General features: G+C 39.2%; 3 protein-coding genes across 6 annotated transcripts in view; 1 reads left to right on the plus strand and 2 right to left on the minus strand.

Annotated features, from left to right (window-relative positions):
* Positions 1-13,965, minus strand: part of LOC145997485 (fatty-acid amide hydrolase 2) — a 96,844-nt gene extending 82,879 nt beyond the window's left edge. Inside the window, exon 1 of one of the 3 annotated variants that reach the window (XM_083134586.1) lies at positions 13,818-13,965. The gene's annotated coding sequence lies outside the window, so the exon portion shown is untranslated. The remainder of the gene's footprint in view (positions 1-13,817) is intronic. The other 2 variants (XM_083134583.1, XM_083134582.1) reach the window with 2 other exon arrangements.
* Positions 13,966-20,072: 6,107 nt separating this feature from the next.
* Positions 20,073-182,951, plus strand: LOC145997486 (cytochrome b5 reductase 4-like). Of its 2 annotated transcripts, XM_083134588.1 has the most exons (11): positions 20,073-20,144; positions 25,763-25,986; positions 41,044-41,229; positions 112,388-112,558; positions 146,803-146,903; positions 152,249-152,405; positions 155,119-155,625; positions 160,686-160,998; positions 165,818-165,904; positions 170,526-170,699; positions 173,340-182,951. In XM_083134588.1, the coding sequence occupies exons 2-11, from the start codon at positions 25,857-25,859 to the stop codon at positions 173,392-173,394; spliced, it is 1,881 nt and encodes a 626-aa protein (XP_082990714.1). In that variant the 5' UTR covers positions 20,073-20,144; positions 25,763-25,856; the 3' UTR covers positions 173,395-182,951. The 2 variants fall into 2 exon arrangements, with proteins under 2 accessions (XP_082990714.1, XP_082990715.1); XM_083134589.1 differs by lacking the exons at positions 20,073-20,144; positions 25,763-25,986; positions 41,044-41,229 and adding an exon at positions 88,068-88,192.
* Positions 182,952-189,919: 6,968 nt separating this feature from the next.
* LOC145997097 (solute carrier family 26 member 6-like) lies at positions 189,920-192,216 on the minus strand. The gene has a single exon (XM_083133724.1). It carries the CDS (start codon positions 192,211-192,213, stop codon positions 190,120-190,122), a length of 2,094 nt encoding a protein of 697 aa, XP_082989850.1. The 5' UTR covers positions 192,214-192,216; the 3' UTR covers positions 189,920-190,119.
* Positions 192,217-288,358: the final 96,142 nt, after the last annotated feature.

Here is a 288,358-nt window from a genome sequence, read left to right on the forward strand (position 1 = left end):
ACAACCAATATACTAATTAATATTTGTTTACTTAAGCGAGGAAATTTAACATTTTCAAATCTAAAAGGCCTAGAACTCAGTGTTTTTAAGTTGTTGTTTTTAATTTCCGGGGGAAGGTCTCCGGACCCCTTATAAGCTAGGGGATATTCAACAACCCTCACGTACATCATATGCTTCTCCCAGAGTCTGCCCCCCAAAGCAAAAGCTCAAACTCCGCCCATATTCCTTCCACTTTTGTATCGCTCTCTTTTGCTACCCTACTTCCCCTTCTTTCTATCATTTTCCTACCCTTCCTGCACTTGTCGAAGGATTGCTTCGTTTCCAGAACATCATTCCAAGCCACTCTTTATGATATATTTCCCGTTGTCAAACAGACCTTACATTGCCGAATAAAATCTTATGTAATGCATGAATATAGTAGAAAATTGCTTACGAGAACAATTCTGATGTTTTATCGAGGGGAGGCTTTCTCATTGTTAGGACCACATTACAAGAACACAGTTCCCATGAACGGATGGACGTGGATACTACGATGCCACGTAACAGAATTATCGAACTGGAACGAGTATTTCAGCGTCCTCGAATCAGTGGCGTGCTGGAAATTTTTCGTATGGTTAAAGAGGGGTCATCCTATGTCCTCTCTTTACATATACACACACATATACGGTGCCGCGGTGGTCTCGTGGGTGGGGTGTCTGACTGCCAGGCGGGAGACCCGGGTTCGATTCCTGGGCAGGGTGATGTAAGGTCGGAATTTCATAAGTATGAATGAATAAAGAAATCATAAAGCGGCTCTGGGCTCACCCAGCCTCAAATCAATGTATCTTGGGGCAACCCTGGGGGTTAAGGCGGCCACAGCGTGGTGCTGATCACATCACCTGCAAAGTTGCCGAGATCGAGGATTGTGTGGGGCCCTATAACCCCACATCCCCTAAATGTGCCTTAATGGTAGGGTGCAATATGCACGGGGAACTTCACTTTCCCTTTTTATCTTACATACACACATACTTTGGTTATAACGCCACAACCCCCTTCTCTTCCACGGAAACTCGGGGCTTAATTTTCAGAATCCTTCGTAGTAGGAAAGCTGACCTAGCACAACGCGTTTCGACGCCAGAGGTTCCGTGTTAGAATCCCCGGTCTTAGCATGGGCGTTCTTTGTGACCGTCCCTACATCAATTTTATTATATCAGTCATCCTAATCGTCGCGATTAGCGAAAAGTGGCAGAAAGACGACGCTAAATATAAAAAAACAATGCATATTCGTATTATGAAAACATCAAACTATGAGAAAAATAAGGAATATGAAAGTGGTAGAAAGAGAGAGAAACTGAAAAGACGCACACAAAGAGAGAGAGAGCAATAGAAAAACGGAAACACACAAAGAATGGAAGAGAAAGAGAGAAAGCAGAGAGAATGGGAAAGAAAAAGAGAAGGAGGAACATAGGAAGAACGAAAAACAAAAACGGAACGAAAATATAGAACAATTTACCCACTGTTGTCTTTGCGGTCGATCGATTTCTAATCTTGCACCCCCACCCTTTGTACTCCATTGCAATATTTACTGAATATCGATTCCATACTGTCATGATCTATGCGGTACTCTTGTTTCGGACTCGTCCAGCAGCGAGCTCAGTCGTCGACGTTTTGAAGGCACAAGGTCCTTGAAAGTCATGTTTCCAAGGTCAGCGTGATAAATCGAAAGGATGTCTGCATCATGCAAGGCAATGCTAATCTATAACGGACTTTGCACCAGCGTTAATTTGAACGTTCGCAGAACCATTATGATACGAACGGAATTTTGTATAATAATGTACAAGGGCAATCTTGTTGATGGAAAATATATCTATAAAATTATGTAACAAGGACTTGTGTTTGAGCCAGCAGATATCGACAATGACAAATGCACAATTGGCTCCACACAAAGTCTGTTTGTAGATAAGCTATTGTAATTAAGAACCGTAAAGTGACTTTAGATAGAGTACTTTGGAATTTTTATGTACATGCTGATTCTTACATGTAAAAGTCGCAAGGTTGTTTCAGACATAATTACCGATTTATTTATAGACCTTTGACAGATATAAATCTCCAACTCTAGGAAATACTATTGCAGATGGAATCGTATTGTACATTGGGTTTGAGGTTTTAGTCTATATTATGCACGGAAAGGCTAATCGGGAATGGACCTACAGTTTGAGGTGGGTCCCGAACTACTACGTGCCTTGATTGGGTGTCAAAACTAGGTGGGCAAGAACAGTTTACTTTTTCTTAGTAGACAAGGCTTAGCATTAAGATGCCATAGAGCATGGCGAAAAGTAGCAAAAATGGGGGGTGCACCTCACACCCCTAATCGCTGCCAATGTATACATGTGCATACATTCCCAACAAATACCTTCCATCTATCTATATACCTCTCTCACACACTTAGAATACATACGTAGTACACTTGTCTGACTTGGTATTGTCGCAAATTCGCTTCTTTACACAGCGTTTTTGTACAATGTACAATTCGACCGACATTATCACATTATTTTAAGTAGAATTTTCAATTACTTTGTGTAATTAGTCTTCAATTCTTCGATCTGATGCATTTTTGGCTCTTTGCCCCAGATTAGAATACTGTTAATTCACAAAACGTACTGGAATTTTTGTACACCCTGTATTCCGTACCCAAATACATATTCCAGGTATTGCAGTTGACTGCGAGATAGGATAACCAGCAGTTCTACAAGTCTTTCTGCTTTCATAACTTGTTTCAGAGAAAAACCGCGAGATAGCGCTGGCATCGAATACCAAAGAATAACAAACAGCAAAGATAAGCTGCAAGTGACACGCCTGGTTTCAAACTTAATTTGTTGTAATCAAAGATAACAGCTTTTTCCGGTTCTCCCATGATGAACCGTTAAAGCCTTTGTATAATGCCTCTTCTTCCTGTACAGAGCTATCACAGTCTGTCTCACTGCTTCCATACTCGACTGGATATATATTTTATATTAAAGCAAAGCTTTGTTCACACAAATTGCAGTCCTATCTGTAATCCAAGTACATACCTAGAAATATATTCTCCGGGGGGAGGGAGTCCGAACCCAGTATCTCAGAAATAATAATAATATAGATGTTTAAATTAATATGTTAATTTACAGGTCTATTCATAATAATATTAAATTAATTAATATTGTATTATTATTATTACATGAGTAGGTAAAAAGATCGTAAAAGAATAGAGATATAACAGCACGTATTCATTATCTACACTTGCGTGTAGTAAGATCGCTAAAATTTGTTAAAAACTGTTCTGGCAACAACATTAAATATTAAAATGATAAAGAATAGAATATTTAGTGAATTAGGAAAGGATGTTAGATCCAGTTGACAAAAAATAAAGTTCCTGATTAATATTTTATGCATATTATTATAATTAGTGTTTTGTATAAATCTTCTTTAGTACTGTCATACAAAGACCCGTGCCCTCAATAAATATGTCATTGCACAGATTATAAATGGTTGCAATTAGTACCACAACACGTTTTCTTCTTCTATCTAACCTAACCTCAGTCTGTACTCACACTAATGACGTCACGTCAGCCAATCTGATTGCTTAAAACTATTGAGGCAGCAATCGCTACCATCATAAATATCCTCTACAATTTTGCAAAGTTAGCTCCGAAGTTCAATTGTTCCAGGATGCAGTGGATTCAGGGCCGACAGAGCTCTCTTGTTATCTGGAGTTTATTTACAAGAGCTCTGCTTTGAGCAGGTCAGCTTTAAAACTGCCCGGTTCCAATTACTTCGTTCGCCGGGCGTGGAATAACAACCAAGCAGCGTTTTAGTGCGTCTGGTCTAGACGCGGCGCGGGACGCATATTGATGCTTTTTGCGCGTCTTCCTTCCCTTAAGAAATCACTCGCCAGTAGGAACGCGTTTGCAAGCTGACATCACGATTATGCTGTCTCCAGGAATAGAAGCAACTGAATATCCAATCCAACTGGAACACACGAATGGCATTCTGCCCAACAGATGATATGACCTGCACACTGTGTTAACAAGCATACAAACATAAAGCTTATTTCGAACAGAAAATATTGCAGAATTCTTACGTCCAAGGCGGCTACATAAAGGCGACTCAATCAGGCCCACGATGATTGCATAAAGGTGGGTACATCTTGCCCTCCTTTCTATACGTGCCAAAAAGGTGAATGAATCGGGCACTATTAGGCCAAGGAGGCCACATCAAGACGAAGCAATAAGACAATGTTTGCAAAACGTTGGCGCTATTTTTGCCATTTTGACGCCCAAGGCTGCAAGGACGAAAATCGTGAATGGGAACGCATTCAGGAAAAAATAATGTAAGTTATGACGTCACTTACATTCAATTGTTATTTCGTTCCCTTGTTGGACCATCTTGGGATCGTGGAAGCGTATATTTTGCAGGTTTGAAGTTAATTGAAATTTTTGTTTGACGAATGTGCCTTTGCACGTCTCTTTAAGAAAGAGGGAGAGACAGGGGTAATATTTGGATTGACCTTGAACTGAAGTGAACTTACGCGATAGTAATGACCAACATATCTTTCTATCGTCGCATTTCGTTTGAGACTCGTCACATTCCTGGTTCATTGAGTTCGTGTGTGGAAGCACGGCGCAAAACATGTTTACTACGATGTTACAAGGAGTAATGTACATCACACCAGGATCTGTGAAAATAGATTGTCTTGACCTTAAGTTTCAGATATGAATTGGAATAGAGCTAAGAAGATTGTATTTAAACAAAACTCAAAGTTGTACTTTTGGAGTTCCGTTCCTCTGGTCTTCATAGGACGATAATATCATGATGATTTAAGAATACTTGCTGGGACCACTTCAAGGGGGGACTTGACCCCCAAAACTATCATGTCTACGAAAATGTACAAGTTAAGGATATTTTTAACCTAAGGTTAAGATATAGGGTGTACACAAAGTGCCTGGCACATTTCAATTATTAATAAATCGGAGACTAATGAAGATATAAATGAACTGGTGGGATTGATAGATAGATAAACTCATGAAGTTTTATGTCCTGTACCAGTACACTTCTATGTGATTCTTTTGTCGCACGGAGAATGTCAATACGATAATCGATTTTTTTACACTTTCGGGTCAGCATGTCGACATGCACGGTGGCTATCGCGTTGTTTATTTTGGCTTTCAATTCAAATGTTCATCACTTTTCCCTTATAAACAATGTCTGCCACATAACCCCAGAGAAAAATAATCCAATGAGGTTGTGTCGGGTAACCTCGGAGGCCAAGGCATCGGATCACCAAATCCAATTCATCTTCCCGGAAAGCGTTCCTTCAAAATAGGACGAACCTTTACAAAGGTGATTAACATTAATAAACTGAAGGCAGAATTATCGATGAGATAGCCACCGTGGATGTCGAAATACTGATTCGAACGTGTAAAAAAATCGATTATCGTATTGATAGGGTATCCAACGTCCCGTTCCAGAGTCGTGTCTCGGTCGTCCCGTCGGTATTACAAAAAACCACTATTTGTCTCGTTTTAGTACAAAAATCTAAGAGTTAGCTTGAAAACCAAGTGTAAATTTGAGACATTTCCTACTAAAAAAAAGTTGTATTGTTTTGTGTATTTTCAGTTATTTGTAGAGCAGTGAATAAGCATGGCCAAGAGCACATGTAGATTCATTACGGACTTACAACAAGAATGTAAATTCCTGCGCGTTCACACAAATTCCAAAGACAAATCTCGTGTTGTGTCAGATATGTGGTGCAAATTTTTCGGGGAGTTTTATGAACGGCTGGTGCAGCATAATGCTGTTCTCATTCACTGCTCTACAAATAATAAATACTTCTGACATTCAACTTCAACATAGTACTAACATGTAGACTGATCAGAAGGGACCAGAAACACTATGAAAGTTATACCGAGATTATAATAATTACTACCTTTTGACAATGGGAGATCATATTTTATTTATTGGTATCATTTATGAGATCCATACGTTAATAAATAATAATAATTCGTTAATGATAACAATAATTTTATAATTAGGCTTAACCATTTTCAGAAGAGGGTAAAGTGACCTCCTTGGGGTGTCCCGTTTTGGGTCAAAATTTTATGGTCACCCTATGTATTGACATTCTCCGTGCGACAAAAGAAGCACACATAGAAGTGTACTGAAACAGGACATAAACTTCTTGAGTTTATCTATTAATCCCACCAGTTCATTTGTATCTTCATTTGTCTCCGATTTATTAATAACTGAAATGTGCCAGACACTTTGTGTACACCCAGTATAATTAACCTCTGGGGCCTGAAGAGCAAAAAGCAAATACATTTTTTTGTGAAAAAATTATATGCTGACCAAGGCAGAAATTTATTTTATTATAAAACATAAACTAAACGTAACGTTTCAACCTTCTAGCAAGGTCTTCTTCAGACTCTGCACATTTGTACTTGGTGCAGAGTCTGAAGAAGACCTTGCTATTGTCGTTTTCACATCGTGAAGGCACAATGGCTCTTATGGAGAAACCGCGCGGTGTTGCCATTTAAGGTGCGCTAGCTCTTATCGCCGGCCGGGATTACCGCTCTTGCTTTCTTTCACAATAAACATGTTGTATGTATTGTATATTGTTACAGTTGTTGTTACATTTGTTATAGTTGTTAATTTTCCATGATTATTATTATTGTTATTATGAACCGAAGTTGACAAAGTATGGGGAGAGACTTATGAAATGCAAGCATAATTAATCTATTTCATAAAGTAACATTCATTTATCTAATGTGTTAATACAGTAATACAGGTTTTAACGCAAATGTTATATAATAAGTGTTACCTTAATGGGACAGTTGTTCAACGCCCTCCATCGGCGAGTCTTCGGACTCTTCACTGCTGCCGTCATCAGAACTTGTCTCGTCACTGCTGGAAGAACTGTTCTTTAACCTAACGATTAGAGGTTGAATGTCATCCTGCAGTTGATCCGCTTTCCACATATTATTTTCAACCCCTTCGACGTGCCGACAGTAATTACACCATTGCTCCTGGGTGACTGATTCAAATGCGCTGTCTATCAAACGTTCCATTTCCTTCACCTTAAAACTAATGTTATGTCGTCCAACATGTCCTTTTATCTGGCTCCATACCATTTCAATTGGATTAATTTCACAATGGTATGGAGGCAACCTACAAACAACTGCCCCATGCTCTTCTGCAATCGAGTCCACAATATTAATATTGAATCTCTCTCGCACAGAATTTACAATACTCAGTAATTCTCTTTTAAGAGAATCGTCAGAATAGGGTACATTTTTTGACGTTAGCCATGACTTAATATCTTCCTTACGGTTTTTTGAGGTGGGAATACTTTCTTTTTTCCTACAGTGATAGGATGCATTGTCCATAACAATTACTGTTCCTGGTTCAATGTTAGGTAACAGTTGATCTTTGAACCACTGTTCAAACCTAACACTGTCCATTTCGTCATGGTAGTCGGCAGATTTTTTTTTTTTTTTTTTTTTTTGCTAAAAATACTTGTTTCGCTCCCTGTACAAACCCCATCTTACCACCGGCATGTAACGAAACAAACTGTGGTCCCCGAGCGGTAGGGCCCTTCAGACCTGTAGACAACCCGGCCAGAAAAGCATCCTTGGGTGTTGCTATTGTTTTGTCCTTCCAAACTTTAGACAAAGTATGCCCTACATTTACCCAACTTTCATCTAAGTAAACAATGTTCCGTCCCTCATTCCTAAATTCTCATTTTTCGTAAATATGAATGTCGCCAAAGTATAATATCGTTTCTTTCAATCAATAAAGCCCTATTTCCTCGCTTTTCGAATTCAAATCCCATTTCTTGCAGCAAACGGTAGAAAGTCGAATATGTAAAATTTGGCAAATCTTTATCGTCGTTAACTTCCTTCATCACAGACTGAATTGTTGCGGGAACATTTCTAAACAGAAATGCATGAAATTTGCGTCTTATGGCACTACGAATGAAATCATTATATTTCACTTCCCTGCTCGATTTGTATTTTAGTCCAGTTACTCTTTCTTTCCGGGGTGTAACGATTGAGCCTTTCTTACTTTCATTTCTTAATCTAAAGAATGTACGCCTACTGACACCAGCCACCTTACGAAGTTCACTAACAATGAACGATTGACTACGTCCAGGGTTCTTTTCCTTGAAATATTCGAACATTCTTAAAATAGTTTTTCTCTCCCCACTTCTAATTCTCTCACCCTTTTTCCTGCGATCCATTGTGATGACTGAAGACTTACAGATTAGGACGCTATTAATCACTTCATGAACCACTTGTAAAAATCACCGAAATGTCGACATACAGCACTTCACCAGACCAGCAAGAGTGGTAAAACGTCACTGAACTGTTGAGCACGTACGAACTCATAACACCTGAGTATGACTAAGACTCACGCCAGCGCGTCGCCTTACTTCGCGCCGACTTGAAAACAAACTGCATTTACAGGAAGTAATGCCTCTGGGGACCTTTGAGTGAAGACAAAAAATAATTTCATTATTATCTTTACAACTTTGTCGCTGAGTTTTTACGTAGACTTATAAAACGAAATTTGGTCAGAGACGACATTTTCCACTGCGCCAATAAAAAATCCGCACATTTTATTCGACAATTTATTTTTTTAAGGACATATTTTTAAAAATATTGCCAAATTTTCAGCACCACAATCACCAGTGACAACTGCATAGTAGTGTCGATTTTTTTTGTAACAAATCTTTCGATTTTACGGCATGATTTAACGTTTTGAATAGAAAAGATGTTCAAAATTTGGTTTCAATGAAAACTTGCATTTTAATTATTTTAAAATAATATGAAATAAAGTTAATAATTTTCATCTTCGCCATTATGTTCTACATAAAATTTTCTACTTTACTGTAATTTTTTTTTGTACTTCACGTAAATTTCAAAATCGACATATTTGGCAATAGCGCGCTTTATTTTCCCATAAGAAAAGCATTGTCCATAAGAGCCCATTGTGCCTTCACGATGTGAAAACCACTATAGAAGGTTGAAACGTTACGTTTAGTTTATGTTTTATAATAAAATAAATTTCTGCCTTGGTCAGCATATTGAGTTTTTCATATCATGGAAACAAGGCTTAATGGTGTTATATTTTTTTTGTGATTTGTAAAATGCAACAGTTCTTGAGCAAAACAGTCCTGGTCTGGAAGCTATTTTTATGGGATAAATACTTTTCGATCTGCTCCCCCAAAGCTAGCCTCCAAGTTACGCCCATGCTCCCCACCACACACACGGGAAACTTTCCAACCACCACATGCTTGCTGTTAATATTGAATTGCAACGTGTTTGTTTTCCGCATCGGAAAGGGAAGCGAATTGTTGTTGTGGATACTTCCAGCAACTTTCACCTGTTTCTTCGACACTTTCACCCGAGATATTTTCAGCAGAGACAAGTGACATGGCATTTACAAGAGCCACTCGCACTGGCGTAAGCAGGAGAGAGCTAACGAGGCTAGAGCCCCTCCCGATATTTGAAGAAAAATCAATATTTTCAAGTGAAAGCAGTAAAGAACTCGATTTGATTTGGTTTATTACTTCGCTTTTTGTTCCACGTTTGGCTAATTTGCGAAGATGGGAATGTATGATGATATGATGAAATTGATGAATGGACACTCACAAATATCCATGCTCAGGTCAGGATTCGAACCCGGTAAAGAACTCGGGAAAAGGGCAAAGTGGTAGATGAAAACCATCTTATATTGATCCCCCCCCCCGAAAGACTTACGAAATACTAAAATAAAGTAATGGAAATGTACTTTACTCGATTCTACTATAATGGATGCCTCTTTATTTCCTATGAACTTGGAAGGCAAGGGTTGCTATCATTATTATTATTTAGATCACACTGTTTTGAAGGACAATAACAAAAAAGATTTATGCACACAACTACTCGTGATAATATGGATAAAATATTAATGAGGAACTTTACTTTTCTTCAACTGTATCAAACATACTTTTTTATATTATTCGATAAATATCCAGTTCTTTATCTATTTGACATTAATTTACGTTGTTTTATACAAAATTTGGCGATCTTAAGTACACGCAAGCTAGATAATAAATATATGATGTTATATTTATATTCTTATACCATCTTTTTACGTATTTCATGTAATAAAAATGTAGTATTAATAAATTTACATATTTTATTTAATATTTAATATAATTATAACCTAATTATTTTAATTTAAACACTTATATTATTATTATTATTATTATTGAGATACTTAGTTCGGCCCCCCCCGAAATATATTTCTAGATACGTGCCTGCTCGCCACCCACTAGAAAGCAGCCAGGCTGGGATCCACGGGAGGGTGATGGGGGCGTTCCCCCTCCCAAATGCCTGAACTAGGTTTTTGAATATATTATGTAATATATGTGTCCTCCTCCGTAGTCGAGCGGGTTAAGGCGTTCACTCGTCTTGAGATCGTTCGCTGCGGGACGGCTTAGGTTCAAATCCGGATCTGGTCGGAATTTATTCGGCCTACGTATAGGGCCGGTGGCAACCCACCATCGTGAGGAAATTGGGAAGCTCCGAGTGAGTGAGCGTAACCCGGTCGAGAAGACCTACAACAACGGCTGGGGGTTCGTCGGGCTGATCACCCGTCACCCCAATACTGGTCTGAGACCTCCACGCTATAACAGGTGACGGAGGAACATTGTGGGAGGGAGACCAGCAGTCGGTAGGTAAGCCAAGGCCCGCCAAGGTGCTGTAGAGCTGTGGGGTTATGTTATGTTATGGTTATGTAATATATATTTTATTTGTATCTCAGTATTGTATATCCAAGCTTTCCTTTATTTAATTAGTGTAAAATATTATGGAGGGTTACTATGGATGTTTTGTAACTATTGTACATAATACCGAATGTCAATTATCATAATTATTATTATTATTGCTTCCTCTTGCAGGTCTGGGTAACCAAAGCCCGTTCTGCGACTACAAAAATTGATCATTCCATCGGCGATATGGTATTCCAATATTTCTTTCCTCTTGGCCTGTAATTTAATACTTTTCAAGGCAAGTGGCTATCTCGCATCCTCAGAACAAATTAATTTCATAATTTAACTTCTTCCCATCGTTCCTCCGACCTTCCATTTATTTTCGATCTCTTCACTTCTAATTTTATCGCAAAATACTAATAATTAATAACAGAAAAGAATAATTATTATTTCTTTCTAATTCTGTGTTTATTTATTTATTTCGTCTTCTTTTACATGGCTAAGTCTCTTCCACTTGACCATGTTTACAAAGAAAATTGAATGTGGAATATTGAAAAAAGAAAGAAAGAAAATTATAAAAATTACAGGGGAATAAAAAATACAAAGAAAAAATACATATAAGAATGGAAATGTAACCTATAGATACGGGTACACACACACACACACACACACACATTCTTGCCCTTACACATACATACATGTAGGTACAAGCAGATACATAACATTACACTTACTTAAACACAGTCCAAAACTGAATACTTTGACGATAATTCATCTTAACTATTACGTTAAATCATTTTTGTGTCATACGTTCTTCTATCATTCTCTGCACCCGCTATTTTATTTGGGAAGTCAAACATTTAATTTTCATTATGTGTTGATGTCTTCTGGTAATAATCTACATTTCAAATCAAAATTAGATAAACAAATAACGACCCTAATGCTTGATGCATATTTTTAGATTTTTCTGGCTCAACAGGGGTGACATGATTCAAGATAAAGGGCCTCCCCGATGGCGCAGTGGTAGCGTCGTCGCCTTGTAATCAAGGGTTCCCGGGTTCGATACCCGGTGGAGGTTATAGTGGTTCGAATCCCACTTTAAACTGTAGGTCCAGTCCCGATTAGCCTTATTGTGCATAAAGTGGACTTAAAACGCCAAATCAATCAGTCAATCAAGATAAAATGTCCTTATTATTAGTTTCCCAACTATTCATCGTATCCTTATAACATTAGGTTTATCACGACAATGGAAAGATGAAATAATAATGGAAGAAAATAATGAACGTCCTTTACTTGTCCGGGATTCGAACCCAGTATCCCTATTTTCATTTCTTGCACGTTTATCCCTACAGACAACGGAGTAGTGCTACATATTGTTTACGTAAAAGCTATGTAAATATTGGTCGGAATGGACGTTTGCCGGATAAACGACCTTCCCAAGTGGCATTTCTGGATCCGTCACTGGTCTCAGCTTGGACTTCAATCCAGAACCTTACGTGACGAGATCCTTAGGTGATTTATTTGGCGCTGTGAAGAAGTACACCTTCCCCACAATTTTGCAAGGGACATAACTTGGAAATTTCTGGCATTTTGTGAATGTGTGCTTGAATTATGACAAATGCCAGGGCCCCGGCCTTTATGTCCTATAAAACTGTAAAATATGTATGTAATTATGTCATAAAAATGGGAAAATATGTCCTGAAAAATGCAGAAATATTCCCAGTAAAGCCAAAAATATGCACAACAGTAATCTCTAATTTCTCATTACACAGGATGTCAGTATCTCCCATGGAAGATCAACTAGAGTGGGGGTAGGACATAAAACGAAGTCAGAATCCCTTTAACTGAAGAATGCAGTGAGAAAATACTGAAAATATTGTGAGGTTCACTGTAATTATCCATCTACAGTACTATTATGTCAGATTTACACCTTTGTGGAAAATAAATCATAATTGGCAGCTCGCTACAAAAAAGGGGATATAATTTTTCTGTGCTAGTTGGTAAGAAAAGACTGCTTTTAATTCCTTCGTTCGTAATTTCCTTATCCTGCCATCGGTAATATGAACTATCCGTTGCGCTAAATTATAAAATAACCGATTATATACAAGACAATTACGAAATTATGCAGAAATATGTCTTATTACGAGTAAATTGAAGATATATGTTGTAAAAACGCGAAATTGTTAAATATGACTTTATCAAGTTCGTCAATTTCGGCTGATTTTCATCAGATATGTAAAGATCTCACCACAGTATTCGATCCGATGCCAATTAAAAAATATGTTATGAAGTCCAGGGCCCTAGTCATAATTTTTCTTTTGACATATGAACTGTAATTGAATCTTCCAAAAATAACCCAGACTTCTTTTTAAACCCGCAGTTACAAAATTTGTTCAAATAATGAACTCACAGTTACGACTGGAAATAGTGCCAGTACCAAATGTATTGCGTTGCTTTCCGAAATGCGTCTGGGACACCGTGCGAAATCACGGGGGTGGACAGGGAGCCAGGTGGATTTTCACTCACCAACGATCTTGTCCTAAAAAAAAATCCCTCACCAAAAATTTTGGGCGGGGAGAGATTTTGTTATAACCACAAAGATATGCAAATACTTTTGACAACCGATCTACACCAATACACAGAATGCAAGACAAAAGCATGATCTGTAGCAAGTGGTTAGCACAGCGAGCTACGACGCCAAGTGTCCCAGGTTCGAATTCCGGTCTTGGCATGGATGTTCTTTGTAAATGTCCCTTCACCAATTTCATCATATAATCAGTAATCGTCCTGTTCGCAGTTAGCCAAAAGTGACAGAAAAAATAAACCAAATCAATCAACAAATACATTTCTTTATATATTTAGTCATTTATTTATTATATATGTGGGTGTAAGGGTTCGTAAATTGCGAACTTGCTTGCTCCGCCAAAGATTTCGTACCCTGATCTGGGACAAGATAACACCTTAAGCGTTCCGGGCACACACCTCTCATTATTTCAGCTTTGACCTTGTGAACAACAAAACAGACGCAAAAGATCGCAACGCTACATACCTGTCTGTGAGCGACAGAATCTCGCGTCTAGTAAAGCACTTCCAAGGGGCACGCCTCCTTCACCTCACGCATGTAACGCACGTCCTTGCTTTTACGTAGAAATCCCTTGTACTGTCGCGGACTTGCGTTTGACAGTTCCTGAACGCGGAAGGGGAACAGTGCTTTCCTGTCTTCACACGGATCCAGCAACAGCTGCGCGCGCAGCTTGCAGACGATTGCGAGCGACTAATCCATTCCACCATGTGACTAACCAGAACAGCGCCTAGAATAACGTAGTGTGGAAAACGGCATGCTTCTGCGCTCTCTGGCTGGTTCCACTCGAAAATGATCCGCTAGACGCGCTGGTGTTGGACCCGGTGCTTGGTATTCGTCTGCTTATAATGGAAGTAAATGGAGTTTTCGCTGCAACGTCTGATTCTTTTACATGAAGCATTTCTATGAATGTGATAATTGCTATGATATTTGGTACAGTGGTCGCGAAGATATTAACGAACATTCTAGACAGTCGACCACGTCCTGTTATGGTCATACTTTCGTTAATAATACGGGAGAAAAAATACGCGTGGAATGTTCTTGGCAACTAAATTTTTGTGTATGAATTAGGTTCATTATTATTATCATCATCATCATCATTTCTTTTAAAGATATACACACTGAAGCATTTGTATTTTCGATATTTACTGTCTCTTTTCTTCCGCTTTAAACTAATCGCGGCGATGATAATAATGATGATTGCATGAAACGACAAGGGGAACACCACAAAACTTTCTTAGTGCCATCGACATGAGTGTAAGGCAACTTTCAAACCAATGGAACAAGCGACACGGGATGTTCACACTGTCACACTAGTGACACACACTTCCAGATTGTAAAATAGCATTCATTGCACATGAGGATCCAAACAGGAAACGACACGTTCATATGGCGTATTCGCGTGCTACTTGTTACTTCGGTCGGAAAGCTCCTTAAAGGAAGGGTGCTCAGACCGAAGCGACGCGCTACAGGGGGAGTTCCCAACTAATTGACAAGCGACATGGTGCCTTCAGTCTATTAGCAAGCGTTGCTTGCGAACAACAGATAGGCGACACGATAAACCGCACATTACAACAACAGATCTAGGCGACACGATAAGCCACACGTGTCGCTTTGTCGCTTCTGGGTCGCTCAAACTGGGCCATTTCCTCAATAGCTTGCAACATGTTGCTGTGGTTTGTTGTTCACGCATACGCGATGCAATGAGTGTCTTGCTTTAGTGAGATTGCGCACCAAAGCGACAAGCGGCACGCGACACTTATCGCTTGAGGATTTCACCAACCGAACGCTGGCCTGCGCTTCCCATCATGCCGCTACAATGTGAAATGTTGCTCTTGATTGGCTCCTTTCCAAGCAACATGTGTCCCTTCGGTATGAAAATTGCCTTGGACCGAATGACCCGTGTCGCTTTGGTGTGAAATCCTCGTATCGTTTGTCGCGTGTCGCTTTGGTGTAAAATCTCCTTGAGGAAACGGTGCAGTCAGAGCTTTTGTCCCTACGGTTCGAAAGGCATCATTGATTTCCTACGGTTCGAAAGGCTGCATTGATTTCCGACTGCTCGCTTTCAAGCGACATTTGTGGTTTGTCGCCTCGGTATGAAATATCTCTCAGGATACTATTTATATTCTAATAACATATAAAAATAAACTCTAATACACAGTCCAAGACCTGACGTCCGGAATCACATTTCGATGTTTCTTCTTGTGTTACGCATGCTATTTATTTATTAATTTTATTTTACTTTTCTTTCCAAATTAATGCCATTTCGTGACTGCAAATCACTCCACAAATATAACTGTTTCCATCAATTCACTTACCGCCTTTCTAGAGAAACAAATCTACACAATATATTCCAAAAACTAACTAAGCCGCATTACTTTCATAACAAAATTAGCACCTGGGTCGATCGCACTGCCATCTACTTTTCATCGTCTCGGGGAACCAGTTTCTTGGGTCGTTTTCCACACTACGTTATTCAAGGCGCTGTACTAACCAGCAACCAGTTTCAATGAATGTTGACCTATTTATAGTCTGGCAGTTAATTAGATCTGGAGATTTATATGTATTCAAATGTTGAAGAGTGGAAATTATCACGAATTAGATGACTTTTTGGCAAGGACGTATTCAGGGGGGTCCAGGGGGACAAATATTCTTTAATCGAGTTTTTTTTCCGCCAAACTTATTGGAAGGCAAGGATTATATTGTAATCATACTACTGTCACAAAGTAGATTTATGCAAGATTTATTACTACTTTTAACGTAACATTCATAAAATTTAACCAGGAACTTTACTTTTCATCAACTAGATCTAACAACCTTTTTATATATATTTAATAAATATTCAATTCTTTATCTACGTATTTGACATTAATTTCCTTGCCAGGACAGCTTTTTTTGTAGAAATTTTGCCCACCTTAACTACACATAAGCTAGATAATGAATACGTGCTGTTGTATCACTATTCTTGTACTGTCCTTTTACCTATTCATGTAATAAAAATATAAGAATTAATTTGAATATTTTAGTTGATTTAATATATTAATTATTTTTGTTTAAACATTATTATTATTATTATTATTTTCAGACACTTGGTTCGGACGCCTACGAAACATACTTCTAGATATGTGCCTACCTAGCATAGGGGTATTCCCTTAAAAAAAAAAAGTTGTTACCACAGAGCACTACAATGTCAGGTATCCCGGGTTCGAATCCTGAATGCGGGACGGCATGGGTTTGAGTCCGCATGGGTTCTTGGTCTATGCATAGGACCGTTGGCAACCGACCATCGTGAGGAAATTGGGGAGCTACGAGTTAGTAGCGTAATCGGGTCTCGGAAATCTCCTATAACGGCTAGGGGTTCGATGTGCTGACCTTACGTCACCCCATTACCGGCTGAAGATCTCCACACCTCTAGGTAGGATTGTGGGAGGGAGACTGGCAGTTGGGAGATCGACCTAGGCCCGTCCAGGGCTGCCGAGCCACAGGGTATTTATTATTTTGAATTTTCGTATTTCGAACTTGGTGAAATCAGGGACGACCTGATGAAACTGCGTCACCTCCACGGATAATACAATCACAGACAATTCTTCCTCTGTGGTAAAATGTGTTTATGCATTCACCGAAGGTTTTTGTATCCGTAAATAATGCGAATTTTCAAAAAGAGGGGCTAGAATGTGCTTATTTTGAAGATGAAGACTCCCATTGCGGTGCTTCTGGTTAGGTTTTGTTCATTTAGCATTTGATGTGTTGGAAACATATCAACGAGTTTACGTAACGCGCATCTTTCAAACTTGTCTATATAAAAAAAATTGTCTGCGGAAAAATACTTCTCAGCAAAGATTAACAAATTATATTTTGAACACTAAGCGGAGGCAGACGACACGGCTAAACAATGAGCACATTCAAAAGTTGAAAACAATCCCATGAATAGGGTAACCAGACACATACATTCAAAAAAGAGGACAGAGCATAGTGAAAAAGGGAGGACAAAGTCATAGAAAACATGACACCGCAAAAAATGGCAACTCATTTTACCATTACTTACAATTTAATCAATATTAAAAAAAAAAGTACCAACACTTTGCTCACAGATAATTCTGATCATTTTCTCAATAATTTTCTCTTACCTTTAAGCAACGAAAGCAAACTCCTAATCTACTATTTAACACATGACAATCATAAATAAGAATATCTATAATTTGTAGCACAGAATCTTACTCTTTTTCCAATTCTTGGATATTAGAATGCAATACCATCATAAGTGAAGGCAAATGTAACAAGTAAGCTTCCCTTTAACTTCTTTCCAAAAACCGAATTTAAAGTTTAGGTAGTTTAGATTGGGTCAAGAAATATGATGCCAGGAACATTTCTAGCACTCTTTCAACAGCAAGGGGAAGTGACAGCCAGCTTACACTTTACCTCATATTCGTTTCTTCCATACTTGAAAAGCTGGATATATTCTTGCGAGAGCATTGTTGAATTTACGCTTTCGCTTCGTTATTTCATAAAAGTTAATATTACTACATAATCAAAATTCTCACTACGCGTTTCTGTATCGCCTGTGTATGACTCGAAAATGAACTGGCCACCCTCTGTCCCGGAGTGGTTAGCATACCGTGCCACAATGCCAGAGGTCCCGCGTTCGAATCCCAGCCTGGACATGAGTGTTCTTTGTGAGTGTCCCTTCATAAAAATCATCATATCATCGCTCATCCTCATCTTCGCGATTAGTCAAAAGTGGCAAAAAAGTGAATTAAAATAAGCCATATCAATCAATCGAAAAGGAACTGCTCAGATTATGTGTGTTTTAAAAGTCTCAGATTGCGAAGCAACAAGTTAGAGTGTGCGGGACAGAACTTTTTTCGTCCAGACGGGAATTTTTTTTAAATCCAGACGTCCAGGACGGGAAAAATTCGCAATTTCCAGACAAAGCCGAGAAATTTTCAGCTGTGGAAATCACGAATTTTACACGTCATTTTTCCTTAAGTTTTTCCCCTCTGAAATTTTTGAAATAAAAGCTAACAATTTCCGAAGAGTGTCAAGACACTTTCAATGCAGAAAACATCAAGAATTAACCACTTTTGAAAATGACCATTTGGAGGTTCCCGAATGCTCGAGATTCCGAAAAGTCTGGAAATCATTTCGGGACGGGATTTTTTTTTTTTACCGATCGCGGTACTGACTTTTCTGGATCCCGCACACCCCTACTAATGACTCAGTTGGGAAAGTAATAGTGTTCTGCTCCTAGATGCTAGGTGAGCATTGCTCGAATTCTTAATGCGCCCCAAGTGGTATGATGATCGTTTTATGTGGAAGCATTCTCTATGCAGAACATTTGCTATGGTCGATGCTATGCTCTTTACAGAAAAGGAGGACATTTACAGAATTCTAGAAAATCCTCCCGGACGCCGGACAGACACCTAAAAAGGATGACATGTCCGGATAAAAGAGGATGTCTGGTCACCCTACCCATGAAGGTGGTATATATTATTTTCACAGTGTCGCGGATTTCGAAGATTGGAACGACTTAAGATGACCGGACCCCTGTCCGATTTTCTTCATATTTGGCATACTCACTAATTGATGCCTCCTAATCATGAATCTGACGTTAAAAGTTGTCGGAAACGTTTAGAAATTGCAAAATAAGCAAAAATAAGGCGTTAGTTTTCGGAATGGAAACCGTCGATTTTCGCGAATTTTTTTTTGTTTCACAAGGAATTATATATGTTCCTGATACAACCACGACGCCAAATTTTAAGTATGTTTGCCTAACCTAACCACACGCCAATGGTTCGTGGGGCTAGCGTCAATGGTTCGCAATTATTTTGCAATTTCTAGACTTTTCCGACAAATTTTTAACTTCAGATTCGTCATTAGCAGGCGTCTAGAGGCACATATTTTTGGTAAATAAAAAAGCAAAATTTCGGTACAAAAGCAGAGCCGATTTCGGGTTCAAAAGCGGCAAATAAAATATAATTTCGGTGTTATAGCAGTGAATAATCACATCAAAAGTGCTATACAAAATTACATTTTGGTTTTAAAATTGTGAAAATAATCCTAAATTTGATATAAAACTGCACTTATTACACAAAATAAACTTATCCCTTCTAATAGCACATTTATGTAGTTACCAGAGTATTAAGTTTATTCCTGTGTAAAGGGGTCCATTTTTGCTTCTCAAATATTTACAGCAGAATTAATCAATTTTCCGTGAATTGCATAACTCACAGGATACTTCAGACTTCAGAAAGTGTCGCGTCGGTATATAAACGGTGAATTTCGTGTTTAAGAGTATATTTCGCATTTTGCAATTAATTTCGTATTATTTTGTGACAAAACAGGATAGAAAAATGCACCTCACACCTTTCAAAAACATTAAAAATGAACATTACAGCATGTTATTTCGTGTTTTCGTCAAAAACGAAATTTGCATGCCTCTAAGTATGTCAAATATGAAGAAAATCGGCGAGGGGTCCGGTAATCTTAAGTCATACTTGAAGATTTTCAGAAATTGTGAATTTTCCCGTCCAGAACGTCTGGCTTAAAAAAAATCGTCTTGATTCCGTCCTGACCGAAAACTACCGACCCGCACGTTGTTGTTGTTGCTTATTCTTGGCTCACACAGCCTCCCGCACTAACATATCATGATATCATTGCGCAGTGAGCACACATCCTATCGAAGTAGTTACATTTATGTGAGTATAGGTATTGGACCCTACATTAGAAAGATGACAAATGAAAGTTGAATTTCGCACTGCACAAGAAATTGCGTGTTGTGTCTTGAAAGTGCGTAGTGTAAGTTAAATTTTAGTAAGATGTGATAAGTTAAATAAGATTTCATGTCTAATAATAACGTTATAAGGTTTTGTGATAAGTAATAGACTCGAAGCAACTCGCATCTTTATGAAATTTGCACCGTAATGCGACCTAATGCCGGACTATGGCTGTGATTATTATTTAATGTATTTGTTTATTACATTGAATATTTCGCTAATTTAACTGTAGGAAGTATAATTTAACCAATTAGTCACTTTTACCAGAACGCACAGTGATCGGTAAATGACAAAACAGGCAAATGTGTCTTATATTCGCAACACCAAATACTTTAGCTAATTAATGTGCTAGGAACAGGAGGAAAAAGTAGTAAGAAACTAATAATTTCCCGAATGTTTTCATGGTAAATATGCGATGTAGCCCGAACAGATTTCTTCAAATTTATAGGAGAAATTACTTACTGAAATCAGTTTCTGTAGCATTGTTGAAGTTCTTCGAGGTATATTCTTTCGCGGAAACTGAAAACTTCACCACAGAATGCTGGAGAATAAGAAATGATCACTTTTTATGTAAGGAACTTGCATTTTCTGTAAAGCGACAACATTTTGCCGTTGTTTCCATTATGTACCTGCAGATGGCGCGAGCGTCGAAAGTCTCACGGTCTCGCCAGTTTTTCCAAATGTGCCTTTTTTTTACGAGATATTTTCTTTTTTTTTGTAACTATGCTTACCTAACCTAACCCAACCTAACCTAACATTGCCGGAAATGATCCGTGGGGCTATCGTGAATGGTATTTGGGGCTATCGTGAATGGTTTTTAGGGTTTTCCGTCAATGGTTTGTGGGGCTATCGTGAATGGTTTTTTGGGGCTATCGTGAATGGTTTTTTGGGGCTATCCGTCAATGGTTTGTGATGACATAATAAACATGAAAGTAGGTATTTTTTGGTTACGAAGGTTGAAACACTGCATACCCTCTCCAAATCGACAAAAAACAAGCACGACGCGCGATGATCCATGTTGTCTGTTACCCAAGTGGAACATGGAAGACAAATAATGACTCGTAATATGAAAAGTTGACACTATTTTATGGAATAAGGCATAACTTCACCTCAAAGAATATTCCGCAATGCAGAATAGGTAAGTATCAATACTAAAATGAACAAAATAAATGAGTCCGAGGTGTTCGGGCTATATCGCATAAAATTACCATTTTAATTTTTTATTATTTTTTTCGAATACTTTGAGGAAGGTTCAAATTTCGTGTGACAATGATTGTCAAAATTCTACATTAGTCTTCCTGCTAGGAGAATTTGAAAAAATATCATAAGACAATTGGAACCATTACCCCAAGGTTTGCAGAATACAGTAATATAATTGTATTTGATGCAAATTTATTTGTCTTTGCACATAATGGTAACAGTTTCATACATCAGAGAGACATTTCTTCAATTTTACACAAGAAACTACTTACCGAAATGAGTTTCTGCAAGGTTTACAACGTTCGTCGAGGTATTTTCTTTCATTGTGTAATATATTTGACCGGGAAATCATGTATTTTTCAAGAGAAATATCTCACCGACACACAATTGCCATTGCTTTCATTTGCTTGCCCTACAACAACCGGATGCTGCGAACATTTGATGACGTAAGCCCCTGTCAGTGTTTCAACCCCCCCCTTTTTTATACTATGCTTGCCTAACGTAACCAAACCAAACCTAACCTTATCAGAAATGGTTTGTGGGGCTAACAGTCAGCTACCCGTGCATAATGTATAATTTCCACAGGCGACGAACACGATAGTATGTATTTTTCGGTGAAGAAGGTTGAAACACTGCATAGTCACAACGTGAGTCAAGATGTGCCTGCTATATTGTGTGTTCCGGAAGCTAAGAAAGGAATAAAAAAAAGCACTCAGAATGTGAAAAATTGCATTTGTTTTCGTGTAAAAATCATAATGGCACCTTGAACTATGTTTCCGCAATACACAATTGGTAAGTACGAACCATGCGAAACACAAAATATCCGATTTTAATGTGTCTCCGATCTATGAAACTGTTACCGTGCATAATTAATGCCTACCAGTCAGTTGCAACAAATTTGGAGTGTGAAAATATATACAAGGAAGGTCATGATTGCAAGGGTAGTTAACAGGAAGTTATAGTTTTTCTTGTATGTACGCATTGCTTGCATGATAGAATTATTTTCCTGTAGTTTACGGTTATTACAAGCATAAGAAAACAGTTTTTTCTTTGTGAAAAAGAAAAAACTGTTTTCTTATGCTTGTAATAACCGTAAACTACAGGAAAATAACAGGAAGTTAGTTTACATTTTGAGTTGCAATGCATCAACTATTTTCTCGTACACTAAACTTGTCCAAATGGCTCCAGTTAAACCAGAGCATGGCCCAACTTGTATATGTTTATGATTAACTTTTTCCATACAGGCCCAGATGCCTCATGACTACATTATGTACAGATCGATTTTCCACTGACATTATGCTTTTTACACGAAAATAACATCGATTTTTCACATTATGAGTAATTCTTTTGGTTCCTTTCTTCCGTTGTGGAACATACAATATGGCACGCACAGCTGTGGATCATCACTTTTCGTGCTTGTGTTTTGTCGATTTGGAGTGTGTATGCAGTGTTTCCAACCTTCTTAACCGAAAAATACCTACTTTCATGTTCATTATGTCATCACAAATCATTGATGGATAGCCCCAAAAACCGTTCACGATAGCCTCACAAACCGTTGACGGATAGCCCCAAAAGCATTCATGATAGCCCCACGAACCATTGACGGATAGCCCCCAAAACCATTCACGATAGCCCCACGGACCATTTCCGGCAAGGTTAGGTTAGGTAAACATAGTTTAAAAAAAATTCTCGTAAAAAAAAATGCACGTTTGGAAACACTGGTGAGACCGCGAGTCTTTCGATGCTCTCGCCATCTGCAGGTACATAATGGAAACAACGGCATAATGTTGCTTTGCCCAAAATGCAAGTTTATTATATCAAAAGTGCTTATTTCTTGTTGTGCAGCATTCTACGGTGAGAAAATACCTCCACAAATTTTCAAAATGCTACAGAAACTCATTTCCGTAAGTAGCTTCTTATGTAAAAATGAAGAAATGTGTCTCCGATGTAACAGACATTTACCACTTTTTTTTTTTAGTACAACTTGGGATGTGCTCTAAATTGTCTATTCTTGCATACTGATGAGGCACCTGGCCCATAGGCAGTATAATCTTCTGTAGAATTTGTGTTCTGTGTCTTGTCCAACCGTATTTGTGTTTGCACTTTATCAGTTTCTTTCATCCTCATCATTGCAATTAGCCAAACATAGCAGAATAGTAATGCAAAATTAAACAAAATATGCAATACTGCTGCTTGTAATCATATTTATTATACTTGCATAGTATATAAGTGGCTCAGGAGTAAACCGTGAAAACCCACACTCATTCAAAATTGAATTAACATTGTATGTGGTGGTGGTACAGTCTTTTGTTGCTGTACAATGGTGAACGAGGCCCAAGTTCCAATTGTTTAATTGTGAATTTATTATGGTGCACGGACATTTTTTACACGGTTCAATTCTAATTAAGTCTGTTAACACATACTCCAGAGTCTTTGTGATTAGTTACTACAAGTTTCCTTGAGAACGATTTTTCCCCTCCATATACTCCTACATGATTCTTTGTTTGTGAGCAGCCATTTGTTCACTGTCATGTTCGTATGGACTACTGCTGCAAATTGTAGAGTTCACCATGGTCCTTACCTCATCCTTCTCCTTGTCGAAACCACAAAGGTTGACACATCTTTTCCCCCTTCTCGTATATATCAGCAGCCAGCCCTTTTCTGGGTATGGTTACTACATCACCCAGCAGCATGTATGTGAGGGAGGAATGAGGACAAGAACGTTAAAAAACAAAAGGACTGAACCAAATCTTTCGCCACTCTTGAGAAACGCTCAAGGGAGCAAGGGAAGAACGTCCACCTGCACCACCCTCTCCCTTTCATGTTTTAGGGTGAGCAGGTGGACGAGACCTATATCCCTAGATTTATGGCTGTGATTTTGTCTCGGATTTGGACACGAAGGACGTTATAGCTGGGCGAAGCCTGTACTTCACGTGCGTTGTGTGTGAAGGGTTATTTCATCGCTAAAGGCTTTAGTTTTAGGTTAGGTGGGTCAGGTTTAGGACTCTTAGCATCAATCAAATTACGTTTTGTATTCATTTGCTGTTAATCATGGTGTCTACCAGTCTGGCAGGGAATTTAATTTTTCTGGAAATTTGTTGTGTTTCTTGAAAAATCAATATTTTTGTGGAAATCCACTAAAAGTAGGTTTGTTAACAATGAAGAGAGGGATAAGCAAGAAATTTTAAATTTGTTGTGGACAAACGATACTACAGTTGCATATACTGAATATTACCAGCAGTTACAGTAGAAATTGCATATGAAACACTTTAGGAAACTAGAAACTTTGTTAACTATTTTCAACTAGAAATCTACTACAGTAAGTGGCTATTGGCATTTGCCACTTTCTTGTTGCAATTTTTGGATGCTATGATTTTTTTAATAAAAAAGAACCCTTTCTTTATCACTAGCGAATTTGTGTTCAATTTTTCCTTCTCGTTATTTCTTTTAACTTAGTTTAGTGGCTTTCTAAGTATGCATATGTAATGTCATTCTTAAATAAGTGTGTAAATGGCATGAATTGCCCTAAAGACTTGGTCTGGAAAAGTCAGGGATTTTTTTTTGTATGAAATTGTAGACACCGTGTTAAAGTGATGCTCATGGACTCGCAGAACAGCCACCAAACACTCCTCAATTGTGTAATCACTTTTGTCAGCCATCTCTCGGACTACCATCTTCTGGATTCTCAGATAAACAATGAACTGAATAATGCAGTGTGTCAATGGAGGACAGCACCTTGAGATTTGGAGACAGCAGGAGGACACTTGCCAAGGTTGTGTGAAGGTCACCATCATGATTACCCACATAAATATATGGGCATATGGACTTTGTGCACACCCTGTAAATAAGTAATTGTAGTTGTATTCTCGAATTGGGTACCCTTGACCTCCTGTACCTCCTTGAGAAAGTGAAATATTTTACATGATTTATCAAGATTATGTTGTTTATGCATGTTTGAAGTTGTTTTTAGCTCGCTGAGTTTTTATTGTGTAATCAAGTACGTCTCTTACCTTAGCGTGTTACCTTATCATGAAGCAGAACAGCCCGAAGGCTTCGTCCAATTGAATATAGCACCAAACATGACATTCCACAACAGCAGCTATAATTTTACATCGTTAGCTTAGGTTTGGAGCTGATAGTTTTTTTGACATGGTTTTTCGCTATTTGAGGGTTTATACAAACTGTTTTTACTAATAAAAAGTGGCGAAAGTACTAAAAAAAATGGTAGGTTTTTACTTAACGCAGTCCATGCTTTGGAATCAAATATCTCCATTATTTTTGTTTTCCGCGCACTGGAACCAATTTTATATTACGTAAAACATCGAAATCTGTTGATTAAAAAAACAACTTCAACATAATTCTCTGGGCAGACACTACAGTAGGTCAACAGCCCTCTCAAATTGTACATGTTCTTCTAACATTCTACCTTTTTCCTTCCAGATTGTTCGAGACAGCGTGTTGTTGCGCCCAATGTTAGGAACCTCATGTGTCATCGAAACTGATGAATTGTGTGTGCTGAATACTGAGTTATGTAATGTCGTCGAATTCTACAAAGGATGAAATTTCTCATTCATATGGCTCATATAATTGTGATGCTAACAAAGAGATAAGAGATTTGAATGTGGAATTGTCTCCATTATTAGCAGAGATTGATAATGGTGCAGGTTAGTAATATGTTGATCTTGTTTATTGAGTGAAATCTTATGTAATGTTTCACATTTCTTGATAACTTATATATATACGAGGGTCACTATTTATATTTTGAGCCTAACAATGAAAAAAAGAAATTTGGCATTGAAAACTGCTTTATTGTTTTTCGAAGTATTCTCCTTTATGGTCAATACACTTTTGCATTCGTTCGAACCATTTGTCAAAGCAGTTTTTCCAATCTTCTTGAGACACCTCCATAATATGGTTTTTGAACACATCAACGGCGTCTTCCGCCGACGAAAATCGTTGTCCACGCAATTTATTCTTGACATTCGGGAACAAGAAGAAGTCATTGGGTGCCAAATCAGGACTGTATGGCGGATGACCCATCAATTCGATTTTTTGACTGTTCATAAAGTCGGTTGTTAGACGAGATGTGTGACAGCTGGCATTGTCTTGATGAAGAATGATCCGACGGCGTTTGTTTGTTTTCCGTATTTGACCGAAGACCTCTGGCAAACAAATTGTTGTGTACCATTCAGAGTTGACCATTCTACGTTCCTCTAAAGGCACAGTTGCCACATGACCAGTTTTCCCGAAAAAACCGGCGACCATTTGTTTCGATGTGCTTCGAGCGCGAACAACTTTTGTTAAATTGGGTTCATCTTGAAACACCCATACAGTTGACTGCTGTTTACGTTCCGGCTCATATGCATATATCCATGATTCATCACCTGTTACAATCTTTTGAAGCACCACGATTGTATTTATTGAGCATTTGTTTGCACCAATTGACGCGAGCGTCTTTTTGAGTTTGTCAAATTGTGTGGGATCCAACGAGAACATACCTTTCTCACAGCTAAATGATCATGTAATATTTTATATATGCTGGTGGAACTAATGCCTATGGTTGCCTCAATCTCACAGTATGTCACATGACGATCTTGCAGTATTAGGTTTTGCACAGCATCAATGTTTTCTTGAACAACAACTGATTTTGGACGACCTTCACGAATCTCGTTGGTGAGCGAATGGCGGCCACGATTAAATTCGTTATACCAGCGTTTCACAGTGGCAAAGGATGGGGCTTCATCGCCAAATGTGGAAGTAAGTTGATCGATGCACTCTTGTCTTGATAATCCACGTCGAAAACTGTAAAAAATCATCGCACAAAAATGTTCACAAGTTAATTCCATTTTATTGTTGTCGCGCAATCTCCAAGGCAACATAAACAACACAAATGAAGCTATTGACAAAACATTTGAAGTACATTATGGTCAATAATGCCAGACGATTCCGTGCAAACGTCAAATCGCGCCTAACTTCAATCAGTGTTGCCAAGGCTCAAAAATAGTGGCCCTCGTATATATATATATAAATAAATGAATGTAAGTGTGTATATGTGTGTGTTTGTTTGTTCAGCAATAACTCTCGAACGCCTGGAGCGATTTCAGCCAAACTTGGTACATGTATCGCTTGCAATCTGGAAAGAAATACTGTTGGGGTAAGACACCCCTGGCACCCCTAGGGGTGGGGATGACATGTAAAAATAATAAAAACGACCGATATTAGTGTGGATCCATAGTTTTCGGCAGTGGCGCAGGAACGGGGGGGTACAGGGGTACATTGTACCCCCGCAAATTTTTGAAGGGGGGTACTGTACCCCCCTAAATCCGTAAATCGAGTTTTACCCCCTGTACCCCCCTTTGGTAATTTGACAGCAGATGTAAGGTGCTTCTGTTAAAATTACCTATTATCAATTCGCCCAATAAAAAATGTATTATTGTTTATAAATTTTAAGCATTATAGTCCTTACCACAGAAATTCAAAACATTTAATTGTAAACTTATTATACTACATTGTGCTTGCTACTAGTTAGTTCATTGACCTAAGTTCTTGGAAACCTCTTGAAGGAGATGAAAATTGTTTAAAACGTGTGTGCAACGATGGAATCAGATTGACTCACAGACAATTACGCTGCAGACGATTGCTGCTTTGCGTAAGGGGGGGTACACATTTCTAAAGCAGTGGTCGCCTCGATTCGAAGATAAGGTACAAATCTTCATCAGAAGAGTATATGACTAACCCCATTTTCTTTTGAATATTTATAATGGAATTTTCCGAAACGGAACACTTACACGAACGAGACGAGACACGACAGACCAACTGGGGGGAGGGGGGGGGTGTTGTGTTACAATGCACTCCTGCACCTCACCCATATTTTTCATAAATTTGTAAGAGAGTGTTGGGAAAACTATACTTAAACCTATATATTAAGATATATATTTTTTTAAAAAATAGAGTGCCGATTGGCCTATCTGAGAATGAGGTGAATTTGGAATAAGTTTTAATGATTTCCGAGTGGAAACCGAAAGAAAAATAAGCACAAACAAGAACGAGAAGGACCTCACCACACAGGAGACGAGATGAGGCTGTGACAATTCTCGACTCATCGCATCGCGATATCATTCCTAGGTGAAATGAAATCTTTCCTAGACATTTAAACAGGGTGCAATTTGCGATTTTATCAGAGGGGGGACTATTTTTTACCTATGTATTAGGTATACTTATAATTGGACATTAATTGCTTAAAATCTAATTGTGATATCGAATGCAACACAAACACAACTCCATTTTATGTTAAACTCTAAAATCAAATTGTAAGAAAATTACATTAGTCAGATGAATGCACGAGATAAATGAGACTCACTGCAGGTTCTATTGGTAGATTTTGGATTGGATTTACAAGGTCTTTGAATGAGATGGGAATATTTGATTGATTGATTTGGTTTATTTTACTTCGAATTTCTGCCACTTTTGGCTAATCGCGAAGATGAGGATGAGTGATGATGATATGTTGAAATTGATGGACACTCAAAAATAACACCCATGGGCAGGCCAGGATTCGAACCTGGGACCTCAGGCGTCATAGCGCGCTATGCTAACCCCTCCGCCACGGACTACGGCGAGGTGGGAATGTGTTTTGGATTTTCTTTGTAGATCCGAAAATCTTTAACTGTGACGCGCACATGCTTCTGCTTACATTAAAGTTTACCTTTTCACATAAACGAGAAATTGACATGTCATCCTAAACACACGCATGTATCTACATTTAATACCACTACATACGAAAATAACCTTGGCCGGCTCTTCACATTGTCCACCAAAAATTGAAAAGAAAGAATAAACTTTTGAGCGTATGGCTTTCCTTGCTACTTCTGAGAGCTGAAGGATTTCGGTTTTGTAAATGTACCGAATGATATTACTTTCAGTACTTGAAGAGCGTCATTAGGTACAGCTAATTATATTACAAATAAATGATTTGTCAATTTTTTCACAAATATTTCAGACTTCTTACGAGTTGATTGGGAACCATCTGAACTAATTTTTTTCTTTTTTAATACAACACCCTATAGATGTCTGGGAAAATACCAAATACATGGCTTCTAAAAGGCATTGGATGTGGTACACATCTGCCATAAATTGTTTAGATATTTTTATGCGTAGCTATGGGACTTTTAAAATTAGAATGAACGGAACTGAAGTGGAACTCTATATAATGTAGTTTCTATATCCAGTGGGTGGGAGATTATTATTCCTGGTTGGGGTGGCTCAAGATCCCCCTCACTCCTGATTTTCCGTTCAGACCCACCGGAGCAGCCAGTGTTGTCACATCGGATTGGCAGAAAAGAGCTAAATCCTGCCTAAATAGGAATACAATTTCTGCGAAGCAAATAGAGGCAGAGCCAAGGCTGGATTGAACTACAACTGAGACCAGTTAGGTAATAGATGAAAGTATAGTTCCTTTGTGCGATTCGTGATGTGGACAAACCTTGCTCCAAAATACTAAGTTGGCAACAGTAGTACGTACAGCTGAGTTTCCCTTCCACGAAGGAGCGGAGTTCTGTCGTCTGCTGACTGACCCGAGAAAAGTGTGGATCTTCTTCTTCCCCTTCGCACCTCATTGCAAAAAAAACAGAGACAGATGAAGAATTGACAAGGGTCTACCACTATTCATTGGATTTTCGTGGTAACTGTCTCATGAGTGGTAGTTCTTTCTAGGAGTGTTTGTTGCTAAATCAATGTGCTGATAGCAAAACAAGAACGAAATGAACAAATATCTAGCTCGAAGAAATGTTTTCTTTACCGAAGGGGGGGTTGTAATAACGTCTAGCAGGCATAAATGTCATACTGATAACCAGTAACACTTTTTAAAAAGTCACGCCACGCCACTGGCCTTATATGTTTCAGAATTGTTATCTGATTTTAAAATCTGTTTGTTTTTTTTGTTGTTTTTTTTAAAACTTAAATTCTAACAAAAACAATTAAAAATATTTATGCATATTTTGCATTAAATAACAGGACATTCGTGTTTGCTGTTCTAAAAGAGAATATTTCTCATGGCTTCACATTATACCTAGGTATCAAGGACGTTTTTGTGGGGGTCCAGGGGGTCCGGACCCCTTCCCCCAAAAGACTTAACAAGTAGTAAAAGTAATTTATCAAAATATAATTGTTTAGCATTTGTTATACTCAATTTCCATCAATGTCAATATTATGCTTGAACAGCGTAACAATTAAATAGATGTTATGCAAAACCTTATTGCACAGTTGGAAAGAACAAGGTTTACCATTTTATTGCACATTTGCAAAGAACAAAATGTTCCAATTATTTGTTACAAAATTGCCACAAGTCACCATTTTGGGTGACATAGTTGACTTTGTTTTAAAATGATATCGTCCAAATGCCGATCTGCACAGTGTACGCATTTCTGAAGTCTCGCCCTGAAGTTCTGCATTACCCTCCTAATCATGTCTGGTCGGTATTGCCGCTCTTTCCTGTCTGATACCATCTTTCAGATCATTGGCTGTCCTCGGCCTTCCTTGGTAAACTTTAGCCTGCAGGTACTCCCACAGAAAGAAGTCGCAGGGTGCGAGCTCGGGGGAAAGAGTTGGCAATGGAAGGTGACTTCGAAGTGAGATCAGACGCCCTGGAAACATTTCACGTAGCACGTTCATCGATACGCGTGCTGTGGCACCATCCTGTTGGAACCACACAGCCAATTTGCCACGCTCGTTCGATTGCGGCTGCAGGAAGTTGCGTAACATCCATACATAACGGTCAGACGTTACATTAACTGCATGCCGTCTTCCTCAAAAAACTAGGGGCGTTCATGGAGTTGCCTCGGTACATATGGGAAACAAAATGGTAATCCTTGTTCTTTACAACTGTGAAATAAAATTTTGCATAACATCTATCGTTGCTTTGTTATTCACGAATGAAATCCGGGAGTTATTTCTGCTGCACCCTGTATACTCGATGTTTTTTTCCGCTGAACTTATTGGAAGGCAAGGAATTTGGCTCATACGGCTTTGAAGGATTCCAAAGATTTATGCACACTACTAATGATAATATCCATAAAATATTAATCAGAAACTTTACTTTTCGTTAATTGGATCTAACTCCTTTTTTTTGTTATTCAATAAATATTCAATTCTTTTTCTATCTGACATTAAATTCCTTGCCAGGGCAGTTGTTTTTGTGCAAATCTTGGCGATCTTAACTACACGTACGCTAGATAATGAATACTTGCTGTTATATTTGTATTCTTTTACTATCTGTTTCCTATTCATGTAATAATAACAATACAATATTAATTAATGTACATATTTAATTAATTAATATATTAATTTAATTAAATATAATTATCCTAATTATTATTATTGCGACACTTGATTGGACATATATATATATATATATATATATATATATATATATATATATATATATATATATATATATATATATATATATATATATATATATATATATATATATGGGAGGCTGAATTTTGTACCCCCCCCAAATGAAAACCGTTCCTGCGCCACTGGTTTTCGGGGTCGCTAAGATGAATAGTGACACTCCCAATGCCTTTCAATTTATTTATTCTTGCTCCTGAAGGTGAAACTAAAAATGTTGTTTATAATCAAGTTTCAAGTCAATATAATATTATAGTGAATTTGTAAAAGATTTTACTTTATAATTTGTATACTGTACTTATCCTTTTAAATACCTGTAAATACACTATAGTTAGAATTGATTATATTCCTGTCTAATAGAAGATTGGGATCAGTGGTGTGCCCAGGATTTTCGAAAGTGAGGGATTATGTATACTTTCTCTTGGTAGTCAGTCCTCATTTTGTCATATTTTCCTACCTTTGACGTTCTTTTTTAGGATACTTGGCGAAAGGGACTGGGGGGGTTTATAACCCCCATCAAACCCACCTTGGGCACACCACTGATTGGGATAAATAAATACCAGGCAACCCCAGGCAATCAGCCAGTCTATTATTTTTTTCTTCCAACAGGTGCACATAGCTCACTTGTTTATCACTATGATACAAAAAATGAATGTTATTTTGTATTGGAGAATTGTGATATGTATTGCTCTTTTTCTTTTACATGTATTAGCTTTTAGTACATACTTCACATATTTTAGTTATTTTTACATGTAATTTCCACATTTTCAGACATATAATCCATATGCTACATATTGCAATTTCTATTACCACGTTTTCGCTTGTGTTAATTACTAAAAGTTTTTCGTTCATCTGTGTTGTGTTCATTTTGAGCTTTCTCAGGGTGTCTACCTGTATCAAAAAGTCAAGGAATTTTTTTTTCTGGAAAGATCCATATTTGTGTAGTAGTGCACCAAAAGCATGTTTTTGAACAATCATAAAAGAGACAAGCAAGAAATTTAAAATTTGTTGTGGACAAACTATCTTTCAGTTTGGTATACTTAACCTTACCTGTAGTTACAGTAGAAATACAGTATGTAACACTCTTATTCGTACACACGGATTGTCAAAGAAAATGCTTTAAAATCTGAAAGGAAATACACTCTTTTGAAATTGTTTCTTTAGAGTTCAATAACTAATATCATTAGAAACATAAAATCTTACCCAAATTCTGTAGAACCAATGACAATAATAAATTAAATGAAACTGAAAGAGAAACGTGCCATTCTTTGTACAACTTTCTATTCGTACCCTTAATAATATAAAAGCTAGAAGTATATTCAGAGCAAATTGACTGACAGTTCTAATACTTTGGTGTGTATCCTTTGGCTTTAATTACTGCTTCACACCTGTTCTTCATAGAATTAATCAGTTTCAGAGCTTATTTTATTCCACTCGGCTTGCACAACGGTTTTCAACTCTTGTTTGGACTTGACGCCTGCTTTATGGACTCGCCTCTTCAAAATTGCCCATAAATGCTCAATGGGATTTAAGTCTGGACTTTGAGCTGGTGTTTGTAGTAGTTTGGGCACATTCCATATTAGCCAATTCATGTTAACTCGTGCCTTATGATTACTGTCATTGTCTTGTTGGAATCTGTAGATAGGCAGCATCTCCATTTTTTGGGCACTCTGCTTTACATTGTTCTTCAATATGTCCAAATAGACATGTGCATCCATGATACCATCAATAAACTGGATGGTACCAACACCTTTGGACGACATACAGTCCCAAATCATTAATGACCCACCACCATGTTTATCTGTTGGAACTGTGTTAATGTGATCATTGATTTTCTTCAGACCCTATTTATCCCATCTGACCCGTATATATTAATCTTGGACTCGTCTGACCATATGCCACTATCCCAAAATTCCTAGTCCTTGTGGGTGTGCTCTTTCGCGAATGAAAGTCTATTCCTGCGATTCACCTTATTTACATACGGCCTCTTTCGTGGTATTCTGCCATGATATCCATGTTTCCACAAGGCATGTCGAACAGTTTGATCGGACATCATCTTGCCAGCAACATTTTCTACTAACGGTCATAACTGAGGAACACTTAGTCGAGGGTTTTCTCACACTCTTTGTAAAATAAAGCGTTCATCACGTTTATTCAACAGTCTCTCTCTTCGTTTTCTCTGCGCATTCTGTGTTGAACCTTCCTCTCAAAATTTATTTACTATATATTGAACTGTGGAGTGTGATTTATTGACTGTTTGTCCAATTTTTCTTAACGAATAACCTCTAAGGGCCAAATTTATAACAACAACCTTCAGATCGGAACTAAGTTCCTTCACCTTGCCCTGATAGATAGACGATAGGCCTACAACAATACCTACGCCAGCATTCCACTTGATGGAAAGCGAGCCTGTATGTTCAAACTTGTTACAAAGTTGCAAACTGCACGAAATTGTTCGAATAGCGGTGGCGCTGTATGCGAAGAAGATTGAAACTCTTGCCTGTACGAATAACAATGTTGCATGAAACAGCGTGTTTTTCTCTTTTCACACAAATTATATGCTCTGTTTATACACTTTGAACATACATTTTTATTGGCATTTGTTGGCGAAACCTTCATTAACATTAATTTAATTTCCAGGTACATATGAAAATGATTGTTTACTAGTAGATATGACTTTTTTCCTCGAAAATTCTATGTGTACGAATAACAATGTTACATACTGTATCATAAGAAATGGAGTCATGTTTGAAGTATTTTCAAGTAGAAATCTACTACATAAGTGGCTATTGGCATTTACCACTTTCTTGTTGCAATTTTTGGGTTGTGTGCAAATTATATTAGGATTATGACATTCAACACAGCTTGCTGTTATATTTAAAACTTTTGCAGGTATTAAAATATGAATATTTCAATAGCAACTAGTTTTATTTTCAGCCAAAAATTCCCAAATTACAATCTTTTAATATCTTAGTACATGAATTATCTTATTTATGAGCTGAAATGTGTAATTATATTATACAATTGCAAATATGGCTGCCATGTCATTTGTTCGTACATTTCAAGATTTTGAAATTTTGCATGCCATTTCGTTTTTGCACAAGTATCACATTTCAATCTGTTTGTTTATATTGTTTGGGTGAAAAACTTTTATGCTATAATTGATTTTTTTTATGAAAGAAAATAATTTGTGTTTTGAATACATACAGAAGATTTTATTGGGAATTGCATATTTCATGTAAATGGAGTACGATACATATATTCAGGTGAGCTCAGAGCAATTCCACAGAATATAGAATGTCAGATATATTTGCTGATTGTGTTACAAAATAGGAAAAGTAACTTCAATATTTACATTTAAATTAGTTTCATGTTGCTTCCTATAAATGTTTTATATCTTCATCTTCGAACGTTTAAAAACATATTTCAAGATCGGGGATCTATTATGAGTTGGTTAGGGAAGATCTGCGAGGAGCTGGTAACACTGTGGACTGGCTGCATGGTGGGAAGATACAACAGGACAGGGATATTTTATAAGCTCCTTTTTTTAGCTTCAAATGGAAGTAGTATTGTAGAAAGAAGTCGATCTACACTACTAAAAGACATTTTTATGGCAAGAAGAAGAATATATGACATCGGATGGAGCATGATGATCTGCTATAGGTGTCAATTTCTTCATTTTTATGAACTCAACTTGTGGTAATGCAAATGAATCCAAAAATCGCCATTTGGATTATCCATAAACATCCACGTGCACAGATGGTGTTTAACATTTAAATATACAATACACTCTGTAAAAAAAAAATAGCATCACTGTATTCTTATTACGGATGTTGACAAATTTGAGTTTCGCATGCATGCATCTTTCCTGCACAACTTGAAATCACTTGATTGAAGTATTGGTCTGCATTCACTGCGTAGTGTGGTGTTATTCTTATGTTGATTTAGTGTTTGGAGTGTCCGCTAGAGGGTGTTGCAGTCAGTTACTGCTGCAAGGCTTTGTAATCAATTGTCAGGAATCTGTAAAACGATTGTTAGTAGTGCAACTTGTGACATGTTTTATGTTGCAACTACATGTTCATTATTGACAGTTTGTATACGTTATCATATTTGTGAAGTGTTCTGGTGCTGTGTAGTGTATTTGAGCGTGTTTTCTCGAAAACAATGGGCAGAAAGTGTGACATTTCACCACGCAAGCAAGGAATGGTTCTTGCTTTGCATATGGATGGTCATTCTCAGAGAGAAATTGGTCGGCAACTTCAAATGCATCAATCCACAGTTAGCCGCTGCCTGCAAAATTAACAAGAACATGGAAAATCATCACTGAGAAGTCACTGTGGCAGAAAGAAAAAGACATCACCTTGACTGGATCGTATGATAAAGGACATGGCACTGAAGAACAGATGAATGAGTTCACGCCAAATTGCACATAAACTTCAAAATAAGGTGGGAGTTAATCTTACTCATGCTACTGTAGTATCCCGACTAAAGAAACAGGGTGTTTCTAAACACGTCCCACGTAAAAAACCCAGACTTACTGACGCACATGCAAAAGCTAGACGTGAGTTTGACACATGGAATGATGCAGATTGAGAACATGTGATATTTTCTGAAGAAAAACGATTTAAATTGCTGGGAAATGACAGCTCAGTTAAACTGTGGATGCGGAAGGGAGAAGAACTTGCAAAATCTTGTACTTTAGAAACTCAAAAGTTTTGTTGCAGTATAATGATTTGGGCATGTTTCTCTGCAAAAGGGATTGGCATGATGCATATTTGCACATGGACCGTTAAGGCTGATCAATATCTGGAAATCCTGAATCGGAAAGTTCTACAAACTGCAGGAGATCATTTTTCTGGACAGAATTTGGAGTACTTTATTTTTCAAGACGATAATGAAACCTGTCACCGTGTTCAGGTGGTGAATAACTGGTTTCATGATATGAATATTGAAAGACTTTGGTGATCACCCAACTCTCCAGACATGAATCCTATAGAAAACCTGTGGGCTATGATGTGCAGAAAACTTGGTAATCAGACGTACAGGTCAAAAGAGGAACTTATGGTAGCAATTGTACATTTTTGGAATGAAATTGAGGTCGAATATTGTTCAAATCTCATTCATAGCATGCCTCGAAGGTTGGAAGCACTTAGGAAGGCCAGGGGTGGCCACACTAAGTACTAGTCAATGTATTTACTTACTATCATTTCAAATTAACATATCATGATGCATTTAAAACCTTTGTTCAATCTTTTTACTTGTAAAAATTGTCTTTGTGCGAAAACGTTCCACAAGCTATATTTGCAATAATTTTGATATTAGTTCTGTCAAGTGCATTATGTACGTAACTATGACCTAAATAATAAAAATATATTGTACAGATATAGTGTTTTATATAATTGTTAGGAAAACAAATCGACAAGTCGAATTAAATCAATAAAACAACTGATAATTCACGAGCGAAATGCTGACGACCAAAAATAATGAAGTGATGCTATTTTTTTTTTACAGAGTGTATTATTGTTTATTAGTAACCCATCTGTAGTGTGATCAATATATTTATCCCAATTAAGTAATAGTTGATAAACAACTTTGAATGTTTGCATGTCTACCTCATATTTATACAAAGAGGAACTGTGACTTTTCTGTAAGGAATATTTATCTTATTGAAGATTTGAGACTGAAAACTTGAAAAATAAAACAAGTTCATTCTAGTTTTTTTGGACTTTTAACCACTGTTATTTTTTAAAAAGAGATTTACCTACGTTTCGGAGGCTGGATCTGCCTCCGTCTTCAGGATAGCGTGTAGTCGTTAGGTCACATAAATTGTTGCCTAGGAGGATTATTCTTGGTGGCCTAGGCTCCACCGCGTCTGTCGGTCACAAGGACCTCTATATACAAAAAATTGCCAGGTAAGATTATGAGTGAAGACGGAGGCAGATTCAGCCTCCGAAACGTAGGTAAATCTCTTTTTAGAAAATAACAGTGGTTAAAAGTCCAAAAAACTAGAATTAATAAATCACCACTGATTAGCTACAAAGAAGAATAAAACAAGTTGTTCTTAGTGAAGAGATTTAAAGTGAGAAAATCATTATTAGTTGAGATTTGTTAGGCAACAAATATAAATAACAGTTTTAAAAATAATTTGTCAAGTGTACTTTCAACTTGGCTGAGAGTATACAAATACATTCTTTTATACAAAATAGTTACTACACTGTTTCAATGTACATTCACAAATATCACAGTAGATTTAGAAATGTGCATTCTTCTGTCAAAGCTCTTGTGCTAAGACACTCATTCAGCATTTGGGTTGGTTATGCATAGTTTACCCACTGGACCAATCAGATGTGTCTTCTCTATTAAGTGTCATACTAACAAGGCAAGCATGTTATAAAGCAAACACCGAAGTTTCTTCCATGCTTTGGCATGGTTCTGTTAATCGGAAACTAAAGTGTAAATTCACCAACCCTGAGATTCGATGTATCACTGAACACTGAGACCTTCACGCACGAATATAACTCGCCATGTTGAAAGTTGCACTACTTCCTTGCTGTTCACATGATTATTTTTAGAAAATAACCAATGTTATAAAATATCATTATGTACACAAATCTCTAAGCTCATTGAAAGTTACAATGCATATTCCTACAAAATGTTCACACTTATCTTGCCTTGCCATGTCACCAAGTTATTTTATGAAGTGCACTATATTTGGCGGAACAAAAATTGTTATTAGGATGCTTGTCAAAGTATCCAACCGCAATAAATTTACGAACTTTCTTTGTTTTGTTTTGATCATCATCATCAATATATTTATTGGAATTACAGCATTGCATATGGCTGTTTATGTCAATTATATATTTTATTTACATAAAATCTACAAACAAATTTCAAATACACTCCTATCCATATCAAACCTTAGAAATATACATTACCATGTTATATCATTTTGTCTAAAAAAATGCAAGTAAAATAAATTCAATTCGCATGCAAGAAAGAAGCCAAATTTATGGGAAATGATTACTGGTGCAAAGAGTTAAAATTATATTAATATTAATGTATTAATTAATGCATTAGTGTCACACACATATTTTACCATTCACTAAAACACACAAAACATAACTTTTTCATGAATGCTTTTTTGTTTATGTAGGTGCAGTTATATATTAATTATAATAATTACAAAAATTAACCATCATTACCAACCAATTGTACAGTGTCTCAAGTAACATGCATCCAAAGTGAGTGGCTTTTAAGACCATCAAGTGAATTCTGCCTCCTATGTATGGCACATTTATGTTTTTATGAACAACTAATACAAAATATATTTGGAACACCATAGGGAACAGTGTAATTTATTTTAAATATTTTGTAAAAATTTTCAGTTGAAAATCAAAAAACATCGGGTGGTGGCCCTAACAGCCCCTTCAGGTAAGCTAGGTTAATACAACAAAATATGTATTTGTGTGTGTAGCATTTTTTCGGTCCTTTATAACATTGAACAGTTGAAGTATGGGCCACTTTATGTGAACAGGAGTGTCCATATAAATCTTTTCCATGTTTATAACATCAGGTTTAAATGTCATTATTGCTATAGCTCTTTTCAGTTGTTACGGCGTGCGCTCTAGAAGCTGGCAGGGGAAGTGGAGAGCGGGCAAACGACCTATCCAGCGCAACGAGACAGGCCGGTTAGAGAGATAGAATGCAGCGTTGCTAGAGTAGCGGGAAAGGGGAGTTGAAATCGAAAGAATCGTGAAATATAGACGTCCCATTGTTTGCGTATGGCCTGAGAATGCTTATTACCCTCATCTTGTGGTCAGTAGAATACTGATAAGTGTATGAGATCAAGTGAATACGTTGTAGAAAATCTTTCCAACTGTACCGAATGTTAGCTAGCATTGTCCATTACAATCACTGCGTCTTTGATGTTCCTTTCGTCAAGCATATCTAAAAACTGCAAAAACCACTGAAAACTAATTTACATTCCTGTAGAAAACCAGTGTGACTGGTACCTACGTGACAAACAATAATGCGCCCACCTTTACCCACGGGCACTTTTAAACCCCCTGTACCCTCTTTATTTTGCCAGATTTTCGTTGGAGCGTATTTCTGATGTATGTACGTTTCATCTAAATAAAATACCTATATAGGACAAAGGTTCCTTATTTTTTTAGAAGATGCATTTTTCGCAAAAACGTTACTCTGGCTGTAACTATATTGGCTCTCTCCATCAGAAATTGTCTACCGTCATCGATCTTTTTGTACTTGAACCCCATAGACTTCAGTATCCTCCACAATGACGAAACTCCCCACTGAAAGCTTATTAATGTATGCAAATCAACGAAAACATGTTCAGTGTTGGATATTCACCCTTTACATAATACCCGAGGATAATTCTTCTTAGTATATCTTTATCGCAACCGTCAATTGCCTTTGTGATACTATTCCTTTTGATTCGTTTGCACGGTGATTCAAATGACGTGGAACCCGAAGCCTCAAGACTGTCTTTGCCTTCCCTAACAACACGCTGCACAGTTCGCGTACTCACTCCACAAGCTTCCGAAACTCTCTGTTGCACTTTGTGCACACTTACCAAGGGACCACTGTTTTCTGCTTCCTTTTGAAAATATTCATGAACCCTACTGATTATTTTCCTGCCTTGGCTACGAACTAACTCCTTCCTGTTCACCATCGTACGATACTGCATTGCTAAACACAAAGCTCCCAATGGAACAACAAGAGTACCAATTAACGTCACATCACATGCCACGTACATGTTTAATGAAGAAACAATGCAGTTAGGCAGTACACGACGCGACAACAATTACTCCTATGTATGTTATTCCTACATTCCGCTCGTAACAAACAGGAATCAACACTGGGGCAAAACACCATCAGCAACGCGGTGAATTGGCAACACAGCAACGTGCAGAATGAAGTTAGCGCTGCAGCTTCCTTTCATGACTGGGTAACTCTCGGCTCCACCGCTAGGTGGTCTGTTCTCTGGTTGGTCAGCAGCATGTTCCCCGCTCCCCACTTCCCCTGCCAGCTTCTAGAGCACACGTCGTAAGAACTGAAAAGAGCTATAGTGCAGGAGTGTTTGTTTACAGTTTAACCCTCCTGCTAGTTGCCAGGCACTGTAAGGCCATATATGCCATAGTTACCATGACTGTGACACTAAATGATGCCATTGCCCCCCAAAGCCAACTGTTCCCTGTAAAAGTTTATTACTTTTTGTTCTGCTTACTTTAAACCTACCTTCATCCACATCATGATTGTTAATTTCATATTTGTTTGTCCTTAATTTGCAGGAGATGGAAAAGTGGCGACTGGAAATCAAGTGAAACTATTTCCTCCGCAACCTAATCTCTTGTCAGCTCCATTAACCTCGGGTGGTGAAAGCAAAGACTCTGGAAGTATGGATCGAGTAGCACAGTTGAGATCCCAAGCATCTACCGGGAGTGCCTCAAGAACGTACCAAGGGGGATCAGCTACTGGTAAGTACCACTGCCTAATGTTTAGTAAAATGACTAGGGCCCGGGACTTTTATGTCCTATAAAACTGTAAAATATGTATGTAATTATGTCATAAAAATTGGAAAATATGTGATAAAAAATTTGAAATGGCAGAAAAATGCAGACATATTTCCAGTAAAGCCAAAAATATGCACAACAGAGAAGGGGGGGAAATCAAGTGGGCAGAGCAAAGCAGTACAAGCTGGTAAGGTGCCAAAATTGGGCAGGGGGGGCAAGAACAGTTTACTTTCCATTGATACATAAGGTTGAGCATAGTGCGGAACATATGTGGCAGAAAACGGGGACAACTGCCCCCCCTACCCTGCCTCACCCCTTCTAATCACCGCCACTGCCTCTCATGTGTTCATTGGTGGAGTCGTCTCGCATCACTACTTGCAAAGTGACTTCTTTTCATTTGCCTGCTTCAGAGATAAGGAGGACAGAGTATACGTGTGTGTCTCAAACAAGAAGTGATCTTGAAACTATGGTACTCGATTGCCGATAGAATAGGGGCTGTAATGTACTGAATATTATTTTTACTTTTGACTGATTGTTGTGAGAAGGGAAAAAAGGTAAAGAAATGAGAACAAATGAAACTCGTTTACGGTGATTCTAGTCCCCACACAACGTTGAAGAACAGTTTTTTTCAATAATGTTAACAAGGCTATCAATTGTTGGCGGGATATATGATGGGGGGTATTATTTTTCTGCACTAGTTGGTACAAAAAGATGGCGTCTGCTTCTAATTTCTTTGCCTGTAATTTCCGTAATTGCCATCGATAATATTTACTATCCATTGCGCTAAAGGCAGCCAGGGGTGCCCATTCCCCAATAGATGTCATAAGTCCCATAAAGTTTAAAATTAAGACACTTATAAGAGTGATATATTAATAATACTATCCTATTAAATATTATTAATAATAATAATAATTACCAGACGCACACACTGACAATGTTTTTTACTGCCTGGTACATAATGCAATATATTGTTTCTAGTATTTCACCACTGCATGTATTATTCTGACAAAAAAACAACTTTACTTACTGTACCAAAACAGTTTCTCATGGTGGAGTTAGGTATGTCTGAAGAAAGGGCTACATTTACCAAATGACTGGCAGGGTGCGCACACGTTTCTTTTGGGTATTGTTGATCTATTCATGATTGCACACCATTAAATCTGCCACTCACATCATAACCTTGACTCATGAATTTTTTCATGTCAAGACCGAGTATGTGACATTGTTCAAGAACTGTCAGATTTTCAGCTGACATGTCACTACCCAGTGTGATACACAGGAGTGCCGATCCCCCTCCCCCAAAAATCATGTCATGCATCCCCCCAAATCATATAATACACACCCTCAAACCATATCATGATCCCTACAAAGTATTTAATTACAACAGAGTGTCTACCAAAAGTAACTTTTTCTGAGCTTCTTGTTCCAAATGATGCACCTGCTTTAAATTAAGAAGTATACCAACACTAAGCATTATATCTTAAGAAGTGATGTCATTAATGAATATAGAGTTCACATTCACCTCAGTAAAGTGGCAAGCATGCATTCTCGCAACACTCAATTGCGAGCAAGAACGTTTTTTCATCCATTTCTTTGCAGGCTTTCAAGAATATTAATTTAATGGCATGTCAATACTCTCTTAGGGTCCCGAGATATTTATTCTTTTCCAGCTTCTCTTTTGGCACGTTCGGGGTTGAAAACGTGTGGATGCCATAGTGTTAAATACATTCTTCAAAATTTAATGTTCAAACTCTCTCTCCACTACAGAAATCCCTTGACAATTTAAGATTTAACACTTTATCAAGAGCTTCATATCTCCATTTATATTTAATACTCAATTCTACCACCAAAATTTCTATGCCATAATCTAATACCACAGTTGGATACTGCCCCCCCCCTCCAACGTTTAATTTAGAACCCCCCCCCCCAGAACCCACCTGTCAATTAAAGCCTAATATGTAAGAATTGGATATTTCTCCCCCCTCCCCTTTCGATAATGCCCTTAAACACTTTCTTTTCTTTACCTAATGGATTAAATATGGTGCATTTAAGGTGTAAAATTTTTACATATATTTTGGAAAAATATATATAAATGTTGAATTTTGCATTATTTGAAGGGGAAAATTCCTACCCCCCCCCAAATCTTGATGGTGCAGCCTGCATCATAATCCCCCTGTGGGCACCCCTGCTGATACATAAGAACTTTTAGTGGATATTATTTTCAGAATTCTCAAACCATACACAGAGAGAGAATTGTTCTGTATCTGGTACATCATGTGTCTCATCAGAAAGTATTATGAATCAACCATAGTATTTTCAAAATTTGGGGATTGGGGACTGGACCCCCTGGATACGCCCTTGGCTATAGGTATGAAGAAAAAATGATAAATTAACCGATTATATGCAAGACAATTATGAAATTATACAGAAATATGTCTTATTACAAGAAAGTTGAAGAAATATGTTGTAAAAGCATGAAACTGGTAAAATATGCTGAAATATGCCTTATCAACATCGTCTATTTCAGTTCATTTTCATCAGATACAGAAATATCTCACCCCCGCATTTGATCCGATGCCAAATAAAAAAAAAAATGTTTTAACATAATGTCTCGGGCCCTAATATTGATTACACCCGAAGTATTTGCAATACATCATTGAACTTTCGTTGCCTTTAGAGAGTGTGCTTTTCCCCGAACCCTGAGTGAAATAGCTATGTTACGTTATGCCGCATAAACACTCACAAGTTCTCGTGAATTTGCTGATTGAAGTGTTTGTTTCTAACAGAAGCCTATTTCGTTAATATTGCCCTGCGAGGTCGCAAATGATGTTCATTGGGGATTTGCCACACACAAAAAATTCATTCCCGACAAATGAAAATTATTTCTATCACTGCCAGGGGTGTTTTTATGCCCCTCAAAGAAAATGAGATTGAAACCGTGTAGTTTACCATTTTTTAACAAACACAATTGAAAAATCATTCGTGTCCATTAATGGTCCACTCATCAAAGATTTCCCTGCCGGAAAGTATTCAGCCTCATAGATTAAGTTTCGTGATTACCTAAGTCTATTAAACTATTGATAATATCTAGACAACAGTCAAAGAAAACTACACGAAAATACACGTCAATGCTCTAGAAGGAAATCTAACTGATGGAATATTTCAAATTTTGGAATATCCAAGAGGTTTTTCGAATGGAGAGGAAAATTTGAAAAAAATCGCCGATTTACATGCCTAAGGTCCAGCCTAGCCTTAAGGGAGGACACCATTCTGAAACTGACCAACCTCATTGAGCCGAGACAACTGTTTTCCACCTACATTTTCATGGCATAGTGCTGATATTTTACATATATTAAAGTGTTCATAAGAAACTTGTAGGTATGTTAGATGCAGGGGTGTGTGGTGGCCGCCACATTAAGGTACGCTCCGAACCAGTGGGGGGGAACTGCCCCCCCCCCACTGCACTATGCTAAACCTTATTATCAAGGGAAAGTAATCTGTCCTTGCCCCCCCCCCCCCCACCAGTTTTGGAATCGCCACTGCCTGAGCTGTAACTGAACAAGTGAACGCAAATGACTGTGATATATTTCATGTTTTGTGATAGCCATGGATGTCCGCAGGATTTTTTCCAGGGAGGGGCAAGCAAGGTATTTTTTCCAGGGGTGGGGCAAAGGAGGCATATTTTTCCCCATAATAGTGATGCCTCCTCAAAAAACACGGTTTCAGTCTGAAATTATCATGCTTCTTCAACGCTCTTATAATAATTAATTTCATTTCAGTCACAGTAATTTATATTATGTGTGAAATATAGACTTTTGTAGGTAGGCATTTATATCCAAGGGGATGCGTAGCCTGCCCTTGCTTCCCTTCCGGACGTCCATGGTGATAGTGTTGGTTGGTGAGATTATTTAAGTTGAAACCTTCTTTACTCTACACACTCCGTTCATTACAAAACAATAGGCATGGCCAGCTAAATAATTTACTGAGTTTACAGCTACCTACTAACCAATCAGTCATTTCATATTGATGTGATGAACATTAAAATAACGAAAGTATTCCCTTTCCTTTACTTTACGTAAAAAATTCAAATTTGGAAGTGCTGGCACAGGTCTCCCTATATTTATAATATCACGTTTCTCACTAAAAGTGCGGGGCCTCCCCGATGGCACAGTGGTAGCGTAGTCGCCTTTTATCAAGGGGTCCCAGGTTCGATACCCGGTGGAGGCACATAGTGGTTCGGATCCCACTTTAAACTGTAGGTCCAGTACCGATAAGCCTTACTGTGCATAAAGTGGACTTAAAACACCAAATCAACCAACCAACCAATCACTAAAAGTGCAACATCCAAATGGTTTCTTCACATCATCAATTACAAGCACACTTTCTGCCATTGCAATACAATATCCTTCATTGTAAATATACAGAGAGAGCAATACACAAAATAAGAGTGTGGTATCCCGTCATACTATAGCTAGTATGCTGTGCTACCGCTGTCTACAATGCATTCAATGGAGAAGCACAGCGAGTCCACAACGGATGCTCCAAGTGGCCAATGTAACTAGGTAAACCATTGTTCATATGCTCACTACAGGGCCAGTAGGTGCCGCATTCAATGAACCTGTATTCAGTATAGGGCCCTGGGTCCGATACAGGCTGCGCTTCCAAGGCTTGCGAACTGTCGGAACACGAAGTGGCAGAGATGGAATTGTTTTATTTCCATCACTCGCGCGTGTTACAATTTTACATACACTTATAGTTATTTTACCTGGGTAAGCAGAGCTTACCACCTAGCCTACCCAGAATGCATGCCACTGGTTAGATGGATGTTAAGTTTGAACTTGGTAACAGACATGTTATCAAGTTTTTGGTTTTACTGGTTTGATAGCTCTTCTTGTGTATGTCTTTGGGCTTTATTAAAATGTATTTGAATGTTTCTAAATTATGTGTAAATGTTATCATAAGATTTAGTGATCTAGGTTAGAACTAATGTTCTAATGTATCTAGAACTGCAAGGCAATAGTTTAGTTTACTAACTAATTACATATACAAATTTGCATACCCAAAGAACCTGCAAGTGGCACACCTCCCCCCCCCCCAAGCAAAGAGCCTGATTTGCAGTGTGCATTAGAGCCACATATTTATGGTGAATAAAATATCAAAATTTTGATACAAAAACTGGGTGCATTTTGAGATCAAAACTTGGTCTGTATGTATCGGTATCGGAAAGTATCGGTGCAAATTCATTTACTGATATCAGCACAGATTTTTCCAACATTTTGGTCTTTCAAGGGATCTCCAAAAATGATGCTGGAAATTATTCCAAATTCAAACTATCTTTTCATTTTGCACAAAAATTACATTTTGTGATTATATAATGGTTCGTTGAATTGGTGTTTGAAGTCCACTTTGTGTACAGTAAGGCTAATCGAGACTGGACATACAGTTTAAAGTGGGATCAGAACCACTATGTGCCTGCACCAGGTATCGAACCCGGTACCCCTTGATTATAAGGTGACGTCTCTACCACTGCACATCGGGGGGGGGGGGGGGCATTGTGATTTCATTATATGTAATTTAATATTCTAATGTAATTCTTGAATATTGTAAAGCACGTTCCTTGGTAAATTGATGCATATAATTGAAGAAGAATATTTACACACCAATATTGATAAATATTTTGAACAAATTTTAATGTTTGAAATTTGGTATCGGTATTGGTGGGAATCGGTAAGAGCATCGGCTCAGCTCTAATCAAAACGGTATATAAAGTGACATTTTGGTGTTTTAAAAACTGCACAAGATAAACATTTCCTATCTAATAGGACATTTATGTAGTTATCAGAGTATTAAGTTTATTCCTGTGTAAAGGAAACCATTTTTTGCTTCTCAAATATTTACAGCAGAATTAATCAATTTTCCGTGATTTGCAAAACTCTCAGGATAATTCAGACTTCAGAAAGTGTTGGGTGGGTAAATAAACTCCTAATTTCATGCTTAAGAATTTATTCCGCATTTTGCAGTTCATTTCACATCATTTCGTGACAAAACAAGGTAGGAAAATGCATGTTACAATTTGTTGTTTCACATTGTTTCCGTCAAAAACACAATGTGCATTCCTGTAGCAATCATCCATGAAACATATTATTTATTTATTTACTAGGGCTATCCTGACTTAATAAAACATTGACTTTTTGGTTAAAGAGAACTGCTTACATTTTGAATTCAAAAGCACTATATAATGTAACCTTTCTATTGGTTGTTCCCATAGCAGTCAAATCTGGATACTGGGTTTTAATAGAAATATATATTTCTCTTGTAGTCTACGGTTGTTATAAGCGAGTCATTCCATGCCAAATCAACACAGATATGTGCAATTTCAAACTGGCCATCTGCGATTTTCTTGAAATTTGGCGAGTTGAAACTATGCATGGAACTTAGTAACTATGAAAATTTTTAGTCTCGTGCGTCTTGTAATTGTTAAATTATTTGAGGTCAAAGTTAGCGGAAATTGCACTTTCTGAGCCCGTTTAGCTATACTAAATGTGCTGTAACTCCGCCCCTATTTGGCCTAGGAAGCTCAAATAAAGTTTATTGTACAGGAAATTGAACACACTTTCCAATGATATGTAACAAGTCAACATTTGAATAAAAGTAAAATTTTGTCACGTGACCTTAACCGTTGACCTTGAATATCTCAAAACGTCATCGCCAAAAATCGTGAAAAAAATGTATTTCGTCCCATATGCAATACTCTAAAACATAACAAAAAATCATTCTGGGACTGCAATGGGATCAGAAGATACAAAATAATATGTGTAACTATGTGACTGATAAAAGCCTCATTACAGTCATAACAATGTACTAGGGTGAGTCAAACGTCCCTTAACACCCCCTATAAAATGTAAAGGAGTTATGATCGCTATAATTATTCATGATAGAAAGATGTTAGGCCCAGGGGAAACCATAGTTGTGTGTGTCAAGCAGGGGTCCGCCATATTGGCATCAACTCAAACAGTTTCAATGGAAAGGGGGTGATGTGATATGTTAAATCAGGCTAGAATTTCACGAGAAATGCAGTGGTGAAGGTATTTCCAACGTATCTTGAACCAGCAAAGAGTTATGATTGAATGCTTTAAAACATTTTCCCCTTTTTGAGGTGTCAAGAAAGAAAATAGAATGCCTCTAATGTGTTAGGAGGAACGCATCGAGATCACACTGACGTCTCGAGAGAGAAGTTTACGCACCATTGCATATTATTTTAATCAACGACATTCTCCGAAGGGTTGAATATTGTGTATGGTGTATCAAAAAATTAGAATGTGACGCTTCCTTATACATTAGACAGATCCCAGCCAAATTGCTGGTGCTGTTAAACTAATGGTGTTGTATGGTGCATGGAGAATGGGATTAGTGGGTTCATTTTCAACGACTGAATCTTAAATGATGAGGGCTACTTGGATTTGTTAAGTGAACAGGTTATTCATCCTTGCTTACGGAATACAGTACTTTTTTCAGTTTTTCATCAGGACAGAACTCGACCACAGTATGGGAATATTATGGTTCTTTCTTCATGGTAAATTTCCCGGTAGATGGGTTGGCAGCCTGGACCTGTTAAAAGGCCTGTACGTTCCCCAGTTCTAGCACCATATGACTTTTACCTTCATAAACATTTGAAGGCAATTGCATATGCACTAATATCCGTGATATTGAACATCTCATTGCTGCTTGCGATGGTGTCGCACCTGCTACATTGCAAAATGTTCTATGTGAGTTTGAGAGGTCGAGTGTGCATACAGGAACATGGACAACATAATGAACAGATACTGTAAGTGGAAGATATGCATATAACTCTTTGCTGGTTAAAGATACATTGAAAATATCTTCACCACTGCATTTCTTGTGAAATTCTAGCCTGATTTAACATATCACATCACCCCCTTTCCATTGAAAATGTTTGAGTTGATGTCAATATGGCGGACCTCTTCTTGACACACACAACTATGGTTTTCCCTGAATCTAACATCTTTCTATCATGAATGAGCAGATTTGAACCCAAGATGAACATTTTGATGTGTGTGAATGAGTAAAATTGTCTTTATCTTTTTAGAGTGTTAATTACTGAATGCATAATATAATTCATTCAATATAATTCATAATTACTTTGATGTGTGTGAATGAGTAAAATTGTCTTTATCTTTCTAGTGTGTTAATTACTGAATGCATAATTATAATTCATTCATTATAATTCTTAATTACTTTGATGTGTGTGAATGAGTAAAATTGTTTTTATCTTTTTAGAGTTAATTACTGAAATATTTAGAAGTGAAAATGTAATGGAATTCTTATGTTATAGTAGTAATTGTATTTTGTTTGTTTTATTGTACTAGATTTTGCGGGTTAAGTGGTAGAACAGCCACAGGCTGAACTTCGCCCATGAATAAAGAATTTCTAATTCTAATAATTATAGCGATCATAACTCCTTTACATTTTATAGGGGTGTTAAGGGACCTTTGACTCACCCTAGTACATTGTAATGAGGCATTTATCAGTCACATAGCTATACATATTATTTTGTATCTTGTGATCCCGTGGTAGTCGCAGCGTGATTTTTTCATATGTTTTAGAGTATAACATGATGTGCCAAATATATTTTTTTCACGATTTTTAGCGATGCATGTTTTGAGATATTCAAGGTCAAAGGTTAAGGTCATGTGACAAAATTTTATTTTTATTCAAATGTTGACTTGTTACATATCATTGGAAAGCGTGTTCAATTTCCTGTACAATAAACTTTATTTGAGCTTCCTAGGCCAAATAGGGGCAGAGTTACAGCACATTTAGTGGGCTCAGAAAGGGCAATTTCTGCTAACTTTGACCTTCAATAATTTCATAATTACAAGACGCACGGCAGTCAAACTTTTCACAGTTACTACATTCCATGGATAGTATCAACTCCCTAAATTTCGAGAAAATCGGAGATGGTCAGGTTGTGGATTGTGTTGATTTCACATGGAATGACTCAAGCATAAAAGCACAGCTTTTGTTGTGACATTTCAGGAGAATGCTCGCTCCCTTCATCAGATGAGAAATCTGTTGAAAGGAAATTAGTTTGTATTCCATTCCACAAGGGATTCTCACATAAAATTGCAATGGATCTTGTCAATGTTACCTTGTTGTAACATAGCAACTGAACTGCAAAACAATCAGTCTGTTTTTATTATTATTTTAGATGAAGATTTTGTCACATTTTTAATTACAGATACCAAATATAATCAGGCAAGTCAAAATCATCACATCTTTTACAGAGATTCTTGATGTTTTCCATCGCATTAAAATTTAAAGGTGGTGCCTTATCCCACTTGTGAAAAAGAAGACTTCATACTGGGTCTATGTTGCCATTTTCATTATTTATTTTCTTCCAGTGTTCTTCTGCAATGAACGAAGCTTCCCAGACATTGAAATCGATGTTTCCCGTCACTCCTTTAAAACCCTTCCCCTTTTAATCACATGCATCTCCTTGATGATGTGAGCTGACAAACCCATTAGTGCATTTAAATTTGTAATGTCCAATTCGTGTTTGTTCCATCATATTGCCATTTTCCTTGCCGTTTGTCCTACATAATCCTTTGAACATGAACAACTTATATATTCCTGTGGTTTCCACAACTGGTAGAGATTTTCTCATTTTGTATTAATTAAATGTACATTCCAAACTTTTTGGTGATCTAAAAACAATTTTGAAATTAAATCTTTGAAAACATTTTTGTAATTTTATGTGAGAATCCCTTGCGGAATGGAATACAAACTAATTTATTTTCAACAGATTTCTCACCTGTCTGAAGAAGAGAGGGTGCGTTCTTCTGAAACATCACAACAAAAGCTGTGTTTTTATGCTTGTAACAACCGTACACTACAAGAGAAATAATTCTACAATGCAAGCAGTGTGTACATGCAAAAAAATTAGAAAGATCAATTTTGGGAATCACCAAGTAGTTCATGAGCTACCAGTGTCTCGTGATAATTCCAGTGGCCCATGAATGTTTGACTACACATTGCAGTTTGGGAAGCGATATTGTGGGAAATATTTTCATATACCCTGTCCCAGCTAACTGTAGAGCAGGGCCGTGCATATCGGCAGAGGAGAAGGATGAAAAATCGAGTGTTGAAAGTGCAGCATTGCGAACTGTACATGTATGGAAATTTCATGGCATGTACGAACGTACGGTCCAGACCTTAGTCCGTACGCTAAATGCACAGCTTGTCAAAATTTGCTCTTGCAATTTTATCCCTAATATTTCCGTAAGAAATTCTTAAACCAATCATATGGACCTGGAGACAAAAATACGGTCCGTTTGACATGTGCGTTCGGTATTATCCTTTTCAAAAGTTTGCAACGCTTACAGAGAGAAAAAGGAAATCAGATAACTCCCGTCGCCCATTACACGATCCCGTTTCTCTCAATGTTAATTGGTGGAACCTTCTCGCGTCACTACTTGCGCAGAGACTTGTTCTCGTTCGCCTGTCTACAGTTAGCTGGTTGTGACAGATTACTTTGGGCCACGTAAAATAATGCACACGTAGGACGAAAGGGTGATTACGAGGAACAGGAATAGTGCGTAGGAAGAGTGCTGGATTTCAGTGAGCGTGTTTTGCAGTGTCGCAATAGAAGCTGTAGCTAGGCGGGTAAGAGCTTGAATGCTATTGGTTAACATTGCCTTAGAGTTGCAATGGGGTGAGTGATGCAAAAAGGACGAGAATAGTGCAGTTGGGAACAGAAAAGACGTAACATCAACTTTTCTCGGGTAGCAAAGATTTCCTCGGTTGGCAGTAGTGCCATCAGGCGTTGCGCTTCGAGTGCCCCGCTGTTGACCAAAGGATGAAAACGGTTCAGTTCGAGACGCGGAAATATTGAGAACTGCTTCCTCGGTTGGCAGTGGTGCCTTCGGACGTCACGTTGCGAGTTCCCCTTATTTTGACCAAACTTTATCCGGGCGTCGAGAAAATACTTTTAAACGCATTAGATGGTAGTTTAAATCATTAGTAAAGTTAAGCTTGTGAAGAGTTGTTGTTGAAACAAATTGTTAGTATTATAATCCCACATCACACTCTCTGGCATAAGAAGAAAAGTTGATATTGATTATTGGAAATACCACTGTGTATAGTGTAAAATGTAGTGAATATTAGATTTGAAGGTTTATTTTCAAATACAAGGTAAAAATTAGATATTATTAGTAGTTTATTTCCTTTTGTGTTAAACTTATTTACAGTTTACTAATTAACTAACTTAAGACTTGCGAGTGACTAGTCGGTCTGGTGCCATAAACCCAGAGCTCGCAAGCCGAATCAGGTTACTACAATCAAAGCAATAGTAAAATTAGTAGTGTAAAAGTATATAATACTGGGTCGATAAATGATGAGCCCCCCTGAGGCAGATTTGGCTACACTTAAAACAAGCTCAACATGCCTATATGAGCTTTTTGCTCAAGTGTGGAACCCTGTCTAATCCAAGATTTTTGTAAAAATGCCCTCGGGAATTTCCCGTGAAATGATGACCCCCCTCAGATTGATTTGCCTACACTTATAAAAGGCACTTCTGTCAGATTGTTGTCCATAAGCTTGTTAAAAATATGCCCCTCTTGATATTTTTTTTGCCCACACCTAAAACTAAGCCACCCTCACACACACACACACACACCCACCCACACACACACACACACACACATATTTACTTCCGGTTTAAGTTTAATTATACACCAGGCTCAACTTGTGTAATAAGCAGAGCTCTTCTAGAATTGCTCTGTGACTCTCTCATTTCTTACATCATAAACATATGATTTTTCACCTATGAGAATAACACTACATATGGTGTCATCAGGGAGTGTATCGTGGAATTCACAGATAATTTTAATGTTTGTCCTGTCATTAACCACAACTTGTTTCCTTTTTGAAGTGTTGATGACAAACATGGGTCTCTGTGCTTTGAATTCATCTGGTGTGTAATACATGTAGAGGCCAGCATAGTCTCCATTTTACCTACCCACTGCCCGCTTGCCCGTGAGGACAGGTATACCTGCTAGCCTGCCCACGGCAACGAGTCGACTTGCGTCTTTACCCGGGTTCTTCGTCTTCCAGGCGCTCTGCGCTTACAAGGTAACTGGGCATTCAACAAGACCCGGGCGCCTGCAAAACCTGCTGGAAGGAAACAGCCCTCCGGCAGCGTGTCGCTCCAGGTGTTTCATCACCACGTGGACAGCTTCAGCCAGTGTTGCCTACTTACGTAGCTCGTAAATCCTACGAGGTCCTAGGAGGAGCTCTCTCCTCCAAGGAGAATTTATATACTTAGCGATTTCAGTTCAGCGTAAGCAGTTTTTATCTTAATGCCAGGAAATGCACGCAGTATTACAGCTGCAGTTATTTAAATGAATGATCGAGCAAACAAAAATCTCCTCACTGAAAACTAATTGCTTTTCATTGCATGGTGCCTTAACCAGGCACGCAGTGGCGCAACCAGAGGGGGTAGGGTGCATTGCTCACAACCTTGGACGGAAATTAAGTCTAGCGGAAGGGTCAGGGTGGGGGTCAAACATTAAAGTACAAGAAAAAAGAGACTAGCAGAATTTAAGAGTAGCAGGGCTAAAGGGTACTCAAGATGGAATTAATTTTCATATTTTTCTTGCATTTTCCTTCCAGACGGCCAAGGGCACCTGCAGAGGGGGAATGGAGGGGTAATTGCAACCCCTTGATTTCAAATTTTATGAAAGTAGAAATATATTATAAAATATTATCCAGTCTCATCAAGTTCAATGCCGTAGCAAAGGGGTAGCGGGAGTCGGCCCTGAGCGCCGAACGATCTAAGTGAGAAAAGTTTTCAAACAGAGAATGCTATGGCGGCCCGTGATATTATTTGCTATTAATGTTGGTTTGTTACGAGTTGAATGAATTGATTATGTAATACGTCGCTCCATGTGAAAAGAAAATATTGTAGATGGAAATTTTACATGCCATATGTCTGTACATTCGGAATGCATTTATCATGCACTTTCTTTCTTTCAAAAACAGTTTGTGTGCTTGTTTTCCATTATTAGCTAATGTGAAATTGACGTGTTGAAAAAAAATATTTCTAATCCTCTGTTTCAACACAAATGCGCGTGAGAACCGACTTCTACCCCCTTTTTGCGTGATTTATGAGGATTATAATGCCTTTCATGCTACTTTATTACTATTATTGTGATTGTTCTTGTTGGCACGTTTATCCAAGTACTTGGCCCTACCCCCCAAACGAGGGTAACGGCAATGGCCCTGGCTGGCTACGGCCCTGGTGTTCGCAGTAGAACAGTGTGTTGTTCGACTCGCGACCTCAGCGTCGAACGTGACATGTTTCAGTCCTGTCCTATATCACTATATATACGTATATTGGTTGTTTACGACATATACTTATGGATCCTGTGCCACGGAAAACCTATTTCAATGTGTGTGTGTGGGGGGGGTAGCAACATTCGTAAATCTCATTTCATTGGTGATGTGGCTTATGAAGCTTCGAGTTCCTTTTTTTAAGTAGTGAAAATCTATTGCAGTTGGCAACACTGCAGAACGGTGTGGGCCCGGTGCAGTTTGTACTCGAAGCAACTACGTCATGCAGAGGGAGGGGTCTGCAGTTGATGAAAAGAACGAACTGAGACCTACTAGGTATCGTAAGACTGCGGGTACCCGCCGGGTCTACAATGCCTGCCAGGAACGATCTGTGCAGGTGGGCATACAAGCTGCTCAAGCGAGGGTGTTGCGCAGGTTGCATGGCATTTCAGGAGCGATGTCTCGCGAACGGGTCTGCTCCAGGTCTTGTGCAGGCCTTTAAATACATGTCAGTATTGCCAGTAGTGACCCTTTTGTATGCTGTAAATGCTTCATATAATTTAAGGAAATCATCCTTGGACATGTCTAAATTATAATTTTCTCTAGGAAATACCTCATTTCTGCCATTTTTAAGATAAATGTTTTTGATGTTGCAGTTATCAAATTTACTTGAATTTTTTTCCTGATTATTGTGTCTTCCAGTCTGAAACAGTACCACCACAAAATCCGGCATGTCATATTGTATACTGGAGAATGAATTTGTAGCATCAAACTCATAATAAGTACCAGTGGCAGGTTTCTGTACACATTGATATGTATAAAATTGTAAAGGAATCTGTGGATTTTTTATTATATCTGCTTTGTATTTAAGAGCATAACTGGCTTCATATTCAACAACTGGGATTCTTAGCTCCATAGTCTGAATAATGCATTTGCCTTCATCAGGTAGGGTATTGGGCAAAGCTTCCCCTGTAGAGTTTAATGTGCTGTACCTCATCAAAGCATTATTATCTTTGGCAGCTCTTCTAAATGTAATTCTTAAACCACCCTTCCACATAATATCTTTGTAATCTGAGAAGAATCCTGGCAACAGGCGCATTGGGAACAGCACTGTGTGGCTCTTAGATATAATTTTATCACCAGCCTCAAATCCACCTATTTTGTAGTAAGAAGCCTCGGTTTTGGATAATTTTAGTGTGGCCAAAGCTGTGGAGGTAATGCCGGGATAATCCACTCTGTTTATAACAACACCATGCTTTCTGATCTCAATTTCAGAGAACAGATGCGGCACAAAATTGTCTACCAATCTTATATTTGAATTTGCCGGATAATCTGTTCCATCGAGCTTTACAACATCAAATTTGATGTATAGATCTGCTCTGTGGGGGTGTATAAAGCCATCCCCTACATCAAGATCAACCTCAATCTCTGTATTGGGTTGATTTAAATTTGCAAATGTCCTCCTGTTTGGGGGAATGATTGTAGCTCATAACTCTCAATATTTTCCATTTTTTTTTGTATGTATTTTTATTTAAATATTAATCTCTATGATTGCAGTTGTTGTGGCTCCAGCAAAATCAACTAATTCTTCTTTTTGATTAGTGACCATCAATTCAATATTATCTATTCTATTATGGCACACAGGAAAATATAATGTTGGGGATGGAGTGTAGATGATTGGCTCCATAAATTCAGAATTAGGTTTGAATGTTGCAATGATGCCAGTTTGTTTGTGAGTGCCTATGGCTTTTGATTTGGTGATCATACCCTCGGCCACATTACAGTGAATATTCAGAGTCTCTATGGCTAAGAATTTAGGTATATTAATAGCAGTGTGTTTGATGGCCGCTTCAAGTTTTGTGTTGTTCTCAAAGCCTAACAGCTCTCCTATAGTACCCAGATCCACTGTTTCTGTAGCAGATACAATCTCTACTCTGTGAGTGACAGAATTTTGAGTTAATACTATACCTCTGGGTAACTGAGCATTTAGAGTGGACAGATTATACTGCCCTGGAGTGATGACAATATTTTGATCACCAACTGCAATTTTGTTGTTGTGGTGTGTAATATTAGGGATCAAGTACATGCCATAAAATGCTCTGAGAGCTATTGTTTTGGGATATACTATATCATCATGTAATTTGAGTTTCAATATTGAATTTTGGCTGGTGAGATGGAATACCCCCATGATGTTTTAAATACCACAAGGCCTTTTGAAAATTTTCAATTGATGGTTTATTTATTTGAGACATATATCTGAGAACAGATAAACACAAATGTCCACAATTAACATCTTTGAAATTTTGAACACGGGCATTATTGTAATAAAGATTAGCTGATTTTAGATATTGTACTAAATTTTCAGGTGGAACACCTCCAAATGAATCAAACACAAAAGCCTCATTGTTTAAATATTTAAGATAACAGATCCAGTGAGTGCCCTGATTTTTGTACTTATCCAAATTAACAATGCCACACTCTTTGTTGAGTGGTTGCTCTGGCAAAGAATCAGACATGTACACACCTCTAAAATGTTTGATGCCCAGTGGCTTGATTAAAGCTTCAATATCTTGGTTTGTAAGCGGCTCTTGTTTTTTTTTAAACTTATTCATGGCTTTCTTAACACCTTTGCCTTGTTTCTCCATGGCCAGGTTATGGCGCTTCAATTCATCTAATTCTGCCTTATTCTTCTTGGCATCTATTACTGTTTTTGCTATGGCAGCTGATCCCCCAGCCAAGCTGCCAACAGCCCCCAAAGCTGCTAAGATGGCCGGGATAGTAAATATGAAACCCCCCACATGTGATTTTTTTCTAGATTGTTGTAATTTTTTTAATTGGGGGGTACTAAGCAACAATTTCATACCATGGCCCTTTGCAAGACAGAGCTTTTTTTCTTGCGCTGCTTTTTGGTTAAAAGACTATCAATAGTTTTAAGAGATTTAAGACCTGCATAAGGTATTTGATACATAACACCCTTGGCCTTCATTGTAGGTTTATTATATACATATTCACAGCCCCCACCCCAGTTTTTGTTTGGTGTTCATAGCTATGGTGGTCCCCAATGCTGCTATTCTCTCACTTAAAAAAGCATCTTTGCTTACAAATCTACCAAATGCAGCCTCTTCTAATTTCTTGTCTGCAACATGTCTCTTGTCAAGATCAGAATGTGTGTTGTATGCTATGTCATGGTCTCTGCAAGCAGCATCTAGGGGATTAACACCAGGATCACCTCTGTTTAATCTATGGTCCAATTTTGTACCGGGGCCACAATACTGATAGCCTGGAATGTGTAGTTCAAATGGCAGCTTGTTTATAATGTCATTAACCAACCCCCGACCCTCAGAAATATTCCAAAATTTAGGTGGTAGAGTATTAATAATTTTTATAAGATATCCAATCCCCTTAGTGTCATTCACTATAAAATTAGACAATTTTGTGCTTATCATGTCCATAATTCCAACCTTTTCATTGTAAAAATTGTGGTTGCCAGCATTTTCCTCCCCAGCTATCACCAATAACCTATCTACAAGTTTCCTGACATCATCAACCCACACAAATTCTTTAGGCAGGGTGTTGTATTGTTTGATTCCACTCCCTGTCTTAATTTGTGACCATATGGGCTTGATTAAATTGTTGTATTTTGCTCCACTGCTAGACTTGACTCTTTTTTGTGTGGGATCATTGTTCTGGTATAGAGCATCTGATTTTATTAATATTTCTTTGTAATGCTCATAATCTTGATCTGTATAGCTGCCAGGTTTCTTCCTAGTCATCAGTTCCCACAATCCAGGTGTGCCGAGATACTTAACAAAAGCACCTTTTTCTCCAAGATGAGATTCTGAATATACAATGAGATCATCTCCCATAAATGTTACTCTGAAATTGCCAATTCTATGTATGATGCTACCATCACGCTCTGTGTCAGCATATAAGCCAAAGACCTCATCTTTGTTGTCTTTAGGTGTGCTTAAATATTTTTGAGCAAGAAGACCCAATTCAATAGGATCCAGAGTAGCTTCAATTCTTCGAAGAGCAACAGGACTAGGTGTATGAATACTAGAAAGTGGGGTGATTGGATAATCTAATATGTTCCTTGCAGCTACGGGTACAAGCTCTGTGATCAAATTTTGATTTTGCTCTGTAACAGTTTTGATATTTTTACCTAATTCACTAATAGCATCAATAATAGGCTGTTCTGTTTGTTTGTGTTGTTCATAAATTCCTCGGTTCTCTGATTTCCATCCCTTAAATCTTTTTACAAGATAATCTCTTAATTTAAGATCATCAATAATTGGCCTTTTCATGGTTATTTATATATGTTTCAATGTCTAGAAAATTGTTGATTTTATTTCTGTATTTGCCACTATTGGGTTTTCTTGTCATATCAATTGTGACAAACCCATAACTGTCCTGGTTCCAGCACCTACTGCAAAACTTGGAAAAATTATTGTAGCTCAAGTCACCACCTACATATTCATCATGTATGTGTTTGAGGTTGGTATGATCTTGATGAAACACACATATAAAATTGCTGTTGTCTCGGATCAGCTGCTTCGGTATTTTAGAAAAAGTCTGTGCCAGGTAGAAGCAATCAATGTTTTTGTGTCGGCCCTGTGTAAAGAAATTTCTAACCTTGTTTTGATTATCCAGTATAATGTCATCAAACACAACAACAGAATTATCGAGACATTCATGAAGTGGCTTAACATCTGATTCAAAAGTGGCAATATCCAGTCCATCATATAGCTTCATCAGTTGCTGATATTTTAATTGTTCCAAGCTCTTAGAGAAAACATACAAGTGCCTGTTTTTCCAGTCTAACCAGTTGGGTGCTAATAAAAAATTATCAATCATTAGTGTAGTTTTACCACAAGCTGATGGCCCAACAATAAGACATCTAATATTATCAGGCAGCAACTTGCCATTTCTCTTAATCTGCTGTTCAGGTTCTGGCAGCCTTTTTATAACATCCCAGGTGCTCATATTATCACTTTGTCTGCATCGATCCAGCTGTGTTCTGGGAGTCCTAGCCATTTGACAAATAACTTGTTGCCTTTTCTGCGGATGATTTTTTCTATGAGATATGTGTCACGCTGCTTAGTTTTGCCGAGTTCTTCTTCATAGAACCGGCCTTTGAGAATTTCTCCTCGGTGGTCTTTTATTATATATGTGTTAAGGGTCCCAGGTTTAATTTGAACCACTGTAAATAATTCTGTGCTCCAGTTTCTTGTAAAGCCTCTTTTGAATAAGTGCTTATATTTGCTGATTCTTACTTGATCACCCACCTTGTATTTGGCCTTTCTTGTTGTTGGCTGGTATCTAGGATAATAAACAGTCCTGATCAATTTTTGCTCATCAGATGAAGTTACTTCAGAGGGTTTCATGTTGATTGTGGAATGAACCGAGTTGTTATATTTATGTAGAAGTTCTGGAAGAATATTAATCCATTTATAATTACCTTGAAGTGTAAATTGTTTATACATAAGATTTTTTAGGGTTTTGTTGAATCTCTCTACAATTGAGGCTTTGAGATCACTGTAACTCGAATAATGTTGTATTGACTGGCTTTTAATAAATTGTTGGAACACAGAATTATAAAATTCTTTGCCATTATCTGTTTGCAAATAGCGTGGTGATCTTCCACTCTGATTGATGATTGTCCTGAAGGCTTCTGTAACACATTTTCCAGTCTTGGATTTGAGTGGCACAGCCCAGGCAAATTTTGAAAATGTGTCTATCACAGTGAGTAGATACTTGTAGCCCTTGTTGATTTTGTCTAAGTTTTTCAGCTGTCCACTTGCCATCTCAATCAAGTCGCTCTGCCATAAATCATCTATGCCTTTTGTGACTACTGGCAGTCTCTTATAATTATGTCTGGCTTGTCTGTGTAATTCATCAATAATACAATAATTTGTCTAGACATAATATGAAAACAAGAATATTGCAACTATGGGGTGTTCAGCAGCTGATACTACAGGATTTTCTAAATATAATTTGTCCCCTATTTGTATTTTAAATTCCAGAGAGTCATCATCTTCAGCATAGGCTGTTTCTAATGTATTGGGGTCTGTAAAATCCTCTAACTCTACACTGGTGATTTTTACTTTGTTATCAGCATTTGTTATTGATAAGGTAGGGTTGTAGCCAATATTTGATCTTGATTGGTCTAAGTGTGCCCCCAACAAAAAACTGGTAATAAAATTGTGCAGGGGACAGCATATATATTTTGCCACCTGGTGTAAATGGTGAATCATATTCTTTGTTGGGGATGCTGTACAATTCAAGAATTACTGTATGTTTTGGATTCTCAATTATGCCGGTTATTTCTTTTTCTGCTGTAAGCAATCTGCTTGTTACAGATTCAAGGTGCTCATTGATGGTCCTAACAACATCATCATGGCCTGGCTTGATTTTTATGTCCACAACAAGTTTCTTGTATTGTTGCACAATTTCTTGTAGCTGGGTGGCAAAAACAGACAGAGCATTTGCTTGATTGGATTCCATGGTCCCTAGCTGTTGCTTGATATTAGCTACAATTTGCTGTAAATTTTCAATAACTGCCAATTTTGAATTTTGAGCAGTAAGATCATGGACTTGTCTTCTGATATCCTCAAACAGGGCATGCAGTTCATTAATATGTTGATTAGTTGGTAGAGTGGCCACTGTGAGTAAGTTGTTTGATCTCTGTCTGGATATTCTTGATATCTTCTGATTTCAATATGCGATTCACTGCTCTCTTAATATTTTTAAGTTCCTGTGATGTAGGCAGATTTGTTACAGTATTTTGCAAAGATTCAAGTGCCAATTTCACATCATTTAATTCAGAAGCGTCAGCCACACCACGCATAGCATTTTGGAGCAGAGCTATATCTGCCTGAGTGGGTGTTGATTGTTGTAAAATTTCAAGTTTTGTTTGGATATCATCGATCAAGTGATGAAAATGAGATAGTTCAGATTCAGTGTTGAGGTTTTCAAGCTTTGTGATCTGTTCCTGGACACTTACAAGAGTGTCTACAATCCCGGGCAGGCGGGATTCTTGTACATTTGTCAAATCATTTTGCACTGCTGCTATTGTACCCTCAAGATGGGTTATGGTACTTTGAATTTTTCCAAAATCTTCATATGTTTCAAGTTGCAGCTTAATATTGGCAACACTCCGAGTTATTGCACTCAAAGCATCAGAAGATGTCAAGTTGTTCATAAAAGTTTCAAGTGTCTCAATTTTTTCTTTAACCTCGGCTATGGCATTGTTCAAGGGGTCCAGATTAGGTATCTGGAGTGTTTGAATCTGTTCCTTTAGAGTGGAAATCACTAGATCAAAATCTTCTTGTGATTTTATGCTTTTGACAATTGTTTGGAGCTGTGTCTGGACATTATTTATCTGCTCTTCCAATTGCTGTTTGAATTGCTCAGAGTTGGTGGCCTGGGTCTTAAATTTGGCTTGAAGAGCTGCTACAGCCTCTTCTAAACTTTGAAAATTATCTAATGTGGCCAAGTCAGTATATTTTTGAAGCAGCAATTTGAGTTCAGAATCAATTTTAAGAAGAGGGTCCATGCATTGTGTTTGTAAATTTGTAATTTCTAGTTGAAGACTGGCATTGAGTGTGGTTTGTAAAGCTTGTAAATCACTTCTTAATTTTTTCACTCTGACATCAAGCATCAGAATCTCATCACTGTGATCTTCATGCCTTGTATGGCCAAATATATCATTAGACATTTTTGTTTTAGTGGTTATTTATTATTGAATATCTGATTCTTAATTCTATAAAAAAAGGTATAAGCTTGTCATATGATCCCGGGACCTCAATATATAAGCAGTCACCAGCAGAAACAGTATATACAGTGCCAGAAACCATGTTTGAGTGCTTAATTCTATAAATATTTCTCCCTACTGAAATCTTGGCATTACCCTCAGGGGTTGTAATAAATTGCAATTGACCACCTACAGGTAATTGGTAATAATTTAAATTATTGTTAAATATGTACAATATTTTACCTGTTTCATCATCAACATCTGTAAGTATGCTGTTCAGATGAATAATTAACAAAGCACTTAGTTTAGATATCATATCAGAAGAGGGTTGTGGTGTTGGCAGGTCCATAAAAGCCTGTTTTTTGAACCCAAATAAGTTCATAGGCATGTTTATTTATTTCAAATCATGCTCTGTAATTGGGCATTGATTCCCATTTTTCAAATCACAATGACCCCATGGTAGAGTATCAGGGTGGCGACAGACCTGGAAAACCGGGAAAAGTCAGGGAATATGAGGTGTCAAAAAAAGTCAGGGAAATGTCAGGGAATTTCGTCTTAATTGACTTTTTTTAAAAAATGTATTTATTTATTTATTGAAAGATATAGTTATGGAACTCTGCTCGGGAATAGAAAATCTCGTTCGTAAGTTTCGGCCTCAACTTTTAGGCCCCTTTTATGCGCAACACAACCACGGCGCCAGAAACCAGTGATGGCAGGAGAAGAGAGAGAGAGAGAGAGAAATTTCTGTCGCCCGGTCTTCTCGGCGGTTATTTTAAATTCGAACACGCTTTGGAGGAAAATTGTTATAACTCGGGCACTATGGGAGCAATCTACTTCGGATAAGTTTTGTTTTTCAGCTAGAACATCAGCGCATTCAGCTATGTACAATTCAGAATGCCGGACCGAGGAAGGGAGGTTTGGGGGCACAACCCCCAAATTTCAATGGAAAAAATATAAAAATCTGGATTTTGCCCCTTCTTCCCCCGCTATTTTGGGGAGAGGGCGCAAACTTTAGTATTCTTTTCAAAGAATGGACATTTCCCAAGAGAATGAAACATGTTTCATGTTCTTGGGTGCCATACAAGTTGAAAAATAAGCGAAAATGTGATTTTTTAAAATTTTTTTTTACGAAAAATAGGGAATTTGCATTTTTGGAGGAAAATTGTTATAACTATGGCACTATATAAGCAATTTACTTCGGATAAGCTTTGTTTTGCAGCTAGAACATCAGAGCATGCAACCGTGTACAATTCAGAACGCCGGACCGAGGAAGAGGGGCTTGGGGGGGGCGACCCCCGAATTTCAATGAAAAAAACAACAAAAAATCTGGAGTTTGCCCCCTGTTCTCCCGCTATTTTGGGGAGAAGGCGCAAACCTTAGTTGGTCAGGGAATGGACGTTTCCAAAGAGAATGAAACATGTTCCATGTTCTTGGGTGCCATATAAGTTGAATAATAAGCCAAAATGTGAAACTCTGTTTTTTACGAAAAATAGGTAATTTGCTGCATATTGCTCAGAAAATTGTTATAACTCTGGCACTATATTAGCAATCTACTTCGGATAAGTTTTGTTTTTCAGATAAAACATCAGAGCATGCAACCGTGTACAATTCAGAACGCCGAACCGAGGAAGGGGGTTTGGGGGCGCGACCCTTGAATTTCAATGAAAAAAACATGAAAATCTGGAGTTTGCCCCCTGTTCTCTCGCTATTTTGGGGAGAAGGTGCAAACCTTAGTATTCTCTTCAAAGAATGGACGTTTCCAAAGAGATTGAAACATGTTTCATGTTCCTGGGTGCCATACAAGTTGAATAATGAGCCATAATGTGAAACTGTGTTCGGAAATGTGGCATGGATATGTTGCGGAGAGGGGGAGGTTGGTCATCAATATGAATTTCCCAGGTTTGCTCCAGACCTGTGTCAGAGTTTCCACCCAAACATAAGAGTATGAAGGTCCGAAAAGCACATTCATTTCGTAATCAGCACCATGATACCATATGGTATCATTGGGCCAGTACGATCTTACTCTGATGATACCATATGGTATCATCGGGGTAGTAAAGGTTAAGCCTCTGTCTAAATATTACATGGAAAATGCATTGAATTATCATTTTTTCTTGTCCGTATGGGAGTAGCAAGGGGACTTGTCAACCGATGGAGGGGATGGGAGCGGGTGGCCCCATCCGATAGTTGTCGGACGTCGTAGTAAGGCATTTTGTTGGGTAAACTAAAGGAACATTGAAACAAATAGGTTCCATTGATACATACGATTTTTGTCGAATATCGCCACCCGACAAAGTACCTCACTACAACATGCGACAGAAATTGCATGGACTGCAACATCCAATAAAAATTGCACACATAAACAAGAAGAGCTTTAGACTGCAAATATGCTGCTGGAATATTGTTACTCTTCTGGCTCACTTCACCTTAGTTAATGTAGCAGTGCTTACGAAGGTTTTCTTTCATCATCCTGACGTATTACTGTTTTCGCACAAGTTAACATACGTTTACAATGACATTGCACTAATCTTAGATATCAAGAAGAATCCAACCAAATGGGATATATATTGAATACTATCATGAAAAGTGAAACATAAAGCTGCATTGGTGAACGTTATAAAAATTGGCAAGTGCATGCTCCCAACCTCAAATTTACTGCAACACTAGTATTGCAATGAAATTAACTCCACTCTCTGTCCTGTCTGTTTAAACTCATGAGAGATGGTCATTAATCTCTCACTGAGTAAGGTTAATGTCCAATATTATGAAATAAAATACTAATAATAAATACGTAAATATTTTAATATCATATTTACTCAAATCATTCAATCATAAAAGCAAATCACTTTCTTCAAGAATTGACTTTTCTCTGCCAGCCCTGCTAAATTTTCACTTTTCATTTACTGATTTATACGAGGGGTGGCAAGAAAGTAATTTCCAATTAGTAGGGACATTGATTTTTCGCAAACGACAAAACCATGAAAAATGGTAATTGCTGCGAAGTTATGTTTAGGCGTTTAGCGATTTTTTTTAAAGAAATGTCCTAAAACAACAAAAACTTCCATGAAATCCAACATTCTTGTCTTTATTAGGCCATGTTTGTGTACATAGAGCATGCAAGTTTTCCAACATTTTACTCAAGAGTAAACTATAGAGTTTAGTACATGGAATAATTCCGACAGCCACATTAAATCATGTATTTCCCATGATTTTTTCAACTTCTATCAAAACTATTTGCACCACAGAGCAAAGTGGCAGGGTTCTAACAGGAGATCGAGTGCATATCTACTGTCACACGGAAGCCACATCTTCGTATTTGTCGCACGAGATATGTTTTGAATTACCAAGCTAAGTGCGCACCATCAGCATTTGTCGAGCGAGTAATAATGGAACTCAGTCATTAGGGCGTCTGACTACTATGCAAGAGACCCAGGTCGATCCCCTGCAGGGGAGAATCGGGATGTTTTTCACCTATTCAAACTGCTCCGGCGCCCACCCAGCATCATATGAAGCTGGTACCTTGAGGAAACTTTGAGGAATAAAGGTAGTCACAAGCGTGGTGCTGATCACATCACCCCTATCTTCAGCCGTGATCAAGAAAGTGTGGGGCCCTAAGTCCACACCCATACTATACACCTTCATGGAAAAGTGCAGGGAGCACTTTACTTTTACTTCCCCAAAAATGTGTTCCAACATATCAAACTGTCACGAAAATACGTAGACCATGTGACCTACAATTTAAAATAATAGTTTAAAAGCACTATGGAGTACTACGTTTCGGTATATTTGGCAGATAAATGTTCTAAAACAAAACGCGAATTTTGGTAAACATAACACTAACAAGTCAAAATAAGATAATGCCAATTTTTGGTGCCATAATATATCGGTATCTGTCACGTGAGATTGATTGATTTTAATTTTTTGTGTGCGTCACCACTTATGCTCATTATGCACCCTTCAGAATATATGGGGAAAATTCCATTATCTAAAATCCTTACCTTAAAATTAAAAAAGGGGCATGGAAAATAACGTTCCCAAAATAACTTTCAAGATATCAAACTCTCACGAAGAGGCGTAAGCCATGTGACTTACAATTTGAAACAGTACTTTAAAAACACCGTGAAGATATAATTTCATATATTAGCCAGAAAATGCACTAAGATGAAAATGTGAATTTTGGGAAAAATAACACCGTATAGTTAAAAATAAAAAATAAGAAAATATACCAATTTAAAAAAAAAGCAACAAAATATCAAGGTTCCTACTGATTAGGCATAAATAAAACAAGAATATCAGTTGTAATTTGTTGCATTAGTAACAGTGAGTCCTAACCTAATTTTCGGCACCATTGTTCTGTCATTTGTCGTAGCATGGCACTAAATTTTCTATGCCCATGGCATATGTGTCTAACAGTAAAGACTGGAACTATCTCTACCGCAGTGTAGCTGTCAAATCCTTGTCCTGGCAGAAACCTCTTCAGTTAAACAAAGAGATGAAAGTCGGTACATGCAAGGCCAGGGCTGTACAGGGAGTGGTCCAAGATCTCTCACCTGAAGTGATGCAAAGGGCCCGTGTGTACTCAGCTGTATGGGGTTGTGCACATTCGATTGGCCTTCCGTGAATTGTCTGTACCATAGTGTGACCATACTATCACTCACGACGTCTGGTCTGCACACCTCACACGATTGCTGGTGGCTCTGTGCCAAATTCTGAGCGTAGGCTACATCGCAGTCAGTGGGAGACTGTATGAGAGCTGCAATCTTTAACGTAGAACTGTCCTAAAATGGCTGCATTGCAACTGTACCAGATTTCAGCTACATGCCACTTCTTCCTGCCTGCATGTATGTGTATATATCTCTGACCACTAGTGCTGTGTATAGGCATCATTGGAGCTTTTTTCAGGATGCCCCTCGTAAATGAACTTTCAGAAGCTTTTATTGTTAGAGTGTTCCTGTTTTAATGTGTGGTTAGCTAAATCAGGTACCTATACAATGCAATTATATAAATTCCTTGCGTTAAATTTCTAATACCTACATACCTTTTTCTTCAGCAATAATGGTATAACTGCATGTTGTCAGTTGCACCGTACTTCACTGGGATATACTGTACTGAAGCAGAAATCCCATTGATAATGTAAGGAAATATGACACTTTATTTTGTTCGATTCAATTGTTTCACTTATATTCAAGAGTTAAGTTGTTTGCTTTACAGAGAAGAGAGAAGTAGCTTTATGCATTGAAAAATGAGTCCGCACTCATGGTTCTTGCAAGCAGAGGGTTCCAAATCTCAGTGGAAATATCAACATATAATACCGAGAATGTATAAGGAGACTGATAAATTACAAATTGCATTTCTTAATCATTCACTCTTCACTCTTGACTCATTTAGTCGTAACCTAAAAAATAATCAAGTATTTTATTTTAAACTTACTGCGTATGACAAAATACCGTAATCCTTCCCTAGCTTGTGAATTGTAATAATTTTCGAAATTCACTATTTTGAAATTTGAATTCAAATCATAGAGAATATAGAAATTAAGTCAATTTCATAGAAGATAATATTGGTACTTAACAAAACCATACGTGGATCTGTGTGAGTTTATTATTTCCATTTGCAAAAACATCAATTTAGTTTAGTTTGTAATTGTCAGGGAAAAATGTAAATTTTGTCCTGGAAAACCTGGAAAAGTCAGGGAATTTCATTTCTGGTTGTTTGTAGCCACCCTGAGTATGTATGCCAGATGATAAAATGCATCTCTTATCATCATGTGGGTCCAGAGCCACTTTTCTTACAACATTTGTAGTCAACAAGTGATCCACACTCTGAATTCTGGATTCTGATGTTCTGATTGTGCTACATGATTTGAGGCAATTTTTGTAATCTTCAAATTCAAGCTCTTTGTCTACAGTCAGTCTGCCAATGCCCTTGGCCTTTTTGGCAACAGCGCCACTACATGTTTCAAAACTGTACATCTTGGCCCTTAACCCAGCAAATGCCACAATAACATCACCAAGTGTCTCATCTTTTAACTTGCCAGGCACCTTTTTGTTGTGGGGTTTAATTTTTGAATGTTCAGTGGTATCAAAATATTTAAACAATTCAGGCTGTGCTATATCTTGATAAACATCTTCTGTTTGAATATCAAGAACAAAACTATCTGTGTCCATGTACATCAGTTTTACACGATCCTTATAAAAAGGCTTCAACACATTATAAAACAATTTTAACATGTGTAATTTGGCCAATTCCAATATCACAGCCCCTACATAAATAGGCTTATCAAACTTAATCTTTGTTTTTTTCATGTTGAAAAGTGCCATATTCTCATCATAAATTCTTCTGTAATTGAAGTTGGGCTTTGCAATCAATTTTTTGCTCCGTCTGGGGTCAGTAATTATTTTAACATCAATATGTTTTCTGACATTTTCAATTGTTTTGCCATACACTGAATTGACCATCAATTTAAACAAGGTCTTATCAAATTGGCTCATTGCAGATGTTCGAAGCTCTGTGTTTGTATCAATATATGGTTTCAACCATCTTGAGTGCCTGAACCTCAAAACTTTTCCAACTTTGGTCACTTGAACACCATGATGCATCAGAAACTGGAGGTTTTTGTAATATATGACATAACCCTGTTTTGGCTCTAGAGTCATCATCAATTTCTTTTGTTTAGAGCCAGGTGAGCACTCAACCTCGGGAATTGGGGGCAGATCAGAAAATATGTTGTGTAAATCATGAGGAATTGTCAGATCAACCTCTAAGAACAGGCCATAGTTACTGTCATCAAAATCCTTAAGATCTTCAATATTGAAATCTTCAACCCACTCAAGCCCTGCATATGGCAGTTTTTTCATCATAGCATAACCATAGAGGCTGTTTGCATCTACATACAGTATATAATTTGATGGCAGTGCTGGATCATAATCAGGAACATATTTGTTATTTGCTCTGGCATATCTCTGAGAGCATTGCACCATGCCCCCTCTTATACATTGTTCCATAAACAGATACATATCTTGTTCCTGGATCAGATCCAATTGCATTTTAGTGTTTAAAAACATTGCAGACCATACTAGGCCTGGAGCACTGTAAAAATACATTGGATCCAGCTTATAATTTTGCATGGAAGATTTTCTGAATGCCTGCAGTATATCAGCTAAGAGGGTCACATCAAGTTTTAAATAAGCCTTGTGATAATCACCAAATGTCTGGCATTTTAAATTGTTCCACATCAACTGGGCATGGTGATAATCTTCATCAGTGATTCCAGATGCTCTGATTTTGCTGTAAAACTCTTGTTGTGGTGGCAGAGAACACTCATCAAATTTAGAAAAATCTGTAACATAATCATATGGATATACACCCTTCCGCCTAATTAATTTCAGGTCCTGATTTGGAAACGAAGCACATGTGATTTTGAATTGATCATGAGATAATTGAGTGGCCAGTGTAGCCAGGCTAGCAGATAAAATTCTGTATGAATCAAGAAATCTTAAGTGAATAGGAACACCATTAACTTTAATTATTTTGCTAATGGCAATATATTTCTCATTATTTTCAGCTAAAATATTTAAATTCTGCTTGTCAAACCCCTCGTACCTGATCAGATGATGAAAATCATAATTGGATGCACCATGGCAAAATATAGGGACAAATTTTGGTCTCTGGATCTTAATATTACAGCTATTACACAGGGCCATTAAGAATTTACCATCTGTATGAGAATGGTGTTTCACCTTGATATTTGCATCTGAAAATTCAGAATCACATACCGGGCATTTTTCTGCATTGTTGAAATCTTCAATCTGATCCTCTGTTAAAGGCAACATGGGTTTTGATTTTAATGACATTAGATGCTATGTCATGGCACTCATTTTCTATTCTATGTGCAAATTCTTTGATGGCATCTGCTCCCATGTATAAATCTTCTTTACTAACAACACCATCCTGTACAACCACATAATAAAAACTGGAAGGTTCATGTAGCTGGTATGATGTAATTGAAGATTCATCAGGATCTGGGCTACAGAATGCAAGGGGTTTGAGATTTGATTCAAAATCACAGACTATATATGCTGGGTGTTCCAACAAGGCTTCAAATTTTTTGAATTTGACATTTTCACTTGGATTAGGCATCACCATATGAACAGGTTTATGGTTGCCACAGTATTTCAGATGCTCAATTAACTTGTTTTTAGCAATTTCTGCATTCACTTCCCGAACTCCATTCACCATTTTTCTACCATCAAATACAGACAAACATCTTCTGCACAACTTGAATATTGTATTGGATTTGTCTAGTTGTGTTCTGACTAAAGCTTCAAGATTTTGTATCAGAGTATAATGGCGTGTATCATCCCCTTCAATTAAGAGCAGATCAATCGGAACAGCAGAATCATCATCAAATATACTGATTCTGAGAGGTGCTATCAAGCAATTGCCACGGCCAGTAGAACAAATAAAAACATTAATAGATAATTGTTTACCATTAATATCCCTGGCCTTTTTTTCAAGTTTATCAATATTCTGAACAGACATTGGATATTCTAAACCCTCCATTGCCTCATCAAAATCATTTTCATGCTGTTTATAATAACTTATTCGCTCAGGATGCCTTGAAACTGGATACAAAGCAGCTAAAATACACCACAAAAAGCATTTCTCATCATTATTTTCAATATTGACCACGGCTCTTTTGTTTTTAATATTGTCAGGTAATGGCAGATATGTAGATCCTTGTAATGGGCTGAATTCAGAAATATTAACGTAGAGCTTGTGTGGAGTTCCGCATAGGCTCCATCCTGATTCTTTTGCTGCAAATTCAGAGTGTTTAATGTTCAATTGATCTATCAAACTGCTTATTATTTTGTCTAAATTTGCATTTGAATATACAGCTACAGTTTCTGTTATGTGGGGCTGTGTAAATTTTGTGCCATTTGGCTTCTTATATTGTGTAAACAATTTGAGGGACAGCTTATAAGAGCCATTTTGTGCATTTAGAATTGCCTGCCCATCAGGATTTATACTGTTCAAAAAATTCTTAATGTCACATCTTGGCTCTGATACAAAACGGTGATCCCTTAATTGGCCATTAAAACTGCTATGGATAGGTGGTGCATAGCGTGGCTGCTTTGCTGCTCTAGCATTAACAGGTGCTTCATGCTTCCTTTTCAGACCAGATGAAGATGGTTGTGGGGGCAATGTTGATGACTGTGCAGAACAAGTATCTATATGTTTATATGTGAAATATTCCAGACTATATTTTCTATGGCATTTAGGGCATATTTTTGTGGGAGTTCTGCATTTGTCTGGATTACAATTCTTTTGGTGCCTGGCCCAATTGGGGCTGGTTATATTCTTATTGCATTGATTACAATATTTTTGATTTGACATTTTTGTTGTTGTTTATTATATAAGATTTTCTGGGGTCCAAATCAAAATTCTATGCTTAATAAAAAATATCAGTTGGGTTCAGCAGTGTGATTTGTGTGTGTGTGTGTGTGTGTGTGTGTGTTTTTTTAAATATTTTTGGCTTTGGTATTTATATAAAATTTCTTGGGGTTCAAATCAAAACTCTATACTTAATAAACCTATGACAGGTTGTCAAAAATTCTGTCTATTAAATCAAATAGATTTGTAATTCAATTTATATAAATTTGCAATTTTTTCTGTTTAAAAAAATATGAGCAGCACTGCAACAACACACCCTTACTCTTCAATAACTCTCACAATACTAGCTGATATGCAATGCAAAATCTCTTTATATAGCCTAAGCACAGACCGCATTGAAAACATCTGAAACAATAAGCCAATCAGAATATAACACATTATGACATTATGTCATAACCAACCAATCAGAAAACAACACATGTCTAATAATTTTTTGCATAATATTGGGTAATAATTTGTTGCAAAACATGATGCAATATAAATAAACCAGAAATAGGCCACAAGTGGACCGGAAGTAGGCAAACCGGAAGTAGGCAAACCGGAAGTGGACCGGAAGTAAATATGTGTGGGTGTGGGTGTGGGTGGGTGTGGGTGTATGTGTGGGTAGCTCTTATGAGCATCTTGGCCTAGTTTTAAGTGTAGCCAAAAAAAATATCAAGAAGGGCATATTTTTAACAAATTTGTGGACAACAATCTCACAGAAGTGCCTTTTATAAGTGTAGGCAAATCAATCTGAGGGGGCTCATCATTTGTACACTGTAGTTTCGGGAAATTCCCGAGGGCATTTTTACAAAAATCTTGGATTAGACAGGGTTCCACACTTGAGCAAAAAACTCATATGGGCATGTTGAGCTAGGTTTAAGTGTAGCCAAATCTGCTTGAGGGGGGCTCATCATTTGTTGTCCTGGTTGTATCATCAATTACACTACTAAAATTAGAAAGTAAGTAATAAAAAAAAATTAAAAAAAAACAAAAAAAAACTGTTCAATGGTACGGAGTTTAGTTTATCTTCATGCATATTGCATCCAACCAAGAGCAACTAAACGATGACATTGTGGTCAAGTACAATAAAAGTAACTAATTTTAGAATACTTGTCAGCCATGCTGAAAAAAAAAGCTGTGTGCCGGTCGTGACCATCCATTCTTGTCAACTGACGGAATGTAAGGGCTGTAAAAATTAATTCCAGTTTACTGATAGATGTACCAAATTAGTAACTCAAGACAACAATCAATATATTTGGTCTAGGAATTAATTCGTGCACCTGGACAAGAGATGGCATAACGAGCGTATCGTCCCACAGTTCCGTGTAGCCACACATGCGTTGAAAACTCCTGTCAGCGCGCATCGTTCGTAGTATAGGGCAGTTGATTGACGCGTCAACAACAGCATTTTGTAGTCAACTGAACATGGCGCAGTTCGTGCCAGATAAAGTGTTTTTGCGGGGTGTTCTGCTTCATTACTTTAACATGCAGAAAAGTGCTACCGAAAGTCATTGTATTTTGGTGGAAGTGTATGGTGACCATGCGCTAGCTGAGCGAACGTGTCAGAAGTGGTTTGCACGGTTTAGAAGTGGTGATTTCGGCCTGGAAGACCAAGAGCGACCTGGACAGCCAAAAAAATTTGAAGACGAAGAAGAATGCAGGAAGAACTTGCAGAAGCATTAGGCGTTGATCAAACAACAGTTTCCAAACACCTCAAAGCCATGGGAATGATTCAAAAGATGTCACATTGGGTTCCACGTGAATTGAAAGACAGAGACGTTGAAAGACGAAAAACCATTTGCGAATTGCTGCTTCAAAGACAGAAAAGAAATGGGTTTTTGCATCGCATTGTTACTGGCGATGAGAAGTGGATCCATTACGAGAACCCGAAACGAAAAAAGGCCTGGGTGAAGCCAGATGAACCAGGTCCATCACAACCAAAACGAGATATTCACTGTGCAAAGGTTATGCTGTGCATATGGTGGGATATGAAAGGTGTGGTGTACTATGAGCTGCTGCAACCGGGTGAAACTATTAATGGAGAACGTTATCGACGACAATTAATGCGTTTGAAGCAAGCTCTGGCCAGGAAATGACCAGAATGGGAGAACAGACTTGATAAACTTATTTTTCAACATGATAACGCTCGCCCACATGTCAACATGCCACTATTTAGAAAATGTCGGATGGGAAGTTTTACCCCACCCGCCGTATTCACCAGACGTTGCTCCTTCGGACTACTACTTGTTCGATTGTATGAATAACGATTTGATTGGACAGCGGTTCAATTCTTCAGAAGATATCGAAAAATGGGTCTCTGACTGGATCGCTTCAAAGGATGAGGACTTCTTTCGCCACGGAATCCGTAACTTGCCTGACAGATGGGCGAAAGTGGTGGCTCGCGATGGACAATATTTTTCTTAAGGTATTTATGTATTTTGTGTTTGAACTACAGCTTCAATGTGTGCGTAACAACGGCACAAATTAATTCCTAGACCAAATAAAATGAATCATCAATGTCTCGGACATTAGCAAATATGAAGATATGAAATTTCATAAGGTAAAAGATCTTGCAAATACAGTGTTTCGGAAAATGAACTGTGTTGTTTGAGGAGGTACACTTTCGCAATCATTCCCATAGTGTCACCACCAAACAATTCGTCAAATACTTAATTTGGTCGGTGGAGGCACATAGTGGTTCGTATCCAACTTTAAACTGCAAGTCCAGTCCCAATTAGCCTTACTGTGCATAAAGTGGACTTAAAACACCAACTCAAAGAAACTTAATTTGGTGTGTTTACCTTTCACATGTTCAGTGACATACTGCTTTAGGTATATATTTTTTACTCTGTATAATTTTCATGGTAAGTACGATGATCTCCAAATGGGATCATACCAGGTGGCCCGAATTAAAGCTGCTTTCAGAGCCCTCTGGAGCCTGTTCCAAGCATTGGATTATAATGAAACTTGGTAGAATAGCTATAAAGAGTGGAGTACTGCATTGGACCACTTTCCCTCGCTCAGAATCAATCACGCTCGAATATATAGAATATCAAGTGTCATTTCAATAATCGTACAAATATATGTGTAAAATTTGTGTTGGTAGTTTCAGCCCACAATCATTATTAATTTTCATATATTGCTATGTATTGGTAAGATAGACAAAATTACATTTTAACATGGAGATGATGACTGTGTTTACTTCAGTTTCAATTACACTGCGTCTTTGACTTCACGATCCATATTTGAATCCCCACTACCACAGACAAATTCGAGCGTATACCGATCATTCGCCTGTTTGAGCGTTATTCGCTCGAGCGAAGAAACTGTCCATTCCGTAAGCCATCTAGTGTCATTCATGCAAACTATTAGACGATCGAGCAAAAAGCCTCGATGCAGCACACTAATGGAGATCATGTGGAAGAAAATGCTGACAAAAACAGGTTTCAGCATAATACGTTTCTTCGAAAGGGCTCCAGAGGGCTCTGAACAGGGTAACTTTAATCGTGGCCACCCAGTACTGTAGGTCATGCTAAAGAACTGCTCAAAATGTGGGCCACGGGCCACATCCTGGCATTTTATGATGCGGTTTAGTAGATACAGTGCCTCTAATTTTATACTGAGGCATTATCTTTAGTGGAATATCTTTAGTGCTCAAGAAGTTACTGGTCCTGCATAGGAAAAAGTTTGGACACTACTGTGCATATTGCCGCAAGGCATGGAGGTGTGGAGTGTGTCTGGAGGTAGGAGCTCCATCACATTCATGTTCTCGGCTATTGTGAATGTGATGTGATTTGCACCTTGCTTCGGTCCCCTAGGCACTCGTTCATGACAGGCTGGGTGAACTCCAGAGGCACCATATGCAGGCACATGGTGTGAAAAATTCCCAACTGAGATCATCTACCCTGGGTTCCCTGCATTGCAGCCAGACACCCTACCAACTGAACCACAGTGCCTCCACATTTACATGCCACTCAATGAAAAACATACATGTGAAATTCAACATTGATACCAAAGTGTAAGCACAATGAAATTAAAATATTTGTACATTAGAAAAGGCCAGTTAAAACATGACATATACAGGGTGTTTCTAAAGGTCGTTTACAACGCTTGGGAGGTGATTCCTCACACGAAAACAAGCAAAAAGTCTAAGTTCCATTTTTACGACTGAGGCTTCGTTTCCGAGATAGGAGCCTCGCAAAAGGTGACAAAGTGAACGTCACACCTAACTGGGACGAATACTATCACAGATAGAGAGGCGGTTCCAAGGGAAACATAAAGGAATCGTATGTGCTCAGTCCGGAAGTCACTATGAAAAGTTCACTGCACGCATGCGCAATGGAGTCCTCAAAGGAATTGGGGATTTCCAGCAACAACAATGCATGGAAAAGGTATGTAACGCAGCAAGAAGGACCGTGACAATGAGAAATGCGTTCAAGACAACACATCCCGACCTCAAACATCAAAACATGACCACCGAACACAAAATCCGAAAAGTTGAGCACGGTTGCATACCCCAGTTACACGCGAGGAATGAACGAATCATGTCATGTGGCATACGAGAGACAGGAGGAGGGAAAGAAAAACACAATATCAGATGATTGCGACAACGTGTATTTTTACACGCGACAACTACGTAATATCCCCCCCCCCACACACACACAACAAACAACAAATGCTACAATATCTTACCAACAGACAGTCCGTGTCACTGTACACCAACTGAAGATGTCACTTTCACCACACAAAGGGGGTGGGGAGCAATACCAAAAGTGTTCGCACGCGATCATTGTGACGTAAAAGAGACCAGTTTTGGAAGCGCTGCACAGGCAAGTCTGGCTCTCGTAGTCTACGTTTGACCTTCATGACTGCTGTTCCCGCGAGAGGAGCTCGAAGGGTTGGTTCTCTCCGGCAGTCGTCCCAATCGCGTTGCAGGTGCTGGGATATGATCAGCAGTTCGCTCTAGGTTGTCATACGCATTGAAGAGTACTAGTATGTTGCATTGAAAGAAGTTGACGTGGTGGAGTGGGCAAGTCAAGTATCGCAACAATTGGTCTGTGGTGTTCGTACGGTGATACGGCCAATTTGTGCAGTGTGCCAGTGTTAAACAAAAACAATACTTTGCAGTTCCAGCTCCCTATTACACAGATGGCTGCGTATACGACCCAGCAGCTAGCAGACATGCATCTCATGTATGGGGAGGCACGTGGTAATAGCCGTGAGGCAAGGCGTCTTTATGGAGAACGCTTTCCACATAGACGTTTACCGTCTCACACCTTCTTTCAGGTAGTGGACAGTCGACTGCGTGAAACAGGGTCAGTGTTACCACCGCGACAAGAAGTTGGAAGACCCCGAAGTGTACGCACACATCAGTTTGCAGAAGATGTGTTAACAGCGGTCGCAGAACATCCTGGCACCAGTACGCGAGTGCTCGCTCGGGCACGAAACACGTCTCATGTGAATGTTTGGCGAGTGTTGTCAGATGAAGGAATGCACCCTTTTAAACTGCAGAAAGTACAAGAACTGTTACCTCGTGACTTTCGCCCTCGTATGGAGTTTTGCCAATGGTTGTTGCATCAGCTGGACACAAACCCTCACTTCGGGGCAAACGTATTGTGGACAGATGAAGCCATTTTCACCAGGATGGATGTCTTCAATAGTAGAAACAGTCATGTATGGGACTTTGACAACCCACATGCACTTTTTGTGGCCCATCACCAGCACAGGTTTTCAGTGAATGTGTGGTGCGGGATAGTACATGATCATTTAATTGGACCATAAATTCTCCCTGTTCGCCTGAATGGTCGCACGTATCATGCATTTCTTAGTGAGGTTCTGCCTGAACTGTTGGAGACCGTACCTTTGGCACTGCGGCAAGAAATGTGGTACCAACACGATGGTGCACCAGCTCATTTCGATCGTAATGTACGACATTTCCTGCATGACGTGTTTCGCAATAGGTTCATTGGTAGGGATGAGCCTGTGCCTTGGCCACCGAGGTCGCCAGATCTCAACCCTCTCGATTTTTTCTTCTGGGGAGAAATGAAAACCCTCGTATACGACACACCTGTCACATCAGCTGAGGACCTCGTTGCTCGCATCAACGTCGCCGCCGCGACGGTAGCAGATACACCTGGCTTGTTTGCTCGTACTCGACAATCCTTGATTCGTCGCTGTCATCTCTGCGTAGAAGTAAACGGCAGACATTTTGAAAACCGTCTGTGATTATTGCCCTCGGCAAATACCAGTGAGAACACTTTTGGTATTGCTCCCCACCCCCTTTGTGTGGTGAAAGTGACATCTTCAGTTGGTGTACAGTGACACGGACTGTCTGTGCGTAAGATATTGTAGCATTTGTTGTTTGTTGTGTGTGTGTGTGGGGGGGGGATATTACGCAGTTGTCGCGTGTAAAAATACACGTTGTCGCAATCATCTGATATTGTGTTTTTCTTTTCCTCCTCCTGTCTCTCGTATGCCACATGACATGATTCGTTCATTCCTCGCGTGTAACTGGGGTATGCAACCGTGCTAAACTTTTCGGATTTTGTGTTCGGTGGTCATGTTTTGATGTTTGAGGTCGGGATGTGTTGTCTTGAACGCATTTCTCATTGTCACGGTCCTTCTTGCTGCGTTACATACCTTTTCCATGCATTGTTGTTGCTGGAAATCCCCAATTCCTTTGAGGACTCCATTGCGCATGCGTGCAGTGAACTTTTCATAGTGACTTCCGGACTGAGCACATACGATTCCTTTATGATTCCCTTGGAACCGCCTCTCTATCTGTGATAGTATTCGTCCCAGTTAGGTGTGACGTTCACTTTGTCACCTTTTGCGAGGCTCCTATCTCGGAAACGAAGCCTCAGTCGTAAAAATGGAACTTAGACTTTTTGCTTGTTTTCGTGTGAGGAATCACCTCCCAAGCGTTGTAAACGACCTTTAGAAACACCCTGTATATACACAGGGATTGGCAGAAAGCTGACGGTTTTGAAATGTGTTTATTAAACCTTGCATTACGTTAATTGTTTTATACAAAAATAATTGCAATGTTCACTGCTTACATTAATTTTTCTTTGTTTTGAACATTGTGTCCAATTAATGATGATCTTCATTCCTTACACATTCATGTAGCCTTGCCTTTAAGTTGGACGTCACCCTTACGAGCATTCATTCGTTCACTCAACTCTTGCACTGTTACCATTTTGTATGGGTGGAAATGAAGATCCATCACTACGGTCTGACATGCCCAAAGCAGCATCATGTTGTGAGGCAGGGTGACATGGACTCCTGATATCTGACCAGTGCAAAGCGTCCACATTTTCTGGTGTACGAACAGTACGTGGACGGCCTGTGGGATTTTTTTTTCAGACTTAACCCTGTCTCTTGAAAAGTTCCGACCCAAAATAGTATCGTATCGACATGGAACTCCCTTCGAAACCATCGTTGGGTTTGGACAATGGACTCGCCATTTTTAAAATATGCTTCTAACACAAAAGCACGGTGTCGCAAAATAAGTTTTGGCTTCAGTACGTAGGCCTGGAACCTGTTTTATTCCGTATGTCACCAGTTCATCATTAGCATCTTTTCATCCTTTTAAGTAGAAGGTAAAAAAAAATATTTTTTTTTTTTACATAAACATAATTACTGCAATTTTATTCTTTCATAAACACTCATTTTGACAAAAATATTTCACTTGTTGCTGGGCATCAGTAAAAAAATTACACAACTATTTTGTACTTTTCAGCAGTCAGTTCACTTGTGTCCAGACACTTTATGACGTTACTGCTACTCTCAAGCAGGAAATCAAGTGATCATCAGTAAATCGATTCCTCGCCTTTGATTTTATCGCATTCATTGTAGAGAACGCTGACTCACATAGATATGTAGATCCGAAAAATGCAGTCAAAATGCATAATAAAGGCTCTGTCCGAAAGGTACAAAGTACAGACTGGAAGTATGGTCTTGTGTGGAAGTGACTTCACCTAGTACAGTTCGAAAGCGCCAAGAACAGAAGCACGCAAGTGCACAGCTCGCAGTGCAGATGGTTGGTGACTAGGTCACGTGGTTTCCGCACTCGTTGTTCATTTGTTTAAAATCACCACAGAGGTAGAAAGCCAGTGACACAGATAGATGTACGTTATGGGCCAACAAATTGTTGGTTATAGTTCTAATGTGTGGAAATGTGTGTGTACGAACATTTGAAAATGCTATGTGATTTCTATGGTGAAAAATAAGTGTTTAAAAAGCGAGGAAAACAAGGAGTACTCAGTTTTATCAACTGATCGTATTTGGCGCTGCAGTCGAAGTGCAATTCGAAAGACTTTCACTTCTAGTCCACGACTTGAAGACCGCACTCCAAGACCATACTCGGAGGATGCTCGCTTCAAGTACGGTCTTGCACCTTTCGGATACGGCCCTAATCATGAGAGCACCGCGGACTACCTCTCTCATCTTGCTGGTCGACTGGTAGACCGCGGCTGATGCGTTGGCCACCCCTGCTGTGTGTATGTATCAGTGGCGTCTCCTGACTCTGAACTTAAGGCGTTGGCAAAGAAGGAATGTTAACCCCTCCCCCTCTCATTTCTGTGACCCAATATTACTAATTTTCTCCGAACATTTTTGGTGTAAATTTAGAAGTATTTAGAAAAACATTACATTACATAAATTATTTTAAATGAAGTAAATACTTCATTTAAAATATTAATATTTTTGAAGGGTAAGGACAAGCAAGGTCTGTTTAAATGAAGATTAATGTTCAATACTTCACCATACAATTAATTTTTAAAGCACGAGTTTGCAACCAGAGGAGTTGGTGGAACTCCCATCACCCCTAAAAAAACACCGTGGACATAAGAATGACCCGTTCATTGAAAAATTGCTAAAATGCATTCCCGGTTTTTTCCCCTTCCCCTTCATCTATCCTTCCAAAAAGTAAATTTTGAAAAATCAACTGCTCATTACTTACAGTTACTTGAATTCCAGCTCTATTCTTCTTTCTTTAGAGAGACATGCGCTGATCACCGCCTCATAAAATTTGGATTTATCCCCTTCTCGCAGCTTAGAATGTAATTCTTTCTCGATGGAGATAAAACTTAAATTCGTCATGCGGTTCTGAGTTTGAGTAGAGCGGCAGAATGTGTGGAACCTCTTCAGTGACGAGAACGATCTCTCGACAGATGACGTCCTGGAAGGAATTGTTGCGATCAACACTGCTAATTTATATATTTCCGTAAACCCACCCACTAGATTCGTGTCCAGTAGTGTTTACTCTGATCCTTCAGTGGAAGCTTACCAAACGTAAAGTTCATTCTGCAGTTTGGTTAAATTAAACAGACTGCCATAAATTTCCTGCAATTTATGTACGAGATGGTGAGGAAAGTTTTCTCTTTTATTCAAGTAGCCCCGTTTTGTGGGATTTATTAAATCAAAATATTGCAATTTTTCAAATGATGCGAATCTAATTGTTATCTGGTTGCTGATATTATCATTGATTTCAAAGTAAAGCCTCCGGCAGTGGTCTTTCTGTGATTCGTTGTTCCGTCGCCTCCTTTTCATTTCAACAACCTCTTCCTCTTCTACTGCACCAGTTATAGAATTCCATAGTGTTTCGAAATTCTCAATTTCCTTTTGCAGATGTTGAAATTCAGTTATTGTATTACTGCAATACAAAATGCAATACAAAATATCAACATTTTTAGACTGCAATATACTGAATAATACGTCTTAAAAGGCAAGCAAGTTGGATAAAGCCTTTATTAAAAATATATTTTCGAAATCCTTCAGGAAGCTAGAAAATCCTCTTGAAGTCATTGCAATCAAATGACCGAAGTCTCCACTTACAAAGACGTTTTTTGAACATGTTAGTGAAAGTGACATGAGCATAACAATGCGTAAAGAAAGCTTTCGGATACTTTTCCAAAACTTTACTTTGAAGGCCATTCAACTGACCACTCATTACAGAAGACCCATTGTATGTCTGGGCAATTAATTTATCCCCACACTTATATTTATCCATTATTTCAGTCACGTGACTAAAAAGAGCTCCTGCAGTTTTATCGGCGCTCATGTCATGAAACCCAAGAAATCTTTCAATAGCTTTTTTCTGTGAGGCCGAAAAAAACGTAACACGGTTGACACCTGAGATTTATTGCTAATGTCTGATGTTTCATCGACAATGATAGCCACAAAGTCTGTGTTTTTAATTTCATTGTAGATTTCATCTCTCAGAACATCGAAACTGAATTTATTAAATCATTTTGAATGCCTGCCGAAGTGCCGCGAGAAACTGTAGAATTTAATAAATGTTCTTTTAATGAGGAATCAAACTCGACACTTGCAATAAGGAATTCCATGTAATTGCCCTTATTTAGAGATGCTGCATTTTCCTCATGGCCTCGGAATGGCAGTTCATGCTTTGTTAAATAGTAGACGGCGTTAATCGACCTCTTTAATATTTCCCTGTTCTTTTTTACTTTTTCATTGTGTAGCTCTGTTTCAGATTTTCGTTGAGTATCCAAAAGAACGTCAATTCTAGTAGGGGTGGCAACAAAACTACTAAATTTAAAGAAACTAGAAAGATGAAATTCAGACTCACTGTGTTTTTTCACTGCAGTGTTGAGATGATTCAAATCCGCATACCCTTGATAATTCCAAACACCTTTTTTAGTCGAGAGTCGGGACATGATATTTTTTTAAATCCCGACATTCGGGACGGGAAAAATTCTCAATTTCCCGACAAAGTCGGGAAATTTTCGGGACGGAAAATGTTCGAAATTTTCCGAAGCTCTTGAAAAATCGAATTATACACGTCATTTTCACCTTAAGTGATTGTTTTTGCATTTCTGATACATTTGCACTGCCGAAAACATCGAGAATTAACAACTTTTTAAAATGACCATTCGGTATTTCCCGATTGCTCGAGATCCCGACTTCGACTTCGGGAAGTCATTTCCAGAAGTCGGGATCGGGACGGGAATTTTTTTTCCCGCTCCCGGTCCCGACTTTTCGGGATCCCGCACTCCCCTAAGAATAATAAACATGTTCAACAGTAAAATTTATTCACCACATCACACTCGCAAAGCCAGCCTGATATTTCATAGAGTTCTTTTCGAAAATGTCTCTCAAAACCTTTTACAGCACCACTTTTTCCTTTAACATATGTTGACATCCTGAGATTCGGACATGGTCGACCATTGTCAATCACTTGTTTCTTCTCTGAATACGAAAGCGAAGAAAATGAATTATTTAAATATTTTTGCACAACACTTTCACTATTCTCCATCTTAAAATAATCACATCACTTTACACCACACGTTTAAAAAATAATGCACAACAATCACGAGCAAAACAACGCGGAACGCGGGGTGAATGAAAGTCAAACCGTTGGGAACAAATACAACGCCTTGTGAAGCTAACCATGGTGGTGTGTGGCAGGGTGCGCATGCGCGGTAATCCTATGTTTCGGCAGTGGTAAGACGTTGTATTTCCTCTCCAACGTCCTGGCAGTCCGGGACCGATCTGCCTGCCTGACAACCACTGCGCGCTGCGCCGCGTTCGAAAACTACCGGGCGCTCGAGACTGACAATTAAAGAAAAACGCTCAAAATCGTAATTTATAAAAGTACAGATACTTTCTTCTTTATTTCATTTTCCTTTGGCCGTTGACACACGACTTACACACCCAGAGAAATCGCCACTGGTATGTATGTATGTATGTATGTATGTATGTATGTATGTATGTATGTATGTATGTATGTATGTATGTATGTATGTATGTATGTATGTATGTATGTATGTATGTATGTATGTATGTATGTATGTATGTATGTATGTATGTATGTATGTATGTATGTATGTATGTATGTATGTATGTATGTATGTATGTATGTATGTATGTATGTATGTATGTATGTATGTATGTATGTATGTATGTATGTATGTATGTATGTATGTATGTATGTATGTATGTATGTATGTATGTATGTATGTATGTATGTATGTATGTATGTATGTATGTATGTATGTATGTATGTATGTATGTATGTATGTATGTATGTATGTATGTATGTATGTATGTATGTATGTATGTATGTATGTATGTATGTATGTATGTATGTATGTATGTATGTATGTATGTATGTATGTATGTATGTATGTATGTATGTATGTATGTATGTATGTATGTATGTATGTATGTATGTATGTATGTATGTATGTATGTATGTATGTATGTATGTATGTATGTATGTATGTATGTATGTATGTATGTATGTATGTATGTATGTATGTATGTATGTATGTATGTATGTATGTATGTATGTATGTATGTATGTATGTATGTATGTATGTATGTATGTATGTATGTATGTATGTATGTATGTATGTATGTATGTATGTATGTATGTATGTATGTATGTATGTATGTATGTATGTATGTATGTATGTATGTATGTATGTATGTATGTATGTATGTATGTATGTATGTATGTATGTATGTATGTATGTATGTATGTATGTATGTATGTATGTATGTATGTATGTATGTATGTATGTATGTATGTATGTATGTATGTATGTATGTATGTATGTATGTATGTATGTATGTATGTATGTATGTATGTATGTATGTATGTATGTATGTATGTATGTATGTATGTATGTATGTATGTATGTATGTATGTATGTATGTATGTATGTATGTATGTATGTATGTATGTATGTATGTATGTATGTATGTATGTATGTATGTATGTATGTATGTATGTATGTATGTATGTATGTATGTATGTATGTATGTATGTATGTATGTATGTATGTATGTATGTATGTATGTATGTATGTATGTATGTATGTATGTATGTATGTATGTATGTATGTATGTATGTATGTATGTATGTATGTATGTATGTATGTATGTATGTATGTATGTATGTATGTATGTATGTATGTATGTTAATTAATTTTAATTTTAATTTTGAAGTTGAATACATTATTCAATTTTATCAGAATATGACAAGAAAGGACATTCAACATAAAGATAGATACACAATTTGATTTGAGCTATTGTAAGAAGCTGGGCCCCATATCATGTGAGACTGGCTTTATGCCAGTCAACCATTTGTGGGGGGGGGGGGGTAAGTACTTATAACACCCTTGAATAGTACAGTTATACGAGGGCTGTTCAAAATGAAGAATCATTATTTTTTTATTTTGACAACATACCTTTACTTATCTTAATAATTTTGATGGTCTTGTGCCATCATTTTCCCAGTCTTAAGAGACATGCTGCTAGCCGTTTTTTGATTGGTCGTTCAGAATTGCCGTCGCTGTTGCTTCTGATGATGGAAAATATATCCCGCGAACCCGTTGATTCAAATTGGGAAAAGAAGAGAGTTGCATGGGGATAGGTCTAGACTATAGGGAGGATGAGGAACAGCCTTTACGTTGTTTCTCGCGAGATATTCAGAAACAATATTTTGCGATGTGGGGCCATGCATTATCGTGATATGAGCAGTCTTGGAGTCACGTCTCGTGTGTGTTTTTTTCTGTCACCAACATGTGGATGGCACCTAATGGTACTCTTAACGTTATTGGACGATCTACTCTCACAATGACAGCAGTGGTGTTGATGTTTCCCTCCGGAAGAGCAATGACTGGAGCTCCTGGTCCCTTTGAAATCGGTCTTGTCCCCTTTTTAAACACTTAAACCACCTTCAAGCTGTGCTATAAGGAAGAGGCTCCATAGGCCTCCTGTAGCAGTGCTTTGACCTCAGCTGACGATTTGTCTTGACTAAACGTGCAAAATTTCAACGCAGCGTTTTGTTCGCGACGTGTTACCTCCATTATTGTAGTGGGCGGAAATGAACACGTTTGAACTTTTTTGTACATTTTTAAGTTTTTATTTCTCGCATAATAAGAAAGACCAAGTCTTCTGTGGCGGTTGCAAGAATGGCACGAGCATTTCCACTCGTTCTGAGGCACTGAATGAGATTTCATTAGTATCTCCGCGAAGTGGGAAGTACTCTTTGAGAAAATTAGGTTGCGTTTACCATCGAGTCGATTTTCCCAAGAGCGAGGAATTTTCTCCGTATCTATTCTCGCAAATGGTTAAGAGGTTCCTGGTAATTTGTGGTGGAAGCTACAAGGGCTTTGAGAGTGGATTAGGTTGGTGTTTCATAATGGAAAAAAGAAAATTGTTCTCGTAGACATCTGTCCGATTGTAAGTCTTTTCAAGTTGCGTCTTTCAGAGCGACGAAATGGACGTTGCGGTGATACAATTATGCGGCTTTATTGAATTTCCAAGGCCGTTACCGACTTCCGAGGGTTATTTCGCACCGAAGAGACAGGCGAAATGTGTCACTTGGATCCTTTGCAACGAAAGAGACGGCAAGCTGCACGGTTAGCACGGCGCACTACAACACCAGAGGTCCCGGGTTGGAATCCAGGCTTGGGGAAAGGTGTTCTTTGCGCGAGTGTCCCTTCATCAATTCCATCGTATCATCACTTATCCTGTCTTCGCGATTAACCAAAATGCAGAAAAGCGACGCAAAATAAACAACATATCAATAGACCATTTCCGGGCTCCATCCCCGGTGGAGGCACATAGTGGTTCGAATCGCACTTAAACTGTAGGTCCCGTCCGTATGTATGCATAAAGTGGACTTGAAACAAAAAAAAATCAAGCTGAAGTGAACTCTTCAGGCTCTGTCCGAAAGGTCAAAAAAACAGGCTTGAAGTATTCTGAAGTGACGTCACCTCGTGCAGTTTGCATGCGCCAATTAAACGAACAATCTAGCCCGCAGCATTGCACACTCGTTTATTAGACTAGTTCGCTCGTTGTTCAGTTGTTTGAAATCGTGGAAGTTGATGTTAAGCCCGAATCACACGGAGCTGGATATCCAGTTAGTTGGCGCTGAACTGGCTACCTGCCCGGATGTGATGGTTGCCTGGCTGGCTGCTTAACTGGTTTGGAGGAATAGGACATGTTCTAATTGCTACTGGCTTCCCTCGACTGGATTCTGTGGAACAGCCAATCAGAGCAAAGCTTGGCCATGTGAAGATAATCTGCGAGTTTGAAAAGGGGAGTTTTTTTGTCTGTGGTTTCCGAGTGTTGGCTGTTTTTGTTAGTTCCGTGTGATTCAGGCTTTTCCAGTAGGAATGCCCTAGTTGGTGCTGGACTGGCTACCCATTTGCTAGTTTTCGCCTCACACAATACTTGCTACCGTACTTGTCGATAGACTTTTGTTCCCATAAGACATTGTAAAGATGGACGAGCAATTTGAAGAATGCTGTAGGATAATTACTGCTTTGTGCTTTTATTAAAAGTTAAAATAGAAAAGTATGTACTAGAGATTGGGTCGAAAAAAATACGGTAATGAATGCGTAGAGAAGAAGCTTTTAAATTAAGTTGGGTATCCATATTCATACATGAGATTCACAGGATTCATTCACAATTTTTTTTTTTAAAAAATGAAAAATTTAATTTGATACACTTGTAATAATGATTTTCATCTTGGGCTAATTTTATTTGCCACGTACACATCTCATCGCTTTGCATAAATACCTAAATATTAATTAACTGAACATGAATGCACTGCACGCCATCTCTTGCCTTTTTTTTTTATCGAGAAACTACAAAAACAGCCAACACTCGGAATCCACAGACAAAAAACTCCCCTTTTCAAACACAGATTATCTTCACATGGCCAAACTTTGCTCTGATTGGCTGTTCCATAGAATCCAGTCGAGGAAAGCCAGTAGCAATTAGAACATGTCCTATTCCTCCAAACCAGTCAGCGCCAACTAACTGGATATCCAGTTCCGTGTGATTGGGCCTTAAGTTAAAGTTCTTCTAATGTGTGGAAATGCATGAATAAGAACTCTTTAAAATGCTACGTGATTTCTGTGGTGAATAACATGTGTTTAAAACGGGGGGGGGGGGCAATGTGTTTTTAGTTTTATCTACTGATCGTATTGATGTGTAATTGAAAGGTTTTCGCTTCGAGTCTAAGGCTTCAAGGCAGAACTGCAAAATCATTAACTCGGTTCGCTACAAGTACGGTGTTGCACTATTCGGATACGGCCACCGTCTTCTAGTGAGGTGGCAATACTGCGCGCATCAGCTGTGCTAGCTACCTGCCGTGGGGCGTCAGCGCATGCCCGTAGCGGCGCTGGGCGATCGTTTGCAGCTCTCCGTCCCAGTAGCGTGGGAGCTTGGAGCGAGGCTGCAGGTCGGGACCCGCTGCCGGACGACACCTTATAGAAGAATGGCGCCGCCCATGCGTTGCCTCTCCTCCGTGCCCGTGTGAGATGAAAGTACGTGCCATGTGGTGCTGGTGTGGTTCCGCGTCCAACGAGCCCGTGCAGGACGCGGCTGGGTCCACCGCTGCAACAGGTACGTCACAATATTGTGCAGTATCATCTGCAAATACTTACTTTTTGTTAATTGGTCCTCGAATTTCTGCCACTGTGGTGATAATATTGATGATGGACACTCAAAAATAACACCAATGCCTAGGCCGGGATTCGAACCCGGTACCTATATGGCGGCGCGGCACAGAGGTCGAAATCGCGCGCAAATTTGGCATGAAATGAGAATTGTGGCCTTTTTTTCGCGCTTTTAAACTTAATTTCGTGCTTGAAAGCCGGATAATACGAGGGTCACTATTTATATTTTGAGCCTAACAATGAAAAAACAGGAATTTGGCATTGAAAACTGCTTTATTGTTTTTCGAAGTATTCTCCTTTATGGCCAATACACTTTTGCATTCGTTCGAACCATTTGTCAAAGCAGTTTTTCCAGTCTTCTTGAGACACCTCCATAATATGGTTTTTGAACGCATCAACGGCGTCTTCCGCCGACGAAAATCGTTGTCCACGCAATTTATTCTTGACATTCGGGAACAAGAAGAAGTCATTGGGTTTGGGTGCCAAATCAGGACTGTACGGCGGATGACCCATCAATTCGATTTTTTTTGACTGTTCATAAAGTCGGTTGTTAGACGAGATGTGTGACAGCTGGCATTGTCTTGATGAAGAATGATCCGACGGCGTTTGTTTGTTTTCCGTATTTGACCGAAGACCTCTGGCAAACAAATTGTTGTGTACCATTCAGAGTTGACCGTTCTACGTTCCTCTAAAGGCACAGTTGCCACATGACCAGTTTTCCCGAAAAAACAGGCGACCATTTGTTTCGAGCGCGAACAACTTTTGTTGGATTGGGTTCATCTTGAAACGCCCATACAGTCGACTGCTGTTTACGTTCCGGCTCATATGCATATATCCATGATTCGTCACCTGTTACAATCTTATATACGTCTTTTAAAGCACCACGATTGTATTTATTGAGCATTTGTTTGCACCAATGGACGCGAGCGTCTTTTTGAGTTTTTGTCAAATTGTGTGGGATCCAACGAGAACGTACCTTTCTCACAGATAAATGATCATGTAATATTTTATATATGCTGGTGAAACTAATGCCTATGGTTGCCTCAATCTCACAGTATGTCACATGACGATCTTGCAGTATTAGGTTTTGCACAGCATCAATGTTTTCTTGATTTTGGACGACCTTCGCGAATCTCGTCGGTGAGCGAATGGCGGCCACGATTAAATTCGTTATACCAGCGTTTCACAGTGGCAAAGGATGGGGCTTCATCGCCAAATGTGGAAGTAAGTTGATCGATGCACTCTTGTCTTGATAATCCATGTGACGGGTACGGGTGCAAGATAACCTAAGTGCTGACGCACCAAAAATTTAAAAATCAATCAATCGAATCGAGAACCACCTTGATTGTAACGTACTTTTTGGTGTCGAGACGAGGAGAGATTTGGTAGTCACGGTCTCGGGTTGTAAATGCCTGCCTCGTTCTCATCTCGAAGTGGAAGTCACGGTTTCGTTTCGAGTCTCGGAAAAAAATAGTATAAGCAGCGTGTCGCCGTAGACATCGCAGAGAGATCACTTTACCCAATCTTCCCTGCACCGCAGGAAATTTCCCTTCATGTGCCAAGCTGCTCCACGCACAACCGACCGAGCGATGCAATTGCTTCATGGTTGCCAGTCCACGAAGCAGGGTTGCCATCACTGCTTTCCGAGAACTTTTTGAACCTCCCTGGGCGCTTCTGCGATCCGATGAGCATGGCCCGCCGTGAGCGTGGAAATTGCAAGTGCATACGCGTGGGTGGGAAATTGGAAGTTACTGTAGGTGCCGTGCCCGAGGCCACTGAACGGATGGAGCTCTTGGGAAGCCAATATTCCACCCTGCGGCCGCATTCCTAGAGGATTGAATTTCGTTTGGCAAGAGGATTGAATTTCGTTTGGCAAGAGGATTGAATTTCGTTTGGCTTTCCCAGGAGGACCTGAAATGCTGCTTGTGCCCCGATGCGCCTCAGGTAATTAGTTTGCTGGTGGAATTACTCAGAATTAATGCAGAATATCGATTGCTAGGAGGATAGTGGCAGTTTTATACCATAATCACCACGGCGGGGTCTTTTGTAACCCCACGCAATAATAGTTACGAAATATTTTGCTTATGCTGTTTACCAGTGTGAGCCGTTATTCCCCTCAAACAAAATGAATTTGAGAGCATATACAGGGTGTACCAGAAGTGATAGCCGAAACTGAAACGGTGAAAAGTACACGAAGTAGAAAAGTCTCACTAAACATGGTCTTAAACGAATCGTTTGCGAGATAATTGCGATTGTACGCCTTGTCACTGTACAAGACATATGATTTGTTTACAACGCTCCCTTTCGGTAGTGTTCGTTTTAAACAGAGAAACTTCAGAGTGCGCAAGGAGACACAGACTATTAAATATCAAGTATCAAAATGTGTTTTAAACAAGCGACAAAAAGCTTGATTGAAAACACTGTTTTAAACGTTTAAAACAAATTGTTTTAACCATGCCAAACCTGATGTAAGGAATGCGAATGCCCCTTCTCCCTTCCTCCCCCCTCTCTCTGTAATAAAAAACAAACAATAATATTGTTCTCGAGACGATCCCTTGCACAGAGTAGTACAGATTGCGCAGCTAGAGGCCTAAGGCCAGCTCCAACCCTCCTCTCCTTTTCATGCAATAAATATCTGTTTTTCGTGTAAATTGGATACAAACTGTGTGCTTACGTTCACTGCTCGTTGTAATCAATTTCGTCCCCGCACTAAATAGCATTGTGCGCTACTGAACTCTTTGTGGTACAGCGAAGCGTCGCGACTGATTTGTGCGTTCGATATTGCCGCAGAAATCGGACGGAATGTTGTGCTTTTATTGGTTTTCTCCCGCGGTAAATTTACGAAGGGCGTCATTTTGTTCTCCACGGAAATTGTCTGCAAAAAGCAATATTGGCTCCTTTTCGATTGGCTGTCAAAGTTTACTTTCAATATTGAGTCTTGATGGGTGGAAATTATTTGCTGTGTGTTCGGTTCTCCCCGATGATGTATCGTACCACTTGTCGCCTCGTAACCAAAGGGTTTCGGGTTGGAATTCTACTTGAAACTGTAGGTCCCGTCCCTATCCGTACATGAGACTTGAAACAGGAAATGAAGAAAACTCTGAACTGCTGAATGGCTAGTGTTGTACAATAATTGAAGCCCTGATTCGAACGCCACTTTACTTCAAAGAAAGGTCCGAGAGATCAGTTTCCCTCTCACAACCATCAAGTCCACGTTGAGCCCAGTATATCGACCCCTCAAGCCTTTCCCACCAATAGCGTCCGTTTTAGCAACTGACAGTACTTGTCAAGTCCACGTGGAGTAAACGAGATGTTTCCAATTCAGTTTCTTTAGAGATTTCATAACGTCCGCGTGGAGCCCAGTAGATCCTCCCCTCAAACCTTTCCCACCAATAGCGTCCGTTTTAGCAACTGACAGTACTTGTCAAGTCCACGTGGAGTAAACGAGATGCTGCCAATTCAGTTTCTTTAGAGATTTCATAACGTCCGCGTGGAGCCCAGTAGATCCTCCCCTCAAACCTTTCCCACCAATAGCGTCCGTTTTAGCAACTGACAGTACTTGTCAAGTCCACGTGGAGTAAACGAGATGCTGCCAATTCAGTTTCTTTAGAGATTTCATAACGTCCGCGTGGAGCCCAGTAGATCCTCCCCTCAAACCTTTCCCACCAATAGCGTCCGTTTTAGGAACTAACAGCTCTTGTCAAGTCCACGTGGAGTAAACGAGATGTTTCCAATTCAGTTTCTTTAGAGATTTCATAACGTCCGCGTGGAGCCCAGTAGATCCTCCCCTCAAACCTTTCCCACCAATAGCGTCCGTTTTAGCAACTGACAGTACTTGTCAAGTCCACGTGGAGTAAACGAGATGCTGCCAATTCAGTTTCTTTAGAGATTTCATAACGTCCGCGTGGAGCCCAGTAGATCCTCCCCTCAAACCTTTCCCACCAATAGCGTCCGTTTTAGGAACTAACAGCTCTTGTCAAGTCCACGTGGAGTAAACGAGATGTTTCCAATTCAGTTTCTTTAGAGATTTCATAACGTCCGCGTGGAGCCCAGTAGATCCTCCCCTCAAACCTTTCCCACCAATAGCGTCCGTTTTAGCAACTGACAGTACTTGTCAAGTCCACGTGGAGTAAACGAGATGCTGCCAATTCAGTTTCTTTAGAGATTTCATAACGTCCGCGTGGAGCCCAGTAGATCCTCCCCTCAAACCTTTCCCACCAATAGCGTCCGTTTTAGGAACTAACAGCTCTTGTCAAGTCCACGTGGAGTAAACGAGATGTTTCCAATTCAGTTTCTTTAGAGATTTCATAACGTCCGCGTGGAGCCCAGTAGATCCTCCCCTCAAACCTTTCCCACCAATAGCGTCCGTTTTAGCAACTGACAGTACTTGTCAAGTCCACGTGGAGTAAACGAGATGCTGCCAATTCAGTTTCTTTAGAGATTTCATAACGTCCGCGTGGAGCCCAGTAGATCCTCCCCTCAAACCTTTCCCACCAATAGCGTCCGTTTTAGGAACTAACAGCTCTTGTCAAGTCCACGTGGAGTAAACGAGATGTTTCCAATTCAGTTTCTTTAGAGATTTCATAACGTCCGCGTGGAGCCCAGTAGATCCTCCCCTCAAACCTTTCCCACCAATAGCGTCCGTTTTAGCAACTGACAGTACTTGTCAAGTCCACGTGGAGTAAACGAGATGCTGCCAATTCAGTTTCTTTAGAGATTTCATAACGTCCGCGTGGAGCCCAGTAGATCCTCCCCTCAAACCTTTCCCACCAATAGCGTCCGTTTTAGGAACTAACAGCTCTTGTCAAGTCCACGTGGAGTAAACGAGATGTTTCCAATTCAGTTTCTTTAGAGATTTCATAACGTCCGCGTGGAGCCCAGTAGATCCTCCCCTCAAACCTTTCCCACCAATAGCGTCCGTTTTAGCAACTGACAGTACTTGTCAAGTCCACGTGGAGTAAACGAGATGCTGCCAATTCAGTTTCTTTAGAGATTTCATAACGTCCGCGTGGAGCCCAGTAGATCCTCCCCTCAAGCCTTTCCCACCAATAGCGTCCGTTTTAGCAACTGACAGTACTTGTCAAGTCCACGTGGAGTAAACGAGATGTTTCCAATTCAGTTTCTTTAGAGATTTCATAACGTCCGCGTGGAGCCCAGTAGATCCTCCCCTCAAACCTTTCCCACCAATAGCGTCCGTTTTAGCAACTGACAGTACTTGTCAAGTCCACGTGGAGTAAACGAGATGCTGCCAATTCAGTTTCTTTAGAGATTTCATAACGTCCGCGTGGAGCCCAGTAGATCCTCCCCTCAAACCTTTCCCACCAATAGCGTCCGTTTTAGGAACTAACAGCTCTTGTCAAGTCCACGTGGAGTAAACGAGATGTTTCCAATTCAGTTTCTTTAGAGATTTCATAACGTCCGCGTGGAGCCCAGTAGATCCTCCCCTCAAACCTTTCCCACCAATAGCGTCCGTTTTAGCAACTGACAGTACTTGTCAAGTCCACGTGGAGTAAACGAGATGCTGCCAATTCAGTTTCTTTAGAGATTTCATAACGTCCGCGTGGAGCCCAGTAGATCCTCCCCTCAAACCTTTCCCACCAATAGCGTCCGTTTTAGGAACTAACAGCTCTTGTCAAGTCCACGTGGAGTAAACGAGATGTTTCCAATTCAGTTTCTTTAGAGATTTCATAACGTCCGCGTGGAGCCCAGTAGATCCTCCCCTCAAACCTTTCCCACCAATAGCGTCCGTTTTAGCAACTGACAGTACTTGTCAAGTCCACGTGGAGTAAACGAGATGCTGCCAATTCAGTTTCTTTAGAGATTTCATAACGTCCGCGTGGAGCCCAGTAGATCCTCCCCTCAAACCTTTCCCACCAATAGCGTCCGTTTTAGGAACTGACAGCTCTTGTCAAGTCCACGTGGAGTAAAAGAGATGTTGCCAATTCACTTTCTTCAGAGATTTCTTAACGTGAGGTTTGCGGTCATCTTTGCTAGGTTGTGTTATTGTGTTGAGCTATTATATTTTTATACAATGTGGAGACCTTGAGAGTGTAACGTCCCAGTGAATGAATGGATGTGAAAACACTGCAGGTAAAAGTGAGAAACAGGTGCTGGCTCGAAACCAGATACGCGTCCGGTCGGCTTCCTCTCGATCTCAGTGTTGCCACAATCTGAGGGCATAATTTCCCTTACAACGGACAAAATTTCCCTTTCTCTCCCAATTTTTCCCTTCACATGAGAAATTATAAAATAATATAATAATAATTAGTAGTAGTAGTAGTATTTTCGTTGGCCTATGTTTCATGCGTGAAAATGTTAAGAAATTAAACACATGCCTCACGCTCTAATCCTGCTCAGGTTTATTGCCCATCATTCATCCTTATCGTTGCTACAACCGAAGAGGTGACGTAAAATTGTGGATCCGAAATAGGAAAATACTAACATGAAAATCTTAAAATTCCCCCGAAATGTTGGCATTTTTAATCAAATTTATCCTTTTCCCTTACGTCTTAAAATTCGGTCTAAATTTCCCTTAACACTATAACGACGGCTACAATGACTATACGTTATTGTCGGATCGGGTCTATTCGACCCGGGGAAATATTATACATTTTTTTTCAGGCGTTAAAATTTTCTAATTGATATCAATGACTGAAAATAATGTTTCAGGTTATTTATTAATGACATTTAACCATTTACATGTTTCTAATATGTAACATGATTTACAAAAGAAATTTAAACATTGAATAACATATGTTATAAAGAAACCCTTGAGTTTTGATTGTAATAGTTTTCTTACATTTGGGACATTTTTATCATACGTCCAGTTATCAGTAATGATTTGTAAGAATTTACATATTTTTATTATCTACTTTTTGTCAAGAATAACTTACAACTTCAATTAACATGTGTTATATAGAACACGCGAATGCTGAGTACAAACGTTTGCATTAATTTCGAGCACACTGTTCTTGTTTTCAGATCGATTTTTGATGGACAAATATAACACCTCCTTCTGGATTGCTTCTGTACACCATTCTCTTCATTTGAACACCCGTTGGTTTGCTCGTCCATTACTAGTTTGCCACTGAGCTCCTTTCCCAGGTACTGCAAGAACCTTCTACGTCTACCCGATTTGGCTCCCAATTCTTACGGATGTACTGTTTGGTACAAAACAAATGCATTTAGTGCACTGAAGTCGATCATGTCATGAAATATAAGCATTGGCCATCTCCGAGGTTTTCGTTGCACACCGTAGTTTCGCACCATTTGGTCCAATTTGTCAACACCAAATTTTGTTTTATTATAAGTAATTATAACATCAGGCTTTTGCTGTGCTGTGGAAGCGTCGATTTTCGGCTGTTCATGGAACTTAGAAAGTAGAATCACCACCTTGTTCTTCTTGGGGCAATATGATGCTATCATCAGATCATCTTGAAATCCAAACAAAGTGGAGCAACACACTCGCTGCTTTGTGGCAGTAAACTCTGGCAGCAGCTCTCCTTTGTTATTTCGCATCGTGCCGACCAGAGTAAGTTTCTTGGCAAGTAGATCCCTTGCAAGAAATACACTGGTGAAGAAATTATCGCACGTGATGTTTCTTCCACTGCCTTCGATTTCCTTCACTAAGTCCTTCACTACTCTCTCTACTTGATTTTTCTCCCTATTAACTCCAGCTTCCTTTCCTTTGTAGATTTGAGCCTTCTTAACAGAAGCTGTTTGAGAATCACAAATCAGCCACAGCTTGATTCCGTATTGACCAGATTTCGACGGCATGCACTGTATAAAAGGGCATCGCTCTCTAAAATTGACCAGTTGTTCGTATACAGTCATGATGCCATCAGGAATGTACGTTTCTCGTAGGTAAACAGTCCAAGTCTCGAATACATCTCTTGTAGGTTCGAGCTTAACTGGAGACGAGACCTAAGCTTTCGTGTATTTGGTACGCGAGCCATTGTATTTCTTCAATTATACACAAGAACTCGTGAGAACGAACAAATTCGTCGTCCAAACTACACAGATGCTCTGCACCAAACAAAGTGAGCATGGAGATTCGTTCAGAAAATTCTGGAAAATTGCAGCACCTGTGTTTTGAAACCAACAAACTGAAATAACCAACAATAGTTATGCAGACTATTGTCGACAAACAAAAAAAAACATTTTCTGCAGTATCCGTCTGCAACTTAGGTTATTTGTTTTTCCTGGGTAAACTGAACAGGAAAAGGGTACTGTATAGAATTTCAATTGATTGATTTGTTTTATTTCACTTCGCGGTTTGTGCTTCTTGGCTAATTTGCGAAGATGGGGATCAGTGATGAAATTGATGAATGGACATTTACAAAGAAAATTGCCGAGGGGGATTCGAACCCGGGACCATTGACGTCACAGTGCGATGTGCTAACCACTCAGCCAAGGGAACCAGGAATACGCTTTTCAAGGTTGTGACTATCCTTGAAAAGTCACAGAGGCAAAGAGGGATATTTCTGCAGTAGAAAAATTGGCCTATATTTTTAAAAATTAAAATCGGGCCTAAAGGACCCATCCGTCTGCAACGCGAGTAATACATTTTCTGACCAAACATAAAAAATAACCAAAGATTACAATAAATGATTTCAAAGACCTTCGAAATTGACGAAAAGTCACGGAAGGAGAACACATTAATTTACAGCATTAAAAAATTAGACAGGTATAAAATATTGAAACCGGGCCTAAAAGACCCGTCCGTCGTTACAGTGTTAAAAAGGGAAATTTCCCTTCATGTGACAACACTGCTCGAGCTATGTCGAAGATACCGAAAAAGCGTTCGAATCAGGACTTGAACTATAGGCTACACTATTTTGTAATTCAGGATGATTGATGATATGATGAAATTGATGAAGGGATTGCAACCCTGCGCCCTTGACGTCGTAGCGCGCTGTGGTAACCACCACGCTACAGAGGTAGGCTGTGGAGTGCAAAGAGTGAGTTAATGAAAATTCGGATGTTTTTTTTTTTTTATTATTTGCGCGTATTTTTACTAAAGTCTTGCAATTTTCTGACTCTATTATCGTATTATTCTTTAATATGCCCTACAATGGATTATGCTCATAACTTTCCACTATCCACTATTGAGAACCCAACAACTCAAGCAGTCAGTATAACGAGCACACAGCAGCATCCTTCTGAATAATTCGGCCGAAAAAGAAAAACGAAATCACTGGGCTCCAACGGCTTCGGACCCTCCCCCGCCCGCAGAAATGAAGTGAGGTTGCAATTTTTATTGTTAATAACAGAAATGAAGCTCTTTTAGTTAGTGTTCGAACAGAACAAACAAAGTATACACTGCGTTACGGGCCTCCTATCTGACGTAGTGACAACGTCATTGCCTTGGAATCAAGGGGTCCCGGGTTCGATACCCGGTGGATACACTGTCCACAAAGTGGACGTAAAAAACATGAAAACTACGTTAGAAAAAAATGAGTGTTAAATATAGGAACCAGTTTGTTTCCATATTCTACCGTTTAATTCGCAACCGAATTGCGCACACTTTCGATCCAGAATTGCGCACAAATCTCACTGACCTGTTTTGCGCACAGATTTTGATCCAACGTTGCCACTTTGATAGCTTTAAAGTCTGAGCGCAAAACTATTTTTTTTCTTTAGACAAAAAGGGAGAGAGAAATTAGAAATAAAATAGTAAATCTCTTAAGGATTAAATAAAAATATATAATTTGACCAGTGAATGTTGCAAGTCAAGATACAATTTTCATACCAATTTACTCAAACTCAAAAGTTAGGTTAGGTTAATGACTGCACAACAAGATTTCAACGTGCACCTGCAAATGACATTAGTCAGGGAGTCAGTGCGCATATAGTGGAATTGAAAAACATGTGTAAGTCAACACAGACACACACACACTCAAACAAACACAACAGAAGCGAGAACGGATTGAGAACTTTTTACATCTGACAACATCGCCTCATTTTTTGTGCGCAATCCTGTACATTGTGACATCTTGTCAACGGCTTATCAGATACCACTGATAAAACCGGAAAAGTGTGCGCAATCCGGCTGTAGCCGTTTAATCTAATGAATATGTGGTTCTACAGTTTTGAAAATTATTAGGAAAAAATAAAAGATAATTTGTTTCATACCCTAAACCTGAATTTATGTACACCGAATATTCCTTCAATTTTTTATATTTTTCAGAAATTTCTTTTCTCTTTTTACCTACAAATGCAACCTTAATTTCCTTGCGTCAAGAGAAATTTTCCTTCAGTTGGCAACACTGCTTTGAGTCTAAGCACGCCACAATAATGGTAGACCTGCCAATGGCGTGTTTTGTTTCAGATGGACTTCCCGTTTACAGACTGTCTTTTATTTATTACCACCAAAGCTTATTTGTCTTGGCCTTGTCCCTTGTAGCCGATCTTCCAAGCACGTATTTCCAGAGTCTGTTGATAATAATCGGATGTAACTAAATTCGGGGGGGGGGGGGGATGACCTTCTTCACGTATGTGATATTAAATATTAAAGTAATTGTGTCGTGTTGATCAACTCGTGTCGTATAATTTATCCATACACTTGCGTTGATTTTCGCTTCGTGGTGAATTTTATTTCTTTGCGCTGGTTTCTGCTGGTATTTAACATTGTAACCTTACTCCATTTTCTGAGGTAAGTATTTTGTACCCCTCCCCCTTTCGTCACTTTTCTGCAACTATCGTCTAATTGTGACGATTAAGAGTGTTGATAGATGACATTGATGAACGGACACTATAACTTCCTAGAAGGGTTAATATAACGTTCAGACCTAAGACAAATTCCAACAAAAGTTCTGTGAACGGTTTTTGTTCCTACTTGGCGTACTGGTCCAACAGAAAAAAAGTCTACCAGAATCTGGCAACCGGAAGTGGGTTATTTTCAAGATGGCCGCCGGTAACCTTGAAAATCAGAGAAAGTCCTATAACTTGCTTATTTTTAAGCGTAGAACAATTATTGTTTCATCAATTTTACTGTTTTTATGGTCAAGGAATTCATTTCAACCAACAAATTTTGTCTATGGGATCAAAAAATGGAACCAACAGTGAAAAATAAAGGTACAACACCTGTTTGTGGGTCTAAGTAAGTACACAATATGAAGTTTAATCACATTAATCAGTGAGGAAATGGTTATGAGAGGCTGTAAGGTTTTTCAAGCGGAAGGTGACGCTGACGTGGACGTTACAAAGGCCACAGTTAACAGTGCGAAGGAACGTTCCACCACGCTCATTAGGAATGATACTGACCAGTTAATTCTCCAAAAGTGTATCACATCAATAACTTGAAGTCTTATTCGTCTCAGTGAGTTATGTGCACAGTTGTTATTTATTCATGCATTCACAGGATGTGATTCCACCTCCCGTATTTATGGTGTTGGTAAAAAATCGGTAGTAGAAAAACTTTTAAAACGTGATCGCGTCCTTAATTTCTGTGCGACTGCATTCACTTCACCAGGTCAGAACCCTGGTGATATTGTAAGTCTCGGCAGTCAAGCGATGCTTGTTATTTTTGGTAGCAACGGTACAAGTTCTTTGGCAGCCTTGCGTTACCAGACACTTACGAAGAAAGTCGTCATAGCCAAATCGTTTGCTCATCCAGAACGTCTTCCTCTGAGTCTTCCAACAAAGTCCATTGTCTAAGAGTGTACTATCAGACTATGGCATGGATGAGTACGGCTAGCGAAATGAATCCTGTGAATTGGGGTTGGCAACTTGATCACGATGAACTTGTACCAATAATGTGTGATATGAATGTTGCACCAGACACTCTACTGTAGAACTGGTTGCAGTGGTAACCGTTGCAGTTGCAGAACAAACGGCAGTTCCGTATGTGGATCGTGGCAAGTTACGCATTGTGACAACCAGATGTCAGATGAGGGAGAGGACAGTGATGAGGACTAATGGACAATGAAGACTTTTTTACCCCATATTGCTGCACATTTTCATAACCTAATTTAAAGTGTACTTTGTAAAATAGGTATTTTACAGAAAAAATATGTAGGACTTTCTCTGATTTTCAAGGTTACCGGCGGCCATCTTGAAAATAACCCACTTCCAGATTCTGGCAGACTTTTTTTCTGTTGATCAGTACGCCAAGTAGGAACAAAAACCGTTCACAAACCTTTTGTTGGAATTTGTTTTAGGTTAGGTTATTATTGACCCGTCTATCCATGCCAGGACGAGATTCGAACCCGGGAACTTGGGTGGCAAGATTGAACGATTTCGCATTGGTAGCTGTGTCGCTTTATAATCAAGGCGTCTCTGTTCGGGCCACACATATTCCCCAATCTCAACTTTTGTGAAGGCGATGTGATCAGCACCACGCTCCTGCCACCTGTATCCGCACAGCTATCCATTTTTTAGAGATTGGCTGGCTATCCCTACAACTGGGGCATTGCTGGGAAAATAACGCAGCCCTGGGATCGAACCAGAGTCTTCCGCGTGGCCAGAGCTATCGAAGCCGAATAAAATGGTGAACAACGAATGTCAATGTAGAAAATCCGATATTTTTTACACATGACAACAGAGCACGGAATTAAAATGTTTATTAATGAATCCCTCTTCCGTTGCGTTTTCAGAGTTTCTGCTCTCGATTGTGTTTTTCAATCGGATTAGCGATTGAGGTCGCAAATAACAAACACGCATCATTTTATTTTGAAAGCCAATCCTGCATCCGTGCATTTATTGATGTCCACAACACCTCTGGTTTTATTTTCAAAACGTAGTGGCAGTCAGTTTTATGCGAGAGACCATTTGGAATTGAGTAACATGCCTATCGGATATTGCAAACATTTTGTCTGTCTCTTTATATATATAGAGACAGACAAACACACACACGCACAATACAAAATGTTCGAGAAATGTTTTTAAATAGTGTTTTAAAGGTTAAGAAAATAAATCGTGTTTACACATCCTCAGGAACAGAGCAGAATTACGCCCACAAATACACACACAGAGAAATAGAGAGAGGGAGTAAGAAAGAGAGAATAAGAATGGTTTTCTGCCACTTTTGATTAATCGTGACGATGATGCTGAGTGATATGAACATGATGAAGGGACACTCGCAAAGAACAACCATTCCCAGGCCGGGATTCGAGCTCGGGACCCGTAGAGAAAAAGAAAGAAATTTGAAGGGAGGAAGATATAAGAAGAAAAAAAGATGAGGAATTAGTAAAGGGAGAAAAGAAAGAGGAAGGGATAAGGAAAGAGGAATGGAAAAGAAGAAAGGCGGAGTAGGCAAAGAAAATTAGAAAGAGGACGAGTAGAGAAGAAAAAAGGAAATGAAATATGATAGAATGGAAAAGACACAGGAAGAGAAGAAAGGCAGTGATGAAAGAGAACAGGAAGATGGATAAAGAGAGAGAATAGAGAATTGAGGAGAAATGAGAACAAATAGGTAGGAAGAAATAAGAGAAAAGTAGACAAAAAATACTAGAGAAAAGAAGACAATGAACAAGAGAGGATGAAAAAGGAAGGAAAGAGAACAGAGAGGTAAGAAATACAACGAAAGAGGAATATAGAAAAAGAGGGAACGGAGGAGGAAAGATAGAAGAGAAAAGGGAGCGAAACAGGAAAGTGGAAAGCAAGAAACAGTAGGAAGGAGAAAAATGAGCGAAACAGGAAAGTGGAAAGCAAGAAACAGTTGGAAGGAGAAAAAGGAGCGAAACAGGAAAGTGGAAAGGAAGAAACAGTAGGAAGGAGAAAAAGAGTTGACAGAGAAATATGGACAGACACACACAGAAAGAGAAAAAGGAAATAATAGTACACAGCCACCGAAGTCCACCTTGTAACAAACCAATATGGTAGTTGAGAATATCGCTTTGTTTTCACGTTCAAACATATTGAACACCTGAAGCCTTTTGGCCAGCGCAGGATGTGTGATGAGAGATAGCCAGAAGTTTGGATCATCAGCACGACCTTTTCTCTCTCTCTCTCTCTCTCTCTCTCTCTCTCTCTCTCTCTCTCTCTCTCTCTCTCTCTCTCTCTCTCTCTCTCTCTCTCTCCCTCCCTCCCTCCCTCCCTCCCTCCCCATAGCAACGAGATCAGAGATTTGCCCCACCTCTCTAAAGCTGACGCTCCCAAATTAATTGTTTCGCGGAATCCTTGAAACTTCCCATTGATTAGAGCTATCGCTTCAAGGAAAAATGGGCGACCTCATTTCGCTGTCTAAATGTAGGACTTCTGTTGACGTTCGTCTCCGGTTTTGTTGTTCGTTACTGCTAAAGGGGTGGGTTTATTAAGTTAGGAATCTGTTTATCTTCGTTACTTCGTTGAATCAATGTTGCCTATTTTGGAACCTCTAGGTTAAAAGCGACGGAGAAGCGGTGTGTAAAGGGGGTTTGATTAATCTCGTTTAGTTTTCTTTGCTCTGTCACTATCGCGACGATGAGTGATGATATGATGACATTGATGAAGGGATGCTCACAAAGAACGCGCATGCTCAGGTTGGAATTCGAACCCTAGATCCCTGGATTCGTAGCGCGGTATGCTAACCAATCCGCCACGAGGCCGACTCTGAGGAGTGAGTCTCTGATAAGCATCAACAATTCCGATCTCTCTTTGACGTAGTACACCATAAACTACATTTGGCAGACTGACGAGGCACTGGCGTCTGGATTCATAGCCAGTATAATCATCTGTGGGTCTCGTGTTGTGTCGTCCATATGTGTGTGTGATTGTCCCTTCATCTGTGTCATCTCATCACCTGTTACGTACACAATAGGACCAAGTAATGTAAATAGTTTTTCGAAAGTGGAATAGAGATGGCAGCACCAGGCGTGCAAGACAAAGAATTAGCATAATATATGTGAATAACCTTATAAATAAGAACAAAGCAAATTGGAAAGATGAAAAACAATAGAATCTACTATAAGAAGATAAAGAATAAATATAAAAGAAATAATTTATATATTCGATAATGGAAATCAGTAATCATACGTAAGTTAATATGAAAATTAAACAAGTCAGTCAAAGCACTGATACAAGTTTGTGTCTTTGAACAGATATTGCATCTGTCTGATTGATTTACCATTCCCATAGCGGGAATTTTGTTTATATCCGTGTCGGCGCGTTCCAATCGACGACCCACAGCACTTTTGGTTGCGCGTTTCAACCCATGGTTCTAAGAGTAGTAGGTTGGCTCATCCGGCGGACGACTTTCGTCCCTTCCAGCGCATTACGTCATCTGGTGAGCAAATGTCGCAGCCAGCGGGTAGAAAACACATAGCAGGGGTTAATTTTCATTGAATGAAGTCTTCCGGGGAAGGTTTAAAACCTTATTTACTGCTTAAAAGGACCGCTATTTCTTTGTGCACAAAATCAGTAAAAGTAGGAATGAATAGAGCGTAGGGGAGGAGCATACGGAAGAAAACCTGTAGCTAATTTCTGTAGTCGCTTTTTCCTCTGTACCTCAAGTTAACACATGTTGCATTTATCTTTGTAAGTGTTAATATTTTCGTATTTTCACCATGGCTGTTGCTTTTTCTTTTATATTTCGCAAAGGCAAGTAACAGAAATGCTTTACCCGGTATTCGAACTTTCGTAACTTGCTAGACACTACTTGCGTTTACTAAATGATATATTGTCTGATGATACGTAAATTTAAAATGAAGCAAGCCTACATATTTAAATTCATAAAATGTAACGTGTTAAAACACATTCTAAGATCCTTCAGTGTCATTGTACTAATTTCAGTTAGTTTAATATACCCATATCAGTGGTGAAAAATAGTAAAAAATAAGTTAAATATAGTAGCCTACATAGAGAGGTAGTCACGGTAGTCATCCAAGATACAGTTCGTCGGGTGGAAAAATAATCAATGAAATGACAAAAATCTAAATTGAATATTTTCTTTAATGGAAGAATGAAGAATATAAATATAAAATTTGATATAATGCAGTTTTTCTTTTTTGTAAATGATATTTCCAAAACGCCAAATGTTTAGTTACATTATTTCTAATGTAAGTTTTTTCTGCAATTTTTTTTTAGTTCAACACAAATTTTATAAAATACACAAACAACATTACAGTACGACACGTACAGTCAACGGCGGCAAAGGTAATGGTAAACAAATTGTACACCACTCTCTTCATTACTTTTTAATTCTACATCCTGTGTTGTTTTAAGGAATGAAACAGCCATTGTTCTCTGCTTATTGACGTCATTATTTCAATTCATTGTCATCGCATTTGTGTAATACAGACCGAATGAAAATGATGGTGGACAATTCGCCTACTGTTTCTTTCGCCGTTTGGTGTACAAGCACAAGGGCTGACGTAATCCTTCTTAACATAGAATCAAACCCATAAGAACAGTGGCGCAGGAACGGGGAGTGGGGGTACATTGTACCCCCTAAATCGAAGATTCTAGTTGTTCTCTACCACTTGTACCCCCCCCCCCCAGATACAAGATGCTACTGTTAAAAGAACCTAGTATTTTCTAATTTCTCAATGCAAAAAGTGTAAATTGTAAATATTATTTTTCTTAGCCTACCACAGGAATTCAAACCGTTGTAAACTTATTCTACATGTACTACATTGTGCTTGCTACTAGTTAGTTCATTGATCTGTGTTTGGAAATCTTTTTAAATTCATGAAAATTATTTCAAATGTGTGTGGATCGATGGAATGAGCTAAAGTTTACTTTCAGAAAATCACGCTGCAGACGAATTCCCTTCGTCAAGTGATCGCGTCGATTCGAAAATATAAATCTGCATCAGAAGAGTATATGACTGACCACCTTTCATTTTGAATTTTTCAAATGGAATTTTCCGAAACGAAATACTTCATTCCTGCCTCGTCTTGTTTTCGAGACGCGACACGACAGACCAATTTCAGGGGTACAATGTACCTCACCGATTATTTTTATAACTTTGTCAGAGGGTGTTCGGAAAACTGTACTTTAACCTACATATATTAAGAGATTTTTTAAAAATACAGATGTACTGAGACAAGAAAATTATCAAATTTGGAGACGAGACTGAAATAAGTCTCTGCAAAATCAAAACGAGACGATACTTAATGTCTGCGACGATCTCGTTCGAAACTTTGGTATCACATTTCAAGAATTTACTTAAAATAAATTTAAATTAGTGTCTCTTATTCAGACATACAAAGCGTATATCTTGTTCATATTCCAAATACGTCGGACCTTCCCGATGGCGCAGTTGTAGCGTCGTCACCTTGTAATCAAGGGGTCCCGGGTTCGATACCCGGTGGAGGCACATAATGGTTCGGATCCCACTATAAACTGTAGGTCCAGTCCCGATTAGCCTTTCTGTTCATAAAGTGGACTTAAAACAACATATCAATCAATCAATCAATCCAAATAAGTCGTTTATTTTATTCATTGTAATTGAAAAGATAATCAATTAGTGACAATTGCGAACCTGTGCTGCCCGGTTTCATCAATTCAGGATAAAATTGTTCGCACCGACGAACAAAATGTAAAGCAGAAAAACGTTATTAAGAAAAGTTTTTGCTTTAATGACATATATACGTTGTGAAAGTTTGATCTCGATATCATTCCTAGTTGAAATGGATCAGCGATATTTCCTAGACATTAAAACAGGGTGCGAGTTGTGATTTTATCAGAAGGGGAGGATTTAACTATGAAATAGATATGCTTAGAATTGGTAATTTGAATTTGAATTTTATTTTTCTTCCGTTGACCCTTGTTTAAAAGGGCTTAAAATCTAATTTTGATATTGAATGCAACACAAACACAACTCCATTTCAAGTTAAATTCTAAAGACAAACTGTAAGAAAATTACATTATTCAGTTGAATGCACGAAATTAATGAAACTCTGCAGGTTCGATGATTTGCCAGTTGGCTTGTCAAAGACACTGTAATGCTTATGACTTAATTCATGTTGTTGCAAATTTTTCTGCATTACAACAATGCACTGCGAGTCTACAAGTATTGAATGAAAAAGCAGGTTTAAAACTTATAAATGATTTCTCTAATCAGTTAAGGTAAAGTTCATGGCACTGACACCGCTTTCACAATCAGCTGTAGATATTGGTACAATTTGGATTTGATTCACAAGGTCTTCGAGTGAGGTGGGAATGTGTATTGAATTTTCTTTGTAGATGCGAAAATCTTGCTATCGCTTACATTAAAGTTCACTTTTTGATATAAACGAGGAATTAACATGTCACCATAAAACACACGTATGTATCTGTATGTATACGACTATATCCGAAAATAAACATAGCTTTTCAAACCGGCTCTTCATATTGTCCACCAACCATTGAAAAAAACAATATTTCGAGTGTATGGTTTTCTTCTAACATTGCTTGCTCTGAGAAATGAAGGATTTCGGTTTAGCATATGCAATGATAGTACTTTCAGCGTTTGAAGAGCATCATAAGATACAGCTAATTACATTACAAATAATTGCTAGTCAAATGTTTTACAAATGTGTTGCCTTTCTTAAAAATGCTACACAACGCTATAGCTTTCAACAAACGTTCAAAAAGTGCTATTAACACACGTCAAAGTTTTCGTATTTGACAGAAAAGTACTTGTAAAACACCTTCTAAAAGTCTGACTAAAGGGCACTGCATACGGTACATATCTGCCATAAATTAGTTTAATTATATTTTTATATATAGCTATGGGGCTCTGAAATGAACTCAACTGAAGTGGAATTCTATACGATATATTTAAAAACATGATTTTCATATTCAGTGGGTGGGAAATGATTATTCCTGATATGGAATGAATCAAGTTAGAGGAGGGAGAATGCTCGTAACCTCATTTAAATAGCAATGCATTTAAAGGAATACATGTAGCTTTGCTTGCAATTTTCATATTACAAACTATGATTTTCCATCCCATTAAATTCAAAATGAGCTCAGAATAAGCTCCAGAACTTTATATGTTTTGGAATTGTTATCTGGTCTTGAAACCTGTTTTTTGAACTAGTCATAAATTTTAAAAAGTAAATAATATAAATAAATAAATAAATAAAAACTATTTAGGCAAATTTTGCATTAAAAACTCTATATTCGCGTCTAAAATGGAATTCCCCATGCTCTACATTTTACCTAGGTAACATGTATGTGTGAAGTACACACGCTTCTACAAAGCGAAATTCACTATTTTCGTACATTTTCATCTCTCGGAAATCTAAAATACCTAACAGCTCCTCCTCTAGTCTTACGGTTGTAGTTATTGCATCCGAACACAGCACAAACCATTTTGAAGAAAACTCTCAGTAAAGATAGAAACGTCTATTTGTTAGCGAGAGACAAAGATTCACTGCCAGATGTAGCGGGCGAAATCTCGAGTTGCTCACCAGTTGACGTCACAGCGGCCTCGGGGAACCCCCGACGATGCGCATGAGCCTACCATGTCTCTTAGTATCATGGTTTCAACCGTAGCACCTACTTGGATGCGCGTGTCAGTCGTTTGGCACCAAGTATACACTCTGTTCTAACCAGTTAGTGTTGGCGCGTTCCAATCGCAGCCGCAAGGGAGGAGATTAGTATAATTCCCAAAGCTTAAGGGAAAAAATTGGAAAAAGGATATAGGAATTCATAAATCGTCAAAAAGCTGAAATAGAAGGAAGTCCAGATCCAGACTGTCCATTACGAAGGAAGTCCAGATAGAAGAATATACAAATTGAAGAAAAGAAATAATAAAAAACATATTGAAATAGAACTTGACTGTAGATGAGAATTATGGAGAAAAGTAGCTCATCATGTAAATATTCTATTTCCATGTATCCTTGTTTATATAATATATTCGTTTAAACGTCTCCATTGGAAGGCATCCTGTCTGGTTTCGCTGTCTACAAAGAACCCTACCCTGTAGATATTCTAGATGAGGTTTAAGATTAAAGATTATGCACCTTGCACCAAATGGAGGTAGCACACCATTCATCTCCAGTGTTGCGATTAGACCAAAGTGGCAGAAAAAGCGAAGCAAAATCAAACCAGTTGGCGTTGTAGCCCTTCACTGCATGGTTGTAGGCTAAAAAGGCTCTGGTGCCTGGATTTTCCAGTATGATCTGTGGGGCCTGTGTGTGTCTATTTGTGATTTGTCTCTTCATCTTAGCACCATTCATCCTCGGCGCGGCTGCATGTGGCTTCACCCTTCCGGCCCTAAATCGAGGAAGGTTCCACGGTTGATAGTCCCCTCTCAGCGGCTTTGATTTCTCACGAGCACTGGCGACAAAGAAATTCCTCCTATCGCTGGTGAACCTCGAACGAAAGGTAATCTTTCCAGGTGGTTGCCAGCTCGGGCTGCAAGTTGCATGACACTTCCCGCCCTAACTCGAGAACCCTTCTGTTCGAATCTCGATTCCTAATCCTGCACTCCAATCCCGAATCCTGGAAATGTTACCCGTATCAGTCAGAATTGGATATTCAAATGTTCAAAGATTCGGTTCCGCCTAGCTGCAAACCTGCTTTTCTGTAAGGTAAGATAAGGTAAACCACACATAGTGGATGTAGGGCCATAGTGGATGTAGGGCCCTACACATTTTCGATCTCTTCCACTTCGGAGGTGATGTGATTAGCACCACGCTCCGCCCTACCGACTAGACCACAATAGTATTGCTTTATTTGTCCTGTACATATATAATGTGCTGAATCTAAAAAAAATTAGCTGTTTGTAGCAATTTGTAATAATAATAATATACATAATACATTAATATGCATTGCTATCTTGTTCCCCTTTTCTGTAAGGTATCTTAATGGTGGTGTCGTTTACCTTGTGATGAAACTGAAGGCAATTTTTACTCCAACTGTCCAACTTTCATTACCTGAGTTTAGTTTTTCAACAGTATCAACGTTACGTGAAAATTGTGTTTTGAGAAAAAGCTTCCTTCGTTAGGAAAGTTTTCCCTGACGTGTGTTTTTCCTCCTCATTTCGACGAGGATGCCCCCCACCCCTCCCCATTTCGAGCAGAAACTAATTAACCTTCAAAAATTGGAAGACTGGTTTCCGTGAAACTGGAGATTGGAGGCGGTAATTTTTCGAGCGTAGGAAGGAGAATAATTTGGGTTCATCCTTCGAGAGTTGTGCTTTCAGACTGTTTGCTCATTTTGAATTGCATGGTGTACATCGAGTCCGCCATTCATTAAGAAATGTGGAGCATTACTTTCAGTAATGGGATTCCATGAATGATGTGAATGAGTAGTTTGAAAGTAGGACTTTCTACAGAAAATTGTGTGTATAGAACTTGATCGAAATTGAAATAACGAAGATGAACACCCCCTTCTGTAGTGGAACCACAGGCAAAGAGCCTGCGCAGACCATCAACTCTTATTCCCGCGTGGAGCATGCTTCTTGGGGCGCGTCAAGTATCTGAGCGCTCAGCGAGCAACGTCATCGCTCAGCTACTTGACGGCCAAATAGGCGTTGTTCGGCGAACGCTGCTCACTTGATCGCTGAGCGAACATGAACCTTGCACGCCACAGAATATGGCGTTTTTGTGTTTCGATCTCGTGAGGCAAAGGTCCCGGGTTTGAATCCCGCTCGGGCTTGGTTATTTGTGAATGTCCATTCATCAATTTCATTATTTCATCACTAGAGCCCGGAAGTTGAGGCATTTATTTTCGTTAAAATAGGCAGGCAAAAAGGCATTTATAATGTGGAAAATAGGCACTAGAAATGAAAAAAAAGGGCAAAATAAAGCGAAGAAAGGCACATTTGGAAGTCACTTCCTTTTATCTATAATCTCTGCAAAATGTTAAAATCTACATTGGGAAGAGCATTTCAATTTTCTCCGTCTTGATTACACATAACTACAAGCTGTTTTTTTAAGTTCTCAACATTCATTGATAGTCGTCTGTCAGAGAGAATGTTTTTCATAATAGAAAATGATCTTTCTACTTCGACAGAAGTTATTGGAGCATACATAAAACAAGCTAATGTAGCTGGACTCATTTTGGTAACAGCATTTTCACCTTTTAGAATATCACAAATTGTTTTCAATTGTTTCAAGTCCTTATTTGCACTCACTACCCGTTTGCACTTTTCCGCAACAGCTGACCCCTTTTCTCCTGGCACTTCCATCATCTGCTGCATAGATTCCTCGAAGATTTTCATGGATGCTACAAGAGTCTCACCTCTTTTTTCTAGCTTTGTAATTGTCTCTGGCAATGCACAATAATGTGCAAAAATAAACGACAGTTCATTCGTCAGTTCTGAATAGCACAGGAGTTTTTCACTTCATGAATTGAAGCCGCTTCATTTTCTGGAAGAGCATCGATCACCTCACTGATTTTTTCAAGGTTGTTAGCATAATATATAGCTGCTGATATCCAGGTTCCCCATCTTGTCAACAATGGTTGCGGAGGTAAACTAAGCTCAGGCGCAACTTCCTGAAATTTTCGGGTTCGAGAGGGAGATTTCAGAAATATCTTCTTTGTGTTCGAAATCAACCTCTCCACTTCAGCAGTCAATCATGCACAAGGAAATGTTAACCGAAAGGCAATATCCTTACTGAGCATGAAATACTTTTTTCTCACACTTTTCTCCTTCAGCAATGTTGAAACATGCGTGAGTTCAATATTACTTAAATAAAGCGAAAATTATTCACATAATAAACGGAAGAAAAATAAATGCCAACATATTTTTTTTAAAAAAATGGTCAAATTTCATTGAAAAAGGCAAAAAAGGCATTATAATTAAGAATAGGCAGTGGGGTCCCAAATAGGCAAAATGAAAAGGCTTCTAAAACATTCGAAACAACATAAAAAACGTATATCCGGAAAATTTTTATCAATACATGCAGTAGATAAAAAGAGGCATTTTGCCAAACTTCCGGGCTCTATTCATCACTCATCCCCATCTTCGCAAATTAGCCAAGAGGCACAAAACGCGAAGTAAAATAAACTAAATCAATCAGTCGTGAGGCAAAGGGAATAAGAAGAAAACTGTATGAGGGTAGCGAGCCGCGAGTGGAGTGGCGACCAATGAGGAAATATTTATGATGAACGGCTTGCGATTATCGTAATTAGAGAGGAAGTTGAAGTAACAGAAGGTGATGTAATGTTCCAGATTTTTAAATTGTATTCAAATGAAAGTGTTGTTTATTCTAAATATTAAATATAAATATACACCGTAGTTTTGGAAAGTTGTGCAAGGGTGTGAAAATGAAAATTTCGACAGTTTTATTCACATCAATTATTCTATTTCTATAATTAACAGCTTTTCAAACTCCGAAATATTGTCAACTCAACGCAGCCACACTAATGACAGGTTCTTCAAAGGCACTGATATTTTGATCAATGAGCAAACAGCGTCAAGTAAATGATCTGTCTGCTCAACGAGCAAAAATCTTGCTCAGCGAGCGTCGCTCAGATACTTGAGGGGTCCCTGATGGCCCAAGTTGAACCGATAGAGGGGAAGGTGCGCGAAGCATTTTGGCGAAAGGTTCTTTTGTTTGTGGTCGCTCTATAGTTTCGCTTTGCGTTTAATTCATGTGCGATTATGCGCACCGACAGCTACACTCGTGGTCCGGAACGACCACCCCTAGGTCGGTTCCCCTCGACTAATCGGCTGTCGGACGGACGCCTCAGGTAATGGAAATAGGACACAGACCCCCAGTAATAAATTTTAGCGGTCAAGGAGGAAGTTGTATTGTGAAGTGCTGGGAGGCATCCGTGGTTTCAGGCTTTGTCCATCACTATGTTGGCCCCCGCATCCCTCCAAGGATCGACAAGAACCGCTATTTTATCGGTGCGTGTGCTAAATTCGTGCCGGTGTCGTCGCCTGTAACGACTCCCGACAAATGATCGGCACATGTGCAAGCGCTCTAACGGGCGACCCTTTCTGACGACAACTCTGTTCCACGTAGTACACCCTGGACTGCGTTCTTGCAGACTAACAAGGTTCTGGCGCCTCAACTTGCAGTCAGGAAAATCTTCTGTAGAAATTGCATTTTGTCGTCCATTTGTGTGTGTCCCTTCGTTCCTTTCATCGCATCCACGTCGGCGCAGTGAGCCAAAAGTGGCAGAAACGCGAAGTAAAATCAATCAATCAAATTAATCTTGGTCCTCTCGTCTTCCGCGGTCGGACAGTAGGCTCTGCTGTTCTCAGGGTTGCATGGTGCAACTTATTTCACACTTAAACCTACTGTACTGATGAATGCTCTTGTTCTCATTGCAGGAAACCCAAGGAACAAGGTGGCCCTTCAGCCTGGACATTCATTGATGGACTGGATTCGGCTGGGACAGTCGGGGAAGGACCTCACTGGCGTCGGCGGTAAGATCAAAGATGTCTCCACGGACGAACTCGCCAAACACAACAAAGTCAACGATGCTTGGATTGCCATCAAAGGTAAGTGCAGCTTTCGTTCTGTCGGTTTCAGCACTGCACTTGTTACGGTGCTGTTAAGCAGGTTATGCAGGAGCCGATAAAGTTTCCGTCTTGAGCCCTGCTCTTTCACCTGGGCTGCTGCTTCATTGGGGGAGATCGAGGCGACATGATTGGTCGCTTCCGGGGTTGCCTCTCATATGCGTCGCAGCAGGCGGTCGGAACAGCCAATCGACGAGCGCGTTCTTGAAATGTTCCCGTGCTCTTAAGCTATTGGAAGCCAGGCACTCGAAACAACGAAACAAACGAGCGCGTTCTTGAAATCATCCCGCGCTCTTAACCTATTAATATTATCTAACATTATTTTAGCAAGACTAACCCCATATGCTAATGAAATTATACCGTGCGTCCATTTCGATCTGCACCCGAGAGATCGGGAGAAGCGTGGCGGGCGGCGCTGACGGAGATGCCGACATTTGCGGCCTAAAATGCCCGCTTATTTTTATGGACATATGCAGACATTTATATAAATATTGCAAAACGAGAACTAACCTGTGTTATAAGAGTATGGTTTTAATTTTAGTAGCTTAGTGACTGTATGTGCCGATGATTTTGACACGCCCACCTCTTGTGAAACACGGCGTAGAGGTTTGTTTGGAGAACGTTCTAACGCTGCACCAATATCATCGAGTTTTGCTTCGGTTAGAATCCGTCGTTTTTGCTTAGGTGTTTTAAAATTTAACGATACAGTTTCTCGTAATTTAAGGACAAGATGTCTAACCGTATCTCTGTGTGGAGTTGAAACGCATGGGAATTTCTGTACAAATTACCTACACACGTCTCGACACGAGTTTGTTTTCACGTACGTGTCATACATAAAAAATCTTTGTTCTAACGTGAATCTTGCGGCTGGCATTCCAATCGTCTCACTGACACGTCACACATACACACTACAATAACACAAACAAGTAACTGCAAGTAACCAAGAATAACACTCTTGCGCACAGTACGAAATTAACACGCTCTTGGTTTACATTGCTCGCCACTATATTTACAACTCTGTCTTCATCTAGTCGCGAAGGAACAAAAAACTCGAGCTCGGATATTTCGGATTGCAAGGAAGCTCACGAAAACCATTCACTTTTATCGGTTTCGTCTGCAGTGTAATCCTGATACAGTGTTGCACATTCGAAACCTCCAAACGATTCCCATGGCCACAAAACTCTTTCAAGGATATAAACTTAAACAGGACGTTACTGGTCAAAACTATGATTAAAATGCTTTATTATCTGTGGCTCTTAACATCGTTTCTATAGCGTATTTATTTGTGTATATAAGAGCAGAACTTGGATGAATTACAGAAGAACTTTTGCGTGTTATAACCCAGGTTAGTGCTCGTTTTGCAATATTTATATAAATGTCTGCATATGTCTATAAAAATAAGCGGGCATTACAGGCCGCAAATGTCAGCATCTCCGTCAGCGCCGCCCGCCACGCTTCTCCCGATCTCTCGGCTGCAGATCGAAATGGACGCACGGTGGAATGTGGATTTAAACGTAACAGATCAAATTTTTCACATCAGACAGACACTTGAGAAAAAGTGGGAATATAATCAAAATGTCCATCACCTATTCATTGATTTTAAAAAAAGCGTATGATGCAGGCCAAAAGAGATAAATTATATAATATATTAGTCAAGTTTGGAATACCTAAGAAGCTTGTTAATATGATAAAGGTATGCACCAGTGAAACAGAAAGTAAAATTCGCGTGGATATTAATATGTCTGACAAATTTACAATTCATTAAAACAAGGAGATGCATTATCTCCATTGCTCTTTAATTTTGCCTTAGAATATGCTGTTAGGAAGGTAAAAGAAACTAACGAAGGACTAAAATAATACGGTGTGACTCGGCTGTTAGCATATGCAGATGATGTAGACTTACCGGGAGATAATGTAAATACAATTAAGAATAATGGTAAAATATTTTTCAAAGCAGCTAAAGAGATAGGTTTGGAAGTTAGCAAAGATAAAACTAAATATGCTTACAGGCCGAAACCAAGTGTTAGGTAATAATCAAAATAGAATTATTGATAACAACTTGTTTGAACCAGTTTCCAAATTCAAGTACTTAGGAGTAATACTAACAAATGAAAATTATATTAAAGAGGAAATAAAAAGTAGGCTTAATTCAGGAAATTAATTAAGTTACTTTTCTGTTCATAAACTATTGTTGTCTCGTTTAATATCGAAGAAACTAAAAGTTAAAATATACAAAACAGTAATTTTGCCTGTAGTATTATAATATGGATGCGAAACTTGGTCCTTTACATTGAAAGAGGAACATAAATTGAGAGTATTTGAAAATAAGATCCTTAGGAAAATATTTGGGATTAAAAGGGATGAGGAGACAGGTGAGTGGAGAAGGTTACATAATTTACAACTACATACTCCCTCTGTCCCATAATTATAGTCCGGTATGCCAAAATGGTAGTACAGGAATGACAGACTAAGAGGCAGATGGAAAGCACAATTTGTACTGATCCTTGAGTAGTAAAGTTATATGACTCATTCCCTTGTTTCATGTTCTTCTGTATACACCAATGTCACAGTTTGAATATCAGGCAATTATTATGAGACAACAAACAAAGGTGTACCGGACAATAATTGTGGAACAGATATTCATGTCCAGATATTATTAGGATGATTAAATCAGAAGACTTAGGTGGGCAGGCAATGTGACACGAATGGGAGAGGAAAGAAGAGATTACAGGATTCTTGTTGGGAAACCTGATGGTAAGAGACCAGAAGGAAGACGAAGATGGAGGGATAATGTTGAGATGGACCTAAAGGAAATTGGTAGGGATGGAAAGAAGTACTTGCTCAGGATTGGGACAGATGGAAGGCCTGTGTTGCTGCAGCCATGAGCCTTCGGGTTTAAGAAGGCTAGAGAGTTAGTTAGCTCTTAACCTATTGGAAGCAGAAAGAACGTCAGGTGCTCGGAACAACCAATCACAGGAGCGTGTTCCACGTTCTTATGCTATCGGAGGCCTTCCACTTCTTGGTGCTATTGTATTCTCATCGACACTTCCTTCGATTCCCTTCTTCAGAATAGCTTCCCACTCCATTAAGTTTTTCTGCCTTTACTCTCTCGCACCTGGATCCATGGTCAGGAGAATCCTTTGTGGAGTGTTCATGTGTGCTGAGTGCCCCTTTGCATACTCTGCTTTTAAACAAGATACGGAAATGTCTTCCTGTACCAGTTTTAAAAATTGGATGAGGAAGTTGCTATCGGACATGTTTTATTTTCTTGTTAGGGTTCTGTCTCAGTTTTGTTTTAGTTAAAGGGCTTATGCCCTTATTGTGCGAAGGGCAAAGATCGTCTTATGTGCTGATGCGTCCATAATATCGAAATCAATCTAATGGATTCGTTGGTACAAGTAAAATACTGAATTCTCAACGTTACTGCCACTGGGGTAACTAATGCCTTGTAATCGGAGGGGTTCGGGTTAGATACCCGATGGAGGCACATGTTGGTTCGGGTTAGGGATGGCCACAATATCCGGATAACTGGATATCCTGATTTCGAAATGTACGATATCCGTTTCATACCCAACGGATATCAGAAGAATTCGAATATTCGGATAGAACAGATTTGATTAAGGATTTGTGGAAAATCCGTCGAGTGAAATACGAAAATGACGAATACAAGAATATGTGGATAGCCTGTAAAACAGATAAAGGATAAAACTGTCCGGATAATGCACACGTTCGGATAATCAGAGTAGAACTTTATCCGGATTTTGCCATTCCTAGTTCGGATCCCACTTGAAGCTAGAGGCCCGGTACCGATTGGCCTACCTGTGCAAAAAATTGGACTGAAACTCACTTCCACAAAACTGCATTCTTGCAAGCTAACGAGGCCCTGCCGTCTGGACTTCCAGCCAGCGGAGCTCGTGTTGTGTCGTCCCTGTATGTTCGTTCCTTCATTCATCTCCATTGTCGCGGTTAGCCAAAAGCGGCAGAAAACCGACGTAAATTAAAGTAAATCAGTCAATTTTTAGGAAACTTTTCCTTTGAACCAAACATGTATCGGCCGTAGCTCTTCTTCACCTGTTCTATCCTATTCATTATCCCACTGTTTACGTAAATGAGCCTCTGGTTAATTGTTCTTTGCGCGTTTATTTCAGTTTCCACGGCAACGAGCGATTCCATGGAACACTATGGGAAAATTTTGAGGATAATTAACGCAACAGACCCCCAGGAGATTGAAGCACGGACAACATGCGAGCGAATCTGTATCCGCTGTTGGTTGTAACGCTTGCTCTCTCTCGTCTTTGGAGAGTAACAAGAGACGGCAATATTTACTCTGTACTCGAGCATGTTCTAAAAGCAACTCCAGTTCGGTTTAGAAACAAATTCTGGAGGAGGATGTTTTGTTGTGTTCCACGCGGGAAACCAGGGTTCCATTCCCGGGGTGAGTGGTGTCGGGATTTTTCCGCGCCTTGTCCACGCGCGCAGTGGCTCTGGGGCTCACCCAGCCACAAATCAATGGGTTCCCGAGGAGGGGGGATAATGGCGGCAGGAGCGTGGTACTGATCACATCATCTCCAAAATGGCAGATGTGTGGGGCCCTACACCCACATCCCCTAAGCCTTCATTGAACGGTGCTATATGCGCGGGGAACTTTACCATGGGAGTCACCAAAAAAAAAAGTTATACATCGGAGACACATTTCTTCATTTTTACACAAGAAACTACTTACGGAAATGAGTTTCTCTAAGGTTTCCAACGTTCGTCGAGGTATTTTGTTTCATCGTGGAATCTATTTGACCGGGAAATCATGTATTTTTCAAGAGAAATATCTCACCGACGCGCAATTGCATTGCTTTCATTTGCTTGCCCTACGACAACCAGATGCTGCGTACGTTTGATGACGTAAGCCTCTGTCAGTGTTTCAACCTTTTTTTTTTATTATGCTTGCCTAACGTAACCAAACCTAACCTAACCTTATCGGAAATAGTTCATGGGGCTATCCGTGAATGGTTCGTAAGGCTATCGGTCAGCTACTGTGCATAATGGTTCGTGGGGCTATCCGTGAATGGTTCGTGGGGCTATCCGTGTATGGTTCGTGGGGCTATCCGTGTATGGTTCGTGGGGCTATCCGTCAGCTTCCCGTGCATAATGTACAATTTGCACAAGTGACGAACACGATAGTAGGTATTTTTCGGTGAAGGATGTTGGAAACACTGCATGCCCACTACGGTAGTCAAGATTTGCCCGACATATTATGTGTTATGGAAGCGAAAAAAGGAGTCAAAGAAATTACCCTCTATGTGAAAAATTGTGTTGTTTTTTTTCGTGTAAAAGGCATATTGGTACCTTTAACTATGTTCCGCAATACACAATTGGCAAGTACGAACCATGCGAAACACAAAATATCCGATGTTAATGTGTCTCCGATCTATGAAACTCGTACCCAAAGAAATTGTAGGGGCGGTACAAGGTATTGGTAAAACTTGAATAATAGAGATAATAATGATAATGACATTTATGATTATTATTATGCAACAATAACTATCATGTCCCGCAACGTGGCAGTGCGGTCTAAGGCTTTGGGCTCGGGCTACGGGAAGCGCTCTGGTTCGACTGTCCTGGGGGAAGAGTAACAACTTTTCTCCCGAGATTTCACCCTGTGTATGGGACCGGTGTCCACCCACCATCGTGTGGAAATTGGGGAGCTACGAATGAGTAAATCCTGTCATGGAAATCTACGACGACGACTTGGGTTTCGTCGTGGTGACCACACGTCACCCCGTAACTGATTAGATGATCATGTGATTGTGAGGCCGGCAGTCGGTATAGGTAGACCCAGGTTCTCGAGGGCTCTTGCGCCACAGCTTATTATTAATATCAATAACTATTATAAACTAATAAAAATAAACTAATTTTACTCCAGATTTTTTATTATTATTATATAACCTTTGAACCTTGTTACTTGATTCGCCAGATGAGCAGATATCCAGCACAATTGTTTTCCATTATATTTTGACATTTCAAGCAGTAACTGTACTCAAATGCACGGTTATTCTACTTGTTATTAACTTTTGCACGCCTCGTTCAAGAAAATGCTGTGAAAGTTAGTAGGAAATTTACTCAAGTTTATGTTGTGTGACCTCTCGAATAAATTTCTAATTTTGTTTTTTGAGTTTTGAAACCTGTAGAACAAATAATTATTTGAATTAAATGGCAGAATATGAAAGCCAAATCTGCTTCCTGCATTTTACACTCACATGGTGCCTACCAGTGAAGAAATCAAGAAGTAGGTCAATAAAAGTCCAGAAATTATACTCGTGGTCAAGAATCTTTGCTTCGCAATGACTGATTGATTTAGTTTATTTTACGTCACACTTCTGTCCCTTTGGCTAATCGCGAAGATGAGGATGAATGGCGTAAGATAAGATGGATGAAGGGACAATCACACGTGATCCCCACATAAGATTATACTGGCTGCGAGTGCAGATCCCAGGTCCTCGCCAGTCTGCCAAATGTAGTTTAATAGATACTGATTCTCTTGTTAAATACAGCTTCATTTTTCATATTAACTAGCCTTTTGTAGTTTTTTTAAATTAAATAGATATTTTTTTCTTAATCGCTAATTTCCAACTCTACCTATGTGGGGTCGAAGGTTAAGAAAAACGAAAAAAGAAAATGTTAATAATTTTGGATTTGTTATTTTGGAAAACATCCTGACTTAATTTGTTTCGTCTAACGCAGTTATTAATTTGGTTATTCTGTTGGAATACTAACTAAGCTGTATTTCTCTTATTAACAATAATAATACTAACAACCTTTCTGGCTTTTTGTAATTTGTATAACTCTTGTACGTGAAGGGTTAAACTTCAAATGGAATGATGCCAATTTCCAAGGGTAGGGGGGGGGTCCAACGGAGAGAGATCAAACAAAATTTCGCGATCGAAATTAAAAGAAGAGAATGTCCACGGACATCAAAACTGTTTTTATTGCCTAGGCGGAAAACGTTCGTGTTGGTAAAGCCAGCCCAATTATCCCGTGTTCTCTCTGTGTGCTTAAATCCCAATTGTTATTTTGCGGAGGGAGGGATTATTTGTTATACAAGCTTTGTGTTGCATTACATTAAGCAATTACACGTTGCTGCTGTTTTGTGTTTGTCGGTTGCGTGGCTGTGGAGTGAGATGAATATGTATTACCAAGTAAATTGCCCATTGCAGTGTTTATTTTGTTTGTTTCACACAGCGAGAGCTTGATGCTCTGAAACAAAACTACACAAAAGCTGTGTACAACGTCTACACCAGCGTACGTGAAAATCCAATCCTTAGAAATGCGTGGGACAGAAGGGAAAAACGACCTCCCCGATAGCGCAGTGGTAGCGTCGTCGCCTTGTATACAAGGGGTCCCGGGTTCGATACCCGGTGGAGGCACATAGTGTTTCGAATCAACTGTAGGTCCAGTCCCGATTAGCCTTGCCGTGCATAAAGTGGGCTTAACCTTTTGCCCATTTTGCCATGTAAGCCCTCCGGTACCGGGCCATTTTTCAGCAAAATGCAGAGTTTCATTTAGATGACTGTAGATCGGAGGCTAATTGCCCTAGATGAATGATACATCGTTATACGCGGAATGAACCATAGATTCGGACTATATACAATTTATGCACATTGAGTGTATATATGGATGTGGGGGGAGGGTAGGAACTGGAAAATTCCAAAATCTCAGAAAAAAACATGCCCCTGGACAACAAAGTACAGGACATTGTCAAAATACACATGGAAATGATCGCTGGCCTGTCTGGAACAAGAAAACAATTGCACTATAATGATATGAACAATACAACACGACTTATACCCCCCAAACGACATGTCTATGCGCCACTGACTCAGTTTCAAAGGAAGCCGCCATTTTCCCCACTTTTTACGGAAAAAACAAGACGTGCAAGAGTCTTTATGGTGCAGTATATGTGTTAATAATAATATAAAGAAGAAAATCGCAATCCAGCGAAAAATAGCGACATTATGAAGTAAAAACTACAAACATGACAACATATCTATATATAGATATGTTGTACCCCGGGGGTTACAGGAACAGATATGTGGTATACTAGAGGTTAAAGAAAACAAATTTAAAACGAGATGAAAAGATAACGTCGTCACCTTGGCAGACAAGCGCTGTTAAATAAAAATATAAACAGTCCTTGAGTGATAACTGTCAACTTGTGCGGCGTGGTTACACACATTCGAGATCAAATTAATTTTTTCGATTGTTCGTAGCGTCGAAACGAGGCGTCAAACAAAACTTTAATGAGAAACGTTGATACCCTTAATGACCCCTATAGGCTGTGAACATTTATATCGGGAAAAGGCAAGTATGTCCCAAACTGCGATTTTCTGTTGGTTCCTGCTAATTGCTTTGGGTGTATTTCTGTTTGGATTATACTTAGTGTATATTGTAAGTATAATTTTGTATTGGCATGTGTTAAGATTCTAATCAGTGATGATCCAACATGCATATCTTGCTATTAAAATAATAAACTTCTGTGACATTACGAGCTATATACAGTGGAACCCCGATTTTACGTTTCTCGCTTTTTACATTGTCCATCATAATACATGCATGTTTCATGGTTCCAATGATACAAAACTGTGTAAAAGTTTCTCGAAATTCACACTTGTGCTGCATTTTCAGTTTTTCACCTTGGTCGCCAGAAGAACGTAAAATCGAGGTTCCCGTGACGAGACCGAGAACGGCACGAGACACTCGTGACGTCAGGAGATCCGTTGCTATCGGATTTAACAGGCCCCCTTAGCAACGGCATGCTCGGCTCATCACATCGATCCGTTGGGAATCTATCAAGTAAGCTCTGTTGGAGGTTGTCTCCGCGGATGTCCATGTGCTTCGGAAACGCATAAATATTCCCTCGTGGAACTTCCAAGGAAGGGCATTGTGGGAGGCCATCCCAGGTGACGTCAATCACTCGTCTTCAATGGTCCCGAGGTTTCGCGGAAAATCAATAGTGATTTCCCGAGCCCTTTCGGTGTGTGCGGCTTTTATTCAAGAGAGCGCGCACGACCGAGGCTAATACTGCCTCCGGGATGAGGATAAAGGGCGAATTAAGTGCCCTTTCATGGTGCCCTTGCCCTGCGATGAAAGGATGCGTCGGATGGCAATGGATTCTCATTGTCTTTGGGAGCTCTATCGGAGAGATTAGGCTCCGACAGTATGGATTTCGTTTAACCTTTAAGTTTATGTTTAACCCATATAAGTAGGGCTACATATAAGCCGTGCACTACTTCCTTTGAACAGTGTCAATGTAAATACTGGTTAGATGCTCCATCTAATAGAAAAATTCTACAAACATTTATTTCTAAGCAAAATGAGATAAACAGACTCTCTAGTATTGTTAAACCCGAAGGTTTATGGTTACAGCAACACAAGCCTTCCTTGTGTCCCTCTCCTGGGCAAGATCAATCCAGTCTTTTCCATTTTACCGATATCCTGTAGGTAAATCTCAACGTTATCACTCCATCTTCGTCTCGGCCTTCCTACAGGTATCTTACCATCAGGTTTCCCAACAAGAATCCTGCAAACTCTTCTTTCCTCGCCCATTCGTGCTACATGTCCTGCCCACCTAATCGTCTTGATTTAATCATTGTAATAATATCCGGATAGGAATAATGCAATTGTGTACTTCTACATGAATCCACGACTTTTGCGACACCGTCGTTTGCGACACTAGCATTTCTGCCGTCATATGCGACACTGTATGGAAAATATATTCCATGACAGTTGCGACACCGTCATCTGCGACACAAAGTGTAAATAGCTTCCCGTCACACTTTATCCAGGCTTAGGACTGGCAGCATCATTGAAGCTGGTGTGTTTTTGAAAACCTTTATTAGTTTTCCTTCACACTGGCATCATGGAAGCTGGGTGTTTAAAAGCTGGATGTATTTATCCTTTGTCAATGACGGATTTTTTAGATCCCTTGTCAGTATAGGAGCAGACTGCAATCCCTTGTCAATGTAGAAATCGTCGCTTCTCTTGTAGTTGAACCAACATCTTACTATTTTCATTCTAATTTCTGAACGTACGCCATTCTCCTCAAGAAGCGCTTAAGATGTCTATGCATTTCATAGTCGGTAAACGCTCTTTGTATTCTCTAATCTAATATAATGTACTGACGTCGTCTACGTTTCCCTTTAAGAGTCAAGGCCCTCCTCTCACATAAGTAGTCGTTGTACACAGCTTCTAATCTTAAAGTCTTCACTAATTGGTATACGTTAGGACTTGACTTTTCCGTCAATACATTAACTGTATGGTTCCCATCCCTCGACTACATTGTTAGTTCTGTGCCGCTGTTGGGAGCAGTTCCACATGGAAATGTCGAAAACAAAGTTGTTCATCCACTGTTCAACGAAATAATCCAAAAATTTTCTCAATATGTCGTGGTTTGGCGCATCTTCCATCACACATTAACATTGGTTAAAGTGATAATTACAACCATTGATCTGAGCCTCGGAAAATACTTTCTTCAGAGACGCTATTGCTGCTGCACATACGCAAATGTCGGTAATTCTGGTAAAGAAATTAGAAATCGTAGGGGAAAATCCAAGCAGTGTCGCTTATGACGGGAAGAAACCAGTTTTTATGCAACCTTTTCCACACACCTGCGTAAAGAGATGATAATTATGTATAAAAAGAAAGGAAGTATAATCATTGAAAATCAGGAAGGCGAAATTTAGTCATAAAGAAGATGTCATTACTCGGAGACGGTTAGCAAGCAGTGCAGTCAGGAAATATTAATGGAATGCTTATGTCAGATTGCCGAGTTGGTTTTACTGAGGAGGAGAAGCAGCAAATGGAGGGGTAGGAAGCACCTGCATAACTGGGGATTGTTATGTGGGAAGAGGGGAGAATAAAGAGTTGGAGGAGATTCGATGGAAGGAGGTATTGGCGATGCTCTCCAGTGTTCTGAGGAGATCCACGACTATCGCCGAGACGGGTAAAAATCCTTACTTTCATATCCAAATATGTGCCGGGTCCAATCATAACGATGTAAATAGCATTTGAGTGTGCGAGTCCTTTAAAGTTCTTTTAAAGTCGTGTTTTCAGCTCTCGCAGCTGAGGCTATAGATGCTCACCATTATGTAGTATTAATGGGTAAATAGGATCGAGCTTACACACCCCAGAAAATCTATCCCAGTACCCGAGGAGGCGAACCAGTCTTTACAGTTTCCAGGTAACTGAAGGTACACCCAACGGCGAAAGAAACAGTAGGCGAATTTTCCACCACCATTTTAATTCGGTCTGAATTACACAATGTGATGACAAGGGCTCGTAAGTTGAAGACCTATAAATTGCCAAAAAAAGACCTAAAATGTCAAAAAAAGGACCTAAAAACGGAAAAAAGGACATATAAATGTGATCCAAATTAATTAATTAACTTCAGTTTCAATTACATATTTAATGAATATGCGCGGCACATCCTTATCTGACTTATCTTTGCAGGCGCGTGCTGTCTGGTCGTATACACCGTGCTGAAAGCTTGAAAACAAGAGAAAGTTGCCACTTACACCTTCCAGACAAGTTATGGTTAAAGGACCTTGTACCGTACCTGCTTCAGTCGTCCAAGAATGTTTTTCTCTCGTTTCAGGGATGGTTCAAATATATTTCTTTCTTTCTTTACTACAGAAAGGATGTTTAAGAGGTGATGAAGTGATAATGATTCGAATTAAGAATGGGCAGTAAAAACGTAGTCGAAAGAAGGTGATGTTGCAAAAAAAGCCGTTAAGACCTTAAAAAAGGCTAAAAAAGGACCAATAAGCCAAAAAACGCCGAAAAAGGCAAAAAAAGGACCAATAAAACCCACCTTTTTCTGGCCTACAATGACCCAAAATGAACATACATTATGTTGGGCCTCGTCTTCGAACTTCGTCTCAACTTCCGAACCCTAGGACAGTGAATTGATATAATGACTTCAATAAGCAGAGAACAATGCCTGCTTCGAACCAACATAGTTTCATTTCTTAAAATAACACAGGATGTAGAATAAAGAAGTAATTAAAATAGCGGTGGACAATTTGCCTATACCATTATCTTTGCCGTTGACTGTACGATACGCCTGTCTCCTCATCCCCTTTTAGGTCCAAATATTTTTCTGAGAAAAATGGGATGAATTACAAAAAAAATACTTCGAGTGTATAGAATGTTATATAGTGGTGGTGCTAACGTAAAAATATATAAAAATAGGATGTTGTATGTTTATACATACACATGTACTTAGCCAATACCGATACTTTTATCGATTCCCGCCGATACCGATGCTTGAAAATTGTAAAAAAATTGTTCAAAATATTAATTATATAAAAAGGTGAACATTGCACCCAATGTTTTTTCTTTAAAATATTAAAAAAAACTAAATCAGAATATTAGTAATACCTGTTATGTAATTACAAAACACAAATTTTGGGGAGTACAGTGGTTCGGATCCCACTTTAAACTGTAGGTCCAGACCCGATTAGCTTATCTGTGCATGAAAGTTGACAATGTCTCAAAATACGTTTGGTACAAACTGAATGAAAATTTTGAATTTTGAACAACTTCGGGATATTTTGACTGTGAAAGTGTCGCGCGACATTTTTCGGATACCGCGGACGATCAAAACGGCGGAAAAGTATTTGTAAATAAAATCCAACCAGTACCGAAAGCTAAATAGTGGGATGTGCAACACTGGTATCACGGATTCCACGCGCTCTGCAACGTATTCAGTCTTGCTCGACTCGCTCTTGATCTTCAGCGATTCTTCAGCGCAATACAAACCCCAGTTGGCGAATCTGCGGATCCAAGTTCGTCTGCACAGTGATTGCAACCGATCAAGTACATACCTGCTAATGGATGTATTATTTTGTCTGTATTTTACAAATTAAGTAACTGTTTTCTTGCAAGTATGCAGTTGTGTCGGAATAGAACCCGTCTCAGTGAAACTATGTTCTGCGCGCACGTTTGGATCTACATATGCGAAAACCTGCTGCAAAGTTGACTTGACGCTTGGCTTAGATATTGTAAGCAAATAGCACAGTGTTTTTACCCTTAGTAGGTCGTACTTTTATATAGTTTTCATAGACCAAGTTTGTTTCTGTTCTTGTAGCTTATAATTTACATCGCCTTGCCATGACAAATCGATGTTTGGAAAATGTTTGATTTTTTCAAATACGCACATAATAGCATTTTATTTTCTTGTCGGGCAAGCCTCCGATACACTTCACAAATAGGATCGTTATACGTAGTAATTTTCAAAGGAAAGGCTTCTGTGGAAATCATGCCGCGTTGACCCGATGTACTAATATTCGTGCATTGTATTCATATGTGATCGTAAGTCTGTATACAATGCTTCCAGTGGCGTGCCCAGAATCTTCGAAACACGGGGTTACGTATACTTTTTTTTAGTAGTGAGTCCTCATTGTGACATATTTTACTGCCTTTGACGTTCTTTTTTGGGGAATGTGGTCGAAAGGGGGGATTAGGACCTCCACCAACCCCCTTTCCCTTGGGCACGTCGCTGATTGCTTCTTATAGCCTTTTCTATCACTTCCTATTCTATTAATTCCGTATGTTTTCCATTCGCGAGACAATCTACAGGGTTTTCCAAAAGTCCTCCCCACATTTAAATTCACTATAACTTTGTAACGGACAGAGTTTTCTCAATTGTTTGACCCTCTCTCTCTCCATGGGCCCATAACCGTCGCCGAATTAAGTGGAAATGTGACGAGGTGCCGCGTTTCCCATATTGCGACCGCAGGCACCGTTCTTAACTGGATGGAGAGATGGTCCATGCAGCATCCCAGCCGAGCGAGATCGCACCGTCGAGACTATCGATCGTGGAAGGTCGAGATGGGAGACGAGCATCAGGAGTGTAATTTCCTATTTGCCGCCCGGGAAGAAAGATTGGGGAAGTGCCTCGCAGGGAATATCAAAGAGGATCGAACTGAAACGGCAGCCCGTGAAATTTGACGCCTTCGATCTGCTCTGTAAAGGCAAGGTAACGCAAAGCTGCAGTTTCATCGCTGCATCGTAGTTCATAAATAACATTATGGTCGAGCCTTCTGGAGTCACTATTTGCGCAGACTTGCTTTCGTTCGCTTGCTTCAGGGAGACAGAGTATGTACACTTACATTTCACCGTGTATGGCGTCTGTTCCGATTTGATGACCAACAGCGGCTCTGCTTGACTTTTCGCACGTGCTTTAACTGTAAAGTTCGAGTCCTGATTCGAACGCCACTTTACTTCAAAGAACGTTCCGAAAGATTAAAATTAAAAGAAGACATGCTTAACATTTCCAAAATTAAATCCTTAGGATAAAATCCAACAAATATAATACTTTATTATAAAGTTATAGCCAATATATTAACCAGAAGCACATCCCCCTAGTTATAACTAAACATTAATATTATAATATAAATTAATATAAAAAAATGTAAAACTATATTAAATATAATTCCCTAATAACTAGATATAAGATAAGTCGAATAACATTTAGTTTCCCTCTGATCACCAGCCCATGTGGAGTCCAGTAGATCCTCCCCTCAAACCTTTCCCACCAATAGCGTTCGTTTAGCAACCGACAGTACTTGTCAAGTCCACGTGGAGTAAATGAGACGTTGCCAAAGAGATTTCTTCAAAGATTTCATAATGTAAGGTTACGGTTATGTTATTGTGTTTTGCAATTTTTGTTTTTCCAATGTGGAGACCTTTGGAGTATAACGTCTCAGTGAATGAATGGATGTCTCAACACTGCAAGTAAAAGTGACTACTGCCAGATACGCGTCCGGTCCGGTCGGCTCCCTCTCGAGCTGTGTCAAAGATACCTTTCTGGCGTTCCAATGAGGGCTTCAACCATATGCATCCGGCGTTTTATGGTACATGAAGTCTTGGCATTTTATAAATCGTTCTTCTAGGATACCGTTGGCCGATGATGTGAATGGTACGATGCGGTTGTTTTGTCCAGAATTTGAGTTTTAACCTCTGCATAAAGTTTTACATCGTCTCTAATTTGGATCTTTGGGACACACGTAGACACCTCCTAAATCTGAAGTTATAATACGGACTCTTGTAATTTAATAACCAGGGAAACAGGATTCGTAAAATGTTAATAAGCGCGATGCCTTTTCCTGGTGTTTCTCAACGGGATTGCTCTGGGAGTAATTCCCGGGATTTATGCGTTGGTAACTGGAAGATTATGTCGTTCGGATGAAGCCGAAATGCTCTTTCGACCTGGAGGGCCGATGCGCACAGTCGTATCTCTCGCGATGTGTTTTGCATTACTTTGTATTAGTTATTTTATGGCGCAATCAGTCGTAAAGATAATGGTAGGCAAAATTGTTCATAGCTATTTTCGTTCAGTTCTTCTTCAGTCTGTGTGTACTTGTGCTGGAGGTGGAACAGAAGTTGTTCTTTGAATGTTTGTGCTTGTTATTTCAATTCTTCAGTCGTGAGTTCGGGCCTCGCCCGGGGCACCAAAGAAGTCCTCGAAATCGAAAAAGCCAAGAACGGCTCCTTCCCATCCCAGGACATCCGAGATGGTGAACAACGCTATCAAGAACTTGAAGGAGCCCGGAGGCTCTTCCCTGCAGGCCATCAAGAAGTACCTGAGAAGCGCCGTGGCATCAGGTTCTTTGGTGCAAACCAAAGGAAAGAGTGCCTCCGGATCTTTCAAGCTCAGCGCTTCGTCGCTGGAGATACCGGAAAGCGGGACTGTTTCGAAGACTAAACGCTCGGCTCCCAAGGAGAAGAAACCGGCAAAGAAAGCTGCCTCTGCCAAACGACCAAATGTCACTCCATCGAAAGTGAAGAAGGCAAAGACACCCAAGAAACTAAAGGCGCCAAAGCCAAAGAAGGCTGCCAAGCCCAAGGCAGCAAAGAAGGGTTCTCCATAGAGAAGCCTTCAATCCCAATCCCACTAATGATTGAACGTGGTTGTGAAAATGGAGAGAAAGAGTTACACTTTCCGACGTGCGAAGAGGGAGGAAGCGAGGGAGCGAGAAAGAAGTAGGGAGAAGGAGAGGAGATATGTTGTGAGAGAAAATGGATACTTTCCTACATACGAAGAGGGAGGGAGAGAAAGAGAAGTGGGGGAGGAGAGGAGACATAAGGAAGAGGAGCAGGGAGATAAAAGAAAAAGAGAGGGGAGAGAAAGACAGAGGGAGAGGTAAGGAGAATAGAGAGGAGAGATAGGGGAGAAAGGAGAGTTAAGAAGCGAGAGAAGCAGTGAGAAAATAGAGGAGAGGTAGGGAGAGAAAGATTGATTGATTGTGTTCCGCCACACTCCACCCTTACCGGGCCGTTTCTGGCAGGAAAAACCCAAATAAACAACTAAATAGGCTCGTTAGTCCTGGGTTCCCATTCCGCTCCTCACCAGAGCGCTCGGAACCAAAGAATCAATCACAGGCAAGAACTTACTGAATTAATGTTGCAGGGTGATTGCTGAAAACTCGCAGAAATGGGCTTTATACATTTATTTACAATTCAACAAAACAAGGCTCGGATTCTTCCAATAATTCTCTAATTTACATTATTTTCATTCCTCTAACTTGAGCCCCACGGCAGAACTGCCAAGTGGAAGCTAAGCATCGGCAGAACCGCCTCGGTCGGGATGCTTTTTCTCATGGAAGGCCACTGGAGACCGAAGATCACTCTCCCTTCTGCTATCCGGTTCATAAACAGTCTCTGTCAGAGGCCATATTTATACTTCCTCCCTCGTCGCATGGGGGAGGGCTGAAAGTTCAAACCTTATTGGCTCTTTTAAACTACACTGAACCATGGAAGAAACCCAAGCATACAGAATTATACACAAAACACAAAAAAGGAACAAAAAACAATTGATTGATTTAGTTTATTTTACTTCGCGTTTTGTGCCTTTTGGCTAATTTGCAAAGATGGGGATGAGTGATGAAATGATGAAATTGATGCATGGACATTCACAAACAACCAAGCCCGAGCGGGATTCGAACTCGGTACCCTTGGCGTGGAGAGAGAAGGAGAAGAGGGGAGGAAAGAGAGACAGGTGAGAAAGAGGAGTGAGGGAGAGAAAGAGAAGCTGGGAGGGAAGAGAGAAGCAGGGAGAAAGGATAAAATGAAAGATGTGGAAAGAAAGACAAGAAGAGACGGGGAGGAAAAAAAAGAGGGATTCTTTCGCACGTGCAAAGAGAGAGAGAAAGAGTCAGGGAAAAGATATGGACAGATAGAGAGGTGTTAGGAGGGTGGAGAGACACTTCCCCGCAACTGGAGATTGGGAAGAGAGAGAGGTGATTAAGGCGAAGAACACCGAGACATTACGTTTCCTCTGCTTAGCATGTTCGTTTGTTGATTCTGCAGATAGTGTATTTTTTTACGGCGACAACACCACCGTCGTAGCTACCAGACGATTTGACCGTCAAGTTACGGTCACATTTCCCTATGTTCTCTATTCCCGGAATCTCTGGAGCAAGGACGCGCCTAACGTCAGAGAAGGGGAGGAAATCGAGTTGGCAGAGCGAAGCAGGCTGGTAACTGCGGTCGCTTCCCCCTTCCACGCAATCCCGTTTCCTCTTACGCGTTCATCGGTGGAGCCGTCCGAGATAGATGGGGCAGGGTACAGGCAATTTCGTTGTGGAGGGGTGGAGATACTGAAATCTCATAGCCTTGTAATTTGTTGCGTTCCTCTATGATGCAATTATGCCTTAGATGCAAGGTTCTAATTGGACGATGGAAATTCTATCCGCATCTAATTATAAGTTGCCGGTTGCCGTGGCCGCCCGCTCTCATTAATGAAAGCCCTGCGCTTTTCAATGCCTTTAATTTGATTTTTTGTATTGCTTGTCCCTGGTTCTTGGTAATTGCCGGCGAAGTTTGTTGTAGGCATTGTGGTATTCCATAAAACTTCCAGTTTGCGGGGGAGGATTCCAGTATTGATTAATACTGGAATAGCAGTGGCCGACCTGCGTGGAGGAGTTGTGTTATCGTAGAGTAACTTAGAAATAACGAATTATACGTATATCACTCATTAATAGAAAGATAGGAATCTTTGTAAGTCAGGAAGCATCAACATTACATTCTGGTAGCAAGAGATATTAGTTTTTGAGAAACCGAGTACGTGGAAATTGCTAAAGATTTGATTAAGATTGGAATGTGAGGAGTGAATGACTTGGAGCAGTGACGCAACAACAACGGAGGGGGGCATTGACCCCAACCTTGGTCGGAAATGAGTTCTAGGGGGACAAGGGGGGCAAACATTGACGGCAAAGTGTACCTGCAGGGGGCAGAGCTTCAAATTTTATGCAAATAAAAATCCTTTTCGTAAAATTTCCTTGCTCGCATCGCTCGCAATGCCTAGTCTTATCGAGTTCAGGACCGTAGCTAGGGGGCGACGGGAGACGGCCCTGAGCGACAAACGATCTAAATGAAAAAAGTTGTAAAATTTATTGACATTTGTGTTTTTTTAGTCCACTTTATGCACAGAAAGGCTAATTGAGACTGGGCCTATAGCTGAAAGTGGGTTCCGAACCACTATGTGCCGCCACCGGGTGTCGAACCCAGGACCCCTTGATCACAAGGCGACGATTGTACCACTACACCATCGGGGAGGCACAAAAGTTGTAAAAGAGAGAATGCATTGGCGTTCCGTGAAATTATTTGCGCCCTATTAAATTAATGTTGATTTCAGCCTGCAAAAAAAATGGATCCAAAAATTTTCTTGCTCGCTTCGCTCGCAATTTGTGTTTGTTCGCTGTAATGCATTGTAAATCACCAGACAGAGAAATAAGCCTTGTCTTCATTGATTTTGTTTTAAATGCATGAAGAATTCTTTGGAATGAAAGGGAATGTGCACATTTCAGAGACAATTTGTCATTTTTGCTGTTGGTTTATTGTTAGATGGATGAATTGGTTGTGTAATGGATTTAAATAATATATGCTGTATATAATATTTATTAAAGAAACTTTGAATACGTACACAATTTAGTGTCCACGTCACTCCACGTTGCATATATGTCAAACATATATCGTGCATGAAAGTTATGTTAATGTAAATAATAATTATATTTGGAATGCATTTATCAAACATTACTAATAGTAATAATAATGTTGGTCCTGGATTCGAATCCCGGCTTGGGCATGGATGTTTGCGAGTATCCATTCATCATTTTCATCATGCCATCACTCATCCCCATCTTCGCAAATTAGGCAAAAGTGGCACAAGAAACGAAGTAAAGTAAAGCAAATCAATAATAATAGTAATAATAATAATATTATTAACATTATTTTTATTAACATTATTATTATTAAATTATTATTATAGGTACGTTTATCCTGGTACTTGCCCCCCAGACAAAAAATCGTGTTTCCGCCTCTGACTTGGAGTCAGGAAATGCCAGTGAACTGAATAAAAAGGAAATAGAAAGTAAATGAGGGGTCTTTTGTTGTTGGAATGATCAGGAGGAGGTTGTTGCTCTTAAAGGGACTGGAGTTTGAGTTGAATACGGAGCAGATTCTTTCATGTACAGCAAAGACCTTTTACCTTATCATGCCAAGTCGGTCTTGAAGAGTGTAAAATCCATGTTAGTGTTTCCATTCCATTATTTGTGCACCTCTCGTATTGGGCCAATTGTGACCTCAACAGCCAAGCGAGTAGTATTAAGCTACGCCACCCAGATCTCGATCCCCATACCGCAGGGTATGATACGTTATGCTAACCACGAAGCCAGAAGTTCAATAATCGAGCACTGACCAGGCATGAGATGTATCATCATCCATTTCAACCTGAATTCTCATCGTCGCGATTAGTAAAGGTGACTTTTTCGCAGAGGGCATCCAAAAGTCATCCTCACCCCCGATAACTGCATATTGTTGCAGGCCAACAATGCTCGGGTACCTGGACCTATAGCCAGTATAAACTTTTATTGGGCTGTGCTGTGTGTTCTGTATTTTTTCGTACCGAGTGCCAGGCGGGGGGGGGGGGGGGGTGTATTTGCCACTAGGCTATCCTAAGCCCGGTATCCACTTGTTGCAAACCAGCGTATCGTATCGCCGTTCCGTATCGATCATTGATACGATACGGTCCCCGATTTGTCGCGTTTCATCACTGCGTTCCGTATCATCCACCGTGTAGCATGATTGATACGGAAGTGCGATACGCTTCACAGTCTGGTCTCAAATGACGATGAGTGCACCGCAGCAAGTGGCAGCAGCTGCATATATTTTCAATAATTACGTTTTATCGAAAAAGAAAAAAAACGCAAATCGCCACGTTGGTTTCATGTTCCAGTTCCAGAGCTTTTTGACTTCTTCATTTTTTCCCTCCGCATAACAGCCAACAGGTATTCCATTTTTCTTGCACACATCCACGGAACTTTGCGTTTGTTTTCCAACTTCCTCCCACGCATCTTGTTTACGAATTTTGTTGTAGTACTCCGGATGTTTAGGGTCCCACAGGATTCCATATTTCTTATATATATATATATTAGTGCGTCCATTTCGATCTTCAGCCGAGGGATCGGGAGAAGCGTGGCGGGCGGCGCTGGCGGAGATGCCGACATTTGCGGCCTGTAATGCCCGCTTATTTTTATGGACATATGCAGCCATTTATATAAATATTGCAAAACGAGCACTAAACTGTGTTATAATTTATCATCTGTAATTCATCCAAGTTCTGCTCTTATATACACAAAAAATACGCTTTAAAAACAATGTAAAGAGCCACAGATAAAACATTTTAATCATAGTTTTGACCAGTAACGTCCTGCTTAAGTTTATATCCTTGAAAGAGTTTTGTGTCGATGGGGATCGTTTGGAGGTTTCGAATGTGCAACACTGTATCAAGATTACGCTGTAGACGAAACCGTTAAAAGTCAATGGTGTTCGTGAGCTTCCTTGCAATCCGTGCTCGAGTTTTTTGTTCCTTCGCGACAGAGCTGTGAATATAGTGGCGAGCAGATGTAAACCAAGAGCGTGTTAATTTCGTACTGTGCGCAAGTGTTATTATTGGTTACTTGCCGTTACTTTTTTTGATTTGATTTGATTTAGTTTATTTTACTTCGCGTTTTGTGCCTCTTGGCTAATTTGCGAAGATGGGGATGAGTGATGAAATGATGAAATTGATGAATGGACATTCACAAACAACCAAGCCCGACCGGGATTCGAACCCGGGACCCTTGGCGTTGCAGCGCGATGTGCTAACCACTCGGCCATAGGGTCGGGCGCCGTTACTTGTTTGTGTTATTGCAGTGTGTATGTGTGTTGTGTCAGTGAGAGGATTGGAATGCCAGCCGCAAGGTTCACGTTACGAGGGGGCTGATAAGTTCTCGGCCCGACCCAGAAGGACTTTAGCTACAGGCACGAAAGTTTCAGGCTATTCAACGTATTCTCCCCGAAAGTCTACACACTTGGCACTTGGTGGATATCAGTTTGAATAACTCTTATAACACAGGTTAGTGTTCGTTTTGCAATATTTATATAAATGTCTGCATATGTCCATACAAATAAGCGGGCATTACAGGCCGCAAATATTGGCATCTCCGTCAGCGCCGCCCGCCACGCTTCTCCCGATCTCTCGGCTGAAGATCGAAATGGACGCACAATGCAATAGTATTTTCCTTATCCCACTCCATAATAAAGAAAATAAATTGACAATGGGACGTGCTGTCATTCACAGAGCTCACTACACACTGAAGGATGAAGGAACGAGGCAACGGAACACGCCCATGCCCGACCACACTGCCCCCCCTCCGCGTATCGTATCCTTCCTTTGATGTGACGGGGAAAACCGCCAAATGAGCGATCGGGTCCGTTGCGTATCTTTTCTCACATTTTGCAACGGAGCTTTGCAAGTTTTTTTCGAATGAATTGATACGGAACGGGGATACGATACGCTGGTTTGCAACAAGTGGATACCGGGCTCTAGACTGTAGCATAGGGGCCTCAAGTCCAAGGGGGCGCACAGAAATGAGACGCTGAAGGAGGGGCAGAAGTGACGAAGACCATCGACTATTTAAATTGCTTAATATTGTGATAATAGCCAAATAAAGCAACATGTCCTTTTACTTGTTTATTTCATGAAACAAGGTAGAAGGCATTGCTCTGAGAATTTCTCTAAGTGTTTTACCATCAAATGCTAGTGGAGAGCGGTCGTTCAGTGTTCTGCAATGAATGAAGACTGCCCCCAGAGACACAGCGTCGAATAGTCTAGTTTGGTATCCTTCGCAGCGGATGCTGGTGTCCTGCAAGAAATTGACTTGAGTCTCTCGTTCATCAGTTGGCTGCCATGAAAGCCAGAAGGAAACAGATTTAGGCTAATGTTCTCTTGTTAAATCTTAGTGTGTTGTTTAACTAAGTTTAATGAACAATTTTTAATCAGATGTGCCTATTTTAAGGTTTACAAGTGTTATTAATACAAAGCATGCAAATAGTAAAATAGCATAACAAAACTATTATTAATATCAATGATAATTATGTCGGCAGGTGCAAGGGATTTTAGCCCTCGGAGACATGCATTGATTTTAGTTACGGTAATTGGCTGGACCTCGTATAATGTGACGGGTTCAATTGCTTGTCACGTGCCTAGTCAGCCGCGCACAATCGTTAATACGGAAGGAATTAGTTAGAGAACGCGACAACAGATGGCAGCGCGAAGAAAAGATGGAAAGAATGTTCATTGACGAAATAGGAGGATACGGAATAGTATGATATCGATTAAAACAAATGAGAAATAAGTGAATATTGATTTTAAAAATGTATATGAAGTATAAGAAACATAAATGTAAATAGAAATTACGATAGTTAAGGATATACTCGCATGTTAAATGTACAGCCAAGTTAAGAAGTTGAGATGTTAGTTCAAAACTGTGTCTTATTTCGGTCTTTAGATCGAATTTGTTTTTGATTACCTCTGGCGAGGAATATATCGTCAGTTTTTGGTTGTTTGGTCCTTGGTGGCGCTATAGTCAAGTTTAGACGCCCCAAAGCACTACGGTTTGCGCTAGTTCCTTTAGACGCACTGGGCCACAGGTATCTCTTAGCGATCTTGGGCTGTCCCCTTTTGGTTTGGCATAGGAGGTGGCGCTATATCCATATTTGTCGCCCCTGAATCCATTGGAGCTTTGGTTCAGTCCTCGATGCCTAAGAAAAGAGGGAAGCGAACAGGGAAAGAGTTCGCGAATATGTGATGGAACGTAGTCGACGAGAGGAAAGAAGAAGCCTGTCCTTTTCCCACAGAAGAAATACATATTAGTAGAAGAAGGCCAGCGTCATAGAAGAAGAAGAAATCCACATAAGATTTTCTATAGAGGAAAGAAGAAGAAGCCTTTCCTTTTCCCACAGAAGAAATTCATATTAGTAGAAGAAAGAAGGAGGAGGCCAGGTCATAGAAGAAGAAGAAGAAGCTAAATTTATTCCATTGCAAAATAATATAATTTATGTACATATTACTTCGAACATATAATCTCTGTAAACTGTGGATTTTCAGAATATAGACTCTCATTTTTCTCATATCCTTTGGCTATTTCTTCTTTCTGATTTGCATTGATTGTAGCCGTGGTATAATAATATAAATAGTGCATCTAAGGGACATACACGGAGGGGCGTAGCATCCTGAAGCACCGATAATTTTTATTTCAATCAATCATTGAAGAGGTAGAAAGCGACGGAAAGTAACTAATAAATAAATTAATAACAAAATAATACTTCATCAGCTACCGTGGCTTTCTATGCATATTCTGTCTCTGGAATCTCTGGAGCGAACGAACGAAAACAAGTCTCTGCGCAGACTCGAGAGGGGCTCGACCAATGAAGCCGCCCCCCGTGGCGGAGTGGTTAGCACATCGCGCTACGACGCCATGGGTCCCGGGTTCGAATCCCGGCCTGGGCATGGATGTTTGAGTGTCCATGAATTTCATCACATCGTCACTCATCCCCATCTTGGCAAGTTATCCAATAGTGGCAAAAGAAGCGAAGTAAATAACAATGAACGCCTGAAAGGAAAAGTTGGGGGAAATGAAACTGCAGCTACCAGGCGTTTGCAGCATCGCGCACTGCTTCGCTCCGCCCACTCGCTTTCTCCCCTTGTCTACCTTTATGCGATTCCTTGCTCTACAGATTCCTCGACAGAATATAACTTCTGTTTCGGTGTGTACTGCAGCAGACGTTCAGTGCACAGCAGAAGTGTTTATTTTAAATCAACCTCCCTCGACCTCACACCTTCCACAGAGGGTGAGATCTGCCATCACGAGGGCCACCCTCCGGAACCCATAAATTGTAATGGGTTCTATTGGGTTCCGTAAGAGGACTCGAACCTATTTTCTCCCACAATTTAAATTCCGTCCAAGTTTCTTAATGTTTCATTGAAAGGTTCCTGGACCGAATTGAAATGCTTTATAGATAAAAAGGTTCTTTACGGTCCAGGACCGGAATTGAATTTTCACTGGTAACAGGTTCGTCGTTTTCCACATTTTCTACAGAATTCTTTTAGTTCAGCATTTTCTCCACGCGGTCAGCATTTCTTACGGAAGTCAGCACTTCAGCGTTTCAGTACGTTTCACTGCCATGGGGTACCTGTTGCTTGTGCATATGTGAAAAGTTGCGAATTCGATGCGGTGAGTAGCTTGTCCGCAGGTATATAATGTGGGCGGAGTGTTTCTTTGTGTTGTTTAATTAAGTTTTTTTCCCCGCTGGCGCTGATATCTAGACAGACTAGAAAATTGAAGAGCTGAGGATCTAAATTTTGAAAAATAGCATGAAGAGGAAAGTATTCAGCAGACTCACTTCAGATAATTATTGCAGGCAACTTGGTATGACATTCTCTTTCTGAAACCGAGAGAGAGTGAATATTAATTTTCAACTCTCTCTCCTACCCTCCCCGCCCCTCTCTCGTTATTTTACAAAAAGACAACAGTCATTTCCAGGAAAGGGATTTTTACGTAAATGCATATCTTCGTATGCTGTTAAAATCAATGTTATCTTGTATTGTATTTGCGGGTCGTGGTATGTAAGCTCGTCAGATGTTACTTTTCCCCATATTTTTACGTATACATCAGCTTTTGGCACATATTTTTTGCATATATTAGTTACTTTTACGTATAATTTCCATATTTTCGTTATTAAAAAAAGGAACGTGAGATCTAGATATTAGGAACGGAAACCATTCACCGTTTCCAGACCAGGAGAAACAATTGATTTCTGTTTATCCGACATTCGTCGCCTGTCTCCATTAACGATTCCATGAATAGTACCCATTCCTCGATTAATTATTCGCAAACACAATGCCTGACCGCGAAAACTAATGACTGTTGCGTGGGTTGCATTCATTCAGGATACTCAAAGAAAGCTTCTAGAGAAATAATGCGATGTGAATTTCTAGGAAGTGCCATTGCTTGTGAGGTGTTAGAAAAATAACATAATTGCAGCTGTTCCAGGTAAGGGAACGGTTGTTCTATTTTCTGCGAAGTTTTTATTCGTATCTGACGACGCTGTGTTTGTGAAGCACCATTCCTCGCAAGTGACACTACAATTAAATTGACTGTTACTTTTTTAAGGCATCTAACTATAACGTGCTTGCAGCCACCTCGGTGGCAGAGCAAGTTGAGTAGTCGCCAGACTCGCGGTTTTGCCACCAATGGTTCCAGATTCAAGTCCCAACGTTTTTTTAAAAGGGGGGTTGTCAAGCTGTTGATAAAATTTGATAGCAAAAACAATAACAATAATTATTAGCATCATTATGATTATTGATTTAAATCGATTTTTTTTAGACACGCTTAAAATTGCTTGTAGTTTCTGGCACCAGACATACAAATATATTTTTTGACAAAGGCTTTTTCTGGTAAAGAGCCTTATAGAATATTTGAACAATTTGATTAAAGAATATTAAAATATACATTTTTCTGTTTCTGATACTGTATATATGAACCTACTATGGAAATGTTTATTGAGTTGCCACGTCCTCTGACGTGAGCATCTGCCAGCTTAGCACAGGGTAGAAACAATGAGATACCTCTGGGTACAGATCAGGGTGACTAACACTACGAATATATGGAAAGAGACAATAGATTTAACCCACTACGGAGGGTACAATTCGTAATATATTCTTGAATAATCATGTAAAAATATTAGATAACTTTGGAAATCTTTTCATACAATATTTTCTTCTATTTTTATTTCTTATTAATTGTAGCCAATCTTCTTCTTTGGGCATCTTCTTGTAATCGTTAAGGCTTCTTCTTCTTGTAATTATTACCTATTGTGTATTTTTTCTTCTTTGTCGATCTTATCCTTGACGGAAATATTAAGAAAATCGATCTCCCAGACAAACAAAGAGAAAGGGGTTAGTTAAAGATCGCCGCCTGGCCGGCGCTAACCTTAACTTGGAGCTGCAATAGATGCGCCTACCAAAAGTGCTTGGGTGCCTGCCGTGAAATGGCGCGACACCTGGGAAAAACAACCCAAAAGCCGCACGAAACTCTCAGTTCGTGGGAACCGTAATAGACCCAGAATCGTAATTACAATTCGACTTCTTTACTTTTGTATAATGATCACTTATGGTATTACTGACTATTAATTACCCTTTCCACCTTATTTATATCCTGTTATTGTACTAAGTTCATTTATTTCTTTCATTATAATTAGTATTAATATCTACAATCATTATTTCACCACATCAGTGCTTACCTTTTTCTCTATTTACAATTGTATAAGTTTTCTTGGGTGCTGCCATCTCTGGCCCACTTTCTAAGCTGCTTTATGCATCATCAAATATATGCGTCGTTCTTTTTGCATGCTGCCATCTATGATCCTCTACATCAAACAACAACAATGCAGTTTGTGTACGTGACAGAGTGTGTTAATGAAACTAATAATTTCAGTAACTTTCATTCCAGTGAAAATAAAACATTCTGGATGTACTCTATAATTGTAACTTAAAATATTTTTTATAGTCTTTGTAGCTGAATTTTGGCGATTTTTTAAATGATAGTTTGCAAGATATCAGATGCCATGTTTATTTACAGTTTAATGATGATGACACTATTTATGGTTTAACATGATGTGTGCTATTTTTACCTATACAATTATTGAATTTTAAATCAAGAGAAATTTAAGTGTGTTTGTGGTTTACGTATTACATTTCCTTTCGTATGAGCTTCACCCTTCAGTACATATATTTTGTTTCCTTTCTTGAAATTTATTTACCGATACCGGCCCATACTTTTCTGGATTTTACTTATTCAAGGCATGCGCAAAAATGCCTCGCGACAATTCAATGAGTCTAATTATCTTGGAAATTATGCAAAATTCGAAGTTTCTTTTTATTTTGCACCAGTTTTGTGTGAAAAAACTGAGTATCTAAATAACCTAATATGTAATTTAATAATCTGATTTAATTCTTGATTATTTAAAAGCATAAGTGTTGGTAAATGAATGCATATAATTAGATTGGAATACTTACACACAATTGTTAACCAATATTTTGAACAACTTTCAATTTACAAGTATTGGTATCGGTGGGAACCGGTTCGAGGTATCAGTTCAGCCCTAATTATTATTGTAATTAATAATATTGTTATATCCTTGAGGAGACTTTTTCTGTTCAACCCACCACATGAGTGAATATCCAGGGCAGCCCTTTTCATCCCCCCCAGCTTTGGCCGAGATCGAGAAAGTGTGCGGCTCTAACCCCACACCCCCTATTCGCCTTCATGGCGTTGTGCAAAGCACAGGGGAGAACTTTACTTTTTTTTTACCCTTTTCATTATATTTTTACAATTCAAACAGTTATTAGTGTACTGAAAGTTTAAGTTTTTTTAAGTCCACTTTATACACAGATAGGCTAATCGGTACTGTGCCGATAGTTTAATGTCATATCCAAACCCCTATGTGCCTCCATTGGGTATCGAACCCAAAATCTCTTGATTACAAGGTGACAGCGTTACCACTACACCATTGCGGAGGCTAGTATTTTCAATGGCATAGTTCTTTCACTTTGTTATTAACTTTCACACACCTGGTTCATAATTTAAAAGTTGGGGAGGAGACTGAGTAATACATTTATGTTGTGTGACCTCCGACATGGATCTCTAAGTTTGGGAATTTTGAAAACTGTGCAACCATGAATTGTTTGGATTAAATGGAATATTAAAACGTAATCTGATTATTTTATTTATTTATTTATTTATCGAACTCAACAGGTACATACCTAATTACAGAGCCCATGTGAAGGATACATATGCACTTGAGTTTTCTAGCTAACATATGTTTTACTTCCTCCTTCCATGACGTCCCTCACTAATCGCAACAACTTCAAAGACGAACTAAAAAAAAACTATTGTTAAATGAACAATATCTGTGTTCCAGCACTCACGAATAATAAGCTCTCACTTCTCAACCAACTTCCTAAAAACAATTATTTTCATTTTCGTCATTTTGCTTGCTTACTTTCCCCCTTACATGTTGCCAACCCATGACGATATTTTGTCCTTTCTTGTATATTAAGAACATTTATATATTTTTACATAATATTAATTTGTATTAGTCTTAACTATATCACACCAAGCACTATTCTGTCAATTAATTTGTGTAGCCTATCCTTTGTGGATTTGTTTTCAATCTTTTTCCTTTTTTTGAGTTCTCTTTTTTGTTCTGAATTTTGTATGTGTTCCTTTTTGTGTCTTTTTTATGTTTTTTTTGTTTGCTTGTTATTTGTACCAACATTTAGTATGTAGAATATGTACAGGTTGACAATTAATGAACTATATGAAATAAAACGGAAATTAGTGACAAACCACGTAGTACACAAACTGTATTGCACATGTAAACGACACTACAGACATTCGGATTTAGGTTATGACATGTTCGATGTCTGCCATCTCTGGCGATGATGTGGGGCAGACGAACAGCAAGATTCTGCATGACCCGCTGAAGTGTCGAAACATCGATGACCTCCTGAATGACAGTTTTCAGCTCGGCAATGGTTTTGGGGTTATTTCTGTACACCTTGTCCTTAACATAGCCCCCTTCCAGTGGCCTCTGGGTACCCCAGAGCCAGAATGCGGTCCCCAAAATACTCCTCCAGGACATTTTCACTTGCAAATGGCCGACATCAACACGTTGCGTGCGCATATGCATACAAATTCCCATCATGCCCTGTGGCCAGCCACGCAGTTTGGACGTCATTACGCGAACCGTTCAGAAATTCTGACGGTTTTATTTCATATAGTTCATTAATTGTCACCCTGTATATGTAACCACTTGGGTTAGGTGGTAGAGCAGCCGCAGGCTGAACCTCGCCCTTTACTAAAGGAAAATTGAAATTGAAAAAAAGGATTCTTTTAATAATTTTGGGTCTGTCAAGGTACAATTTGGATCAAAGAATTTATGTACCTGTACCACTTATTGTGTTCAAACAAAACTCTTACAGAAGATGCATTTGAATCACGTTGAAATGTCGAAGTTATAAAAGAGTTTTGGCTCAAAGGTTTTTTTTTCTTTTCCAAATGTTATTTGTTCTGTCAACTCTTGGAAATCCTTTATCATTTTAGGTCTATTGGTTGCATAGGTATTGCCAGTGCTATTGGAAATGAATTAATTTTACTCTGGAAACAGCAGACAGAAAGGGTAATAAGTTCGTTGAAATGGCAGGGTTCTGGGAAATTTAATGAAAGGTAGCATCTGCATGTGCTGTTGTATGGGAGGGGGAATCAAAGATGGAAAATGCTGGGTGCAATTCTCCCCGTCCATGTTTGTTCATGGAATTTGCTCGTCGAAATTGTTTGAAAGCCGTAGCGAGGCTGCATTGAGGTAATTTAATTGTTTCCTAAGTCCATATGCTGTCGGGTTGCCATGGCGACCTCGGTGAGGGCTTTCGGGTACGTTTGGTGTCTGTCGTTGGGCAGTTACGCGGAAAGACGACGAGACAGCAAGTAATTGTCTGGAAGCAGGAAATGAATTCAGTGGCTGAGGGAGCGATTGGCATCACTTCCTGCCTGTAACCTTTTGGTTTTTTGCTTGGGTTTCTGCATCAAAGCAAAAATAGAGCTTGCTGAAGTGGAAGTGATAACTTGTATGCTTTGCAAATAAGTGATTTATGAAAGTGCTTTACTTGTATACAGAATTGATTGATTGATTTGGTTTATTTTACTTTGCATTTCTGCCACTTTTAGCTAATTGTGAAGATGAGGATGATTGATGATATGATGAAGGGACACGCAAATGCCTAGGCCTGGATTCAAACCCAGGACACCTAGCATCGTATCATGGTGTGCTAACTACTACACCACTGAGGCTGGCGCTTGAATACAGAAATGGTTGTACTTCTCATGATGATGATATTAGTTCATGTAACAATAATTTAATTACTTATTAACCCTTTCCCTTCAGTGGTTGTGCACATCCATTCTTGCTTGCGTGTTCCTGAATACAATGGACACATTCACTCATTCCTCCCAGTTAAGAAAATTTACATAAAGCTCCTTGCCAGCTAGGATAATTTGTGTAAGCATACTCCTGCATATACCTGCTGCGTTGTCTCCATGTTGAAAAATACAAGCATCCCCTAATTTGACCATACATCTTCTCCCCCACATAAAGGTTGAAGGAAATTTCCACTTTGAAGCAAAATCTCTGTAAGGAACACTTCTCACATTCTTTCTTCCTTCCTTCCTCTCTCTCTCTTCCAACCACAAATGGCTGAACCAGCTTGATATCCCCGGAACTATACTCTGTCTTTGTGTGGAGCAAGGCCGATGGAAGATAAGGGGAGAAAACGACTGGGTGGAGCAAAGCAGTGCATGCTGCACTAACTTCTCCTGTCCAGTGTTCATTGGTCAAGCCCCCTCGAATCAGTGTACTTCCGCAGAGAGACTTGTTTTCGTTCGCTTGCTCCTTAGATTCCCAGAACAGTGTGTTCATTCCATGTATTGTAAAAGTATTTGCTTTTTATTTAGAAACAGTCGTGAGTTTTTGCCCCCAAACATCGCTGATATCTGTCAGTATGGTATGCTAGGTGTAAGACTCCGGTCTTCCAAAGTGGATATTATCTGTAGAAGACATAGAAACAAATCTTCCTAAGTGGAGTGTCAAAAGAAAATATTAAGCACAACATTTGGAAAGTGATTTTATTATGGCCAAAAGGAATTCATTAAACAGCTATGAAGAATCAAAAGTAGCATTTCGAGTGCATTCGCTCTATCTCTCTCTCTTTCTCTCAGGGCCTCCCCGATGGCGCAGTAGTAGCATCGTCGCCTTGTAATCAAGGGATCCTGGGTTCGATACCCGGTGGAGGCACATAGTGGTTCGGATTCCACTTTAAACTGTAGGTCGAGTCCCGATTAGCCTTACTGTGCATAAAGTGGACTTAAAACACCAAATCAATCAATCTCTCTGTCTCTCCCTTCTCCCTCTTCTTATGCTATAATCCATAGTTTGATTGATAGATTGATTTGGTGTTTTAAGTCCACTTTGTGCACATTAAGGATAATCAGGACCGGTCACTACAGTTTAAAGTGAGATCTGAACCACTGTATGCCTCCACCGAGTATCGAACCCGGGAGCTCTTGATTACAAGGCGACGGTGCTACCACTGTGCCATCGGGAAGGCCCTATAATCCATAGAATCGTACTTGTGTTTGTATCTGTACACGTGAACAACCACAAATATTTTGATGTTATTTATGATTTTGTATATCTTAATATAAGTTTATTATAATAAACATGGCTGCATTTAAAGGGAGATGGATTAATGGAAGTTCAGAAACCAAAATCTGTAACCCATTTTCAAAAAAATTATTCAAAGCTTCACAAAAGTACAACATTGAGTCAGTGCTGAAACGATCGAGCTAGAATTTTAAGACATTTGGAATTCTGAAACTTGATCGAAACAGCATTTATTCTCAGAATCACAGCCAACCCGCAACCGCTCCATTTTCACACCTTGATAAAGTTGAAATTCCCCCTTGACAGGAGTTCCAACCTAGGATCTCCAGTTTCGTAGCATGTTACGTTTGTGATTGAGGTTACAGTACATGCACCAGGCTACACACACAGTTTTCAAAATTCAAAAAATTAAGTTTTAATGTCAAACAACAAGAACTTTATGACTAAGATTTCCATCTATCTTTTAAAGCTCTATCGTGAAGGTATTTTAAATGTAATAACAAAATATAATAATTGTGCATTTCAGTACACACTGAATGAAATGTAAAAAAAGAAAAAAAACTTGTGCTGCATATTCACTCATCTGCTGGATTGAGTAAGCCTCCTCAAGGATATAACAACAGCAATAATAATAATAATTATTGTTATTATTTTGGAATGAACTTGGTTTATTATTATGAAATTTTAATTATTATATAAGTATTGTTATTACTTCTTATTATTCTAATTTCTGGTGACGCCCATGAGAACAATTATGAATGAACCCCACCCCGAAATTGTTTTCTGCCTATGACCATGATAATAAGTGAGTTTTTAATCAAAAGTCCTATTCCTAGGCTGGTATTAGCAGCATCCTAAATGCAGTGGCGTAGCATGAGCATTTCGGATGGGAACGCCAAGTTCGAAGGAAGGGTAGGCCTTTTTTTTTTTTGCTTAAGAGTTTACTTATGGAATTAGCCGACATATCTATTGTCTATTTAAAATCACAATCTCATTGTGTTTATTACATTAAGTCAGCCGGGTTCCGATAAAACATGATCCATGCTTGTTTTATGTAGAAAATAAGATGCCTCAGTGTGCAACAAATGCTTGGAGCACTGGTGTTTTATACATTTTTAATTAGATTGCTCAAGGCAGAAACACCGCACACCATTCGGAGTATTTTGCTCCACACGTAACACATGTGTAGCAAAACAGTATTTTATAATCAAGGAAACCTTTTGGCATGACGCAAGTAATTAAAAAACCTACCTGAATCACAAGCGCCTTTAGAACAACAGTAGACTTCATTGTTGTGGATGATACAACTACTGATTGATTTGGTTTATTTTATTTCGCTTTCTACCACTTTTGGCTAATCGCAAATATGAATATGAGTGATGTTATTGATGAAGTTGATGAAGAGACACTCACAAAGAACAAACATGCGTAGGCCGGGATTCGAACCGGAAACCTCTGGCATCTTAGCGCGCTGTGCAAAACACTCTGACACGAAGGTGGGTGGATGATCCAACAATCGTACACTCTACTGACGTAACAGTGCCTATTAGTAGTAATTCAGAGTTTCAGACCACTGTTTATTGTATCTTGAGAATGCTGATAAACATTTTAAAATAATTTTGTCAAGAGATCATACGATGTTAAGAGTTTTGAAACGAATGCTAAACATTTCCACTGGCACAATATTAGGCAGTTAGATACTAACGAAAAAATATTTTTTTTAAATAAATAGTTTTGTGGGTTAGGTGGTAGAGCAGCCACAGGTTCAACTTCTATCGCGAGGACTTTATCAACTTGTTTGACAAAAAAACTGTTTTGTTCTTTTAGTTTTTAATGCACTTCACTGTTCTTGCAATAAATTACACAATGCAGGGGTCATTAAAGATACGTCAGTCAATATTGCTTATTGTAGCATCACACAGCATGAGCAGAGGCACGAGCGCGAAAAACCGGGTAGGAATTCTACTTCTGTCGTCTGCATCGGAAGTACAGCGCCTTGAATCGGAAGGCAGGAAAGGTCACATGGCCCCTAGAACCAATCAGGTCTCCGTACGCCTGCGTATGGCGAGAGCATTTCGCCCGTGCTGTAGAGATCCAAGGCACAAGCTTTCCCTCCTTCTCTCTGCCTACAGGCAGGCATGGTCCTGTACGCCAAACCTAGCCGGCGTCCGGCAAGAAAAGACATTAGAGAAATGCTACAAGGGGAGCTGTTAGTGGAGCGTTGTAGACGGATCGCGAAAAATAGCTTTTATAATGCCATAATGCTCAAACATGTATATAATTAGTCACGTTTTACTTTATATTTACAGCATTTATGAATTTTTAAAATTTTAAATCAGGGAATGCCGGGCGTATGGGCGTACTAGGATGCTACGCTACTGCCTAAATGTATCTAATTTGTTCTGGTGTGAAAAGGGTTAATTCATTTTTATTGAGAAAAGTTTTGATGCATGTTGTTAGTCTGTATCACTGTGCAAGTAATTTTATCGCATATATTTGTGTGTTATGGTTTCATGTTTCTCATTTTAAAAACATTGTGTTATTAGTTAATTAGTCCACTGTATTTATTTCAGGTAAAGTCTACAATGTTACCTACTACATGGACTTCCATCCAGGTGGAAGGGAGGAATTGATGCGAGGTGTTGGAACTGATGCAACGGAGCTCTTCAGTCAGGTATTTGATAATTGTTTTTAGAAGTCAGGTTTTTCATTTTGTGTTCTTTATTATCATTATCTTTCATTATAGTGACATTTTCTGTAAATGCCCTGAGGTAGAGCTGGTCCTAGGGAGGGGAAACTCGGGAACTCGCAGACTGCCCCACATCCGATGACAATAATTGTGTATGAGTTTATAAGATGCTGTCCAGTCAGACCTTTGGTCAATGCCAGGTCATCTGGGACTATGTAAGCTTATTAAGGCGAAGAGATACAGTTATGCACCATGTGTGCATTTATTTGAATATCGTCGGAATGGACAATGCGCTACTGAAGAAAAACGTAGGTGTACAAGAGAGAGTATGAATCTCGCCACATGTGACAGGTCGAAGCATTTTTCAAAGTTGATTATTGAGCTAGATACGACCTGTAAAAAATATGACTAATAAGAATTTTTGGAATCCCATGTATTCCTTATGGGGAATCAACTTCAACATCAAGTTACGGCTAATCACATGGGAGTTTCGACTCTTCTGCTGGGCAATCACTTCTTGAAACTGCCCTCTTTCCGTTGATACCATTTTCTATTCCATCGAAAGTTTGATATTCACAAGATAACAAATCAAAAAATACTCCCATATGACCAATGCATTTGTCCTTACCTCCTGGCCAAACCTGGTGCACATAATACAGCTAAATTTCACCTAAAATGGAGTTAACTGACTTTCAAGGAGCTAGATTTACGAAATGCTTCCTAGAGTAATGTTAGTTGTCAAAGGGGTGGGGCGCTGCTATTACCGTTAACTCTAAATTGATGACAATTTATTTTTAGTTTTCACCATCTAGATCCGGTGGCATCACCCATCTCATCGTTGTACAAAATCGAAAATAAGGGATTCCCTGATAACAATATTATGCCAATTTCATGTCAACACGGCGCTATAAAAAAGTAGCTGTGGATATAAAAGGGGATGGGGCGACGCAGCCAATATAATAATATCACGTCACGTGCAAAATGTATAATCATGGCAAAAGTTGGTCTATGTGATACCAGTGATGGTATCATAGTGAGGCACGGGGGCAGGCACCCCAGTTCACAGCCAAACGAGTGCACGAAAGAGCCAGATCTGGCTCCAAGAGAGATAAGTTGGCAACACTGACTCAGAAAGAAAATCCGGGCGGAGACGGTCTTGCATGCCCTTAAACTATTGAGAATATCTGGACAACAGCAAAAGCAAACTACATGAAGATTCACGTCAATGCTGCAGATATTATTTTTCAGATTTTGGAATACCATAGCATTTTTTTTTTTTTTTTTTTAAAGGAGAGGAAAATTCGAAAACAGATGCCCTGGCACTGCCCAAAGCTCCATCCAAGCATTAAGGAAATAATTTTAGTTTTCCTGACTTTGTGGATTGTTTCGACAAAGCATACTTAAAAATATCCAAAATTATTTAAATTATATTTTAAAAACAAAGTACTTTCTACATAAAAATAGTGTTCAAATATTTCAATCAAAAATAGGTAATATGCACTATTTGTTTAATTTATAGGATGAAATCGTGACCTGAAAATATTACGAGGGCTATTTTTTTTTTTCCAACTTCCGATAGGGCATGACATCTAAACCACAGTGAATAGCAAAATGGATTTATTGACAAAAGTTATGTACACGTATAATCTACTTTTCAACGTAATCACGAAGAAGATTCAGACATTTATCCAATACCCTCTGCAAAAAAAGGTGTCCTGAAGCTCTTCCTCATTGGTGTGGAAGCGCCGTCGTCCCAACCACTTCTTCATCGCCGGGAAAAGATGGAAGTCACTCAGTGCCAGAACTGGGGTGCAGTGATCAAGCACTTCCCAATGGAATCGTTGAAGAAGGTCGTGGGTTGACCCAGCAACATGCAGTCAGGCATTGTCATGAAGCAAAACAATGCCCGAAGACAGCATGCCCCTCGGTTTGTTCTGGATGGCTCTGCATAGTCTGCACAATGTCTCTCAGTATGCAGCCGCACTGATTGTGGTCCCTGGCTTCATAAAGTCAACCAGTAACACACCTCGCACTTGGCGGGAGAGTCTATTGTAGCAGACATCTGTACGCACCCGTCGCTCAGCTTCAACTGAAGCGGTGGCCTTGGTGGAGGTGGTGGTAGTGGCAGAGGAGACACCAATCACGCTGCGTAACGCCCAGCTTCCTAGGGCTTCACGGACTACCTGACGGCATCAATCGGAGGTTGAAAATATAGCCCTCATATTTTATATGAAACTATGTAAATTCCCTACAGCGTCACTACCAGAAATTATGATAGAGAATATTATTAGATGTGATCCAAACTTGCTACTATTGATAGGTAAAATAGTAGTTTGATATAAATTAGTTGTAATAATTTTTGTATGACTCCTCTACCTCAGACTAAGGCACAAAAATCTCTGAAAATTTTTCCATATAGGGTGATTCATAATTTCCTTCAGGGTTTCGAAAGTTTATAGTACAAGAACTAACACATACAGCAAAAAAGTGCATATCAGTACACAAAGAAAAAACTACAAGTTTGAAACGTACCTTACAGGTGGTAACGCGGTAGACATCAATCCTGAAATGAAGTTCCTGCCACACAAGTCCTAACGTATCACAGGCAGCCAATCTCCTTGAATTTGTTTTACCACACACAAATTGTCTGTAGGTGCGTCTGTTTGCTATTTTATGTAAAATCTCCGTCGTACCATCACAACCGACTCATATATAGTGCATTCTAAGACACGGAATGGTTTCTGTTCGCTAGTGAATACCATGTTTGCGTTAACTGCGTTATACTGGCACGTAGCGGCTAAATCTACAATTACATGATGGGGCCCATTACAAGTGCAAGCTTAGAGAGATTCCTCATGTACTGATATTCATCCTTTTGCTGCATGTGTTATAGTTCTTGTGCTAAACATTCGAAACCCCAGAGGAAATTATGAATCACCCTGTATTGTAGGGCCCAGGCCCCACATCCACCTAGGGCCAGCTCTGCCCTGAGGCATTGACAGTGTTGGTCTGGGGAAGGCCTGATCAACTTCCTGTATTTGTGGAAGAACACTTGATATGCACATGTGACTGCAAAGTGAGCAGTGGTCAGAAATTTTCCTAGGGGGGACAAATCGAAGATATCGAGGACACCCCCTCCCCTCAAAAATATTGTGATACGGACCAGTGGCATATGCAGAAGTTTGTCAAGGAGGGGTTCATTGTTATAATTATTGCATTATCGGTATTTTAAATTGTTATTATTATTATATTATTAATTTATTATTACTAGTTGTAGCAGTAGCAGCAGCAAATGCAGTAGTATAAGAAGCTTCAAAATGTTTGAAAGTTACAAATTAACAGAGATACAGTGTTGCAAATTATGAAAGTTTCGTACCAAATTTCATATGTCAAGACCATTTTTAAACAATGATGCAAAATGAGGTGAAATAAAGTGCTTCGTTTATAAATTGCCATAAATTGAAAAAAGTAGATGGAAATTTCCAACCCCCCTGACCCCCCTGATGTTGTGAAGCTCATACGAAAGGAAATGTAAACAAATTTCTCTTGAAATAAACTTCAATAATTTTTATAGGCAAAAATAGCTAACATTTTGTGTAGAAAAATATACAAAATACTAATCATGTTAAACCATAAATAGGGTCATTATCATTAAACTGTAAATACACATGGCAGGTTGTATTTTGCAAACTATCATTAAAGAAATTGTCAAAATTCAGCTACAAAGACTAAAAATATTTTTGGTTACAATTATATAGTACATCCAGAATGTTTTATTTTCACTGGAAGAAGAGTTACTGAAATTATTATAGTTCCACTAACACACTCAACAAACATTTCCATAGTAGGTTCATATGAACAGTATGAGAAACAGAAAAATGTATATTTACATATATTTTTTATTTACTGTAATCAAACTGTTCAAATATTTTACAGGGCCATTTACTTCAAAAAGCCTTTCTATGAAAATCATATATCTATATATATGGTGCCAAGCAATTTTAAGCATGTTTTTTTAAAAAAATAAAACAATCGATTTAAATAAAAAATCTGATTTTAATTTTTAAAAAATCGTCAAAAATAATTTTTTAAAATAAAAATCATGATTTTTATCCACCCTGTACTGTAGCATTGTAAGAGGGGCGGAAGGGGGAGAGCCACAGGAAGGATGGGATGAGGAGCATCATGCACCAATGGCAGCTCGACAAGCTACAAAATGTCCACTATACTCGTATAAAGTGTTTGTTCCTCGGCCACTGTCTATTTTCAATTTGAACAACCTTCATACACAATGAATATAGCTAGTTGTTACATGAGAGGTGACACGTGACTACCACCTTGCAGCCCCTGCTTTCCAATTCAGTTATGATGGAGTCGTAGAACAGGGCACAGCACACGTTCGCTGTAGAAGCATCTTACGAAGACAATGGGGATATTCCTTGGGCAGCCAGATCACCAGATCTGTCGGCATATGATTCTTTTCTTCGGGGTATTTGAAAGCAAGAGTATTTCAGTCAACCCCTACGCACCCTCAATGAACTTGAAGATTGGATCGGGAAGAGGTGGCTCAAATTCTCACTGATACAGAGTGTGTGGAATGAAATGGAGGTCATCGTAGTAATAGTTTTTCTTGTATGTACTCATTGCTTGCATTGTAGAATTATTTTTCTGTAGTTTACGGTTATTACAAGCATAAGAAAACAGTTTTTCGTTGTGACGTTTCAGGAGAACACACGCTCCCTTCATCAGACATTTATTTTCATTTTGACTAAAGATACAGTTATAACAATGGTTAGCAATTTTTTAAACAAAAAAAAATCTGTTATATAATGGATGTTGTCAATGTTACATTGTTGTAATATAGAAACTTAACTGTGAAAAGAAGCAGTCTGTTTCTGAAACATCACAACGAAAAACTCTTTTCTTATGCTTGTAATAACCGTAAACTACAGGAAAATATTTCATTGTAGTAATGTTATTGTCTCAACTAAATCAAAATGCAAGGATTGTACAGTCACGGACACTGCCGGCTTGTAATGAATACATTGACTTTCAATCGAATCGTTACAAGCCGGCAGTGTCCGTGACTGTACTTGTATTTTCTTGTGGTATTTCTTCATCAATGAATAAAGTAATTCATTTTGCCTTCATTCTGTATGTTTTGTTATGTATTATTTTGTTGTAAGTGTGGAGTATTTAAAATCATGCGATTCATTGCTGCACCCTGTATTTATAATATTTATCGATTCATTTTCTTTGATGCTCATCTTTTATGGAATAATATACACTTGATTTTATAAAATTACTAAACTTTGCTTCTTTATCTTTAGGTCCATGCATGGGTAAACTACGAATCTATCTTGCAAAAGTGTGTAGTGGGTCGACTACGATCGAGTGTCACTAGTCGCTCCTTCTATCAAGGATTAGGTTTTTTGAATTGTGGGAAGCAAAAGAAGAAGTCGGACATGTCTCCTTCGTCAGAAAATGGTGAGTCGTACTTATGAACGGTGTTGCCTGCATGGTCTGTTCTGAATTGTTTCATTTCAGTTGCTCTAATATCGAACATTACAGCTGAAGAATCAGTATAGTAGGTGCATGTATATTTAGTTTCTGACGGAAACAAGAAATAGAACTGAATAGAAAAGTTATTTTCATTTATTACAGGGCGATGTTCGGTCTTACGCTGCTCTACCACCTAAACTCTGGACAATTAAAAGTTACAATACATACAACACTAAAATCAAATATATGACATGAATGAATTCATGATGAAAGTTGTGCGAATTACTCATAATCATAATAAAAATATATTAATAACTTACATTTTCCGAGTATCTATATTGCTTCTATGACGTTTTGGGATGCAACTGCTCCCTTCTTCAGGCTGTTCACTTTTAGGTTATACTCAATTCATAACCACGTCGACCTCTTATTAGGTATAGGATATGGGATTTGTTAAGTGTGTGTGGTTAAAAACAGTAAAAACCTAACACCCATAACAGGAGCAGTTTTTAATCAGGAAAACAGCGTGGTAATATGACGTGCACCTGTTATGGGTGTTAGGTTTTTACTGTTTTTAACCACACACACTTAACAAATCCCATATCCTATACCTAATAAGAGGTCGACGCGGTTATGAATTGTGTATAACCTTAAAGTGAACAGCCTGAAGAAGGGAGCAGTTGCGTCCCAAAACGTCGTAGAAGCAACATAGATACTCGCAATACGTAAGTTGTTAATATATTTTTATGACATGAATGAATTTAACATAATTTGAAAAATAATAAAAAAATTAAGATAGAATACAATAATACAATGAAAGACACATTAACACGCACACACACACACTTTCCAAATCGAGACTAAAATAACTTATACACAATTTGAAATATTCGTTGTGTCAGCTAAGTGTTCGCAAAATGCAGGGTTTTACTTGGTTCTTGTTGTTACTTAACTGTATGAGCTAATGCTCAATTGTTGTTTATAATAAAAATAATGGAACTCGTTCTTTGAAGTTTTTGGGTGATGTAGCAGATAAAATGTTATCAGGAAGAGCATATACGAGAGGGAGAAGGAGCCTTCGAAACTGACAGCAGAATGGCGTGGAATGTCGATTTTTCGCCAACCTCTTGAATGTATAGAATTTCTAAATGTTAGTTTCTCGTGGAGGGAGCTAGGTGTTTGTAATTTTAATATATTTTATACTAAACAGCATTCATGCAGAAGACATTGCCTAGACTTGTTGGGAATTTTGTAAGCATTGAGCAAGGGTAACATGTGCACATTTCTCCTGATCGAGAGAACGTAACAAATGCAGGGAATTCTGTATTTTTTGTATTACCTTCGATATTTTACGTTGTAAATTTGTACCATACAGCACATCGCAATGATTAAAATCCGGATATATTAAGGTTTCGGTGAGATATAATTTTGTTTCTCTAGTAAAAATGTGAAATAGTACACTGTAATGTTCATTTTCCATGTTTCTGAAAGGTGTGAGGTGCATTTTCCGACCATGTTTTGTCACAAAATGATGTGAAATGAACTGCAAAGTGCGAAGTAAACCCTTAAAAGTGAAATTTAGATTCTATTTACAAACACAGCGCTTTCAGATTTCTGAATTTTCCTGTCACTTACGGAATTCATGGAAAATTTGTTAATTTTGTTGTAAATATTTGAGAAGCAAAAATTGACTTCTCTACACAGAACTAAATTTAATACTCTGTTTTGTTTATTTTGTGTAGTTTTTAAATCAAGTTGATTAAATCAAATATTCAAAATTTTAACACTGAAATGCCATTTTATATACTGCTTTTGATCACGAAATTTGCCCAGTTTTTGTACCGAAATCTCGATTTTTTTATTCGCCATAATTAATGAATTTCAAGAAATTTCAGGTACCTTTGGTGCTAAAAATATCAAGAATTAACCACTTTTAAAATACAGTACTTTGGAATTCCTCTCGACTGTGATCTCTAATTTAATTTTGGTCCATTTCAGACATTTACAGGTGCCTATCTGACATTTGACTGTAACATGCTTGTTTTTTTCACTAGGGTTTTAATGAATACGGTCATATTATGTTCTTGTCATGATGGTGTAATCTTTCAAGCTACTGGGTGTTCCAGAAATAATTGAGAGGTTACAAAAATTTATTGAAAGTAAGGAATTGAAGTTACGTTAATTAAACCAGTAAAGAACTAACAAGGAATGCAAACAGTTTTTTTTTTTACACCTACAAATATTCAATGTGGGCACCATTGGTGACAGGGCATGCATTGAGACAGTAGTCTACTTCTTGTCACACTCACATCAACATGGGCCCGTCGATAGTGTGTATCGCTGCGTTGATAGGCTCCCTTAGGTATGCAATATGACGTGGCATCTGTGGGATGAATACCTTGTCTTTGATGAAACCCCACAAAAAAGATGTTGCACGTGTTAAGGTCTGGTGATCTTGGGGGACCAAAACATTGAACAAAATACTGTGAGTGATGTTTGAGTGTCGCCTAGCAGCAGGAATGTGAACTCTCAGCTTAACACAACAAACATGCACAAACTGTTTGCGTTCCCCATTCATTATGGACTGGTTTCATTAATGTAAGTTCAATACTTGCAATATTTTTTTGTAACCCCACAATTATTTCTGAAACACTCTGTATATGTGCAATAATAATTTTGAAATCCTTTTTTTTTCCAGCCACCAAAGACACTGACTCGACATCTAGTGTTAATAATGGTCCCGTGCCGCCTCGGTTGGACTGGTTCCAGAAGCTTCGAAGCATCAGCCTTATCTTCTATGCAAAGAGAAAGGAAAGGACGGTGGTTCAAGTGCGGGTGCTTATGCAAAATGGGAGAGACATTTCCGTCCACATCAACTTCGGCGAATATGTGTACGTGGCACACTTGTTTCTAGAAGACGAAGTGCGGTGGCCGTGCAGTATTAAAGTGAGTGGTGAGAGCAACAATGTGGAAGTGGTGTTGTTGAAGAAGGAAGAAAAGTTGTGGAAACAGTTCGGTAAACCTCAGGACGATCATGGTGCGATTAAGAATCCTTCGGAGTGCAAGCCTTCGTTCAGAACTTTTACGGTGTTTAAGGTTTTGGAAGTGACTCACGATACAAGGCTGTTTCTACTTCAGTACAAGGACCAAGTACTTAATCATATCCCGGTAGGATACCACGTTCAGGTCAAAGCTGTTGTTGAAGGTATGCAGTTCTAGCTTTTTAAGACATTATTTACTCATGTGGAATGCACACTTTTTCCCAAAATGTTTGTGCCCGAAAACTATGGTGCATATTATGCACAGAATAATTCGGACAGCCCAACATGAAGCCATGCATGTTTTCTCTATGTCACTGCGTATAACATGCATATATCAAGAGGCGCAAATACAAGTTACGGTTGGATTTCTTTAGTAATAATAATTTTTAGGAAAACACTATGAAAGTGAAATGGCTGTTTCCCATGATTTTTCACTTTGCGTCCGAGTGTTTTGAGACATTCTTGTGGAATTCGAGCACACACCTCCTGTTACATGGGTCGCATATCAGCGGTATTTGTCAAAATAACTTCCTCCAAAATAATGGCGACTCATTGTATACACAAGACTATGTTCTCCTCTTAGTCCACATAGCAACAGCTGACTAATGAAATAGGTATGATGTCATTCACCCTTGATCAGCATAGCAACAGCTTTACGACCTACAACTAAGAAGGCCATTTCTTGAACCTGCATTGTACTGCGCATTATATACGAGATATAATTGTTTCTTACGTTTCCCCATCGAAAACCAACCAGGGTGCGCATTACACATGCGTAAATACAGTAGTTTCATCTCGGTTTCAAGCTCTTTTTGTAAATTAAGAGCATGCAGGGTAGACAGAACTAGAATTAATTCAGGACCCAGTATTTTTTTTCAAATACGTGCTAAGAAAGCCATGAAAAAAATTAATAAAGCTATACATTTTGAAATGTGACCCTAAAACATTTAATTTATTTGTTAATATAAGATTGGATTAAAAGTAATTTAATCTTGTGGCAGATTGACTTTTCTAAAGAAGGGTCAACCGGTGGCTGTTGTTGATGTACGAACTTTCTTTTAAGGCTTGGCTGAACGTTTGGCATGCGAATGTGTTTTTTTTTTTTTTTTTTTTTTTTCAAATTTTCCTCTCCATTCGAAAAACCTGTAGGATATTTCAAAATATGAAAAATTACATACCCTTAGAATTCCTTCTAGAGCATTGACGTGAATTTTTGTGTGGTTTTCTTTCACTGTTGTCTAGATATTCTGAATAGTTTCATAATTCCGTAAGTCTATTGAACTATGTGAATTATATGTATGTATGCATTCCTTTGTGATAGGTGATGTACACTCTAACAATTTCATTCTCAGTCCATTCTTTAAATTGCTGTTAGAGCCTGTGATCATGGTGTGAGTTTAATCATTGTGGCACTCGTGCAACAATACACACTTGCTGGCCATATACACTAATAGTACTAATTGTATAGATTACCAGAACAATTATCGCAGGGTGTGAAATAGTATAATTGCACTTGTATATAAAAAAATGAAGTTATTTTGGACTGTTAGATGTATTTTCTTAGGGTTTTTGAATGATCATGTTTAGGGGCATGCATATTTTGTTTTTGACAAAAACGCTAAATGTGAAATACCACATTGCAGTGTTAATTTTTCATGTTTCTGAAGTGAAGGGTGCATTTTGCTACCACCTTTTGTCACGAAATGAACTGCAAAATGTGAAATAAACTCGTAAACACGTAAACACACTTAGGGTGTATTTATCGACTCTACACCTTCCGAGGTCTGAATTATCCTGGGAGTTATGCAAATCACAGAAAATTGATTAATTCATCTGTAAATATTTGAGAAGCAAATATGGACTCCTTTACACAGGAATAAACTCAAGTCTCTGATAACTATATAAATTTGCTATTAAAAGTGAAATGTTAATTTTGTGTAGTAACTATAGTTTGTAAATCAAATTTAGGTTTTTATTCATCATTTTAACACCGAAATGCCATTTTATATACTGCTTTTCATCCTGAAATATGCCAGATTTTTGTACCGAAATCTTGATCTTTTATTCACCATAAATATGTGGCTATCTCTCTGATAAAAGAGTAAAATATTGTCTTCAGTAGGTGTCAGTAGAATTCAGGGGATTTTTCAGCTTGTTTCCGATGTTGTACTGACTTTCATTTATGAGTTCAAGTGACATTATTTGCTTGTGTCAAAGAACCAAAACTTCCCATGGGATGAAATAAATGAGTTGAATGCACCAAACTCACTGCATTCACATAGTTTTTATCCTCGGCCGGATCTATAAACCAAAAACATTACTTTTTGCGGATGATACAAACATCATAGAACTTCAAAAGAATTCCGTTTCAACAACGACACAACTAAACACCTGGCTAAACAACAACAAGCTTTCCCTGAATGTTAATAAAACAGTTCTAATAAATTTTAATCCAGTAAAACAAACAAAAACCTTAAATATAATTATTAATATTGAGGTCGTCGAAGAATGCAACGCAATAAAATTCTTAGGAGTATGGATAGACACAAACCTGTCTTGGGACATGCAAATTACTATTTTAACTCAAAAGTTAAGCAGGCTCTGCTACATGATGAGAATTTTTAGAAATGTTTTATCTTTAAATGATTTAAGGACAGTATACATATTTTGGACAGATTCATCCTGTACTTATATATGGTATCTTTTTCTGGGGCAGTTCACCCAAAATGCAGAAACTGTTTATTTGGCAAAAACGGATATATTAAAAATTATGAAAAATGTATCCCTCTCAAGCCCAACGAAACAAATTTTCAATGAATTTCGAATATTACCTCTTCCATGTGTGTACATATTAGAAACATTGTACTTTATTCATACAAATTCTGAAATCTTCTCAAAAAATCTGGACATACACAAATACAGCACTCTTATGCATAACTCCCTTCACCTTTCTACTGTCCGCACATCCAAAACACATAGTGGTCTAGGATTTCAAGGTGTAAAACTTTATAACAAACTGCAAGAGGAATTCAAGAATCATAATCCAACTAAATTTAAATCTACAGTAAAGAGCTTGCTAATGAAGTATTTGTTTCAGCACAGAGGAGTACTTAGATCATATTTTTCATTAACAGACATAACCTTTGATTTCTCTTCTATTTTTTATGTTATTTTATACTCTCTTATACTTTTTAATATGTATAAGTATGTGTTAATTCCTTTGTACTCAAAATTATACATGTAATTGATAGCACTCTATAGCATAGCACTCTATAGCCAGCAGAAGTAGAGTTTGGAAGCTCTGTTACTCCTAAAATGTCCTCCTTGATGTGACCAATCATTTGCATCCACGTATCGAACATACACATCCATCAATCAGAAGGCTGATTGATGTATGTATTTCTCTGGAACCACTTCACTCACAGGCAACTACCACCGAACCAAAAAAAAAAAAAAAAAAAAAAATAGGTAAACACAACGAATTTACTACCACGTCAACCAACCTTCACGAGTGCAGTTATCGCATTCTTTTGTCAACAAGGACTGGACACTGGCACGCGCGAGAGCAGTTCACAACTGTGAAAACAGGGTTTTTCCGTGCACAAGCAAGGAGTCTCGGTTGGGCCACGGTCTGCTTCACTCTACCCCTCCCCTCCCCACCTCAAGTCCGAGTGGAGGAAAAGCAAAGCAGGGAAAATGGGTTGGGTTTGGTTGCATGTGCATCCAAAGTGGTAGCATCCCAACAGTTGCAGAACTGTTGTGCCGATTAGATGGTGTCGGCATTGAATGGACGCGGGGTTTTCAATCGGCTCGCTTTCCAAAACCATGTACGAACGTTGGATTGAAATGTTCGGGCATGTTTGACACATATTTGAAACAACAAAATTCTAGTCGCCAGCCCCAAACTTTTAAACTTCTAAAGACACCAGCCAGGTAATTGAAGACTAAAATTGGTAAATGCTGTAAGTGCCACAATAATTCAAACACCGTTTTCCACGTTAAACTGTGAAATGCGCCATGCTTTATAATGTGGTAAACGTGAAATGTGGCTGGTAGCCCTCTAAGTAGTTCAAAGGGCATGTAAAGAGGTCACTAGTGTGCACGTTCTTACGGTCTGATGTTCGGAACGATGCGATTTCCCAACGCTTTCACTTTTGGCACTTACAACATTTACCACTTTTAGTCCTCAACTAATAAGATGTCGGACCTCGCTTTGCTATTATTACAGCATTTACTCTTCCACTAATTTCTGGTATATTGTTGGTGATTTTCGTTCTCCATTCGTCCTGTAGCCTCGTGAATAATACATGGGTGGTTTTCGGTCGAGTGGGTCTGGCACGCAACCGACGCTCCAATTCATTCCAAGATGTTCTTAGGGGCTCAAGTCCGGGCTTTGAGCGGACCAGCTAAGCACATCCACCTCACTGACCTCAAACAACGATGCAACAAATCCTGCTTTGTGGGCAGGGGCATTATCATGCTGCTAGAGAAAAGGACCCATTTCAAACTGTTCTCACAGTGTGGACCTCATGCTGTTGTCTAAGCCCAAGCTCAAAACAGGAAAAACAGGCCAAGACCATGACACCACCGCCAAGTTCACTTGCGTGTCTGGTGACGTTTGGCTATATAGTGTACGTACATATAGAAACTAAAAATAGTGATTAAAAGTAGTACTGAACCAATACCACTTTGAAATTACACTCATATCCATGATGATGCTCTTATGGATTCTCACTGATACTGATGCTTGATAATTGTAATAATTAAAAAGTTAAACTATTGATTAATATTAGTGTAAGCAACAATTTCCAATTATAGGCATCGATTTATGAAAGTTTTGCTACAAAATATTCATGAATTACTAAAGAATATTAAAATAAAATTTATGTAATCACTAAATACAGTTTTTCCACACAATATCATTGCCGTTTAATTTAAACTTCAAATTTTGCATAATTCTCAGGATAATTAGACTGCGTGGAATGTTTGCTGATCCCACAAAAGACTAAAATGCCAGAAAGGTATCAGCCAGTATCGGTAAATAAAATCCAATCGATACTTTCTGATATTAATACATCGCTATCGGTTCAGCCCTAGTTAAGTCCAACAATTCAACACAAATCAATCGCCACTGATCATGTACAAACAAGAGACATTATGAACATTTATGTAGAACTTTAGATTGCCTTTTAAGTTGTATCTCTCACTCTGCATATATTTTCAGGGAACGAGATCGTGAGGAGCTACACGCCAGTACCACTTACGCTCCACAAAAAATCCCTTCCGCAAGACGTCGACCCGCAACAGTGTACTGGTATGCTGTGTCTGATGGTGAAAGTGTATGCAGACGGTACCCTTACGCCTGTGCTTAATAAACTCCAACCTAGCGATTCTGTGCAAATCAGTGACCCTCTTGGCTCGTTTAATGTGAATGTGATGAAGGACTTCAAGCAAATCTATTTTCTGGCTGCGGGAACTGGCTTCACACCAATGGCGCAACTTATTCTGTATGCGTTGGACAATCAAAAGATGCAATGGTAAGGGCTTAAAGTGCAATGCTGCACTTTAGTAGCGTTACTTGTTGTTTTGCTTTGAATCCAGTGGCGTGACGTTCTCGTAACTGTAAGCAATCCTAGTAGGGATGGGCCAATATAAAACTTACCTATGCCGATAACCGATATTCCAAATGGTTCTTGAAGAACCAGAATAGTTCCTTGCCCTCCTGAATAAATGTTTGTTTCCAGGTGACTGCAGTGCAAAAGAAGTTGCAATGTAGACATTTACTTTTTTAAAAAGTAGGGCATGGAGAAACAAAAATACATTAGAGTATTGAAATTGGTCTACTTACGTAAGTGAGTATGTATTCTTATGTGAACGACGTTTCGGAAGCTTTACTGCTTCTTTCTTCAGGTTGTCGTATTTCGGCTCGGAATATCAAGCCACGTCAGAGAAGTGTCATGTAAGGATACTGGGTGAAAGGTTTGGGTTAAAAACACTTCATAGTGCTCGACATATACAGAATTAAAACTACCTTTGTTAAAAACCCTTAAAACTCACTCTCGTTAAAACCACCACTACGGTGAACTTGAGTGGCCGTTGAAAGCCCTAGTTCCCTGCCAAGGTGAAGCGTGCGAGCAGCTGGCACCGTGCCACGGAGTGGTGGCGTACTTCCCCTCCCACGAGAGATCCCTCCCATCCCTGTTTCTTTTTCTCTTGTCACCAATCCAAGGAGAATTCGCGTTCCACTTCGGCTGTTCTTTTTACCTCCGAGGTGACATGGAAGCCTATCGGTGCACTTTTATTATTCATATTGTCCCACTTTTTAAAAAAGCTAATCCATACATCATCTAAATTGCCTTTATCTCACAATAAAGCACAATACTTTTTCTGCAAATGGGTATTATATATCAGTGGCGTGGCGTGACTTTTTCAAAAGTGTTACCGGCCAGACATTATCATCTCCACCCTAAGTTCTTCGCCTCCGCCCAAATAAAATATGCCTTTGATCTAGATTTTTGTTCATTTCGTTCTTTTTTTTTCTCAATCTGCTCAGTGATTTGGCCACAATCACTCCTAGAAAGAACTGCCACTCATGAGAGAGTTACCGCAAAAATCCAGTGAATGGTAGTCGAGCCTTGTCAACCATCACTGTTTCTTTGCAAAGAGGTGGAAAGGGGAAGAAGAACCACACATTTGGGTCAGTTTGACGTTTGTGCGGTGAGCAGACGACAGATGTACGTTCTACTGTTGCCAACTTAGTTTTTTGGAGCAAGGTTTGTCCAAATCATGAATCAGATCAAGTACTTATCTTTTCATCTATTACATGAAAGGGTCTCAGTTGTAGTTAAATCCAGCTCTGGCTTTGCAGTCTAGCTCTTGTTGCTTCAGAGAAATAGTATCCCCGTTTTAGGTGGGATGTAGCTCTTTTCTGGAAATCCAATGTGACAACACTTGCTGATCCGGTAGGTCGCAGCGGCAACAGGGCCCCTAAACAGGCATATGAATAACCCCGTAGCACACTTGCCTCTAAGTATTTCCCCACTCTTCCCTTGCATTGGCACCCTTTCTTCTTGCTACCTCTTGAGGGTAGCGGAACGGCCTGCCTCTTCTCTTCTGTCGGCTGCAGGAAAAATGTCCTCTGCAATATACACTCGACTGCAACGCTGTCGGTTAACATATTTAACAATGTTGTTATTTTATTGAAAAAAACCTTTTTTATTTCTCTACATTTTTGCTGTTACCTGCGGTAACACCAGTTACACGCCTCTTGTTATATATGCATTTAGTATTTCCGTGTAACGTGCAGTAACGATAAGAACCTCTCATAAACCGGTCCTTACCTCTTGAGGAGCAATTCCCAAGTTGGGAACATTCCACTTCAAGAATAATTCCATGTGAAAATATCAGTTCCTGAATTGGGATGTCCTGATTTGGGACATCACATCGAAACGTCACATTTGTATATTTCTAGCATACACGCCTAGTTTGAAATTCGTTTGTTTCTCCCTTCACTTTTCTCCTACTTACAGAACGTAATCATTCTTCCAATTGCTTACATGGCAGGTTACAGTCAAGTATTGCCTCATGATAGAGAGTAATGACGTCTATGGTATCTGGCCAGAGCGGCAGGTGCATTGCTGACATGTACCTTACCACCACCATCTGTTGACTACTGAATACCAGGCTTGCAACAAGCTAGCCATGCTGATTAACATTTGAATACATTAAGCTTCACTCGGTAAGATTACGTGCGAGATATAATAAAAGAAAAGGTAAAAATGCTCCCCTGTCCTTAGCACCACGCCATGAAGGCGTACCCCACACTTTCTTGATCTGGTCGTGAGTGGGGGTGATGTGATCAGTATCACGCCCCTGACCGCCTTTACCCCCCAGAGTTTCCCCCAGGTACCCATGTCATTCGACGCTTGGTGGGCGCCGGGGCCGCTTCCAACGTTAGAAAAGTTCCCAGATATGAACCGGCTGGGGATCGAACCCGGGACCTTTAGCATGGTAGTCAGACACGTTATCGACTGAGCCACCGTGGCCACATGCGAGATATAATACACTCCTCACAAAAAAATTGTAATATTTTTACATTCAGCAATATGTAATAGGCAAGATCTTGGAATTCAACAACACATGGTATGTGTCTGCTGCACGTTCTCGTGTTTTCGCTGACATATGCCACCCTGCCTATCACCTATCGTCTAATCATCATTGCCTTGTAATCAACAGGTCTTGGGTTCAATTCCCGGTGAAGGCACATAGAGGTTTGGATCCCAGTTTAAACTTCAGGTTCAGTCCCGATTAGCCTTACTGTGCATAAAGTGGACTTAATAACATCAAATCAGTCAATCAATCAATATCTATTGCCTAATATAACAATATTCCAAACTTTTTGTGAGAAATGTTCTATTTTGTTTTTATTTGTAAGCATTATTTACAATGTTTAAATGCACACATAGCCTCTGATTGTAGTAATAAGTGTACATTTGTTCACAACCTAACTTTACATGATATTAGCACCAATGAAATAAATGCAGCAATCCAAGTGTCTTAGACTCCACAGCCCTGAGATAAATTGTCCCAGCACGATTTGCAATGGTATTTTTTTTTTACTGTACTTGCAAATTCTGGTGCACTTGGTAAAATTTTCATCTCAAAAGTAAAGAATTAGTTGTTCTCACAGTCTGTAACAGTCTGTAACTTGTTGATTTTCAGTAATATACCTTATGTGGAACCGAAAATGGGAAATTGACTATTCATTTGTCTTGATGTACTTGGTCCGTAAACCACATTTTCTTTGTCTTCTTTCTTCTCTGACATTTAATTCTTGTACTTTTCATCTGCATGGGCTGAAGTGCTCATATATACAAACAGGCTCTCTCAGACTTTCTTTAAAAAAATTAAATCATATTTTGATTGAAAATATCGATTCAGTTGATCATTTTTATTTTCCATCTGTACTAATGAGATTTATCACTTATTCAAGTTAAACAAAATGTTAGAAGCTACAGGAATTGAAGATGCAACCTCACATTTTTCAAATTAATTTTCACTTGATCATGGAATTCTTGCCATAGGTGCACATAGCTCATGTTTTATCAAAAATAGTCTAAATTTTACGTATGTTGGCAGGCTCAAATCTATAAAAACAACATTTCAAAGATCACACATCTTCCTTATCAAATTGAATTTTTCTTACTTCACATAGGAAGTCGAAAAACACACAAAAACCAGAATTATTGTCACCACTGTAGAAATGAACTATTGTCCATGGTTATTGCAATTAAAAATCAAAAACATATTCAAATTTGAAGTTAGACTTGAAGCTTTCCTGGTGGCAAATGATGAATAGATTCTCTCGGGCTAACGACCAGGTGAGTTTTGTCTGTAACTCATCTGGTCGATAGACCGAGAGAATCTATTCACAATACTCAAATTTGTATTTCTGAATTATCCTGCGAGTTATGCAAATCACGGAAATTGATTAATTCAGCTATAAATATTTGAGAAGCATAAAGAACTCCTTTACACAGGAATTAACTTGATTGTTCCTCATTTTATATACGGCTTTTGATCCAGAAATGTGCCTAGTTTTTTGTACCGAAATCTTGACCTTTTATTCACCATAAATATGTGGCTCTATATACTGTATGCATAATTGTCCCTATTTACCTACTCTCTCGATTTCAACCCCTAAGTGCAGCACACACCTTTGCCACCCGTTCGAGAGACAACTCTCTATTGGCCATCCCCTCCCACAAGACGTTTTATGGAAATTCCTTAACAGTCACTGTTACCCGAGTGTGGAATGACCTCCCTAATGACATAAGAAACTCTTCTTCCCTCGGCCAATTCAATTCAAAATTAAAAAATCATCTTCTGGAGTCAACGAACGAGTACTGAAAACAGGGAAATAAAATTAAACCTTCATGTAAACTTGAAGGACCAACACACTGTTGTAATTTGAGTATGTTTGTTGTGTGTGTTTATGTTTTACGTGTATTTTTTTCACTTTTCTTAGTGTGTATGTATTTTTCTGTGTTTATTTTTTATTTTTTTTGCATGTTTTTCTTGTTTGATATCTTAATGTTCTTAGTTTTTATACATTTCATTATTTGGTATCTTAAGGTTTTTTGTTTCTATATATTTCACAAACAGTTAGCTATAAAAATCCATCTATAAAATGTAAAATAGAATGGTTAAGTGGAAGAAAAGGCTTGTGCCTTAACTTTGCCATCCAAAACAAGGAATAAATAAAAATAATGTTAAATGTCATTCCTTTGAACGCTGATATACATAAAATATGCACTTTTAATACCACCATGTTAAAATATATGTTTTTTTTTCCAGGGCAGTCAGTTTGATGTTTTTCAACAAGACTGAACAAGATATTTTGTGGCGAGATCAACTAGATGCTTTGGCAGAAGAGAATTCTAGGTAAGTTACTTCAAATGCTTTTGAATCTCTCGGAGATGATGAGTGGGAGAATATGTTTTCTATCTAAAATATCAGGTTTCCTTGTGCACACCACCGATAAGTCCATGGATAACTCATTACTCATCAGTCCTTTTGACTGAACACATCAGTTTTACATTCTGATAGGCCTGAGCCTACAGTAGTGTGACCAGGATTTTCAGATGAGAGGGGGGTGGGGGTATGTATGCTCGTTTTAGTAGTCATCCCTTATTTTGCCATCTTTTTCTGCTATTGACTTTCTCTGTTTTTATATAGAAATATTGTGTCAAAAGAAGGGGATTATGATGCCCAACAATCCCCACTTTGGCATGTCACTGTGAGCCAATACCTCTTTGAACCAGTACCAATGTCACTATGTCACTGATGGTACTCTAACAATTGCAGGGAAATTTACACTTTTTCTGGGTAATCAACATTTTTGTACTAGTACACTGAAAGTAGGTTCTTGAACGAAGATGAAATGGACAAGCAAGACATTTTAAATTTGTTGTAGGCTTCAGTTTGATTTGCTGAGTATTGCTGGTAATTACAGTATAAGTAGTACATTAAAAACTGTAGGAAAGAGGCATGTTTGAAGTAGAAATCGATCATAGCAAGTGGCTATTGACATTTACCTCTTTCTTGTTGCAATTTTTTGTTTATGTTTGGTTGATATGAATACATATATTACTAAATTTTACTATAATTATGCATTATTTATTCTATAATTGTTATAATTTTTAAAAGAGAAGAAATCTGTGTTCACCATGGGTCAATACCGGAAAGTGTTACATAAAGGCTCACCCCTGATGTCTTTATCCAACGGTCAGTTTCTGTCTATGAAAGAAAACCATAAGCATGACTTTCCCTTTACTTCGATCTTGCTTCTCGAGTTTTCATGGTTTTCTTTGATTCTCAAGGAATTGTCAAATCAGAATTTGTTCCAGATGGCAGAATAGTAAGCAAGGAGCTCTGTGTAGAAGTTTGACATCGTTTGTGGTAGTCCATCTGCCGTAAGCGGTCTTTAGATGTCAAAGTGGACAATGGTAGCTTCTCCATGATAATGCACCTCCCCACAGGTCCATACTCATTGCTGAGTTTACACCCACATGGAAAATCTATGCTGGAACATCACACCTATTCATTTGAAAACTAAATATGCTGACCAAGGCAATAATTTATTTTATTATAAAACATAAGCTAAACGTAACATAAATGAACTGGAATGGGGGACTGAAGGAAACAAAGAATGGAAGAAGGTGTTAGAAAGAGTGGAAAGAGGAGAGAAGAAGGGAGGAAAAAGAGCATGAGATAAAGAGTCCAACCACATTCTAAATTGAAGTTAATATGTTTAGCCTTTTAGGTGAAAGTATAGTTGACAAGGGAAAGCCACCTGCTAGAATGTTCCAGAATAACTTTCTAATAGTCTGGAAAGGAGTAATGTTTGTGTATATATCGTCCTGTTTTTGTACCTTGTTACATTTGTACGTGGTGCAGTGTGAAGAAGACCTTGCTAGAAGGTTGAAACTTTACGTTTAGTTTATGGTTTGTAATAAAATAAATTACTGCCTTGGTCAGCATATTGAGTTTTTCATATCATGGAAACTAGGCTTAATGGTGTTACTATTCATTGGACGTAGCCCCCTATGACTTCTACATTTTCCTTCACATGAAAACCCATCTGAAGGCACGTCGTTTCGGTCGGAAACCATGGTGAAATCAGCATTGCAGGATGCATTATGGGAGGCAGCAAGACATGGGTTCCAGCAGTTTTACAAGCGCTGGCAAAAGCGTATCATTGTCCAAGGGGACTACTTTGAAGTTGGTTGTGCATCGGAACTATGAGCAAGTCCCCGAACTTTTAGATAGTACGACGTATATGCATATTCATTAAGACAGCTTTCAGGCCAAAGTGTGCAACGAGTGCCATGGAAGTGACAAGCAACACGGACACCTCCAGTCTGTTATAGAAAGCATTCACTGCTCATTTGCAACCAGCAGACCAAAGCAACATGATGCACATACCATTGAGAAAACTGCTCAATCCAAGTGTCATGTGCAGCTTGTCTTGTCACTTCAGTACGGAAGGTTGTATCTATTTCTGAAGGTTCGTTTCTGGACGACAGAGGTTGCTTATTGCATGTTGTGTGTTGCTTATCACATCTGAAAGTTCCTTTAGGCACATCATTGTGTAGAGATTTTATGATCAACAGTGCCATAGTAAATACAGTGGGCCTTTTTTAATTCAAACTTCAAGGAAACATGAAAAAAAATTCTAACAAAAACATTCATTATGAAAGAAAATGAAGCTGTACTGCACTACAGTATAAACAAAAATAACGAATATGCAGTGGATCTTACCATAAAAATTGCCATGTCTTGTATGTGGTCCTACAATGCAAGCAAAATACAATTCCTTTCACAATACAGTAAGCTACCAGTACATGGAAAACACGTTTAGAGTTAGAATTAGAATTTCTTTATTCATGGGTGAAGTTCAGCCTGTGGCTGCTCTGACACTTAACCTGCAAAATCGAGTACAATAAAACAAACAAAAATACAATACTACTTAACATAAGAAATCCATTACATTTATCGCTTCTAAATATTTCAGTAATTATAACTCTAAAATGAAAGACAATTTTACTCATTCACACACATCAAAATGTTTGCTAATTTATTTTTTTATTTTTTTTATTTCAACGTAAGCATGCTGAATCTAGTCATGTGTACTGAGGCTCTGTCCCTGCTCATCTAGAAGTACTTTTGTTACGGCTATTTTATGTCGCACACAAGGTAGTGAATTCCAACAATATGCAGAAGCAGCTTTGAAGGATGACAGGAATGTGGATTTTGAAAATCTGTCCAGATGAAGTTTCATAGTGTGTTGAGTCGTGTAGTTGTGTATGTCGTGTCTAAATTGGAGTCTGTCATATAAATATGTCGGTGTTTTTGTTTGCAGAATTTTGAATATTGTGCAGGCCAGATGTAGTTTTCTGTGCCATGTCATATTCAGCCAATTAACGTCATTTAAGTAAGGCAGTATGTGATCCCTTCGTTTCAAGCTAAATGCAAAACATATGAAAGAATTCTGTACTTTTTGTACAATTTTCGCATTCTTTTTATGTTAAATTAACACCGTAATCAAAAATGGGAAGAATGAGAACTGTACTGTACTTAATCATCCTATGAAAGTGACTATGAAGCAGTGATTTATCCACACATCCCTAACACCCTCCCAAATGTTGACGAACCCCCCCCACCTTGGGGGGGGGGCGTAAATATGGAGTAAGTAAGTAAGAACACTGTATTAACACAAAATTACACACGTGTAACAATAATAACGATATCCCTTTTCTTTCACACACCTCTTTCCATTTCGCTTAGAACTACTTTTTCTGTGATAAGCAACTATACGCACCATTCTTCGACATTGTGAACAACATACCTTGACTAGTCACAACTGACAACTGAGGATGGTTAAGAAGACTTTCACAAATCATTGGCTAGTGGGGGAGGGGTTCAAGGACAAACACACCCACACAAAAGTGGTTGTTGAGAAGAGGGTGGAGGCTGCATACCAGCAAACAGAAACTTTCTCTCCACTGTAACTGTCTCTGGATAGCTGCCTTCAAATTATCCAAATAGAAGGTTCGAAAATTTGAATCACATACAAGTTTTTAACATGGTTTTCAATAGGAATTTTAAGGGGAATTAATTTCTGTTAGAATTAAATAAGAGTCCAATGTAGTTATTTTGCACTAGACCTTGGTGAGTTGTATGTAGGCATCCTATCGTAATATAAGCATAGAATCAAAATTTGTTATTTACTTACGTACAGTGAGTATATACTTGTCAAAGACAACGTTTCGGTGGCAACTGCCCCCTTCTTCAGGTCAAGAAGTCGGCTTTATGGAAATCCACAAAGCTTCGTCATTTAGAAAGGATATAGTTCCAGTTCCAGTGAATTGTGATCGGATAGTAACACGGGTTTTAACAGTTTTTATATGAGTTTTAAGGGATTTTAAAATGTGGGAATCGTCCTGTTTTAGTCATTTGTCATCCTAGCATTCAGCCTGTCCACGTAAAAACCTCTATCCTTTCTAAATGACAAAGCTTTGTGGATTTCCATAAAGCCGACTTCTTGACCTGAAGAAGGGGGCAGTTGCCACCGAAACATTGTCTTTGACAAGTATATACTCACTGTACGTAAGTAAATAACAAATTTTGATTCTATGCTTATGTATATATGATAGTCAGTAAGACGCACGCAAAATATGAATCCTATCTTAAGCAATTGCATTCTCCAACTAGAATAGAAGACATCTGTTTTCTTCCCAAAACAGAAAGATCAATGTGTGTACACTGGGACCACAGGCAAAAGAACCTGCGCAGAACCACATGTCCTGTGCACTGTACTAGCTCAAGGAGGGGAGACGTAGAGTGAAGCAGACTTCCTTGTGGCATAAGGTGAGTGGATGGAGAGGAAGATCCTCGAAAGGCTTTTGGCTCAATGTTCTTTTGTTTGTGGTCACTCTATAATTGTAAAAGTTTTATTGAAAGAATGTGCTTTGTTATGCAGAAATTACTTCTTCCCTTGTAGGTTTTCGGTTCATCATGTGCTGTCCTCTCCAGGCTCTGATTGGCAGGGACTTCAAGGAAGAATCCGCCGCAGTTTGTTGGAGGAGTGGTTGCCAAAGAGAGAACCCTCGGCCCCTGAGCCATCCGCTTTCATGTGCATCTGTGGGCCCACCGCATTCACGCAAGTAACCGAGAAGTAAGTACAATTGGAGCTCCAGCATTATGTGTGTGACATTTCACACACAACATGTAAGGTTCTAGACATGAGATCGGATTAAGGTATTCACATAGAACTAATTTCATGGAATTATGAAATTCTTTTTGGTGTCTGCTAAGGAATGAAAAAATAAACTTGAGTATGACGACGTAGCCTGAATGCATGAAAAGCATCAACAAGAATGTCTTACATGCGTGATGCCTTAAAAATGTAGCAAAATTCGATTTCATTTATCTGTTAAGCATATAGGCTACAGATGCTAATATTTTTTCTTTGTGAAATATGCAAATTATGTGCATTCACAAACATTTAAACCTTAATCCAGTTAAAAACACTAATAACTTTCAGATTAATTCATTTTGTTATTCACATGGAGTAGGAACACTTTTCAGGGAATGCCTCAATTTAATTTAATTCAATCAGTATTGCATAAGGCGTATTTTAATATCCTTGTGTAATTCTTGAATATTTTGAAGCAAGACTGATAAACTGATGCTTATAATTGGAATGCAGTATTCACACCAGGGGTGCCCATCCCCCCAAGGCCTATGATGCACTCCCCCCAAAAAGGCAGAACATTCCCTCATTCCCCCTCCCCTTTATGCCGAATTATTTACTCAAATTATTATGGTCAGACAAAATTTGCAGAACAATATAATACAGACATATTTAATCATTATATGTTTACTTTAGGTATTGTTTACAACATACTAGACATTTATATGAAATTGATTGAAATTAAATTTTACATAAATGATGATAACTTCTGACGCTACTAAGTTGTTGCAGCAAGCTTATTCATAATTTCCTCATTTTGCACCACTTTTAAAATATTGGACTCTCAGGATGGAATTAAGGTAGACATTAACCACTCACCAGCCACACACGAACGTCGTCTGTTTTTGATTATTCTTGTGACACTCATTGTGCATTCTGCAGAGCAACTTGTCACTGGTGTGGCAATCAGAATTTTATGCAATACCTGCAAATTTGGAAAGGTGAAAAACTGGACAATGCTGTATGGGTGAAAAAAAAAATATTCTTAACCAATTTCTGCTGATCCATAACTTCTTCAGAACCCGTTATGTCGTCTGTACCTGAACTTTTAAGCAGTTGTTCAAAGAGATTACTGTTGTTGATTTTTGTTTCATTTCGAACTATCCTACTCCAATATCACTTATTCACAGTATAAAAAGTATAAAAAACTTACGTGAGTGAGTATAATAGTCGTAAAAATCATTGCAAATGACGTTTAGCGAAGCTATGCTTCGCTTCTTCAGTTTTTCTTAACAGTAAATAAAATACTTCGTCATATATATAAATAAATCCAGAATTAGGTAAAAAAGGGTATTGGGATATAGAATGTAAAATTACATGACGTTAAAAGTGCCACATAGGCTAGGAGATAATTCTAGCATGCATTCATTCTGTATGGTAGTATGGGTACACCGTTCTTTTAGAATTATCTCCTAGCCTATGTGGCATTTTTAACGTCATGTAATTTTACATTCTATATCCCAATACCCTTTTTTACCTAATCCTGGATTTATTTATATATATGACGAAGTATTTTATTTACTGATAAGAAAACCTGAAGAAGCGAAACATAGCTTCGCGAAACGTCATTTGCATAGGATTGTTACGACTATTATACTCACTCACGTAAGTTTTCACGTAATTTTTTTATGCTTTTTATGCTGTGAATATATTTAGTGAGTAAATGCAGAAATTCAGAATGTACAGTCGATGATGACTGACAGACATAAATATATCATTCTAAAGGCTTGCAGCTCTCTCGGAACTTGAACTTCATCTAAGTTATATAAAGAAAGAACCAATAACAAGTCAATCAAATGAATCGATCCCCCCATTTCGTGTGATGATATATAGAACTGGTAACCAAAATATAAAATTTTGTCTCCCCCAAAAATTCCCATGATGCAGGCGCATCGTGAATCCCCCCCTGTGGGCATGCACACACTAATTAATATTTTCAACAACTTTTAATTATTACAATTCCCAAACATCAGTATTGGTGAGAATTTTTGACGAGTATTTGCATTGGTATGGATATTGGTTCAAAGCGGTATCGATTGATTGATTTGCATTATTTTACTTTGCTTTTCTGCCACTTTTGACTAATCTCAAAGATGAGGATGAGTGGTGCTATGATGATGAAACTGATGAAGGGACACGTACAAAGAATAACAATGCCCAGGCCTTGATTCAAACCCGGACACCTGGCATCGTTGTGTGCTGTGCTAACCACTCCACCACAGAGGTTGGCAAAATGTGGTATTGGCTCAGCTGTAGTTTTGAGTATTACGTAACAGTTGGTTTTCAGCCAACCTGGTTCACTAAAAGTAACAAAGAACTGTTGAACTTATTCTTAGTGGTTGAACTACACTTTGCTGTAGTTTTCCTGCTTAATTGAAGAAAATTTATCTAAGATATCAAGAAAGGTTATGTAGTTATGTAATACAGGGTGGTCGAGAAAAGGTAACAAAGTATTAACTACTTACTATTTCTGTTACCTTTCTTTGAACCAACCTGTATCTATATACAAGGTGGTTCAAGAAAGCAATACATTTTGTAATGTAATTTTTATTAATTTTGCAGATTGCTGTTGGAAATAGGATACTCACAGAAGAACTATCACTGCTTCCTGGGATAGGAGTGTTTTTTCATCGTGACTAGTATTCATTTGTTAAGAAAAATATCTGCACTGCCACACGTGAAGCCTAACCCTGTCATGTATGTGACATGTAGCGTCTGTTTGATGGTTGTTACAACAACAGCATTGTAGTTTGTACAATAATAATACCCAGAGCACCATATGTAGAAAATTTGCTATGCATGCCTTAGTGGTGGTGATGGTCACGAAAGGTGTAGTCTTTTGCTATCAAACAGATCCACACACGACAAGACTGTTTTATGATGTTGTTAATGGTGTTAACAACATTCGGAATGCAAGTTCGCTGCCACAGGCATCTAGTACAAGAAGGGAAGTTCCTTACAACAGTGGTGAACATGAAGGTCTAACGTGTTCATTGAACATAGTATTCTGTTTATCTTCTGGAAATCTGTGATATCCGCTGATGCTTTTTATTGATATGGAGTTTTCGAATTTGCAGGGTGGTCCAAATGTCTTGTTACCCTCAGGCAGTTATCACAGTGGAACTAATTAAATTTGTTCTTCGTCTTCAGACAGCTGACACAAGCAACAAGTAGGTGGATTTCATGTGGCCCCATGTTTGTTTGTCGTGTGCAAGGAAATAACAGAAACCCGTTTGAACAACCAAATACTGCACAATGTACCATTGTAAACAAGGTTAAAATCTCCCGCCCACCTGAATTCTGTATGTTTATGGGAACTGGCCTTTGTCGTGGCTTTACAATGGAACAGTTTGTGACGTAGGTGAAACACACCTATACTGTGGATGAGCATGTGTATGGACACACGATCGTCCACAGATCAGTAAGGGAAGTGCAATAGTACTCCAGAGTCCCAACAAAAATATATGGTAATCTTGCACAGAATGTGCAGACAAATTATTTGTGTCAGGAAAGTGGTGGAAGCCATACTGGCCTTCTGAATCTGTAACTTTGTAAATTGTTCTTCAGGAAGTAGCAAGGCTTTCGGACCATCCTGTACTTCACCACTATCTTTGATATCATGCATCCTCAACTATGAACTGATCTCATGCAGTCTGGTACTGCCTCATCCAACAATATGAACAAAGTATGACATATCTTTAAAATCATAATGCCAGCAGAATTTGAATTCCCTCACACATTTTCTGTCTTTTGTGTGTGAAATAATTTATTTGAAAGGTGTGCATAATTATACAGGGTGATGCAAAAAGGTAACCGAAATTCTGAAACGTATTAATTCGGTTACCTTTTTTTTGCACCACTTGAAACGCCCTCCCTTGCCCGGGAAAAGAAAAGCTACCACTACCTAGATAGAGGCGGCAAAATCTCCCTCGGACAAGTGAAAGTGCTTAACGGTCCAGGTTGAGTTCGTGTATAGGGACAGGTGACCAACAGTGCATAGTGATTAGCCATATCAAACAAAAAAAAAACATACTTTCAATTACCACCTCTTTTACCTGTAGCCGGGAAGCGGCTAGCTGCACACCTGAAAATCACAGGTAGCGACATGCGTATGAAATGCATGAAATATTGCCCATAATTAACAAGAAAAATAAAAAGTATATTCTATTCATAACAAAACAAAAATCAATTTGGTACATTTCCCCCTCTCACACTCACACATTCACTCACACATTCAATCTTTTTTGGGGCGCATCAACAAAAATAACACATACAATGTACAGGTTTTTTGACGACGAGCCCTAATTATTCCATTCGCATTTAATTTTTTTGTCTAATCAGGTCATTTGTGCATTTGCTCCAGTGCTACTTCAACTCACTAGCCAGCCCTTACTTAAGTTCACCTTTAAAAAATATTAGGTCGGTGCGGTGACAATACATTATTTGTCCAGCATAAACAAAAGCGTCTCAACAGCAATTACGCTCACGTGGGCGGACATTTCCTTTTACTTGACCTCACGTGGTTCTAAACATAACAATAACCTCCGTTGAGTGACGCAAACATATACTCTCTAGCAAGCAGGACTTCAACACTTCGCCGCGACGAGCAATTTATATTACCAGGCAAATACTTTAACAAATAATCACATACGCGACCTGACGTAGCTAGCAGCGACACAGCGCTGACACATACTAAAATGAACAAACCTCACATAGATTAAACAATTATGTGGGCAGCGCTTAACTCTAGCAGTACGCACTTCAAACAAATACAAAAGGAGCACAAACAACAGTGAATTTAAGATCATTAAAGATCACAAGAAATAAGTAAAATTGACCTGAGACAATTAAATACAAATAATAAGCGCAACGGGAGTTTGGTGTGAAGTTTCGAGTTGTGTGGGCGTTTTCAAAGTGTTGACGAATTTCTAGGGCATTCTCTAAATATCAATCGAGCCGGTACATGTTGACATTCATACAGATGAATACATTACCATCTCTCAGGTTCCACGGCACATCCTGGCGTCTTCATGGGCGATTAAAATCACTTAGTATGCACACGAAAGGTTTTCCTATTCTTCCTCGATCGCGACGACGAGAATGCGAAGAGCGTTCATGCATCTGGTTCCCCGGCGGATCAGTGACGATGGGTCGTCGGCGTCGCTCGGGAACGTCAGTGGGCTCGGCGTCTCTTCCTCTCGGGATCGGTGAACATCTCCGTGGTCAGGCGTGATTCGGAAGTCGCATCTGGACGGTGGGCGGTCGTTCTTGGCTCGTCGGCATCTTCTCCATCACCGTCGGACGATCTCAAGCATCGGGACGTCAACATGGCAGCGTTCGACATCTCTCTCTCTCTCTCTCTCTCTGTGGCGGCTGGCAGGCTTCAGGCGGCGTAGCTCTGGTTTCTTGGCATGTTGTAGGCATTGGTCGTGGTGTCTCGTCTGGCATCGGGCAAACCGAGGGTAACCCCTCTCCTCTCTTCTTCCGTTAGCCCGCCATGATTTTTGATGTTCCTTGTTTCACAAAAACTATAAATGGCGTAAGATTACAACGGAAACACAGTCTCGCTTCGACTTCCTCCAGCGATTGAGGTAAGCACACTCGTATCGACTTACTGCCGATCACACGCTGATGTTCGCGAAACAAACTAAGTCCATGGTATACGAAGAGGTAGCACGGAGGTGCTCTCGCTACAAGAATCGCGGTAAACTGTGTTAAGTCCATGGTATAGGGAGAGGTAGCACGGAGGTGCTTTCGCTACAAGACTCATGGTAAAACTGTGTGTCGAAAAAGCATGTCCTTCGTTTTATCCGGATTTCGAAAAAGAATGCTTGGCGGTCATTGAAGGGACGCTTCCGGAGAGGTCATTCCACTTCGTTCCATTGTCTCCCAGCCTGGGCCGGGTTGTGCTTCTGGTTCGGTACCTTCGGATTAAGCTGCAGTCTCGTTGGAGCCCAGAGCTCAACTGCGATCTGTGTCCATAAACTGATCGATTAGAACCAATTCGATCTGGCATTTGTAATTCTTTCTTGATCGCGACGAAACTCCACACATCCGTCCTTGCATACATGTTGCTGCGCTGGTAAAAGTTTCACATAAATCTGGCCGCTGGAACCCGAGATATTTAAATGGCTGTCATTAAGGTCGAATTTCCTTAGTTTTAAATGCATAACGTGACCTTTCAGGTGCTCGCCCGCCAGACTCGCGACTCCCTTTCTTTCTCCCGTTGGCTTGGCATATCAAATATATATATACATACAAATAAAGACACTCAATACCTTGATTAAACACATCTTTTACGACTAATGGTTAGAATAATAATAATAATAATGACGAGGCAGGTCGACTGTAAATCTGACTGTCACACACTCTGTATGTTTGTGTAAGAAGTAAGGCATTTCGCATTGACTTTTGTATCATTTGCCACCATATTTGAGCATTAAACAAAGGATTACAGTGAAAACTGCTTGCTTTTTTGGGTCTTGGGTCAATCTCAATTGTTTGAGTTGGATACACCTTTGTGTTATTATTGTCTTGTAGAGAGTTTATGAAGAGTCGAATTAAAAATTGCAGAAAGTATTAAGGTGTAGATATGACTGGCAATTGTGATTTAAATGAGATGTAATTGAGGAATAATCAACAACGTAATTGTTGTTTCCAACACATGATATATTCACAGTGTGTCAAGTTGAGCTGAATAATATGGCCGTGCATGTTTGTGGAGACAAAGAACATGACACTGCACAAGAAGAAGAACGTTACTCATTGGTCTGTTTGTTTACTGAATCATCCATCCATGAATATGATAGATGGCATTACTTTGTATTATATTATTGTATTATAATGAGGATGGGACACATTAATTGACACACTATTGGTATTGGCTGATGTAGGCATATCGGTGTATTGGTTACATTACTGATCCAGTATATCTATAAATATCTTAAAATTTAGTGCAAAATACTGCCATTTTGTTATTCTTATGGATAATCTCCATGCCCTACGTTTAAAAAAGTAAATGTCTAATTATGCAACTTCTTTTGCCCTGCAGTCACATTTATTAAGGAGGTCCATGAAGCTTTCATGTTCTTCAAGGACCATTTTCAATTTTACATCTAATCGGTAGAATATCGGTTTCAGTAAATTTTATTTCGGTATCAGCCCATCCCTAATATACCATATTTCACCTCATAATTGCCACACCCTGTTTTCTTCAGTCCAAAAATTGGTGTTTAACCTTTCATTACATAATTGTCCCATCGGTGCATCAGGTAACGAAATCAATGATAGCGGTGCAGAATCTTCGGACACAGAAGATTAAATGTTGTAAGTCCGTACTTCGCAATACTGTAATAAATTTTATCAAGTGTCATTTTTGACTATAATGGACAACACAATAACTAATGAAAAAACTAGGGAAAAGTGTTCCCTAAACACGTCACGAAGAAATTATGTTCACGAGTATCGTATCATTCTACTGAATGATGGGATTGAACCAACCACTCCCAATAGATTAATGGAAAATGTAGCTAATCACCATTCATCCTTGTTAATGATGAGACCACTTGACCTCATGACAAGTTGGATGCTTGGCTGCGAAAGGTACAACTGAAATAGAATACCTAACTGTACAACTAGAAATGGCAAATAGTCACTCGTTTGATTTTGTGAACCTTTGAACCTAAATCATGCACGTTATGGTTAGGATAGTTACTTGTCTACACTTAGAACAATGATGATGAATTTAGTAACGTAGAGTAAAATAAAACAGCTCTCTCTAGGCTTCGTAGGTAATTCACCTAACTCAGGCTGACTCCTCTCCTCTACTTCCCAAAGTGCTGTTGCCTGTCTCTAATCAAATCGAAAAAGTGAGTTCCTTGCCAGCCTGTCCGTCCCCTAAACCCCTGTCTGTGGAGTTTCCTCCACACTGACATGTGAGTTTTTCTTCCTAGTATTCTCCACAGCTTTCTGCTTGTCAACCTTGCAGCTTCAATACATCAGGAAGTTTGGCTTGATACACGACAGTGCATATTTCACATACCTGAGAGGAATGGACAGCTGATAACTAACAAGTGAATGACCTGGTCAGTTCGAAGCCTCTAGAGAAACTTTTAAATGAAATAAAGTATAATCCTAAGGATTGATACGGTATTTCGTACGTCCTAATCTTACAGCAAAGACAGTTTAGTAATAAATGATTTTAAAGTACCTGTAATACCAGCTCATTTAAAAAGAAAGAAAAAAGTTCACATAATGGTCACACCCCACTTGCTTGCAAGAAAATTTCGCATGATATCTGCAACAATTACAGTGAAATATGGTATAACCATTTGGTGGATATTTTTCCCCATACTTTGTTAGCGATCAATTTTGCCTCCTGTCTGGTAGCTTCGTCAGGCACGTGCAGGCTTTTTGCAGGTGGCATAGTTATCTTTTCTGCCACTTGAATTGAATTGAATTGAATTGAAAAGTCTTTTTATTTACTACAGAGCGAGATTCAGCCTTGGGCTGCTCTACCACCTAACTCTGGTGAATAAAAGTTACAATACATACATTTATAATACTGAATAATACTGAAATCAAATAACAAAACATGAATGAATTTGACATAAATGAAAAATAATAAAATTATAAGAGAATACAATGACAGATACATTAACACACACACACACATACACACGTGTACATACGCAATTTCCAAATCGATACTAAAATAGCATGCATACAGGATGAAATAAATATTCGTTGTGTCAGATAAGTGTTTGCAAAATACATGGTTTTACTTTACTTGATTCCTGTTGCTTAGCCGTACGAGCTAATGCTCAATTGTTGTCTTTGCAATAAAAATAGTACGACTTGTTCTTTGAAGTTTTTGGGTGTTGTAGCAAAAGAAACATAATCGGGAAGAGCATTCCAAACCTTTGCAGACCAGAGGGAGAATGAGTCTTCGAAACTGACAGCAGAGTGGCGGGGAATGTCGATTTTTCGCCGACCTCTAGTATTGTATGGATGTATGGAATTTCTAAATGCCAGTTTCTCGTGGAGATAGCTAGGTTTTTGCAATTTTAATACTTTATATATTGTAGAACACTGATGCAGAAGGCATCGCCTAGACATGTTAAGGATTTTGTATGTATTGAGCAAGGGTAGGATGTGCTGATTTCTCCTGATCGAGAGAACGTAACGAATGCAAGAATTCTGTATTTTTTGTATTCTGTTCGATATTTTACGTTGTAAATTCGTGCCGTACACCACATCACAGTAATCGAAAATAGGATATATTAGAGTTTCGATGAGATATAATTTCGTTTCTTTAGTGAAAGAGTCTCTCCTCCTGTAGAGTGATCTCATTATTGTTAGCGCTTTTGTGCATTGAGCTGAAATATGCCCTGCCCAGGAAAGTTTGGGATCAAAAGTAAGGCCTAGATTTTTAACGGTTGGTGCATAAATTATGTTTTGGTTTTTAATTTTGATGTTAATTGTATCATAATTTACTTTTTCAAGATAATAGTTAGAGCCTAAAATTGTGTATACGCATTTATTCTGGTTAATTGCGAGCCCATTTGCAGTGAGCCACTTGTTAAGGGTATGTAAATCATTGTTTAGATTATCTATCTTGTTTAACAAATCCGATGGTGATGACGATATCATCAACTGCGTATCATCCGCATAACAATGTATATTACAATGGCTGATGGTCTTTGATATATCAGCGACGTATAAGGTGTATAAAAGGGGGGCCAGAATGGAACCTTGCGGGACTCCTCGGTTTAATGTTATCGGTGATGATCCGGTGTCGGCAGGGTAAAAAACTCTTTGTCTTCTTTCGTGTAGATATGATTGGAACCAGTTTATTACAGGCTTCGAAAAACTGTAGTATTTCATTCTTGCTAGGAGAAGGTTATGATTGTATGTGTGGTGGTGCTAGCTGATGGTGGTTCTTTTTCTTCCTGTTCCTTTTTTGGCCACATGTTGAGATTTTGGTTCTGTGGGTTCCCTATCTCATCTACATCCGTAGAGAGGCGTTTGATTTTGTTGGTGCGTGAGCCTTTAAGGTTCACATTTGGTTTTCTGAGTTTGGCACATGGATGGATTGAGTGGTGTGGCAGGCATATATTTTTCTAATGGCACAGAGCCAATGCCTGGCTTTGCCAATGTATCCTACCGTATATATGTATGTATATGTATCCTACCGTATATATGTATGTATGCAAAGATTCGACACCCCTTGGAATGCCTTCTGATCAAGAAGTACTATGTCTATCATCATTAAAGATCATTATTTCGTAAAGCAAGAGGACTATCATCACTTCTTGACTTTAAGATTCTTATTTCGTGAAACACAACCCATTTGTTATTACGGGGGCGTTCAATATATAAGTTTCCGTATGCTGTAATTTTTTATATTTTTAAGATACATTAGAAAACTATACATACATGTGTAGGTCGATCCTTCCTCACTTCTCCACATAATCCCCATAGAGATTCAGGCATTTGTCCCACCGTTGCACCAATTTGTCCATACCCTTTGCAAGAAAATCAGGGCTCTGGCTATTGAGCACTATTCTCACATTAGATGGAAATCACTCGGCGCTAAATCGGGGCTGTATGGATCATGGGGCAGCAGTTCCCACCCCAATTCTTCATTTTTGTGTTGTTTGCACTGCTGAGTGGGGGGCGAGCGTTATCGTCAAGAAGAATGACACCAGCTGACAGGAGACCTGGTCGCTTATGTCGAATTGCGTTTTTCAGTTTATCCAATCTTTGACAATAACGGTCAGCATTAATTGTTTTTCCTCGCTCCAAAAAGTCCATCAGCAGAACACCCTTAGCATCCATGCTTCTGAACTCCTTATGACGCGAGCCCGTGTTTTCCGAACAAGCATTTACTTTTCGCCCTTGAGCGCATGCACCTTCACGTCTGGTAACGAATCGATTGTTGTTCCTTGTAGACGAAGGATGGCGCTTGTCAACCATGTGCTTCTTTTTAATGGCATTGCTTTATACAATATTTTATAGCACAGGGAAACTTATATATTGAACGTCCCTAGTAATGCCATAAAGTAGAACAGACATCAAGGGTATGAACCCCTTAACCCTGTAAAAGAAAGTCGTAAATATGACACTGCATATTGTTGAATTTTGACGTCCTTTGATAATCACTTGTTTTTAGTAAATGGATCTCGGTCTAAAAGAGGCACTCCACATGTACGACGAAGAGTCAAATGAAAGCCTTAAAAGTTCGACAAAAATTACGTCACTGACTGTAAACAGCTCAAATTTACATGAGGTATTGACTGTTATTTACGGAATGACAATCAAGGCTGCAACACTGATCAAATGAGCTTTTCAACACCGTTTTTGTCGTTTTAGAGATGATGCCTCCTGCATACACATGCACCAGCGAAGAGCAGTGGTTTCCTGCTCTCTGGAAGCCTAAAACTTATAGACATTCTAGGGCAAATGAAAATTCAATGTGCCTATGCATGCTTACCATGCCAGCAAGTTTACAAATGGAGGAAAAAGTTTGACAATGGCCTCAGTCCACGCTGAGATGGGTGGAAAGACCTTCGTGGCGGCTCTTACAATTCCAAATATTCTTCTTCTTGAAGTATACAGGCACGAACTCAGACTTGAAAATATATGAGGATCAGCAATGGGTCTATGCCAAAATGTAGCAAACTTGTGCAACTTTACATGCAGAAATCTACTAGATAATAAACAAAAGCAAATTAAGGTTTCCAATTGACTGTCCCTCGTATATCAATTGTTTCATGACCAAGAAGATTGAAGCAACCATATGAATAGAGAAGTCAACATGGCGATAATATAAAATAAATATTTTGTCTCTTCCATCAGTAAAAGACATTTCCAATATCAAATCTGTGTTCATGTGACGCAATTATATATATTGTGTGCTTTGGTGTTATAAAAATCAAAAGACGTAAGATGCACTTTGTCACAGTGCACAATTTCAACGCATAGCGACATTGTGTTTCATAAGCTATTTTTATATGTACAAGTACGTTTTCTTAAAACTTTCTACATCTTCAACTTTACACAAGCTATTGTGATGTGATATTGTGTGCAATAACAAGATTCATGTATAAATCTTGAATACATGTGTATGTATTGTATACTAAACAAATGATATTTCCTGAAGACTAATTTCTGAGCCTGTATTATATGTAAATTGTGTATTTTTATGTAAGATATTTCAATGTACAGAACTGTATAGATGTAAAAAAATAAACTATTGAAATTTGAATTGATTAATTCCTTAATTTAACCCATTGAGCAGTACATACATTCATTTGCAACTGAATAGTAGAGAGGTTTTTTTTTTTGCATCAGATATAAAATTGTATTACAAACTTTTCTAACGGTGAAAGCGGCCCCGGCGTCCACCCAGCGTCGAATAACATGGGTACCTGGGGGAAACCCTGGGGGGTAAAGGCGGTCAGGGGCGTGATGCTGATCACATCACCCCCACTCACGACCGGATCAAGAAAGTGTGGGGCGTTACCCCCACACCCCCTATATGCCTTCATGGCATGGTGCTAAGCACAGGGGAACACTTTACACTTTACAAGCATTTTATTTTTGTGCAACTATTATTTGAGGTTTCCATTCATTTTGTACCAATATTATGTCAAAAACTGAATTTTATGAATAACAGTGCTTTTTTTTAATATTCTGACATAATGTTTTAATTTTTTGAATGCAAAACTGGCAACGCAACTTAATGCTCGTAATTGGAGTGGAATACTCGCCCACTAATATTAATATTTTGAACAACTTTCAATTGTTACAATTTTCAAGTATTGATATCGCTATTGGTAAGAATTAGTGAAAGTATTAGTTCAAAATGGTAATGGGTACATGGGAGCAACCCTGGTGGTAAAGGGAGCCGGAGCTTGGTGCTGATCACATTACCCCAAAAATGGCCAAGATTGAGAATGTGTGGGGTCCTACCCCCACATTTCATAAATGTGCCTTCATGGCACGGTGCTATATGCATGGGGAACTTTACCTTTACCATCAATGTTAAGGCGTGTACCATCATTTAATTAAATTTTGTAACAATGTGTATTACACAATAAAATAAAATAGAATGAAGTAATGTACGTTAGTCTTCTGCACTATTATTGATTATTTATGTCAGCCCATGTGGCTTCAGGAAGTCTTCGGGGGGTGGTACTCCTCAAAGCAGGGACGCATTGCATCAGTACTGCTTTGGTGCAAAGTTCAAGATGTACATATACGCCCATACTACGGCAGGCCAGGTCATCAGATGATGTAAATGAATGTGCATATTTCTCAATAGGTTAATAATAGAAATGTATGAGTTATTTTTCATCATAACCTGTAAAGCTTTTGCATGTGTGCACCTGTTATTCTACGAGGGTGAATCAAATATGAATGAGCCTTGTGCGGAAAAACAAAATTTATTGAAGGAAACGGAGACATTGCCACATCCTATTTTTCTACATAGTCTCCGCTCTTAGTGATACATTTTTCCCAACGTTGTGGTAGGTTCTTGATGCCGTTCTCGTAGAATGAAGCTGGGTGGGTAGCCAACCAGTTGCGCACAAAGGTTTCCACCTGATCGTTGGTCGCAAATCGATCGCGCCCCAGTGTTTCTTTGAAAGGTCCGAACAGGTCAAAATCACATGGTGAAAGGTCTGGGCTGTACGGTGGATGCGGAAGCGGTTCCCAGTGCATTTCCACCAGTTTCTGCCGCGTAACACCTGCTGTATGGGGTCTGGCGTTGTCGTGGAGGAACAAGACCTGGCGGATGGGACAGCCTCGTCGTTTGCGTCGATACTGCACCTTAACCTGATCCAGGAGGCCGCAGTAGTAGGGTGCGTTGATGGTCCAACGTTCGTGTAAGAAATCCACCAGTAGGATCCCCTCCACTCCCAAAACACCGTGACCAACACCTTCCCCGCAGACAACCGAACTTTGGCCTTCACGGGGTTTCCTTCGCCTTTCCTCCTCCACTCCATGCTGGCACGCTTGGATGCTGGGGTGTAATGATGCACCCATGTCTCGTCACAGGTAACGATGCGATGCAAAAATGCTTCCCCTTCCACGTCAAAACGAGTGTGAAGCTGGCGAGCAATGCGAACTCGGTCATCTTTTTGAGCAACATTCAGCAGCTTGGGAACCCACCGAGCTGTGATTTTGCGGAAGCCCAAGTGCTTTGTGATGATTGATTGGACACTTCCATAGCTCACGCCAAGTTCTGCCGCAATTTGCTTCACAGTGATTCGGGGATCCTGTTCGACAAGCTCACGAACACGAGCCATGTTGCCATTCGTCACACTGGTGCGAGGACGACGGGGGTGCACTTCATTTGCAATATGTTCACGGCCTTGCTGGAATTCCTTACACCACACTTTCACTCTTGTCCACGAGAGGGTACCATTCCCAAACTGGGCCTGCAGTCTCCGGTAAATTTCGGCCGGTTTGACGTTTTCCTGGGTGCGGAACTTGATGATTATGCGTTGCGCAGCAGACACTGGCACACTCTGCTCACTCAACGTGAGAGCTACTAAACGAAGCATGCGACATGCCAGCTGTTCTGGTTCCTGACTCACGACAGCCCCACCTACCGGCCGCACATGCCCAATCACACCCTGCTAACCCATTCCGACGTTTAGCCAATCGAGGCTCGTTCATATTTGATTCACCCTCGTAGCATAATTCAAAGTGAATTAGACAGAGTGTGGTAAATTACTAAAAAAGACATGACACACCACTGTTACTTCACTTCCAATATTAACTTGTAACCATTATCTTTACTTTATAATGCAATAAGCACGTTTAACATTTTTCACAAGTATTGCAGTGCATCTAATCACGGAGTAACCTCACACACACAAGTTTAAAGTCTGCCACCATGGCGGACATATTGCTATGATGTCAGGGGTCCTGGGTTTGAATCCTGGTCTGCACATGGATGTTCTTTTTGACTGTCCCTTCATCAACTTCACCATATCCTCTCATCCTCATCTTTACGATTTAACAAAAGTGGCAGAAATGCGAAGTAAAATAAACCAAATGAATAAAACAAGTTTGAAATAACATAACAAAGTATGTTTCATCCTGGCATAGTAATCCTCTAGCTCTGTGTATAAGTATCGTGCAAATAATTTGTTTATTGTCAAGAGTGGTTTTGTAATTTTCTTTCTGGAAATTCCAGTACTGGTTTAACCTCTGAATGTTGACATTTTTGACAAATTGTGAAACTTAATGTAATTGCTTTAAAATTTATCTGCATGGAATTTAGAACAGTTACAAAAAATTATTTCAATAATAATGTACTTGTAATAAGCATTTTTGTTATTGATTTCTTTTATTCTACTTCGCTTTTCTGCAACTTTAGTCTAACCACGAAGATGAATGGTGGTAAGTTGATTTGAAGAAAGGCCAGTCGCAAACGCACGTGGACGGAACCCAAGAGAAGCCACACAGAGAGATATACTGACTGAGAGTCCAGACGCCAGGGCATCGTTAGTCTGCAAAATGCAGACCCGGGTGTACTACGTGTGATTTGACATTTGGGTGTCTTGAGAAGGGATCACCCCTTACACCTTGATAATAAGCATTTTTCTGATCTTTGATACAGGGTGACAATTAATGAACTGTATGAAATAAAACCGTCATAATTTCTGAACGGTTCGCATGATGACGTCCAAACTGCGTGGCTGGCATGATGGGAATTCGTATGTGCATGCACACGCAACGTATTGATGTCGGCCATTTGCAAGTGAAAATGTCATGGTACAGCGTGCAGGACCGTATATCACTTGTGAAGGCCTATTATGCGAGCAATAACAGTCCGATTGTAGCGCAAAGGAAGTTTGCGTCCGAGTACAAGTTAAAGACAACCGTCCAATTGTGCTAACAATCAAGAATTTGATTCCCAAGTTTGAGAGAACAGGTAGTGTTTGTGATGTGGTTCATGCAAGACTGAGCTCGACCCCATCGGACCATGAAAGTGTTTGACGTCCTGGAGGAGTATTTTGGGGACCGCATTCTGGCTTTGGGGTACCCAGAGGCCACTGGAAGGGGACTCGCTTGGTCGCCATATTCCCCGGATCTGACAAACAGGTGACTCATTTTTGTGGGGCTATGTTAAGGACAAGGTGTACAGAAATAACCCCAAAACCATTGCCTAGCTGAAAACTACCATTCAGGAGGTCATCGACAGCATCGATGTTTCGACACTTCAGCGGGTCATGCAGAATTTTGCTGTTCGTCTGCCCCACATCATCGCCAGAGATGGCAGACATATCGAACATGTCATAACCTAAATCCGAATGTCTGTAGTGCCGTTTGTTTACATGTGCAATACAGTTTGTGTACTACGTGGTTTGTCACTAATTTCTGTTTTATTTCATATAGTTCATTAATTGTCACACTGTATCCTTACATTCAGAGTACTATTTGTTTCTGCTAGCAAAGTCTGCATTAGAGTACTGCAATGAGGGCTTTTTCCTTGAGCGCTCTATAGTTCACACAGGCAACACTAGATGGCATACAAAATTGATAGGTCTTCTGCTCGACTCAAAAACGCTTGAACGAGCGGAATACACACAAACTCTTGAAGCCTATTAGTACACATATTTCTGTCATTTGTCTGCGGTGGTGGGCCCTCAAATATTGATCGTGATGTAAATTAAGTGAACATAGCCATCATCTTCATGTTAAAATGCAGTTTTTTGTATCTTACAGAGAAATGTGAAAATGAAACAGATGATTATGGGCTGAAACTACCTACGCAGACATTTTAAGTTTCTATGATTATTTTCACATTAAAATGGTGTTCAGATTGAATGTTACAACTTTATTTTATTATTTTGCAGAATATGATTATCCTTTTTGGTAAGTGAACAATGATGTACACATACTTGTTGCACTGTGATACGATATTTGTAATTGCTTATGCAAGTCTGTCAGTATGCGTATCCATTTTAAGTTTCAGTCTGTAGATACGAGGGCCACTATTTATATTTTGAGCCTTGGCAACACTGATTGAAGTTAGGCGCGATTTGACGTTTGCACGGAATCGTCTGGTATTATTGACCATAACGTACTTCAAATGTTTTGTCAATAGCTTGATTTGTGTTGTTTATGTTGCCTTGGAGATTGCGCAACAACAATAAAATGGGAATTAACTCGTGAACGTTTTCGTGCGATGATTTTTAACGATTTTCGACGTGGATTATCAACTTACTTCCACATTTGGCGATGAAGCCCCATCCTTTGCCACTGTGAAACGCTGGTATAACGAATTTAATCGTGGCCGCCATTCGCTCACCGACGAGATTCGCGAAGGTCGTCCAAAATCAGTTGTTGTTCAAGAAAACATTGATGCTGTGCAAAACCTAATACTGCAAGATCGTCATGTGACATACTGTGGGATTGAGGCAACCATAGGCATTAGTTCCAGCAGCATATATAAAATATTACATGATGATTTAGCTGTGAGAAAGGTATGTTCTCGTTGGATCCCACACAATTTGACAAAAACTCAAAAAGACGCTCGCGTCAATTGGTGCAAACAAATGCTCAATAAATACAATCGTGGTGCTTCAAAAGACGTATATAAGATTGTAACAGGTGTCGAATCATGGATATATGCATATGAGCCGGAACGTAAACAGCAGTCGACTGTATGGGTGTTTCAAGATGAACCCAATCCAACAAAAGATGTTCACGCTCCAAGCACATCGCAACAAATGGTCGCCTGTTTTTTCGGGAAAACTGGTCATGTGGCAACTGTGCCTTTAGAGGAACGTAGAACGGTCAACTCTGAATGGTACACAACAATTTGTTTGCCAGAGGTCTTCGGTCAAATACGGAAAACAAACAAACGCCGTCGGATCATTCTTCATCAAGACAATGCCAGCTGTCACACATCTCGTCTAACAACCGACTTTAAGAACAGTCAAAAAATCGAATTGATGGGTCATCCGTCATACAGTCCTGATTTCGCACCCAATGACTTCTTCTTGTTCCCGAATGTCAAGAATAAATTGCGTGGACAACGATTTTCGTCTGCGGAAGACGCCGTTGATGCGTTCAAAAACCATATTATGGAGGTGTCTCAAGAAGATTGGAAAAACTGCTTTGACAAATGGTTCGAACGAATGCAAAAGTGTATTGGCCATAAAGGACAATACTTCGAAAAACAATAAAGCAGTTTTCAATGCCAAATTCCTGTTTTTCATTGTTAGGCTCAAAATATAAATAATGACCCTCGTATTGCATACTCTCATATACATTGTATTTGCGTCTTGCATAATAATACCGTATACAAAATTATGATTTAGAATTGTAATTGCATAGTGTGTTTTCCTTCCATGAATGGGTTTTAGGTGACAGTGCTGCTTATTAGGCTCTGAAATACGGGACGTTGCCAATCATTCCACTACGAGTGCAGTACGCTTGAGCGAGAGACACTCGAACGAGTTTCAGCGAGCGAAAGTAAATCCCATGCAGGACTCTAGTCTGCATCTAACTGCAATAGACATGTGACAATTTATCAAACCAAACAACATACGAAAGTTGAACTGAAGAAACATTTCAATAGAAATGATAAGTTAATTCCACTTACAAAACTATAAAAAATATTAAAAAAGACGTTAAAAACTGTACTTACGTATGCGAGTATGTTGTTCCTAATTTCCTTTCTTTAGAACTACGTTTTGGGGACTAACTAAATTGTTTCTACTAACCTGAAGAAGGGGATAGTTAGTCCCCGAAACGTAGTTCTAAAGAAAGGAAATTAGGAACAACATACTCGCATACGTAAGTACAGTTTTTAACGTGAATTTTTAACGTCTTTTTTTATATTCTGGAATTGTGAGTAATACGCACCAAACCTACAAATATGCTTACAAAACTAAACCTTATTTAACAACAATTTTTGTTTTGCAATTGTACAGTCACGGACACTTCTGTGTTGTAATGAAACCACTGACCATAAATGGTGTAGTTACAAGCCAGAAGTGTCCATGACTACACATCAAGTGGTACAATGAAATGTGAGAAAAAAAGAACAACATTTTCAGCACTGGAATCCTTAATATACAATATATGTTCAAATACAATTATTGAAATTGTTTTAGTTTACATTAATTATTAGAAAAATATGCATATATAAAATGTTGGATAGACATGCAATGACCCTTGCACCCTGAACAAAACAGTATTTTGCGGGAAATGTTTTCTCGTGTTCTAAAATTGAGGTACATAATAAAGATACACACGTCAAAAATTCTAAACATTTTTAGTAACTATTACACTCTTAATGTTGTTTCTTTGATTACTATGGAATGCTGTATTTGGCTGATTTTCTTGCATAACAAACAGCATCATGAACTGTTGGGAAGGAAAGCACTGATCTTGCATTTGGGAAGAAATATTTGTCCAGAGCTTCGTATGCTGGTCCTGAACAGCCACAAAGACAGCAACGTATGCTGAGATAAGAACATTTATCAGCTATATTCTTCAGCACTCCAACACCAACATCGTCCATGTAAGTGAGAGCTGAGAAATCAATGATTAGAAACCTTGTGCTTCTCGTGACAGTTCTTTCGTTCAAGGTTTCTAAACTTGTGTGAGGTGACCCTTCTTGACCAGGGAATGATTGTCTGAAGCTGTCGGAACCCAACTCTTCCATTGGCAACACTAGAGAACTGTTCACTTCACTGTCAGTTCGGGACTGACTCTGTCCATCAACGGTTTCGTTCATGAAGTCATCTATCAGATCGTAAACCTTATTACGGAATAACTCGGTTGTGAAGTAGAAAAGCATTCCGCAAAACTGGAAAATTTTTATTCCTTGGAGTTCTGTAGCCATCTTATACTTTGAAATGTCGAGGTACAGCTCGGTGTTCGGTACATGTCCCAGCACACAAAAATGAGGCACTGCTACTTGAAAGAAAGCCAGAGCCATAGTTAATGTTAGGCCTACCGTAAGCCCATAATCAATATCCAACAGGATGCACGAGATGTAGGTTCCAATCCAGAGAACTCCGTCCGAAGTCGATTGTCTCAAAATTCTAGGTAACACCTTGACGTTCAAAAGTACTTCTTTCAAAGCATTGACGACAATGCTTGCTAAGATGCACTGTGGGAGGGACTTCAGAAGTGGACCAATCCACAGTAACGTAGCAAGTATGGTCAAGGAAGTTACCAGCCCAGCAACTTGAGATCTTCCTCCGGTTTGTTCCTGAACGAAACTCCTGGACAGTGACCCTGAGATCGGTAGACAGTAGAAGAAGGCACCTACCAGATGACCCATGCCAAGTGCCAGCAGTTCTTGGTTCTCGTCAATCTTGTATTTGTTCTTTCGAGCGAAGATCATGGCCAATGAGATGTCTATGACGTATGATACTAAAGTGATCATTAAACTACTCTCGATCACTTGTGGAACCAAAGAAAGTGGTGGCATGGATGGCACTGGCATACCGGACGGAACGTTTCCTACAATTGATATCTTGTATTTGCCGTGGAGATCTATGTAATTTGATAGAAGTATTCCTCCTAAAATCATCAGCAGTTCCACCGGGATTGGTACTTTTGACACACCTCTCACAATGTCTTTCAAGTAAATATCGTTTGCAATAAGGATGGCAGTTGTGCATGTCGATATCATGACAGCGGTAGCATTAACAGACTCGATGTTAGATAATATGTCCAAGTATGTGTAAATAAGCCCAAAAACACCATCGAAAGAGCCAACTTGAATCCCTAGAATGTCTTTAATCTGTGCAGTCAGGACATGAACTGCAGCACCAGCAGTAAATGCATTCACAAATACTTCTGAAAAGAGGCTTGTCACGATCCCCAAATGGCATGCAAACATAATCAGCTGCATTACACCCACTGTCAGTGACAGGACAGCCCCAATTTGCATGGGCTCGTATCTTGTCGAATGGGTGACAAGCGTGCTATCTCCATTCCCCTTTTCCGAGACATTGTTAAGCGTAGTTACAACGTTCCCTACCATGATGAACAAGATTGCGAAAGGGCCTATGGATACGTGCCTTGAGGTTCCCAGAAGGCAATACACAAGAACAGGAAAGAAAGACATGTACAAACCAACAACAGGGGAAACTTGTGCCAGTGAGGAAAAAGCCAAACCTTGTGAAATACTCATGAATGCAACGGTAACGCCAGCAATAGCATCATTAACAAAATCAGCTCTGATGTTGTACTGAGGCAACCATTTTGCCATTGGTATAATTTCCTTCAGCTTGTTCTTATCACACCTTTTCATACATATCACTGGCCGTTTGCTATCAGATTTCACATACTTAAATTTCATGTTTACTGCATTTTGATCCATCACTGTACGTTCTACTTTGATTTTGCAGTTATCCATAACTTTGAAGTAAATGTTTATATGCATATGCATATTTCACTGATCGTTTCAAATCACAGAATAAATATTAAATATAAAAGAACAATCTCCAGAACATCTGAATCACACACAGAAGAATCAAAGATGTACACATTTGGTCATCTCTTGGTTACTTGTAGAAATCCATGCATGCAGATGACTTTTATCTAAACTGAAGAATGTGAAATGCTGCCACATTTCAACTTACATGTAAATTAAACGAGTGAATCAAGCAAAATTAGCCAGTGAGTGCTCATTTTGTTTAATGCAATATTAAAATAATGACAAAAGTATTCCTTTTTCGAGAGTTTACTAAAAATACACTCTCAATGTGTCTTCATTGATCCCTACACAGTTGAACAAAAAAGGTGGCCGCGGTGGCTCAGTCGGTAACGCGTCTGACTACCATGCTCAAGGTCCCGGGTTCGATCCCCGGCCGGTTCAAATCCGGGAACTTTTCTAACGGTGGAAGCGGCCCCGGCGCCTACCCAGCGTCGAATAATATGGGTACCTGGGGGAAACCCTGGGGGGTAAAGGCGGTCAGGGGCGTGATGCTGATCACATCACCCCCACTCACGACCGGATCAAGAAAGTGTGGGGCGTTACCCCCACACCCCCTATACGCCTTCATGGCGTGGTGCTATGCACAGGGGAACACTTTACCTTTACCTTTACAGTTGAACAAAACCACTCCACTGAACAATGTTATTGGACTTAAACAGCCACCAGCTGGAAAAATAAAGATTTATCTCCTAAGGTATGGTCACAACTAATTTATGGCATTCATTGGACACTCATATGACATAATTTTGTGTCACACTTACATTAACAAGAACTTGATATTTTGCTGAAGCTATGAACAGCACAAACATATGAATTTGTAGTAAAATTGAGCAAGACTACACATTTTATGTTTTATAGTTTTTCTGGACTTATAAATGTATATTTACATAGTGCACTATCCACACACACGTTCTGATCAAGTTACTACAAAGTAACACACTTACTTCTGAAGCAGGAATTTATCCAGTTTTTCATCTTGGGGGTCGGGTGTAAGGGTAAATTCAGAGCCAGAGTGACCATATAAATTGATCCTTTGTGAAAAAAAATGAGGGGGTGTTGGAATGTGTGTGTGTGTGTGTGTGTGTGTGGTTAAATCAGTTTTCAAGTAACTGAGTTACTTTTTTGTCAAGTAACTGCAAGTGTAACTCAGTTTTCTTTTAAAAGTAACTTTTGAAATGTGTTAATCCCACTGCAGTAGTCATTCCAAACCTTCCCAGAATATAATTGTTCGTGTACAGTCAAGAAACTACATGTGACTTCAACGTTGAAAGGATATCTCAACCTAAGAGAGACAGACAAATTGGGTAAACATCACATGATCAAGGTGCGTTCTTTTATGTGGTTGTCACTGCATCTTGTACAGTGTCTCTCAAAAGTTTTAGGACAACGACATTTTAAACTAGGCAACCCAATTTACACAAGGCGTTGGTGGGTTGCGTGTAGAGTTAGGCTCAATTTCAGGGTTTCCACATGCACAATAGATATTTATAAAATGCGCGAAAGGAATAAAAACAAGTAATATTGTATAAAATTATGAAAAATATCACTATTATATCGCAAGTGACAAAATTCTTTCTGAAAGAAAATAAAAAGGTTTCTTAGTATTTCATCGCTGATGAGTCTACAGAAAGGAAAAGAGGCGAGAGAAAACGAAAGGTGACAAAGGAGAGGAGAAAGAGAAAGCGAAAGGAGAAGAGGAAAAGTAGAGGAGAGAAGAAAGAGAGGATAAACGAGGAGAGGAGATGTAGTGAGGAGAATGGAAAAAGATTCTAGGAGAGATGAGGAAAATGGAGCAAAGAAGAGAGAAGAGGAGACGAGAGGAGGGGAGTGGAGAGTAAAGTAAAGGAGAGAAAAAGAGAAGAACGAAAAGAAGAGGAGAAGAGTGCAGTGGAGTCGGAAATCTAAGACAGGAGAGGAGATACGAGGAGTGGAGATGAGAGGGATGGAGATAAGATGCGAGAAAAGTAGGGAAGGCGATATGAGATAAAAGCAGATCGAGCAGAAGGAGGGGAGAGGAGAAGGAGAAGAGAAGAACAGAAGGGACTGAAGAGAAGAGGTAGTTGCAGAAAATATCGTATCAGCGTCAAGAATTGATGCATTGGTCAAATTATCGACAAGAAACATTCAATAACATTTTGAAATGTATTGGAGAATGTATTAGATCGGTTCGAAATGCATTTTGGCTTAGTTCAGAGCAAGGTAAAATCTTCCATGTAAGATCTTTGATTTTGCCTGCGATTATACCACTGAAAACATGAATGTAATTTGAATATTTATAAGAATTATCCAATTTTTGTCCACTTCTCGGTTCGTTGAAATGGAGATTTTGTAATTTAATATTTCCCCTCCCCCCATCGTTAATTCCAAACTGAATCATTCCGTTTCACACGGCGTGGACAATGAACACAATGGGATATGTTTAAAACTTACGAAAATTTTCTGCCACCGGAAGGGTTTGAACCTACGACCATCAGATTCACACAGTAACGTGCACTGAGGAGTAGCTACTCTAGCAGAGATAGATCAATCAATCTCACATCTCGAATTATATTGAAATCACAATATTTATTGTCTTGTTAAAGCCACCACAGCTCATATGCAACACCTTCTTTTCCACGCGCTTCTCGTCCATCGGTGTTCTCCGCGGGCAAAGCTGGCTGGATACCCTAGCTCGCTTTTCTTCATCCAGGCCAGTTTCCAGGTAGAAACGGCCGGCCCAAGGAAAAGGAAGATTTCTATCTCTACTTCCCTTGCCCCCACGCCCCCCCGCTGCAATGGTTGAAAGCCCAGGCTTTCAGGTCCCCCAGTCTATCTCCTATAGGACAGATAGGGGATTTGTTTCTCATAATCTTTTGTAAATCCTATAAAGAACATAGGGTAAAATTTTCTGCAGTACTTATGTTCTCTGTATTTACACAACCTTTTACACGTTGTACAATATGTGCGTATGTATAATATGGGATGTAGTTTTATTATTTATGAAATGGGAACGTGTTATGTGCAGACAATAATGTTATGCATTCTTTATTTTTTTCTTTTCCAAATATGAAATATATAATGATTAAATTACAAATATGTGCTCAGGCTCTCTCTGACTCTCGTTTTAGTAGTGTTTTATTTAAATATACTACTCTGCCACCGGAAGGGTTTGAACCTACGACCATCAGATTCACAGTCCTGAACGGTAAACACTACCCTACAAGCTTTCGCTCCTGAAAGTAAGTAGAAGGAGCTGACCAATGTGAAATGTAGATGCAACTCTAATCCTACATGTAATGTGCAAGCAATACTTATTTGTAACAAAGAAAACGAAGGTAGTACGACTCGGCGAAAACATTTAATTTAGAATTGCACATGATGAAAACTTTTCATTCGATATTTGCGGAGGTATCCTTGCATTGAACTCGAGTGGGAAAGGGGTAAAATTAGTATGTCCTGAATTGTCACAAATATAAATAGTTATTTCATTAATATTTGTCAATGTCTTTGAAGCAGTACACAATTATCGTTAGAGTATCATAATTCACGATCTTATACATGAAAATATCCCTTTGAATGTGTGTCAATTCATTTATTTGTTTATTTTTTTATAAATTCCATATGCAGAACAATGTAGCCACTATACACTACTATGGCAAATAATGTTACCATGCTCTCCACACCTAGTATGGAGGATCGAACCTGGGACCGCTAGCAGCCCAATCGAGAACTCTAACCACTACACCACGCCCTTACCTTCGATTGAAACAACAATTTTTAAGTATTCTGTCCCTCCAATATTGTAAATGTCGTTGGGTATACATGTAATTGAACTTTTACTTTAATTTTGAATTGCTTTCTTGTAGTATAACAGATATCTTTGAGAAATAATTTTCGAAGTGATGAAAAAAAACGAGAGTATTGGTAGTTGCGAATGCGAGTTATTTCTTGTAACTTATTATTGTGATTAGACATTATTAATGGAGAATATCTAGAGGCTTGAACATTGAAGGACGATATTCTTTTCCTGTGATACTGCAACAGACGAAATGATTGTTTACTGACGCAAGTGTCGTGTTCAGAACAGTCTTCTGAAATGTATTTGCTGTTGCGTAAGGTAACACGAAATAATTACACCGTTTGCGAACTACCAAATCTGCGCAACGTTAGACGTAAACAGGCGGAAAATTGTATTCATAAAATCACTTCACATTTGACAGTATTAGTCAAGAGAGACTCGTGGGACACTGTGTTAAGGTGCTGGAGTAAATACTTCTTATTTTTCTTCCTCGAAGAACAACAATTTTTAAAGTAGAGTAACAGTCGTTCTGCTCTTTCTTATTTCTTTTAAATTCTTCCACATTCCTTTAATTGGGTTAAAAATAAATACAAATATTGCTTGCATTTCTGTCATTGACATAGACCAGGCCCATACGCAGGATTTCTTTGAGGGAGGGGCCAGACCCATATTTATAATTTATATATATATATATATATATATATATAAGAGAGAGAGAGAGAGAGAGAGAGAGAGAGAGAGAGAGAGAGAGAAAGAGAGACAGATATTACAAAATAGTTCAAATAGTCCGAGCGCCATTGAAAAGTCATGATAATTCTATGTTTAGAAAATAATATATTTATAAATTAAATGTTGCGTACTAGGAATTATTATTGCAATAAAGAACATGTCTAATTGTGAGTTAAGAAAAAGCAATAATAAAGAGACATTCTCGCATCACGATTGCAGTTCGAAAAAGTCGGGACAGGGATTGAAAGTAACGCACTGTCCTGACAAAATCGCTGAATCGGACGTCTGGTAGCCTTGCATCAATGATTATAAAACTAAAACCATCCAATATTGCAGCCTGAAGACTTTTGCGCAAGAAACGGATTCATTTATGTAAGAACAAAATTGAAATTGTTACACATTTCTAAAATCGACGATGTTATTTTCGTAGTTATTGATAGGTTCACATTTAAATATTTTTTCAGGGTTCGAGGGGGCATGCCATCCCCCCTGGCTGGGTACTGGCCTGACCTAGACAGTGGGAGAGAAATTTCGGAGAATCTTTCTATTAAATTTTATTATTTAAATAATAATAATCCCATTGGGCTACAGCCCAATATTGGGCCAAGGCTTACCTACAGACTGCTTTCCTCCCCCCACGAGGGGCAACCAGGGGGGCGTGGAGATCTGCAGCCAGACTAGGGGGACGGGTGGTCGGCCCAACAGACCCCCAGCCGTTGTAGGACTTCGCGACCGGATTACGCTCACTCACTCGGAGCTCCCCAATTTCCTCACGATGGTGGGTTGCCACCGGTCCTATACACAGACCGAATATTCCCGGAGACTGAACACGGGATCGAACCTATGCTGAGATAGGTTAAACCGTTTATTGACAATCGTGAACTTTTCGTTTAATAGATAATATTTGGTTTTAAACGACGGGAGAATATTGGTCAAATTTCCTTTCGTGCTCTTTTGAGAGAATATATACTTCTACAATAGCAATCGCGTTCGGAAACGGTGAAAAAAATGACTTGGTTTTCAAAGGCAGACAAGCTTGGTAGCGTAGCTTGCTCGCATTCAAAATGACTCACTCACGCTATTCAAGGCCGCTTCTTATCGCAAAACAAGGTGCATCGATGCACAGTGTCTGCACCCAGCATGTTACAAGTGACCAGAGTCGAATTTGAAAGAGAATCTGAAGAATGATAGATTTCGTCAGAGGCGGCTTGGTGGGCACTAGCTCAACATGCAATAATTTAAGTCATAATTTCTGACAAACAAGAAATCTTATTGAATAAGTATTGGGATAGCAATACATGTATCCGCTCCTTTTTAACAATGTTAGCTCGAAGACAATCTTTATTCCATTCGTTTATATTGGCAACTTGGTCAACCGGAGGTTATTATAAGGAACTACTTCGTAGATGTTCATGTAACCGTTATAAAATTACAAATAAAGTATATTCACAAGCTTAGATATACTAACAACGAAGAAATAAATTCAGAGTTAAATTTCAAATGCATGTGTATAGAGTAATTCTAGAAGTACTGAGCTATATCAGAGTATTGAACTTCTTTTTGCAGGATAACGTTTACAATATTGACGCGACAGAATAATTAAGAACTGTTGCTCCAAGGGAAACAAAGGGCGTAGTGTATTGGTTAGACTTCTTGATAACATTCGATCCTCCATGCTAGGTGTTCTTTTTTTAATTATCTTTTTATTATAAACAAGAGCATGGTAACATTATTTGTAATAGCAGTGTATAGTGGCTACATTGTTCTGCATATGGAATTTATGAAAAACTAAATATGCTGACCAAGGCAGTAATTTATTTTATTAAAAAACATAAACTAACGTAACGTTTCAACCTTCTAGCAAGGTCTTCTTCAGACTCTGTATCAAGTACAAAAGTAACCAGATACAACAAGAAGGGTAATATATACAGGGTGTTGCAAAATACCTGTTACAACGCTTGGGAGGTGATTCGACAAGTAAAAACAAGGAAAAAATGCCATGTGAAAAAATGTCGAAATCGGCACCGTTTTCGAGTGACAGGCGTGCGAAAATCGCCTCACACCATGTTTATAGCATAATAACTCAAGAAGGAAGAAATATATCAATGTCGGAATAAAATAATACAAACAAAATCGTACCTGGCGAATACAATGGTGCATCAATTGAGGCCCAGTGTAAATTGCGCAAGGGGACTCTCAAAGAAAGTGGGGAATCCCCTGATGGAAAATACAAGAAATTTACTACTATCTTCTACATAATGTTGAGATCGGAATGTAGCCAGTAAAAAATGGCGACGTATGTCCACATGTCCCACTACTGCTGGGACAACGTCCCACACTCGGGAAATAGGAAATTCACTCGAAAATGACGCTATACCGTCAAATTACGCTCAGATTGATTTCAGCTAATTGATACAGAAAGCCCCACTAGAGGCGCTGGGAGTGTAGGTCCCCTGTCACGTATTAGTGTTGGTGGATACTACGTAGAGAGTGTAGTCTACCGTTGTTTTTCCTCTTTTGTTCTGCGTCTCGCAGCGTGGAGTTTAGTCTGGCGTGTGTGTATGGTTGAATTGCGCCAAGGAATAGTGTACGTAGAGTACGTATTCTCGTGTTCTTTCTCGGTTTGCAAAAACTGCGTGGACACCTGTGTGACATTACGTGGGTGCTAATCACGGTAGTTGTGATCCGTCACTCGAAGGGAAAGTGCCCCTGTTGATGGGCAGTTCTCGAACAGGACACTGGTGGAGTGCTCTACCCACGAGCTTGCTGGTATGCATCTCGTTTATGGAGAGGCAAACCGAAACAGCCGTGAAGCACGGCGTTCGTATCACGAACGTTTTCCCAATAGGCGGTTACCAGCACATGCACTCTTTCAAAGACTTGATGCTCGACTGCGTGAAACTGGATCTCTACTGCCCCGTAGGTGGGATTGTGGAAGACCCCGCACTGTGCGCACTGTGCAATTTGAAGAGGACGTGTTGGACGCGATACGAGATTGTCCTAACATCAGCACACGTGTCAAATCCACCATAGCAATGTGTTCCGCGTTCTTCAGGAGGAGGGATTGCACCCATTCAAATTGCATAAGGTGCACCACATACTGCCCACGGACTTTCCCCTACGCATGGATTTCTGCCAATGGTACGTGCAACAAACTCTTGCCATTCCAGATTTCCCAAGAAGAGTTTTGTGGACCGATGAGGCAATATTCACCAGGGACGGCATGTTCAATAGCCACAACAGCCACGTCTGGGATATGGACAATCCGCATGCAATCATTGTGCGCCATCATCAACATAGGTTCGCAGTGAATGTGTGGTGTGGCGTAGTAGGTGACCACTTGATAGGCCCGTACATTTTGCCCTCTACTTTGTGTGGTGGGAATTATCGGGTGTTTCTACATGACGTATTACCTGAACTTTTGGAAAACGTGGCACTGGCAGGTAGACAACGTATCTGGTTTCAACACGACGGCGCCCCCGCACATTTCGACCGGGGAGCCAGGGCCTTACTCAACGATATTTTCGGCGATCGTTGGATTGGCAGGGGTGGACCTTTACCGTGGCCACCTCGTTCCCCCGACCTCACACCACTGGATTTCTTTGTGTGGCGGAGAAATGAAAAGGCTCGTGTATGAAACCCCTGTGGAAAGTGTTGAGGATCTCGTTGCTCGTGTTAGTGCCGCTGCTGGGACAATTGTTGACATGCCAGAGGTATTTGCACGTACCAGACAATCAGTGCTTCGCCGATGTCATCTTTGTCTTGAAGTCAATGGCGGACATTTTCAACAAAGTCTCTGAGTATACCGGTGTTTGTGAGCCCCTATCAGCACCGCATAGTGTCCTATAGTGAAAGGTGCGAGTGAAGATGCTGGATATCGCTGTACTTCATACCGTCGATCTGCATGTGCGGAGGTTGTGCGCTTCTCAGTGGAATCCCTTCCAGATGTGCTGTACCTGGAAATGTTACATGTCATTGTGTGCGTTTTCTCGCCATTCTCCGTCTTCATTCCTTCGAGGATTACCCACTTTCTTTGGGGAGATCTATTGTAGTATACGTATGTACAGCCTGACGACATGTGGCCATTGTTTAACTTTTGTTTTTCGTACTGGAAAGTAGTGGGTCAACATTAAGGGATTGAAAACGTTTTTTTATGATTTTCCCGTATTTTTTTCCATTTGGGATGGTGTCCCAGCAGTAGTGAGACATGCGACAAATTGGTTTCTTTTCTTCTTCGTACCGCAATGTGAACCGTGTACAACAGGAGATTTGCAGTTATTTTCCTATTTCCCGGGTGTGGGACGGTGTCCCAGCAGTAGTGGGACATGTGGACATACGTCGCCATTTTTTACTGGCTACATTCCGATCTCAACATTATGTAGAAGATAGTAGTAAATTTCTTGTATTTTCCATCAGGGGATTCCCCACTTTCTTTGAGAGTCCCCTTGCGCAATTTACACTGGGCCTCAATTGATGCACCATTGTATTCGCCAGGTACGATTTTGTTTGTATTATTTTATTCCGACATTGATATATTTCTTCCTTCTTGAGTTATTATGCTATAAACATGGTGTGAGGCGATTTTCGCACGCCTGTCACTCGCAAACGGTGCCGATTTCGACATTTTTTCACATGGCATTTTTTCCTTGTTTTTACTTGTCGAATCACCTCCCAAGCGTTGTAACAGGTATTTTGCAACACCCTGTATACACAAACATTACTCCCTCCAGACTATTTAGAAAGTTGTTTGGAACTTTCTAGCAGATGACTTTCACTTTCCAAACTTTACTTTCACCTAAAAGGCTAAACACAATTACTTCCATATAGAATGTGGTTGGACTTTTTAATCTCAAGCTCTTTTTAGTTTGGAAAGTGAAAGTCATCTGCTAGAAAGTTCCAAACAACTTTCTAAATAGTCTGGAGGGAGTAATGTTTGTGTATATATATTACCCTTCTTGTTGTATCTGGTTACTTTTGTACTTGATACAGAGTCTGAAGAAGACCTTGCTAGAAGGTTGAAACGTTACGTTAGTTTATGTTTTTTAATAAAATAAATTACTGCCTTGGTCAGCATATTTAGTTTTTCATAATCATGGAAACAAGGCTTAATGGAGTTATAAATGGAATTTATAAAAAAATAAACAAACAAATGAATTGACACACATTCAAAAGGGATATTTTCATGTATAAGATCGTGAATTATGATACTCTAACGATAATTGTGTACTGCTTCAAAGACATTGACAAATATTAATGAAATAACTATTTATATTTGTGGCAATTCAGGACATACTAATTTTACCCCTTTCCCACTCGAGTTCAATGCAAGGATACCTCCGCAAATATCGAATGAAAAGTTTTCATCATGTGCAATTCTAAATTAAATGTTTTCGCCGAGTCGTACTACCTTCGTTTTCTTTGTTACAAATAAGTATTGCTTGCACATTACATGTAGGATTAGAGTTGCATCTACATTTCACATTGGTCAGCTCCTTCTACTTACTTTCAGGAGCGAAAGCTTGTAGGGTAGTGTTTACCGTTCAGGACTGTGAATCTGATGGTCGTAGGTTCAAACCCTTCCAGTGGCAGAAAATTTTCGTAAGTTTTAAACATATCCCATTGTGTTCATTGTCCACGCCGTGTGAAACGGAATGATTCAGTTTGGAATTAACGATGGGGGGAGGGGAAATATTAAATTACAGAATCTCCATTTCAACGAACCGAGTAGTGGACAAAAATTGGATAATTCTTATAAATATTAAAATTACATTCATGTTTTTAGTGGTATAATCGCAGGCAAAATCAAAGATCTTACATGGAAGATTTTACCTTGCTCTGAACTAAGCCAAAATGCATTTCGAACCGATCTAATACATTCTCCAATACATTTCAAAATGTTATTGAATGTTTCTTGTCGATAATTTGACCAATGCATCAATTCTTGACGCTGATACGATATTTTCTGCAACTACCTCTTCTCTTCAGTCCCTTCTGTTCTTCTCTTCTCCTTCTCCTCTCCCCTCCTTCTGCTCGATCTGCTTTTATCTCATATCGCCTTCCCTACTTTTCTCGCATCTTATCTCCATCCCTCTCATCTCCACTCCTCGTATCTCCTCTCCTGTCTTAGATTTCCGACTCACTGCACTCTTCTCCTCTTCTTTTCGTTCTTCTCTTTTTCTCTCCTTTACTTTACTCTCCACTCCCCTCCTCTCGTCTCCTCTTCTCTCTTCTTTGCTCCATTTTCCTCATCTCTCCTAGAATCTTTTTCCATTCTCCTCACTACATCTCCTCTCCTCGTTTATCCTCTCTTTCTTCTCTCCTCTACTTTTCCTCTTCTCCTTTCGCTTTCTCTTTCTCCTCTCCTTTGTCACCTTTCGTTTTCTCTCGCCTTCAGTCATGCAGTCATGAGGTTTGATAAGTTGGTGATAGAAGGCAGATCGTACACTTTAAGTTATTTGAGTGAAAATGGACTTCCTTGTGCAGCGTGTGACGTAATAAGTGAAAGTGTTGCCAATTCTCAAACTTCAAATCATTTAGTTAACGACAAGTGTGTCGTCTCTCCTAGTGCTGGTCGAGAAACTGAACATCTCCGCACCCAGCCCCTTCTCCCCGTTGAATCACCTACAGAACCAGCATTAACATCGTCACAGAACTTTGCTGATCAGCATCCACCCCCTTCCCCCAAAAAAGCTCAAACCAAGAATAGGAAATCGTACGGTGAAGCAACAAGGAAACTAGACGCACCACAATCAGCGATGCAGAACGGCGCCCGCAGGTATGCAGCAGGAATCGAGGACAGAAGAGTGTTCAATCCTCCCCCTCCCTCAACGAGTCACAATAACTCACCCCCGAGGCACAATAGAAGATTTCCCTCCACCTACCAGGCTAGAGGTCAGCAAACCCGGTGACAAAAGAGATCTCACCAAAAATAACGGCCAAGTAAGTACAGGCAACGCCAAATGTATTTCAGAAGAACTTGACACTTCGTTCTTTCAATTATGTTACCAAAATGTTAGGGGTCTCCAAACCAAAACAAGAGAATTTTACACGAATGTCCTTTGTAATAACTTTAGTGCAATAATGATAACTGAAAGTTGGTTAGCAGATTCCCACGAGAATAGTGAAATTTTCGATGAAAGATATGTTGTATATAGGGGGGACCGAAGCAAAAAAGTGTCTGGTAAAACAATGGGTGGTGGTGTAATCATTGCAGTGAAATCAAACGTTAAGAGTGCATTAATAGATTCGCCGTGTTTACATCCGAATATAGACTGCATTTTGATTAAACTATGGTTAAATGGATTAGGAACTGTATATATTTGCGTTGTGTACATAGCACCTGGTAGTAACAAAGACACATACACTTTATTCTTTAGGTTCATAGAAAAGCACTGTCAACCTGGTGACGCTAAACTCCTGATAGGTGGGGACTTTAATCTGACAGATATAACTGGTAGCAATTACAATCTAACTAGTTCATCAGCAACAACGTATTTCGATTTAAACAACTTTATCAATGTATATCAACTAAAAAGCTTGAACGACATTAAAAATAGCAATGGGAAAACGCTCGATTTGTTTTTGATAAATGGGCAGGGAATAAGAGTAACACGAAACACACAGCCACTAGTTCCTGAAGACACACACCATCCCTCGCTGCTAGTAGATATTAATTATGTCAAAGAAACCCGCGACAAAACTTGTCATAAGCTACAGTACAACTTTAGTAAAGCCGACTTTCCATCCATCTATCACAAGCTGCTTAACACGAACTGGGATGTATTGAAAACAAAGAATGACGTTGATCAAGCTACAGACGTGTTTTATGAAATTATATATAAAATATTCGATGAATGTATCCCCTTAAGGAAAAGCCGCAAAAGACAGTACCCGTGTTGGTTTACGAGCAGCATTATTAAAAATATAAATAGGAAACATTATCACCACAAGAAGTGGAAAAAACAGGTGGGAGACTTTCGATACCACTACAATAAATTTAGCGAATTTCGAACAATAGTGAGGAAAGAAATTATTGATGCATACAACAGTTATGTTGCCAATTCGGAAATAAATATTGCAAAAGATAGCACCCAGTTTTGGTCGTTTGTTACAAATAAACGCAGGAAAAGTAACAAAGATCCTGTACTGTTCAAAGATAAAGTGTTGTCAGACCGACTATCAGTAGTCGAAGCTTTTGCACAGCATTTTCAGTCGGTGTATAAAAAAGAGCCCCCTAGATATGACATGAAAGTATTGCCTAACCATAAACAATATGAAACTTTGGATAATCTTAATATTACAGAGATACAAATTGAAGACGTAGAAAAAGCAATTAAAAACTTAAAACCTAAGAAATCAGCCGGACCGGACAAGATACCGCCCTATGTAGTCAAAGGTTGCAGTAATATATTAAAATACCCGTTATATCTCATTTTCAATTTAATTCTTGCAAAACACAAATTTCCCGAAAAATGGAAAGCCACGGCAATTTGTCCACTTCCCAAAAGCAATAACACTAATGACGTACAAAACTACCGACCAATAAGTATATTATCAGCCCCAGCAAAAATATTCGAAAAAATCATGCACCGTTACATATTTACCCACGTAAAACCTGTAATATCATCGTTTCAGCATGGCTTTGTACCACGTAGATCGGTGTTGACCAATCTCTCCGATATTACCAATTTTATTAGTTCAACATTGGATGAAGGAGGTCAGGTTGACGTAATATATACCGACTTTTGCAAAGCGTTCGACTTGGTTAACCACGATATTCTATTAAGTAAATTAGCATGCTTCAATATTTCTGAACCACTGCGTCAACTGTTCGCTTCCTATTTGCAGAACCGTAAGCAGTACGTGACGTATAAAGGCCACACATCCGACGAGATAAGAGTCACCTCAGGAGTACCTCAGGGGTCTAACCTTGGGCCACTTCTTTTCACATTACTTATTAACGATTTGCCGGATTCATTTGAAAACTCACACAAATTGCTGTTTGCAGATGACCTGAAATTTTACAGGAAAATAAGCAAACAAGATGACAGTGTGCAACTTCAAAATGATGTTACAAAGTTAGAAACGTGGACAAAAATCAATGATTTAACACTAAATATCAGTAAATGCCATTATGTAACATATACTCGAAAGAAAAACCCAGTTGAATTTCAGTATCAAATATACAACAATACTCTAGCAAGAAATTTTACAGTCAAGGATTTAGGGGTTATTTTTGATTCAGATCTTACTTTTAATAAACATGTAGAACAAATAATTAGTGGAGCGTTCAAGAACCTTGGGTTTATTCTTAGAATGGGGAGGGATTTCAAGAGTATAGAGACACTAAAAGTTTTGTATTATTCATATGTAAGACCCAAACTCGAATATGCATCTGTTATATGGAATACAGACACAGCAAAGTACAGTGTAGCAATTGAAAGAGTCCAATCGAGATTTCTTAGATTTTTAAAATACAAATTTCAGAAAGTTTACCCCACATTTGAACACTACGACAACCTAATATATGAATGTCGGTTTACAAAGCTGTGTCACAGAAGAAGGTTGCATGAAATAGTATTCTTGTGGAAATTGTTAAATCACGAAATAGATGCTGAACATCTACTCTGCCAGATTAATTTTCGAATCCCGTCGTCGAAAACTAGACTAAAGAATGAAGTTTTTCTTATAAAGAAGGCTAGATCCGAAATTAAAAAGAAATCTCCATTGTGGAGAATGTGCACCAGTTACAATAACTTGCTAATCAAGAATAACACCATTGACATCTTTTCTATGAACCTAAGGGACTTCAGTAAAGCCAGTATTAACACAATGGCCTAAGCTTAAACACATAAGTTCGTATTTAAATTGTGTGATAAAGTGTATATATATAAAAATATTTTTAATATATATATATATATATATATATATATATATATATAATTTCTATCTCTATATTACAGAAATATATGTAATTGTAATGACTATGAATCCTTCATATGGGCTCTGTAATTAGGTATGTACCTGTTGAGTTCAATAAATAAATAAATAAATAAATAAATAAATCTCTTTTCCTTTCTGTAGACTCATCAGCGATGAAATACTAAGAAACCTTTTTATTTTCTTTCAGAAAGAATTTTGTCACTTGCGATATAATAGTGATATTTTTCATAATTTTATACAATATTACTTGTTTTTATTCCTTTCGCGCATTTTATAAATATCTATTGTGCATGTTTCAACCCTGAAATTGAGCCTAACTCTACACGCAACCCACCAACGCCTTGTGTAAATTGGGTTGCCTAGTTCAAAATGTCGTTGTCCTAAAACTTTTGAGAGACACTGTACACACACGCAACTTCCTCCATAATTGTATTTGCACTAGACCTTATTTTCTTCACTGTCGCCATATTTGTTTCTTCTCGCGTCTGTAGCTGTGTGTTTCCTTCATTATCTGAAAACATCTCTGCTAAATTGGTTTAACTAAACTCAGTTTTGATAATTTGATGCCACTGACAAAGATATGGAAGTCATATATTGACAGTGGCGGCAACTATGATGGGTAGTGCCACTTTGTTCTCGGCTCATGGTGCAAATGTTCCTCGCTGAGACTTCTTCAACCCTCTGCACGTGTGTCAACTTGGTTAGGTCCATGGGTTAGGCCAGCTCTTGAGCGGCACGGACTGTTGCCTCGCGAGGGTACGAACGAAACAGCTGGCGATGCAGTGAGGAGGTTGGGGCGGTCGTCACGTCAGCTTGACCGATTGCAAGCTGTATATTGATATAATACATCATTATTCCTGATTTAATATATATTGATTCGCCAGATCAGTGGCAGAGCACGTTAAGTGGTCGAATTTCAAACTCGCCACTGAAGTTTTCGAGTTTGAATACTGGTCTGAGCTTTTCTTCTTCTTGTGAGTTTGAGTTTTTGTGGACTTCTTGCACAGGAAGACTAATCGGGACTGGACCTACCTAAACCGGGATCCGAACCACTATGTGCCTCCACCCGGTATCGAACTCTGAACCCCTTGACGTTACCACTACGCCATCGAGGAGGTCTAGTGACGGTTTATCTTCCCCAGGGGTTCAGCAACACACTTCCCGCCAATTGCGGAACACACTTCCACGAGTGTACTTCCTGCATCTCGGCATTTCTCTTCGCTGTGTGCTCCAGTTTCGTCTGTTCTCTCGGAGGACACCTGGTAGTTGCCACTTGCAGTGGGTTTGTACAGTATATTGTCTTAGTTAAGAAAGTGAGGAATTTCAGTGTAGCATAAGTTATTTGGATCAATATTTATAAAAGAAGTGGATAAGATACAAATGAATATGTACACTAAATTGCTGTGGGGGGAAAACTTCCTGCCTTCGTGGCGAAATGGTTAGAACAGCCACGGGTTGTTCTCGAGTGTGTCTTCATTGCTTTCATCATGTTGCGACTCATTCATGTCTCCGCCATTAGCCCCAAGTGAAAAAAAACGAAGTAAAATAAAGCAAATCGATCTGTCAACTATGGGAAAAACTGAAAGAAACGGTAAACCCAAATAAATAGATTTAAAAACGCATTAAGGTACAGACATAGAAACAAGGAACGAAAAAAATAGATTTGTCTATCGTGGCTAAATGTTAGGGATTTACTTCCTTAACAGTAACTGCATTACCGGCTCTTCTATATGATACCGAATATTGGATTCTTCGTCAAACTAGAATAAATTGTTCAAATATGAAATTTTGCTGTGAAGCAACGTTAGGAAGTGAATAAATAAGAAATAAAAGGAAGGGGGAAGAAATTCAAAATTATCAATTATAGTGGAATCGACATGTTCTGAGGATGCCAGATAGCCGCTTGTCTCGAAAAGTATTAAATTACAGGCCAAGAGGAAAGAAATATTGGAATACCATATCGCCGATGGAATGATCAATTTTTGTAGTCGCAGAACGGGCTTTGGTTACCCAGACCTGCAAGAGGAAGAAGAAGAAGACATTGTCAATGTGACGTCATCATATTACATTATATCACTTGTATTTGAAGCTTAATTACTGTCATTTCTTTTCATTGTATCTTGTATTTCAGATACATTCGGTTTTTGTAAATTTGTCAATAATTATTATTAAAAGTATTTTTCCGATGTTGTGTTTTTTAACCTTTGTGTTTCTTATCATACCTTGAAAAAAATGTTTAACCCAATCTTTTTTAGCTCAATATAATTCAACCCCAAAATGGAAACAGATTTTTATTCAAAATCTCAACATTCTTCTTAATTTTCTTCCAATATATAAAACATCTTTGGAATAATGTTGATGCTGCTACAACTGTTTTAAGCATTGCCATTGGCTGGTGGTCTCACTTATCCGAAACAACTTAAGCACCATCTGTGGTTAGGTCAGGCTTATTGGGTTTGGTTCTCTTAGAAGAACAAGATGACGAAAATAGTTGTAGCAGAAATACCGACATTATAGTATAGCTCTCATGTCTAGCGTTCAAAGCAAAATACATTTTGCTTGGCTAATGTAATCACAACGTTATCAACAATAAAATGCAATCGTGCGTTTCACAGAAATCTATTTTTTCAAAAAATATCTGAAATGAAGATACATTTCAGCTTGTTGTCATTATTAAGCTTAAGATAGTAAGTTTATTTAACTATTTCAAGTATGAGTCCAATAAATCAGTATACATAAAACTGAAAGATTAATACATTGAAATTTATGATGCTGACACCACACAAGTTGCTGTATGTCCGTAATGCTGATCCCGACCAGGCGCGTTTTGTAGAAATATACTTTGGTCTTTGGAAGGTGTTCGAACCAAGTATCTGACAAAAATTGTTCATAATTGATACTTCAGTATGATTAATATGCATATCCTTAATAATAATTAGGAAAATTGGCAAATTAACCCTAGTACACTACCGTACGTAAAACTTACGTATGCTTTGCGCTGAAATCCCTGCCTCACCTCGCATCTATACACCCCTCCACCTAGCAGTGCTTCAAGTTGTCTGTCGGACATAAGGCTGGTAAAGAGGGTGCAAGCGCTGATCGTCTTGATTTGGTTTGTTATGTTGTGTTGTGTACGCCAATTTTACGTAGCGGTAGTAAAACGAGAAAAATCTTTCACGTAATTTTGACATTTGGAAATTCGATTTGGATAGTTAGATTTTGAAAACAAAAGTTGAGAACAATTCACTATTTTCTTGTAAGACTTTAAAATTACATTCGTTCCTTATTTGCAGCGTTATGAATATTATTATTGTTTGCTTTTCATTGTTTGAACTTTTCGCCTTCATTCTTAATGTACGAACGGGCTCGTCAATCAAGACCTTCTCTTAAAATATTCCCCGTTTAATAAGTTTAATAAGACCATGTTTATACATTTGAAAATGAAGAATAAAATTCCAATATAAGGGAAAATTAACAAAATAATGTTCACAAGATATCGTCATTTTGTTTTCATGATGTAGAGGTTGTTTTAAAAATCGATTCCTTCATGTCGTAAAATTTATGTAGCGCTAGTTACACTGTAATATTGGAACACGGTAGTGTTCTATGGTTAATCAACATTGTTAGTATTATTATTACATACATACACGAGCCTGTGGAGCAAGCAAAGGAAAAGAAGTCCTCTGCACAAGTAGTGACTCGAGGGAGTTTGACCAATGGACGCGTGAGAGGGAAAGTGGCTGCATGCAAGGGGAAAACGTGACTGCAGCGGCGCTCACTGCATTGCTCCGCCCCCTTGCTTTCTCCTCTTCTCTACCGTTATGGGGGCGATCCTTCACATACACCTGGTGCCGACCTTCGTGGCGGGGTGGTTAGCACAGCGCGCTCCAACGCCAGGGGTCCCGTCTCTCCATCAATTGCATATCATCGCTCATCCTAATCTTCTGATTAGCCAAAAGGGGCAGAAAAGCGAAGTAAAATGAATCTAATACTATATTGGCTTCCGGGTTCGATACTCGGTGAAGGCACAAAGTGGTTCGGATCGCATTTTAAACTGTAAGCCCAGTCCCGATTAGCCTATCTGTGCATAAAATGAGCTTTATTATTCCTCTGCTGCGAAAGTACGTAACATGTTGCTTACGAACTCTTTTTCCTATTGGACCAATTCACATGGCGCTGTAGTCGTGTGGCGAGGAAGCGTTTTAATCTGTACCTTGATAAAAATTTTACGTTTAATCTCGAACCAGGGCGTTCTGTAAGTTCGTAACGGGCTAATATTTTAGAAAGGAGACAAAACTGAACTCGTTTCGAAAGTCACTGCATGAAAAAGCAAGAGAATTGACAACTTCACCTCGCTTTCGCGGATCTTTGGAATCACATCGGATATTTTAAATACGAAAGGGATTCGAGAAGGGAGACCGGGGCACTTTGTCACAATTTTCACATTTTATTTTTTTTTGTGGCTCCCACGTAAGGCCGAGAATTATAATTCTTTACATGCAAATACTTAGTTATCTTGTGCACAACATATGTTCCTCTGTACAATGTAACTCATCCTGAACTGGACTTATTAACTCTTCTTTATGGTCAATACAGTTGTGACAATGAACCCCATATGCGGGGTAAGTTGTCACAATATCTGGGGCAAGTAGTCACATGCTATTCTAGTGGCAGTTTCATTAAATAGGTATATATTATTAATGCAACTCCTAGAAAAAGACTGGAAATGTTACTAGCACTAAATACTTAGCATGTAAAAGAGACTTAAAAGCTAATTAAATTAAATGGTAAATTATGCTAGTTAAACAGGAAATAAAGTAGGTGGGCCTGTATATTTTCTTCATCCCAAAAGATACATATATTGTTACATCAATCTTTGTAGGTAAACCACAACTTCATGAAAACAACACTAGCTTACAGAGTAGCTAATGAATCAAAACTACAAACTTAAAGGTTACAGAAAACTGTTTCAGTAAGAACATTCGCAAAAGATAGGGCCTACACTTCCAACACACGAAATTTGCCATTGGCATTCAACTTTCTTGTGATTTTAGAGTTAATAAATTGCAAAAATATTCCTATATGTCCGAAGCTTGTTTTAGGTATGATACTAGTAATTCTTCCTCATGTTCCGCAAATACTCTGTTACATGTTGAGTAATCCAATGTGAATGAGCATTGCCCGGACTGTAGTTCACTATCTGTAACACGTGCACAAAATCTCGCCAATGTTCTGTAGTGGACATTAAATTGTTTGGCAGCTTTACGTATTGGTACGGGGTTGACGTTTCTTTTCACGGCTCTTGCTGCAGCCAGTAGGTCTCCCATGGGCGGGGCATTCCTCTCAGTCTTTCTCTTGTATGTTCTCACCATCTGGGAAGCAACAGAGCCACTTATTAAAAGAGGAATACACCACTTGTATCATGACTAACACACAGTGGGGCACATTGTCACAGTGACAACATGCCCCGTCTTATTTGTGACAACTTGCCCCACCCGTCGTAGTTCCTCTTTTTTAAAAATATCTGTACCAAGCAATAAGATTAAGCGCATTCAGAGTAATACATTATGAAGCTCTATTTCTAACCTACATAACACACACGAAGATACTTACCGTTCACGCTTTAACGAACACACAGTAGGAAAATTCCAGGACTCAAACAATTTACACTGAAGCACTGAAAACAGACAAAGCTCAACTGACTGAGCCACGTGTTTCCCGCACACTTCTAAGCGAGTACAGTTGGAAGTGATATCTAGTAGGTAAAAATGAAAGCAGCACCAGCTCGCTGACGTTTAGGCTTTTCTCAGAATTGCTACTGTGACACCGTGCCCCTTGTGACAATGTCCCCCGGTCTCCCCTATACCTCTCTTCCTTTCCGATATTTATTCACTGCGTAGGAGGCAGTTGCCGATGAGAATTATATACTTGTGGCGTGAGGATTCCACCAATCGAGCGCAGGCTTGCACGGCGTGTCATGTCGCTACGGTGTGAAACATTGCTGTTGATAGGCTCGTTCCCAAGCGGCAGGGTTCGAAATCACTGCAGATTGGTGGGGGGGGGGGAAGGAGCAGACACACACACTTTATATATATATATATATATATATATATAATGTCATTAAATATGTGTCACTTATTAAATAGTCAAATTACTTATATAATGTGCAATATATTATATCGACTGTCCATCATTCAAAATGTAATTGCAAATTTAAGATTTTAATATACCACTAATACCTGACAGTAGCTTATATCTGCGCTAAGGACAATTAGTGCACGGATGTTAATTAATTTGCATATAATTAAGAACTAATTTGCATAATTTAGAATAAATTTACATATCATTAGAAAAATTTACATTTATGTATTTTGCATATTCATAAAAGTTATAAATATGCAAATACATAAATGTAAATTTTTCTAATGATAGCTATGTAAATTTATTCTAAATTATGCAAATTAGTTCTTAATTATATGCAAATTAATTAACATCCGTGCACTAATTGTCCTTAGCGCAGATATAAGCTACTCCTGACTAAGGGGAGGGGTAAAAATTAAGATACATGACGAAAATAAAAGCGCAGATGAGGATATACCCTTATCTGTGATAATAGTTTCCTATATAAAATTCACATCTAAATGCTATTACGTGTTTTATTAATATATTTATATACTTTGCGGTAGCTAACGAAAGGCGATGAGAAACAGAAAAAAATAACAAATCTGACTAATTTCTGTGTTCTGGGGATTGCTGGGTTCAGTGTCCTCAGAGATGAGGCTCTTTGTTGTCTGTTCTTTGCGTATGTTTTGGATATTATTCCAGTAAAGTATATTCGACTCCCAAACTAATTGTTTATGTTTTTTGTTGAAACAAAACTCTCCCCCCGGAAAAGATTGGTGGGGGAATTCCCCCCTGGCCCTGTTCCCCCCCCCCCCGGGATTTCGCACCCTGCCAAGCGGTATGTGTCACTTATTCCTTGGAGTACCGAAATGTAACTATTCATGTAGAAATAGCAATGCAACATTAATTAAGTTGCATATTTTAATAATATGTAATTAATTTAAAGGTTTTTATCATTATTCTTATTTCTGAAACACTTGGTTTGGACCCCCGAAATATATTTCTAGATACGTGCTTTTCACACGTTAGTTTTACGTGTGTATTTTTACTTGATGTTTCTGCAGTAGCCATATACATAATTTATGTGTTCTGGGAAACATCAACGGAGTGCATTAAGTTAAATTAAACCCCGTACCCTTCCCTACCTGTGCATGTGGAAGCTTTAGGTAGAAGTGTGCCTTGGGGCTCGTGAGTGAGGCTCGTGAAAAGAACAGGCGAAGGAAATTGAGAATTATCCCTTGGGGAACACTCTCGCAAGACAAGCAGTTCAAAATGGCTGCCCTAGCTTCTCTCTACAGCTGAGGAAAAAGGCTTCCACCAGTGGCGTATCCTGAAAAGTTGACCGGGCTTACCCCAACAATTCTTATTCGTTTTAGATTAATTGGATGTAATATAAATGAAACACCAATGCAGGCATGCAAAATAAACAAGAACAGCAGTCCAGCCATTTCAAATGTCACAGGAATCAAATTGTAATACTAATATAAGAATTCTAATAGTTTTAAATTGCCCCTTACTCGTGATATATAAAATTAAGTGTAATTAGGTTTAACAATCATTTTAAGAATGAAACTTTCTCTAGGTTCCTAGCCCCCTCAGCTGACACCTTCACAAAGCTAGAAACGTCATCATATTTCTTAATTTAGTAGTTAGGCCTATCAAAAGGAAGGATAATTTAAATTCGTTCATTATTTTGACTTTTAATTATAACGAGAATTCATTACTAGATAAAGCCAGAAAACTACGTTCTACGTTAAATGAAAGTGAACATGGTTGCCAAATTTCTCAGTTATTGTCCGAATGCACTGCCAGGTTATTGAAATTTTCAGGCGGAACTTTTATAGTTTCTGGATTGGGGGATTTTCCCCCCGGGACACCTCCTGAATTCATCACTGACCAGGTGAGTTGTGGAAAGGATTCCAAGCTTAGCCCAAGAGAATCTTTTCATCATTGAATATGGGAATAGAAATAGAAGACAGAAAGAAGGAGAAAAACAGGGAAATGCACGGAATTATAATTTCATGGCTGCATCCCGTTCCGTTGCTAGGGCGCTCATTTTAATGCACAACGTTGAGAAGCAAATGAGAGTGCAGTGGCCGCAGGGCCTGTCATAGGGTGGGGGAAAAGTAGCGTCGCTCCAGGCCATTCCCCATTGATTGTGACGTGGCCTCATCTACTGCGAATGGGGGATAGGTTAAACTGTTGAATGCTTCAAAACATTTCGCCTCGACGAGAAATGTAATGTGGTTCCTAAGCAGGGACGCTTCTACAACTATATTTTTGGAGGGCTCAGGTGGCGGAGTGGTTAGCACAGCGCGCTATAACGACAGGGTTCGAATCCCGGTCTGGGCTTCCATGTTCCTTGTGAGCGGTGCCTGTTCGTGAGCACACATGCAATGGAGGCACATGGGGGTGATGTGGAGGTATAGAGCTCCACATATTATTGACCTCGGCCATAGTCGGGATGATGTGATCAGCATCACGCCCGGCCGCCTTTACCTCCCAGGGTTGCCCCCCAGGTACCCATTGATACGAGGCTGGGTGAGCCTCGGAGCCTCGCAGAAACAGGGAAATGACTGGATCCTGGTTTAGATCACCTGCTCCGGGATTCGAACCCGAACCAGATGCTTTACCAACTGAGCTACCGCGGCTCTTCATCAATTTCATCATATCATTATTCATCCATATCTTCACGATTAGCCAAAAGTGGCAGAAAAGCGAAGTATAATAAACCAATCAATGAACAACAAAACTATCTCTCATGTAATAATAATAATAAGTTTATAATTAATAGGTTACCATAATTATTATATGTATTAGTAACATTAAAATAGGTCATTTAGTAATAATAATTGTTAGTATTTTCTGAACAGGTAAAAAGATCATACAATAATATAAGTGATAGGAGACATAAAGTAAATCGAAAAATGAAGAAGGAAAATTTTGCCCAAGAAAAAGGGGTAATTTTGCTGTTAGCTTGTGGCAACACTGCTCGCTAGGACCTGTATTAGATTCACCCAGGTGAGATTTTTTTATGACTATGTTCCTGTCATATATGTGGGCAATATGTACTGAAGAAGAGTTTCGAACAATTTTCAAGATAGTATTTCATTCTACTATTTACAGCTAATACAAATCCTTATTAAAGTGAAATAGTTTACTAACTAACTCTCTAGCCTTCTTAAACCCAAAGGTTAGTGGCTGCAGCAAAACAAGCCTTCCATCTTGTGGCAAGATCAATCCAATCTTTTCCATCTTAACGGATTTATTTTAGCTCCATCTCAACGTTATCCCTCCATCTTCATCTTGGCCTTCCTACAGGTCTCTTACCATCAGGTTTCCCAACAAGAATCCTGTAAACTCTTCTTTCCTCTCCCATTCGTACCACATAGCGTGCCCACCTAAGTCTTCTTGATTTAATCATTCTAATAATAAATATCTGGACATGAATTGCCACCTCCATTTGGTGCAAGGTGCACAAATCTTAATCTTAAACCTCAGCTGGCTTATCTACAGGGTAGGGTTCTTTGTAGACAACGAAACCAGACAGGATGGCTTCCAATGGAGACGTTTAAACGAATATATTATTTAAACACAGGATATATGGAGTAAGAATATCTACATGATAAGCTACTTTCTTTTATAATTCTCGATTAAAGTCAATTTTCATCTCAATACGCTTTTTATTATTTCTTTTCTCTATTAGAATATTCTTCTGTCTGGACTTCCTTCGTAATGGACAGGTCTGGATCTGGTCTTCCTTCTTGTCTTATTTGTGAACTTCCCTCTGGATTTCAATTTATTTATGTTTTGACGATTTAATTAATTCCTTTATCCTCTTCCAGCTTTTTCCTTTAAGCTTTGGGAATATTACTAATATCCTCCCTTGTGGCTGCGATTGGAACGCACCAACACTAACTGGGTACAACAGAGTGTATACTTGGTGCAAACGACTGACACGCGCATCCAAGTAGGTGCTACGGTTGAAACGCGCAACCAAAAAGTGCTGTGGGGCGTCGATTGGAACGCGCCGCCACTGGTGTAAACAAAGTTTCCACAATGGGGATGGTAAATCGATCATACAGATTCAATATCTGTTTAGACACAAATTTTTATCAGTGCTTTGACTTCTTTAGTTTTCTGATCAATTTACATATGGTCACTGGTTTGATTTATCGCGTATATACATTAATTTATTCCTTTTATATTTACTCTTTGTCTTCTTATAGTAGATTCTATTGTTTTTCATCCCAATCTGCTTTGTTCTTATTTATAAAGTTATTCACATATATTATGTTAATTTTTAATCTTGCACGCCTGGTGCTGTCATCTCTATTCCTCTTTGGGAAACTATTTACATTATTTGGTCCTATTGGGTACGTAACAGAATACAAATTATGCACTTCTAAATTATGTAACCTTCTCCACTCACCTGTCTGCTCATCCACTTTAGGTCCAAATATTTTCCAAAGGATGTTATTTTGAAATACTCTTAATTTATGTTCCTCTTTTAATGTAAGGGACCAAGTTTTGCATCCTTGAACTAGAATAAGGCTTTGTGGAATCTTCATGCTCTATTATCGTGGAAGAAATTTCCTTCAAACTTGGTCAAAGTGGTTGCTATTTGTGGAGGGCAATATTTATTTAATTACTCGGGGAATTTCCCTCAGGAGAGCTCTTCCTGGCGTATTGGTATTCCTCTCTCCCTTTCCGGGAGTTTTCTGTTTGCGGAGGACGAATAAAAGCTTTGCAGCTCCTCGGAGCAGAATAACGAGGGGTGGGGAGGATCAATGGAGGACGCTGTGCAGAGCATCAAGAAGGCGGCTGAAGTAGTTAGGGGCGAGTCTTGTGGTTCTTCTTTACCTGATTCTCTCTCTCAGAGCTCAATGCTTCCCCTGCCATTGGCTCATTTTCTCTCTTTCATTGGTTTCCTGACTTTAGTTTGTTTGTTTTCTCCTGCTTTCCTCTCTCTCTCTCTCTCTCTCTCTCTCTCTCTCTGTGTGTGTGTGTGTGTGTCTAATACCGTTTCTCTTTCCGCACTATGCTCTTCTTTCATTACCATATTTTTCTTAATTTGCTTCCCGTCTATAACTCTTTTAGTATCTCCTTTTCTCTTGTCCTGTTCTCTCTCTCTCTCTCTCTCTCTCTCTCTATCTAGTACTGTTTCTCTCTCTCCCTCTCTTCCTATATACAAGGGTTGGATAGAAAGTAATGGCAACACTGCTGTCCCGTGAAAGGGGCGAGTCACAGCGCCACAACCGTTTCGTGTTTGATAAAGGAATGTCAGACGAGGAAGTATAGTGAGTGGGGTGCGATTGTATGTGATTCAGTCAAAAACAGCAGAGGACGAGAGTGCAAGCGCCCTAACAATATGTTTAGGCAAGAAGAACAACGTCTCTTAGGCAGACGGTCAACGCAGCCTACTACTGCACCTTCTTGCAACACCACCTTCGTCTCGCATTAAGAAGGAAGCGACGGCACGTTCTGGCACGGTGTCCCATCATCCTGCTTGACAATGCAAAGTGTCACACTGCGAACACTGTGACGGCGCTCCTGCATCACTGGTAGTGGGAGGTACCGGAACATCCGCCGTATTCACCGGTATGAGACCGTGTGATTACGACCTTTTTGCCAAAATGAAGGAACCACTGGGCGGGAAGCACTACGACACGGGCGAAGCCATCATACGTGCTATAGGGCTGTCACTGCGGGACATCGACAGAGATGGACGCGCTGAAGGTGTACGACGCGTTCCATACGTGTGGCAGAAGGTCGTAGAGATGGGGGGCGATTACATTGAAGGAATGTAACACGTGCTCCTCTGCCAATACAGTCAAGTAACAATTATACCAGTGTTGCCATTACTTTTTATCCAACCCTTGTATATATATATATATATATATCTTTCTCCCTCTTACCGTGCCATGCTTCACCAGCCATTACCTCATTTTCCCTTCCTTTGGTTGCTTGTCTTTTGCTCTTCCATTCTTTCCTTCTCTCCTTTTATCTCTCTCCATAATATCGTTTCTCCTCCTCTCTCTTTCCGCACCATGCTTTCCTTCCTTTACCTTATTTTCTTTCTATTTGATTCCTGTCATTAGTTCCTTTATTCTCTCATCTGTCTAATTGTTTCCCTTCCTTTCTCTCGCTCCCTCTAGTACTGTTATTCGCTTTCTCTCTGTCTCTAATACCGTTCCTCTTTCCGCCCCATGCTTTCCTGCCATAACCTCATTTTCTCTCCCTTTAGTTCCTTATCTATAGCTTTGGTGTCGTGGGAGGAGCGCACATTCAAATGTTCTTCATTCTTTCCTTGCAGGAGAATGCGCAATGGGAGTTATTACCAGTGCCAAGGGTAAACCTTGTCTCTTACTGGACGGACATCAGTATCGTGTTGGCCGTAAGACTGAAAATGTTATCTACTGGAGATGTGTAGTTCCGAAGAGGAAATAAACATCTGCCCAGCCGTTTATGTGTTACTAGAAGATAAAAAGAAATCTACATATATGCAGTTGTTTACGGCGCACAAACAGACTTTGAGATGGCAGTAATAGAAGCAATAAGAGAAATGTTTCCTGAAGTATCAGCATCAGGTTGTAATTACCATTTTAATCAATGCCTTTGGCGTCATATACAAAACATACGTCTAGCCACAACATATTAGGAAAACATGTCGTATGTGCGCAGCTTTAGCCTTGATACCACCTGAAAAAATTGACGAAGCGTGGCTATGCATCATGCAGATCATTCCCCATAATGAAAAGCTTATGCAGTTTCTTGACTATTTCGTAGATCAATGGCTGGACAATGCTTCTTTGCCGAAAACCATGTGGAATGTCTATAGACAAAGACACAGGACAAACAACCCTGTGGAAGGTTGGAATAACAAGTTAAATAGGATGGTGGGAATACATAAACCAAATGTTTATCTCCTCATTCAGAAACTGATGGAATACGCTGAGGAGATGAGCGCCAAAATTATAGCTAAAGACCTAGGCATTCCAGGTCGCAAGAGAAGAAAACAGTATATTGAAACCGACAGGCGTATAAAAACAATTTTAGACAAGTATGTTGAAACTGAAGATTTACTATTTCGTTGCCTTAATTCTCTGTTGCAAAGTTTGATTGAAGATCGTTCTGAAAAGTTGACGAAGCTGTAATAGAAGCTGCTGATAGAAGAATCTTTAAACCACCCTCGTATATTAATCTACACGTTGTCCACTCCTAAGTCTGGAAAGAAAAGTGCGAGGGAGGTTCTTATTGATAATCATACTGCGCGCTAATACCACTAACACCTGAGATCCTATGCGCTAGTCCCACGAAATCTTGCTGTGCGCTGATCTCACGTGCGCTTCTCTTACGTAATCATAGCTTTATTCTTTCTCCTCTTCCTCTGTCTCCATTTCTTTCCCCCCCTCTCTCTCTTCCCGCACCTTATTTCCCTGCCATTATATCATTTTCTCTCCCTAACGTCATGTCTTTCGTTCTCTCTCTATCTATCTGGTACTAAATCCTTACTTCTCTCTTTTTATCGCCCTTTGTACTTCTCTATTTATCTTTCTTTTCCTCTGTTTCATTCTGTCATTATTTCTCTCTCCTGTTTCATAATGTTTCTTTCTATCTTTTTGCCTCTGTTTCTTTGTTTTTCTAACTCTTCTCTCTTTTCTATCTCTTTCTCTCTATTACCCTTTCTTGCACACATTCTGTTTGTCTCTTTGCATCTTCATTTGTCTCTATCATTTTATATCTTTTCGTCTGACTTCCTCTTTCTCATTCTACCATTTTATTCTCACAGTGGCGGATCTAGAAGGTAACTTGGGAGGGACGATTTTCTCCCGAAAGTAAATTCTAACAATATGTAAGCTACTTCGTAACCTTCTCTTTTTCTTAATCTTTACCCTCCCAACTTTCTTTTATTCTTCTTCTCTTCCTTCCTATCATTGCTCCTTTCTTCTTTCCTTTCATCCCTGTAAATATTTCTTTATTTTTACACTTGATCATCTGCTTTCCATTTTCTTATCTTTTCCCTCTACATGTTCCCTTTATATTTCTTCTTCTCTGTGTATCTAGCTTTCTACTTCTCTGTCTCTCTTTTAATGTAAATATATGAAGACTTATATTCTGTACCAGACACATAATTGAAACATATACGTTTTGAAAAATTTATTTGAATACAATGAAATTATCAATGATTGTGTATTGTTTGCAAGAACATTTTTAACATTAAGTAACACTTACTTTTCAAGTACCAATAACTGTAGCTCAGTTACTTTTTAAAGTAAATTTACGAGCACTGACTTTCACTTATATCCTCACAGGATATGGTGGATACATGAAAACCCGAACTTGGTGTTCAGTTATCTCCTGCGCTACCCACAATCCCATTGGAAGCCTCAATTGAAACCTTTTCAGAAAAAAAAGAACACCAGAATGGTTGGTAAAATGTATCAGTCGGTAATTCCATAAAAGCGCGTCCTCCTCTCTATGGAACGACCAATCACCGGGAAACCGGAAGTAACCGTTCATTTTTATCAGCTTCCGGTCGTGGCGTTGTTATCGCTTCCATTGGCATTTGGTGGTGATCCCTTATGAACGAACGCAAATTGAAAGGATTGTGAGTGACAGGGGGGCGTAGGGGTCGTATTGCGTCACTCGCCCAGCGTACCCTTTACTCGTGTTTGGCAAAATTGTCATTTTACTTCAGCAGCCAGCTCTTTGGGTGAATAATTGCCATATGATAAGTGCTAGTTGGAATGATTAACTACGAAGGTAGAGGTCCCAGGTTCGATTCCTAGACAAGTCATAAATGTATCGTGAATTTGTCCCATTTTCCACTTCATGAGTTTATTATTTAACTTCGTTTAAAATAAATATACACTAGATGGCCATTGCGGCAGTCACTGTGAACGAATAGAATACGGTATTTAAGGAAATATTCATTTGGAGACTTTCCTTGCTTCTAAACAGAATATCATTAGTTACCTATATTAGGATAAAACGACTGAAAGTTCCCCAGAAGCTTGTGTAAAGTTGAAGTCCTGATTCTAACGTCACTTTACTTCAAAGAAAGTTCCGAGAGATCAGTTCCCTCTTACAACCATCAAGTCCACGTGGAGCCCAACAAATCCTCCCCTCAAGCCTTTCCCACCAATAGCGTCCGTTTTAGGAACTGACAGCTCTTGTCAAGTACACGTGGAGTAAACGAGATGTTGCCAATTCAGTTTCTTTACAGATTTCCTAACGTCCGCGTGGAGCCCAGTAGATCCTCCCCTCAAACCTTTCCCACCAATAGCGTCCGTTTTAGGAACTGACATACTTGTCAAGTTCACGTGGAGTAAATGAGATGATGCCAATTCAATTTCTTCAGAGATTTCATAACGTGAGGATTTTGGTTATCTTTTCTAGGTTGTGTTATTGTGTTGAGCTATTTTTTATATAATATGGAGACCTTGGGAGTATAACGTGGCAGTGAATGAATGGATGTCAAAACACTGCAGATAAAAGTGAAAACATAGCTTCTCAGGAAAAGAGATACGGGTCAGGTCGGCTCCCTCTCGAGCCGTCAAAGATACCGAAGTGACGATGGAATCAGGACTTCAACTATACCCATTTTTATCCTCCAGAGCCACCGGGCAGAGGGAAGATAATTCAATCAAGGATAAAATATAATGTGTGACATGTCTATTCCAAGCCATTGTATCTACATGTTTTTTTCCTACACACTTTTAATTTAACTCACTAACTGAGCGCTCTTGAATAATACAAATCATAGAACATGAAATGTAAAATAATTTGAAACTATGCACACACTTCGTGAGTATTTGTGAATCGCACAATATTCAGAAGAGCTAGGCAATATAGGGATTACTAATTGTCCATGGTTCTGGAGGAAACTTTGTCTTCCAGCCGTTCGGCGGCGCTGGTGAACGCATTCTGTCCTGATGAAAGTTGCGTATCCTAACTATATATTATTCTTGAAAAATGTTCTTATGTGTATAATGGAAGTGATATTTTGCGTTTGAGCTACTTAGATGTAAAGGTACTATTTCATTACTATTAAAGTTTAGTTCGAAAGCTCAGTGTTATTAATTTTCAACGTATGTAGGCCCAGGGCGAGCTTCAGCTACTGGGCGGGTCGCAGGTGGCTAATAGGGAATGGCCACCAGATATGGTGGTCAACTGCGAATAAGGCGAAGCCAAATAAACAGTGTTGGACCAAGGCGATAGTGCTATCAGGGTCTGGGGAGGATGATCCCTGGCAAGATCATCCCCAGAAAAGCTTAATAACAGCACTACGACATGGCGAGAAAGTGCCGCCATTAAACAAGCACTGCCCCTGCTGCCTTGCAGGGAGGGGGAGAGATCCCCAAAGGCTAAGGGAAGGTTACCCCTACAGAAAACCAAAGGCTAGAAGGAACTCTTTAGGTGTAGTGAAGCCAATCCTTTTACGAGGAGTAAACCTATATCAGAAAATCCCTGGTCCTCCAAGGAAGTGAGGGTTTCACCTAGACCAGTAACCTATCTCTGCAAAAAGTAGAACCGCTAAAAGCTCAAAGGAATAATGTGCGGATTGCTACTTTACGACGACCAAGGTATGTTAAATGACAAGAGAGAATGTTGAAACAATGCTTCAAGCAGGGAAGATGCAAATGATAGCTGAAGAAATAGAAAAAACACAAAGATTACAGCATTATAAGAAATACGCTGGCAAGGTTTTGGTAAAATAAAAAAAAACACATATACAGTTTACTACAGTTGCTCAAATGATAGAACCAGACAGTTTTGTACTGGCTTCCAAGTAATGAATAAAATGCAAAAAGGAGTTTTAAGTTTTGAACCGTTTAATGATAGATTATGTAAATTCAGAATAAAAGGAAAATATCATAACATCAGTTTAGTATGTACCCAAGCTCCTACAGAGGAGAAAGATGACGAAAGGAAAGAGCAATATTATGAAGAATTACAACAGATGATTGATCGCATACCAAAGCATGATATAACCAGTCGTAAGAGACTTTAATACACAAATAGGAAAGGGAGATAGATATAAGCAGATTGCAAGAAACCTTTCGTTACATGACAAGACAAATGAGAATGGTGATTTACTAGCAAACTTTGCTATAACAAATAATATGATTATGTCGAGTACAATGTTCCAACATAAATTGATTCACAAAGGAACTTGGACTTCCCCTGACGGCAAAACAATAAATCAAGTAGACCATGTACTAACAAAATAAGAAGCAAGTAATATAAGATGTAAGATCAATGAAGAGGACCGGATGCTGAAACTGACAACTTTCTAGTTAAGACAATAGTTCAGCAGAAGTTAATAAGTCAACAACACAGAAACAAAAATGACATTAGATGGAATCAGTCTAACAATAAATAACAGTTTTAAGAGAAGAGAATATAAGACACTAGCTAATACAAAACTAAGAGAAAAAGCAGAAAATAATGACAGAAAAAGATTGGGAAAACATGAAAACAGCCATATTGGAATCCGGCTCTGAAGTATTTGGAATGGATCCAAGAAGAGAGAGAAATGAATGGTGGGATGAGGAGTGTCAAAACTCTATTAAAGCAAAGAACGATAGTAGGAAAAAGTGTTTGAATAGAAATACAAGAGGAAATCGAGAATGTTATGAATGGAAAAGAAGAGACATTGGCTACAAATGAAAATTAGTGAAATAGAGCAAGCAAGAATGATGCATGATACAAGAAAATTCTATAAGGATGTAAGAAATTACAGCAGAGGATTCGCAGCCCAATCCACAGTTCGTAAAGCCAAAGACGGAAATAGTTTATCAGAAAGAGAAGAGATTTTAGGAAGATGGAAAGATTATTTTAAAGACCTTTGAAACTGCAGCAATCCAGATATATCAACCGAAGTACCACCAGAAAGAGAAATAAGAGACAGAAGAGAATTTAAGCCCATCCACTTATCAAGAAATAGACCAACTGATTAAAAACTTGAAGGGAAACAAAGCACCAGGATCAGATAATAGTATACCTGAATTAATTAAAATTGGAGGAATGGAATTGAAACGTAGAATCTAGAAGTTAATTTTTAAAGTATGGGAAAACAAGAAATGCCACAAATATGGCCAGAAGGAATAATTTGCCCTATCCATGAAGTATTTGTGATAATTACAGAGGAATCACTTTATTAAATATATCATATAAAATATTTTCTGTCCTATTGTACAACCGGCTTACAGGAAATAGTGAAAAACAATTAGGAGAATACCAAATGGGTTTCAGACCAAACAGATCCACAATAGATAATATCCAAATAATCAGACAAATATACGAAACATGTTATGAGCACAATATCGCAATACATAATATGTTTATAGATTACAAACAAACTTTTGATAGTGTAAAAAGGACAGATAATCTTGAGTCCCTAAAGAATATAGAGTACCAAATAAACAATGAAATTACAGGAAACTTTGGAGTTAGTATTGAGGTAAGACAAGAAGATCCCCTATCAGTGCTTTTTCCAATAACGATTAATAGAATTATCAAAAAGCAAGACGTGAGAGGTACAATAGTAACAAGATTAAAACAAGTATGTGCGTACGCAGATGATATATTAATATTGTCCAGAACAAGGCAAAATGATGGAAGATACCTTCAAAACATTAGCAGAACATTCAAGAAAAGCTGGCCTAATAATAAATACAGCTAAAACAAAAGATATGAAATGCTCAAGAAAACCTGCAGTGAAAGATCAGTCACAATTGAAGGAAATAAAATTGAAAATGTTAGGGTTTTAAATATCTCATTAACAATAATATGGAAGAGGAGATTAAAGAAAGGATAGCGGTAGGTAATTGAGCTTTTTGTGCACATAAAAACCTGTTCACCACCAAGATAATAACTAGAACTTCTAAATGAAAACTTTATAACTCTGCCACGTCCCTCGCGTGAGCATCTGCCAGCTTAGCACAGGGTAGAAACAATGAGATACCTCTGGGCACAGATCAGGGTTACTAACGCTACAAATATATGGAAAGAAAACAACAGATTTAACCCACTACTGAGGGTACAATTCGTACTATATTCTTGATTAATTATGTACAAATATCTTTTGAAGTCTTTTCATACAGTAATTTTCTTTTATTTTATTTTTTTTATTAATTCTAACCAATCTTCTTCTTCTTATAATCAATATGGCATCTTCTTCTTATAATCAGTATGGCATCTTCTTCTCATAATTAATATGGCATCTACTTCTTCTGATTAATGAATTTTCTTCTTCTTGCAATTAATAATTAAATTGCCTTCTTCTTAATAATGCTTCTTCTTATAAGGCTTCTTCTTCTTATAATTAATAATGATTCTTCTTCTTATAATTGCTAAGGCTGCTTCTTCTTGCAATTAATACATATTGTGTACTTTTTCTTCTTTCTTTTCTTTGTCGATCTCCCAGACAAACAAAGAGAAAGGGGTTAGTTAAAGATCGCCGCCTGGTCGGCGCTAACCTTAACTTGGAGCTACAATGTATGCGCTTCCAACAGTGCTTGGGTGCTGCCGTGAGATGGCGCTACACCTGGGAAAAAAGCAACCCAAAAGCTACACGAAACTCTAGGTTCGTGGGAACTGTAATAGACGCAAAATCGAAATTGCAATTCGACTTCTTTACTTTTGTATATTAATCGCTTATGTCATTATTGAATGATAATTCCCCTTTTCTCCTTATTTATATCCTATTATTATTTTAAACTTATTTATTTATTTCCTTATAATTAATATTAATATATACAATCGTTATTTCATCACATCTGCTCTTTCCGTTGTCTCTATTTACAATCGTATAAGTTCTCCTGGGTGGTGCCATCTCTTACCCCAAACTTATTTATGCAGCATCTTTTATAACCGTTGTTCCTCTTGCATGCTGCCATCTATGGTCCTTTATTTCAACGAAAAACAACGCAATTTGTGTACGTGACAACTCTATAATGAAACCATGTCTTGTCTATGCATGTGAGAAATGGACACTAAATAAATAAAAATGAAGAACAACTCCTAAGATATTTGGACCAAGTAAGGTGAATGAGGAAATATATATTCGAAAAACAAATAGTGAACTGGATAGATTGATAAAACAATGGAATGTAGTAAGAGAAGCAAAATCTCGAAGGACAGCTTGGTTAGACCATATTGAAAGGATGGAGGAAGCTCGAACAGTTAAAAGAATAACAAAATGGAAACCATTTGCATCTAGATTAAGAGGAAGACCAAAAAAGAAATGGGAAGTTGACGTCGAAGAAGATTTGAGGAGAATGGAAGTTTGAAATTGGAGACAACAAGCAAAAGATAGAAAGCGGTGGTACTATATTGTTGAGCTGGCCAAAACTCGCAGAGTTGTAGCACCGTATAAAGAAGCAGAACGTAGGTAGGACAGTATTTTGTAAATGGAGATACAATGTTGCAGAACAATGAGGTCATGCGATGCACAGTATACCCAGTCGTACTGGCTGACTTTTGTTAGTTGACAGGGCTACAACCGCATTGTTGCGCTGCGTGACCCAATGGGAAACCTGGGAGAAAGAGATTGAACGCCACCATCCATCATTTCCTGTCACTATCCTTTCCCCCTTCACCCCTTTATGGCAAAGGCTACTTTAACAACGCTTCGCATGCAATTTGTCATGCCTTCCTTTTACTCATACAGGGTGGCACAAAAGTATGGTTACATTTTACACCACGGGCAAATTCCTACATTTTCACACAAAATGTAAGGTTCTGGACATGAGATTGGATTAAATTCTTCATAATGAACTGATTTCATAGAATTATGAAGTACTTTGTGGTGTCTGATAACAAATGAAAAAAAAATTGAGCCTGGTGACATCGCCTGAAGGCATGAAAAGCATTTGAAGGGCTCGTGTGTAAAACATGGTAAAATCAGATTTTCATCATTTCTGAGTTACAAAGTAAAATGGGCCATATTTCAATTTTCAAGTGAAATTGCCATGTCATACAATTTGCATTGAATCCTTCTGGAATTGGTAAGCACAACACAAAAACAATTTATCTACAGTATAGCTTCTAATAACCTTTTTCCTTAATGAACTCAGAAATGACCAAAATGTCACTTGCAATGTTTTACACCCGACCCTTCATTTATTAACATGTGTTAACGCATGTGAAGCATGTACACGTACGCTACAGATACTAATACTTTTTGTTCGTGAAATATGAAAATTATATGCATTCACAAACATTTGTACCTTAATGCAGTTAAAACACTAATTTATTTATTTATTTATGCTTTGCACTTCTACAGAGGATTGAACCTCCAATTACAGAAGGCGTACACTGTGTTTAGTTAATACAATACAAATTACATGGAAATATACAGGGTGACAATTAATGAACTATATGAAATAAAACGGAAATTAGTGACAAACCACGTAGTACACAAACTGTATTGCACATGTAAACGGCACTACAGACATTCGGATTTGGGTTATGCCACGTTCGATATGTCTGCCATCTCTGGCGATGATGTGGGGCAGACGAACAGCAAAATTCTGCATGACCCGCTGAAGTGTCGAAACATCGATGACCTCCTGAATGGCAGTTTTCAGCTCGGCAATGGTTTTGGGGTTATTTCTGTACACCTTGTCCTTAACATAGCCCCCTTCCAGTGGCCTCTGGGTACCCCAGAGCCAGAATGCGGTTCCCAAAATACTCCTCCAGGACATTTTCACTTGCAAATGGCCGACATCAACACGTTGCGTGCGCATACGCATACGAATTCCCAACATGCCCCGTGGCCAGCCACGCAGTTTGGACGTCATCACTCGAACCGTTCAGAAATTATAACGGTTTTATTTCATATAGTTCATTAATTGTCACCCTGTATAAACACATATTCATTCACGCACAACACATATAACTCATGATAACATATATACACATTTATCTGCATACATTTAGGCAAGAGGTTTATAAGTAATTCATAATTATTGCATAATAATTATTAAATTAAATTAAAATTATAATTTTCACAGTTTAATTTATTTTATTTACGTGGAGTAGGACCACTTTTCATGGAATGCCCCTGTAGGGAAATTTGTCAACCACTGTCCTATACTCGTCAGGTATCTCCAGACTGGGTTCATTTATAAGCAAAGGGTCACGATGTAGTCACACTTCTCGTTTCCAAATGTCACTTGTATTATAGGCTCCAGACCTGATTAGTAGGGACCTTTATTTTTCGGTGTTATTTTCGTACAAAAGTGATGTTATTTTCTTCAAAATTCGCGTTTCTATTGTAGCACATTTTTCTGCCATGTCTACCTGAAATTATACCTTCATTGTTCTTTTAAACTAATATTTTAGAGTGTAGGTCGCATGGCTTAAGTCTGTTCGTGAGAGTTTCATGCGCTGGAACCGATTTTTGAGGAAGTTATTTTCTCGCGCGGCAATTACCGATTTTACGGTCCCCGTGTGACGGTAGGTGACCACTCGATCTCCGCCAAAACCGCTCTACTTTTCTCGGCGACGTAAAATGTTTATCGCAAGGTAAGTACCGATGTTACAGCTTCCGTGTGACTGTTGGTGCGCACTCAATCTCCAGTCAGATCCCCACCACTTTGCTCGGCAATGCAGACGTTTCCATAGTAAGTAAAGAAATCGTGGGAAGCGTCCATTTACATGTGGTTGCATGTAGCTATTAGAATTATTTCAACACGGAGCACGCTTTTGTTTCTGATCAAATTTTGGGAAATTTGCAAGTTATGCATGGGAAAATATGTTAACATTGTATTTTTTAAAGCCTAAAACACAATGATGTTTGATTTCCGCGGCTTTTTCGTATTTCCGAACACAAAACGTGTTGAAATTCGGGAAAGAAGCTACAATTCGCATGCTAAATTAGCGTTATTTCGCGCTTTTTGATTGAGTTGGTGGGTTAAGTCCACTTTATGCACAGTAAGGCTACTCGGGACTGGTCCTACAGTTTAAAGTGGTATCCGAACCCGAGACCCCTTGATTACAAGGTGACGATTCCGCGCTTTCAAATGTGTTCAGAACATGACACTGTATATACATAAACAATTTTTTTTCAGCAATTATCATTTTTCCGGTGTTATCGAATTTGCGACGAAGCAAGGTACGTACACCGATTAGCCTCTGCGTTCGTCTTTTGTTCTTTCACAAAATATCTTGAGCACGGCCCTGGGCGTCTTGCCGAGGAACCAATGGACTATTTTTCAGACTCTGGATATAAAAGGGGAGGGGGAGAACAGAATTAGGATCCCCCTCCCCTTTGGAACTTGCTGAAGAGGCAATCTGGGCCGTAATCTGATCAAGACGCACGAGTAATGAGTCCCAGTGGCTCTGCAAAGCACAAAGAGCCAAGGATCAATTTGCAATTTCGTCGCAACGAGGGAACAGTTGAAGGCTCTCGCAGAACCCTATTCCATGTCACGAGTTGGTATAAAACGCTTGTGATGTATTTCACTTCCCCTTTTCTGAAATTGAACAGGAAGTACGTTTTCCTATCTTTTTTCATTCATTCATTCATTGTTTTCTGCCTAATTGGTAGGTTTTTCACTGCAATCTCCAGCTTTCCCTGTTCTCTGCCTTACGCTTCGTAATAGCATTCGACCCAGTTAATTTAATATCATCCATAAGCTGATATCTCTTTCTTTCACGGACTTTTCTTCCTTCAACCATTCCCTCCAAGGCATCTCTTAGCAGGCAGTTTCTTCTTAGACAGTGTCCTAACCAGTTTCTTTTCCTCTTCTTGATGGTCTCCAGTATAGATCTGTTTTCACCAACTCTTTTCAGTACGGCTTCGTTTCTTACCTTGTCCGTCCATTTTACACGCTCCATTTTTCGCCATGTCCACATTTCAAAAGCTTCGAGTCGTTTCTCTTCATTTCTTCTCAACGTCCAGGTTTCTGCACCATATAGTGCTACACTCCACACAAAACATTTCACTAATCTCTTCCTTAGACCTATGTCCATGGGTCCACAAAAAACATTTTTTCTTCTATTGAAAGCTTCTTTTGCTATTGCGATTCTCATTTTCACTTCTTGGTTGCAGCTCATGTCACTGCTTATAGTGCATCCGAGGTACTTGAAGCTATCCACTTGCTGGATTCTTTCACTGTTTGCTCTCACATTAATATTCCTTGGTTTCCGTCCTATAACCATTGCCTTTGTCTTCTTTACATTAATCTTCATCCCATACTGCTCACAGCTGCTGTGTAACTCTTCTAACATACTATTTATGGTTATTTCATCCTCAGCGAATAATGCCATGTCATCAGCAAATCTTATGCAGTTTATTCTTCTTCCTCCTAATTTGACACCTCCTGTGCCCTGGAAACAAGTTTTCACTATATCTTCTAAATAAATATTAAACAAAGTAGGCGATAGGCAGCATCCTTGTCGTACTCCTCTTCCAATTTCACAGCCTTCTGTCATTTCGTCTCCTGTTCTCACTTTAACTCGTTGATTCATGTATAAGTTGCTTAGAAGTCTTCTCTCTTTCCAATCTACACCAATTTTCTTCAGAATTTCTAAAAGTTTAACCCAATTCACTCTATCAAAGGCTTTCTCCAGGTCTACAAATACTACAAACACCTCCTTTCCTTTCTCTAAATATCTTTCCCCAATGGTCCTCAGTAAACCAATTGCATCCCTTGTACCTCTTCCTTTCCTGAAACCAAACTGTTCTTCCTCTAACTCGCCACTGACCTTCGAGTATAGGCGTCTGTTCAGAATTCTTAGAAGAATTTTTGCCGAGTGAGATATCAAACTGATTGTCCTGTACTCAGAACATTTTCTGGCTTGTCCTCTATTATCGAAGCTCTATGCTAACAGAACTATTCTTTATCCACTGTAAGAACGAAGTTAAAGCAAACAAAACCACGTGATTTCCTAGAAATAGTTCCTTTACTGTGTGCTAATTCTGGTGTTATTTTGCTCATTACTATGACGGTCGGTCAGTGGAAAGCAGGCCACCTCGTATATTTCGACGTGTAGATGCTTCACGAAACTCCTGCCACTGGAAGGGGGTTCGGTTGTCGTCCGGTAGATGGCAGTCGCGTCGCAGGCTTGTGTGAGCTGTGTGAAGTGCAGACGTGTAGGGCCTCTTCGGTGTAGGGACTTGCCGACCGACATATCATTAAGGCCAGTAAGGAAGAGCAGCGAACAGTCGTGCGTTTCCTGGTGGCTGAAGGCTAGTACACGAGACACTCGCCGTCGGATGACGGCTGTGATTGTTTGTCTCTGTCGCGGTTGAAGGAGTGGAATCGGAGTTTTCGCGAGGGAAGAACGTCACTGCAGGATGACGTCAGATTATTTGATTAATTGGAAGCACCTTCCTGGGGCCGGCCGTGGTCTTTAGCCTCCCCCGTGGCGTAATTATAATGCCGTAGTCTTGTAATCAAGGGGTCCCGGGTTCGATCCCCCGTGGAGGCACTAGTGGTTCGGATTCCACTTTAAACTGTATGTCCTGTACCGATTAGCCTATCTGTGCGTAAAGTTGACAAAAAAACAATCTGGCCTTTAGTGCATAGCTCGTAATATAATTTCTCAGGATCCCAATATGCGAGTTATAGTATAGTGGAACCACGAGGAAAGAAACCTGCGCAGAACCTCACCGCGCTGGCGGGTGGGGTAAAGGACAGGGGGAAGGAGCCTTCAACGCGGCTCCCGTCAGTGTTGCCAGACCTATTGATTTCTCGGGAGAATTCCTTAATAAACTATTGCTATGGAACATCCAACGGCCAGCTTAAAAACGCGTTTCCTGCTCATCTTACTTGAACATGGAGGGGAGAGGTTGAGTGGAACTCCACTCAGCCATGAAAAGTGCTGTTTGAACTGTGAAATTATGCCAAACGATACTCAATTGTGCTACGACATTATTATTATTTTATTACTATTACTACATTACTATTTTTAGATGGTTGTATTTTATCCCTTCCGAAAATTGTTTCTATTTTAGTTATTTTACGTCGCTTTTGTGCCTGTACGGGTAAGTACGACAGTATGGATGAATGAAAAACTGATGAACTGGATGAAGTGACACAAACACGGTGAAACGTCCTTGCCTTACTGGGTAGAAACACTGACTTCGTAGCGTGGGCAAATTATTTTATACATACATGTATGTATATATATATATATATATATATATATATATATATATATATATATGTGTGTGTGTGTGTGTGTGTGTGTGTGTGTGTGTGTGTGTGGGTGTTGTGTGTGTGTGTATTTCTAGCAGATGGGGAAGATAGGTGGCACCCTAGCATAAGCGTTGCTATCTTGAATTATTGAGGAAGACATGCTGTCTAATTCACCAAATATATTTCACATGTGTAATGCATTTTCTCATTATGGTGCAGGACGCGTGCCCACCTCTAACGATAGCTGTACACCGAACACCAGCAGAAGGCAAATTAATTTGTTATTGTTAGCATTCGACTTGAAAGATTGAGGAAAATGAATGTTGACATAAAAGTACCTATTATTTCAGACGTATGAGTTGATTTCAGTCACAGTAATTTACATCCATTATTATAATAGGGATGTAGGAACGTGATAATTTCAAACTCAAGTGGTGTTTTCTGAGAGGGCAACATTATTATGGGGTAATATGCCTCGTTTAGAGTCCAGCACAGTTAATTCTGCCGTGCGATGCGCGAAACAACTAAAGAAGCAGTGTTGCTAATGGAGCAGATAGAAAAATCGCTGCAGTGCTCCGATGCACAGCTGTTACGTACAACAATAAAATTAGAGAATTCAGGTCTATCTAACGTTGAGTTTTAAACGTCATGCATTATACCAGGACTAGGATTAATATGTACTAACAAGTGGCTTTGTATGTAGCTACATACATATGAACTAAAAATTCGCAAAATATGAACTAACACATAAGTAAAATTACCAAAAATGCTGCAAAGAAGACTTCTTCATACGATTCCTTATTTGAGTGATTTCAAACAAAATAAAAAAAATATATGCGTATATATTATTTTTCATTGCATTAATGCACTGGTGGCGTTCTAACTTTTCACTCCCAAAACCCGTATACACTGGTATGGAACTTCAACGGCAGATAATAACATGCCAACGTGTTAAACCGCTACAATTGCACCATAACACTCCTCCTCAAACAGTATTATTATTTCCTCTCTGAGATCTGCGACAGTCGGTTGCCTTTGTTGTACATTTACAAAGGATGCCGGCTTCGACAACAATAACAAGTACATATACTGCCACTAGACGATAAGCTGCGCGCCTTTTTCTTTTGTTATGAACCAGGGCCGGCACTAGTCATTTTGCCTCCCTGGGAGGTGGCGGCAGATGCCGCTCTATTTCGACCCCCCCCCCCCCCGGTCATTACGCAGCAACGGAAAATTGAAAATCAATATATTCCTAACTAAAACATCAAAATATAAAATAAATAATGAGACTTCTTATGCTATTTCAATACTATTCAGCGCAAAAGAATATCTCGCTCGATCACAGTTTTCAATAGGCTTATTTTTTTCTTCTCTTCAAATTTTGCCGCTCGCTTCGCCCTCCCCTTCCGCCGGCCCTGCTATGAACTTGGTCACCCATCAAAGCATGGCAATTTTAACACAGAAAACAATATGTATCGCATTAAGCAGCAAAAATGACAGCCTCCTCTACTCTATGCAATTTCTACAAGAACACGTGCCGGAGCCAGAGTTGAAATGATGTTGGAGCCACATAATTTATTTATTTTGAATAATTCCAAAATTATGAAATATGAACAATTTGTTGCTGCTGTTCGCTGCTCTCTTGCCAAAATGCTTTATTGGGATGCTAACACCATGACTGGCTTCCTCCTTCATGAACTCGTGCACGTTGCTTAGAATTTCCCGAGCTTGGCTATGCAAGGTTTTTGATTTCAACTTCGACAGAACTGGAGGCATTATGGAATTTAACGTTCATTAGCAAACACACACTTTTACATACACACACGCAATACACGCACACAACGTCAAACCGGTCAAATACTTAGTATAAAATAAAAATATGGTGCTTCCAATCCAACAAAACTCACCGCCACTTTACCTGCCTTTTCCCCTTCCGTGACAGAAATAGTGCTTCATTATTACAGTTGGCAACACTAGTTACTAGCTAGCCAATGAACATGCACTGCATAAAAGAAGCAAGCACTACGCCGTGCTATATTGCCACATTAGCGTCCCTACCGAACGGTGGGAACCGCGAGCTGGAGCGCTATTCAATTGTTTTCAATGGTGTTTGCGCGAGTGTGTCCAGGAATGGAATGACAATGTGGCAACAATAGCGAAGGTTTTCGAGCAGGGTAGAACACATGATGCTAAGAGAGAGGAGACGAAACGAAAATTCGTTTCTACGCAACGGCAAATTTACGTGTGTGGCACTCTACCCGCCTGATAAAAATACATTGGTTCCCCCTCGCTGGAAAAAAATCTGTGGACTTCCCCTTGCCCCCCCCCCCCCAGTGAGCACGCATATGCCGCCCCCGAGAACGTTGTTCATCCGCTACTATTAGATCATCGGATTTTGTAGCAGATCTTTTGGTTTCCCAAGAAACAATCTCCCGATTTTTTCAAGTCTGACCTGGCAACAGTGCCCCGAGCACCGATAACGGCAGGGAAGATGCGCAAACGCTTTTGACGGAAGGTTGTTTTGCTTGTGGTCGAGCTACAGCAGCTACGTTGAGTAGTATGACTTATCTCATGCATTATATTGCCAGCTCGGCGCACACGCGATTTAAGCTGTCGACAGTCGCTACCGAAGTTTCGGGATTTCGAGTCCCAGTCTGGACATGTGTGTTCTTTTGTTAATGTCCCTTCATCAATTTTATCATATCATTACTCATCCTTATCGTCGCGATTGCCCAAGAGTGACAGAAAAACGACACCAAATTAATGATAATATAAATATGCCCAACGTTCCTCTGGAATAACTAGTGTGATTTCTCTCACGAGCCATTGCGATACCGGCATCTTTCTTCATAGTGAGAATAATAACTAATAATCCTCACTGTTAACTAAAGAAATACAGGCCTGTACAAATATGTAAGAAAATTCCTTCGTGCAGCGTTTTCGATAGCTATAGCAGAGCAGTGTTGGCAAAATTTGTGTTTTTTTAAAAAAGAACAAAACAAACTGTTTTTTTTGTTTAAAACATGTTTTTTTTGTTTTAAACATAGTTTTAAACATGAGTTAAAAAACATGTTTTAAACATGTGTTTTAAACAAAAGAAAGTCAACCTTTTCCCAGTAAATTATAGTTAAAGTCGTTAAAGAAAAAATAGGGGTGTGCGGAATCCCGAAGAGTCGGGACCGGGATCTGGAAAAAAATTTCCCGATTTTTCGGGTTCCCGAGCAGTTAATTTTTGTACCAGAGGTGCAAAAACAAGCACTTAAGATGAAAATTACGTGTAGAATTCGAGATTTTCAGAGCTTCGGGAAATTTCGATCATTTCCCGTCCCGAAAATTTCCCGACTTTGTCGGGAAATGGCGACGATTTCCCGTCCCGAATGTCGGGATTTAAAAAAATTCCGGTCCCGACCAAAAAAATTCTGTCTCGCACACCCCCTAGAAAAAATACTCATTTTTATGAAACTATATTACTGAAGTACAGTGGCTGCAAGAACAGTTTATATCCCTTTGGAGATATGTTTACCATACTTCAGGGAAGGGGTGTGTGGGACAGAATTTTTTGTGTCGGGACGGGAAATTCTTTAAATCCCGACATTCGAGACGGGAAAAATTCTCAATTTCACGACAAAGTCGGGAAATTTTAGGGACGGGATATGTTCGAAATTTCCCGAAGCTCTTAAAATCTCGAATTCTACACGTAATTTTCATCTTAAGTGTTTGTTTTTGCACTTCTGGTACGAAAACTAACAATTTCCGATACGTTCCAGACATACATTTACAGAAGAAAATGTCGAGAATTGACGACTTTTTAAAATTACCATTCTGTATTTCCCTACTGCTTGGGACACCGAAAAGTCGGGATCGGGACGGGCTCCCCCCCCCCCCCCGATCCCGGTACCGACTTTTCGGGATCCCGCACACCTCTACTGCAGGGACAAAAGTTGCGGGTAATATCCCCCCCCCCCTTTTTCCGCCACTGCTGAAGGAGGTTAGGATTCATATTCATCTAAATTTCAAGAAATTAAATATTATAGAATTACTATCCTCGTCCTGGAAAAAATCAGGGTGAAATATTTCCTGCTGCCTGAACAGTTTATATAGCAGAAAACAACCTGCAGTGTCATAATAGATTCTCCAGATCAATTTATCTTTCCAAGTACAAAATTATGTTACCAAAAGTAAGCATCTGCGCTTCATTCAGTTATACAAACCAATGAATCGTATCACAAGAGAAAACAAAATCACGTCATGATCAAAATCACGCATTGTGTATTCAGATACTTCCACCAGTCTCAAACTTACAGGACGGTACGAAACAAAGAACTGAGAAGTTTCGATTTCTACAGTAAAGCACGGGCCCTTCTTGTCGCACAACAGTGTTGCTACCTTGTGCATACATAGCTAGCCTGCCTAACCTAACAACGTAGGCATTTAGCCAAAATTAAAGGTAGTATCTGCTGCCACGTTCTTTTTCTGCTGTAACCCAAAAGAGACATGCGCGTGGCAGCAGACTGTTTTAACGTGATTTCATCGTGCTATGTATGCAATTACGTCCGTAACACATACTGTGAAGCTTTAGCGATTAATTACACAAAAATGTTTTAAGATTAGGTCCCTTAGCATTCTTCTAATAATAAACCTAAATGCTCTCGTAGTTAGGTTAGGTTCTGTTAGCATTAAAATAATATAACTAAATGCTTTCTAAGAAAAAGGTTCTAAATTACCTGTACATTGATTCCCACTAGTCATATACTTGCATTTTTATCGTCTTCATCTGTTCTTAAGATTTGTAACATTCTCTTAGCAGAAGAATTACGTGGCAGGAGCAAATTTGACGCTTATTCTTACTGCTGACACGCGCGTGGCAGCAGACTCGGCCAAAATTAAAAAGCTCTCTCCCGTGATGTCAGAACATAAGTTTGCTCAAGTGTTGCCAAACAAAAAAAATATCACAGACTATAAAATATCAAGTACCAAAATGTGTTTTAAACACTTCTAAAAAAGACATGTTTAAAACACATTGTTTTAAACGTTTAAAACCTTTGTAAAAAAACAAAGCCGTGTGTTTTAAACGTTTAAAACAAAGTGTTTTAAACACTTTTGTTTTAAACATGCCAACCCTGTAGTATCGACTAATCACGCATCTACCTCCTTGTATTGCGATCGAATAATCATGCCAATTGTTATCGGTTGCAAATGCAATATGTCAGGGATAGAAAAGTAATGGAATTGTACCTGTTTTCAAGTTTGAAACAAGATTATAGAAAAGCTTTTTACATGAAAGGCTCTTAGGAAGTATAGGTTATGAAAGAGGATATTATGATTGCAACACAATTCGCCGAGCAAATGATAAATATAAGTAAATTGATTTCCATGGAAGGATTTTATATACCCTGAATTCTGTAATCTGTCTTCCTTCCACTCTCCCAGTGAAACATTCTGGCATTAGTGTTGCGTGAAGTGATATAAACTCAATAATTTCAAGACATTAGCCCTCAACGTTTGTCGCTTGCTTACAAGTTTAAACAGAACATTAGGTGGCGACATCTCCATTCTAGAAAGAGAACCTTGCTTTGGGATATAGTCTGTGCTCACCGTGGGAGCAAGGGTGTCGGCGGGATTTTTTCTCGAAAGGGGGGGGGGGTGGAGTAAGATTTCCTATCTTGCTCTTCAGTCATAGAAACTTTATTGTTACTATTAATTTACAAACCATAAAAATCAAATTGAATTGAAAGTAATTTGGCGTTGTAGACAACCTCAGACTCGTGTCTGCTATTTTATAGAAACTGGAAACGTCTTGCTGCTACAACCATTTTCGTCGTCTTCTTCTTCTAAGATAACCAAACCCAACAAGCCCCCACAGATTATTTACTATCGCAAAAGTTACCAGCAATGCTTGAAACGGTTTTAGCAAGAAACACTACCTTCCAAACAACATCTATCACTTTGTTAATGAACATTTCTATGCTTTGTAGTACTCTTTTACAATGCAAACAGAGACCACTTAATCTACTGTTCTTCATGGTACCTCTGATTCATGTTTTTACGTGCCTAAGGGTAGTGTAAAAAAAGTGATAATTTAAAATGACGGCATGTGAATTATAAGGGTCTGAAATGATTTCCTGACCATTAGAAATCCCGAACACTTGATATTTTCTGCCTTATAAGTGTCAGAAATTTCTTGAAATTAGCAGTTTTTATTCCTGAAGGGGAAATAATGTGTAGAATTAGAGATTTTCACTGCATCGGGAAATTTCGAAAACATCCCGGCCTGGTCTGGAAATGGACAATTCATTTCAGTCCCGACCGTGAGAATTGTTAATGTTTCCTTCCCAATCCCGTCCCAACCACAAATTTTCCATCCCGCACGCCCCTAATTACGGCAGTCAACAGGATTCTAATGTCTTGTTATTTTGTTTGGCATTGCAGTTAATTGCTGCAACTGACAGCCTGTAAATCGCAGAATATTCTTTGTAAATAAAATATCGAATTGCATGAACTTCTTCAAATATCTCAGCGGGGTAAGTGCCCCCTTGACCCCCCTTGCGGGCGCCTTTGGTGGGTGTAATAGTGGCCAAAGAAAGCAGATATGAATGGGGTAAAGACTGCGAAACTTCATTCAAACCAGCTTGCTTCTCTCTCGCCTTGCCGTGACGTCAATCGCTGGGGGTGTTGTGATTGGCCGAGGCCGGCCGCGTATCCAGCGTGCAGGCAACGTCAGTCCGGTGCTGGGCTTCGCGTGGTTCAGCTGTTCTAGTGCGGTGTTTGCGCGTCGCAGTGCTCGGGATCGAACCTCGGGACGAATGGGGTAAGTAATGTGTTTCACGTTTTTCTCGCTCGTGTGTGTGTTGACAAATAAGGGAAGGGGGACAGGATACATACAATACGTCAAGTTCTAGTAACGGGCCCCGGTCCTTCCCGATTGCGTAGTGGTAACGTCGTCGCCTTGTCATCAAGGGGTCCCGGGTTCGATATCCGTTGGAGGCACGTAGTGGTACTGATCCCACTTTAGACTATAAGTTCCGTCCCGATTAGACTTACTGTGCACAAACCCTAATCAAACTTCAATCAATCAAATTATCCCTGTTTCGTTACGCAGTAAATACCAGGGTTGTTAATGGTCCAGGAATTTTAAATTCAATTCCGGTCCAGGAGAGAAAATCAACAAGCGTAAATGGGTTCTGGACCTTAAAGAACCTTTTTATCTGTAAAGTATTTCAATTCGGTCCTGGAACCTTTTTTTCCGTAACAATTTAAAGCTGGTCCAAGTTCGATATTGAAATGAAACAATACGGAACTTGGACCGAATGTAAAATGTGTGAGAAAAATGTTCCGGCCCTGTTAGGGAACCAAATAGAACCCATTAGAATGTAAAGGTACCTGGACGTTGAACAACTTGCGGTATAGCACTCCATTCTTTGGATAGCGTATCGGGTTTTTATCAATAGGTCCCGGCTTCGTTTCCCTGTCTGAACACCTATGAAAACGTAATACAGAAACATTTATGGCGGTGCCGACCTTAATGGTGTTTTGGTTGGAACGAATAGTTGCGAAGGAAATGTCCTAAGTTCAGCCGAGCTCCGTGACGTAGTGGTTGGTGCCACGAATCCCGGCATTGGCGTTCTTCGTGAGTGCCAGTTCGTCATATCATCACTCATCCTCATCTTCGCGATTAGCCAAGCGTGGCAGAAAAGCGAATTCAAATCAAACCAACGTTCATTACTCCTGTCCTTGTTCCTTCAGGAGCTTTCACACAGAAGCGACACACAAAGCACGTGTCTCAATTTCACTAATTGAAATCAGATTTCTCCGGCCTGTCATGTCACTGCGGTGTGAACGTTGCTGTCGATTGGCTCTTTCCCAAGCTTCGTGTGTCGCGTATCGCTTCGCTCTGAAATCTCCATCAGATCAGAGCTTCACGGCACATCTAGTCTGAAAGCAAAACATTCACTGCGCATGCGCGACCAACACGACGAGACGACAAGCGATATGTGGTGTCATTTCGGTTCGGAAAATTTGGTTCATTTCTGAAGGTTCGTTTTCAAGTGTCGCTCGTCTGTCGGCAGTCGTTTGTAGCTTCGGTCGGGGAAGCCCCTATTTGATCTGATTTCGGCCGAACGTTTATGGAGCTGTCAGACCGAAGCGACAAGTCTCACTTGGATTGAGTCCTTGGAGTGATACGCTTTAAGTCCACTTCATGCATTGATAGGCTTATCAGGACTGGACCTACATTTTAAAGTGGGATCCGAATCACTGTGCCATGTGCCTCCAACGGGTATCCAACCCGGGACCCCTTGATTTCAAGGCGACAATGTTACAACGCCACGAGCCTTCAGAAATTAATGTAACTTTTTTGTACAGGAGTGACATGACAAGCTGAACGTGTACCTCGGACTGACACGGTGCTCAATAGCTTGCATCCAGGGGGTGCTCGTTGCTATGTGAAGTACGTATGCATTACGTCATCTGGGAGGATCGGGTTTGACGGTGCTCGTTGCTATGTGCAATAAGTTTGGTGCGGGGTACATTTAGCTACTAACACGTCGCAAAAATCGGAACAAGCAGGTTATTGATTTTGTCGCATTCGATATATTTTTATTGTATTATTTCTCTTGAAATGAGATTGTTTTGTTCATTCCACCTATAACCGTGCTTAATTGTGCAGTAACAAAATTGTGAGAATTATAACAAAAAAACTAAAGGAAGTGATATAAAATATCATAGATTTCCGGCTGATAATCGTGGATTCGTGCTTGTGATCGAGAACATAATATTAATATTAATATTAATATTAAAAATGCGAGAGTGTGCAGTGCCCATTTTTGTAAAGAAGACTATGTGCGAGATCTAAGAGCAGAACTTCTGTGTTTGCCAACAAAGAAAGTACTGAAGCCAACTGCAGTGCCAGCACTAAAATTACACCATATTACTTCAGTGCAAAATAATAGAGAATGTGGTGTAGCAAATTCTCCCGAACCTTCCTCTTCAAAACATGAATCATTTTTAGGATGTGCTGATAAAGACTGTGGAGATGTACGCTACGAAAGGTGTGAAATAAGAAAACGTTCCTTAAATAAGCTAAATACTATGTCGCCGAAAAAAGAAAAATAGACGTAGGTACAGAAACTGCTAGCAATGTTTCGTTGTTGGAAAACACTATTCATCGCTTACAGAAGAACAACACACGTTTACATAAAGAAATTAATAAGTTAAAGATTAAGAACAAGCTCTTGCAACTTGCTTTAACCAAAAAAACTAAACAAGTTCAAAATCTTGAACATAACCTAACCGACAATGTAACAAGAAAACTTACGAATATCTTGGTGAAAGTGTTCAGTGACACTCAAATACAATACTTAGTACACGGTAAAACGAAATCCCTATGGACTAAAGATGATATAAGCAAAGCGTTGACTCTTCGAGCCGTTTCAAAAAAATGTTACGTTTATTTGAGAAATACAGTTGGTATACCTTTTCCTGGACTTTCTACTTTAAGAAGATGGGTGTCGAATTCATTTCGTTGCCGGCCAGGTATATTAGGTGATGTTTTGCAATTGATGAAATATGTGTGAACTCTCTCTAATTGTAAATCACATTACACTAATAATTTGTTTAAAAGTTTGTTTTATTTAATTTCGTATTAATTATGTTCGGGTCTCTGAGTTCCATATTTTCGGAAATTTTACGTACAGGAGGATGAGGAAGTAGAGTGTAAGATTGGCATTTCGTGCTACAAAATTTGTGTTGTAAATAAAACCCCAAACCTTGAAAACGCAAGTCCAGTTTGTAATTTCCATAAAATGTTAATTTTCGATATCAAAGTGAGGTTGTACAAGTTACCGTGCTGATAAGTTACAGTTGTGTGAAATCGTTTTGCGTATTAAAAGCTATAATACGTGTACGTGCAAGCGAAGAGCGAAAGTGTACAAATACGAATGCAACACCCTTAACTAGCCGAACCTACTCGAAACTGGATGCTAAGAACACCAAACCTAATTCACCTAACCTACTAATTCAAGCGTACAGGAAGGGATTTACGAACACACAGAAAATGTAGCTCATTGATAATATTAAGCAAAGCCAAAGCGAGATGCAAAGGACAACACGGTAAGCTCACGTATAGTCAGGAGAATGTTGCCACTATTACTGCATTTTTTTGTTTTCAATTCCATATAATTTATATTCCTTTGCGGTGGACAAGCCAGGTAATGGTAAAAATCAAACAGTAATAATGCCTTTGAGGATAGCGCGTGAGATGTAGAAATTTCAGGAAGTCCCTAACGTGACAACGGCAATCTACTTCTGGCAAACATACAGTCATATAGTACACATGTACCGAAATCTTGTCATGCGATTTTGTGTGTAATGAAGAGATTATCATCCTGCAATCTAAACTTGGGCCAAATTACGAATTCAAAGGACATAATTAATTCTTCAGAGAATAGTTTTTCTATTAACTCTGTCCATTTAATTGATAATCATTAATTAGATTTAACTTGATGTTCACTGACATTAGGTTAATAATGTTGATAATTATACTTCTCCCTTGTACATGTGGCATTTAGAACAGGTTAAGATAATATATCTGAAGCATAAATGAAAATATAGGAAATAAGTTACAAGAAATCACAAGGAAGGGCTGTACAAGGGTATGAATCGTTAAATAGTAAAATTTCATTTTTGGACTTGGTCTTGGATTTTCCTATTACATTTCCAAATACATTTTAGTCGTCTATAACCAGGAAAAACTATTCTATATGCCGAGCTCGTGGCACAAGTATATAGTTCGTCAACTACACCACAAAGAGCTTACTGTTTTAAAGAAAATTTTCCACGAAAGGGGAGCTTGACATCCATTGTTACACTGAGTAGAAAGGTACAAAATCATCCACATTATATTTGTGAAATATTAAATTGAACGAAGTAGTAAAACTTCATTAATGGGCATTATATTTATTTTATACAATGCTCAATATCGTGTACATAATGTTATAAACCGGAATATACATTTTATTCAAGAAGTGTAATTTCCTTTACTGTCGTTAGAAGGCAATTACGTGACATTTTACTATCTTGTCTTCGCGATTAGCCCAAAGTGGCAGAAAAGCGGAGTGAAACAAATAAAGAAAATAAATCTATGAAACGAACATTTCCTTTTTAACTCTTTCATTCATGCAATTCTTCTTTAGCATGTTAAAATTATAGTAATATACTATGATTATAGAATGAAGACACGGTAAATGAGAACATGCACAACTATCTTTGTAACACATCGATCAGAAAGTTTGAAAAGTATGGATTTTCACAATACGTTTGCGAGTTTTCAATTATGTTACTACTAGTGCCTCCCCGATGGCGCAATGGTAGCGTCGTTGCCTTGTAATCAAGGAATCCCGGGTTCCATACCCGGTGGAGGGACATAGTAGTTCGGATCCCACTTTAAACTGTAGATCCAGTCCCGATTAGCCTTTCTGTGCATAAAGTGGACTTGTTGAAACACCAACTCAATCAATCAGTCATGTTACTAATCATTAAAGGAATGCCTCAATACCATCCCGAAGTTTCGATAATTAATAATTCCCCCTCCTCAAAGTAATAAAACACTTTCCCTCTCTGAACCTCGCATAGAAATTATAGCGGCCGTTTGCTTCGGCCAAGCCCCGAACGAACATAACCGAAGGGGCACCGAGCATAACCGATCCTCCCATAAGACGTCACTCGCTCGTGCATGATCGGCAATTTTCGGATGGCGTCACGCGCTCGTGCATGATCGGCAATTTTCGGATGGCGCTACCTTATATATTAAGTTACCTTGGCAAGACGAGTAAATTTGTTGGCTAAAATCTGAAAGCAGATTTCGTCCATGTACGCAATAGGTCTAGGCCTGTCTTTTATAATTTGGGAAGCGGGTAATGGTGCATTATAAGTATAACAGTTTGCAGCAGAATCGGTGTATCAATGTGTATGTAGAATTGATGTATCAGTTTATGTGTTGTGACTTGAATATATTTCTAGCAAATAATTGGTTACAAAATACGATATTAACTATTTAATGTCAGTTTAAATGACTACATTTAATTCCTGGCTTCAAGTTGCCCAGTTTCCAGACTGGAATTAGATGTCTGTACCTGAAGCGAATGGATTGACGCATGCGCAGATCGTCTTCTTGCAAACTGCCTCACGCGAGACCAAATTCCACGGACCTGTGTTATTTTGTCGTAAACCGTCGCAACGTGACTCCGATGAAATGCTTCGTCCGGTAAGGAACTATGGCGAAACCTTCTCTAAACCTTCCCTGAGACGATTAGCGACAAGAATGACTTGTCGCGTCTTGAGGCTGGCCTACGCTGCCTCACGCGACACAACAGACAACAACATTGCCTTATGATTTGACACACGTTACTTAGAACGTTCGACGAAAGCTACAGGCACAAGAGGAAATTTCCTTGACGAGAGGCATTTAATCTCTCCCCCTTCCACTCCCTTCATGATGGATTGCGACTGTCAGGGGGGAAACGGATATGCGAGAACGAGATTCATCTTCATCCAGGAGATAGAATGGATCGCTTATCGGTCCACTGAATTTCCCTTTGTTAGGGAATCAACGCTGCTTGTGTGGAAGATAATCGTAAGTACCAGGTGGCCACGATTAAAGTTGCCCTACCCAGAGCCCTCTGTAGCCCGTTCGAAGCATCAGATTACGATGAAACTTGTTATAGAGCCTATGGAGACAATTTGGAAGCGAATGCCCATAAAGAAAAAAATACTTTAGTACAAATTTTTACCACCAGGTGGAAATGTGGCGCTTGAAATTAAAATTCCCATACTCAGAACCCTCTGGAGCATCAGATTGCGATGAAACTCGGCCCCTGTGGCGGAGTGGTTAGCATATAGCGCTACGACGCCAGGGGTCCCGGGTTCGAATCCTGGTTCGGACATGGATGTTTGTGATTGTCTGTCCTGAAAAGTCCTGAAATTGAAATATGAATGAAATGAAGTGTGATGGGGGAAGCTTCCGCATAGGGGCTTTCCTCTTCATTAGAAAAAAAAAAAAGGTCGGTAACGCGTCTGACTACCATGCTAAAGGTCCCGGATTCGATCCCCGGCCGATTCAAGTCCGGTAACTTTTCTAACGTTGGAAGCGGCCCCGGTGCCCACCCAGCGTCGAATGACATGGGTACCTGGGGGGTAAAGGCGGTCAGGGGCGTGATACTGATCACATCACCCCCACTCACGACCGGATCAAGAAAGTGTGGGGCGTTACCCCCACACCCCCTATGCGCCTTCATGGCGTGGTGCTAAGCACAGGGCAGCACTTCTTTTTACCTATGGATACCATGGCAAAGTGAATGGCGGCAAGGAAAAAAATAGTTCAAATTTTCACCACCAGGTGGAAACTGCAAGTTGAACAAAAATGGTACAATTTTTTTGTAATATATTTTTGTTATTTTTAACTTCGAGAATGAGGTACCAGGCCCGTAGCCATAATTTTATTTCGTGGTGGTGGTGAGGGGGGATGGTTCATCCCTTATCAGCAATGGTGTTGCTTCTCTGTAACAGTTATAAAAAAATGAAGGTTTATAAACAAACGAAACATTTTCAAGATTTCTGGGGTGTGAGAGGGGAAGCGAGTGCCGCTACCAGCCGTTATCCACTCGTTTTCTCCCCTTTTCTACCATTATGCGCGACCTTGCTCCACAAATTCCCGGGAGAGAGTATAAATTGTGTTTCGGTAGTCATGGTAACAGGGAACATGTTGTTTACTCGAAGAAGTATGCAACCAAACCTTGTTCCGCCGTCAACTTGTAAAAGTTAATATCCATTAAATATTTAGAAAGGCTAAAGCTGTTTATGTAGGCCAAGTTACCCACGTTAATGCATTTACTTCGAAGAGCTTTGCTCCAAATATCCTTTCGAAGCACAGATGACGAAGATGGCAACACTTGAAAGTTGTGATCGCACAGAAGACTGAAATTGAATCAAGCGCATCGGAATCTGTGGCCTCTAGAGTATTACCCCATAAGGTCTTCACTACCTTCGTAATGAGTTGGTGGGAAAAACAGCATATGCCTCACCACAAGAGAAAATGGGGAGTTTGCAACTGGAAGTGTTGCCATCTGCTTTATTTTGTAACTATTGTCCAGGATAACCATTCACCTTTCCCCACATTAATTTCTCGACGAACCTTTCTAAATTCCGCATCTGTTCATATGACTTACCACGAGAGATAAAGGGGAATCTGGAACTGGAAAAGTGTTGCCATCTGCTTGATTTTGTAACTATTTTCCAAGATAATTATACACGCTTGGACCCCCACTTGTCATTTCATTAGAAAAAATCGTGGTTTACGCTACGACAGGGAAAGCTGTCACCTTGCAATCAAGGAGACCGGGTTCGATTCCCAGAGGAGGCACGTTACAAAATGGTTGGGATCACACTTTAAACTGTAGATCCAATCCTGATTAGCCTTACTGTGCATAAAGTGGACTTAAAACACGAAATCAATCAATCAATCCCCATTGATCTATCTGAGCACAGGGACACCGTTAAGGGAGGAGGGGAACTGAGCCTTCTCAAACTTCCACGTGACCTCTCCAAAATTTTCCGGGTCTTACAGGAAATTTTACTTCAATATCATATAAACTCTCCAAATTAGTTATTAAGAAATCTTTGCACGTAGATCACTATGCGTTTAATCTGTTTAACTGTTGTACTGTTACATACATAGTTAACAAGCTACTACTATATATTGAGAACGTAATAATAAATTATATGTGTATTAAGTAATGAATATTATTAATATACAGGGTGGTGCAAAACTAGGTTGACAGTATTTGCCTACTTGACATATTCAACTGTCAACAACATACTTTTGCCCCACACTGTACATATTCAAATTTACCGGGCCTCTTTGGTGGCGTAGTGATTACGTCGTCGCCTTGTAATCAAGGAATCGTGGATTCGATACCTGGTGGAGTCACATGATTTTTCAGATCCCACTTTGAACTGTTTCTGTGCATAAAATGGGTTTAAAACAAAGTTTTCCAATACACAGTGTATACCTACAATTTTTTTAAACTTTGAAATGAACTGGTCCTTCAGTGTGAAAGCTTTAATTTGAAAATGAAAACTCTGATTGAAATTATCAATTACTTTCTAAATAAATGTATAAGTTTTGGAGCAATGTAATTACTTATCAGCTATATCGAGGCTTACTTCCCGAACTCGCTAATTACTTAATCTAATATGACGTTTAATTGAAATTCAGGTCCCAACTGGTTCCTGTTAATTCATGCAGAAATCACGTTGGGAAATCCCAAATGCTTCTGAAAAAAAAAAGAATCTTCCAATCTGCAGAGTACCCTTTGCAATAATCCAAGCGGGTGAGTGAAAAAGCTTTTTCTGTTCCCGAATATTCCCCCAGGACTTCGTTTCCCCAGGACGTTAATGCCACGTGGTTTCCCAAATCGAAAAACCAATTTTGTTCCTGCCTCCCTCACTTAAACGTCTCTTTTTCTCTCTCTCTGTAGTTTGAAAACGTTCGTTCTGTGTCACCTGGCCGGCGACGTATTTAGGATTTTATTTCGAGGGAAACCTTTTTCTTTATTCTTTAGAGATTGCTTTCTTGTACCGCGAGGGTTGGTCGCTTAATACGTTCAGAGTCCACTTGCCCTTGTACCTTAGGAGTAACGTTCAAAATCCACTTGCTATTGCAGTTGCCTTGCGAATAACGTGTATGGGGCATTCATTCCATTGTCACGAGCTGACTGCTGTCCCAGTCTTACTTGTAATTGTCAGTCCTTGTAATAATCAAAACAATTTTATTCTATTGATAGTTAAGCAACATTTTCCTTACAGTTCCTGTGCAATAAAATAGGTTGGTTGATTTGGTGTTTTAAGTCCACTTTATGCACAGTAAGGCTAATCGGGACTGGACCTACTGGACCACTTGTGCCTCCACCGGGTATCGAACCCGGGACCCCTTGATTACAAGGCGACGACGCAACCACCAATGAGTTATGAAATTGAACACTCTTGATTAAGCATAACTACCCCAAACATACTTTCCCAGATTTATAGCTAAGTGAACAATTTTGTGTCACGGGCGGGACAGACGAAACACAGGCTCTTCACTTAATAACAAGTTTATTTTAATTTCTGTGAATTGTCAAATGTAGAAAAATAAATTATTTGACCAAGAGAGAAAATAATTGACCTTTGAATATTCTAGTGGAGTTGAGGGGAAAATGTAACAGTTAAAGGATAAATTAATTGTTTTTTGGTGTCACGTGTAGGACACAATACAAAAGCAAATCAAAAAGTTAAAATAAACGAACAACGTGTAAAATATCTTCTACTTTCTAACTTAATCATGTATAATACTTGACTTTTTATCCAAATGACAAGTCTAGATTGTTGATTCACAAGACAGAATCAAGTTACAGTATTTAATTTAATTCTAAAAATTGAGATTCAGACATGGAGTGCCCCATATGTAATTTAGATACAATTTAAAGGGATACACGTATTTGCATGTTATGCTTTTTCACTATTTCTGTATATTTTATTTATTCCTTTTTTGTAGTGGAAAACAAAAATTTAAAAGTTATTTTATTGTAGTTAAATTAAAACAAAAGTGTTGCTGTTCTTTTAGTAACCACTATTTTTCCTTTGCAGGAAAGCTTCAAGTGTGGTGACAGTACCCATGTGATTTGGCCCATACAAAGGATGCACTAACTTAAGGTAAGTGCCACCACTTATGTTTATGTAGCAATTTCATCGCGAGAACATTTTATATTTCAATCATATTGTAACGATTTTAACAACGGAAGAACAAGCCTAAATTTCATTGTGACACGGCAATGGCACTTGCAAATTAGAAATTCTGGGAAATGACAAGTTAAAAGATGTTTGGAGTTGAAATAATATTCGTTGGTTTTATATCTCTCTCGTCACCCGATATTACATGGTTTTAGCTTGAGTTACTTCCGAGATATTGAATATTAGACATATATCAATTGATGATATTTAGCGTACAACTTCCCCCACAATTACTGTCTGGCTGCCTTAGCTGAGACCATGGACGGAAGTGCGCATGCGCCAACTGGACGAGTTCATTGGCAAAGTAGGGGTGACGGCACTTTGGTCAGGAAGCGGGTTCCGTGAAAAATGATCTGCTGTGGAAACAATAATTAAGTTTCAAACGTAGTAACATCACTGCCAAAATACATAGAGATGTTTACGAATTATGCAAGGGCACAGAATGAAAAAAAATAGCCATCCATATACTATATAAAAAAAACAGGATTTATCAGGAAAATTCATCAAGTCACATTAGTAGATAAACTTGTTTGTAAAGCAGTAACTCTTTTTTTAATCATTCCATTATATTGATAGCCTTAGTAAATGTTATAATTAGCACAAATGTACACAGCAGTAATCAGGATAGTATTCACTAATACTAATGGTATTACTATTATTATACATCGTATTATAAATATAGTAAAAAAATGTAGTAACTGAATGTTTTGTGGCATTGTGTATTATATCGAGGGTGTTTTGTAGAATGTCCAACAGGGACCAAAACGACACAGTTTTCTGTGTTCCACTTCGAAACGGTTTGTTACGAATTATAAGAGACATCACAAACACAACACAACACAGCAAGCAGTAATAAACACAACAAGCGAAGAAATACAAGCAAAATGCTACAGGGTGGTTTGGTGAGTGTTCTACCTGCTTCCCTTCTTGCGTTTGGAATCGTACTTTCCACCTAGTTTCGTTTCCCTTGGCTGGTCTGTATTTCTTACCTTTTCCAAAGACAGAAACGGTGAAGTGGTGACATGCTAATATTCTCGCTGTAAGAAGGCTTCTCGTACGCTTTCTTGAACACACGCGAATATGTTTGCCAGATTTCTTCCCAGAGTACACTGCGTGATGACGTCAGTTTCAATATCATCCATTCCAAACTTGGGACTGTTTGAGTGACGTAGCGTCGTGTCGTAAAGAAAGTCTTAACATTTAGCTTCAGTGAAGACAAATAGATGGCACTAACAGCATGGAATTATAAAATGAGGACAAGGAATTTAAAGTCATTGAACGAAGCAAAATACTCTGAGAAGATTTTTGAATTGAATTCTTCTGAATAAGATTTCTTACATCCTTTGGTACTATGATAGCATTTAAGCGAAACCTATACACAAAATTAATACAACGTTATTACATTTTGTAATACGACTTGCATATAACAATGCACACAGCTTAAAGTAGGTAAAAAATTACTAATGTGAATTGCGAATATGATCTTTCATGAATGCGCAGGTACGTAGGACCCTTTATAAGCACAATGGGAGCCTATGAGATCTGGTATGCTGTCAAGAACGTAATCATGAGCGTAACTTGGGACCTATCTTTAAGGGGGCAGAATTAAAATGGGCCTAATTTTGAGGGGACAGAATTAAACTGGGTTTAATTTTGAGGGGACAGAATTAAACTGGGCTTAGTTTTGAGGGGACAGAATTAAACTGGGTTTAATTTTGAGGGGACGGAATTAAACTGGGCTTAATTTTGAGGGGACGGAATTAAACTGGGTTTAATTTTGAGGGGACAGAATTAAACTGGGTTTAATTTTGAGAAGACAGAATTCAACTGGGCTTAATTTTGAGGGGACTGAATTAAACTGGGCTTAATGTTGAGACTTAGACTTAATTCCTTTAGTTCCTATTGGAACATAGGGCATCCACGAAGCGTCTCCACTTCACTCTGTTGCATGCGATCTTCTTCATTTGTTTCCAACTTTTCCCCTGTTGTCTTCCATCTTCTTCAACAGTACGTCTCCATGAGCTTTTGGGCCTTCCCCTTTTTCAAGCGCCCTGAGGGTTCCAATCAAGTGCTTGTTTCTCGATTGCATTGTCTGTTTTCCTTAGTGTGTGTCGTATCCAGTTCCATTTTCTTCTTTTAATGTGGTTTTTAATCTGGTCTTCTGATGCTCGTGTCCAAAGTTCTTGATTTGTGATTACTTCTGGTCAATGTACATTTAATATTCTCCTAAGACATCTGTTAATGAAAACTTGTAATCTGTTTGTGATTTGATTTGTGACTTTCCAGGATTCTGCTCCATATAGCAATACTGATTTGACATTGCTTCTAAAAATCTTTAACTTTGTTTCTGTAGTTATAATCCTACTTTTCCTTATTGGATAAAGTTGCACAAAGACCCCATTAGCTTTCTTGATGCGTTGTTTTACATCAGTTTCTGCTCCTTCGTTTGTTGCAACTACACTTCCTAAGTAGGGAAAATTGTCTCCATCTTCTAAGGTTTCGTTTTCTAGTTGAATATGATCTTGAGTTCTTGCATTTAATCGCATTGTTTTCGTCTTTGATTTATTTAACGTAAGTCCGATTTTTTTAGCTTCTACAACCAGATCTTCCAATTTAGTTTTTTGCATCTCTATAAGATTCTGACAACAGACACACATCATCGGCAAAATCTAGATCTCCTAATCTATCCATAAGGCCCCATTGCATTCCTCTTCTCTTTTCCTTTTACGGTTTCTCTCATTACTGTATCTATTACCAGAAGAAAGAGAAGAAGCGACAGAATACATCCCTGCCTCACTCCAGATTCTGTTTCGAAGGGTTCTGTAGCTTCTCCTTCATTTATAACTTGGCTCTTGTATTGTCGATATGACTCCTGGATCATCCTTATTTTCTAATTTGGTATTCCAAACTGCTGAAATATTTGCCACATTCTATTCCTTGCTATAGAATCAAAGCCTCTCTCAAAATCTACAAAGATGGTATATAATCTAGTATTTCATTCTATGCATTGCTCAATGATAATCCTTAATGTACATATTTGGTCTGTGCAGGATCTACTAGAGCGGAATCCTGCTTGCTCTCTCCTAATCTTGGCTTCTATTTTATCTTGAATGCGATTTAGTATAACCCTAGTTAGTATTTTACTTGGGACAGACAACAGCGTGATTCCTCTCCAGTTGTTACAGTTTGTCACATCGCCTTTTTTTGGAATTTTTATTATGAGACCTCTTTTCCAATCTTCTGGCATTTTCTCTTTTTCCCAAACTGCCGCGAACACTTCATATAATATTTTTGGCATCAAGTTTACATTTACCTTCAAAATCTCTGGTGGTATTTGGTCTATTCCAGCTGACTTCCCATTCTTTTGTTGTTTAGGTGCTAGTTTGATTTACTGAATTGAAGGAGGAAGGTCGGAAATTCTTATCTCTGCTCCCTCTTCAGTTTCTTCAGCCTCACTCTCTATTTCTCTCGTTCTGTCATTTTCTCTGATGTTCCTATTTAATACCTCTTCAAAGTGCTCTTTCCATCTCTTCATTTGTTCTTGTTTATCCGTTAACAGCCTGCCATTCTTATCCTTGACTGGTATATTTCTCTTAAATTGTCGCTTTGATAGTAAGCGTGTTGTTTAACAAAGTTGTTTTAAATCACCCTTACTTGCTGCTTCCTCTGCTACTCTTGCTTGTTGTTCTATTCAATTGCGTTTATCATTTCGAGCACTCTTCTTCCCTTCTCTGTCAAGATCTTTATATGGTTTTTGTAGGGAGCTCTTTTGGGTTCTTGTTTTTGACGCATTTAATTCTTCCTTCTTCATTTTTCTAGCTTTAATTTTATCCCATGTGTTCGTTGACATCCAGTCTTTCTGATTACTGTCCCTATATCCTAAAATGTTTTCACTTATTTCTATCAAATTTGTCTTGGTCTTCTTCCACTTTCTCTCTATTGTTTCCTCCTCTCTTTCTTCTATATCTTCATCTTGCTCCATTTGCAGACTTTCAAACGTGTTTCTCAGTTCCAATACAAATGTATTTCTTGTATCTTTATCATTTAACTTTTTCAGATCAAATTTCTTCCCCATTCTTGAAAACGTTTTACATGCTGCCATTATACGAAGTTTAAAGACTGCAATTACCAAGTGGTGGTCGCAATGCGAACATGGTCAATTCGATTTTCTGTCACATGATCAGCTGATACCCATGTCACTTTATGGATATCTTTGTGGGGAAAAACGGTTCCACCTATGATCAGGTCATTTTCTGCACAAAGGTTAACAAATAGCTGACCATTTTCATTCATTTCCCCCAGTCCATGTCTACCCATAATATGCTCTACTCCTTCACTATCTGATCTAATTTTAGCATTTATGTCTCCCATCAAGATGCATATGTCTTTCTTTTCTTGTACTAGTATACTTGGTGGAATTTTGAATAGAATTCCATTTTTTCTGTGATGTCTGAAACTTCTGTTGGAGCATAGCACTGTACTATTCTAATGTTTCTCACATTTGCTTTGAACTTTGCAGTTACTTCAGAAACAGGGTTCCATTCCAATAAGCTTTTCTTTGCTATCTTACTCAAGAGAGTGCCTACACCATCCCTATGTTATTCCTCTTCTTCTCCCTGAGTATAAGAATGTAAATCCATCTTTAGTTCGTATCTCTCCAAATCCTTTCCACCTCGTATCACTGATCCCCAACATGTCCAACCCGTAGGCCTGCATTTGGGCTACTGCTTGCTGGAGCCTCACATTCCAACACCCAATTTTCGTTTTCCCTTTCATGCCAAAGGTCGTCATCTTAGAGTCAGTCCGGCTATTCTTAGTGGATGTTTCTTTAATAGTGGAGTTTAAGGTGTGCGGGTTATTAACCCACAGCACCCGATCTTGGTGGTAGGGCTGCTACCTGGACCTCCAAGCAGGACGATTTTCTGTAGGGGTTTTCTCCGATAACCTTTGAAGATCCCTCTTCCCCACAAGGCAGTGGGTCTCTCTTCATTGCTCCCAAGAGAGTGGGTTGCCTCTTCTGCCATCTGCGCCTTACCGATAGACTCCTTCTCCGCTGCATCTGCCGTTGAGGACTTCGCCGTAACCCTGGCAAGGAGCCCTTACATGGTACTATCGGCCGGAGCCAGCTGAACCATGGTTTTTTAACCTTTAAACAGCCAATGGGTCATATATGACCCATACAAAGTATAGGCGAAAACAGCCAATGGTGCCGATTACAACATTCACGTGCTTTTAGGACCTTCATACTTGTATGTGAGGTTGTAAACGCTGACAGATGTTGAGATAAGACCCACCCAGGACCCCCCTCCCCCCGACTCCAAAGTCACATATGGAAGCTGACGAGAAATTTTAAATTTGTACACTTATTTGACAAAAAATTTTATAACTTAGGTGGGCAACGGCCCCCAACTTTCAATGAAAAAAACATAAAAATAGGGAGTTTGCCCCCTCTTCCCCCGCTATTTTTGGAAGGGGACGCAAACTTTAGCCTTATTTTAAAAGAATGGTCCTTTTTCAACGGAATGAAAGTCATTTCATGTTCCTGGGTGCATTACATTATCGAATATGTGAAAAACCTCCCCATTTTTATGATTTTTTCCATTGAAAGTTGGGGGCCGCGGCCCAATTAACCCCTCTTATTGGCTTTGGCATTTTGATTTCTGCACGGTTGCATGCCCTGATGTTCTGTTCCCTGGGGGGTAAAGGCGGTCAGGGGCGTGATGCTGATCACATCACCCCCACTCACGACCGGATCAAGAAAGTGTGGGGCGTTACCCCCACACCCCCTATACGCCTTCATGGCGTGGTGCTATGCACAGGGGAACACTTTACCTTTTTCTTTTTTTACCCGAAGTAGATTGCTCAAATAGTCTCCGAGATATAAAGTTTTTCTGAAATAAGTGTAAAATTTAAAAATCGCGCGCAAAGGCGGCGGCCAGAGAGAGGCTACTTTCGAAAACCAGCTCCGCGGCTCGGTTCGTCCGCCTTCTCCGCCGTTGACCGTTAGGTTGCTTCTTATAGTCTGGCTCCTCTTCACTAGCCTGGCCGACATGACAGACCCTGCCAGTAGCTATGCTACCGCCGGTATAGCCTAGTGAATCATCAGAGCACGCAAGCCCCACCACCTACTACAAGGCCCTGCAAACACTAGGTGGGATAATGTTGAGGGGGCAGAATTAAACTGGGTCTAATTTTGAGGAGGCAGAGTTAATCCTGGGGTTTAACTTTGGGTGAAGACATTCGAAAAGTTTTCAATCGGATATAAACAGGGTCCAGGATTATTTGCTTAGTAACTGAGACGTTTGCGAAATTACAAATATTATTCTTTATTACTTTGCTCCTCAGGTTCCCTAACTTGAAAATTTTATTAAACACGAAAATTTTGGAGGAGGGGGCAAGTGCCCCCTTGCCCCCGCCAAGTTACGCCTATGTTCGTAATATATATATTATTTCGTATTCTTGTGGAACATTAAAACCTTCTGGCATATTCATTTTTCTTTGTATTTGATCAGTTTTGTAATTATATCCTTAAAAGCACAACCGGAAGATAATTTTTTTAACACTGCAGTGGTGGCGTGCATCACAATAGTAATCCACTCCACGTGCTACTGCAGGCAGTTTGCCAACATTCTCGGCCTTGGTTCCGAGTTTACCTCCCTGGAACAATCCAGGAACTATGCTCGTTCAGCAGTTATTTGAAATTAATCCACTGTTGACTTGTTATTAGAGCTCGTACTTCAGTGGAGCACAATACGAGGGTTGCTATTTATGTATCCGGAATAACAAACAAAAAAAATATGTATCATTCAAAATGGTTTTATTGTTTTTCAAAATATTCTCCATGATGATCGATGCACTTTTGCATACGTTTGAAACAATTCTCATAGCACTTTGTCCATTCCGATTGAGGTATCGGAATCAATCGCTTCTTCTGGCATCAAAAATCGTTGACCACGTAGCTTATTCTTCACGTACGGGAACAAAAATAAATCATTGGGTGCTAAATCAGGGCTATACGGCGGATGACCCATCAATTCAATGTTTTCACCGGTGGAATACTGAGTTGTTTGGACCGATGTGTGAGAACTCGCATTGTCATGGTGAAGAATGATCCTGCGTCGCTGGTTGTTTTTTCTGATTTCCCCAAAGACTTCTGGCAAACAAATGGTTGTGTACCATTCAGAATTGACGGTTCTACGATTCTCTAGTGGCACTGTAGCCACATGTCCATTCCCTCCCCCAAAAAAAACAGGCGACCATTTGCTTCGAAGTGCTTCTTGCCCGAACAACTTTTGTTGGGTTGGGCTCATCTTGGAACACCCACACCGTCGACTGCTGTTTGCTTTCGGGCTCATATGCATAGATCCAAGATTCGTCACCTGTGTAGATGTTATACACGGCTTTTGAAGCACCACGATTGTATTTTGGGAGTATTTGTTTGCACCAATCGACAAGAGCCTTTTTTTGAGCGATTGTCAAATTATGCGGGATCAACGCGAACAAATCTTCTTCACGGCTAAATGTTCATGCAATATCTTATGTATGCTAGTCATACTAATGCCCAGGGATGCCTCAATCTCACGATATGTCACATGGCGATCTTGTATTATCAGTTCTCGCACAGCATCAATGTTTTCTGGCACAACAACCGATTTTGGCGGCCTTCTTTAGATTCGTCCGTGAGCGAACGACGGCCACTATTGAATTCACTAAACCAGTGATATACAGTGCTTTTAGATGGTGCTCTATCGCCAAAAGTCGAAGTGAGTTGATCGATGCACTGTTGTACAGATAATCCACGTCGAAAGTCGTAGAAAATCATTGCTCGAAAATGTTCTCGAGTTAATTCCATTGTTGGCCTCCGATGAAATTTTCAAGTCCCTGTAACAAACAAAAATAGCATCCGTAAACACAACGTTCTGGGTACATATACCATAGAAAAGTCCAACTTTACGATGGATATATTAGATGTTACCTAGCAACATTAGTGTTGCCAGTTCCGGATACATAAATAGCAACCTATGTAGTGATCCCCGCGACCATTGACGTTCTAAAATCTGTTCCGTAAAATAATGGTGGGGTTTTAAACAGTCATAGTTTTGGAACAAAGCATGGTAGAGAGATGAACGATACGTCAAAGCAAAGAGAAACTCTCCAAGTTTCTTACCTGTTCAGTAGACTTCGATGTGTGAACCCTTAGTTGCTCTGCAGACGTCAAGACGATATTCAGTCTCTTCCCATACGCGGCAGAGAACATCCGGCGTGATAGACAAAACAGCTTCAGTGATCCTTGCTTTTAAATGGTCCAGGTTTCGAACTCGACAGGAAAACACTTGCGTTTTAACATAACCCCACAAATAGAAATCCATGGGTGTAAGGTCTGGAGACCGTGGGGACCAGGCAATCCACCCTCCTCGTCAGACCCATCGCTGAGGAAATGTTTCGTTAAGAAAATCCCGCACGATTGTGGAAAAATGAGGAGGAGCACCATCTAAATGGAAAATGTAATTGTCCGGTATTTGCGCACTGCATATCCTTGTAACATATCCAGGAAGGTGGTCTCCGTTATTGTTTGTTCAGCAAGAAAGATGGGGCCAATAACTCTGTCTCGTCCAATAGCGCACCACACATTCACTTTTTCACTGTCACGCTCATGTTCCATAACAGAATGTGGAGGTTCACTACCCCATATACGAACATTATGCCGATGTACCCATCCCGAAACATGAAGCGTTGCTTCATCACTGAAAATAAACTTGTTGAAAAAATGAAAACTCAGTAGCGAGGATGACTAACGAGCTCGTGCAGCTTGCGTGTCCTTGAAACACAATGCGCATGCGCTACCCTCGCGCCTGTAGGTGTCAGCGCCTAAGCTTTCGCATACATAAACTTGAAGAGTTTCTCTTTGCTTTGACGTATCATTCATCTTTCTACCATGCTTTGTTCCAAAACTATGACTGTTTAAAACCCCACCATTATTTTACGGACACACTGTGTATGATGTGGGTGTGTCCAGACCACCAAAAACCCATTTTTGATTTTTTTTTTAGGAAAGAAAATAACAAGATTCTAAGATATGTATTTTTTTTGTTTGGTTTCATCACATCCAATTGTAATGCACTGGATTTAGAATTCCCTCACTATTGTTTTGTGTTGAGTGAAATAACTTATGATTTTTTGTCAAGTGAACGAGAATACTTCAGATAGGACATTCTAGCTACAAAACCAGATAAATTTCGACCAATAATGGTTAAAAACGATAATATTCTATGGATCGTGATCCACGCGACCAATGACGGGAGTTTCTTTTCCCACGCGACCACTACAGTAAAAAATGCGTTCGGCATTCTTGTGCAGTCTGGAGACATTTGGGGCTCGTGGTCTAGTGAATAGGGTGTCTGTGCCAAGCAGGACACCGGGGTTCGATTTGCGGGGTGGACGTTCTAAGACCAGAACTTTTCCGGTCTTGTTCCTCATAAAGCGGCTCTGAGGTTCACCCAGCCTCAAATAAATGTGTACCTGTGTGTAGGGGTAAAGGCGGCCGGAGCGTGGTGCTGATCACCTCCAAAATGGCCGAGATCGAGAATGCGTGAGGCACGGTGCGATATGCACGGGGAAATTTACCTTGCCATTGCCTTGACATTGCACACAATGGTTGACAACACTGTTTTTTGACAGACCCTGATGTCCTTACACTGTTACCACACCCCGGTATTTATCACCAGGGCTTGGAGGAAATGGCTCTCGTCGAGTAATGAAGAAATGGCGTCTGTCATCGTTTGACGATGGCTCTCGTAACACATTGCCCCGCGTGCTGACAGAACTTGTCTAGGAAGGAGAAAACGTTGGACTTAGCCCAGCAATGATCCCGATTTATGGCACACAGTAAACACATTATGTGTGCCAGCGTTTCTCGCAATGTTCAACTTAAGAATCTCTGCGTTTCTAACAGATTGAGTTTCTCCCACAGGTTTCACCAGGGGCGGCTTGAGGTCTCCCTCGGTGGGGGTCAAATCGGGAGATGCCCCTTGATTAGCTCCAAAACCTCGTGCGTGATTACATAAGCGTGACTATTTGTTTTATTTAATTATTTATTTATTCCAAACCGTATTTATAGTACTGCATAGGCCATTCCATGCCAAATCACCAGAGCTCTCAACCCAACCATCTCAGATTTTCATGAAATTTAGTAGGATGTTAGAGGACATGAAGTAAAATTTTTGCCCTCAATGATACACAGTGTTTGTACAGCAGGGTTGCCAACTATATAAAAAATATCAAATTTATGCTTACAAGGTCAACAAAAAAATGAAATAACTTTTCTTCTAATTATGACATAACGTTCATCTTGGGCTTGTTTTGAAGCTAGTTTTCACAAAAAAATGAAAATTTCATTTCAAGGTGTGACATTTGACCTTGAATAGCTAAAAAAGTGTATCTTCAATTTTTGTGGAAATAAGGTATGTTGTACGGTTAAATGTAATGTATGTTTGGTGTTTCATTTTGGGATGGATTTGGCAACAGGAAAAAAAATCTGACAGTAGTATATGCTAAATTCAGTGAAGCACCTTATAGCCTAGTAAGATTAATGTCGTCTGGGAAACTAAATGTTACAGAAATGAAGCCAGCTGCCTCTATAGTAAAAACATAGGAAAACATCCTGCGTGCGCGACTTGTAGAGTGAGTTGATTTTGCCCAGGATAGGGACAGGCGGGGGACGTATGTTGCTGTGGCAAACCTTCCGGTTTATGGATGCCAGAGAATGTTATAATATCTGTATACAAAGGGCCAAGGATACACACTATCCATATCTCCTGTCACTGTTCCCAGAGATACGAGTTTTTTCTCCAATCGAAAGGCAGCGACTGAAACCTATCCCGAAAGTTATGCATCCACCATAACAGTTAGGATATGAGGGTGGAGGTTATTCGACAACATTCATAGGATGCTTTTTATAGTTCCTACTTCCGGTTTGCTTCAAGTATCTGAGCGGACTTCCGCTCACCGAGCTACGCTGGGTATTTTGGCTTCATTACATGTTATATTCGCTATTCAAATTATCCGATATGCCATCTGGTGAGATTTTCATGAACTAATGTATGTATGACACTAGAAGTTGTTCAAAGTGCTAGAGAGTAACGTCTACTGTCCAGTTTTTGGCTCTAAATCGTTTTATGGGCCGTGGAAACAACAAAATGAAATTTGTAAATAAATCAAGGAAAACAGGATTGATTGACAGAAGACTGGCATGAGGGATAACACTGAAAAGCATAAAAGGAAATTACGAAGAATGTACGAGTCTGCTCACTTTATTTTACGAAAGATATATATTACCATGAACGTAAAGTTTTAAATTGTACTTCATATATAAAACATTTTTTTTTCGAAAACTTATGAAGTGTCTTGCCCAATGCATCCAGATAAAAATGTATTATGTATGAAATTTGGAACAGGTGCAAGTGGATTAATTACGAAGATGAAAATAGTTTGAGAATGAATTAATGTCTTAAATGTAACCAGGGAAAGAAATTGGACATGCTAATATTACTGCTTTATTCAGTAAAGTGAAGAAAAAGTGCTCCCCTGTGCATAGCACCACGCCATGAAGGCGTATAGGGGGTGTGCGGGTAACGCTTTATTCAGTATGATGTCTTTTTCCAATGAAAATATCCTGGTCATGAAATTGTCAATATTTTTATTATTAAAGCATCCTCTCTCTGTGGAGGAAGAACTGCAACTCTATGTTTGCATAATTTTTAACCTGCCCCAGCTTTTCAAGCACAGGTCCTTATTGTATAGAGCCCCAGTTACAACACGAGGAGCAGATGATACAACATTCCTTTGAAACACATATCATTCCTGTGTCTTGAACTGAACCGACTCATTCTATTACTGTATGTTGTACTTTCTGTTTAGTTGATGTTATTACGGTTGTATCATCTGCATACAGAAGTGAGTGTACATAAACTATAGGTCTTTTCCACTCTTACGGCGGCCGGTCCTAGTAGTTCTGGCAAGGGGAGCGGGGATTACGCCGCAGACCAAGCAGACAACAGCAGTGGCGCCGAGAGATACGACGTGGCGGGAAGAAGTACTACGTGAACCTCGTTGTACAGGCTGCTACGTTTCTTATCGTGCTGGATTGGTCGCTTCCCCACTTCCCTTGCCGGCATTAGGATCGGCCGCCGTAACAGTAGAAAATATCTTTAGTAATTTCGTTTTCCTATTACCAAGAACAGATGCGTCACTATGAAAGCTACAAAACTTCCCACAGCCCAATTACAGGCATTGTTATACATTTGGTTAGGAGTTTCTTTCATTGCGTTCCTTGTACGTATTTGTGAGACCATTTGTTTTGCAGAGCATGGATGTATTAATAAATTACTCAACAAAATACTTACAAATAAAAAACATACTTGTTGATTGTTACATTGACAATTATTATCTATGGAGCGGGAAAATTTATGATTTGAGGTTTTGATTTTCAAAGCAATATTATTCTAAAAGAGATTTTTAAGGACGAAGCTTTTTTTCACAAACACTTATTCTTGTCTCAAGTTCACATGCACTGCCTGATTTCTTCAGCTAAGGACACACATCTTTTATCAAAAATCTGCAGCTTTCTGGGTCGAGAGTGTTGGTAATGAAATGATATTCACAATATTTGATCTTGCTATGTCAATTAATTCAATGTTAAGTTTATGGCTTAAAAGAATGTCGTTTTAGGGAACCCAATTCTTGCAGTTTGTCGGTTTAGGGAACGACGCCACCGACAACCTCAAAAATCTACAATCACCACATCTTCACAACTAAAGGAAACATATGTTCGCAATCAATATTCTATCTACCGGGAGGCCACAATTAAAGTTACCCAACTTAGAGCCCTCTGTAGCCTGTTTGAGGCATCGTAGAATTCTGAAATTTGGTGAATCCACTATGCAGACCATGGGGAAGAGGATGGCGATAAAAATAGTTAAATTTTCCGCCACCAGGTTGAAATGTGGCGCTGTACTTCCATGATGGGTTGTACAAATAATCACGTTAAGTGATTTAGCTGAGTTATTAATTAGAAAGACATTTGTTAGTGGCTGGAAGTAGCGAGAAAATAATCTCTCGTTTATTGCAAGATTGCAAGGTAAAGGCAAATCCATAACCAATTGGAGCAGTTTACGTCATTATTACAACCCCTCATGGAAGTACAGCGCCACATTTCAACCTGGTGGCGGAAAATTGAACTATTTTTTCTTATCGACATCCTCTTCCTCATGGTGTGCATAGTGGATTCACCAAATTTCAGAGTTCTACGATGCCTCAAACAGGCTACAGAGGACTCTGAGTTGGGTAACTTTAATTCTGGCCACCCGGTACAATAACGTGATAGGCATCCCTGATGGCGCAGTGGGAGGATCGTTGACTTGTAATCAAGGGGTCCCGGTTCGATACCTGGTGTAGGTACATAGTGGCTCAAATTGCGCTTAAAAGTGTAGGTCCAGGCCCAATTAGCCTTATTGTGCATAAAGTGGACTTAAAACACCAACTCAATCAATCAATATGTGTATATACATATCACACAGGGTGTTCTTTTGCTACAAGACCCTGGAAGAAGCTAATATCTCATTTTATTTCGAACGGACAGCCACCGCCCCCCCAAAAGAACTAGCCCGCATGGCGTTGTGTGTGTTGCCTAACTCGACGGCGATGTGAGAACGGCGTTACGAAGCATTCTTTCTACACTCAAGGCAGAAATTTAATTTGCAGTGTGTTTCAAACGTCACGCAATTCTAACTTTGATCGCTTCAAATTCGAAAGCCGTAAAATATACTTACACGTGGACTTTTACGTTTTTACGTATTTGTAATACTTGTAATCAGGGTTGTTAAAGGTAAAGAACCTTTCTATCTGTAAAGTATTTCAATTAGGTCCAGGAACCTTTTTTCAACGTAACAATTCGCAACTTGGACCTAATTAAAATTGTGGTAGAAAAAAGGTCCTGTTTGGAAAACCAATAGAACCCATTAGAATTTATGGGTCCCTGGATCTGCTTTACAACCCTGCTTGTAATTGCCCTATTGTGCAGCAACCCATAGAATATGATTGGCTTCATTTTACTTCGCTTTTTGTGAGACTTTTGGCTAATTTACGAAGTTGGAGATAAGTGATGATATAATGAAATTCATGACTGGACACTCACAAACATAGGCGTAAATTGGCGGGGGCCAGGGGGGCATTTGCCTCCCAAAAATTTTCAGGTTTTTTTAAGTTAAGTTAAGGATACGTTTGATAACATCCTAAGACCTGAGGAGTTAAGTAATAAATAAAAATATTTATGATTTCGAAAATGTAAGAGTTATTTTGCAAATAATCCTGGACACTATTTTTATGGGATGAAAAATAATTCAACTCTGCCCTCCGAAAGTTTAGCCTCAAGTTCGTACCACCCCCTCCCCCAAAGTTAGTCCCAATTTACGCCCAGGGCAGGATTCGAATCCTGGACCCCTGGCGTCGTAGCGTGATGTGCTGACGTCTCCGTCACGGGGCCGGCCCCATAGAAATTAATTAATGTGGAAGTTTGTGTTGGCCTGAGCATTTCAGAATCTAGGTGTGCTTTTTTGCCGGTGGGTGTACATCTGGATGGCCAGGTTTGTGACCAAGAGTGTTATTTACATTAAACTTAGGAACCTTCGACACTGAAGCCGCATGGTATGCGTGGCACGTGTGGCATGCCACTTGAAACAGATTTTTAAGAAACACACTAAACCTTTCATCCCGGATTGGTGAGACAAGCTGCACCAGTTTCTTACGGTTCGGTTGCACTAAGGATGCCACGCGACGTGCCACTTGCAGCGTGCCACTTCTGCTTAAAAGCTTCCCCATAGTCTCACATCCAAAGATGGGGGATTCCTCTTGAGAAGCACTCTACGTAATAACCCAACGTAAGTTCTCTCTAGCGAGGCACTTTCAAATTATCCTGCAACATATACAACTGGTTTCGCTTCCCACTGTCCGAGGCACGAACAGATCCCAACTTTCCCGTTTTCGCGTGTCGTGTTCCAGCCACGACTCCCGAGGGAACGGCGGCCGCTCGCCTTGCTCGTCCGTACAAGGAAAAACGCTTTAGGGAATCTCCTCAGTGCGTACGACGCAATGCGTGAGCAATGATTGTGCGTGAGTAGATACTTCCGACTACAAATGTTCGTTTGCACCCGGCACATGAGGTTTAGTTTTTTATTATCCCCGTCTGGTTCGCTGCAGGTGTATCCCGTTGTCAGGCTGGTGCAAGGAGATGATGTTCAACCAAGGAGACGAATAGCGGTGTTCAAGTTCAGAAGATTCAACAAATGCATGTCTGCTGCTTTAAACGCTCATTTGATTACTTAGCACGCACCACGTGACTACACTACACCGCTCCAGAACGTAGTGCAAGCGGTGCGGACACCAAAAACACTACTTGACACCAAATTAACGAAGTAGTGCAGAGAGAGTTTATATAGTGTTTTTATTTTATTATATGTTGTTTAGCATCCCCCCCCCCCCGAAAAAATCTGGATAAATGCCAGCCAAAATGTATCAGGTTTCTAAGTCCATGGGTTTGAGCTGCAAAAATCGTTACATAAAACCCTACTCAATAGGTGTACCATTTCCTGTGTCAGTTCCAACCCTGATAAGCAATTCCCGAATACACATATTCCCTAGGAAACACAACATTTTCATTTAAACAACACGTAGGTCAAAAGGATACATTTACCACAGTGCAAGTGAAAGTTTGTCGCACAAGTGTCGTAATAAACAACGGGGATCAAAATATCAGTAACGATGGCTAGAAACTGCAAAGGATAGGCGATGTGAGGCAAAAACAATATGACGTTTAAGGGTCAGTTTTACAATGTACGGTTAGGGTTCATGTTAACACGTAATTGAAATTTTGTGCGTAAGCGCTTGTAGTTCTACATTTACACACCAGGTTGTGCGCCAATCGATGCAGTTTGAAACTATTGTAAGAGATGTCGCGGAGATCGATTTCCTGTAATTTCCGTGCTTCAGAATTGCCAACACTCTTTTGGAGAGCGAAGTTAGCGAGGTTAAGAGTGGTGATTATCTCTAACTGGCAGATAGTTAACAGAAAAATTAACTGGACATTGAAAGACCAACTTTAAAAAGTTGACGAGTTGTGACAGTTTAAAGTTGCTGCCTCGCAGGGACTTTGCCCCCTATTCTCCCCGAAGCTTTCGCCCAACACGGACTTTGACAACATACTTTCTCACCAGTGCCGGATCTACAAGCCGCAAAACCCCGCAGTGCGGGTGGGCGGAGACAAGTAAACCTTTAGGGGGCCCTCACCCATTGACATAGGAGAGGGTTCGTATATGCGTATGTAAAAATAAACTTAGTTACTCAGGGGTACAGAAACGAATACAATATATACAAGTAAAGGTGAAGCAAAGGTAAGGGAATTTCTGATTGAAATACATTGATTATGGTGTATTAAGTAAATTAGTAGTGGTAGAGGATGATTATTCTATGATGATACGATCAACAAGATCAAATCAGGCTAGAATTTCACGAGAAATGAAGCGGTGAAGATTACTTCAACCTATCTTTAATCAGGAAAATCTTATGACTGTATGATCGTAACAAATGTATCATTTTCCGGGTGCGAGAATACAGTGTCATATATAATATATATATATATATATATATATATATATATATATATATAAACATCACTACGGTCACAGAAACCGGGGGGCAGGGGGCCCGGGCCCCTCCAGTTCTCGTTTGCCTCCTCCTCTATAAGGGGCCCAATGTAGCTCATGACTTTCAACATATTACATAACTTTTGCACACAGAAACTTCACACACAACAGGTGGGGAAATTACGCAGGATTCTGCTCTGAAATAGGCAATATGCCACTGTTTTATATAATCAGGATTACTATTTTTTTTACATGTACCTGTAAGCATGTGTGTGCTACTTCATACTGCATTGATGTGGCTGAAAGTTGCAGTGTTAAATATTTATACCAATGGAATGTTCTGAGCCTTTACCGGCCTGGGGCATTTCAGTGTACAGTTAATGAGATAGTTAAGTATAAATTAGATGTAGTAGCTGTCCAGGAAGTTAGGTGGCCAGGAGAAGGGAATTGTAAAACTAAAAATTATACTTTTTTCTATGGTGGTACTGAAAATCATAATTTTGGAACAGGCTTTTTCATAAATAATAGAATTATATCGGCTCTTAAAACAGTAGAATTTATTAATGATAGGATATCATATGCAGTTTTACAGGGTAGGTGGTGTAAAATTATTTTAATAAACATACATGCACCAACGGAAGATAAAGATGATAATACTAAAGATGATTTTTATGCAGAGTTAGAACAGGTCTTTGATAAATTTTCTCAGTATGATATGAAAATTCTGTTAGGTGACTGTAATGCACAGATTGGCAAAGAAGAGACATTTAAACCCACGATTGGTAAAGAAAGTCTTCATGAATTAAGTAATGATAATGGTATAAGATTGATTACTTTTGCAACCTCAAAGAATTTAATTGTGAAAAGTACCACTTTTAAACATAAAGATATCCATAAATATACCTGGTCTTCTCCAGATGGTAAAACTCATAATCAGATAGATCATATTCTCATTGATAAGAGAAGGCATACTAGTATAATTGACGTTCGTACACATAGAGGTGCTGACTGTGCTAGTGACCATTATTTAGTAATTGCTAAATTAAGAGAAAGACTCTCAGTGATAAATCATAAGCAACAAAATCTAAAAGTTCTAAAATTTGATACAGGAAAGTTTACTGATGAAAGAATTAAGAAAGATTACCAAATTAAATTGTCAAATAGATTTGATGTTTTGCAGGATTTAAATGATGATGAAAATATAAATGAAACAGACGTAAATAAGAATTGGGAGCACATACGTAATGCAATAGAATCAGCAGCTAAAGAAAGTATAGGATACCATAAACCAAGAAAAAGTAAGCCATGGTTTGATAATGAATGTCATAATCTAATAGAAATAAGAAATCAGGCTAGACTTAGGTGGTTAAATAACTCTGATGATACAAATCTAAACAATTATAATAGAATAAAGCGAGAAGTTAACCGCACGTTTAGAAGTAAAAAAAGAGATTACTTGAAAACCAAAATTAACGAAATTGAAACAAACAGCAAAAATAAAAATATCAGAGATTTATATAAAGGTGTAAATGAGTTTAGAAAGGGGTGGCAACCTAAAGTAAACTTGATAAAAGATAAAGACGGTGATTTTCTAGCTGACCCAAGTGATATTCTAAATAGATGGAAGAACTACTTTAATGACCTTTTAAATGTCCATGTAGGAGATAAATCAGAAGTGAATGAAGTACACACAGCAGAACCTTTAGTTCCAGAACCCAACTTGACTGAAGTTAAAGATGCTATTAAAAGGCTAAAGAATAACAAAGAACCTGGCATTGATTTAATACCAGCTGAGTTAATTAAATATGGTGGAAATTCATTAATGTATCAAATTCATAAATTAATCTGTTTAATATGGAATATAGAAGAAATCCCTCAACAGTGGAAAGAATCCATAATTGTTCCTGTGTTTAAAAAAGGTGATAAAATGAACTGCAATAATTACCGTGGAATTTCTCTACTCTCAACAACATATAAAATATTATCTAACATTCTTTTAACAAGACTAACCCCATATGCTAATGAAATTATAGGTGATTATCAATGTGGATTTAAACGTAACAGATCAACTACAGATCAAATTTTTCACATCAGACAGACACTTGAAAAAAAGTGGGAATATAATCAAAATGTCCATCAGCTATTCATTGATTTCAAAAAAGCATATGATTCAGTCAAAAGAGATAAACTATATAATATATTAGTTGAGTTTGGAATACCTAAGAAGCTTGTTAGTATGATAAAAATATGCACCAGTGAAACAGAAAGTAAAATTCGTGTGGGTATTAATATGTCTGACAAATTTACAATTCATGATGGGTTAAAACAAGGAGATGCATTATCTCCATTGCTCTTTAATTTTGCCTTAGAATATGCTGTTAGGAAGGTGAAAGAAACTAACGAAGGACTAGAATTAAATGGTGTGACTCAGTTGTTAGCATATGCAGATGATGTAGACTTACTGGGGGATGATGTGAATACAATTAAGAATAATGGTAAAATATTTTTCAAAACTGCTAAAGAGATAGGTTTGGAAGTTAACAAAGAGAAAACTAAATATATGCTTACAGGCCGAAACCAAGTGTTTGGTAATAATCAAAATCTAATTATTGATAACAACTCGTTTGAACCAGTTTCCAAATTCAAATACTTAGGAGTAATATTAACAAATGAAAATTATATTAAAGAGGAAATAAAAAGTAGGCTTAATTCAGGAAATGCATGTTACTTCTCTCTTCATAAACTTTTGTCTTCTCGTTTAATATCTAAGAAACTGAAAGTTAAAATATACAAAACAGTAATTTTGCCTGTAGTATTATATGCATGTGAAACTTGGTCCCTTACATTGAAAGAGGAACATAAATAGAGAGTATTTGAAAATAAGATCCTTAGGAAAATATTTGGACCTAAAAGGGATGAGGAGACAGGTGAGTGGAGAAGGTTACATAATTTAGAACTACATAATTTGTATTCATGTCCAGATATTATTAGAATAATTAAATCAAGAAGACTTAGGTGGGCAGGCCATGTGGCACGAATGGGAGAGGAACGAGGAGTTTACAGGATTCTTGTTGGGAAACCTGATGGTAAGAGACCTGTAGGAAGGCCAAGACGAAGATGGAGGGACAACGTTGAGATGGACCTAAGGGAAATCGGTAGGGATGGAAAAGAGTATATAGAACTTGCTCAAAATAGGGAAACATGGAAGGCCTGTGTTGCTGCAGCCATGAACCTTCGGGTTTAAGAAGGCTAGAGAGTTAGTTAGTTAGTTAGTTAGCTTAACCAACGTTCAAAACAATAAGTGCGTGTATGTGCGTGTGGGGGCGGTTTAAGGGGCGGGCGATCCATGCTATTGTCTGGGGCACCACCCTCGACAGCGCCAGACTTGGGCGTCCGGATTTAGTGGAGCCAAACCCTTATTTGTGATTACATAAATGATTTGTTTCATAAAGAGTTGGATTTGTGTGGAGAAAAATTAATTGAAGTTACTTCTCAATCGGCTGCGGGACGGTATAGGTTCGATCCCGTGCTCAGTCTCCGGGAATTTTCGGCCTGTGTATAGGGCCGGTGGCAACCCACCATCGTGAGGAAATTGGGGAGCTACGAGTGAGTAGCGTAACCCGGTCACGGATATCTCCTATAACGGCTGGGGGTTCGACATGCTGACCACACGTCACCCCATTTCCGGTTGAAGAACTTCACACCTCTAGGTAGGATTTGGGAGGAAGACTGGCAGTCGGGAGATGGGCCTAGGCCCTTCAAGGGCTGTCGCGCCACGGATTATTATTATTATTACTTCTCAATGACAAATGCATATTGCAAAATCATGTAGCAATTTAAACTAAGAGACGACCGTTATTTTTATATCAACCTACAATATACGCGTTCTTTGATAGTAAGGCATTGAAAAAACAAGGCTATTATTTATCATGGTTAACACCGTAAATATACAACACGGTCTTGTTTTTATTGGCCGAAGGTGGAAAGTAGTGGAATCAGAGTAGAAAGTTGATCAACAATTACACACACACACACACACACACACACATACATTATATATACTATAATATGTATGTATGTATAATGCGTGTGTGTATCTGTGAGGGTAGATAGGTGGATGGGGCCTTAGGTAATATTTTGCGGGGGGCCCAAGATTTGTAGATCGCGAACTGTTTCTCACACCTCCTTAGGCACCTAGAATGGGACACTGAAGTCACATTCTCTCGATACATGCTCAACCCTAGTCAGCGCCAGTAGTGAATGTTCAGATGTGACCCTCAGCAACATCTGGGGACCATATTTCTCTTCTAAAAGCCGAGATATGAGGCGAAGAGATGTAAATGCAAGCGACGACGCTTCTCCCTGTCGCCTGTACTCTGGTCGATGTGTTAATGTCGCTGGCTGCGTGTGTGGCCGGGTTGATACTCGGTTGGAGTCACAGAGACGGATTGTGTGTGTGTGTGAGAGAGAGAGAGAAACAGAGAGAGAGACAGAGAGAGGGAGAGGTAAAAAGAGATACAGAAAGAGGAAAAGGACGAGAGGACGAAAAGAGAGCAATAAAACAAAGATATAGCCAAATTGAGGGAGAGAGAAAGTAAACAAGAGACAAGGAAAAGGAAAAAAGAAAAGAGAAAATAGATAAAGAGAGGAGAGAGAAAGAGCTAGCGAAAGAGAAAGAAGAAAGAATGAAATAGAGAGTAAAGGTGAAAAACAGGTAGGGAGAGAGAAACACAGAGAAAGAGAATGGAAGAAGCGAAAGAGAAAAAGATACAAAGCGAGTGAAAGAGAAGAAGAAAAAGGAAAATGGACATAGAAACAGAAGAAAAAGCGAAAGAAGGAAGTGGATAAAAAGTCATAGAGAAAAGTGGAGACAAAAATAGGGCGTAAGAGATAGAGGGAGAGAAAGAGAGAGGAAATGGAGTTAAAGAAAGATAGAGAGCGTAAGAGAAAAAGAAAAGAAAGTAGAAATAAAAACAGAAAGCGAAATAAAAGGCGAAACAAAGAGAGCGACAAGAAAAGGAGACAGAGAGAAATGAAGGAACGAAAGAATAGAGATAGAGAAATCGAATGAAGTAGTTACAGATAAAGAGAGATACAATAAAAGATTGCGTGTCACCACTTGTCCTATTTATGATACCAATTTCACTAAAATTAATTTAGTTTTTACATGTACCCGACCCTAGGTTTTCGATCGATTGATTTTGTTTAATTTCCTTCGCTTTTCTGCCACTTTTAGCCAATCGCATAGATGACGATGATATGAAATTCATGAGAACACCAACAAGAAACACCCAGGTCGGGATTCGAACCCAAGGCCCCTGACGTCACAGCACGCTACGCTAACCACTTCGCCACGGAGGTCCATCCCACCCTAGGTTCGCTATCGCCAACTGTTCACTGGTGCATCACCTATTTCGTGTTTCCTTTTTTTGCACGCTTTTCATGAATCACCCTGTATATTGTGTGCAAGTAAAGTAACAGCCTTCTCAGTCACTTTCTCCTGGCTCAGTCAGCGATACGGACTCGAACACTCGACTCGACATACTGCAATACCGTAAGCTTTCTTCATCAGTTACTGAATCAATCAATCAATGAATGTTTTACTAAGTAATGTAGAAGCAACTCTTATAAGTACAGCCCGGATTTATAAGCACAATCAAACAGTAAAATAAGCAAGTTAATAAGCACAAAAAATGAAAAAAATAAGCATAAACAAATACAGGAAAATCTGAAAAAAATATTTGTTTTTAGATCTCTTTCCTTATTCAAAGCTGTTACAGTATGTAAGGAAGGTCAACCTGAGCTTTTCTTGTGTGAAGCTCCTGCGTCTGTCAGTGAAGAATGATTTGTAAAGTGAAAATGTTCTTTGCACGTAGCATAACAGCACAGGCACATGTGAAAAACACCACAGTTCTTCTTCGGTGAATTCCTCTTCAATGTCTGTTTCTTCACCAGAAATATTTTTATAAATATGGCACAGCGTTTTGTAACCGGGATTTTTCAGTAATTCCTGACATAGCTTTTCGGACACAATTTTACCAACACCGTGAGTTTCTGAAGACAACGTTACTGAAATTTCATCAATGAGAGAAAGCGAATGTTGCAGTGTTTTATTTCGAGCTTTCAAGTGTGTTATAATATCAGGTAATTTGGAAAAATGATTTTGGATGTACTGTATCTTTTCTTGGATGCCGTTTCTCTCGTGCGGCTATTTAGAAGCATTGTTCTCGTCTTCCCAATGCCGTCGAGTGATTGAAATAGGATTGAAATATGACAGATTTGGGTAAAATAAGCTATTTTAAACCAAAATCATAAAATAAGCAAGCATAACCGTTTCCTGCAGAAATAAGCATTTATAAGCACTTTCAACCTTAGTTAAATAGCTCATCAAGGTATGTAATACGAAGTATAACCTTTCTTCTTACCATTAGAAGTCTGGAAAAGAATGTGCATTTCACTTATAAATCCGTGCTCTACTTAAAAGAAACAAATGAGATGGTCAAGCAGCTCTTCGAACAAGTCTTTACTGAAGCAGTCCAAAGGTCGAGTCGACACTTGACTTCACGAGCGCTCTCGAGTGCAAGTGCTACCTGCCCCCTGCCTCCTTGCTCTCGCATTCACGAAATCTCCATTTGCACGAGGACTGAAGCCAAGCAGCGTTGCCAGAACCTGAGTCCAGAATTTCCCTTTTCGTTTGGATTTTCCCTTCTACTATTGTAAGATGCAATTACACAATAATAGAAATCCGCTTTCACCAAACACTAAACATTATTATTATTGTATTACTAGGACCACAGAAAACATCAATTTATGGAAATATTTGAGTTCGATTTAATAAATGAAATTAGGGAATGTGAAAAATGAAGATTTTTTGGTATTTTTATGTATAAGCATGGATTAAAAAGGAATGGAATGTCCTGACTAGATCGATACATCTGGCAGCCTTGCTTCAGTGGTCATAAAACTAAAATTACGCAGACTGCAGACTTCTGGAGTCTGCCTCCTTCTACAAACATCCCATTCATTGATGCAAGGAGAAAATCGAAAATCTTGCAAAATTTGAAAAATCATCGTTAATTTCGTAGGTTTTAATTTGTTCAAATTTAAAATTTTCATAGCTCGAGGAAGGGGGAGGGGGAAGGGAGGGGCATGGTCCAACATGCCACGAGTCTGCGTGGATTTGGGTGTCTTCGGAAAGGGGAACTTCTTATATTCCCTCAAATTATGAAAGTTAGCCAATGGGCTTTTTTCTTCTCTTTGCGGAAGGGTCTGCGTTCCATGGGGAGCCGTATTCACAGTAAATGTATTTGTTAATTACTAGTGAGCGGAAGTTGATGAAATGTCATCTTTTTTCTGACATCTCGGACACGATGCCCATTAAATATACACAATATTACACTTCGTCTAAAACCAAAGAAAGGTAATTTTAAAGTGCTTTTGCATTTCTTGACAATTTTCAGGTTTTAGGTCATGGTCATTTTCCCCAATTTTCGGCACTTTTCCGTTATTTTTCGCAATATTCGGTGTACTGTTTCGTCATACTTTGTCACTTCTTTCATTTTGGCAATATTCTTGAGTCTTTTCACCAAGGTGAACACAAGGCCTATATATATCTCGCAGGATTTCTTTATCTTTACAGTGCCACAGAAACACAACACACTACATCACCAGGCAAAGATGTGGGAAATTAATGCATTTTACACCAATTCATTCAGTGTATACGACTTTTCATTAAACTGTTTTAAAATTATTCGGTTGTTTCCATTGGAAATCCTCGTTGCATATTTTAATTGAATGTGCATGTGGTATCATTTGGTGCCTTTTTTTTAAAGCAAGATTGAATTTTGTTTAATTTCCTTTTCATTTCAATTTTTAAACTGAAACTAACAAATTTAATGGCCATTTTATGCATTTTTTACGGCATTTTCCCCATTTTTTTTAGGACATTCTATAGGTCATATACCTATATTTTTTAGGTCATCAACTTCCGCTCCATAGTAATTTCATTACCAGTCTCAACTTTCGTTTAAAAATTGTATCAAGGATGCTAATCATTTTTAAGAGGGTTTTGTATTTACGACTTCCGTTCTTTCATTTAAAAAAGTAAAAGTGCTCCCCAGTGCATTACAAGAAGGCGTATATAGTGGGTGTGGGATTAGAGCCCCACACTTTTCTTGATTGATTGATTGATTTGGTATTTTAATTCCACTATATGCCCAGTAAGGCTAATCGGGACTGGACCTACAGTTTAAAGTGAGATACGAACCACTATGTTATCACCATCCCATTTCGTAGCTGTACGATTTCGCAACGCTACATCACATGGTATGACGTCACGCTACGTGATATCGAGGCCTCGTGTCCGAGCCAGGAGAATCGCTCGCCCACTTGGTCTCGGGCAGTGTTGCCACATGAAGGGAAATTTCCCTTTTGCAGGGAAATTCGGACCGAAATTTGAGCCAAAAGGGAAAAGGGAATTTCGACGAAAAATACCACAATTGCAGGGCAATTTTAATAAGGTCATCTGACTACATTATTACAGTTTATGTTAATTTCGAATTTCATATCCACATTTTAATGTTATTTATTTACATAAGTATTTTGCTACTCGAACTTGTTTCTGCTCCTTTAAGTTTTTTGTACGTTGCTTTTATGCATCTTTGGATAAATAGTAACGATGAGGATTAACGAATAAATGGATTCCTGACCAGGATTCAAACTTGGGACATCTGGTCAGGAAGTGATGAAACTGAAATGTGAAATTTTTAAAAATATTTTTTTATCAAACGAATAACGAATTCAATGGATAACTACGTACTACTACTGCTTCCCGCCACCACCACTACTACTACTACTACTACTACTACTACTTATTATTATTATTATTATTATTATATAATTTGCTTAGGTGAAGGGAAAAATTGGTCCAAAAAGGGAAATTTTGTCCCTTGGAAAGGGAAATTGTGCCCTCCTATTGTGGCAACACTGGTCTCGGTTAGCGAAGCATTACACATACACTGGGGAAAAGCTCCACTGCAGTTAAGTATTTCAAATAAACCATGAATTAATTAATAACGTAAACCGCTTTAGTCAGCTTATCGGCCATTAGGGCTAAATAGGAGGTTTATTATTTTTACTTTCTTGAAAACAAAACTTTCATAGATTTGTATGGCCGATAATGGTACGGGTATTAATGCAAGAATTAATATGTATCTATTTTAACATACACAGGGGGGAACACTAAATCTAGGTGCGAATTGTTCAAGGTTATTTACTGGATATGTATATATACGTGACTGATGTTAGAATTGTTGTTATTAGTTATTCTATTTACTGTTAATACGTTGATTGTAATAAACGTAAAGATTGAAAAGATAGCTTTGGCTATAATTTATGCTTTATTGATATGGTCTGTTGCTCTCACTGCTAAGTACGTAGTTATATGGCCCATGGAAAATGGGGGCCCAATATAACTTTCCATTGCGTGGTAAGACGTTCGCTCGTAAGTTGCTTCATCTGTAGAGGTAATTTACGTGGGGAGGTCATAATGTGCCTCCACCGGCTATCGATCCCAGGACTCCTTGATTACAAAGCGACGATGCTACCACTGCGGCCGAAAGTGGGAGTGATGGGATCAGCACCACGCCCCTGGCCGCCTTTACCCCCAGAGTTTCCTCCAGGTACCCGCTTTATATGACGCTGGGTGGGCGCCGGAGACACTTAAACTTATATATTTTTTATTTTCTGAGGTTATAGCCCCATCAGCTCCCCCCTGCGTACGCCAGCGATGGAAAAGGTACTGATCCTTACCTAACCAAATCTGTTTAATACGCTATGGTCTGTTTTGAGGCGAGGGTAAGTTACCCAATGAAAGAAATTTATTTATTCCTTGTTTTGGATGGCAAAGTTAAGGCACAAGCCCTTTCTTCCACTTAACCGTCTCTACTTTACATTTTATAAATTTATTTTTATAGCTAACTGTATGTGAAATATATAAAAACTAAAAACATTAAGATACCATGAAATGAAATATATAAAAACTAAAAACATTAAGATACCAAAACAAGAAAAACACAAGAAAAAATAAAAGAGAAAGACGCAAAAAACATAAAAAATAAAAACAAAAATACATACACACTGAGTAAAAAAAATACACGTAAAACATAAACACACACGCAACAAACATAGTCAAATTACAGAAAAGGTCGGTGGGTGTTGGTCCTACCAGTTTACACGAAGGTTTAATTTTATTCCCCTGTTTTCAGTTCTGGTAAGTTGACTCCAGAAGATGATTTCTTAATTCCTATTTCACCTAAAACTGTACATGAATTCCTCTCTGCCTAGGTAAATTTCTGTTCATTTGGCAACACTGCGGCCAAGTGGATGCGGGATCCAGGGTGGAAACATCGGGGGAGTTGCTCCATTCGGTGGCTTGAACTCGGAACGTGAAGGAGCTCTCCCGTTGCCTTCTAGGGCGGACGGAATTGCGTCACTTCCGGTCCGAGTGGTAGGAAGACGAGTATCCTGTACTCTGGAGCGAGCATAAACTTTTATTCTCCGAAGGGCGCCCCTGTACTTGAATAATTAATAAGGCGCTGTACTTCACGGCGAGGAAGTGAATTGAGGTGCAGCTTCCTCAGAGTTTATAATCTCCAACCAGGGGAGTCGGTAGCTACATGACTGGCTGGTATTCCGGAAACAGAAACCAAATGAACTTATTGGAAATCCATTACAAGAGTTGGCTACGTTCCTTGACAATCTCGAAAAGTTTCAACTCTGAAAGCGAAGGAAGTTATTCCCCTTCTCCTCCAACCATCCCCCCCTCCTCTCACCCTCTATACACACACAGTGGAACCTCGATTTTACGTTTTTCAGAGGAGCGAGCTGGAAAAGAAAAATCTTGAAATGCAGAAAAATGTAAAATTGAGGAAAATTTTATAGCATTTTCCTCTACTGGGACCTTGAATATTGAATGTACGAGTATAATGAGGGAAAGTGTAAAACCGGGAAACGTAAAATCGGGGTTCCACTGTACAGTGTGAGTCAAAAGTCCCTGACCACCTCTTATAAAATGAAAGGGAGTGTAGATTGCAGCATTGGTCATGGTAGTAATATGTTAGACCTAGGGGGAAACTTTTTGTGCATGTCATGACAACGTCCGCCATCTTGGATCCAACTTCATTTCTTTAAATGGGAAGGGGGCGTGTGGGGTATGGTTTTGGGCTAGAATTTCACCAGGAACACAAAAATCTGACTTCACCACTGAATTCCTGGTGAAATTCTAGCCCGAAACCATACCCCACATGCCCCCTTCAAAGAAATGAAGTTGGATCCAAGATGGCGGACGTTGTCATGACATGCACCAAAATGTTTCCCCCTAGGCCTAACATATTACTACCATGACCCTTTCATTTTATAAGGTGTGGTCAGGGACTTTTGACTCACCCTGTATATACAGGGTGTCATTAAAATGGTGCTCTGGTACCATAGAAACATACAGAGGACTTAGAGACAACTTTTCTCAGTGGCATTATTGTCGTTGGTGCGTTGTTTCGGTGCTACGAACGTTCATAAAAGAAAGCTTTTGCCGCCTGAATGCTGGCAACCCAACATAACATTTAATCGCATCGGTGACGTAGCTTCCTGTTGTGAAACAAAGTGTGGGTTAGTGTGGGTTAGTGTTGCAAAGGAACACTCATATTCTGAGAAGAATGACACATAATGTGTTGCAAAACGTAGCGGGGAAAGTGTCTAGTAGCACAAAGGGAATCATAGGAACTATATGAAAATCCTTTCCTCAAGCGTGTCCAAGGGCGGAACCAGAAATTGTTGTCGGAAGGGGGGAGAGGAACTCTCCCGAGGGCCAGAGGTTTTTTTGTTAACGATTTCCTTTGCGGATTTCATCTCTTAGCCTTCATGACATTTATTTACAAATTAACATTTTGCTTTTGTTCTGAATCACGTGCATACAACATGAGCTCTGCAGAGGATTATACTGGCTGAGAGTCCTGGCGCCAGAGCCTCGCTAGTCTGCAAAATGCAGTCTAGGGTATAATACGTGCAAGTAAGGTTGGCATTCGGGTGTCTTTCCAAAAGGTCACACCTTACATCTCCCAATACCCCAAAAGTGGAAGAAAAGCGACGCTAATATCAAATAAAATTACATTGTACTTGGCAAATCTCTCGGGGGTGGGGGAGAACCTGGACCCCCCATAAACGCGTCCTTGCGTAGACAGTGTATTTCTGGGAAACTGGTTTAACGTTACAGCAATTTGCCCGTGGGTGGCATAACATGTAACATTTTTTGTGACATCTCGAATGAGTAACCACGTGGACACATGACAAATCGCAAGTGAAGGGTTGTAGCAGCCGCGGTTACAAGGGGGAGTAGGGCGACGGGGAATGATGGATGTTGTGGGTCAGCCCTTTCTCGCAAGGCGCCCATTGGGTCACGGCGCCACGATGGATCAAGTGCGGTTGTAACACTGTCAACTGTCACCCCCCAGGGGGCGCGACTGGGTGTCCCCTGCACACGTCATGACATCGTTGTTCGGCATCATTGGATCTCGATAGCAACATGGTTTCATAGCTGCATTTGAGTTCGTGAATATGGAGCGTGTGTATGAGAAAAGAGGGGGGAGGGAGAAAGGCCGAGAGAGAGAAGAGAAGGGGAAGGGAAATGGAGAAAGAGAGAATGAGGGGAGACAGAAACAAGGACATAGCGAAAGAGAGAGAGAGAGAGAGGATAGAAAAAGATAGAGTAAGACAAGAAGGGGAGAGAGAAAGAGAAGAGAGACGAGGAACTAGGACAAAAAAGAATGAAAGAGAGATTGAAAAAGTGACAAAACAAAAGAAAAAGACATAAAAATGGGATAGAGAAAGAGACAAAACAGAAAGCTAAAGGAAGGACAGAGAAAGGGAAGATTAGAGAGAGATAGAAAGACAAAATGAAAACCAGAGAGGAAGAGAGAGACTATGGCTAGAAGTAGATCTGTTACAGTTAGATTGTTAGAATCCCCTCCTAAAGATTAACTGTTGTTTCCAAACCCTGAGATAGAAAGTGTGTGATAGAAATAAATAGAGGCAGAGAGTAAATTAAAGTATAATCAGCAGGGTAGCTATAACAAAACAATTTTCGTCCACAATGACGCCATCTGTTGAGAAATTTGGTTGAACTGTGAACATTTCTAACGGATCCATTCCTCTCTTTCCACCCAGAAGATATTTCGCACTCTCCTCTGGAAACCTGGTCACTAATCCCTTACAGAGCTCTGTTTCGGGACGTGCAGCTGGCTTATCTTAAAGAGGCCGGATTACATAGCAGTTTGCTTTCAGCTTGGGCCGTGACCGGATTGGCAAGCGGTCCGTCCCGTTCTCTCCCGTTGCTCTCGCGTGCCGTCGAAGTCACGTTCAAGTCGTCCGAATCTACATGTCCCCTTGTAGTGCGGTTGTCACTTTTCCCGCCAGGTGTCAGCCCGAACTTCACCCACCGCGCCCTGGGGCGCAGGCGCATCGCACGGAAGCAGAAGGCAAACGCCAAACAAACATCACAATGATTTCCATCTAGTTACTACTCATATTAAAAATGTAACACGCTATTTCATCATTTACAATTTTTCTACATTCAGTATTATTGATAAAATGTTAAAGTATAACTGAGTTTTACATCCTCTAATCAGTAAATGTTGTCTGTACAAAGTGAAAGTTAGAATATGGCTGCCAAGCGCAGCGTCACAGCGAGTTCAAGCGTGCATCAGTCGCGCCTCTCTGCTCTTCCCTCAGACTCCACGTCTGCCGTGAATTCGGACAACGGAGGTTGGCTGAATCCCCGGATGGAACGGTGCTCTAGGTGACATCTGCTTCCGATTCGGACGCGGCCTTGTATTCTGCAAAAAAGACCACACACCTTGTTTCTATGGGAATCCGCTAGATGGGTCTGTGATCTGAACAGCTTATATAGCTGTGTTTCAGGAAGATTTTATCCCAAAATGGAAGAAACGGTAAATCCATAAATAACACATTATCATATTAAATCGCAAGAACTATTGGAAACATGTGTTGTATCTTCACACTGCATTCCTTTACGTTAGAAACCCTCGCGCGCCGAATAAGAAATGTAACAGAGTAAGATTAATAAGTTACTGTGGGTTGCATTACTTGACTTTTGACATTTAAATGTCAAATGTCCAATTTCTTTCGGCTCAACCTCTCTCTCGCACTCCCTGTCTTTGTCCCAGTCTTCCTACTTCCCCCCATGTCTCTAATTCTAATTGTTCCCTGTGTTTTCCTTTTTCGCTCCCTGTTTTTCCACATCTCACTGGAGTGGAGTTACTATCGCGCACGCCCATCTCTCAACCCGGCTTCTTGTGTTGTTTAAGATTCAAATTAAGGTGGGGGGAGGGGATTGCACAGCCACCTCTTCTCTGGCATAGCACCAATTTTTTGTTACTAAAAATACGCACAAGATAGGAAATCTTCTAGAATTCATTAACCCAGTCCGTTCAAGATCACGAATAAGGGGTTTTCCAACATTAATACATATATTTCGTGGGCCGTTACGGTATATTCTGCCATTTATTCTGCATACTAGAGCTTGCCCGATGGCGCAGTGGTAGCGTCGTCGCCTTGTAATCAAGGGATCACGGATTCGATACCTGGTGGAGGCACGTAGTGGTTCGGATTACATTTTAAACTTAACTGTAGGTCCAGTCCCAATTAGCCTTACTGTGCATAAAGTAAACTTAAAACACCAAATCAATCAATCAATCTGCCAGTACACTGACAACTGTCCTGATGCAGTGTGAACCACCACATCGTCCGTCAGTCGAACTCTGCCGAAACCGGATACAGTGTGACGCATGGTAACAGTATCTCTATCTACTGTCTGTTTGACACTGGGTGTAGTGTAAGTGCATCCCAGTCAGGCTGGTGTAAGGAAATTGCGAGACGCTGTGCGCTGTGTGTGTGTTCAAGTTCAGACGATTCATCAAATGCCTGTCTGCTGCCTTGAGTGTTTATTTGACACATACCACGTGATCATACACCACACCGCACGCTGCTCCGTAGTGCAAAGGCCAATAATACTACGTGATACCAAATCAACGTAGTAGATGATTCGGTGTTGCACCTTTGCACTAACTACACACGTGAGTACAAAAGAGAGTCAGAAAGTGCAGCGAACTAGGCGCAGATTCTGTGACCGAAAATTGAGAACTTTCCACCTGACGTTTTTGCAGTAACTAGATACGTCAGAACTATTGTTCTATTTCATTTGAACAAAATCAATAAATGAACTTCAAGATGAGGAACTATAAAAACATGCGAAACTGAAAAAATACACTTGGATCTGTTGATTTGATTGATTTTACTTAGCTTTTCTGCCACTTTTGGCTAATCGCCAAGATGAGGATGAGTGATGATACGATTAAGCTGATGAAGGGACCTCAAAAAGAACACCTATGCCTGAGATTCGAACCGGAGACCCCTGGCGTCGTAGCTTGCTGTCACGGAGATCGACGTATCAGTTGATGTGTATTAAACATTGATCCTTATTTTGAAGTCTTTTCCCGTCATACTCGGGCTAATCGCGACACTCAGGGTGAATCATGACTTCACAAACTCGCGAAACTTTCGAACGCGAGATCGAAGCGGCTTCTATTCCATCCCCATTCAACTCTTCACCATTTTTCACGTTACCAGGCTGCATGGAACGCCTTTCCCGTCCAATGTAACTCCGTGAGAGCCCACCAGGTGTCTCTGCTTCCACGGAGCTTCACAAAGGACTGCGACTGGGGCAAACAAGAGGCCCTTGCATTGGAATTTGGCCCGTATTTCGGACAAAGGGATCGGGAGAAGGGTTGTTCAACGAAAGGGAAAGAAATTAAAACCATTAATTTTAATTCCGCAGTCGCTATCTTTGCACTTTGTGCTTTCAACGAGCAATATGGCTTGTGAGGAATGTTATGTATTCGTTCCTTTGAAAGAAAACTCACAATTCTCACCACCAATTCAGTTCAAGGGCTGCTATCATAAAAGGAAAGTCCTCGGAATAATCATTACGTACACGTCTTTTGGCGCAATAATTTTCTGTCGTAATCTTTTTTTGTTTAAGAAAGCAATACAAATTCATTACGAAAAAGAATTCCGGAAAGAACGCAGGCATGGATAATTTCACTGATTTGCATGGTACCGGGTGGGCAGAATTAAAGTTACCGAACTCAGAGTCCGCTGTAGCCTGTTTAAGGCATCGTAGAACTCTGAAATTTGGTGAATCCACTATGCAAACCAAAGAAATAGTTCAATTTTCCGCCACCAGGTTGAAATGTGACGCTGTACTTCCATGATGGGTTGTAATAATGACGTAAACTGCTCCAATTGGTTATGGATTTAACTTTACCTTGCAATCTTGCAATAAACGAGAGATTATTATCTCGCAACTTCCGGCCACTAACAAATGTCTTTCTAATTAATAACTCAGCTAAATCACTTAACGTGAGTGTTGAACAAAAGTTCCGAAGTGATCACCATGCCATTAAATAAGAAAGAACGTGCATTGCTGGTGAAGTTGTTTTATCAGAACCACTGCGAGGTTATCGTCATGCGAAAGGACTTCGAAAGGGGCCCATGACGACGCATGGGTTAAGAAAGATAATGAAGAAATGTGAAGTGACTGGAGATATGCTGTGCTACGCTTCAAATAGGTCATTCACTTCTGGCACGCATATTGAACACTGCTGTACTGGCAGAAACCAACAATAAAGATTTGTACACCTGACTTACGTTTTTCAATATTCATGATTACAGCGCCACATTTCAACCTGGTGGCAGAAAATTGAACAATTTTTTTTATCGCCATCCTCTTCCCTATGGTCTGCATAGTGGATTCACCAAATTTCAGAGTTCTACGATGCCTCAAACAGGCTGCAGAGGGCTCTGAGTTGGGTAACTTTAATTCTGACCACCCGGTACTTACATAAAGAATCTTCCATAGTAAGGATGCGACACTTCCATATGGAGAAGCTAATGTGTAACACACTAGCGCCGCCAAACGAGTGGAAAGCAAATATCAGCTGGAATAGAAATTCACAATTGGTAGGTCACGTCTTGGTTGCGTATTGCCTAGGTCATCATTTGTAAAATGATTGGAAATTTTAAATTTCTTAATTTAGGTCTTACGTTTAATGCGATCTCATATATGGTACAGTGGGATGCACAAGTAGTGCTCGCATATTGTCCACGAATATTTTAATTAATATTCCTCTTGCATCCTAAGTGTTTGTAAGGAATGAATTATGACGGTTATTGTCATATGGCATCATAATATTAAAAGAATGTAATGAATGTTGAGAACATTTAAATAATCTACTTACGTCCGTAAACCGGTACAATACGAAGTTCAGAAAATAACGCTAGATAGCACCATTTGTAAGTCATTATAAATTGTAAAATTCTTAAATCACATTGTACGTGAATGTTATTTCGAAGTTAAATTCAAAGTCATGGTTTTGCAAGTGCCTTTATAACAAATTTTAATCTCTTGTTGTTGAAGATCTCATTGTCGTAAAATTTACCGCCAAAAACAATTTGCTTTTGCTATGCACAAGGACATTTTGATGTGACGGCGGCTGCACGCAAGGACAATTTGCATTGATGGCGAAAACCTATAAAATTTACAGCGTAATATTCTCCATGCTATCGCATGAATAAAGATAGACAGTTTGTTCAAACGTTTATTACAAAAATATCTTGGACATATGCATCTGCAAGTATTGTGATAATATACAACTATTTTAACTAACAAATTATCCGAGTTAAATCTGTTGTACAAAAAAGACGGTGGTACAGGTTAGAAGAAGAGGAAAAAAAAGCGGTTGAATCTGGAAAAAATGGAGCAGAAGAAGCTTGTTGGTGAAGAGAAGGGATAATCTTTTCCCGTAAAATTTTGGTGATCACACATTTGTGAGACAAGGACTGAGTGTTGTTTCCACACCGGTAATGGATGAGGAACGTCTTCAAGATTTGGAGAAGGAAGATGCGTAAGTGATATGTTAAAAATATCGTGCCCAAATAGTCCGCAGAGGGACAACGGCATGGCGTCTTTTCCCGGCTACAGAAGGTAAGCTGCTGTTTTCCAAAGTTTTAGCATGAGCTCATGTCGACGCAAATTAGGTAGATCTACAAAAAATTAACAGTGTACAAATATGCATGCATTCGTGTGAGGCGTGTGTTGCAAGATAAATTACACAAAAATCGTGTGCGACGTCATGATGTACATCAACTGACAGGCGACGTTTTCATTATCGGGTTAGAGCATTCTTTGTTAAAGAAACAAGAATCTTGTATTTTTCTATGATTAATAGTTGAACTGTGTACAGTGTGTTTGTAACTCATTGAGAGTGCATTAAATACCATAAGTGGTAAAGGATTTATGGTAATTTAAATTTTATTCAGAGTGACCTGTGGGGGGGGGGGGGGGGGGGCTTCCTCCAAAACAAAGGAAAAATACTGGTTGGAGTTCTCAGTTCTCCTGGAGCGTCATAGAATCTTTACGTATGCTGGTGCAGGGATTGTCGATAGGGTTGTTAAACGACCAGGAATTTATTTAGAATTCAATTTCGGTCCAGGAGAGAAAATCAGCAAGAGTAAATAGGTTCTGGACAGTAAAGAACCTTTTTATCTGTAAAGTATTTCAATTCGGTCCAGGAACCTTTTTTCGGATGAAATTAAATCCGGTCCAGGAACGTTTTTTCCCCCGAATAAGTTTAAATATAGTCCAGGAACCTTTTTCCGGATCAATTTAAATCCGGTCCATGTTACGTATTGAAATACGCAACTTGGACCAAAATTAAATTGTGCGAGAAAGGAGGTTCCGATCCTGTTGGGAATCCAATAGAACCCGTTAGAATTAATGAAACAACCTCAGCAACTTGTCAGGCATTTTGTTTAAATTGTTGAAGCTCTCATTGCGTAAAACAAAAAGAATAAGCATGGTGATGAACAATTTGCTTGGTAATACTTATACATCACACTCTATAACTTGACAAGTTTAAAAACAAGACGCTGCAATACATTGTTTGCGCACCTCACATCACATGTCCCCTCTCCATTGTCTGCGGCGACGTTCGTTCGCAGTGTTGCAACATGGAGGGAGCGGAATTGTCTGAGAATTTTCAACGAAATTTGAATGTGAAAGGCATGAATAAGTATCCCGTCACCTACGCTACCTATTGATTACGCTAAATTCTAAATACATTTTGATATTTTCCCTTTAAACCTTAAATGAATTAAGTTATATTAGGGATATTTCTTACCAGCATAAGAAATGTATGAAATAAAACGATAGAAAAATTAAAAATTTATAAACGATAGAACTGAGTTCACCTTCTAAATGTTTTCCAGTTCTCCTTCTTCAGTTTCACTCTCCCACTCATCCGAGTCTGTGTCTAACGATGAATCTGTGTCCGTGTCTGAATCGGCTTCACCAAGTCGAATTCAGTTCATCTACACTCTCGTCCATAAGTCCATCTCTTTCAAAGTAAGAATCTTGCAGCCAAGAGTAAATAGCATGAACATTTGAATGCTTTAGAAAAGAACACAGGCAAGCGTGTTATCAGATTGCGTTCTCGTAGTGATTGTTGTACGATAAACAAACGAACCACCACCCCACTAGTTAAAAAAACCTGGCCACTGCTCGATGTCGCATTCAGAAAATGAAGTCATTCGCCCTGTAGTTTATCTTCGTTATAAACCTTAACGCACATGCGTAATACTACAGTTTACGATTGGCGCACCGCACGCATTTTTAAATGCCGGATTAAATAAAATGAACCACTGATATAATAGGAGCCTGCATGCACCGTCACGCTAAACAGTGAAAATTGTTTGTCATATTTGTTTTAGCTTAATTTTGCTGAGTTGACACCACTGGTACTCTCAACGCCAGACCAGTGAGTAGAAGAGTGGTGGAGAGGATGACGTAATAGGAAGTGCTCCGCAGCGATCTGCGCATATCGGGACTTAACTTGTCAGGCTATAGTACGTGTTAGATGTCTACAATCGGAACCCATTGTTCACCCTCTGCCCGCCCGCCTGTTGTTATGAGGAAAAGCACCCGAGACGCGGCTATTTCAATGGAACGGTCCTTCTAGAAGAATTACTCCCAGTAGAATGTCACCCAGAACAGACGCAGGAAATAAAAGGGCCTGTAAATCTCTGGTTGTTTTAATTTCTAAGAATTACTGCGACTTTTCCGACGTTCACGTGTAATCGCAACTTAACTACAGTAAAAGGAACAAGACTTGTCAAGATGAAAAAGAGACGAGTTAGAATATTGACTAGAGGAAAGAAAGAATACAGTAGCGCCTCTTGCGGACGAAACTTTATTTAGAGTTGACCTGAATAATAATGGCTGTTAACTGATCACCACAGCTGTTCTGATTTGCGAAAGTGAACAGTGACAATAGAAATGGCGATTTTATGCTAAATGCAGGCGCCTCGTCGCAGCAAATTAGGAAAACTCGATAAATAACTGCTATTTTAGCCAAATTATTATTTTTTTTCAATGTAGGAGAACGTGAAATGTGCGTGCCACGTCGAAAATATCTCCCCACACCTCCTTGCCAATTTCTTGCTGGCATCTTAGGGATTGTTTTAAATAAATTTTATTCTCAGATAGGCTAATCGATATTGCATGGACAATTTAAGGTGGAATCCGTACCACCTGAGATCCAGTTGAGTTTTTGTTCCAATTAAATTGAATTAGTGTTTTAATCCACTTAATGAACAGAGAGGCTAATCGGGACTGGACCTACAGTTTAAAGTGAGAGATCGAGTTGTTTTGAGTGCACTTTATACACAGGCAAATCGGGGACTGAACCTACAGTTTAAAAGTGGGATTCGATCACTATGTGCCTCCACCGGGTTTCGAACGCAGGACCATTTGATTAAAAGCCGATGTGGGATCGAACCCGTACCATGTGCGTATGCAGCTAGGGGTAAGGGGAAACTTGACTACCCCCTTGATTTGGTTCATATTACGTTTTACATTGGAAAGCAAACTAAAATGTTATTCCCTTTGCAAACAATTTAATACAAAACAGTGCCACAATTTAGAAGTATTCCATGCCCAGCATAGAAGTGTTGTTTGACCCCTGCAAAAAATGTGTGAGTACGCCCATGATCCGTGCCCCTTGATTAAATGGTGACAAAGCTTACCACTACTCAAACGCATGATTAAGGTGAGGAGGGACAATTTCGCACCAGGCATGCATTTATTTAAATATCGTCGGAATTGGCACTGCTTCTAAAGAAAATCCACGCATAATTTGAGAGTATGAATTTCTCCCCATGTTGCAAGTGGAAGCGGTTTTTAAAGTTGATTATTAAGCTAGATACCATGTTTGAAAAATGTGATGAATACGTATTTACAGAATCCCATGTATTCCTTATGGAGAGACAACTTCATATTGAAGTTACGGCTAAACAAATGGGAGTTTCGACTATTTCTAGCGCAAATATCATCTTCAATGGATCCTTTACCCGATCATATATTTTTTCCGCGATCGGAAGTTTGATATCTCCAAGAAAACGAGTAAAATAATTCTCCTATAAGCGTAATTCATTTCTCCTTGCCTCCTACAGCCATCCTGGCAGTGTTGCCAAACCTGATGTGCATAAAAGAGCTACATTTCAACAAGAGCTAAAGATGACTTTCAAGGATCTAGATTAACGAAGGCTGCATAAAGTGTCTCCTAGGGTAATTTAGGTGTCTGAGGGGTGGGGCGCTGCTATTATCATTATCTTTAAAGTGATGGAAATGTATTCTTAGCTTTCACCGCCTAGATTTGGCGGCA

This window comes from Lepisma saccharinum, chromosome 13, assembly GCF_977018435.1.
Source record: "Lepisma saccharinum chromosome 13, izLepSacc3.1, whole genome shotgun sequence".
Lineage (NCBI taxonomy): Eukaryota > Metazoa > Arthropoda > Insecta > Zygentoma > Lepismatidae > Lepisma > Lepisma saccharinum.

What these genes read in the sequence shown, in the direction of transcription:
- LOC145997486 (XM_083134588.1), top strand. Translation starts at nt 25,857, where the DNA reads ATGTCGTCGAATTCTACAAAGGATGAAATTTCTCATTCATATGGCTCA. An exon ending in TGCTTGGATTGCCATCAAAG is followed by an intron (nt 112,559 to 146,802) that starts GTAAGTGCAGCT and finishes TATTTATTTCAG; the next exon opens with GTAAAGTCTACAATGTTACC. An exon ending in GACAATCAAAAGATGCAATG is followed by an intron (nt 160,999 to 165,817) that starts GTAAGGGCTTAA and finishes TTTTTTTTCCAG; the next exon opens with GGCAGTCAGTTTGATGTTTT.
- LOC145997097 (XM_083133724.1), bottom strand. Translation starts at nt 192,213, where the DNA reads ATGCATATGCATATAAACATTTACTTCAAAGTTATGGATAACTGCAAA.